Here is a 247,217-nt window from a genome sequence, read left to right as displayed (position 1 = left end):
GCAGGCTGAGGCAGGACAATCGCCTGAACCCGGGGGGTGGGGGTGGAGTCTTGCTCTGTTGCCCAAGCTGGAGTGCAGTGGCACGATCTCAGCTCACTGCAACCTCCACCTCTGGGGTTCAAGCAGTTCTCCTACCTCAAGCTCCCAAGGAGCTGGGATTACAGGCGTGCACCACCACACCCGGCTAATTTTTGTATTTTTAGTAGAGATGAGATTTTGCCATGTTGGCCAGGCTGGTCTCAAACTCCTGACCTCAAGTGATCCACCTGCCTTGTCCTCCGAAAGTGCTGTGATTACAGGCGTCAGCCACTGCACCTGGCTGGAGATCTTTATAACTCTAGATGATTGAGCTATAGTCTCCAGAGGAAAGGTACACTGCAGACCAGCTCCAGAGAACGAGAGAAGACTTCCCGGAGGAGATGGTGCTAAATCCGAAGGGACCATTAAGGGTGAGTGTGGAGAAGGGCAGTTGGCAAGTTCAGAGACCTAGAGGAAAAGACTGAACGAGGACCCTTGAATATGGCTCCTCCTGGGCCCCAGGCTGGATAGATGGTGTAGCACATCTTTCCCCGGTAGAGAAGAGGCCAGAGCACTAGCCCCACACCTCCTTCTGTTGGCAGACATCTGTCTCTCCACACTATCCACAGAGCCATGGTCTTCCTCTCACTCCAGCCCTTTCTGTGTGTGCTAACACACGGGAATGTCTGCACACACAGGTATGCATACTGGCAGACAGGCCTCCACCAACTTATTATTACCTATCCCTGGGGCCCTGGGCTAGGTCCTCAGATCAGATAGTGCATGTGACTGGAAGCAGTTTATGTCTCAGGGCAGAATGTGTGAGATGGGTACTGACAGTCCCAGCAGATGAGGCCTGGGGACAAATGTCTTAGGACCAGGACCAGGGCCAGAGATTTCTGCAGTGGTCTGACCTTACAAAGATGCCTTTTCCCAGGCCACAGACTACTCCCTCCCTCCTCTGGAGGCCCATAGGGGATCTTTCCCCAGCCTGGAAGGCTACCCCATTCTGAGCAAGCCATCTAGGATGAACACATGGAGAGGAAAAGCAAACACAGGCCCAGGGCCTCCAACAACAAATAAACAAGCTGAAGGGAAAGTCTCTCTTGCCCTGACTCAGCTTCTGAGCCAAAGTAAAGAGAGAAGAGCAGCTTGCCCCCGCATTTTTTCTTTCTTTCTTTTTTTTCTTTTTGAGACGGAGTCTTGCTCTGTTGTCAGGTTGGAGTGCAGTGGTACAGTCTTGGCTCACTGCAACTTCTGCCTCCCAGGATCAAGCAATTCTCCTGCCTCAGCCTCCCAAGTAGCTGGGATTACAGGTGCATGCCACCCCTCCTGGCTAATTTTTGTATTTTTAGTAGAGATGGGGTTTCACCATACTGGCCAGGCTGGTCTCGAACTCCTGACCTCGTGATCTACCCGCCTCAGCCTCCCAAAGTGTTGGGGTTACAGGCATGAGCCACCGTGCCTGGCTCCCATGTTGCCTTCCTGGTCGTAGAGAGGTAAATCCCCATTTGCTTCCTGCAGTTGCTAAGAGTGCTCCCAGGAAGGTCACACTCTCTTCCAGAGTTCTGAACCCATGCCTCTCTCCCTGCTGTAGGTGAAAGGAACAGACAGGCCCTGGCCATTCCTGGCCCTTCACCCCTTTTGCTTCTCTCCTCCCAACTGCCCTTCCCAAGCTGCTGCTTCCCCTACAAGGGAACTGTTTCCTGAGTCCTTCTAGCCTCGTGCTCCAGCCAGCCATCTCTCCCCTGGCCTTCCCTTTGCCTGACAGTAACCTCTCCCACAGCTGATGTCACCCTGGCTTTGCACTGACACAGCAGCTGAGCTGGGCACAGCAGGGCTGCGAGGTCCAGAGGGCAGCTGGCTATGTCTGAGGCCAAACTTCCCTCAGTGCTCGCCCAGGGCTTTTCCTCAGCCAAGAGCCTGCTTCTCTCCCATTCTGTGCCTCTAAGCCAACGTAGCCACATGGGGATAGAGTGTTGACTGAGCCTCCCCTGTGCCCAGCGGAAAGTCAATTCTCTGCTGTGTGGGGGAGAATGGAGCCAAAGTTCTGCTCCCACCCCTGGGGAGCTCACAGATTTCTAAAAGAAACAGGACAAAGCACAATAGCAAACTGGGCAGGCTAGCATCTGATGAAGGCAGAGTGTAAACATACTATATTAAACAGGGTCGGAGTTCAGGGAAGAGAGAGGGGCGCCCTTCCTAAGAGGTGCCCCTAGAATCGGGTAGGGGAAGAGAATGGGCTGGTGACAGAGTCATTTAGTGTTTTTTTAAAATGTATTTTTATTTATTTAAGCGTCTATTTATGTGCACTGTGCTAGGTGCTTTGATAATCTACTAATATTTGACCACATATTTACCTGTATTTTGCAAGGCTCAGAAAAGTTGTACCAGCCTGGGAGCGCTGAGGTGGGGGATGTGATGGGGATTTGTCTGTACCTAACATCTGCTAGGTGCGTACCAGGTACTTCATATATTTTGTCTAGTAACTCATTCTTTCCAGCCACAGAACAAACATGCTGAGCAGAAACTCAGAAGGACACTTGCTGGGTGCTGCTTCTCCCCTGCCCTGCCACCACTCACCACTTCCCCCGTGATCACATTCCCTGCTGCATAAACCCTAGTACCTAGGAGGCCTGGCCCCTGGGCAAGTTACATTCTGGAAGGCTCCCCAGGTTGGCTAAAAGCTTCATCTTTCTACTCCAGCCCCCAACTCCACCTTTCTTCCCCATCTCTCCCTACTCAAGAGAGAAAGGGAAAATCCCATGCTAGCCCTCAGCTTTACCTTCAGCATCTAAGGTGTAAATTAATGTAATCAAGGTGAATTTCCATGCTGTTATTCTGCTCCTCCCACACCCGGGGTTGGCTGGATTCCCTTTTAAAGGCCAGAGTTATTCCCTTCTCATGTCCTAAGGGACTCTGGATTTGCAATGTCATCTGGCCCAGATATGTTCTTGCAGAATATTTGGTGTCCCCATGTCCTCCTTTCAGGCAGCAGCCCAGAAAGCCAACTACCTTTATCCCATCCTTCCTAAGCCTGCAGTTGAGGACCAGCCAGGGAGATGGAGGAGTGAAGCCTGGAGCCCCATGCACTGCAGGCCCCTCAGCCCTACCTCAGTTCCTGCAGCCTCAACAGCACTCAGAACCCCAAAGGGGGCTGTGGACCCTGTTGTTCCCAAGGACACGCCAAGAACCCATCATTCTTTCCCTCTAACATTCACTTTACCAAACCTCTGCTTTCCCCAGCCAAGTGTCAATGTCTTTTTTCTCATCCCCAAGAGCTGCTTGGCTCTCTGAGCCACCTGGCAAAGCTATGGCTGCCTATCGCGTAGTTCAGGGAGGTCTATGAGGCTCAGCTGAGTCTGGGACCTCACCACCAACTCTGGCACCAGAGGATAGATGGTCACTTGAGAAACAGGGACCCCAGGAAAGGGATGGGGCCTGGTGCTGGCCAGCTAGCTTCCAGCCAGGGCAGGCTGACACCTGGGATCCAGGCTGAAGCCACCATTCAGGTAATACCGTTACCTCCTTCATGTTTTAGGGCTTCCAAGCAAGAAGCAGCCAAAGGCAGAGGAATGGAAATGTAGGGCTTGCTTGGGAGGGTAAGTGTGCCTGAACGCTTCCAGGAGCAGGCACAGAGTCTCATCCAGGGCATGGGAGGAGCCATGATGGAGGGTGGGGTCATGGGGAGAAAGAAATGAAATTGGGAAATGAAATCAGCACATGAGGTGAGAGGTGAAGGTTCAGTTGTCTCCCTGAGAGGTGGAGAGCAGATGTGGCACTTGATAGAAACCCCGGAGGGCTGAGGCTGTCATTTCTCCAAAGGAAGGCATGGAGGCAGTGCGAATGGGCCTCAGAGACCAGAGACTACAGGTAGGGCAGCTGACCAAGATGTTCACCTGGGCCATACTTCCCCAGGTCTGCTCCCACCTAGAGCAGCCTCGCCAGTAGCTAAGTGTGGCAGGGATGTGAAGGCAAGCCCATTCTTGGGGGACACAGAACTCCCGATGGCCCATTGTGGCTCCCAGAAGGTTTCACTGAACCTCTCTTTGACTATGCCACGGCTGCCCTCCCAATCTTCCTATCCTATCTCCTTCACTCAGGCAGGACTTTCCTCACTCTCTGACAGCGCTCTCAGCCTCACTCAGCTCCCTGTTTTCTCTCATAGATGTTTCCCCCACGAAAAACCACACATAGTTGCCCAGACTTAGTGTCTGCTTCTCAGAGGAGCCAGTTTAATATGGGCCATTACTAGACCTCTAGAATGATAAAGCCCTATGGGTTTAGGACCTGTTAGCCAGCCCAGATCTGAACCTGCAGAGTTATCCAGAGGGGGGAAAAAAAAGGTAAGGTATAGGAAGAAGCTGTGGAGAAAAGTGGTCTCTAGATTGAGGCCCCGCTGAAGGCTCAGCCCCTCCAAACTGGATTATCTGCTCTTCTACATCCAGAAAAGAGCAGGCTCTCCATATTGACATGCATGGGGCCAGGGTCCTGCTGCCACCCAGTGGCCCTGGTAGGTAAACACCTTTGTGGCCTCCCACTGGGTCCTTTGATTCCACTGGTGAAGGTAGGAGTGAAGAATTTGTTCTGCTGGTTGGGGTTCTCTCCCTCTCTCATTTACAGCATAAATTACAAAAATCCTGACTTCCAAACTTAACTCCCAACCTTTCCTCCTTTAAAATTAAAACCATAGTCGGCTGAGCACTGTGGCCCACCCCTGTAATCCTAGCACTTTGGGAGGCCGAGGTGGGTGGATCACCTGAGGTCAGGAGTTCGAGACAAGCCTGGCCAACATGGCGAAACCTCATCTCTACTAAAAATACAAAAATTAGCCAGGCATGGTGGCGAGCGCCTATAATCCCAGCTACTCGGGAGGCTGAGGCAGGAGAATCGCTTGAACCCAGGAGGCTGAGGTTGCAGTGGGCCGAGATTGTGCCACTTCACCCCAGCCTGGGCAAAAGAGCAAAACTCTGTCTAAAAAAAAAAAAGCACCATAGTCACACACATCTGTGAATGTACTACAACCATTGAATTGTCTGTTTTAAGTGGGTGAATTTTATGGCACGTGATTCTATCTCAATAAAGCTGTTTTAAAATCAGCACCATAAGAAGAAGTGGGTGAGGCTTTTAGTACGTGAAGATGAGGATGGTTGTTTCCGTTTCTTAGGGTATCCCCAAACCGATATGAAAGAAAGTCACACAGTAGGTACTCAACAAATCTTTAATAAATTACTAGTGTTGTTAAAGGAGCCAGTTTTTTTTTCTTTTTTTTTTGTAATTTCTTTTTTTTTTTTTTTTGAGCCACTTTTTTCATTGCCTCACCACTTACCCTTGAAGCTGTACACCTTCATTCCCCCAAATCTGTAGGCATCAAAAGCCTTCTTACTTTCCAAGGTCACCTGAGACCTTCTAGTCTAAACATCCAAAAGCTTTTCATTGATCAGAACCCTCCTTGAACTTTTTTATTTTTTTGAGATGGAGTTTTACTCTTGTTGCCCAGGCTGGAGTACAATGGCACGATCTCGGGTCACCACAACCTCCGCCTCCTGGGTTCAAGCTATTCTTCTGCCTCAGCCTCCCGACTAGCTGGGATTACAGGCGTGCGCCACCACACCTGGCTGATTTTGTATTTTTAGTAGAGATGGGATTACTCCATGTTGGTCAGGCTGGTCTCGAACTCCCAAAGGTGATCCGGCCCACCTCGGCCTCCCAAAGTGCTGGGATTACAGGTGTGAGCCACCGCGCTTGGGCCCAAAAAGGATCTCTTTAAAGACATGGGGCCGGGTGCGGTGGCTCATGCCTGTAATCCAAGCACTTTGGGAGAATGAGGCGGGAGGATCACTTGAGGCCAGGAGTTTGAGACCAGCCTGGGCAACATGTCTCTACAAAAAATACAAAAATTAGCCGGGTGTGGTGGTATGCCCTGTAGTCGTAGCTATCTGGGAGGCTGAGACAGGAGGATTGCTTAAGCCTGGGATGTTGAGGTTGCAGTGAGCTGCAATTGCACCTCTACACTCCAGCCTGGGCAACAGAGTGGGACTCTGTCTCAAAAAACAAACAAAAAACAAATTTTACTATTTTTCCCACACAGATGACTAGCGGGATATTGATGAAGCTTAAGGTCTCATGCCCAGGATGCTTTCTTATAGGTACGTGATTCCCAATGTCTTCCATTAAGAATCATTGTCATAGTGAGCCATGGTTATTTATGGACTGTGTCCTATGGTTTACACTTACTGAGGTGGAAACGGTTAAGAATCAGTATGTAGTATACAGAAGGTGGTTTGAAGCTTGCCTCTCCCTGTAGAACTTGGAATGTGAATTACCCCAAGATTCTTTTTTTTTTTCTTTTTTTGAGACAGAGTCTCGCTCTGTCACCCAGGCTGGAGTGAGTGGCACAATCTTGGCTCACTGCAAGCTCCGCCTCCTGGGTTCACGCCATTCTCCTGCCTCAGCCTCCTGAGTTGCTGGGACTACAGGCGCCTGCCACCATGCCCGGCTAATTTTTTGTATTTTTAGTAGAGGCAGGGTTTCACCATGTTGGCCAGGATGGTCTCGATCTCCTGACCTTGTGATCTGCCTGCCTCAGCCTCCCAAAGTGCTGGGATTACAGGCGTGAGCCACCGCGCCCGGCCAACCAAGATTCTTTTGTCTGGAATATGGAAGGCGACTTTCCCCAGGGGTTCCTTCAGGAGAACTTACAAGATCATGGGCCACAAGTTTCCTTCCTATAGACTTTGCTATTTCTGGCTCTTCATTGGAGTGCAGTGGATCTGGGGGTCACTGAAGAAGCTTGTTGGGATGGGCATACTGTGAAAAGGGAGCTCACTGGTGGCAGAAATGGGGTAATCCTCACCCCAGTGTCTACACTTGGACGGCATATTACCAAAAACCACATCCCAGTGAAGCCATGGGACCAATTCGCCAAGTGGGTTAAAAAGCTTCCTGATGAAGCCGAGCATGGTGGCTCACGCCTGTAATCCCAGCACTCTGGGAGGCCGAGGCCGGCGGATCACAAGTTCAGGAGATCAAGACCATCCTGGCTAACAGGGTGAAACCCCGTCTCTACTAAAAATACAAAAAAATTATCCGGGCATGGTGGCGGGTGCCTGTAGTCCCAGCTGAGGCAGGAGAATGGCGTGAACCCGGGAGGCGGAGGTTGCAGTGAGCCGAGATCACGCCACTGCACTCCAGCCTGGGGCGAGAGAGCGAGACTCCGTCTCAAAAAAAAAAAAAAAAAAAAAAGCTTCCAGATGAAGAGGTGCTTCTGGCTTTGATGGGCTACAAGGCTTGTCATGTGGTTATAAAATTCATCTAATAGGTGCTGTCACTCAAAGATTACCTTTGGAATTCTCTCCAGGCCAAAGGGTATCACTCCATTCTACTGGTGTCAGCTGCTTGAAATAGTGTAGACACAGAGAATTCTGGGACCCGTGTCGCTCAGAAACAATGTCAAAGTCCTGGCTGAAGGTAGCTACATTACCCACGAATTGCTGTATACGAGTGGAATATACAAGCATGGATGCAACAGCAAGAGAACTAAATTTGTTTTGTGCTTCAAAGTACACAGTTTATAAAGCCTTCTATATTCTATTATCTAAATCCTAAAACAGTCCTTAAAGTCAGCAGGGCAGGCATTGCTATCAACACTTTGGAGATTTGCAGATAGGTAAACTGAGTCTCAAAAGCGACTTGTTCAGAACCATATACTAGTAAGTTGCTGAGCCCTGCTAAACCCAGGGACTTTATTCACATTTTTTGTTTGTTTGAGACAGAGTCTTGCTCTGTTGCCCAGGCTGGAGTGCAGTGGCATGATCTTGGCTCACCGCAACCTCCACTTCCCAGGTACAAGTGATTCTCCTGCCTCAGCCTCCCGAGTAGCTGGAATTATAGGCAGATGCCACCATGCCCGGCTAATTTTTGTATTTCTAGTAGAGACAGTGTTTCACCATGTTGGCCAGGCTGGTCTCGAACTCCTGACTTCAGGTGATCCGCCCGCCTCAGTCTCCCAAAGTGTTGGGATTACAGGCATTAGCCACCGCACCCGGCTGACACTGGTTTGTCGATGGCATCGACAAGAGGAAAAGTCAAGTGCCAGTAGGAGCTTGAGGACATGGAGAAAGGTACTGGACACAAGATAATCAGGAGATGCCACTTGATTACCACATTTGCAACTTCTTGAGCAAGTTTAAACATCATAAGAATGCAGAGAATTTTTTGAGAACATTTCTCAAGCCGTGTTGCATAAGCTGTGCTTCTGGGGCCAATACGGGTTGATCCATACACATGGGGAATGCTTAACCCTAAGCAGGAGAAAGCAATCGGATTTTACCCAGGTAGGTGACCAAAGGTGAATAAAGCAGTCCACTGGTGGCCTTGAACAATCAGAGATGTGAGACTTGTCACATGATGACCCTCCTTCAGCACAGTCAAACCCCTGCTGATCACAAGCCTCCTCCAGAATTCAAAATTACCCAATGGGAATCATATACCATCTCCTATTGCTTTTCCTGCTTCTCTGGACCATACTGTTAGCTTCCTGTTCATCAGCCCTATCCTAAGGTCCAGTTATGCAAGGCAGGGGTCTTTTTGCAATTATTTAAAAGGCTTGTAGGTGAGAGGTAGTGGCTCCCTTTTCCTTTGTCGTCAGCTTATCTAACATAAGGTGGTTGATTCTGGCACAGTTCTTCCTCCTTTTTCTTTTTTTTTTCTGGAGAGTTTCCAAATTTATTGTTTATCAATTGACTCATCTTGGAAATTGAGCTGTAAAACACCAGGATAGAGGATAGTCTTGGTTGCCAAATCTGTTCCCCCACCAGGGCAGTGTTGTATACTTCCAAAACTTTCTAGGTCTCCTCCACATGACTCAAGGGATGGGAATTTCACCACCTCTCATGGGAGATTGTTTTATAGCCTCTTACATCTTACCCATGATGAAAGTTCTGACGAAACATTTTTTTCCCCTTTGGTTCATTCATTACCCTTAGATAATCCCCTAAAGAGCACCTTCACAATCCGTCTTCTTCTATGGGGCTTATGCCTTCAACTATCTGCACATGGCTGTCAGGACCCCATCCCACACACATGCATCTGCACATGGCTGTCAGGACCCCATCCCACACACATGCACCTGCACTCCTTAGCTCTTCAGCCAGGCCTACCCACATACAATTCTTTTCATCTTTCCTCATACATCAAAACCTCAAGTGAATTGGAAGCAGGATTATGGCTCTCTTCTCAAGATTTTCTCACGTCAGCTGCATCCCTTCTCCTCAACCACATGCCAGGTTTGTGTATGCCAATAGCCATTCACCAATGGAAATGAGGTTTTTCTGGAATGCTGTGTTCTATAGTTAAAAAAAAAAGATTCCTCCTACCCATAGCTTATATCTAGGTTGGATCAATATTTATACAAACTATAATAAGGAGGAAAAATCTAAAAGAAGTCTGGGACTACCTTAAATCTCCATCCCCCCAAGAAACATTTAAACTACAAATAAAAATCTCAAAATAATATATTTCCCTTAAACATAGGCTATGAATTAATAAAATAAATTCAATCACCTTTTGGTAAAGGAAGCATGAAAGGATTGACTACTCATTTCTTTATGGATGAAAAATTAGCATGGATGAGTGCCGCAAATGAAAAAGAACCCTTCCTTTTCTTCTTATTTTGTCATTTCCTTCCCACTGACTTGGTCAGAAGCCACCTCCTTTTGTTCTTCAACCACTCTGAATAGCTGGTAGTTTCCGTGGTCTCTGAAGGGATTCACGCACACCACAGTTCTCGGCAGCAATAGGGACCACCAGAGGTCCTCACCCTCGTTATGCAACCTCAGGCCTTCCCCCTCCTCTGTTTTCTCCCAACTTCACTAAGGGCCAGTCTTCTACAACCCTAGGGGCATCACAGACATCTTCAGAGCCCCAAGACCCCACCTATCATTCCTATGCTTAGAAGGAACTTCTTCTTTTCCAAACCTTCCCATCCAAACCTGATGGGGCTCTTCCTTCCCAAACCTCGCCCATCCATCAAGATCTAGCTTCTGTTTCATTTCCTCCAGAGGAAGCTTCCTTTTCCTCTGAACTTCATAATGTTTAGTGTCTATACCATTAAAATAGGCTACCTCACATTATTCATGCCTCCATTTGCTGCTGCTGCTTTTTTTTTTTTTTTTTTTTTTTTTTTGAAACAAGCTCTTTCTCTGTCACCAAGGCTGGAGTGCAATGGCATGAACACGGCTCACTGCAGCCCTGACCTCCCGGGCTCAAGCAATCCTCCTGCCTCAGCCTCCTGTGTTTTTGGGATCACAGACATGCATTACCATGCCCAGCTAATTTTTTGATTTTTTTGTAGAGACAGGGTCTCACTTTGTTGCCCAGGCTGGTCTTGAACTCCTAGTCTCAAGCTCGGCCTCCCAAAGTGCTGATGTTAGCCACTGTGCCTGGCCCATTTGCTCCATTTTTTAAAGTTTTATTTTATTTTTAATTGATAAATAATAATGCTATATACTTATGAGGTACAATGTGACATTTTGATACATGTATACATTGTGGAGTGATCAAATCAGGTGAATTAGCATATTCATTACTTCAAATATTTATCATTTCTTTGTAGTAAGAACTTTTAAATCCTCTCTGTTAGCTATTTTGAAGTACACAGTACCTCATTATCAACTGTAGTCACCACACTGTGCAACAGAACAACAGAACATATTTCTCTTGCCTGATTGAAAGCTTTTATCCATCGACCACTCTCTTCCCCTCTCACCCACCCCTCGCCCCCAGCCTCTGGTAACCACCATTCTACTCTCTACTTCTACGAGTTCAATTTTTTTAGTTTCCACATACAAGTGAGAGCATAGGGCATCTGTCTCATTATGCCTGGCTTATTTCACTTAACATAATGTTCTCTAGGTTTATCTATGTTGTCGTAAATGACAGAATTTTCTGTGTTTTTTTTTCAAGGCTGAATGTATTATATTGTGCATATATACCACATCTTTTAAATCCGTTCGTCAGTTGATGGATACTTAGATTGTTTCCATATCTTGGCTATTATTAATAATCCTGCAATGGACATGGGAGAGGAGACAGCTATTCAACACACTGATTTCAATTCCTTTGAGATTCTTGGAGCATATGGTAATTCTATTTTTAGTTTTTTGAGGAACCTCCATACTGTTTTCCAAGATGTCCGTACTAATTTACAATACAGCCAAGCATACAAGGGGCCCCTTTTCTCCACAGCCTTGCCAACACTTGTTATCTTTCTTTCTTTCTTTTTTCTTGAGACAGGGTCTTGCTCTGTTGCTCAGGCTGGAGTGCAGTGGTGTGATTTCAGCTCACTGCAGCCTCACCGCCTCAGCCTCCCCAGCTCAAGTGGTTCTACCACCCCAGCCACCTGAGTAGCTGGGACTACATGCACGCACCCCATGCCTGGCTAATTTTTTTTGTTGTTGTTGTTTTGTAGAGGCGGTGTTTCACCATGTTGCCCAGGCTGGTCTTGAACTCCTGAGCTCAAGTGATCCTCCTGCCCTGGCCTCCCAAAGTGCTGGAATTACAGGTGTGGGCAACCACACCCAGCCAAGATCTCTTTATAGGGACACTCAAGACTGATTATTTTGACAAGGCTGATGTTTTGCTGAATGTGAAGGTGGGCTTCAGGCCAGTGAGTAGCCCTGGGTGGGGAGCCAGGAGTTAGGAGAGGAAAGTCTCTCCTCTAGCCTCAAGGAGGAGAAACTGCAGGGTGACCACCACCACCTGTGGGACCAGCCCCATTCTGGGGCATCATGCATGCCTATAGGGGAGCTGGAGCAGGTGATCAGAAGCTGGAGCAGGGCATAGGCAGGGATGTGCTTGGGGGCCCATGCCACAGTTTTAATTCAGAGACCTGCAGTTATAAAGAAAGCAGATTAATCCTGATATCACGGATAGTTCCACTTTGTGCTCAAGTTTACAATTCTAGGCCCAGGACTAAGCAGAGCCATGGGAAAAGGTTCCCAGCTCAGCTGGGTCCAGATATCCACTCCCCTTTAGTCCCACATCATACTGTCCTTGTCCTTTGTTCTCCGATCCAGCCTCCCAACCAGGTCTTAGCCTTTTTCCCATACTGAGCCCCACACCCTTAAGGAAGCCCCTCTCTTGGTGTATCTCACCTGTAAGCCATGGAAAGGCAAGCCTCAGAACAAGGAATATAGACAACCTAGGACTCTGTGGTCCTCTCCCCTGCCCCCTCAGTGCCCTGAAGTATGTGAGACTGGGGTTCCTCCTGCCACTGTCCTTTCCCCACGGCTGAGAGGGTGAAGTGAGGGAATGGAGCTGCCCATCTCTGCTCCACCAGGGGACAGCTGAAGGTGAGACAGGACAGGAGCCTCAGACCCATTGGCTGAACCTGGGAGGTGGGCAGAGCCTGGGAGGGGGACAGCGCTCTTCAGCTTTCCTCCTGGCCTTGGTCCCCACCCCAATCCATGTCGGCCCTTTTAGGAGCTTTTAGTGGAAATGAGCTCAGACCCGCAGCACAGGCCCCCAGCTCCCCTCCTGTCTCAGCTCCTCCCATTGCTCTTTCATCGTCTCTTCTGTCCGACCTCTGGGCCATCTCTCCACCAGGCACATCTGCGAGCAGCCCCCTTCGTCCCCAGCATCGCCTTTTCCTCCCGTTTCTCCTTCCACTCCCAGCTCCACATCCTCCTTCTATTCTCCCCTCTCCCCTCTTCAAACCCCCACCTTCCAGTTTCCTCACCTCCCCTTTCGGCTGGTCCCCTGGGGCTTGCAGCAAGAGGGAGAGAGAGCTCCTGACAGGATTGATGGTCCTTCCCCACCCTGTCCTCTCATCCGCTCCCTCCCCAGCAGGCACAGACATCCCCCTACAAAAGGCAGGAGCCCAGGCTGTGTGGAAACAGCTGCTCTCAGAAGCCCTTCCATTTGCTCTCTGCTGGCTAGGCTGGGCTGTGCCTCTGCTCCCTCTTCCTCTAGCTGAGAGTGGGCACCTGGGGTACCGGGCCCCCCCACCTCATTCCCCATGAATGCTGTGGGAAGTCCTGAGGGGCAGGAGCTGCAAAAGCTGGGGAGTGGAGCCTGGGACAACCCCGCCTACAGTGGTCCCCCTTCCCCACACGGGACGCTGAGAGTCTGCACCATCTCCAGCACGGGGCCTCTCCAGCCCCAACCCAAGAAGCCTGAAGATGAACCCCAGGAGACGGCATACAGGACCCGGGTGTCCAGCTGCTGCCTCCATATCTGTCAAGGCATCAGAGGTACCAGATAGGGGGACAGTTCTCCTGGGATATTAGAATCAGGAGGAGTCACCAAAAGCTTTTGGGCAGGGGGTGGGGGTGGAATGTGATCTGAAGAAGAGGTGACCTTTCGGTGTCACTTTGGGGTGTATGAATTGCCCATGGTAGTGCTGCATGACCCAGAACACAGAGGCCAGCTGAGCGGTCTACCGGTTGTGGGGAGCCTGGCATGGTCATCACCTGGGGATCCAGAGAGGTATGTGGGAGCTGGTTTGAGGGAGGACATGGATGTGATGATGCCCTAGACTACCCCACCTGGAACAGGTGCCTCCTTTCCATGCCTTCATTCTCTACAAGCCAGGGCCTTCACCCCTGTCGACCTCAGGGAGCTGATGGGAAGGGCAAGCATGGGTGTGGGTACAGTAGCCAGATTCAGCCAAGGATGAAGGTGATGGGCAAGGAAGGGCAGGGGTGGAAAGGGGCTAAAGTCCAGAGACAGATGGGTGGGGATGACTGGGAGGAACACTGCCACTGAGCATCCCAGGCATCTCTCCCATGCCCCTTAGGACTTTGGGGAACAACCCTGACTGAGAACACAGCTGAGAACCGGGAACTTTATGTCAAGACCACCCTGAGGGAGCTGTTGGTATATATTGTGTTCCTGGTGGACATCTGTCTATGTGAGTAGCATCTGTGTTTGTGTACATCTGTCTGTGAGAAACATCTATGTGAGCACTATCTGTATAAACATTCCTGTGGGCAACATCTGTGGAGCCAGCATCTATCTGTGTAAGCAGGCTATATCCGGGAACTTTAGATAACAATATTCCAATCCCATCTATTTACCTTTGCAGCTTAAGATATTTTGTTTAAAAGGAATTTGTCAGTAGAGGAAGGCAGTTTGGTCAAGAATTACAAGGGGAAACCAGTTTTTGGCAGCCATTGTTTTCTATTGGCTGAAAAGGTGAAAGGTGAAAATATTTCACCCTTCTGTAGAGAGTGGGCTGGCACGGTGGCTCATGCCTGTAATCCCAGCACTTTGGGAGGCCGAAGTGGGCACATCACCTGAGGTCAGGAGTTTTGAGACCAGCTTGGCCAACATGGCGAAACCCTGTCTCTACTAAAAATACAAAAATTAGCTGGGTCGCAGGTGCCTGTAATCCCAGCTACTCAGGAGGCTGAGGCAGGAGAATCGCTTGAACCCAGGAGCAGAGGTTGCAGTGAGCCAAGATCGTGCCACTACACTCCAGCCTGGGGCACAGAGCAAGACTCTGTCTCTCTGTCTCCAAAAAAAAAAAAAAAAAAAAAAAGATTGGAAAACCCCTCCCTTCTGTTTGGAAAGATAGTTAAGTGGGCTTCACATAGTTATTATACTATATCCGATTCATGTTTCTTTAGAGGCAGAGAAAAAAATGGAAGAAAAAAGAGAGGAAGTAAAAGATCCAGGCGACCTTAGATCTCAGATCCCTGTTAAGAGAGGGAGGGAAACACATGGTGTGGTGATGGTCCCATGTGAGAGACCACCATGTCACATGCCATTGGAGGAAGCTTATTGAGGCTCTAGCTATAGACACAAACTGAGAAAGTTTGATCTCTAAGTTGAGAGAAGCAAGTGAAAAGATAGGAGGGCGACTGTGGAAAGATAGAGTCAAAGAACTGTAAATAATAATAAAATTGGACCAAACAGATGCTATTAGACTTGTAGGTAATGACAGCAACTTTGTATTTGGTTTATTACTTCTTTCAAAAATTGCACAAGTGACGTTTGCCTAGTTTAATATAGTTGTGTGTGGGGTTGTGTTTTGATTAAAGCTGTAGGTTGAATCATACAACTAAGATGCCTTCTTTACTAGGTGTTCTAGGCTCCACAATACTCTGTTCTTGTCAGGGTGCATAAATCTTTTGAAAGTGGAGTCAAAGAGTCTCATAACATTAATGTTGATGAAATGTTGTCTTATTTTTTGAGCCACCCACATTTGTGCAAGCCGTCTAGGAAAACTGGCAGAAAGCACTTTGTTCTGGCTGTGCTCTATCGGAACTCGTTCCATGCTGGACAGAGGGGACAGTCCTCTGTGTTTGTCACTGGCCACTCGGCAGGGAGTGAAAGGACACAGTGCATGTGAGGAACAACGGCCGGCCCAATGTACATATTGTGGGGCCCTTTCAATTCCTTTCAGCAAATGGCTGTCAGAAATTCATTTGTTGACGTATTGATTTTTTTTGTCCTAACCATCTGCTAGCAAGGAGAAGTCATCTCCTTTTTCAGATCCCGTGACAGCAGCTGAAACCCACAGGCAGAGCCTTTCTCTATAAATGACTTAAACGTCTCTCTTTCCAGATTAGCCTCTGGAACAGGACTGTTTCTAGCTCCCCAGAGTTACAGTGAACCATTTCTAACTCCATTGTATGGAGCTGGGAAGGGTGGAAGCTTGGGTTCTGGAAGTCCAGGAGTCCAATCCACTCATGTTCTCTGCTTTCTGAGATCTCAGTGCACTGATGCATTGCCAGATGGTCTGTGACTTGCCAAAATCTGAGTCATAGACTTAGTCCAATAATTACAGAATCCTTGAGCACACATGGGCTTTAGAGCTCATCTAATTTTAGGATGCAGAATACGTGGAATCCTTTCTCTGTGATCCTTCCCATGGTGCTCTGTCAGGTGACCAACCAGCCCAACCTGGGGAGTGTCAGCGGGGCTGTCACTATTTCATGAGGCAACCCATTCTACTATTGGGCAGTTCTGTTTCCTTCCTCTTATGGAGCCACCTCCTCTGAACCAGACGTTGGACTGAGAAACACATAGATAACAGATACTTGGGCCTTTCCCCTCAGAGGCTCACTTCCTTTTCAGAACTTTCTTCTATTAAGCCAACTACTGAGGTGTTCCTGTTACTCTCTGAAGTGACAACCTTTCAACTGTTTGAATGAATATAGCTTGCCCTTGGTCATCTGTTCTCTAGGTTAAATAACTTCTATTTTATCATGGTACTTTTCTTAAACTAGTCATGATACTATGGTTTTCAGAGATGGTATTATGTAGGGATTGAAGGCATGGGCTCCAAATTTGCACAGGTTTGGGTCAAACACTGTGCACTGCCATTCACCATCTGAGGGCCCTCAAGCAATTTGCTTAACTTCTTTGAATTTCAGTTTCCTCATCGTACTTACCCAATCCAATAGGATTATATGAGATAATAGCCATGAAATCATTAACTCAGTGCCTGGCATATATTAAAAGCAATTTCAGAATGCTCTCCATACTGGTTGCCTGCCTGCAGACTTCATCTATGTGATGCCTGGCACTGGACAAAATATGCCATGGACAACCTGACAAGCACAGACTACTGTGATGCCATTATTTCTGTTGTACCCAGATTTGGGGGATCTGTGAGGAAATGCAGAGGAAGTGATATCGGAGCTAAAACCTGAGAGATATGGAGGATTTATCCCCTTGAAAGGGAGGTGAATAGAAAGAAAGTCTCTGGGAAGAGGGGAGAGCATGTGCCAAGGCCCAAAAGGGACAGAGGGCACAGTTTGGTTAAAGTGCATCAACGTGGCTGGAGCAGAGAGTTTGAGAAGCAAAGTGGTAAAAGACGACAAGTCTGGCCTTATAAGAAGGGGCCGATCATGAGGGGCCTTATAAGGCATGAGAAAGAATTTGGACTTTATTCTGAGGGGGACAGGGAGAGCTATTGAAAAGTTTTAAGCATAGGAGTGACATGACAAATTTTAAGTTCTCCTGAGGAGAGGGCAGAAGTATAAACCTTGGGTCACAGAGGTATCTCTGGGAAAGTTGAGTAGGGGAGATAATAGTCCTGTGCTAAGGATATTAATGGGATTTTTAAAAACAAAAACCTTACCAGGGCCACTGAGTCAATCTGGTGGCAGTATAGCATGCTGGTTAAGCAGTGAGGCTCTGAAGTCGACTACGTGGGTTCAAGGTCTGGCGCTTCCCCGATTATCAGCTGTGTGATCCTGAGCAAGTTTGCTACCTTCTCTTATCCTTGGATAATGATCATACCCACCTGAGAAGATTCTTAAGCAGGTTAAATAAAATAGCTCACTAATATGCTTAGCACAGTGTCTGTCTGGCACATGGTAAGTAGTGCCTATTGTCTTCAAGTCACAGCAGGCACTGTAAAACTATAAATGTGGCATCATAACCCAGCCAGCAGTGGAGGGTGAGGAAGGAAGAATTAATCTGATACCTTTAAACCTCGGAAAACCTCCAAGTCCTGTGGAATTGCGCTCTTAATAAAGACCCTGAAATCCTTAGACTACCTGAAAATGTGCCATTTAACTGCCTTGGGCCTTGAGAATTAAAGTCCGCACCCACAAAGTGCCGGCCCCACAAGAACTTTTTATGAAAGAGAATTAGAAGGCCTTCACATTCTGATGATTCCTATGACATCTAGTAAGATAATACTAATACTGGTTTCCTAGCCCCTGCCTCTACCTGCCTCTTCCTTTCAGACATATTTTCAGGCAAAATGGAGCCTTGGAATGGCCTCAGGAGGGCCCCTTCGGCGCTCTCCAAGGTCCTGGCCTCACCCCGCTGATGTCTCAGCTCTCCATTAGGCTCCCTGAGCTCTGGCCAACTGCATCTAGACCATAGGTTCTCAGTGGGGATGATGTAGCCCCCAAGAGTGTAAAAATAGTTTCTCCAAGGGCAAAAAGAATGCTTTAGGTATTACAATGGCTTTTGGGCCACTGAAGAGCCACGGTACATAAGCAAATGTAGAGTCTGTCTGCAGTGTCGGAATTGGGAGTGATTAGGAAGAAAATGTCTAAAGAGACTTCTGGGGAGATGGATAATGCAAAAAAGGTTAAGAAACACTGAACCAGATCCACTTAATTTGGCTAGTCAGTATGCTGACTGAGCTCTCCTGCCTAAGGATTGGGAATACACGTTATAAGCCTGAAAGCTGGCACCAAGCGGGGTGGCTGTTGTGTTGCTCTATCAGGATGCTGTTTTCTAAGAACTGGAGTGACGTGCAGTTGGATATGCAGCTGTGCCAGTGTGCTTTTCCATGTCAGTTCCCGTGACTGGGTTCAAATGCTCCAGGACCTGTGTTTACTATTAGGTAAACACAGTGGCATGATGAAAACATAAAAACATTGGAGTCAGACACACTGGATTCAAATACTAGCTCCTCTACTTCCTGGCTTTGTGACCTTGAACAATTGTTCTACCAATAAGGATAATAACATTTATCTTCTGGAGATAACATGCATAAAGAACCAAACACAATCACTGGTAGTAGTTATCTTTGTATTATCTAGTCGAAAATCAAAACCCTCACCTGGTCCTTTAGACTGTTCATTAAAAAAATACCTTTCAAGAGAGAAGCCAATCTGAAAAGGCTACATACTGTGTAATTCCAACTATATGCCATGGTGGAAAAGACAGAACTATGGAGATACTAAAAGTTGTCAGCGGCTTCCAGGGGTTGGGGAAACAGAAGGATGAATAGGTAAAGCACAGAGGATTTTTAGGGCAGTGAAATTACTCTGTGTGGTGAATACCTGTCATTTTACGTAAAACCCACACAATGTACAATACCAAGAGTAAAACCTAAGGTACACTGTGGACTTCGGGTAATAGTCATGTGTCAATGTAGGTCCATTGTATAACAAAGGTACCACCCTGGTGTTGGATGTTGATAGCAGGAGAGGCTGTACTTATGTGAGGACAGGGGATCTATGGGAAATCTCTGCACCTTTCATTCAATTTTGCTGTGAACCTAAAATTACTCTAAAAAAATAAAGTGGGCTGGGCACGGTGGCTCATGCCTGTAATCCCAGCACTTTGGGAGACCGAACTGGGCAGACTGCCTGAGGCCAGGAGTTCGAGACCAGCCTGGCCAACATGGTGAAACCCAATCTCTATTAAAAATACAAAAATTAGCCAGGCGTGATGGCGGGCACCTGTAATCCCAGCTACTCAGGAGGCTGAGACAGGAGAATCACTTGAACCTGGGAGGCGGAGGTTGCAGTGAGCTGAGATCATGCCACTGCCCTCCAGACTGGGTGACAGAGAAAGACTCTGTCTCAATAAATAAATAAATAAATAAAGTTTATCTTAAAAAGTGTATTAAAAACAACTTTTCAGTGTTGCTTGTGGAAACTTGGAAAAAATAACTTTCATGATTGCAGTTAATAATAATGTATTATATCTTTCAAAATAGCTAAAAGAGATGATTTTAAATATTCTCAACACAAAGAAACATTTGAGATGATGGATATGTTAATTAGCCTGATTTGATCATTCCATGATGTATACATCTGAAGAAACATTACATTGCACCCCATAAAGATACAGAGTGAGCCGGGCGCGGTGGCTCATGCCTGTAATCCCAGAACTTCGGCAGACCGAGGCGGGTGGACCACCTGAGATCAGGAGTTCGAGACCAGCCTGGCCAACATGGCAAAACCCCTACTCTACTAAAAATACAAAAATTAGTTGCGTGTGGTGGCACGCTCCTGTAGTCCCAGCTACTCAGGAGGCTGAGGCAAGAGAATCGCTTGAACCTGGGAGGTGGAGGTTGCAGTGAGCCGAGATCTTGTCACTGTGCTCCAGCCTGGGCGACAGAGCGAGACTCCATCTCAAAAATAAAATAAAATAAAAGCAGTGATTATTTGTCAATTAAAAGTAAATCAATAAATAACATAAAATTACCTTTCAAAATTTTAGTTGGCTCCACATATAGGGATAGTATTATTTGAGTAGCATCCTGTAAGTGACATCAGACCTTTAAGTTAAAGTACTTTCCCTGGAAGCCCTGAGTTTATCACAACCACCACCACCACCACCATCATTATTAACAGCACAAACAACAAACCTTTACTGAATAATTTTTCAATGCATCTAGCACTATATTATGTACTTTATCTCACTGACTACTTCCAATGACTCTATGAAATTGGTTCTGCCTATCACTCCCATTTTACAAATCAGAAAGATTTAGAAAAGTCAAACAGCTTGCTCAAGGCCACTCATGCAAGCAAGTGAAGAAAGAAGAATCCAACTCAGCAACTGGTTGCCTGACTTGAATTCCGAGGCTTTTAACCACTGGAGTCTACTATGGCCTCTCTATCTGGAAATGTATTGCTCATAAATTTACTAATACCCATCAACATCTTAGCAAGGACCACTCCGTGCCCTACCCTAATAGAAGCAGAGTACTGAGAAATTCTACTAGCTAACTACTATTCTTTCTTTTTATTGGTGTATTTAAAAGATGATATAAAAACATTAAAGAATATTTTAAAATATAGTTGGCTACCACTACATTAAAGAATTTTTCGTTTTTCTTATTACCGGTGTTTATGCATACATTCCTACCTAGTTGTATTATATTGTATACTTTCATCATTTATAACATTTCATCATGTTTCTAAGTAGTTTTTTTTTTTTTTTTTTTTTGAGACAGAGTCTGTTTCTTTCACCCAGGCTGGAGTGCAGTGTCCTGCCTCAGCCTCCCGTGTACCTGGGATTACAGGCACCCACCACCATGCCCGGCTAATTTTTGTATTTTTAGTAGAGACGGGGTTTCGCCGTGTTGCCCAGGCTGGTCTGGAACTCCTGACCTCAAGTGATCGGCCCACCTCGGCCTCCCAAAATGTTGGGATTACAAGCATGAGCCACCGTAGTTTTTGTTTTTGTTTTTGTTGTTGTTTTGAGACAGGGCCTCGCTCTGTTGCTCAGGTTGTTATGCAGTGGTGTAACCTCAGCTCACTCCAGCCTCAAACTCTCAGGTGAGCCTTCCACCTCAGCCCTAAAAGTAACTGGGTCTACAGGCATGCACCACCACACCTGGTTAATTTTTGTATTTTTCATAGAGACGGGGCTTCCCCATGTTGCCCAGTCTGGTCTCGAACTCCTGGGCTCAAGCCTTCCAAAGTGCTAGGATTACAGGCGTGAGCCACTGTGCCTGGCCTCTCAGTAGTTTTCATATTTCTTTCTTTCCTTCCTTCCTTCCTTCCTTCCTTCCTTCCTTCCTTCCTTCCTTCCCTCCCTCCCTCCCTCCCTGTCTGCCTGCTTTCTTTCTTCCTTCCTTCCTTCCTTCCTTCCTTCCTTCCTTCCTTTCTTTTTCTTTCTTTCTTTCTTTCTCTTTCTTTCTTTCCTTCCTTCCTTCCTTCCTTCCTTCCTTCCTTCCTTCCTTCTTTCTTTCTTTCTTTCTTTCTTTCTTTCTTTCTTTCTTTCCTTCCTTCCTTCTTTCTTTCTTTCTTTCTTTCTGTTCTCACTCTGTTGCCCAGGCTGGAGTGCAGTGGCGCGATTTCAGCTCACTACAGCTCAACCTCCTAGGCTCAAGCAATCCTCCCACTTCAACCTCTCAAGTAGCTGGGGCTACAGGGACACACCACCACACCCTGCTAATGTTAAATTTTTTGTAGAGATGGGGTGTTGCTATATTTTCTTTTCTTTTCTTTTCTTTTTTTTTTTCTTTGAGACAGAGTCTCACTCTGTCACCCAGGCTGGTGTGCAGTGGCGCGATCTTGGCTCACTGCAACTTCTGCCTCCTGGATTCAAGCAATTCTCCTGCCTCAGCCTCCCAAGTAGCTGGGATTACAGGCATGTGCCACCACGCCTGGCTAATTTTTTTGTATTTTTAGTAGAGATGAGGTTTCACCATATTGGCCAGGCTGGTCTCAAACTCCTGACATTGTGATCCACCCACCTCGACCTCCCAAAGTGCTGGGATTACAGGCGTGAGCCACTGTGCCTGTGTCGGGTGTTGCTATATTTTCTAGGCTGATCTTCAACTCCTGAGCTCAAGTCATCCCTCTGCCTCAGTTTCCCAAAGTGCTGGAATTACAGGCGTGAGCCACCATGCCCAGCCAGTTTTTATATTTTTATTTTAAGGACTACAGTCACACTGCAATTAACTAAAACATTTCTCTGGTTGTTTCAGTATTTGCTTATCATGGTAAATGTATCTATAGCTGCAGCTTTTTTTTCCCACTTCTTTAAATTATTTCCTTGGGAATTGATAAGGAGAGAGATTACCACGAGGGCAAAAGATAGAAATATCTCCTTAGTATTTGCTATGTGTTGTCATTTTGCCTCTGTAAGGGATTATACAAACTTATTATGCCACTAGTGCTATAAGATCACATCAATTTTGTCACAACCTCATCAAAATTGGATGTTCTCATTTATAATTTTTATTATTAAATAGGTATAAGATGGTACAACTCACATTAATTTACTTGCCTTTTATTACCAATGAGGTTGGACACTTTTCTCATGCTTTAATTTATAATGTGTATCTATTTTTGTGTAAATTGCATGAGAGATGTTTTCAGGGGGACAAAGGAGGAAAGGGAAAGTGGGGAACTTGGACCATTAGACCCTAGGTGAGGAATCAACCACCAGCGACCTCACTTCCAAGATCTGGGCTCTTGGGAGTGGAAAGAATAGCCAACAAAGTTAGCCATCACCTGCACAGCAATTTGGCAGGGGACAAGCCCTAGTAGACTATCATGGTCAACCATACTGACCATGTTTCTTCTCCCTTATGCTTTATTCTAGGAACTGGTGGACCTATAATCCAAGACTATTTGGAATCTCATCTGGCTAAAATAGAGCTATCTTTTTCATGCAGGCAATATGGGTGACCCATCAATTGTCTGATAATAATAATGTAAATTGTGCAATCCTTTAAACCTTACACAGAGATTTCACATGTATCATCTCATGTGATCCTGATGACAATCCTGTAATGGCTCAATATTTTTCTTTCTTTCCACAGGTTAGGGAAATGTTATTATTGTCATTATGAATAGTTCAGGAATGATTAGTCACTCAGAGCTCTTTATGAGGGATGGAGTCAGTCCTGTCCCAGCTATTCCTCAGCAGAGAAAGTGCTGGAGAATTATCTTCCTGGCTCTCCCTTCCCACTGGGCCCACACCATCATCATGATATTTATGAAAGGGCTTCCAGCCCTTTGTCTTCTTGGAGGGATTGCTGTAGCCTTTTGTTGATGGAGGAAACATTGAAGGTCTTTGTGTAGAAATAATGGCTGTTTGTTTTAGGAGACATTATTGTTATCTCAAAGGTGCACCTGGGACTAGCCCTGTATAGGAGAGGCTCTAAGCCAGGAAATGGCTGGGTCTGGTCACTATGGAGCTGGGGAGGAGGGCAGAGACCCTCAACCTTTAATGCCTAATGGCTACATGCCAATTAATATCAATTGGATGCTCTTAATCCATCACTAGTTGTAAAGAAATGCATGCCTCTCTTTACTCTGCTTTCTTTTAGTGGATTTCAAGGTTCTATCCATAGATTGGTGGAATTGCACTAATAGGAGAGGTTGAAGTGAGCTTGTCAAGAAAGCTTGACAGTATTTCTAGAATCAACAAAGAAAGGAGCAGAAATATATTGGAGGTTCAGAAAGCGTCTGTGGCTGAGTTCCTGTGTGGCTGTAATGATGTCAGAAGATGCTTTGTCATATAGAACCACGATTTTAGTGAAGGCACAGTTGTATAATGGAAAGAGCGTGTGACCTGGAATAAGGTGGTCTGATCCAAATGATGGTGCCACCAGTTATTAGCCACGCATCTTTGGCAAATAGGTCAAGATACTTAAATCATTCTAAACCTTGATTCCTCAAGTGAGAATAACATCTGCTTTTGTGAGGTTGATGGAAAACAAATTAGGTATTTAGTAGTACAGTGCTTGGAATATAATAGGCTTTCAATAAATATTAGTTGCCATTCCCTGTCAAGATATAAATTAGGAAAATATTGAAATACATCTCAGCCAAGCTCAGTGGCTCACGCCTGTAATCCCAAAACTTTGGGAGGCTGAGGCAGGTGGATCACCTGAGGTCGGGAATTCAAGACCAGCCTGGGCAACATGGTGAAACCCCATCTCTACTAAAAATACAAGAATCAGATGGGCACAGTGGTGTGTGCCTGTAATCCCAGCTACTCAGGAAGCTGAGGCAGGAGAATCACTTGAACCCCAGAGGTGGAGGTTGCAGTGAGCCGAGATCACGCCACTGTACTCAGCCTGGGCGACAGAGTGAGAGTCCATCTAAAAAAAAAAAAGATAGAGAGAGAGAAAAAAAAAAGAAAAACAGGCTGGATGCGGTGGCTCACGCCTGTAATCCCAGCACTTTGGGAGGCCAAGGCGGGTGGATCACGAGGTTAGTAGATCGAGACCATCCTGGCTAACACGGTGAAACCCCATGTCTACTAAAAATACAAAAAAATTAGCTGGGTGTGGTGGCAGATGCCTGTAGTCCCAGCTACTCGGGAGGCTGAGGCAGGAGAATGGTATGAACCTAGGAGGTGGAGCATGCAGTGAGCCGATATCACGCCACTGCACTCCTACCTGGGTGACAGAGCAAGATTCTGCCTAAAAAAAAAAAAAGAAAGAAAAGAAAAACATCTCAATACTCTGGATTGTTGTAGATGAGGCCAGGCTGGAGTACTGCTGATGTAAGTGGCTAGCAAAAGAGCATATAACTCGTATTACAAGGCGAGAGTTTGAGCACTAGCTCTGCCTCTTGCCCTGAGCAAATCATGTACACTCTGAACTTCATGATTCATAGGAAGTTTTGTTCATGGGTAAGATGGAATCAGCAGATATGTCTGATAGGCAACTGGGAGACATTACATAGGAAAACTCTTTGAAAACTATGAAATAAGGTACACAGGTAGGGGATTATAAGGACATTGACAATTATGTTATTGGGTGGTGGCAGCAGGATTGCTGAGATTTTAAGTTCAGACAGAACCTCCAGACTGGGCAGAGGTTCTACTCACAAAAATAAGGAATGAGGGCAATCTTTTCTTCTCTCTTTTTTTTTTTGTTTGAGACAGAGTCTTGCTCTATTGCCCAGGCTGGAGTGCAGTGGTGCAATCTTGGCTCACTGCAACCTCCGCCTCCCAGGTTCAAGTGATTCTCCTGCCTCAGCCTCCGAAGTAGCTGGGATTACAGGTACGCACCACCACACCCAGCTAATTTTTGTTTTTTTTAGTAGAGATGGGATTTCGCCATGTTGGCCAGGCTGGTCTGGAACTGATCTCAGGTGATCCACCCACCTCAGCCTCCCAAAGTGCTGGGATTACAGGTGTGAGGCACCAGGCCCGGCCAGAGCAATCTTTTTCAAAGGTGTCCTCTGAGGACCCCTAGGGCTTCCTGAGACCTTTTCAGGTTGTGAGGTTCTCTCTTACCCCGAAACATATTTGCTTAAGGTCATATTTTCTTCATATACTTCAACCAAAATAACATGTTGCAACAGATTATGCAGAAGCAGATACGAGAATACAGCTGTCTTCTATTAAGCCAGACATTAGGAGACTTGCGAACATGGAAAACAATTCCATTAAAATTTTTCTGTTTGTTTGTTTTGAGACAGGGTCTCACCCTGTCACTGAGGCTGAGTACAGTGCTGTGATCAGGGCTCACTGTACCCTTGACCTCTTGGGCTCAAGCAATCCTCCCACCTCAGCCTCCCAAGTAGCTGGGACTACAGGCATGTAGCACCACACTCGCTTAATGTTTGTTTTTTTGTAAAGACAGGGTCTCGTTATGTTGCCCAGGCTGGTCTTGAACTCCTGAATGTAAGTGATCCTCCTGTCTTGGCCTCCCAAAGTGCTGGGATTATAGGCATGAGCCACCGTGCTCGGCCAAATTTTTGGGGGGTTTGTTTGAAAAAATATAGTATTTTTTAAAAAATAAAAAGTGTTATTTGTGTTTACATGTATAGGGATTGTTATCATTATTTTCAAATGAATGAGTTAATACATATTTACATTTTTCCTGAGTTTTAATTTATTTTATTTTATTTTTATTTTTTGATATGGAATCTTAGCTCTGTCACCCAGGCTGGAGTGCAGTGGGGCGATCTTGGCTCACTGCAGCCACTGCCTCCAAGGCTCAAGGGATCCTCCCACCTCAGCCTCCCAAGTAGTTGGGACTACAGGCAGGTGCCACCACACCCAGCTAATTTTTTGTATTTTTGGTAGAGATGGGGTTTTACCATGTTACCCAGGCTGGACTCGAACTCCTGAGCTCAAGCTATGCACCTGCCTTGACTTCCCAAAGTGCTGGGATTACAGGCATGAATCACTGTGTCTGGCCAGTTTTAACTTTTAATAAGGTAATGATTCATAGATATAACCCAAATAAATGAAAACTGTTTGTAGTCCTCAAAATATTGAAGTTGCAAAGGGGTTCTGAGAACAAAATGTGTGTAAACCACTGGCTCAGAGACTGAGTCTAAGCTGGTCGAATTAGATTATTTCATAGCATGGAGGAAAAGAACAGATGAGACAAAGAGAGCTTATTAGCAAAATGCTGAAACTAAGTTTGAGATCCTGGATAGTCACACATTCATTCATTCAAACATTTATGAAGTCTTACTATGTGCCAGGCCCTAGGCCAAGTGCTGAGGGTTTTGAAATACCTGAGACAAGGCTGGGCAAGATGGCTCACACCTGTGGCTCAGAATTTTGGGAGGCCGAGGCAGGCAGATCACCTAAGGTCAGGAGTTTGAGACCAGCTTGACCAACATGGAGAAACCCCATCTCTACTAAAAATACAAAATTAGCCAGGCGTGGTGGCGCATGCCCGTAATCCTAGCTACTCCAGAGGCTGAGGCAGGAGAATTGCTTGAACCTGGGAGGCAGAGTTTGCAATGAGCTGAGATCGTGCCATTGCACACTAGCCTGGGCAACAAAAGCAAGAATCCATCTCAAAAAAAAAAAAAGAAATACCCGAGACACATCTTCTGCCTTCAAGGGGTAAGGAAGGCTGACATGTAAACAAACAGTGACATAGAATGTGATGAGTGCTACAGTGGAGGGTGCACTGGGACCATGGTAAGAAGTGGGAGACAAAGTGGTCAGGGAGAGCTGGGAAATCTTGAAGGTCCCAGAGACAGGTACCATTCATGTCTGGGGAAGCCCAAAGTCATCGCCATTTGCTTGCCTGCTTATTTTAACAGTGTTAAAACTGTTTTTAACTGTTTTTAAGTCATTGCCAGGGAGGCCCAAAGTCATTGCCATTTGCTTGCTTGCTTGTTAGTTTTAATAGTGCTGGCTGTCAGCCTGGAGGAGGCAGGGGATGGAGGAGGTAGCGCCAGCCAACTAAGGCCTCAGGTTATGAATATGCAAGAGTTTTGCCATAGTCAGAGTCTCAAAGGGCAAGTAAGAGGAAAAAGGTGTAAACCAGCATTTCTTCTCATTCCATTACAACATAATTCTACCCCCTTTCCCCTACAAAGAAAATCAGACTGGTAATATATTTATTAAATTTTTACCTGATACATAGTCCTTGTTTTTTAAAAGTCAAACAACATAGAGAATGTAAAAATCCCTCTTCATTCTCAGCAAACTAACACAGGAACAGAAAACCAAACATCGCATCTTCTCACTCATAAGTGGAAGTTGAACAATGAGAACACATGGACACAGGGAGGGGAACAACACACACCCAGGCCTGTCACGGGGTAGGGGGCAAGGGGAGGGAGAGGATTAGGACAAATATCTAATGCATGCAGGTCTTAAAACCTAGATGACGAGTCGATAGGTGCAGCAAACCACCATGGCACATGTATACCTATGTAACAAACCTGCACGTTCTGCACATGTACCCCAGAACTTAAAGTAAAATAAAATAAAACAAAATAAAAAATCCCTCCCAGTAATCACTGTTCCTAGTTTGGTATATAATCATTTCAACTGTTTTCTCTTTCCTTCCTTCTCTTCCCTTCCCTTCCTTTCCCTTCCCTTCCCTTCCCTCTTTCTTTCTTTCTTTCTTTCTTTCTTCTTTCTTTCTTTCTTTCTTTCTTTTTCTGCCTTAGCCTCTGGAGTAGCTGAGACTACAGGCTCACACCAACACGCCTGGCTAATTTTTGTATTTTTAGTAGAGATGGGGTTTCACCATGTTGGCCAGGCCGGTCTTGAACTCCTGACCTTGGGTGATCCCCACCCACCTCAGCCTCCCAAAGTGCTGGGATTACAGGCGAGCCAGCGCACCCGGCCCATTTCAATTGTTTTCTAGACATATATAAATATACATGAATTTTAGATAAAGAAGCTTCTGTTGGTTTACACTAGAAGGATGTGTAAAGTCAACAGCAATGCCGTCTGTGAGGTGGAACGTCCGCTGATTGTGATAAACGTAGTATAGGAGGCTCCCCTAAAGTGCTGATGGCTAATGGCAATAAAGTCAGTGAAGGAGGATCTCTGGATGCACTTCGTGAAAGATAAATCACACTGCAGAGAAGCCCAGGATCAGAAACAGTGCTTCTTGCTGGATACTTCTCGGTCCTGGACTGGCTCTCCCCGTGCCTGCTTCCTTCTCTCTCTTCTCTCTCCCCAGGCACTGGTCCGTTTTGCTTTCTTCTCGCCTACCTCTGCCCACAGCTTTTGACTCCTCTTCTTTTCTCCCTGGTCCTTTGTCTCACAGGCTTTTCCATGTCTTCCTGTTCTGGATACAAGCCTATGGCTTCTTGAGATTTTTTTTTAAAGGGCTCTCCCTGCTGGGAACTCCAGGGAATCATATTTTCCACTTTTGGTTCTTGAACCCCAGGAAAAGTTTGATAAAGGTGTTTCAGGAATTTCATACCCTTCCAAGTGGTGATAACATCGTTTCTGTTTAAATTATTTGCAGGCAAGTCATGGTGGTTCACGCCTGTAATCCCAGCAGTCTGTGGGAGGATTGCTTGTGTCCAGGAGTTTAAGACCAGCCTGGGCAACATAGCAAAGCCCCATCTCTATTCCTAAAATGAAAAAATTACCTACAAATAAATTGTTTATAAATCAAGCAACTATTAATTACTTAAATATGATTTCCCTTTATATGGAACCATTTGAGAGCCTCCTGTTGTGTACTGAGAGAGAAAGCCCTTGGTAAAGAAGGTGATGTATCTCTCTGGGGTGACCAAATCTGTCTGCGTAAAGTCTTCTTGGATGGCCTTTATTTTGCAACACTTCATGAAACAATGATGAATTATTGATTGGTTATTGAACCAATGCCAATAATCGATTCTCTCTGGAGTTAAAGGGTCTATTGAGGGTAGATAGATATAACTCAAATAAATGAAAACTGTTTGCACTCCTCAAAATGTTGAGGGTAGACCCAGTAACTCCAGAGAGAATCGATTATTGGCATTGGATGAACATATGGTTCGGTCATGGTGTTGATTATCCTGTAATCCTCACAGAATCTTATTGATCCAGGTAGCTTATACTGCACAATTACAGGTAAAAGCCAGGACTTCTGTATAGTAAAATCACTAATTACCAACTCTATTAACTTAGTTACCGCTCCCTTATCATTTGTTAAGACAGTGCATGAAACTGGCAATCCAATTGGGGTGACCTCTTGTATATGTAATCACTAGGTTTTTCCTGCCTGGTTTCCTGTCTTTTGTGGGTCCATATGTTCAAAGACTCCAGCTTGGGCACCTTTTAACAAGGGCTACTCTTCTCAGGCTTCCTTGGTTTCTAGCACTAAATACATTTTTTTGGTTCAGCTAGATTTAGGCAGCAAAAAGCCTCCGGGTCTCAGCACTAGTATACTCTTTGTAGCTTTAGTTTTTCCAAAATGACCAGTCTCTGGGAGATTTTGAGCAAAATAGCTCAAAGAAGGACAGTAAGAGCAAGTGCAACTCTTCCTCTGTAACCTTCTACAGGAGCGTGTGGAATCACCGCTGCCTCATCAGCCAGAAAAATCCCTGTACAAAGACAGGACTTTCACGTTTTACTACAGTTGGTGTCTTCAGCTCTTTTGAAACAGTGTGCCCTCCTTCGCAGAGACCATAGCTACAGAAATGTTACCTTATCTCTTATGACATTAACTGAAGTTCATGCTATGTCTCGAGGTTTCTGGGCCACACAGAAGCAATGCTATTTAGGGGGCCGTCTTTTTCCAGGATGACTCTAGAGAAGAAGACTCTTCACCTTCCTCAGGACTGTTGACTTCCTGGTTTGATTGCTGTCTTCGTAAACCCTTTATGCAATTCTGAAACCACATGAGAATTTACAAGCCATCATCTAAAGCCATACTGAATCCGTAAGAATCAATTGCTTTGCTCTCCCTGGATTCTGCATTCAGAATGGAATAGAACAGGGAAGTTCCAGCAGCCTCCTTGTTTGATTGCCTTATGCCCTGTCCTCTACTCCTATCTCCAGTCTTCTAGGTATCTGATTTCAGTATTCCATCTGCTGAGAGACTCTATTATATTGATTCAGCATGGACAAGTATCTATAGGTCTATTCTTCCAGCTGGGCTAAGATCTCAGAGCTACTAGAAACTTCAGGGGGATCACTAACAGGATCTTGGATTCATTTCTGTTTTTCCAGAATAATCATCCTCAGTCTGATTGTTTTTCCTTCAACAGCAACTCATAAAAGCTTTTGGCTCTGAATCTAATTTCCCAAGAAGAAACTGGCCATGTGTCATAGGTTCTCTAGAACAAGAATCTTCTGAACCTAAGCCCTAAAAAGCTTAATAATGCTCATAGACTTCATTACTGAAGCAGATGTGAGTGAATCTAGTTCTCTCAGTTGTAGTCTCTGTAGACACACTGATATGAAATGCACGGTTTCAACAACCTTCAGTGTATACCCTGAGGATCTAACCCTTCCCTCGTTTCCAGGTTCCTACTTTCCTCCACCTACTGTCTGTCTTAAGACACATGAACTATTTGGAATCCAACTTGGAATGACCCAATAACATTCACCAGAATATGTGGTGGGATAGCAGCAAAGATAACGGAAGGAGGAATTGCCCAAGAGGAGTGACTGTCAGGGGAAGGAATGGGGGTGGAAGACATCCCCAGATTTCTAGAGAAGCATCCTTAATGCTTCTCTTCAGAGCTATCCAGGTTAGGAAGGAGCAGTTGACTTCTGAGTGTCAAAAAAAGTGTATATATAATAGTTCCTTTATGTGTTCGACTAGTATAGACACGTAAAGGAATTATGTACACTTACTGGCAGACGCACCCCAGCCCTCCGATATTCTTTGTCAACAAGTTGAGGGAAGGGATCCCATTCCTTCCCAGGGAGAGTGTTGTTGGAAAGGACAACTGTGTTCCATCACATATCACATATTAGGGGCAGGGAAGAAGCTCAGTAGCATACGATGGCCTATATGGCAATCACCTGGGAAAGGAGATGTACAAAGTTTCCGACTGAAGTCAGCACTGGTGACTTCTTACTGCTCTGAGCTGGGCAGGTCTTCCAGCAGTTCAAAAGAAAGCACAAGAATATTCAGTCTCTACTGTAAACATAGGAGTGGATAAAATTTGGTTATTACCCAAGCTCATGACGTTAATGATTAATAATAATTATTAGTCATACTTCTTCAGTAACAATACATTTATGCCCCACCTATGTCTAAAAGGGATCAGAGCTCATGTTAAAAAGTGCAGATACAGTAAAATATAGCCTGTTAGAACTACAATTAAAAACGACCTAGCAAAACAAGTGGGAAAAGGTTAGAAGAGGAAAAAAACGTGTACCAGAACACTCAAGATTAAACAAGAGTACTGCAAATGATAACAAAGCCTGAGGTTCCTAGTGGCCAAAGCGAAGAAGAAAACTCAAATAGGTTTCATAGTTCTCATTGCTGAGCAAGAAAAAAGCACACCAGTTAATAAGGAGGTGCGAACTCTGGGAACAATTGGCCTTGTTGGTTTTTATACAAGGAGCATGGAATATCATAAAGGATAAAAGCAATGTTAAAAATTGGAGCTTCTGGCCGGGCACGGTGGCTCATGCCTGTAATTCTAGCACTTTGGGAGGCCAAGGAGGGCAGATTACCTGAGCTCAGGAGTTCGAGACCAGCCTGGGCAACGTGAAACCTGGGCAACATGAAACGTGAAACCCTGTCTCTACTAAAAATATAAAAAATTAGTTGGGAGGAATGGCCCATGCCTGTAGTCCCAGCTCCTTGGGAGGCTGAGGCAGGAGAATTGCTTGAACCTGAGAGGTGGAGGCTGTAGTGAGCCGAGATTGCGCCACTGCACTCCAGCCTGGGCGACAGAGTGAGATTCTGTCTCCAAAAAAATAAAAAATAAAAATTGGAGCTACTTTTCATTTGACTCTTTTTTATATCTGCCTTCCTTAAAATTCATATTAAATACTCATTTTATAAGGGCAATTTTAGGAATGAGAAGTGTGTGTGTGTGCATGTGTGCCTGCACACACATGAATAAATGTATGTGTGTGTATATAATATACATTTTTTATGGTATTTTAGAGATGTTGCTTTACCCAGAAATAAACCTTGAAGAGCCTGAGGACTTAATGATAGGCATGTTTTTAGTATATCATCATCAGTTGACTTGCTCAGCAAGCCCCTTTTAATATTGGATAAGAATGTATTTTAATTAATGTAGGTTTTGGCATCCATTGCCCTCTTTTTGCTTTTTGTTTGTTTGTTTGTTTGTTGTTTGAGACAGAGTCTTGTTCTGTCACCCAGACTGGAGTGTGGTGGCGCGCACACAGCTCATTGCAGCCTCAGCCTCCTGGGCTCAAGCACCCTCCTGCCTCAGCCTCCCCGAGTAGCTGGGGCTACAGATGTGTGCCACCACATCCAGCTAATTTTTTCTCTTTTTGTAGAAATGGGGTCTCACCCTGTTGCCTAGGGTGGTCTTGAACTCCTGTACTCAAGCAATCCTCCCGCCTTGGCCTCCCAAATTTCTGAGATTACAGGTGTGAGCCACTGCGCTAGGCTCGCTGCCCTCTTTTCTAGCTCTCTTTTCCTCAGAAATGGTGCAACCTTTTTGGAAATGCTATGGTTGCCATATAAGTAAGGACTATGTTACAATCAAGGACAACCCAATGAAAACTGGCTTCAACCATAATGGGATTTATTGTCTGGGTAATGGGATTTATTGCAGGGTTCAGGGCTGATCAAGCTAGTGCCTTAATGACATTGTTAAGGATCTGTCTGTTTCTATTACTCAGTTTTGCCAGGGGCACAATCAGTTTCATCCTAAGGCTGACTCTTCTGGGGCTTTCTCATTCACATCTAGTAGAAAAGAGAAGATCACCAAAGGTTCCAGAAATCTCTCTTTATGACTCCTTGACCTGAAATGGGTTACAAGGTCATCCCTGAACCTGTAAATTGTGCTAAGGGAGGAGTCTCTGCAGATTTGCTCTGGCCTGAACTGCTTGTCCAAGTCCTATAGCCAGGGTTGGATTTAGCTTCTGCCAACATATGTGAGATGATCCGGAGAGGTGTGATACCTCATATAAAATCATGGTATTAGCCAAGAGAGGAGGGAACAGATCTTAATGAAGCAATAGCAAAGTCAGTACAGCATCCAGCACCTGGAAACTTCAGCCTATAACTTGGAAACATACAGACAAAAAATTTTTTTAATGATTTTACAATTTTTATATTGTTTTACTATTATTATAGTATAAGAATATCGATGAGAATGAAAAGAAAGAAAATCCAGCTATTAAACCACTGGTTTTTAAAAAGTCAGTTTTTCCTTCAAGTTTTTACACTTAGTGTTTTTAAAATAATTTTCATTTTATGGATACAGTCATTGTGTGGATACAGTTTTGCATTGTTTTTGCTACTATTTCGATGACTGTATCATATTCCATTAAGTGACTCAGTGATCTCATAATTTACTTAATAATTGTCTCTGTAAGATTTTTAGGTTGTTTGCATTTTTTTTGACGTTATAAATAACCCAGGTATCATTTTTGCGCATGTGACTTTTTCCTTCCTTGGGACTTATCTGTGTCAGTATATGGTTCCTGATACAGATTTAGATACTGTTATTCATTTTACACCAGAATGGAGCTTCTTTCAAGACGGTAATCTTTTGAGTTTAACAAGTGCTTTTGCAATTCACCTTCAGACTCAGATATTAAACTCTCAAAACAGAGTTTGCTTATAAGGACATCTTATAGACTTGCACAATCCTAACTATTTGGAAGGAATTTTGAAAGGAGAGTCAGAATCCTTAATCAGAAGGATTTAGGGTGTTTGGGTGATAGCATGATATATTAGTGTAGTGTAGAATAGTGGTTAAATCACGGCTTTTGGAGTAAGGCAGACTTGAGTTTGAATCCAAGTTATAATACTTGCTTGCTATATTATCTTTTGAAAAGTTATTTAACACCATTCTGGGGCCTGGCGCAGTGGCTCATGCCTGTAATCCCAGCACTTTGGGAGGCCAAGGCGGGTGGATCACCTGAGGTCAGGAGTTCGAGACTAGCCTGGTCAACACGGTGAAGCCCCATCTCTATTAAAAATACAAAAATTAGCCAGGTGTAGTGGTGCATGCCTGTAATCCTAGCTACTTGGGAGGCTGAAGCAGGAGAATTGCTTGAACCCAGGAGGCAGAGGTTGCAGTGAGCCGAGATGGTGTCATTGCACTCCAGCCAGGGCAACAAGAGAGAGACTCCATCTCAAGAAAAAAAAAAAAGCAACATTCTAAATCTGAGTTATCTGTATAAAATGGAGATGGTAATTCCTATTTTATTGGTATTTTTCAGGATCTTGGGAGAAAATGTATATAAAGCCTGGTGAATAATGTATCAATAACGGTGGTGGTTGTTATTATTGAGCAATTGTGAATTTGATCTGAGGACAAGATTAAGAAGCATGATATAGTGTGTGCAGAAGAATTTAATTTCTGTCCAAGAAAAAAAAAATCAGATACTCTCTACATTTGACATGAAACCATCACCTAGTCTCTGAAACCCCTTCGCACATTCTCATGTAGTTATCATCCAGTCTCCAAAGATTTCCTGGAATGAGCCCATTTCTGCCTTAAAATGGTAGTGACGTACTGGCATTTGACATACTGAGTCAAATCCTGACTCATTCCCCCCTCTGGTCTAGTGTCACCTTATGAAATACAAAGGGCAATTCCACTCTTTCACTGTATCTTACAGAAAGGAGCTGGGAAGGCCAGCCCTAGAACCCCCTCCATGTGAGCCTCAGATGATCTTCAGCTGACAATCCTTTGCTGACACTCCCAGTGGTGAAAAGGATGTTTGTGAAGTGGCCCATTTCATAATTGAAAGTACTAGTGGTGAAGAAGGACTGCCTTTTATGTAGCTAAAGTTTCTCCCCTATAACTTTTTATTTTTATTTTTTGAGGCAGTGTCTCACTCTGTTGCCCAGGCTGGAATGCAGTGTCACGATCACTGCTTACTGCAACCTCAACCTCCAGGGCTCAAGCGATCCTCCCACCTTAGCCTCCCAAGTAGCTGGGATCACAGGTGCCCACCACCAAGCCTGGCTAATTTTAAAAATATTTTGTAGAGACAACGTCTCCCAGTTTTGCCCATGCTGCTCTATGAATTCCCGGGCTCAAGTGATCCTCAAGCCTTGGCCTCCTAAAGTATTGGGATGACCCACTGGACCTGGCCACCCTCTGTAACATGTATCTCTTGGGATAATTCTGGGAGTGATACACAATCGGTCTACTATGGAGGCAGACAGATTTGCATTTTAATCCTGGCTCCATTAGTTGTTTTCCTTGGGCAAGTTACTTAAACTCTCCCAAACTGGAAAGCATGGATAATATTGGCACCCACCACATAAGGCTATAGCAGGATTAAATGAAACAAGCATGTCAAGCACTTAACACAGGACATGTAATAGGTGTTTTGAGGCAACAGGTGTCTAGTCTTGTCCTTTCTTTCTCCTGATTTGGAGAAGGGTGATGATGAAATGGATATGTTGAGCTTCTGTCAGATTCGGACATCTTTGAACCAGGCGTTCCAGTTAAACAGGCTGGTTCTTGACTGTAGAGTCAAACTACGATACTTATTACCTGAAGAGAATAGAAACTAATGGGGATGTAGGGGGAGGGAAACACCAGGAAAGATCATCAAGTTTTTTGTTTTTGTTTTTTCTTTCTTTCTTTCTCTCTCTTTCTTTCTTTCTTTTTTTTTTCTGACAGGGTCTCACTCTCTTGCCCAGGCTGGAGGGCAGTGGCACGATCATGACTCACTGCAGCCTTGATCTCCTAAGGCTCGGGTGATCTTCCTGCCTCAGTCCCCCGAGTAGCTGGGACTACAGGTGTGTGCCAACACACCCAATTTTTGTATTTTCAGCAGAGAAAGTTTCGCCATGTTGCCCGGGCTGGTGTCAAACTCCTGTCTCAAGTAGTCCACTCGCCTTGGCCTCTCAAAGTGCTGGGATTACAGGTGTGAGCCATTGCGCCCGACCCATTAAGTTGTTTTCAGTTTTCTTCTGCAATAATGCACCCGAGGGATGTGATCCCCTTACATAACTACCAGTGGTTCACGTGGACAGTGAACTCAGTGATTTTCCCCTGGAGTGGGAAGCAGGTGTCCTAAGTGTTCTGTGTAGTTTGTAAATCATCTTGCGATCCCTGGGAAGTTCTGAGAGCCCTCTGGAAGCTTTTTTCTCTTTTCTACTCTCTATTTTGGAATCACCAAAATAGATACTGGGAAACTCACTGCCTTCTTGATATTTCTATTGAAGACAAGTAGGACTGATTGCGTGTCTGATTGCAACAGGTCAAGGCAGCAGTTCTCAAAATGTGGTCCCATGACCATGAGTATCACTTTGGAACTTATTAGAAATGCAAATTGTTGAGCCCCACCTAAACCTATAGCAATCCATGTTTTTTAGGGGTTGGTTTGTTTTTGTTTTTGTTTTTTGAGATGATCTTGGCTCACTGCAGCCTTGACCTCTCATCTCTCACCGAGTAGCTGGGACCCCAGGTGCACACCACCATGCCCGGCTAATTTATGTATTTTTTTTTGTAGAAACAGGATCTTGTCATGTTGCCCAGGCTGATATTGAACTCCTGGACTCAAGTGATCCACCCGCATCAGCCTCTCAAAGTGCTGGGATTATAAGAGTGAGCCCTGTACTTGGCCAGCAATTTGTGTTTTAAAAAGCCTTCCAGGTGATTCTGATGCATGCTAAAGTTTGCTTATCATTGGTGGGTTAAGAAAAGGGGAGAAAGACACATGAGCCAAATCATCACCCCATGAACAACCCTGGGCTTCCTCTGCCCTGTTTTTAGATTCAGATTCCTGCAGCCTCCATGCCTGATGCCCATCTGTTGCTCTCGATGGATGACTTATTAGAGAGACCTTGTTCTGCCAGCACCATTTCTACCTTCACGCTGTGTAGGGAGGGGTTCCTGGTAAACTGTGCTTGCTTGCTAGGTCAATCAAGGACTGGCTTTATTTCTCTTACCCAAGACTTGAATGAATGTATTATTCTCTTTGGACTAAGGAATATTGCAGCCTCTTTCCAACACTTACTAAATATAAGTTGTCCTTGACTATTTTGATGACATTGCTGTGATGGGTCAAACATGGATTAATGATGCTTTACTCAGTTTGAAATTGATTCACTTGGCCGGGTGTGGTGGTGCACGCCTGTAATCCCAGCACTTTGGGAGGCCAAGGCAAGTGGATCATTTGAGGTCAGGAGTTCGAGACCAGCCTCGTCAACATGGTGAAACCCCTGTCTCTACTGAAAATACAAAAAATTAGCCAGGTATGGTGCCGGGTGCCCATAATCCCAGCTACTCAGGAGCCTGAGGCAGGAGAATAGCTTGAACCCGGGAGGCAGAGGTTGCAGTGAGCTGAGATCATGCCACTGCACTCCAGCCTGGGTGACAGTGCGAGACTCCATCTCAAAAAAAAAAAAGACAAGAAAAGAAAATGATTCACTTATTTCATTTCTACCCTTTATTATAGTATTATAGTTATTTTTAATTTGTCCACTGTTGGTTCAACCAACAAACACTTATTGGGAAGCCACTCAACTACTTATTGAGTTGCCTAAAAGGTATTATATTCCCAGTTTTACAGATGAGAAAGCTGAGACTCAGAGCCTAAGTCTATACTGTAAGTGGCAGAGCTGGGATTTGAACCTAGATCTGTCTGGCTGCAGTGCTCATGCTCATTCTGCTACATCAAGTTCATTCTGGGACACGTCTTCCTCAATAGAACTTTTTAAGGATAGAAACCATGACACTGCTGGTCATGGTGGCTCACGCCTATGATTCCAACACTTTGGGAGGCTAACAGCGGAGGTCAGCTTGAGTTCAGGAGTTCAGGACCAGCCTGGGCAACATAGTGAGACCTTGTCTCTACACAAAATTTAAAAAGGGGTGGCATGCACTTGTGGTCTCAGCTACTCAGGAGGCTGAGATGGGAGGATCACTTGACCCCAGGAGGTTGAGGCTGTAGTGAGCTATGATAGTGCCACCCCACTCCAGCCTGGGCAACACAGCAAGACCCTGTATCAAAAAAAGGAAAAGAAAAGATAAAGATAAAAGAAACCGTGACACCTGGCAAGGTATTTTATACATTGTAGAATTTGAATAATGAATGAATATAAAATGTGTTTTTATAATAATTCAGGTTGATAGGCTGATAATATGGGCTACTAACTATGAACATCGGAGGTATTAGAAATACTCGGTTTGGGTTTCATAAAATGGTGGGGAAGTACCCCTCATCTCATGGGATGGAGTACAAAATTCACAGATGTAAGAATTAATGAGGGAGAAAGAGTGTTTGTATGGGGAGAGAGTGTTGAATAGGTACTAAACCAAATTTAGATTATAATTTAGAAAATTTTTAAGGTTGCTTCTTGCTCTTTTCTGTACCTACGCACTTCAATTTAAAAAGTTACAAACAGCGAATACTGAATTTCTGCCTGTCAATAGGCATTTTACCAGGTCAAGCCATTTTTCTCAGAAGATGTGTAATATTTACTGCCTTGTATAATGATCAGAGATATTATGCATCCATAAATAGTTGACGGGCCATTCAGGGCAATGTTAATTCTCTGAATTGGAAAAGAGGAAAAGCTGTAGCAATGAGTACCACCTAGTGGCTACTCAGAAGATGTGACAATTTAGCCACCCTACTTCATTAGGAAAGGTTCAGCTTGCTATCAGTTGTAACTGTGATGAGCTTTCCGCATACAGAAGTTTGATTTCCAGCGGCACCCCATTTTCACATCCAGAAAAATTGAGTCCAAATAACTAATGAAAAGTAATCACAGATTTGAGTTAGAAGTAAAGCCATATCTTGGACTTAACAGTGTGGAATGAGGAAATGTGAATAATAATGTTTCCTTCTTTGCCGTTTTTTTCCCCCTGAAAAAGTATAATGTTAGTGCCCAATCCGTGATCATTGCCCTTCCAGATGAGGAAGTGGGAGAAGATATGGCCCAAGATCTGAAAAGGAAAATTCTTAAAGGGAATTGCTCATAAGAGGCTGACAAATTCTACTTTTAAAATGTTTGATGTGGGCCGGGCGTGGTGGCTCACGCCTGTAATCCCAGCACTTTGGGAGGCCAAGGCGGGCGGATCACCTGAGGTCGGGGGTTCGAGACCAATATGGAGAAACCCCGTCTCTACTAAAAATATAAAATTAGCCGGGCGTCGTGCTGCATGCCTGTAATCCCAGCTACTCGGGAGGCTGAGGCAGGAGAATTGCTTGAACCCAGGAGGTGGAGGTTGCAGTGAGCCGAGATAGTGCCATTGCACTGCAGCCTGGACAACAAGAGTGAAACTCCGTCTCAAAGAAAAAAAAAAAAGTTTGATGTAATTATGGACTTACAGAAAATTTGCAAGAAAAAGAAAGAATTCTTGATACACTGCGTATATTTCACTCACTTTTCCCATATATGAACATGTTACCATGCTTGCTTCTCCTTTCTCATTCTCTCTTTAGCCATCCTCCACACACGTGCGTGTGCACACACACAAACACACACGCACACACAAGTTTGAGAGTAAATTATAGACATAATGCCCTTTTGTTCCTAAATACTTCAATACGTATTTTCTAAAAAACAAGGATATTCTCTTATCAAAGTCAAAAATTTATCAGCAATCCAGTACTATCATCTAATGAACAGACCATATTACAGTTTCACCAGTTATACCACTAACAGCCTTTATAGCAAAAGGAAAAAAATTATGGTCCAGGATTAGCTTTCAATTTTTTTCTTTTTTTGCTTTAGAACATTTATATCAAGTCAAATTTCTTTAGTCTCATTTAACCTGGAACAATGTTTTTTTTTTTTTTTTTTGGGACAGAGTCTCACTTTGTCACCCAGTGGTATGATCTTGGCTCATTGCAACCTCTGCCTCCTGGGCTTAAGTGATCCTCCTGCCTCAGCCTCCCAAGCAGCTGGGACTACAGGCATGCAACACCATGCCCGGGTAACTTTTGTAATTTTTTTTTTTGTAGAGAGGGGGTTTGGCTATATTGCCCAGGCTAGTCTCGAACTCCTGAGCTCAAGTGATCCACCCACCTCCACCACCCACAGTGCTAGGATTACAGGTGTGAGTTACTGCACCTGGCCAAACCTGGAACAATTCTTTAGTTTTTCTTTGCCTTTTATTTCCTGGCCAAAAAAACCTGAGCAACAAAATAAATAATAAATTATAACCCATAGGGAAAAAAAGCTGCCAAGAATCCATAGGTTCTAATTGATATATGTGTGTGTGTGTGTGTGTGTGTGTGTGTGTGTGTGTGTATGCATGAATACATGAATTAGGAATAAGGGAAAGCTCTTCTGAAGAGAATGTCAACTAATAAATGGAGAAGGAATTGTGGAATTTAAAAAAATCGCCATTTGAGGCTGGTGCAGTGGCTCATGCCTATAATCCCAGCACTTTGGGAGGCCAAAGTGGGCGGATCACATGAGGTCAGGAGTTGAAGACCAGCCTGACCAACATGGAGAAACCCCATCTCTACTAAAAATACAAAATTTGCTGAGCGTGGTGGCATATGCCTGTAATCCCAGCTACTTGGGAGGCTGAGGCAGGAGAATCACTTGAATCCAGGAGGCGGAGTGTTGCAGGAAGTCAGGGACCCCGAACGGAGGGACCTGCTGAAGCCGTGACAGAAGAACATAAATTGTGAAGATTTCATGGACATTTATCTCTTCCCCAATCAATACCCTTATAATTTCCTATGCCTGTCTTTACTTTAATCTCTTAATCCCGTCATCTTTGTAAACTGAGGATGTATGTTGCCTCAGGACCCTGTGATGATTGTGTTAACTGCACAAATTGTTCATAAAGCATGTGTGTTTGAACAATATGAAATCTAGGCACCTTGAGAACAGGATAAGAGTGATTTTCACGGAACAAGGGAGATAACCTTAAAGTCTGGCTGCCTGTGGGCCGGGCAGGACAGACCCATATTTCTCTTATTACTGAAAACGGGTAAGATAAATATCACTGAATTCTTTCCCTAGTAAGGAATATTAATAATTAACAGCCCCAGGAAAAGAATACATTCCCGGGGGGGGCCTCTAAAATGGCCGCTCTGGGGGTGTCTGCCTTATGCAGCTGCAGATAACAGATGAAACATGCCCTGGCCACCTGCAGTGCCCCCAGGCTTCCTAGGATTAGGAAATTCCAGGCTGGCAAATTCTAGTCCGACTGGTTCTCTGCTCTTGAACCCTGTTAAGATATTTATCAATGACAATGCATGCACAGCAGGACATGGAAGTTCATTAGTGATTCTAGTTTCGCCCTGACCTTGTGATCTTGCCTTGACCTTCTGCCTTGTGATCTTTTGTCGCCCTTGAAGCATGTGATCTCTGTGACCCACACCCTATTCGTACACTCCCTCCCCTTTGAAAATTGCTAATAAAAACTTGCTGGTTTTACGGCTCAGGGGGCATCATGGAACCTGCCGACATGTGACGTCTCCGCCGGACACCCAACTTTAAAACTTCTCTCTTTTGTACTCTTTCCCTTTATTTCTCAGACCAGCCGACACTTAGGGAAATAGAAAAGAACCTACGCTGAATTATCGGGGGCAGGTTCCCCCGATAGCGGAGTTTGTGGTGAGCCAAGATCGTGCCATTGCACTCCAGCCTGGGCAACAAGAGTGAAAAAAAAATCACCATTTGACAATGTTAGTAATAATCAGGCAAAAAATCATCAAGGGATGCTAAAAGTAGCATTCATTCATGCTATGTGAAAGTGAATGATTGATGAGTAACAGAATATTTACACAGTTTGAAAGGGTCTCCCCACAAAAACACGTATTAATTACAAAAAGAAAAACAGTAATTTTACATTGAAGAAACTGGCAGACACCACCTTAACAAAAGATCAAAGTTAATCTCACTAGTAATGAGATGAACAGGCAATGTGTAGTTCCTGATATCATGCACTGAGAAAGACACAGTATCACTTCTATGGTATCCCTCCCAAAAATGCATAACCTGAATTTAAAAATAAGAAAACATTAGACTAACTTAAATTGAAGGACAATCTATTAAATAAATGACTTATACTTTTAGAATCCTGCTTTGTAAACAAAACTTAGAGCTCCCTACAGCCCGACCGGCACATGGGACTGGATGGATGTCTTAGGGTGCATGAGGGAGATCAAGTTCTTCAGGGTAAAGGCCAGGTCTTTTTTTTTTTTTTAATTTAACTTGCACACAATGTGTGCACAGGGAGAATCACAGGGTGATTGCTCCTAGGTCTTTTTTGATCTGGGAACACTGAGTCGCTCTCTCAGGAGATGACTGTGCCCACCTGATCATACTAGTCATGCCAGGGACAGAGGTGCTGTGCCTACCTGCCACTCCCATGGCTACAGCCACTGACACCAGGGGCCATGAGACCACATCTCTATTGTAAGGTGTTTGGCCAAGGCCTTGAACTCTAGAGGGAGTACTCTAGACTTTGGGGGCACTTTCCAAAAGGCATCACTACCTTTTGGAAGCAGACAAAAGGAATCACTACACAGTGCAGAAGGCAGAAATATCTTCGCTCTGGGGAGTAAGAACTGGGAAGTTAAGCTGGTTCAGGAAAAGAAAAGTGTATTTTCATAATAACAATGTAAGACAACTACTGAGTGGAGTTCAGTCTTTCTGAGGTGGGTTGGAAGAAGAGGAGGAGACATTGTAGCTACAACCCTTCCCTAATGCATTTCCTGGCTTCCTCATGCCACCATTAGGCTCCTAACCAAGTCTAGGGGATGGGTCCAGATGGGGTATGGGCTTCCATCTTGGAAGCATCTCTGGCTCCAGGGCAATAGGCTTTCCTGTCTCCTCTGGGGGAACAGTGAGAAGGACATAGCCTCTTGGGTTGTTTTCTAGTGACCTATGGAATGACAAGCTCCAGTGCTTATTACTACACCAAAGTGATGTCTGAGCTCTTCTTACATACTCCATCAGACACTGGAGTCTCCTTTCAGGCCATCAGCAGCATGGCGGACTTCTGGGATGTGAGTATAAGATCTTTTCTACCCCTCCCCTCTCTTTCTCAATGGCCTGAGGCCACAGGTCAGACAATGGATCAGACCTTATGCTGGGAAATCATATCAGTCAGGGATCAGACTGAGTCAAAGGGCCAGGATGAATTAATGGGTTAGTCTAGAGTTCAGGTGGAGGTGGGTAAGGGATTAATACAGCAATCAGGGAATTAAACCAGGAGTTAGATTAGTATCGGGAGTCAGAGGTAAGGCTGAATTTCAAAACGAATTTTAAGTAAAGAGTAGGGCCACTTCAGGTCAGACTCTGGTCAAGGTTCATTGGTCAATGGAGGAGTTTTAAAAAGCAGGCCGGGGACGGTGGCTCACACTTGTAATCCCAGCACTTTAGGAGGCTGAGGCAGGCAAATCACCTGAGGTCAGTTGTTCACGACCAGCCTGGACAACATGGTGAAACCCTGTCTCTACTAAAAATACAAAAATTAGCTGGGCATAGTGATGCATGCCTGAAATCCCAGCTCCTCGGGAGGCTGAGGCAGGAGAATTGCTTGAACCTGGGAGGCAGAGGTTGCGGTGAGCCGAGATTGTGTCACTGCACTCCAGCCTGGGTGACAAAGCGAGACTCTGTCCCTTAAAATAATAATAATAATAACAATAATTTTTTAAAAAGCAGACTGGAGACAAGCTGCGGAGTCAGAGGATGAGGGCAAAGGTCATCCTAAACGTAGGGGGTCAGGAGGAGGCTGGGTAAGGTTCAAGCCAGCTTGTGGTTCAGTTTGCCCAGGGCCCACTACTGGACAGTTTGTATTGGACCAAATGGTACAACAACCAGAGCCTGGGCCATGGCTCCCACTCCTTCATCTACTATGAGAACATGCTGCTGGGGGTTCCGAGGCTGCGGCAGCTAAAGGTCCGCAATGACTCCTGTGTGGTGCATGAAGACTTCCGGGAGGACATTCTGAGCTGCTATGATGTCTACTCTCCAGACAAAGAAGAACAACTCCCCTTTGGGCCCTTCAATGGCACAGCGTGAGTGAGCCTGTCCTACCAATATCACAGGGCTTGCCCCTCTAAACCTGACACCATCCCAAGGTCTGGGAACCACTTCCACTGAGGCTTAAAGAGCCTCAGAGCTCTTTAAGAGACTTCGGGGGGCATCTCCCTGAATCCCAGCTGTGACTGTTTGGGGACCTTGGTCTGTGTCACTCAGGAATAGAGGAGGTAAGTTAGCAAACACAGCCATAGCCTCCAGACTTGTTCCCACACACAGGTTGCAATCACACTTGTCCTACCTTGCATGTAGTCCTTCCAGGGAAAGCTTCCTTTCTTGCCTAGAAGTTGGTTAGGGGTATACAAAATGGGTGAAATTGAAGACCCCAACCCTTGAGATTGATATATGGAGCAGCAAGGGGTCAAGGATGGATGACAAATTAGGGAGGAAGGGGGAAAGGGTGGACAGGACAGAAGAGGGAGGAAATAAGCACCCAGGGTAGAAAGTTTAGTGGATAGAATGGAGAAACATGGGGTGAAGGAGCCTGATGTGCAATCACAGAGCTGGAGGATCTTTTCCTCCTGGTCCAGGTGCTTCCCTTAGGGGGACTATTCAAGGTGGGCCAAAAGTGGGGCTTGGCTTTGTCATCCAAATCTTTGAGTGACGTAGTGAAAAATCAGATTTACATTTGAGTTTCAGTTCTGTCATTTATAGCTGGATTATCTCAGTAACCTCTTTCATAGTTTCCTTTTCTGCAAAATGTGGATAATATTCACTCTCCCTTCTCAAATGGTTGTTAGTATCAAACAGAATAATAAATGATACATTATATATGTATATATCACATATCTCATACACACACACACACACACACACACACACACACAATATGTAAACCTGTAAAGCCCAGACAATGATAAAGCATTGTCATTGCCTTGGGAGATGAACTTTTGGGCTGGCTCAGCCGGCGTTTTCTGTGGCAGGTGGACATACCACTCGCAGGATGAGTTGGGGGGCTCCTCCCACTGGGGCAGGCTCACAAGCTACAGCGGAGGTGGCTACTACCTGGACCTTCCAGGATCCCGACAGGGTAGTGCAGAGGCTCTCCGGGACCTTCAGGAGGGGCTGTGGCTGGACAGGGGCACTCGAGTGGTGTTCATCGACTTCTCAGTCTACAATGCCAATATCAATCTTTTCTGTGTCCTGAGGTGAGCCCCCTTTCCCTACTTTATCACCCTGTCCATGGCTCCTGGTTCCCGTCTCTTGTGCATGAGACCCTTCCCTAAACTCGTACCCTGTGGTGGGGGTGGAGAGGAGAGGAAGTGGGAGGAGCCGTCCCAGCCAAGGCTCCACTGGACATCTCCCCCTCCCCCTATAGGCTGGTGGTGGAGTTTCCAGCTACAGGAGGTGCCATCCCATCCTGGCAAATCCGCACAGTCAAGCTGATCCGCTATGTCAGCAACTGGGACTTCTTTATCGTTGGCTGTGAGGTCATCTTCTGTGTCTTCATCTTCTACTATGTGGTGGAAGAGATCCTGGAGCTCCATATTCACCGGCTTCGCTACCTCAGCAGCATCTGGAACATACTGGACATGGTGGTCATCTTGGTGAGGGACAGATATCTAGGACTTGGGACATTCTGGGGTGAGGAGGGAGTTCCACCCTAATAGGGGCTCCAGGTTCTTCCTTTTGGAGCCCTAAGCCCTCCTTCTGACTTTTGGTCAAATCATCGTTTAACAGCTCCCTAAGTGAGAGGGACATGTTCCCCTCTCTCAGCCCTTGGGAAACCCTGTCTCTCACATCTCCTCTCCTCCTCACCTGTCATCTGAGCCCTGCTTTTTTTTTTAATGTACTATATTCTGCTCCTCTCTTGTCTTTTGTCTTTATGACCTGTTCTGTGGAAACCCATGCCTTTTGTCTTCTATTCAAATATTCTGCCCCTTCATCTTCATCTCCCTCCTATTAACAAGACACATTCAATTCCTGACCAAAGCTTGGAAGTGGTGGGAGCGGAAGGAAATGACTGGTTCCAGTTCCCTACAGCCCTTTACAATCTATACATTAATATTTACCACTGTCCCCAATGCCTTCTCTTGGGCTTTGGAACACTTAAGATGCTCCCCAGTCATCCTACCCAGTTCCATTTGAAACTGAGATAGTGAGCAAGTCAGCAAGGAAGGCTTTTTTCCCACCTGTCTTACCTACCCTGACTCTCCCTTGGGGCCTCATCTTGGAACTTCCCTTGAGATCCCCTTGCCTTCTCTGACACCCCCATTACCCCTGTGTGACAGCTCTCCATTGTGGCTGTGGGCTTCCACATATTCCGAACCCTTGAGGTGAATCGGCTCATGGGGAAGCTCCTGCAGCAGCCAAACACGTATGCAGACTTCGAGTTCCTCGCCTTCTGGCAGACACAGTACAACAACATGAATGCTGTCAACCTCTTCTTCGCCTGGATCAAGGTACCTGGGATTCCCACACCCAGCTTTGCTTCAAGGCGCACTCATTCTCCCTTCTTTTTTTTTCTTTTCTTTTTTTTTTTTTTTTGAGATGGAGTCTCGCTCTTGCCCAGGCTGGAGTGAAGTGGGGGCGATCTCGGCTCACTGCAACCTCCACCTCCTGAGTTCAAGTGATTCTCCTGCCTCAGCCTCCTGAGTAGCTGGGACTACAGGCACCCACCACCACGCCTGGCTAATTTTTGTATTTTTTGTGGAGACGGGGTTTCACCAGTTGGCCAGGGTGGTCTCGAACTCCCAACCTCAGGTGATCTGCCTACCTCAGCCTCTCAGAGTGCTAGGATTACATGCACGAGCCACCGCCCCTGACATTTTTTTTTTTTTTTTTTTTTTTGAGACGAAGTCTCACTCTGTTGTCTGGCTGGAGTACAATGGCATGATCTCAGTTCACTGCACCCTCTGCCTCCCGGGTTGAAGCAATTCTCCTGCCTCAGCCTCCTGAGTAGCTGGGATTACAGGCATGCACCACCACACCCAGCTAACTTTTTGTATTTTTAGTAGAGACGAGGTTTCACCATGTTGGCCAGGCTGCTCTCGAACTCCTGACCTTGAGCCATCCACCTGCCTCAGCCTCCCAAAGTGCTGGGATTGCAGGAGTGAGCTGCCGTGCCCAGCTGTTTTTTGTTTTTGTTTTTGTTTTTGTTTTGTTTTGTTTTGTTTTAATGGTCCCAGTATGTCCCTCAATCAGTTGCCCAGACTGGAGTGCAGTGGTGCAATCTCAGCTCACTGCAACTTCTGCCTCCCAGGTTCAAGTGATTCTCTGCCTCAGCCTCCCAAGTAGCTGGAATTACAGGTGCGTGCCACCACGCCCAGCTAATTTTTGTATCATTCTCCCTTCTTCAATATGTGTCTCATTTTCTTTGTCTGGCTTGGCAACTCCTGTGGCCTCCATAGGCCCTTGGCATGGACTTTTCAATGCTTTTCCCTTTTCCTTCTTCATCCCTTGGTTCAACATGGTCCTTCCAGGTATTCAAGTACATCAGCTTCAACAAAACCATGACCCAGCTCTCCTCCACGCTGGCCCGCTGTGCCAAGGACATCCTGGGCTTCGCCGTCATGTTCTTCATTGTTTTCTTCGCCTATGCCCAACTCGGCTACCTGCTTTTCGGGACCCAAGTGGAAAACTTCAGCACTTTCATCAAGTGCATGTGTGTGTCCTGCCCCTTTCACTCCTCCCTGGCCCCTCACCCTCCAGTTCCACGGGTGTATGTATCCTTGGGGAAGATGGGTATGTGCGTGTCTGCGTGTCTGCGTTTAAAGCGTCTGTGTGAGGGTCTCCAGAAGCCCTGGTGTGTGTGCTTAAACAATCTAAGCACCCTGCCCTGTGTCTATCAGATTGGGGTGAACGTGTGGTGAGGGGTCTGTCTGTGATTAGGAAAGTGGGATGGGGGGTGTTTGTTAGGCTCTGGGTAAAGCCCAGACCTGGTCTCTCAGTTTCACTCAGTTCCGGATAATCCTCGGGGACTTTGACTACAATGCTATCGACAATGCCAACCGCATCCTGGGCCCTGCCTACTTTGTCACCTATGTCTTCTTCGTCTTCTTCGTGCTCCTGGTGAGGGTCTCTCTGAGGGGTGGGGACATAGAGTGCCTGCAGGGTGGAGTTTTGGTCCCAGTATGTCCCTCACTCAGGATTGATAAGTTTCTTAAATCAAGGATGGAGAGTGAGTTGGGGGGCAGATGTCTGGATCTTCTGAGAGATGCTTAATGTAGTACAGCCAGCATGGTCAGTTTGCAGGTTTGCAGAGTATAAGGGAAACTGCAGAGTCCCTCAATAAAATCAAACCCTCATTCTCCAAGGATGGAAATGGGGAGAAAAGTGCCTCATGAGGAGCAGTAGCTGCACCTGGAAGCTTCTACGACTGTCCTCCAAGACTCCCCTTCCTCTGGGGATCTCATGCTGATTTCTACTGCCACTACTTGGTAGTTCTCTCTCCCTGCCAACCATGAAAAATCTGGGTTATTATTTATTTATTTTAGACAGGGTCTCACTCTGTCACCTAGGCTGGAGTGCAGTGGTGCAATCTCAGCTCACTGCAACCTCCACCTCCCGAGCTCAAACTATCCTCCCACTTTAGCTTCCTGAGTAGATAGGACCACTGGTATGGTCAGGAACCACCACACCCAGCTACTTTTTGTATTTTTTGTAGAGACAGGGTTTTGCTATGTTGCCCAGGCTGGTCTCTAACTCCTGGACTCAAGCAATCTGCCTGCTTTGGCCTCCCAAAGTGCTGGATTACAGGTGTAGGCCACTGTGCCCAGCTCTTGGATTTTATTTTTACTAACAAGGCTGGCAATTTTCTTTATTTGATCAATGGATGGGGATACAGATATGGATTGGGGGGTAGATGAAAAAGAGATCACAATTGTACTCTCACCCTGAAAAGCTTCTAGTTCCAATGATTGATAGGCCCTTATACGAAGGAGGTCTGTGGCATATGTTATTGTATCTCTGTGGTCAGAAAGGTTACTACAGCAACTGAGAGTGAGGACACCAGGTTGGTCAAGAAGCATGATCCATCTCTAACAGAACCGTGCTGAAAGGCTGGGCTCTGGGGACCCTGAGAGGCAGGGATTGGTGGGCTGCCGAACTGGGGTTGAGAGCACTGACCCCTTTGGAACACGTGTCTTGGACATTAATGGGGTCAGTGGGCTCAATCCTTTCAGTGGGTCTGGGGGTGAGGACCCAGGTCCCCACTTTATTTTCCAGAACATGTTCCTGGCCATCATCAATGACACATATTCAGAGGTCAAGGAGGAGCTGGCTGGACAGAAGGATGAGCTGCAACTTTCTGACCTCCTGAAACAGGTGATTGCTCAGTCTCCTTGAGCTACACACTTCCATCAGTGCCCCAGTCTAAGGCTCTGTGTCCTGGTCTGTTCCTGACTGATTGAGGTGCCTGTGCTCTTGTGTGCCTTTAATTTATCCTTGGAAGCCTGGCATACTATGGGTGGGGCTGGGGGCCAGGGATGAGTGAGCAGCCTGTGAGAACTTGTGCCTATTTCCTTTCCCTTTCAGGGCTACAACAAGACCCTACTAAGACTGCGTCTGAGGAAGGAGAGGGTTTCGGATATGCAGAAGGTCCTGCAGGGTGGGGAGCAGAAGATCCAGTTTGAGGATTTCACCAACACCTTAAGGGAGTGAGCAACCAGAGACCCAGCCTTCTCTAATACCAGTCTCTTAAGTCCTCAACCCTCAACCATACTTCATTTGCTTATAAGCCTTTGGTTTTAGTTTAGGGGTCTCTGATCTTGACTTGCAGGCTTCAGATCTTTGCCCGTAGGTCTCCGCTCCTGACCTTCAGAACTGTGCCCTTGGTTTAAAGATCTCTGACCGTGGTTTATAACATCCTGGATCGTGTTGATCAACTCTTAGGAAACAATGTAATAATTCCCTAATCATTGAATACACACCCCACTCCCACAAAACTCTGATTTTTGTTCTATGCTTCCCCACAAACACTCATCTATTCCTTTAGCCATTCACTCCCTGATTCCCAGTCAAACATATTAATACACATTGAACAAATACATTGTGAGCACCAGCTGCAGATCAGGCACTGAGTAATAGACAACATAATTTTTTTTTTTTTGAGACAAAGTCCTGCTCTGTTGCCCAGGCTGGAGTGCAGTTGCATAATCTCGGCTCACTGCAACCTCAGCTTCCCCGGGGTCAAGCAATTCTCATGCCTCAGCCTCCTGAGTAGCTGGGACTACAGTCATGTGCCACCACGCCCGGCTAATTTTTGTATTTTTGGTAGAGATGGGATTTTGCCATGTTGGCCAGGCTGGTCTCAAACTCCTGGCCTCAAGTGATCCACCCACCTCAGCCTCCCAAAGTGCTGGGATTAGGAGACAACGTAATTAAATGGGACAAAGTCTTTGTTTTCTAAGAGCTCATAGACTTGCAAATAAACTGAATCACAGAATAAGTTCAACAGAAGTGACTAGGAGTAGAGGGTGATCAATTCTATCTCTGAGCTTAAGGGAAGGCTTCCTAGAAGAGGTAATGTCTAAATAGGATATTGGAGGATGAATAGCTCACAAGTGGACAAGCAGAGGAAGGCTCTTCCAAGAAGAGATGAAAGCACATACAAAAGCATAGAGGTCTGAAACCAAGCAACATACACAGGAGGAATAAGTAGTTGAGCATTGCTAAGTATTAAATAAAGGGGCGGGGATGGGTGGTGGTCATAGCAGGAGATGAGACCAGAGAAACAGACAAGGACCACACTGAGAAAGGCCACACTACCACTCTGCCAAAAGAATAGGGTGCCAGAAGGGATTTCAAGAAGGCACATTTTTAGATCTGCATATTAGAAAGGTTAATTGCTCTAGTTGTATTATGGAGGACGGATTTCAGGGGTAGGGAGTAAAGGGGAAGCTGGGGGATAGCAGGTTATTTAGAGGCAAACAGATTTTGCAATAATCCCTGTAGGAGGTCATGAGGCCCTGAACCTGGTGAGCAGGAGTCAGGAGAGGAAGAAGAAACTGAACTGAGTGTTTTCCTGGGGGTGAGATTGCTAGACTTTGGAGAACCTTCTTTTCCAGAAGCAAAACTTTTGCCAGAGTCAAGCAAAAGAGTGAGGAAGTCCATAACTGAGAGGTCACAGCCACAGCTGGGCAGAAATCATTTCATCATCCTCTTCTCAGACTGGGACACGCAGAGCATGAAATCACTGAGCTCACGGCCACCTTCACCAAGTTTGACAGAGATGGGAATCGTATTCTGGATGAGAAGGAACAGGAAAAAATGCGACAGGACCTGGAGGAAGAGAGGGTGAGCTGGGCTGATGGGTGGAGAGGCAGTGTAAGGAAATAGCTCACCCTCCCCTTCCCCCAACATACCTAGAACACAAACCCACCCTGAAAACTCTCCCATAGATAGTAAAGAACTCTCTAGAATAGTAGTTCCCAAACTGCTGCACATTAGAATACCCTGGGGGGCCTTTAAAAATCTTCATACTCAGGACACACACTCTAGACCAATTAAACCAGAATCTCTGGGTGTGGGGCCTAGACATCAGTACTTTTTAAAACTCCTTAGGTGATTCCAATACATAGCCAAGGTTGAGAATCATGCTCTAAAACACAGGCTTAGGGAAAAATGACCAACTGCCCAAGAATCACTGATAATTCCCTCAGAGGACTTGCCTTCTCTTGGGAATTTTCAGACTTGGATTCTTGGCTGTCCCTACTGTGCCTGCTCCATCCCTATCCAGTGTGGACCAAAAAAAGTCAAAGGCAGGGTGACAGCAGCCTAGAAAGTGCCAAGAACACTGGTAGTGTCCCTCCTCTGCTAAAATGAGTTGGCCTCTAGTAAACACCTCATCCATCAAGGCTTCTAGGATCTTGTGTTTTCTTTGAGAGGTGACTCCTCCAGAGGTTGGTCCAGCACCACCACCCTGACCCTATTGTCTCCAGAGTCTGGGAAGGAAGGGGAATAGCAAGAACTAGAACCTGAGCCTTGGTCCTGAGATCCCAGTAGAGTGGGTGATAGAACAGGAGCTGATGGCTTCCCAGAGTTATCTCCTCCCCTCTAACCTCTGACTTCCTGAGCAGGTGGCCCTCAACACTGAGATTGAGAAACTAGGCCGATCTATTGTGAGCAGCCCACAAGGCGAATCGGGTCCAGAGGCTGCCAGAGCAGGAGGCTGGGTTTCAGAAGAATTCTACATGTACGTGCAGCCAAGAAAGGCTGGTTCAGGGCTGGCAACACTTCTATTATGATACCCTGTCTTGTACTTTTTCCCACAACTTTCCAATTCTCTGTCCTACCCCAGGGAGAACCTCCGCTCCCCTTTAATTCTGCCTACAAGGCTGGGTCTTCCCTTCCTTGTTCCATTCAGGACACATGCCCTTCTGTGAACCCTGGCTCTTTAGACATCCAGCCCCCAGACACAGATTTCTGCTCCATTCGTCTCTCTCAAATCCCACACAGGCTCACAAGGAGAGTTCTGCAGCTGGAGACTGTCCTGGAAGGAGTAGTGTCCCAGATTGATGCTGTAGGCTCAAAGCTGAAAATGCTGGAGAGGAAGGGGAGCCTCCCCAGGCGTGGTGAGTGGCCCTTCACCTGGTCCTCCTAGTTCCTCACAGCTGAACTCTGCCATCTTTTCCACTCAGTGGGTGGGGCAAGAACATTTTTGAAAGACCTATGTTTTCAGGCTCCTGGGGAAACATGTTCATAGCGGTTAATGTATCAACAGAGATGGGTCATGGCGATAAGGCCTGGAAGTTGCTTGCTCTGGCCTAAGGGCTGCCTTGGCCACATGAGATGGTCTGTGTCAGTCTGTTTGGGCTGATATAATAAATTATCATAGACTGGGTGGCTTATAAGCAACACAAATTTGTTCCTCACAGTTTGGGAGGCTGGGAAGTCTAAGATCAAGATGCCAGTAGATTCAGTATCTGTTGAGGGCCCACTTCCTGATTCATAGAGAGCTGTCTTCTTGCTGTGCCCTTTCATGGTGGAAGGGGTAAGGGAAGTCTCCTTTATTTTATTTTTTTATTTTATTTATTATTATTATTTTTTGAGATGGAATTTTACTCTTGTTGGCCAGGCTGGAGTGCAATGGTGCGATCTCGGCTCACTGCAACCTCCGCCTCCTGAGTTCAAGTGATTCTCCTGCCTCAGCCTCCCAAGTAGCTGGGATTACAGGCATGTGCCACCACACCCAGCTAATTTTGTATTTTTAGTACAGATGGGGTTTCTCCATGTTGGTCAGGCTGGTCTCGAACTCCTGACCTCAGGTGATCCACCCACCTCGGCCTCCCAAAGTGCTGGAATTACAGGCGCGAGCCCACTCATAAGGGCTACATACTCACTATCTAATCCCCTGCCAAAGGCCCCACCTCCTAATACTATCACATTGGGGGTTACAATTTTAACTGATGAATTTGGGAGGGTCGCAAACAGTCTATAGGAGTCTGAGTTCTCTGGAATCAGATAGAGAGAAAAGAAAAGTGGTACACAAACTATTTCTTCAAATGATTTGTCCCTTTCTTCTTCCAACAGAAGGAACAAGCTATTTGGAAGCACCCGCAGCCAGCCCCAGCTGTGACCCCAGACCCCTGGGGAGTCCAGGGTGGGCAGGAGAGTGGTGAGGAAGGGGGCCTAAAGCATCAGACAGCAGGCTTCCCTCCCTCTGCCTCCGCACAGGCCCCCTCGCCACATCCCCTGCACTTCTAGGACAACAGGTCCCATCATGGCTGCTGCTGAGCCCCACCCTGCTTCTGGCCTTTTGAGCCAATGTTTCTGTGTGTGGTGGGCATCATGCTTAGGCTTGTGAATCAGTGTTTCTGTGTGTTGCCACATAGCTCTGTGAAATAACATCTTCCACTGGGCCTTTTACTCCCTGTGTACTTAGCTCTGTGTGTTAATTTAAAAAAAAAATGTTAACAAACAGGATAAAGAGAGGGAGGGTAATTGCTCTTCCTAAGCACCTGGATAGCCATGGTCTGTGAAAAAGGTAGAAACCAAGAGAGTAGGCAGTATCTAGATGTCTTCCTACTTCCCAGTGAATCTTATTCTTATCCTTTGTGCATCCCAAGATTTGTTGCTAGCACCCATGGGTTTCTCGTTTTCCCCCACAGAGGTTCCCTATAAAAGAGAAGAGGAAGCCTTAGAGGAGAGGAGACTCTCACATGGTGAGATTCCAATGATGCAGAGGAGTTAAGTGTGAGGCACTCCTGGAGCAAAGTCTATGAAGGATCTTCTGCAAGAGGCTGCCTCCTGGTCCACTGAACCTGGAAACTGAGTGGGCTTTAACCAGGAGATAAAAATGGAGCCTGAAGGGAATCAGGCAAGGAAATGACCTCAGGATTCAGAGATCTTTGAATTAATATGTGGTGGGTTCTGACATTATTCTTCCATAAGACCATGTGGGTTTCCATGGTGGCTATCAATAAAACTCCTTAGGAAAACTTGGACTTTGCATTTGCTTCTGGTATTATAGAGGGAAGAAAGGCTGAAATTGTGAGCCATCCATGTGCCTGGGCTGGAATAGGTTCATGCTCTCTAGGAGGTATAGAGTAGGTGCAGTGATGTGAAGGAGCTGGGCTATAAGAACTTCTAGGCCTAGCACGGTGACTCACGCTTGTAATCCCAGCACTTTGGGAGGCTATGTTGGGTGGATCACTTGAGGCCAGAAGTTCCAGACAAGCCTGGGCAAAATGCTGAAATCCTGTCTTTAATAAAAATACAAACAAATTAGCCGGGTGTGGTGGTGCGTGCCTGTTATCCCAGCTACTTGGGAGGCTGAGGCATGAGAATCGTTTGAACTCGGGAGGTGGAGGTTGCAGTGAGCTGAGCCGAGATCACGTTACTGTACTCCAGCCTGGGTGACAGAGCGAGACTCTGTTTCAAAAAAAAGAACTTCTGGCTCGCAGGAATGGCTTGAAATAATGGCTACTATGGTTGCACCATAGGAAAAGTAGGGACAGGTTACAAGTGAGACTCAGTCCTCAGGGTGGAGACAGTTAGGGTAGAAGGGCTGGGGATAAGGGGTAGCTGGCGTGTGTGTGTACGTACTGGCATCGGGGTGGGGTGAGAGGGTGCAGAGGGAGGATAACCAGGGATAAGAAAAGAAACTACCAAGATTTTGGGTGTCCAGGAGCCTGCCTGAGGCCTGCTGAATATCTCCTATCCCTTCTTCTGTGGCCTTTATCCCTCCTCATTTTGCACCTTCAATTGCTCCCCAGTCACTTCTTCTCATCCATCTCTTTCACTCACTCCTGTTCTCCCATCCCATTAAGTACTCTGTACACCTAGGAGGCTTGTGAAACAGCTTAAATGCAATTAAGATAACCAGAGTGTATCCTCAGCCCTAATAAAGTTACAGTCCAAGCTTTCTTCAAGGAAGGCTGTATCAACTGAAGAGAAGTAGATGCCTGCCTGCAGTTTAAGAAATAGGGGCCAGTGAGTTGGTGTTAACTCAGGACATTGGGAGGGACAGTATTTAGGACCAGGGATCAATGCCTGAAGGTTTCCCAAAGTGTGGACGAGACAACCTGTAAAACTTTGGATTCCCTGAGCAATCTTTTGATGACTAACTCCAGCGCGGAGTGTTAGGAGAGGGGGCAACCCGTCTTCAGTGGTTTTGGTCAGCAGGCCACAAACAGGGTTGACTATTCCCAGACGGGTCGTGAGTGGTACAAGATGAGTGATCCCTCCAGGGTGTGACTGTAGGAATGAGCTCGCCCTCAGTCCCAGACGTCGCGACTGTTGGCAGTGGATCAATTCACAACAGCCTGGCGTAGCTTCAATTTCGGCTCCGGAATTGCCCTTTGCTGTGTCACAGACCTGAGGCTGGACTGGACCGCTAGGCGCAGGACTGCAGGGCCGGCCGGGTGGGCGGGGCACACCCAGTGCGCATGCGCAGCACCCCGGCCCGGAAACAGCGCGGGGTCCGCCATGGCGGCGGCAGCCGAGGGCGTACTGGCGACTCGGCGTGATGAGCCCGCCCGAGGTACCCGGAATGGATGGGGAGGAAGCGTCCGGTGGGGGGCTTGGGGCTCCGTCTCGGGTGGGCGAGGTTGAGTGTGTGGTGGCTCACCTGGCAGGAACGGGCTGGTGAGAGGAGTGCACTTGTCGCTGCGCGCGAGTGTTTGTCCTGTCAGGGTGACTGGGATGGTTTAGCGGGGGTGCCGGGTATGGGCGAAGGGCGGTGCGAGGGAGGCGAGTTGGTGTGTCAGATGGGCAGGGACGCAGTGAAGGACTTGAAATTATGGCAGATGGAGAATGGAGCCGACTTGATGGAATGAAGGCAAGTGGAGGGATGTCGGAACAGGCTGCTTTGGCTGGATTAGCACCGGGTGTAGGCGGGACACTTAGTCATTCTCCCTTGGCCCAGACGATGCTGCCGTGGAGACAGCTGAGGAAGCAAAGGAGCCTGCTGAAGCTGACATCACTGAGCTCTGCCGGGACATGTTCTCCAAAATGGCCACTTACCTAACTGGGGAACTGACGGGTGAGGCGGGGTCTGGGTTGATTCGGGTGCGGTTTGGCCCAGGAGGCCTGGGAGATGGTTGGCAGCATCAGTCTGCAGCTCCCTTCCTACCCTGCATGCCCTGAGACAGGCCTGTTGGAAGTTGGGGGAGGCCATGAATGGGAGAGAAAGAGAATACAACTCTGCAGGCCTCTGTAACATAGACTAATGAGAAAACAATAACAAAAAAGAGTTCATATCCAGCAACAGTAATCAAGAAGTGCTTCCTTGGGGAAAGTGTATTTTGAGCAGGGTTGTGAAGGGAATTATTGGTGGAAAAGAGGGAGATGATACAACTAGTGAATGAGGTGGTATGTGCAAGCAGTGTGTTTGGCTAAAGCAGAAGATGTGTTTACCGGGATAAAGAGAAATGAAATTGAGGAACGGGGAGTGACCTGCAGATTTAGGGACCTATTAGTTTGGTCTGAGGATTTGATAACCCATCCTTTGGGACATGACTAGTGTTTGATCGTTTCCAAGTGGACACATGACCTATGTGTGGAGGAGGATCAGAAAGTGAAGTATGGGCCGGGCGCGGTGGCTCATGCCTTTAATCCCAGAGGCCGAGGCTGGTGGATCACTTGAGGTCAGGAGTTTGAGACCAGCCTGGGCAAAATGGCGAAATCCTGTCTCCACTAAAAATACAAAAATTAGCCGGCCGTGGTGGCGGGCGCCTGTAATCCCAGCTACTGGGGAGACTGGGGCAGGAGAATCGCTTGAACCCAGGAGGTGGAGGTTGCAGGTTGCAGTGGACTGAGATCACGCCACTTGCACTCCAGCCTGGGCGACAGAGTGTGACTCCATTTCAAAAAAAATAAGAAAGAAAAAAGAAAAAGAAAGAAAGTGAAGTCTGGTCCAGTACAGCATCTCAAAAACATTTATTAAATTGTTTCACTTCCCCAGGAAATTACTGTAAGCTAACTTTGTGAATCAGAATCTATGAGAAAAGGCTTGATACAGAATAGTAGGGGTTGTGAATCTGTAATTTTTTTTTTTTCTTTTTCTGTTTTTAAGAGACAGGGTCTCACTATGTTGCCTGGGCTGGTCTTGAACTCCTGAGCTCAAGTGATCCTCTTTCCATCTATTTTGGTTGATGGCACCACCCAGGCTTAAAACCCCAGATACATCTTAGTCTGCTTCCATCCCTCAATATCTACTTGAACAAGTCCTGTAAATTCCACTTCTGTAATGTTCTTGCACCCATGCTCTCCTTTCCATTCCTTTTACCACCACTCTGCCTGAGATCTTCATTACTTTTCTTTTATTATTATTATTATTTAAAAAAATATGGCCAGGCACGGTGGCTCACGCCTGTAATCCCAGCACTTCGGGAGGCCTAGGCAGGCGGATCACCTGAGGTCAGGAGTTCCAGACCAGCCTGCTCAACATGGCAAAACCCTGCTTCTACTAAAAATACAAAAATTAGCCAGGTGTGGTGGCACACACCTATAATCCCAGCTACTCAGGAGGCTGACACGGGAGAATCGCTTGACCTGAGAGGTGGAGGTTATAGTGAGCTGTGATCGTGCCATTGCACTGCAGCCTGGGTGATGGAGGGAGACTCTGTCCTAAATAAATAAATCATAGAGATGAGGTCTGCTCCGTTGCCCAAGCTGGCCTCAAGTGATCCTAACACCTCAGCTTCCCAAAATGCTGGGATTACAGGTGTGAGCCGCTGCACCCAGCTGTGACTCTGTAAGTTATCAGCCTGATTATTTGTTTGTTTATTTTTGAGCAAGAGAAACCAAGTAACAAAATGTAGGTGTTTGGCTTCTCTTTAACAATTCCAAAGATTTGGTGCTACTAGCCCCTGCATTCTTTCAAGGCTATAATTGACTAGAGCTGAGCAGCTGCCTCTTAAAAGGACTAGTGCTATCTAATTTGTCCTTACCACTTTCTGTTTTCTCCCTTTACTGGGAACTAGTGTCAAGTGCCATTGATCACTGTTCTCTACTGTTATTTTTATTAGTAGCAGTACAGAAATGGTTTTCTATACCAATGGCTCTATCAAAGCTGGTAAAGTAAATGATGGGCTAAGAGGATTGCATATTGCAAGAAGTAAGGGGAAGCATTTCTTCATGGAAGTGAATAATTTTCTTATGCATATAATGTGCAAGCACTTGGCTTACTTTACTCATTTACATTATCTTGCTGGCTTCTAGGTGTTTGAATATGTCACCCTTGTTTTATTTTATTTTATTTAGATGGAGTTTTCGCTTTTGTTGCGCAGGCTGGAATGCAGTGGTGCAATCTTGGCTCACTGCAACCTCCGTCTCCCGGGTTCAAGCAATTTTCCTGCCCCAGCCTCCAAAGTAGCTGGGATTACAAGCACACGCCACCACGCCTGGCTAATTTTTTTTTTTATTTTTAGTAGAGATGAGGTTTTGCCATGTTGGCCAGGCTGGACTTGAACTCCTGACCTCAAGTGATCTGCCCACCTTGGCCTCCCAAAGTGCTGGGATTACAGGCATGAGGTGCAATGCCTAGCTGTGACCTTTGTTTTAGAGAGACTAATTTGATAGCAGTATAAATATGAGAGTGTAGATATGGGGGAGAGAGAACAGAGAGAGATGAGCAATAATTCAGATAAAAAGTAATAGAGGACCAGGCACCGTGGCTCATGCCTGTAATCCTAGCACTTTGGGAGGCAGGAGGATTGCTTGAGGCCAGTAGTTTAAGACCAGCCTGGGCAACATAGCACGACTCCATCCTTGTAGTCTTGTCTTTTCCCCTACCATCCAGAGGTTACGTGCTCCAAGTAATCTAATAATAATAAAAGAAAAGAAAAGTAATGAAGATCTGAGGCAGAGTGGTGGTAAAAGGAATGGAAAGGAGAACATGGGTGCAACAACATTACAGAAGTGGACTTTATAGGGCTTGTTTAAGTAGATACTGAGGGATGAAAGCAGACCAAGATGTATCTGAGGTTTTAAGCCTGGGTGGTGCCATCAGCCAAAATAGCTGGAAAGAGGAACCATGTTTAGTGTGAAAATGTTTTCAGTTTTGGGTTGGCTGCTTGTTGATGTAACTAGGGAACTCAGGTGACTTGTACATTGGATTCCAGAGCTCAGAGATTGATCAGAGCACAAGAAACAGATTTCAGAGTCACTTTCATAGTGGTGTGATTGGACGCTGTGCAGGATGAGATTGCCAAGGAAGAGCTTAGAAGTAGGTAAGACAGCCTAGGCTAAAATGTCAGGGAATGCCTGTATGGTGCACTTAATTTGTTTTTAGTAACACTTAAAGTACCTAGGTTTCCAAATGATTTATTATATAATTAATTTTAAGCAAATTGTTATTTTCCTGTGACTGTTATTCTTACTCGCACAAATGCTTTATTGAATTTAAGAGTAAATTGATATTTCCTGTTAAACTATGCTAGTTTCTAGCAAAAGCCTGGGAATGCCCATAGGTATGTGCTATCCATGTAAACATCAGTTATGTGTTACAGCTGAGAAACAGTTGAGAACTGATAGTTAAGGGGGTCTGATAAGAAAGCATCTGGCATAGACATCTAAGAAGAGCAGTTAGAGTTTAGAAAATCATCAGTGTAGTACAATGCCATAGCAGCCAAAGGAAATGAGCATTTCCCAAAGAGAAGGAGATCAGTAGTGTCCAAGACAATGGAGAGGTTTAGGAGGATAAGAACTGAGCAAATGCCATGGATTTGGTGGTTAGCAGAGCACGGATGACTTTGGAGCATGTAATCTCTGGATGGTAGGGCCAAAAACCAGACTACAAGGGTATATGCAAGTAAATGGTAAGGAAGAGGATGTAGTGAGTGTCAGCTACTTTTTCAAATTGTTTAGCAGTGAAGCTCCTTTGCTTTACTGAGCAAATGATATAGATGTAGCAGAATAGAGAGAGTGCTTTTGAGCTGGAAGAAATCTGAGTATATTGCTACATAGAGAGGAAGGTGCCAGGAGAGAGGGAGAATTTGGAAATGCAAGTGAAAGGAGATGATTGAAGAGAGGCCCTGAAGAAGTAGAAGTGTTTGGGCTCAAGGCCACAAGAGGAGGGGGTTGTCTTGGCAAGAATAGGAACACTTCTGCCTCTTGGGAAGATATTAAGATCCAGAGAAGTTTAGAAGTAAGGCAGAGAGAAAAACAAAAAACAAAAGAAGTAAGGCAGAGAGGTTGAAGCAGCTTATGTTAATGGACTTGGCCTTTAGGAAAATTGGAGTAGAGACCATTTGCTTTGAATGGGGATAGGGAAAGAACTGAGGATATGAGAAGCAGACAGATGGTTTGGAAATGTCACTGCATAAAATGCAATATAGAATTATACATGGTAATAAACGAGTTACTAAGAAGTAGTGAGGTCCTAGCTGATAGTGTGTGTGTGTGTATATATATATATATATTTTTTTTTTTTTTTTTTTTTTTTTTGAGATGGAGTCTCACTCTGTCACCCAGGCTGGAGTGCAGTGGCGCAATCTCGGCTCACTGCAACCTCCGCCTCCTGGATTCAAGCAATTCTCTGCCTCAGCCTCCCGAGTAGCTGAGATTACAGGTGCCTGCCACCACGCCTGGCTAATTGTTTTGTATTTTTAGTAGAATGAGGTTTCACTATCTTGGCCAGGTTGGTCTTGAACTCCTGACCTCGTGATCACCCGCCTCGGCTTCCCAAAGTGCTGGGATTACAGGCATGAGCCACCGTGCCCAGCCTGATAGTATATATATTATATGTATATAAGTTAAATGTTTTCATGCTGTAGAAGTACCAAGACTATTTTACCTCCCTTTTCTTAGGACATGAGTTTATCATTTCCCTTTGTAACCATGATCCTGAACCTTCTGGATCTTGTTTGGTTTAAATAGTTTTCTGATTGTTGCCTGAATTTCTACCTAGACTTTCAGAGTACATAGGCTGAGTTATAAATGTCATAGATCAAAAGTGGCCCACTCCTTTGACACTTCCTTGGTCCTGCCTTGCACTACCACTTAGCTTATACTCCCACATTCTAATGATTTAAGACAAATCTTAAAGACATTACATCTTCTGTTTAATTTTCAAGCCACCAGTGAAGACTATAAGCTCCTGGAAAATATGAATAAACTCACCAGCTTGAAGTATCTTGAAATGAAAGATATTGCTATAAACATTAGTAGGAACTTAAAGGACTTAAACCAGAAATGTAAGTAATAATAGTTGTAATTAAACATGTTTGTATTTAATGTTCTTTTGTGCTTGGGGCCATGGAGAAGAGGAGGGAACATGACATCCTTGTCTTGTGGGAGCTTGTTTTCTAAAAATGAATTCCAAATTTAAGATGAATTTCTTCCATTCTGAGGATTAGCATGTTTTGTTTGTATGGGTATTTTTGCTTCTAAATCTTGATTTTATCAGTTTATTCCTGGAATGGGAGGGGGCAAAGGAAGGGTGGCCAGATTCTAATGAATTGATTTACAAATCCATAAAGGATTACTCTATAAGCAGAAAACCAAAAACTCTATAATGGAAAACACTAATTTAGAGTAGTCGAATATATTTTTTCCATTGACTTATTGTTTTTGTGTTCCTTTTCTCTAGGGTGCTCTTTCTTGGTATGGGAGTACCCAAGAAACAGAATCAGTAATGGAAAGATTGCTCAAGGAGCAAGAAACTAAAAAGAATGGAAAATTAGTAGATGAGAGACACTAAGTCTGGGCCACAGTCATGCCTGATCAACTAGCTACTGTCTTCTAAAGCATCTGCCCTGCTAGTGCTCAGAATCATGTCACACCACCTAATCTGTCTTAGCATAGCTGAAGAGACACTAGCATTATTACTTTTCCACTCTTTTCCTATATTCCTTGTTGATAAAGCCATATAAACATGAAGTTTTTCTTTGTTTTTAAAGATGCTGGACTGCAGCCTTATCTGGATCAGATCAATGTCATTGAAGAGCAGGTAGCAGCTCTTGAGCAGGCAGCTTACAAGTTGGATGCATATTCAAAAAAACTGGGTAACCGTTTTTACTTCTGTTTTGATGTAATAAAGACTGCTTCTTGCCAGCATATTCTTAGTAAACATAATAGTTAACATTTATGGTGTGCCTACAGTGATCTATTAATCTTCACAAAACCTTAGTAATTTATTATTATATTAATAAAAATAACATTTCCTGATTACTTAATGATATATCAGGCACTGTTCTTAGTGCTTTACATGTATTATGTTTGGTTTTTGTGTTTGTTTTTTTTGAGACAAGTTTCACTCTTGTTGCCCAAGCTGGAGTGCAATGGTGCGATCTCGGCTCACCGCAACCTCCGCCTCCTGGGTCTGGGTTCAAGCGATTCTCCTGCCTCAGCCCCCCAAGTAGCTGGGATTACAGGCGCGCCACCACGCCTGGCTAATTTTGTATTTTTAGTAGAGACGGGGTTTCTCCATGTTGGTCAGACTGGTCTCGATCTCCCAACCTCAAGTGATCTGCCCACCTCGGCCTGGCCTGTATTATGTTTTTTATCTTCCCAATAATCTGTGAGGTAAGTACATGATTTTTTTTTGTACTTTTAGTAGAGACGAGGTTTCACCATGTTGGCCAGGCTGGTCTTGAACTCCTGACCTCGTGATCCGCCCGCCTCAGCCTCCCAAAGTGCTGGGATTATAGGTGTGAGCCACTACGTCTGGTTCAAGTACATGATTTTTATCCCCATTTTGTAGGCAAGGAAACTGTGGTTTAAGGGGATAAGTAAGTTGCTTAAGGACACTAAGCCAGTACAGGGAAGAGCCATATTTCTAAGCAGGTCTGTTTGCTTACAAAGCTCAAGTTCTTATTTGTAGTTGAGAAAGCAGAAGCACCTTTAATAATGTAGATAAATATGTCTTAAATGAATAGTCAGTTGAGGATTTTTTTGAAAGATCACTTTTCCTTTGAGGAAGAAACTAGTATTTTTAGTACTAGTGGTTTGCTAACTGGCTCTGGCTCTTACATACATGGTTAAAAGTAAAGAATTTAGTGGGTTTTTTGTTGTTGTTGTTTTGTTTTTTTTTCTATAAGAGATGAGGTCTTGCTGTGTCACCCAGGCTAGGGTGCAATGACGTGATCATAGCTCACTGTAGCCTTGAACTCCTGGGCTCTAGTGATCCTCCTTCCTCAGCCTCCTGAGTACCTGGGACTACAGGTGTGCACCATCACATCCAGCTACTTTAAAAAATTTGTTTTTGAAACAAGGCCTTGCTGTGTTGCCCAGGCTGGTCTCGAGCTCATGGCGTTAAGCAATCCTCCCACCTCAGCCTCTCAAGTAGCTGGAATCACAGGCCTGAGCCATCACATCTGGCCTGAGTTTGTTTTTGTCCTTATAACATTTACAGATTATTTTATTTTCATCATTTAACAAGGGCTGACTACTTCAAGAAAGTAGTTTGTAGTAGGCTGGGATTTGATATGGGTGGCGATTAACAATCAGTTTTATTTTCTACAGTTACATTTAGCCAGTGATTACTGTGAACCTTACCGCGTAGAAGGCGGAGTAACCTTACCATGTAGAAAGTATCTTGGTTCACAGTAACCATTTGTGACAGAGTCCCTTTTTCTGTTAAAGTTGTGAAACCAGGTGCTTTCATGGTTTTAATAGAAAAACGGAATGTCACAGTAAGAGGCTTATTTGATGGCCTTTTAAATATCTGTATCTTTCAAAATTGCTTTCCTGGAGTAAGGTGTAAGGATAAGAACATACAGGAGGAAACATACATTTATACTTCCTGAGGGTTCCAGTCTGGTTCCAGAGAACACCTGGGACAGTGCTGAGAGAGGCAGTTTTTTAATAAGGCTCCCGATAGGTCAAGTGACAGATATGCCCCATCCTGGTGGAGCTGTCTAAGTAGGTGCTGTTGACAGGGTGAGGACTTCGTGAACCTGTGTTAGGCTCTCAATTCTGAGTGTCTGTGCTTGAATTCTTATTCCAAGTTTTACAGATCAGTGATCCGTGTATTTGGACAGATGATGAGATTGAAGCTAATAGATTTTTAGTAATATTATACATATTTTTAAAACTTGACTGGAAATGCTAACTAAAAACTGTCTTTGTAAGAGCCAGTTTTAAAAGATGTAACTCTCCCTCATCCCTCACAGAAGCCAAGTACAAGAAGCTGGAGAAGCGATGAGAAACTTATTTCTATGGGACAGTCTTTTTTTTTTAATGTGGAAGAATGTCTTATAAAACCTGAATCCTGAGGCTGATGAATTGTGAAAATTCCTCAAAAGGAAATTATGCTGGTCATCACAGGAACATCTCAACATTCGAGTAAACTGGAGGACTGTGGCTATTCCTGAACCTTCTTTGAGACAGAATCCCTCAGAATCTCACACTTATAACTTCCTACCTTTTACTTGAATGCTTTGCCATATTCAGGACAGAGACTCTCACAAAGTTCAGAAAACAGCTGGACTTACCAGTAAAATCAAATGAGAGGACCTATTTTCTCTGGTAGTGGTTGATTACTACATTATTTTCTTAAGTGGCTGGTTTTTTAGTTACTATGTAAATGGTCGTTTTTTTTTCTGTTAATGATGCTAATGTGTTTAAACAAGATTCTAAATTTAAAAAGGAAAACAAAACAAACTTGTTCTTTGCAGCTTATCACCTTGTGAATGTCGGTAACTTACTTTTCCATAACATTGCAAATAACATAAAATCTTAAAATAATTCCAAGCTGAGTCTTCTAGATTGAGCAGAAATGGTGAAAGGAGTATTGATAACTTGGCGTATGTGATGGGCCCCTCTTGTTTATTTTCTATGTGAGTCACATTGACATGCGATCAGTTTGGGAAATGTGATGAAAACAAAGACTAGATGGGTATGTGTGTTTATGTGTTGGGTAGGGAGGTGACGATTGCCACTCATAAAATAAAGGATTTTATAAAATACCTTCCTACTGTGTATGTAGGAGTTGGGGGGATCTTAGGGACCTAATCGACTTCTTTTCCCACTAAAAACATCAGACAATGGGACATACTGACTGACCAGTCTAGGTTGAAAGATAGGCAGCCTTACCCAGAACACAACATTAGCAGCTGGGAAGGTGTCTGAGGTCCCCAATTACATATCCCAAAGAGTTTCTTACTTCTGTTTCTGTCATTTCCCCTCTGTTCCAGACAGTCATCATTTATCCTCTGTTCTTCCTGGACTGTTGCTGTGGTCTCTTCTCATCTTAACTGTCCCTCCCAACCACCCTCCACACTGCTGCCAGAGCAATCTTAAAAATGTAAACTGGCCCTATTACTCCTGCTTAGAACCCTATGGTGACTTATCATGGCCTCTTTGAAAAATCTAGACTTTCATTACGCATACAAGTCCCTTGTGTTTGTTTGTTTGTTTATAGACAGGGTCTCTATTGTCACCCAGGCTGGAGTGTGGTGGTGTGATAATAGCTCACCTTGACCTCCTAGGCTCAACTGATCTTCCCACCTCAGCCTCCTGAATAGCTGGGACTACCAGCACGCTCCACCATGCCTTGCTAATTATTTTTTATACAGATGGAGTCTCACTATGTTTTCCAGGCTGGTCTTGAACTGGCCTCAAGTGATTCTCTTACCACAGCCTGCCAGAGTGCTGGGATTGTAGGCATGAACCACCGTCCCTAACATAAGGCCCCTATTTAAACATTTTTCTTAAATAAAAAACAAAAGAGGAATTAAACTGTAACTCTACTATCTTAACATAGAATCAGTCTTACCCCTTCTTCCAACCCTTTTCCTTTTCCGTGCATGTATTGATCTATTTTTTTTTTTTTTTTGAGATGAAGTCTTGCTCTGTTGCCTGGGCTGGAGTGCAGTGGTGTGATCTTAGCTCACTGCAACCTCTGTTTCCCGGGTTCAAGCGATTCTCCTGCCTCAGCCTCCTGAGTAGTTGAGATTTACAGGTGCCCACCACCACGCCAGGCTAATTTTTGTATTTTTAGTAGAGACGGGGTTTCACCATGTTGGCCAGGCTGGTCTCGAACTCCTGACCCCAAATGATCCACCCACCTCGGCCTCCCAAAGTGCTGGGATTACAGGTGTGAGCCACCGCACCCAGCCATGTTGATCTATTTTTAAAAAGTTTTTATTTCCTGTTACACTGTGTTCAGCTATCTTCAGCCACCTTAAATTCCCATGGATGAGTTTTCATAAACTTTTTAAAAATAGATTTAGATTTACAGGAAAGTTGCAAAGATAATACAGAATTTAATGGATGAGTTTTTTTATTGATGTGTAATAGATGTATGTATTTTCAGAGTACATGTGATCATTTAATACATGTATATAATGTGTAAATATTAAATCAAGAGTTATTGGGATGTCCTTCACCTTAATATTTATCTTGTCTTTATGCTAGGAACATTATTTGAATTATTCTCTTCTACCTATTTTGAAATGTACAATAGATTAACATTAGCTATAGTTACTCTACTGATCTATCATAGGTCTTATTTCTTCTGTATTTGTGTCCACTAATCAAACTCTTCATCCTCACATCCCCACTACCTTTCCTGGCCTCTGGTAACCACCAATCTACCTCCATCTCCATGAGATCCACTTTTTTAGCTCCCACATGTGAGTGAGAACATGTAATATTTGTCTTTTCTGTGCTTGGCTTAGTTCAGTTAACACAATCACCTCCAGTTTCATCCATGTTGCTGAGAATGACAGAATTTCATTCCTTTTATGGCTGAACAATATTCCATTGTGTATATATACCACATTTTCTTTACCCATTCATCCATTGATGGACACTTAGGTTGATTCCATATTTTAGCTATTGTGTATAGTGCTGCAATAAACATGAGAGTGCATATATCTCTTTGATATATTGATTTCCTTTCTTTTGGATACATACCCAGTAGTGGAATTTGCTGGATCATATTGTAGTTCTATTTTTAGTTTTTGGAGGAAACTCCATACAATTTTCCATAGTGGCTGTACTAATTTACATTCCCACCAACTGTGTACAAGACTTCCTCTTTCTCTGCATCCTTGCCAGCATCTGTTAATTCCTGTCTTCTTGATAGGAAATTTTAAGTGGGATGAGGTGATATCTTGTTGTGGCTTTGATTTGCATTTCTCTGATGATTGGTGATGTTAAGCATTTTTTCTTATAGCTGTTGGCCATTTGTATGTCTTGAGAAATGTCTATTTTGATCTTTTGCTCCCCTCCCCCCCTTTGTTTTTTTAAGAGATGAGTTCTCATTATGTTGCCCATGCTGGAATCAAACTCGGCTCAAACAGTCCTCCCGGGACTGGGCATAGTGGCTGAGGCCTGTAATCCCAGCACTTTGGGAAGCTGAGTAGGTGGACCATCTGAGGTCAGGAGTTCAAGGCCAGCCTGGCCAACATAGTGAAACCCTATCTCTACTAAAACTACAAAAAATTAGCCAGGCATGGTGGTGAGCACCTGTAATCCCAGCTACTTGGGAGGCTGAGGCCGGAGAATCACTTGGACCCCAGAGGTGGAAGTTGCAGTGAGCTGAGACTGTGCCACTGCACTCCAACCTGGGTGACAAAGTGAGACTCCATCTCCCCACCCCCTCCCCCGCCAAAAAAAACCCTCCTGCTTCAGCCTCCTGAGTAGCTGGGACTACAGGCAAGCACCACCACATATGGCTTTGCCCATTTTTAGACAGGACTTTTTGTGGGTTTTTTTCGCTATTGAGTTGTTTGAGCTCCTTGTTATATTTATTCTGGTTATTAATCTCTTGTCAGATGGATAGTTTGCAAATATTTTCTTCCATTCTGTGGGTTGCCTCTTCACTTTGTTGATTGTTTCCTTTGCTGTGCAGAGCTTTTTAGTTTGATATAATCATATTAGTCTATTTTTGCTTTTGTTGCCTGTGCTTTTGAAGTCTTATACAAAAAATTTTTGCCCAGATCAATATCTTGGAACATTTCTCCAGTATTTTCTTCTGGTAGCTTCATAGTTTCATGTGTTAGGTTTAAGTCTTTATCCATTTTGATGCGATTTTTGTATATGGTGAGAGATAGAATTGAGTTTCATTCTTCAGTATAGGGCTATCCAGTTCTCCAAGAATCATTTATTGAAGAGACTGTCCTTTCCTCATTGAATGTTCTTGGCACCTTTGTACTTTTGGTATTGACATAAAATGAGTTAGCTGTAAATGCATGGATTTATATATGTTCCATTGGTCTATGTGTCTATTTTTATGTCAGTACCATACTGATTGGGTTACCATAGCTTTGTAGTAGATTTTGAGGTTGGGTAGTATGATGCCTTCAGCTTTGTGCTTTTTGCTCAGGATTGCTTTGTCTCTTTGGGGTCTTTTGTGGTTCCATATAGATTTTAGGATTGTTTTTTCTATTTCTATTTCTGTAGAGCAGCAGTCCCTAACCTTTTTGGCACCAGGGACCGCTTTTATGGAAGACAATTTTTCCGTGGACGCAGGGGGATTTTTTTTTTAATGGTATGAACCATATTTATTGAAAACCTTATTTCTGGCCTTTCTCAAATTGAAGACTGCAAAAAATAAAAGCAGTGCTTTATTGAGTTGTCATTAACCTTGAGAGCAGTGGCGCTGCCTCTCCACGCTCTGGGGACGGTGGAAACCGTGGCTGGTGCGTGCCACATCTATCACACCTCGGTCTACAAAACAGTCCTGACGTCAAATAAAACTATCGTGGCCGGGCGCGGTGGCTCACGCCTGTAATCCCAGCACTTTGAGAGGCCGAGGCGGGCGGATCACGAGGTCAAGGAAATCGAGACCATCCTGGCTAACACGGTGAAAACCCGTCTCTACTAAAAATACAAAAACAAAATTAGCCAGGCGTGGTGGCGGGTGCCTGTAGTCCCAGCTACTCTGGAGGCTGAGGCAGGAGAATGGCGTGAACCCGGGAGGCGGAGCTTGCAGTGAGCCTAGATCGTGCCACTGCACTCCAGCCTGGGCGACAGAGCGAGACTCAGTCTCAAACAAAAACAAAAACAAAACAAAACAAAAAAACAAACGCTCTTACATGACATTTACATTAGAAAAAGAGAGCTGAAAGTAGGGATGGGGGGATGGTTTGGGGATGAAACTGTTCCACCTCAGATCATCAGGCATCAGATTCTTGTAAGGTACGCAGCACCATAGAACCCTCGCATGTGCACTTCACAATAGGGTTCCAGCCTCTGTAAGAATCTGATGCCACCACTAATCTGATAGGAAGTGAGCTCAGGCGGTTATTCTCACTTGCCCACCGCTCGCCTCCTGCTGTGCGTCCTGGTTACTGATGGGTACTGGTCCATAGCCCGGGGGTTGGGGATCCTTGCTCTATCTAGAGAATGCCATTTGTATTTTGATGGGGATTGGACTGAATCTGTAAATTGCTTTAGGTAGTGTTGTCTTTTTTTTTTCTTTTTTTTTTTTTGAGACGGAGTCTCGCTCTGTTGCCCAGGCTGGAGGCTGGAGTGCAGTGGCTGGATCTCCGCTCACTGCAAGCTCTGCCTCGCGGGTTCATGCCATTCTGCTGCCTCAGCCTTCCGAGTAGCTGGGACTACAGGCGCCCGCTACCACGCCTGGCTAATTTTTTTGTATTTTTAGGAGAGACGGGGTTTCACCGTGTTAGCCAGGATGGTCTCGATCTCCTGACCTCGTGATCTGCCCGACTAATTCTTCTAATCCATAAGCGTGGAATATCTTTCCTTTTTGTGTGTGTGTCCTCTTTCATCAGTATTGTATAGTTTTCCTTGTATAGATCTTTCACTTTAGTTAAATTGATTCCTATGTAGTTTATATTCTTTGTAGCTGTTGTAAATGAGATTGCTTTTTTGATTTCTTTTTCAGATTGTTTGCTGTTGGTGCATATAAATGCTACTGATTTTTGTATGTTGATTTGGTATCCTGAAACTTTTACTGAATTCGTTTATTATTTCTAACAGTCTTTTTCGTGGAGTCTTTTGATTTTTCAATACGGATGAGTTTTTATGTTTTACTTTTGTATCCTCTTCTGGGAATTATTACCTGCTCATGTTTGGCAAACTTCTGCTCTTCTTCAAGATTCAGTCTTGAGTGCTACTCCTGGGCAGTGCTGTATTATCCAAAGAGTAGGAAAAAATGCATGCTTATGTGCCAGCAAAGCAGAGCCACCAGTGTTTATGAGGCAAGAAACAAACAAAAAAGAAGGCTTGTAGGCTGTGGGAAAAGCCAGAACTTTGTAGTTTTGTTTGGTTATTGAGACAGGGCTTGCTGTGTCACCCAGGCTGGAGTGCAGTGGCAAGGTAATAGCTCGCTGAAGCCTCCATCTCCTGGGCTCAAGTGATCTCCCCACCTCAGCCTCTGGAGTACCTGGGAGTACAGGCATACGGCCACCATGCCCAGCTAACTTTTTTTTTTTCTTTTTAAATTTGTAGTAGAGACGAGGTCTATGTTGCCCAGGTTGGCCTTGAACTCCTGTTCTCAAGTGAACCTCCCGCCTCAGCCTCCCAAAGTGCTGGGATTACAGGCATGAGCCACTGTGCCTGGCCTGTAGTTCTTCTTTAATCTTATGTTTTATTAATTTTGAATTATTTAGATGGCCTTGATGAGTCTTCCTTTCCCCTCAGTCGTCAGGAACTCTCTCTTGTTTCCATTTCCTTACACACTTGTTTCCTACCATTTGGCCTGAACCCTTCAAAAAAGTCAATATTACAAAAACTAAAACCAAATAGGTAGGAGGGCTTTTGTAGATTAAAATAAACTAGAGACAGAACCAAATGCAAGTGTGAAACTTGATTGCATCTGAATCAAAACAAGCCCCAAATATAAAATCAATTTGTAGGGACAAATGGAGAACTTTAAATATGGGTGTATATTAGGTAATATTATTGAATAATTAATGTTAATTTTCTTAGCTGTGTTAATAGTATTACGGTTATGTAGGAGGATATCCTAATCTTAGGAGATGAATGCAGATGTATTCCTGTTGTCCGCACTTTATTTTATTTTATTTTTTGACAGGGAGTCTTGCTCTGTCGCCCAGGCTGGAGTGAAGTGGCGCGATCTCGGCTCACTGCAACTTCCTCCTCCTGGGTTCAAGCGATTCCCCTGCCTCAGCCTCCCGAGTAACTGGGACTGCAGGTGCGTGCCACCACGCCCGGCTAATTTTTTGTATTTTTAGTAGAGAGGGGGTTTCACCGTGTTAGCCAGGATGGTCTGGATCTCCCAAAGTGCTGGGATTACAGGCGTGAGCCACTGCGCCCGACCTGTACTTTACTTTCAAATGATTCAGTGAGAATGGAAGGGCTTGGGCACTTTGAGAGAAAGAGAACACAAGCAAATTTGCCAACATGCTGAGACTTACTGAATCAAGGTAATAGCCATTATTCTTTTAACTTTTTTTTTTTTTTAATTTGAGACGGAGTTTCGCTCTTGTTGTCCAGGCTGGAGTGCAATGGCGCGATCTTGACTCACTGCAACCCCCGCCTCCCTGGTTCAAGCAATTCTCCACCATGCCCGGCTAATTTTTGTATTTGTAGTAGAGACGGGGTTTCACCATGTTGCCCAGGCTGGTCTTGAACGCCCGACCTCAAGTGATCCGCCCGCCTCAGCCTCCCAAAGTGCTGGGATTATAGGCGTGAGCCTCCGCGCCTGGCCTCTGAACTTTTTGATAGGTTAAAAACTTACAAGAAACGTGGATAGAGGGGGTCTGTCTTGCCCACTAGACCGATATGGTTAGGTCAGGTTAGAACCCGACATTGTGCTCTGTACTTCCTAGCCATTCATTCGCTTCAAGTGCTCTGAAATTTAATTTAAAAAATCATAGTTGGAATCCTTTCGGTCACTTCCTCTTTCTCCCTTCGTTCCTCCCTTTCCCTCTTGATTCTTCCTTGAGGCGCAAACACCTGAGAGAGGCTTCTGTCCCTCGGCGGTCTCCGTAAGTAAGTGAACCGTTATTGGCTGGAGGGCGCTGACGTCTGATTGTTGCGCGGTCGCATTTTTCCGGGGAGCGCGGATTCGCATTCCCAATTTTAGGTGGCAGTCACAACCCATACTATTCGGACAGATGGCACAGAAACCGCTGCGCCTGTGAGTGACCGTGAATGGAAGCCTCTCTCCCTGTGTCTCTTTCGTGTGTGTAGGTGACGACACGGGCGGGAGTCTTTCCCATGACGGGAAGGGAGAAGGAAAAGGCGTAGAGACACGGGACTGCTGGGGAGCTTAGGTGATGTCTTTGCCTGGCCGGGGCTGACCTCTTTTCCTGGCCCTTTTCGCTTCTGAGGGGGTTTCTCTTGGCGACGCTCGTTGGGAGAGGCGGAAGCTCCCAGAGTTAGGCCTCCTCCATCTTAGGGGGCAGTCCTGGCCTGTGACACATCCTTTCCCTTTCGTTTCTCCTGACCCCATTTATTTACTCGCTAAATAGCCATTGGGCCCACTGATGGGCCCTGGGCAGTGGTGGACAGAGTAGATAGGGACCCTTCCCTGGGGCATTTTTTTTTTTTTTTTGCGAGGAGGAGGGGTGGGGGTGGTGGTGAAGAGAGGGCTTCATGCAGCAAGTATTTATTGAAGAACTGCAGTGTGCCGGACGCTGTGCTAGGTGTTGCAACAGATGGAGTTCCTGCTTTAATGGAGCGTAGAGTCTAGAGGAACAGGTACTAAAGAATCCAGATAATGGGCCGGGCGCGGTGGCTGAGGCAGGAGAATCGCTTGAACCCGGGAGGCGGAGGTTGCTGTGAGCCGAGATCGCGCCACTGCACTCCAGCCTGGGCGACAGAACGAGACTCTCAAAACAAAACAAAACAAACAAACAAAAAACAATACAAGTAGTGGCCGGGCGCGGTGGCTCACGCCTGTAATCCTAGCACTTTGGGAGGCTGAGGCGGGCGGATCACTTGAGGTCAGGAGTTCGAGACCAGCCTGGCCAACGTGGTGACACCCCGTCTCTACTAATACAAAAAAAAAAAAAAAATTAGCCAGGCGTGGTGGCGCGTGCCTGTAATCCCAGCTACTTGGGAGGCTGAGGCAGGAGAATCGCTTGAACCCGGAGGCGGAGGTTGCACAGTGAGCCGACACTGCACCTCTGCACTCCAGCCTAGGTAACAGAGTGAGACTCCGTCTAAAAAAAAAAGGAATTCAGATAAATGTAAAGTTACCATAGTGATAGGGCCAGGCGCAGTGGCTCACGCCTATAATCCCAGCGACTCCGGAGGCCAAGGCAGGAGAATCACTTGAGTCCAGGAATTCAAGACCAGCCTGGGCAATATAGCAAGGCCCCGTTTCTACAAAAAATACAGAAAAAAAAAAAAAAATTAGCCGGGCGTGGTGGTCCCAGCTAATTGGGAGGCTGAAGCAGGAGGACCACCTGAGCCTGGGGAGGTCGATGCTGCAGTGAGCTGTGATCGTGCTGCTGATCTCCAGGCTGGGTGACAGATTGAAACCCTGTCTCAAAAAAATAAATAAATAAATTGCAATAGCGGTAACTTTTGGGAAGAAAATATTCGTGGTTCTGGGAGAGTGCATAAGAGGGGTATTTGGCTTAATGGTAGGAATCAAGAAGGCTTCCCGAGAATGTTAGGATTGAGCCTTGGGAAATAAGAGTAATCCACTGCTTAACAGCAGGGTTATGTTCTGAGAAATGAGTTGTTAGGCGATTTCGTCGTTGTGCGAACATGTTTGAGTGTACTTACAGAGACCTAGATGGTATGGCTTCCTGTACACCTAGGCTAAATGGTATAGCCTGTTGCTCCTAGGCTACAAAGCTGTACGTCAAGTTACTATACTGAATACTGTAGGCAATTGTAACACAATGGTAAGTATTTTTGTATTTAAATATAGAAAGGGTACAGTGAAAACACCTGGCCGGGTGTGGTGGCTTATGCCTGTAATCTCAACACTTTGGGAGGCTGAGGTGGGTGGATCACCTGAGGTCAGAAGTTCAAGACCAGCCTGGCCAACATGGTGATACCCTGTGTCTACTAAACATACAAAAATTAGCCGGGTGTGGTGGCGGGCGCCTGTAATCCCAGCTACTCAAGAGGTTGAGGCAGGAGAATGGCTTGAGCCTGGGAGGCGGAGGTTGCAGTGAGCCGAGATCGCACCAGTGCACTCCAGCCTGGGCGACAGAGCGATACTGTCTCAAAAAAAAAAAGAAAAAGAAAAAAAGAAAATACTGTATACAGGAAAAAAAAAAAAAAGGGCACACCTGTGTAGGACACTTACCATGAATGGAGTTTGCAGAACTGAAAGTTTCTCTGAGTGAGTGAGTAAGAGGTGAGTGAATGTATTACTTTACAGTATTGTAGACTTTATGAATACTGTACACTTCACCTATATTAAATTTATTAAAATATTATTTTCAACAGTAAACCTTAGTTTACTGTAACTTTTATAAACTTTAAGTTTTTTTACACTTTTTGACTCTTGTTATAACACAGCTAAGACACAAAACACATTGTACAGCTGTACAAAAATATTTTCTTTATATCCTTACTCTACAAGCTTTTTTCTATTACTTTTTTTTTCTTTTTACCCTTTAAACTTTTTTTTTTTTTTGGAGACAGGGTCTCACTGTCGCCCAGGCTGGAGTGCAGTTGTGCAGTCACGGCTCACTGCAACCTCAACCTTCTGGGCTCAAATGATTCTCCCACTTCAGCCTCCTGAGTAGCTGGGACTACAGGTGGAAGCTACCACACCTGGCTAATTTCTGTATTTTTTGTAGAGAGGGGGTTTTGCTATGTTACCCAGGCTGGTCTTGAACTCCTGGGCTCAAGTTACCCTCCTGCCTCAGCCTCCCAAAGTGCTGGGATTACAGACGTGAGCCACTGTGCCTGGCTTTAAACTTGTTTTGTTGCAAAGTAAGACACACACATGAGTCTAGGCCTACACAGGGTCAGGATCATCAGTATCACTGCTGTTCACCTCCATATCTTGTCCCACTGGAAGGGCTTCAGTGGTAATAACATGCATGAAGCTGTCATCTCCTATGATAACAGTGCCCTCTGGAATACTTCCTGAAGGACCTGCCTGAGGCTTTTTTACAGTTAACTTTTTTTTTTTTTTTTGAATACGTAGGAGTATACTCTAAACAGTAAAGAGCATACCATAGTGAATATATATATATTTTTTGAGATGGAGTCTTGCTCTGTTGCCCAGGCTGCAGTGCAGTGCCGCGATCTCAGCTCACTGCAAGCTCTGCCTCGTGGGTTCATGCTATTCTCCCGCCTCAGCCTCCTGAGTAGCTGGGACTACAGGCGCCCGCCACCACGCCCGGCTAATTTTTTGTATTTTTAGTAGAGACGAGGTTTCACTGTGTTAACCAGGATGGTCTCGAGCTCCTGACCTTGTGATCCGCTCGCCTTGGCCTCCCAAAGTGCTGGGATTACAGGCGTAAGCCACCGCACCTGGCCATAGCATGCTAAATATTATACATAAACCAGTAACATAGTTGTTTATTATCATTATCAAATATTGTATACTGTACATAACTGTATGTGCTGCACTGTTCATAACCACCAGCCCAGTAGGTTTATACCAGCATTACCACAAACAAATGAGTAATATATTGCACTATGATGTTACAAATGGCTAGACATCACTAGGCGATAGGAATTTTTTAGTTCCATTATAATCTTATGGGACCACCATTACATATGTGGTCCCTTGTTGACCGAAACATTGTTATGTGGCACATAACTGTATTCTTGTCTTTAACCTAAAAAGGTTATTGAAATGCTTAAGAACGCTTTGGCATGATCAAATTTTCATTTTGGAAAGCAGTTCTGTCTGCAATGTGGAGAACAAATCAGAGCCAAAGTAGAGAACAGGTGGGATTAGGTAGAGTGATGACAGAGGAATAGTTTAGGGATTCAGGGTTTATTAAGGAAGTAAAATCAACAAGGCTTGTGATGGTTTAATTGTGAGTGAAAAGGAGCTGGCCCTGTTGGGTCATAGATTTCTATCTTTATTCAGTGGGATAGAGAACAGTGGAAAAGGGCCCAGATGAGGAGATGAGGCACCTGGTAATGTATAAACTGGACAGTGGATCTCCCAGAGACAATGGTAATTCCTTGTGACAACTGCTGTGATGGAAGAAATGCAGGATCCTATGGGAACACTGGAAATTGGTAACTGATAGGTACTAGAAGGCTTCCTAGAGGAGGTGGTGCTCAAAATATAAATAAAAGTCATATTAGTTTATGACAAAGCTTTCTCTGAAATGCTGTAATGTGGTTTTCTGAGTTTTTGAGAAGGGGATGACTTCTGAGCCAGCCAGGAAGGCTTCAGAAATGTGCTAAACCTTGAAGGATGGGAAAAACTTGGATTTAGGATGGGTAGGGTGGAACTACCGTAGGGAATGACAGAGGCAGAGAGTAATCAAATTGCCAGTTCAGTTAAGAAAACTTGGAGAAAGTACTAGAAAGATGACAGGTCAGGGCCTGTGGAAAGCTGTGGTTCTATAGGCAGTGGGGAACCTCTTAATGTTTTGAGGAAAGAACATTAAACTGACTACTTTCTGTAGGATGGATAGGAAGAAGAGAAGGCATTAGAGGAAACATAAGTGTATTCTCTACTTTGAATCTAACACTAGATGCATTGTATTTTTGTCTGATTCTTCCTCTGCCGTAGGAAGGGGGTGGGGTGGGGTGGAGTGGAGTGGAGGTTGCAGTGAGCCAAGGTAGTGCCACTGCACTTTAGCCTGGGTGACAGAGTGAGACCCTGTCTCAGAAAAAGAAAAAAAAAAAAAGTTTGGTGAGGTGTACAATAAAAGCACATCAGAAAGAGACACTCACAAAACAATAAAATTTTAATATTTCAAAATGAGTTAAAAGACATTAAGAAAATGATATAAGCCGTGGAAAAACCACATAAATCAGAATTAGAAAATCTCAGAAATGAGATGATAGTAAAAGTCACTTCACAACGTAGGGCCAGTTTACCTTACCAATGTCAGCTCTTGCCATTTTCTACTTCCTGCCCCATAACACTTCACACATACCTCTGTTGTAGCCCTTTTCTTATAAATTTATAACTATTAGAGTGTCTTCCTTTCCCTGATTATAAACTCTTTGAGGCTTAAACTGAGTCTTCCTCCACCTTGTTCTGCTAACATGTTTTTAGCATAGTATACTTGGCATATTGTACTTAGCGTATGGTAGGTGTCCAGTACCTGTTTATCAAATGAATGACTGAAGCCCTGTACTAAGATAGGAGGAGTCAAAATAAGAAGGATAGAATGAATGTGAAAGATGTTTGGAAAAAGGGATTGATGGGACTTGGTGACTGGATGGTGGATTTTTGACTCTTGTTGACCATGTCAGCCATAGACACGTCCACAAAACTTAGGAATGAGGAGAAGAAGCTGGCTCAATTGTGGAGTAAATGATAAGCTAAATTTTAGATATGGCGAGTGGGAGGTGTTGGTGAGACCCTCAGTTGATCTGTCCAGTGGTTTACGTGCACTGAACCTTGCACGGTAACTGCAGAGAGACTAGATCATGTATCTATCTAATCCAAAAGACCAGTATATACCAAGCCCGGCAGGCCCATTTGTTTCCTGAATTGCTATAATGTTTATCTCTTTGTTTGCAGCTTGGCTTGTGGAGATGTTGAAGGAAAGTTTGATATTTTATTCAACAGAGTTCAAGCAATTCAGAAGAAAAGTGGAAACTTTGATGTAAGATGTTTGTTTTTACTGAATTTAATTTTACCTTTGTAGTCACACATAAAAATAAAAGTTTGCACTCCTTTAAGTCTTGATTGAACACATACCATTTTTGTTAAATTGAGTTCCCTTCATGAGCATAGGAACTTAGTAGCTGCTGAGTGGTTGGGGGAGGGAGACCTATTTACTGTTTACTATTGATCTTTATATTTTTTGAATTTGAATCTTGTTACTTTATCACTGTACAAAAAACTGAAAACAGACTAGCAACACTTCCCTAAGTGATTCTGACCTCTGGGTTTGGGAAGCACAGATCTGTTTCACGAATGTGGTGAGGATTAAGTCAGGTAACATATATACCAACCCATCACAAGCTTAAAAGCTCTATATGAATTTTGTGTATGGTTGCCAACTAGACTGTAAACTCCTAAGAGTACAGAAGAGAGTATTCCAGGTATGAGGATAATTTGTTCGTTGGGTTAAAGGTTGAGTAAAGACAACAGGCAGGAAATGTGTTTTTTATACCCTGTATTTCTCAGAGTTTCTAATATTTTAAGTTTTTTTGTTTCACACGGGGATTCTTTAAAGATCTATTTCTATGTGACTGTATATTCCAGGGAAGGATATGTGGAGAGAGCCATGAGTGGCAGAGTGGGACTGGGAATTTGAGGAGCACTTGAATTCTAACTTATTTTAAAAGTTTAGTTCCTTGACTCTCTCTTACCCATCTCTAACTTGAATTTGACAGCCAAAGAGCCAAAACTTAATAATTCATAGAATCAGTAACTGTTAACAGTTGCTGCTAAAGAATTGTATATTGAAATCTGCAAATTGATTAAGAATTAAAAACTGATTTGAAACTATTAAATAACTAGTCGAATATTACTATCAATTATGTACTGTTTGATATTTTAAAATCTCATATATCTGTTTAAAAAACTCATTTTAGCTGCTGTTGTGTGTAGGAAATTTCTTTGGCTCCACCCAAGATGCTGAATGGGAGGAGTATAAGACTGGCATCAAGAAAGGTATAGAAATTATTTTTATTTAACATATGATTTCTAATAAAATTTCAAGGGCCAGAGTTCTTGCAGAGTTGTTTTTCATTATTTAAGAATTTAAGAATTATTTTCAGTATTTAAGAATTTAAGTTGCTTTTCATTATTAAGACTATCTGGCGCAGTGGCTCACGCCTGTAATCCCCGCACTTTGGGAGGCCGAGGCATGTGGATCACCTGAGGTCAGGGGTTCAAGACCAGCCTGGCCAACATGGTGAAACCGTGTGTCTACTAAAAATATTAAAATTAGCAGGGCATGGTGGCGCATGCCTGTAATCCCAGCTCCTCGGGAGACTGAGGCAGGAGAATTGCTTGAACCTGGGAGGCGGAGATTGCAGTGAGCTGAGATCGCACCACTGCGCTTCACCCTGGGTGACAGAGCAAGGCTCTGTCTCAAAAAAAAAAACATAAATAAAATAGTCAAGCTACAAGGTTGGGTGTAGTATATCCTTAGTGGATAGCTGTTCCACATTTAGGATTGCTAAATATGGGGAATGTGAATGCATGGACTATTTACTTTTAATATAAGTATTTTTTCTATAGAGAGGCATATCTTAAGTTCTAAAGCAGATCTGGTAACTATATGGTGTCATGTCTGTTTCCCTCACTAGCTCCTATTCAGACATATGTGCTTGGTGCTAATAACCAGGAAACAGTAAAATATTTCCAGGATGCTGATGGATGTGAATTAGCTGAAAACATTACTTATCTGGGTAAGCTGATACTTCTTGTATTTGGTTTTTTTTTTTTTTTTTTGGTTTTTTTTTTGAGACGGAGTCTTGCTCTGTCACCCAGGCTGGAGTGCAGTGGCGCAATCTTGGCTCACTGTAACCTCCACCTCTCGGGTTCAAGTGATTCTCCTGCCTCAGCCTCCTGAGTAGCTTGGATTACAGGCATGTGTGACCATACCCGGCTAATTTTTTTAATATTTTTAGTAGAGACGGGGTTTCACCGTGTTAGTCAGGATCATCTTGATCTCCTTACCTCATGATCCACCCACCTCAGCCTCCCAAAGTGCTGGGATTACAGGTGTGAGCCACCGCGCCTGGCCGATATTTGTTGTGTTTGTAATGAACATAATATAGTGTTCTCAGGAATTAGTCTCCCAGGAAATTTTTGGCTAGATTTTTCAGTGATTGCAGCCTGAGATAATGGGGTTTGGAGGGTTTTTTCCCAGAGTCTGTATGTGTGCTGCTGTGCCCTTAGGACAATGCCTTTAGGACAGTGGTATTTTTCCTTTATTATTTCTACCACTTAGCCCCAATATCGTTGTGTTCCCACAACCCGGTACACACTTGTTTAGCCAACTGGAGGGATAAACTCCTTGTCTACAGTATATGGGATACTTAAGGTATAAATTATGTTCACACAAAGGAAATTTCATGTATGTGGCTTTACCATACAATCTTGCTAGGTATATACAGCTTACTTGTTAATTAGCCTCCCAACTATTTATAGCTCTAGGTTTCACTCTAAGGTTTTGGCAACTCAGGTTTTTAGTGCTGTTCTTTGGGGGCTTTTTACTCTTTTTTTACTCTCCTTTTTCTGGTTCTAGGTACACTCTTCAGTTCCAGCTTAAAGTTGTTTCCTCCACAGCCCTCTGTATTGCTTTTAGTGGCTCTTTCAATGTCTGGCCGTTTTCAAAAGCACTGTCAAATTTTGCTTTTGTTTTCCCCCCACCTGCTGGCAGTCTGCTGCCTCTTAGATCATTCAACTCTTTTTTTTTTTTAAGACAGTGTCTTGCTCTGTTGCTCAGGCTGGAGTGCAGTGGCGTGATCTTGGCTTACTGCAACATCCGACTGCCTGGTTCAAGTGATTCTCCTGCCTCAGCCTTCCAAGTAGCTGGGATTACAGGCACGCACTACCATACCCAGCTAATTTTTGTATTTTTAGTAGAGACGGGATTTCACCATGTTGGCCAGGATGGTCTTGATCTCCTGACCTGGTGATCTGCCCGCCTCAGCCTCCCAAAGTGCTGGGATTACAGGCGTGAGCCACTGTGCTCGGCTTTTTTTTTTTTTTAATTGAATTTACTATTCTTCACATTTCCTCTTTGTTGGTCTTATTTCTCTAGAAAACTTCTTCATTTCCTTTGCTGTAAATGTCCTCTCTCTCCTTCCCCATCATAGTTCATCTTGGCCTTTAGTCTTTATTTGGCTATGGCCCTCCCGTTACCAGTCTTATTTTGCCCTAATCCTGTGGGACTTCTTTAAGCAAAAATTGAAGGAAGGCCTTTATTTGTTTTGTTGTTTTAATATGGAACTCTTCATGAATTTGCATGTCATCCTTGTGCAGGTGCCGTGCTAATATTCTCTTTATCTTTCCAGTTTTAGTATATGTGCTGCTGAAGTGAGAGCACTGTTTATTTTTAACTACACATATCAGATACGCATTTTGAAATTCTGTTGTAGATTTTAACATGAGCCTGACTTATGCAGTTCTTGGTATAGTTTCTAGATTTGGATTAAGGGCATTACTGTAGATATTTGGCAGCCATTTTACTCTGTGAATTTAGTGCCAGGAAAGGAAAGAGCAGCTAAGGTATTCGGGTTATTTCTGTGAAATAGATTTTTTGGATCCAGTAGGAGGATCAAGCAATGAACTTGGTAGTGAACATGTGATAGTGAGCTTGAAATACTGGTAGGACATCCAACATATAGTTGGAAGTGAGAGTTATTATTATTATTTTTTGAGATAGAGTTTTGCTCTTGTTGCCCAGACTGAATTGCAATGGCATAGTCTTGGCTCACTGCAACCTCTGCCTCCCGGATTCAAGCGATTCTTCTGCCTCAGCCTCCTGAGTAGCTGGGGTTACGGGTGTGTGCCACCATGCCCGGCTAATTTTGTATTTTTTAGTAGAGACAGGGTTTCACCATGTTGGTCAGGCTGGTCTCGAAATCCTGACCTGAGGTGATCCAACCGCCTCAGCCTCCCAAAGTTCTGGGATTACAGGCATTAGCCACAGTGCTGGTCCGAGAGTTCTTTCTAGAGTATCAGTGTTGAAGAGTATAGGCTTTGGAGAGTTGGTCCCACAATGATGAAAAATAGAGCTGAGAAGCGGATCAAATTATTAAGGAAGAAATACAATCAGAAGGGAAGCAGGTTGATGATAGTACCTTGGTGGGTGGGGTTGGTATATCTTCATCTAGGGAGTAGGAACAAAGACATAAAAGTGCTTAGAGGACTGTTTGAGAGGTAAAGATATTGTCAACTTCATGGAATCTAAGTGAAGATAACATAGTTTCAGGAGAACATTGGCAAATATAGGGTGACCTTTAAGAGAGTGATGGGAGAGGGAAACTGATTGCAGGGGGTTAAGGAACTAATAAAGTAGGCTGGGCGTGGTGGCTCACACCTGTAATCCTAGCACTTTGGGAGGTCGAGGTGGGCAGATCACGAGGTCAAGAGGTCGAGACCAGCCTGGCCAACATGATGAAACCCCATCTCTACTAAAAATAGAAAAATTAACTGGGCATGGTGGCGGGCACCTGTAGTCCCAGCTACTTGGGAGGCTGAGGCAGGAGAATCACTTGAACCCGGGAGGCTGAGGTGGAGGTTGCAATGAGCCAAGATTGCGCCACTGCACTCCAACCTGGCAACAGAGCGAGACTCCATCTCAAAAAAAAAAAAAAAAAAAAAAGGTAAAGCACTTAGCATGGACTACTCTTCAGAAATTCAAAACTGAAGAGGAGGAAGTTTCTTAGTATATGTGTTCATTTTGGATGGCGATGATTGAGCATATTTTTTTCTGAACAAAAAGCGCCAGCTGAGTAGACTCAGTAGATGAAAGGGAAGTGAAAATTGATGGAGCAAGGTCTTGAAGGCAACAGGAGGGAATGGAAACAAGGCCACAAGCCAGGAATAACCGTAGAAGAGAGTAGCGTCTTTAATTTTTCCTAAACACTTGCTCTTTCCAAATGTTTTCCTTCACTTGGAAGTTGCTGCCTGCCTCCAAGTAGCTGGGACTACAGGCACACGCTGCCATGCCTGGCTAATTTTTTGTATTTTAGTAGGGATGGGGTTTCACTATGTGCATCTTTTCTAGACTGTAGCTTCCTTAGAACTGTATTTTTCTTCACATTGCCTTTTCCTGTGTCCAGATGTCTGCATTTAAGTGCATGTAGAATCTTCTCTAGAACGCAGAAAGCCTTTTCCCTAATCTTCTCTTCCCAACTTTTTCCAGTAATATTTGTAAGGCACCTGGCATAAACATACTGGCCCGTGGGCTCCAGCAGCCTCCACGTAGGGCTGTTCGTTTTACTGAGCAGGAATACTGTTGTAGCCATTCACCATTGATGCCTAGCAGCCAGAAGGGAGCTGCTGGAGAGTTTACACTTCAGACATGTAAAATGGCAGGGACCTAGGAGAGTCATGGGAGATTCATCCCCCTATTGATGGCTTTTCATTCTGCAATTTTGACTAAAATTTGTTCATTTTTCTTTGAACCCAGGTCGTAAAGGTATCTTCACTGGAAGCTCGGGGCTGCAGATTGTGTACCTCAGTGGGACAGAATCCTTAAATGAGCCAGTACCAGGTTATAGTTTTAGTCCCAAGGATGTGTCTTCTCTGAGAACGATGCTGTGTACAACCTCCCAGTTTAAGGGTGTTGATATCTTGCTCACATCCCCATGGCCCAAGTATGTGGGGAACTTTGGGAATTCTTCTGTGAGTAGTGCTTGTTTAGTTGGAATTTCTAAAAGCAAATTGCACTGGCTTGAGTTGGGACTTTTTTCTTTTCCTGTTTATATTGGGTATTTTAGCTCTTGGGTACCTTTTATTAGAAGTCTTCTGTAAAAATTTTCAGGATTCTAAAAGCTGTATCAACTGATCAAAGCAAAAGTTAATTTCATGAAAGTGTGATTCATAGATGAGACTGCTGAAATCTTAATTATAAAGGAATGGTTTTTTATATTCTCTGCTTCAAGTGCCCTTTCCTAAGCCTCTTAATGTTTTGAGGCTTCACTGATTTTTTGGTTTTTAGTTTTTTTTTTTTTTTGAGATGGAGTCTCACTCTGTCGCCCAGGTTGGAGTGCAGTGGTGCGATCTTGGCTCACTGCAACCTCCTCCTCCCGGGTTCAAACGATTCTCCTGCCTCAGCCTCCTGAGTAGCTAAGATTATAGGCATGCGCCACCACGCCTGGCTAATTTTTTTTTTTTTTTTTTTTTTGAGATGGAGTTTTGCTCTGTCACCCAGGCTGGAGGGCAGTGGTGCCATCTCTGCTCACCACAACCTCTGCCTCCTGGGTTCAAGCATTTCACCTGCCTCAGCCTCCCAAGTAGCTGGGACTATAGGCGCACACTGCCATGCCTGGCTAATTTTTTGTATTTTAGTAGAGATGGGGTTTCAGCATGTTGCCCAGGCTAGTCGTGAACTCCTGAGCTCAGACAATCTGCCTGCCTCGGCCTCCCACAGTGCTGAGATTACAGGCGGATTTTTTTGTATTTTTAGTAGAGATGGGATTTCACCATGTTGGCCAGGCTGGTCTCAAACTCCTGACCTCAAGTAATTTGCCCACCTCAGCCTCCCAAAATGCTGGGATTACAGGCATGAGCCACCGCGCCCAGCCTAATTTTTGTATTTTTAGTAGAGACGGGGTTGCCCAGGCTGGTCTTGAACTCCTGGGCTCTAGTGATCCACCCGCCTTGGCCTCCCAAAGTGCTGGGATTACAGGCGTGAGCCACCATGCCTGGCCAGATTTTAATATTTTATGAGTAATCTTGAAAAGGATGGTAAACCAGGAGTGACAACTATCATGGGAGTGAAATACTACACTGGTGGAAGTAAGCCTAAGGAAGATTTTGAAAAGGTTATGTGTGAGGGCAGAAAACACTGGCTGAGCTTCATTGAAGGGAAATGTAAGAATGCATTTGGGAACAAATCTCCATGGTTGGATTCAGGATTATCAGTGATGATCCAGAAGTGGAGCCTGTATACCACCCCTTGCCAGTTTCAGCACCATGTATCCATAACCAAAAAGGCCAACAGGATACCAGGCATTATCAAGGAGAATGCTCTCTTCCTTTTTGACAAACCTATGGTTACTCTTTACGTAGAATACAAGGCGTAGAGCTGGTTGGAGCACAAGGATATAGCAAAGCTAGGGAAGATCGAGAGAAGGGCTGCTAAAGTGATGAAGGAAGAGAGAAAGACACATGTGATGCTCTGTAAGGAAGGATGAGAAAATGAGGCCCCTTTGTTTTGCGGGGAGCTAAAAATTGATTTTGATCAAGGCTTATAAATAACCATACAGTATATTTATGGAGGAGAAAAGTATAGTTCACCAGTCCCTAAGATGCTAGGACTGACCTCAAAGCTAATTCCCTGCCCTTCAGCAGAAACCTGAAGGAAACAAGCATAAGACAAAAGGAAGTTCCTGCTTTACATAGTGGAAAACAAACTTTGTTAGCTTATTTCCAAGTAATACCTTCTCTTAGAATAGAGTTCATAAATAATGCTGTGGGTGAGAGATCACTTAATTGGTTGTTAACAGAATCTGGGGATGTTCTGGGAGCAAGAATAACTTTGAGCAAACTTCATATTACTTAAGAAGGGTGTGGTTATGCCCTTCCTCAAACTGCCACTTCCTTGACTGAAGCAAAATAAAGGATTATATGCTGGTGATGAAGTCCTTGAATACTCTATACCAGATATTCTGTGGATGTTAGGAGCCCTGAAGCCTAGCTTTTCGCTTTGATTTTCTGAATTGACTATGACTGTCTGGACCTGTGAACTACAGATGCACTACGTAACAAACTAGAGGCTGGGCGCAGTGGCTCACGCGTGCACTTTGGGAGGCTGAGGCAGGCGGATCACGAGATCAGGAGTTTGAGACCAGCCTGGCCAACATGGTGAAACCCCGTCTCTACTAAAAATAGAAAAATTAGCCAGGCATGGTGGCACGTGCCTGTAATCCCAGCTACTAGGGAGGCTGAGGCAGGAGAATCACTTCTTGAACCCAGGATGCAGAGGTTGCAGTGAGCCGAGATTGTGCCACTGTACTCTAGCAGCCTGGGTGACAAAGCAAGACTCCATCTCAAAAAAAAAAAACAAAAAAAAAAAAAACCAAAACTAGAAGCCCAGTCTGTGGGCTCCAGAGGGAGAGCTTACTTTCCAAAAAAGGTTTTAATAACTTATGTTTTGGGTATTGATATGGAGGAGTTACCTTTTAATCTCTGGCTTCCAACAGTTGTTCCTATTTCTACATTCATAATAGTTCAGCTCCCTTATTTGTTAAGATTTTTTCTCTGATTGCCATACTTATGAAATTCAGTGTGCAGTTCCTTCTGCCCACATTTGTATTCATGTATAAATTTCAGAGACATTTCAAAATGTCTTATTATTTATTTGCATTTCTTGATAACTTTTGGTCTGTATGGATGACTAAGTTTTTGTTTACTAGGGAGAAGTGGATACCAAAAAATGTGGTTCTGCTTTGGTTTCCAGTCTTGCCACGGGCTTGAAACCAAGATACCATTTTGCTGCTTTGGAAAAGACCTATTATGAGAGGCTTCCATATCGGTGAGTAGCATTTCATTCTTTTTGGCTTTTTGAAGAATTTGCCATGGATCTTCTGTATAAACTTCTCTTGTTCGTTTTTAGCCATATAACATCTTGGTTCCATTTGGTTACTCAGACACTGAAGTAAGTGACTCTCAAGTCATTCGTCTTCTCTGAGTTTGTTCCCTAATTTGAAATCACTTTGGAAATCCTTCAGTTTCAGAATCAAGAACTTGTATCAGTTTTTTCCTTTTCAGGGCCAGGCATGATGGTGTGTGCCTGTGGTTCCAGCTACTTGGAAGGCTGAGGCAGGAGGCTCGCTCGAGCCCAGGAGTTCAAGACTATAGTGTGCAATGACTACGCCTGTGAATAGCCACTGCACTCTAGCCTGGGCAACATAGGGAGCCCCATTTCTTTAAAAAATTTTTTACCACAAATAAATATGAGATAATGCATATGTTAATTAGCTTGATTTAGCCATCCCACAGTATATACACATTTCAAAACAGCATGTTGTATACAATAAAAAATACAATTTTTAGTTGTCAATTAAAAATAAATGAGAGGGAAAATAAAAAAATTTTTTTTTGTCTTTTTTTTTTTTTTGAGACGGAGTCTCGCTCTGTCACCTGGCTGGAGTGCGGTGGCATGGTCTCGGCTCACTGCAACCTCCGCCTCCTGGGTTCAAGTGATTCTCCTGCCTCAACCTCCTGAGTAGGAAGGATTACAGGTGCGTGCCACCATGTCCGGCTAAGTTTTTTTGTATTTTTAATAGAGACGGGGTTTCACCATGTCAGTCAGGCTGGTCTTGAACTCTTGATCTCATGATCTGCCTGCCTCAGCCTCCCAAAGTGCTGGGATTACAGGCGTGAGCCACCGTGCCCAGCCAAGAAAATATTTCTTTTTTCTTTTTTTTCTTTTGCACTCAGAGGTGGAGTTTTTATTTTTTTAATTTTTGGGGGTACATAGTAGCATAGTAGGTATATAGAGGTCAAGTTCTTTTTTTTGAGACAGAATCTTGCTCTGTCGCCCAGGCTGGAGTGCAATGGCATGATCTCGGCTCACTGCAACCTCCGCCTCCCAGGTTCATGCCATTCTCCTGCCTCAGCCTCCTGAGTAGCTGGGACTACAGGCGACCGCCACCACGCCTGGCTAATTCTTTGTATTTTTAGTAGAGACAGGGTTTCACCGTGTTAGCCAGGATGGTCTCGATCTCCTGATATAGAGGTCAAGTTCTTAAAGAATATACTGCCAAGAAAACCAGTGTTTTACAAGTGAGAGAGTTAAGTAAAAGCTCAGAATTATCTTCACTGATAAAGGGCATGGATTATCCCTAAAATAACTTCTTTCCCTTCTTTTTTACAAAAGTAATATATACGTGTTGCTAGTTAAAAAAATTTAAGTGAGCAAGAAGAGAATACCCCCCTTACTATAATCCCACAGCCTAATGCAGAATCATAGGTAATACAGGTTTTTCTGTTAAATCTCCATATACTCATTCTAGAAGAATGTCTTGTTCTCTAAAAATATACTGCGAAAACAGAAGTTTTGGGAACAAGCCACTCAAAACTTACACAGTTCTTAAGAATCGGAATACAGTTTTTCATAGAACATATAAAAATGGCCAATAGGGCTGGGTGTGGTGGCTCACGCCTGTAATCCCAGCACTTTGGGAGGCCGAGGCAGGCGGATCATGAGGTCAGGAGATTGAGACCATCCTGGCTAACACGGTGAAACCCTGTCTCTACTAAAAATACAAAAAATTAGCTGGGCATGGTGGCAGGCGCCTGTAGTCCCAGCTACTTGGAAGGCTAAGGCAGGAGAATGGCATGAACCCGGGAGGTGGAGCTTGCAGTGAGCAGAGATCGCGCCGCTGCACTCCAGCCTGGGCAACAGAGTGAGACTGTCTCAAAAAAAAAAAAAAAAAAAAAAGGCCAATAGACATATAAAAAGATGCTTGTATCATTAGCCATTATGGTAATGCAAATCAAAAGCACAATGATACACCACTTCATACCCACTAGGATGGCAGTAGTCAAAAAGGCAAATACATAATAACAAGTGTTGGCAAGGATGTGGAGGAATTGGAATCCTCACACGTTGCTGGTGAGAGTGTAAAATGGTGCAGCCGCTTTGGAAAACTGTTTAGCAGTTCTTGAAAGGTTAAATGTAAGAGTCAGCAGCATGGTAATGGCAATTTTATTCCTGTCCCAAGATAAGGGAAAACATATGTCCACACAAAAACTTGTACACAGATGATCATAATAGCATTATTCATAATAGCTCAAAAGTGCAAACAACCCAAATGTCCATCACCTGGTGAATGGGTAAATTAAAAGTGGTAAATATATGATGAAATGTTATTTGGCAAGGAAAAGCAATGAAGTACTGATATGTGCTACAACATGGTTGAACCTTGAAAACTATGTTAAGTGAATGAAGCCAGACACAAAGGACTACATTTTTTTTTTTTTAATTTTTTTTTTTTGAGACAAGATCTCATTCTGTCTTCCAGGCTGGAGTGCTGAGGTACTATCAAGGCTCACTGCAGCCTCAACCTTGTGGGCTCAAGTGATTCTCCTACCTTAGCCTCCTGAGTAGCTGGGACTATAGGTATGCACCACCATGCCCAGTTAATTAAAAAATTTTTTTTTGTAGAGCAGAGTCTCACTGTGTTGCCCAGGGTGTTCTCAAACTCCTGGGCTCAAGCAGTCCTCCTGTCTCAGCCTCCCAAAGTGCCTGGCCTATTTTAGCTTTTTATTACACAAAAGAAGAGGCAAGAGTAAAGTGAAACCTCATGTGTCCATCACTTAGCTTGAACTATTGTCAACATTTTGCCAATTTTACAACTCTTTTAAAGCCAAAAGTTGGAGTTTGATGGTTTCTGAAGACATAATCTCATCTCTTCCTAAAACAGCCTTGTGAGGTAGGGATTGTTGCCCTATTAGATGGATAGATAGTAACTTATCTGAAATCATTTGACTTGTGATGATGAACTGAGGACCTCTGCTCTTTTTATGGCCCCATAGAGTCCACATATTTTGTCATTGCAAATCAAAAGTAAAATTGTTTGTAATTTTTTGTCTCTCAAATATGTTGTAGAAACCATATCGTTCTACAGGAAAATGCACAGCATGCCACCCGGTTTATAGCTCTGGCAAATGTTGGAAATCCAGAAAAGAAAAAGGTAAAGATTTACCTATTTGGTGGAAGGTTGATATTCATGGTCTGCCTGATAAATCTATCTCTTGTCCAGTTTAGCATTCAGATCTTCTCTTCTCCCTGACTGCAAGGTCCCAGCAGTTTCGGAGACTCCTTTGTAAAGATATGGTAATGAAAGGTCAAGTCTTTTTGGGTCTTTTTGTAGGAGAGTTTAAAGAAGGGTTTGGGAAAATAGGCCCAGAGGAATAAAGGCAAAATATCAAATGAACAGTGTTCCTTTACTTCCACATCTATGTGGTTGTCTCTATGGGTATTTGTGAATTTGCCCTCAGATGCTTGCTTACTTCTTTAGCAACTTCATTTAGCTGAAATAAGAAAACCCCAAAGAGCTGGGCATGGTGGCCCACGCCTGTAATCCCAGCACTTTGAGAGGCTGAGGTGGGCGGATCACTTGAGGCCAGGAGTTTGAGACCAGCCTGGCCAACATGGTGAAACCCCATCTCTATAAAAAATAAAAAAAATTAGCCAGGTGTGGTGGGGGGCACCTGTAATCCCAGCTATCAGGAGGCTGAGGCAGGAGAATTGCTTGAATGTGGGAGGTGGAGACTGCAGTGAGCTGAGATCGGGCCACTGCACTCCAGCCTGGGTGACAAAGTGAGACTCTGTCTCGGGAAACAAAAAAAAAGAAACCCAGAGGACTTACCTAAGCTCTCCTTAGGGCTGAGATTTCCTGAGGGAAATCTTAGTGATACCTGGAATCTATCTTTGTATTGGAAAACAGTGCAGTTGATGAAAGAGAATATACCAGAAAAATAGGTCGTTTTTCTCACTTCTCTGAGAGCATTTCTGATTTCCCAGGGCCAAAACTAACCTATTGTGGATTGAGACAGCTAAAATAAGAACAGTTAGTGAAGTGGGAAAATAGGCAGATAAAGAGTCTGAAGATTATTCCACTATCACATGCCATAGACAATGCATACAAAAGATAAGCAAATCGATATTTTGTTTTTTTCATAATATTTTAAGCGTTTTCGGGGGGAGGGGGTGGATCTGAAGTGATTTTACCTTTATTTCCTTCACTTTAAGCCAATCATGAAATTTCACAGTGATTTCTAGGGTTGGGGCAGAAGGAAGACAGTGTTAAGAATCATCAGGGCTGTGGCCCAGTTGGCCTGCAGAGGTGCAGGCAGGGTGGCCCCTCAGGGGCAGCTGGAGGAGCATGGACTGTCCCGCTGGCAGGGAGCTGATGTTCCCAGAGTATAAGAGCTGGTATGTGATGTCCTCCACAGCTTCCAGCTTGCGCAGCTCGATCAGGCTGTTCCCTGCGGTGGCCAGTGAGTTGGCGATCAGCTCTGCTGCCTTGGAATCGCCCTCAGCAGAGATGATGGCTGCCTTTTTCTGCTGCTCAGCCTTTTCGACCACAAATCTGGTGCACTCTGCTTCCCGCTGAGCCACCTGTTTGGCTTCCACTGCTTCTGTGAACTCCTTCCCGAAGGTCAGATGTGTCAAGGACACGTCATCCAGGATGAGCCCAAAGGTGGCTGCTCGCTCTGTAAGGTCGTTGCTCATCTGCCTGGAGACCAGCTCTCTTTAGGTGATTAGTTCTCCAGCATCAAAGTGAGCCACCACTGACTTGAGGATCTCAGTAGTAATGGACAGCAGCACACGCTTATCATAATCCTCTTCAATGCTGGTCAAGATGTGAGGAAGCTGGCTAGCAACAGGCCCCCATGTGCACCGTGATGTTGACATTCTGTAAATCTTTGCTATCAGTGATGACTGGCACATTACATGGTCAAGAACAGCAGTCAAAGATAATAGGTTTGTGTACCCATGGAATGAGAAAGTGAGTCCCTTCCCCTACCACAGTGTTCTGTACTCCATGGAATCGGTCAAAGATGACAGCTCTTTGCCCAGCATCCACATTATATAGGGCAGAGTTCACCACGTCTCCTGCAACAGCTAAGGCCAGGCCAAACTTGCCAACTGACTCAAAACACTTTGGCAGCCATGTTTTCTTCTGCTGGACCCTTTCATACCTGCTTCCACTCTGACCTCCACATAAATTCCCCAGCCTATTTTCAGCTTTTTTGCCCAATTCTTAGTAAATGTAGATTTGTAATTTTTCTTTTAATTGCCCTTTCAAACTGAATAACACTTAGTACTTTCAGTCTGTTTTATTCTCAGGGACATGTTAGCCTCAGCCATAAGCAACTTATACTTTCGTCGAAAGGTGTGCACATTATAAAATTTGGCAAGCATTGTTAAATTCATCTAAAAACTTTGTTCCAATTTATACCCCTACCCCAGCAGTGGCTTTTTTTCCCCCTCCATATTTCTCACTGGATCAAGTCAAAGTTTTTGTTTGTTTGTTTGTTTGTTTAAGATGGAATCTCTGTCTATTGCCCAGGCTGGAGTGTAGTGGCACGATCTCGGCTTACTGCAACCTCCACCTCCCATATTCAAGCGATTCTCCTGCCTCAGCCTCCTGAGTAGCTGGGACTATAGGTGTGTGCCACCACGCCTGGCTAATCTTTTGTATTTTTAGTAGAGATGGGATTTCTCCATGTTGGTCGGGCTGGTCTCTATCTCCTGACCTCAGGTGATTCGCCCGCCTTAGCCTCCCAAAGTGCTGGGATTGCAGGCATGAGCCACCACCCCCGGCCCACGTCAAAGTTTTATTAAAGTTTTTGCCAATGTGATAAATGATATATAATTGTTACTTAGTTGCATTTCCCTAATCAGTAGTAAGTTTAAACATCTATTTATATCTTATCTAAAGTTTTCGATATCTGTGGCATTACTGCAAGATTCCAAATATTTATATGAATATTTATTGCTTTACTGCTAGTCTCTTAAGAAAATTTTATTAGCATATATAGCAGAATTTGTATAATATCAGAGAGAGAAACACTAAGTTCATTTGTAATTTTCATTAGGAAAAATGAATGGCAGTGCCACAATTCTGTGGACAAAGTACACAAAGATAAGGGACTCAGAGACAGAAGCAGTTTGTCTTCAAGGGTTATACAGCAAGTTCCTCTGGGCCTTGTAGTGACAGTTGTCACTATTCCATTATCCGAGTGAGAACTCCTGGTTTGTGAGGGTGGGGGCTTTGATTTCTTGTTCATTTCTTTGTCAACCCTTGGTGAGCCCCTGCAGAGGCCACTGAATTGGCATTTGATTTACTGTTTATTCTCTGAGCTATGGATGGGCTGGTTGCTGTTCTTTTAATTTTACTGAGTTTCACATGTTTTCTGTGAAATCTTCACAGTAAAATAGGTTGATTACAGTTGGGTAAATAGTATTTCCCCTAATGTCATTATGTTCTTTTTCTCTAAAGTATCTTTACGCGTTCAGTATTGTTCCCATGAAGCTAATGGATGCAGCAGAACTGGTAAAACAGCCTCCGGATGTCACTGAAAACCCTTACAGAAAATCTGTGCAGGAAGCATCCATAGGAAAGCAAATTCTTGCCCCTGTGGTATGTTCTGATTGAGGGTTGGCATTTTCTGGGCAGGGTTGCCCATTATATGTGTTCTTTTCCTAGTTATAGTTTAGTACATAAGACAAGTTTAATCGTTAGAATCTAAATCTTTTTTTTCCCCTTGGGAAATCATGATGGTGTTTAGAAATCTTAGTAGATTTCAACTAAGCTTAGTGTTTTTTATTGTAGTTTGGGGTTAACAGTTTGATACATTAGGTCTTTCTTTGTCCAAACTGGATTCAGATGTTTGGGGTTACAGTTTTATTTGTAAAGTCTTTGTCTAAAGTTGATTATCTGTTCTTAGCTCTTTAGGCAAGGCTCTAGCAGCTTCATAGCAATGTAATTTGTGATTTTATGATGATTGCTAGTAGGAAAATAAGATTCACTCTGAAGAAATTTTCTTAATAGCAGAGTTTTCTCAAATTAATTTTTTCCCCACTAAAGCAAGGAATGTCAAGTTCCCTTACTAGCATGCACGGTCTGCTTTCTCAGACTTTTCTTTCTTTCCGAGCAGCCTTCTCATCTCTTAATTAAGGCTGAATTAGGCTTGTTTGACCTGTGAAATTGTATGACTACACTATGTCCCTGTTGAGAGAAAAAGGAAAAGAGAATTTAGGTGGGTTCGTGTTCTGCTTTAGGCAAGAATTACTTTATAACTTGAATTTTAACTTGTTTTTCCAAAGAGATGAATTTGGCAGTAGTTTGGATAAGTGTTGATGTATGACTGAGAGTTCAGGCATCAGAACTGGGAAGATATTTTGCTTCCCTAGAGTGTGCAGAAAGGACTGAGAAGAAAGATAGATATGGCATGGCAGGAATGTTCCCTTGTATGTGAGTGGTCGGCTACTTATCTAAAGGTTAGTTGAATAACATTTAATCTTCTGCTTTTGGCCATTCCAGGAAGAATCAGCCTGTCAGTTTTTCTTTGATTTAAATGAAAAGCAGGGAAGGAAGCGTTCATCCACAGGTAGAGATAGCAAATCTTCTCCTCATCCAAAGCAGCCTCGCAAACCTCGTAAGTACCTTTATTCCGGAGGTTTCCTCTATGAACAGTAACTGTTATTTTGGCTTTTCTTTGGAAAGCAGCATTGCTAAGAGAGCCTCTTCTGGTAGGGGAGAATTGTGCAATGAGTCATTAGGACCAACAGTAAAAATAAAATATAAACATGGCCTTGGCCAGGTGTGGTGACTACACCATCTTATATTCCCACTGGCAATGTATGAAGGTTTCTGCTTTTCCACATCCCTGTCAACATTTGTTATAGCAATAGCCAGTTTTACAAGATAGCTCCCTCTTTTCCTGTCTCATAAATAGGTATGGTTCCCTAGGGGTGATGCTTTTATATACTTCTTGGACTCTGTATTTTTAGCCCATCTACTTGAGAGTGATGAGTTCCTTTTGCTAATTACCATTTAAAGCGATTTTCTTTGTCCTAAAAAGGCAGTCTTCTGTTGCTTATATACCCATATTGGGATAAAAGTGTTGATATTCTTGGCCAGGTGTGGGGGCTCATTCCTGTAATCCTGTACTTTGGGAGGCTGAGCCAGGCGGATCACAAGTTCAGAATTTTGAGACCAGCCTGGCCAACATAGTGAAACCCCTTCTCTACTAAAAATACAAAAATTAGCCAGGTGTGGTGGCACGCACCTGTAGTCCCAGCTACTCAGGAGGCTGAGGTGGGAGAATTGCTTGAACCCAGGAGGCAGAGGTTGCAGTGAGCCGAGATGATGCCATTGCACTCCAGCCTGGGTGACAGAGTGAGACTCCATCTCAAAAAAAAAAAAAAGTTCATATTCTTTTTATAGCTTCAGATTCAGAAACTAGAGCTTTATGAATTTTTATCTAGAATTATGTAATGCTGGAAACTGATTCACACTAACTGTAATCCCAGCACTTTGGGTGGCCGAAGCGAGTGGATCACTTAAGGCCAGGAGTTGGAGACCAGCCTGGCCAACATGATGAAACCCTGTCTGTACTAAAAATACAAAAAATTAGCAAGGCATGGTGGCACCCACCTGTAGTCCCAGCTCCTCAGGAGGCTGAGGCATGAGAATCGCTTGAACCCAGGAGGCGGAGGTTGCAGTGAGCCAAGATTGCACCACTGCACTCCAACCTGGGTGACAGAGCAAGGCCCTGTCTCAAAAAATAAAATAACGGGCCGGGCACAGTGGCTCACGCCTATAATCCCAGCACTTTGGGAGGCCGAGGTGGGCGGATCATGAGGTCAGGAGATCGAGACCATCCTGGCTAACACGGTGAAACCCCATCTCTACTAAAAATACAAAAAATTAACCGGGCGTGGTGGCAGACGCCTGTAGTCCCAGCTACTTAGGAGGCTGAGGCAGGAGAATGGCATGAACCTGGGAGGCGGAGCTTGCAGTGAGCCGAGATCGCGCAACTGTACTCCACCCTGGGCGACAGAGCGAGACTCCGTCTCAAAAAAAATAAAATAAAATAAGAATGGCCTGACTTCGAGGCTGTTCTGAGGCGCTTCCTGTACTATGGAAAAAGCACCTTTCCTTTGTGTCTGTAAAACAATGAGGTAAAGAGCCTCCAAAACCAATATAGGTTCATAAAATAATAGAATGATCAAACTTGAAGGAAGGACTTTAAGAGTGTTTCATTGAGATTCTCTTTCTTCATCTTTTTGTTTCACAGGAGAAGCTGACCTTGGGAGGGTAAATTTTCCAGGGTCATGGCTAATGGCATAGCTGGGGCTTTAATTGGGGCTCCTGACACCCAGTTCAGTGTTCTTTTGTTGTAGCCTATTGCCAGTTATGTGCTACTTTAGTCAGTGTGTGATTTTGCACTTGTGGGTTACCTACCTGTGGATTGGTTACAAATTCTAATGGAAGTTTAATTTCATTGAAAATGTTCATAGGGGGTCATAGTGAGGAGCACAGGCTCAGCCCATTGTGGCAGTGTTGTATACCAGTCTTTTCAGGATATAAAAATCACACAAAGCTGAGTTCTGTGGGGTGATTATATGCTGTAGTGCTTGGACCATAGTAACACCTGGCTTTCTTTTACATGAAGCTCAGCCTCCAGGACCCTGCTGGTTTTGCCTTGCTAGCCCTGAAGTGGAAAAACATTTGGTGGTCAACATCGGCACACATGTGAGTTACTTCCTTGGACTTTATAGAGAAGGAGATGCCTATTTGTTTTTTATTAACTTTATTGAGGCATAATCTACATATAACATTTACCCATGTTTAAGTGTATGATTCGGTGATTTTCGTAACGTTACTGAGTTATGCCACCATCACGTGGTATAGTTTTAGAACATTTTTATCATTGCAGTAAGATCTCTTATGCCCATTTGCAGTTAATCCCTGTTCCCAACTTTAGCCTCAGGCAGCAACTAGTCTGCTTACTATCTCCATAGTTTGCCATTTTTGGACATTTCTTATAAATGGAATCATACAACATGTGGTCTTTTGTGTCTAGCTTCTTTTACTTAGCATAATATTCTTGAGGTTCATCCATGTTGCAGCATGTATCAGTATTTCATTCCTTTTTATTGCCAAATCATATTCCAGTGTATAGATGTACCACATTTTGTCTATATCTGTTCATCAGCTGATGGACATTTGGGTTGTTTCTACTTTATGGCAATTAGAAATAATGCTCCCATAAAATACCTGCATGCAAGTCTTTGTGTGGATATAGACCTAGGAATGGTCTATATTTTGGATAGACCTAGGATGGATTTGCTAGGTTATATAGTAAATTTATGTTTAACTTTTAAGAAACTGCTAAACTGTTTTCCAAAATGACTGCACCATCTTATATTCCCACCAGCAATGTATGAAGGTTTCTGCTTTTCCACATGCCTGTCAACATTTGTTATAGCAATAGCCAGTTTTACAAGATAGCTCTCTTTTCCTCTCTCATAAATAGGTATGGTTCTCTAGGGGTGATGCTTTTATATACTTCTTGGACTCTGTATTTTTTAGCCCGTCTAATTGAGAGTGATGAGTTCCTTTTGCTAATTACCATTTAAAGTGATTTTCTTTGTCCTAAAAAGGCAGTCTTCTGTTGCTTATATACCTGTATTGGGTTAAAAATGTTGATATTCTTTTTATAGCTTCAGATTCAGAAACTAGAGCCTTATGAATTTTTTTTTTTTTTTTTTTGAGATGGAGTCTCGCTCTGTTGCCCAGGTTGGAGTGCAATGGCGTGATCTCAGTTCACTGCAACCTCTGCCTCCCGGGTTCAAGTGATTCTCCTGCCTCAGCTTCCCAAGTAGCTGGGATTACAGGCACCTGCCATCACATCCGGCTAATTTTTGTATTTTTAGTAGAGACAGGGTTTCACCCTGCTGGCCAGGCTGGTCTCAAACTCCAGACCTCAGGTGATCTGCCTGCCTCAGCCTCCCAAAGTGCTGGGATTACAGGCGTGAGCCACCACGCCCGGCCTATGAATTTTTATCTGGAATTATGTAATGCTGGAAGCTGATTCACACTAACTGATCACATCAAAGATAAAATTTCAGTTTTGCTTAGTAATGGAGGGTGTAGCTTACTAATGACAGGAATATCCATATTCACGCTCCTGGTGTGAGTATCTAGGAACCCAAGATAATGATGATATGGTTGTTTGGTAAGCATTGAATCAGACTATGAGAACGGGATGGTCTTGAGTATGATTTTATTCAGGTGGTGGAAAGCTTGAATGTGTGTGTCTCATGGGAAAGTCATTCTATTTCACATTTCCCCAGATACTTTTGCTTGGGTAGGGCTGGATTAGACATTAAATAATACCAGTCTTTGACTCTGATTTCCCTGGGTTTTCTATAAGACCATTGTTCTTTTTCATTCATTTAGAATGAAGAAAACTTAATTTTTAACACTGTAGTCACCAGTGACTAGAATTGGATGTTCCCCAAGATTCCTGAGGAAAATATTTATAAGTCATTTTTGTTTTGTGACAGTTTTGGGAGGTGAGGCCTAATAAGAGGTGATTTGGTCATAAGGACTCTGCCCTCATGAATGGATTAATGTTATCACAGTAGTGGGTTATCATGAGAGTGACTTTGTTAAAGTGAGTTCAGGTCCCCTTTTGCTTCTTTACTCTCACCCTCACTTGCCCTTCTGCCATGGGATGATGCAGCACGAAGGCCATTGCCAGGTGCCAGTGCTATGCACTTCGACTTCCCAGTCTACAGAACCACAAGCCAAATAGATTTCTATTCATATAAATTATAGTCTGTGGTATTCTATTATAGCAACACAAGATGGACTAAGACAATTCCTTAAGTGTGTAGTGCTTCTGAAGACAGGTGCCTTCATCCATTTCTCATTGATTTGTTCTACTTTTGGTTTCTGGGGTTGATCCTTTCAACTTATCCTAACAATCTGAGGACCCTTTTTTTGTGTCTTCCTTCCTGTAGACTGACTAGAGTCTCAATTTCATCTTACACTTTAAGGAGTTACACTTCTGCCTGTGTTGTTTCCACCTGAAGAGTCTCAGTCTTTTACATTTTAAAAAATGTCTTGGCCGGGTGCAGTGGCTCACGCCTGCTCACGGCTGTAATCCCAGCACTTTGGGAAGCTGAGGTAGGTGGATCACGAGGTCAGGAGTTCAAGACCAGCCTGGCCAAGAAGGTGAAACCCTGTCTCTACTGAAAATACAAAAATTAGCTGGGCATGGTGGTGGGCGCCTGCAATCCCAGCTACTCAGGAGGCTGAGGCAGAGAATTGCTTGAACCTGGGAGGTGGAGGTTGCAGGCCAAGATCGCGCCACTGCACTCCAGCCTGGGGGACAGAGCAAGACTCTGTCACAAAAAAAAAAAAAAAAAAAAAAAAAAGGCTTAATTAGTGGCACACTCCTATCTCTAGGGAGAGCACTAATGAAGTCAAGGCTGGTGACACAACTGAGCCATAGAACCTGTGGATGAAGTCTTCAGTGGAATAAGAGCAAACTTGAGAAGCTGTAGCTTTTATAGCAGTGCCCTTTTTGGATGATCTCTTTTGCATCTTTTTTCCTCTTTGGATTAGTTTATGCCATTTTTCTCTCCCACACAATTTGTATACTAGGTTAGGCTTTGAATTGCCTTCTGTTTGGGAAGCTTCAATAGGTTCAAGATCACATGCAGGAGATAAGAGATTTGGAATGTGTGACATAGCTCAGTGCTGCTCTAGGCCTCAGTGAGAAGTGACTTTTCTTTTCCATTCATCTTTCTATTGTCCAGGTTACTCTAACTCAGGGTGTGGGCCTGGGCAACAATCAAGGAAACCTGTTTTCTTCTCATCTAGGCCTGAAACTAGAGGGGGAAAAGGTCTTGTTTGTGGCCCAACCCAACATCCCAAGTAGGCCACATGAGTATTTCAGCCTAGAGTCTACACTGTCCTTAGGTAGAAACCTCTTACAAACCTGTAATGACCTTTGGGTGTCTGTGGAAGAGTTTGGGATCTCCTCCCTGCAACTATTCTTTTTGATTGCCTTTTTTTGTTTTTTAAATTTTTTCCCTGGCTTTCTCTTTGTCGTGCCTTCCTCAAAGGTAGTACATAGAATTGTGCTGATGGTCCATAGCCACAGATTAGTAAAAAGGGGGAAGGGCTGCTGAGAGTCTAAAATAATTATTGCAAAATCAATGCATTTTACTTATGGGGAGAACCATTTATCCGGGTCCTATTTACACGTGGTTAGAGATAATTCTAGTATAGAACAAATTAGAAGGTGAGAGTTTGAAAGAGAGAGGAGATTAGGCAAGCGTGAAACTATTCACAAAAATTGCAAGTACAGGATTAGAGATGGTGCAGAGGAGCTCTTTAGTTTAGACATCATTACCTAAAGAATGCACATCATAATAGAAAAGCTGATGTTTATGGCAGTGACCTTCTGACAAAAATAGCTAGACGACTCAGGCTTCTAGAGTAACCTTTTAAACAAATATAATATAAAGTGGTTATTATACAAATAAAAAAAAGTTTTTAGTGCCTGTGAAGTTTTCATCAACTTTAGTCATCTGGAAAATTAACTTTGTCAATATGCTCAGTCCTCTCTGCCAAACAAATCAAGGACAATCATGCTTTAGTATCTTTCCAATACATATCCTGTCATTCTGTTGGACTTTCTTATTATAGACGAGAAGTGATTCCTTCCTTCAGCCTTAACTTTGAGCCCACCACACTAAGAGCATAGTTGGAATAATTTTTTATTTTTTTTCCTGAGACAGTCTTGTTCTGTTGACCAGGCTGGAGTGCAGTGGCACGATCTCGGCTCACTGTAACCTCCGCCTTCCAGGTTCAAGCAGTTCACCTGCTTCAGCCTCCCAAGTAGCTGGGATTATAGGCACGTGCCACCATGCCCAGCTAATTTTTGTATTTTTAGTAGAGACGGGGTTTCACCTTGTTGGCCAGGCTGGTCTTGAACTCCTGACCTCGTGATCCATTTGCCTTGGCCTCCCAAAGTGCTAGGATTACAGTCATGAGCCAACGTGCCTGGTCTGGATAATTGTTTTCTAACGTATCTGTATTTGCCTGTGCTGGTACTCATTGGGCCCTTCTGTGCTCACTCATGGCATCTTCCCATCAGAGAATATCTGAGTGGTAGACCATTCTTGCATGTTTTGGTTTTTACAGAAATATTTTTAGTTGCCATTAAAGGCTGACATCCATTGTTGGAAATCATTCTTTTCTGCCTCTTTGGATGCATCTGAGTTTGAGGTTTTACTTTCCTTCTACCCCATTAGGTTGTATGTTTGCTTTTGTTTTGTAGAATTTAGTCAGCAGCTTAAGGCTTAGGAACATTAGATGCTAATCATGCCACCTTAGCTTTTTTTGTGAGCCCAAGGAGTATATTCGGGGGTGGGGGTGGGAATGAAAATTACTGGGGAGGCAGAAAGCGGTCATTTTTTTTTTTTTTTTTTGGAGACGGAGTCTCGCTCTGTCACCCAGGCTGGAGTGTAGTGGCGCGATCTCGGTTCACTGCAACCTCTGCCTCCCGGGTTCAAGCAATTCTCCTGTCTCAGCCTCCCGAGTAGCTGGGACTACAGGCACATGCCATCACGGGCCTGGCTAATTTTTGTATTTTTAGTAGAAATGAGGTTTCACCATATTGGTCAGCCTAGTCTGGAACTTCTGACCTCAGGCGGTCCACCTGCCTCGGCCTCTCAAAGTTTTGGGATTACAAGCGTGAGCCACTACCCCAGCCGAAAGTGGTCATTTTGAAATCAGAAGTTGTATCTTTTTGTGGTTGAGGGTGATAAAAACTGAAAAACTGTTTTCAAGTTTAGAGCATGGGAGGGAAAACCCAGCGATTTGTTCTCGTCTCCCTCAGCTCAGTGTGTTTGAAGCCAAAAGCCTGCTTGTGTGCGTCTCCCAATTCATTTGCTCCTAGTTCATTTGCTACTTGCATAGAAATTTTTTATGCCGAATCTCATTCTTCAGCGGATACCTGAGAACATTGTTGCTACAGTCTCTAAAATCAGATTTTTTCAAGAAAGAATTTTTATTAATAACCTCAAGTACTTTCGCCTACACCCTCAGGCTCACTTTTTGTATAGGCTTTTCTCCCTGGAGAATCCTACATGCTGTATTGATGTCTCAATTCTGTGTGCTGCTTCTTCAGTGCTACCTTGCCCTGGCCAAAGGAGGCTTATCTGATGACCATGTCCTCATCCTGCCCATTGGACACTACCAGTCAGTGGTGGAGCTTTCAGCAGAGGTGGTAGAAGAGGTGGAGAAGTATAAGGCCACTCTGAGACGGTTCTTTAAGAGTCGAGGGAAACGGTGTGTTGTATTTGAGAGAAATTATAAGAGCCATCACCTCCAGCTACAGGTAGGTGGTCTGTTCATAGAAACTTGGAAAGGCGCTATGGGGACTTTGATATTGGTAAATAAGTATTTAAATAGGCTGGGCGAGGTGGCTCACGCCTGTAATCCTAGCACTTTGGGAGGCCGAAGCAGTTGGATTGTCTGAGCTCAGGAGTTCAAGACCAGCCTGGGCAACACGGTGAAACCCTGTCTCTACTAAAAGTACAAAAAAATTAGCTGGGCGTGGTGGTGCATGCCTGTAATCCCAGCTACTCGGGAGGCTGAGACAGGAGAATAGCTTGAACCTGGGAGGTAGAGGTTGCAGTGAGCCGAGATTGTGCCACTGCACTCCAGCCTGGGCAACAGAGCGAGACTCCATCTTTAAAAAAAAAAATTATATAAAGTTTAGCTTTAATATGTAAAATATTTAATATTTTTATATTAATATTTAAATAACATTCATTTAAAAAGTTTTTAAAGAGTATCTGGTGGTAACCCCAGAGACTTCACAGGGAAGTGTGTGGTCAGTACATGTAAACAGCATAGATAGTAAGTTCCTTGTTTAGAAAAGGAATGGGTAGTTGAGGAAGTTCCAAGGAAGTGTGGGGCTTGCTGGATAAGAATTTGGAAGAAAGTGAGTATTTTGTGTGGAGGCCCAGCATGAGGGAAAGCTTAGTGGTAGGAAATAGTTTCAAAGCCTGCATGGGGCTAGCAGCTCAGAAAATCAGATTGTAAATCATTTGTAGTTGTGGTGGTTTTCTTTTTGGCACATTTGTTAAGTTTTCAAATGGGCCTAACTCTGCCACATATATAATATCGGAGATGGCAAAGGCTTGTGACAGAGATATCTCTCTTAAGCCTTTCCTGCATCAGAGAATGGCTCCCACATGTGGCAGGCTATCTCATAAGTTTAAGTCCTTACAGACAGGCTGACACAGGCTTGTCTGGCCTGAGGATATTCTGTGCTGAGGGGTGTTTCTCCACCCCTGTGATGGATTTGCTACTTCTCAGAGACCGTGCAGGCACAACTTCTCTGGGACCTGCACAAAGAATTTCTCCTGTCTCCCCAACCCCCAGGTCATTCCTGTCCCAGTCAGCTGCTCTACTACTGATGACATTAAAGATGCCTTCATTACCCAGGCACAGGAGCAGCAGATAGAGCTGCTGGAGATCCCAGAGCACTCTGACATCAAGCAGGTGAAACGGGATGGTGATATTCAGGGAAGAGTAAAGATCTGTTTTTTGTTGTTGTTGTTTGTTGTTTGTTTGTTTGAGACAGAGTCTCGCTCTGTTGCCCAGGTTGGAGTGCAGTGGCATGATCTTGGCTCACTGCAACCTCCGCCTTCCGGGTTCAAGTGATTCTCCTGCCTCAGCCTCCCCAGTAGCTGGGACTACAGGCATGCGCCACCATACCTGGCTACTTTTTGTATTTTTAGTTGAGACGGGGTTTCACCATATTGGCCAGGCTGGTCTCAAACTCCTGACCTTGTGATCTGCCTGCCTCGGCCTCCCAAAGGTATTACAGGCATGAGCCACCCACGCCTGGCAAGATCTGGTTTTTGACATGTTGAGCCTAAAGTTTTTGACATGTTGAGCTATCAAGGCATTCCAAAAATGTTATTAAATAGGCAATGGGTTGGGCATGGTAGCTCACACCTGTAATCCAACACTTTGGGAGGCTGAGGCGGGAGGAGCACTTGAAGCCAGGAGTTTGATACCAGCCTGGGCAACAAAGTGAAACACCTTGTCTCTACAAAAAATAAAAAAATAAGCTTGGCATGGTGGCATGTGCCTGTAGTCTTAGCTACTCAGGAGGCTGAGAGTCAGGAGGATCACTTAAGCCTAGGAGTTTGAGGATGCAGTGAGGTATGATTGCACCACTGTACTTCAGCCTGGGCAACATAGCAAGACCCTGTCTCTAAAAAAAAAAAAAAGAGGCAGTGGACAATTTGGAACTAGAGCACTGGGTATTGACTAGACTAGAGATGAACAGGGCATTACTCCAAAGTTTAGTGCTTTCCTGGGAAGAGCAAGAAATTAGAATTTCCTAAGGTAGGAACTTAGAAGGATAGATGCCACTGGGAGGATATTGGTAGTATCTTCCAGTTAGACTTTTTAAGCCCTAGTTCCACTAAGTGGCTTGGGATCTATAGCAACATACATATCTTTTTTTCTTGTGCATTTAGACTGAATTATTTGCCTAGAGATGAACTCGGATTATAGATTTTTAAAGCATTATTGGACATCCTCATACAACTCTGTTTACTTTAGATTGCACAGCCAGGAGCAGCATATTTTTATGTTGAACTTGACACAGGAGAAAAGCTTTTCCACAGAATTAAAAAGAATTTTCCTTTGCAGTTTGGAAGGTATGTTTTTCTTCTTTTCAATGTATTTTCACTAGACCTGCTAAGAACAAAGAGGTGGGCTACATGGGACAATTGATAAAAAGCTAAATTGTAAACAGTCCTTGCCCCAGAGGACCCATGGTCTTAGGGCAGATGTTTACATATATGACAGTAATGTAATGTAGAATGTGAAGAGTACCATGACAGAGTTTTGGAGAACAATGTGCTGTAGAAATTCAGAAAAGGAACAGCTCATTTCTACTTGGTGAAAGCCTTCATGAAAGTGGCAAAGTTGAACCTGAGAGGCATATTTAGAGGGCAAAGATTGAGGTGAGGGCATTCCAGCCAGAAGTGCTAGGGAACTTTAATTGAGCACATACTCTGTGCCAAGAACTGTACCAAGAACTTTACACATACATGACTCATTTAATCTTCATAACTCTGTAAGGAAGGTACTGTCATCGCGATTTACCAGTGTGGAAAATGAGGCTCTAGAGCAGTGCCCGGTAGACTTTTCACAACGATGGAAATGCTCAAATATCTGCACTGTCCAGTACAGTTGTGACTAGCCACTTGTGGCCACTGAGTGCTGAAATGTGGCTAATGTGACTGAGGAACTAAATTTTTGATTTTATTTAATTAATTAGAATTTAAATTTAAATAGCTATACCTGGCTAATGGTTACCCCACTGGATAACAGGCTGTAGAGAGCTTAGGTAGCTTGTCCTAGTCACACAGTGGTAGGTTCAAACCCAGGCCTGTTGGACCTCAAAACTTGAGGTCTTAACCTCAGTATTCTACAGTATGGTAAAGGCCTGGAGGAGGCTTCAGTTCTGTTCCTCGTATCAGGCAAAACATGACTGCAAAACCATAGAGGGAGTAACATAACTTAAGCAAAGATTGAAGATGGGAAGTTGCTGGCAAGAAGATACAGTTTGAAGGGGAGTGGAAAATGTGTAGAACAGAGTATCTGATGCTGGTGTCTGTGATTTGCAGCTGTTTTTTCTCCCCTAGTTAAAAATGGGCTTTGAGTGAGCCTTGAACCTGTCGTGGACTAATTCAGAAAGCCTCCAAGAGATTGCCCCCTTAGATAAGTCCAGTAAATGTAGTTGTCTACATTTTTCAAAAAGATAAATGGGAACAAGTGTGTTACGAGCTTCAGACATCTGACATGATCTTTTCGTTGTTGCCTCAGCAACAGATGCGGTTATGAACATTGACAACATAAGCACACGATTGCAGATACACATAGGCGTATAAAGAACACAAAAAGAAGATTCTCTGAATGGTTTTGTGCTTATGATGTATTTTCAATATTGAGTAATTATCAAGATACTAATTTATAGTTATATAGCATTTTATAGTTAACAAAATATTTGAAATGGCATATTTTTTTCAGCTGTACAAGAAAGGTAGTTCTATTTTCCTTTTATATTTGAAATAGGCTCAAAGTTTGCCCAGGGAGCTTAGGTTCTTTGACTTATAGAGAATTCATGATTTGTTTCTAACTCTTCTATTTACTGTAACTTCAAAGTGGAAAATGAACCATATAAATGTGTAATAGAATTATTTCTAATATATCAAAATAAGTAAAAATAAAAATATAAAGCAATGGCAATTAGAAGGCAGCTTGTGTGTGAGTGTGTCTGTATGTAGATATTCTTTAGTCCTAAGAGCCAAGATAGTTGTTTTGTTGACATTGGGCTTGTGCTGCTGTTACGTGGGCCTGAGTCCCCTAGAAGGAGAGGCAGAGGAATTTTAATCAGAGTGGGTATGACTAGGCTCCTGACTCTGCAAACTCATGTCTAGTTGAGGTGACAAAACTACAGTTTAAGGCAGGTTGTAATCACAGCTAATATGGCACTTTGACTGTGTTATCTCTGTACCTCACAAAAACCCTGTATGGTGGGTGTTCTTATTTGCATTTCATAGGTGACGAAATCAAGACTCAGAGATGAAATCATCTGTCTAGATCATAGATAGCAAGTGGCAAAGCTGGAAATGGGATCCAGTCTCTGATCTTTCTCACACCAGGGCCTGCCCTTTTTCTATATGGTGTTGCTTCTCTAAGTACCAATAATATAGTTCCAAGTTTTTTAAGAGAGGGAGAAGCAAGTGGGGTTTCAAGGATCAGGAAATATATAGTACCTGAGCTGGTCATTTAAAACGGGTATGATTTTGATCAATAGTATGGCAGAGATGGCACTCAGGGCAGGAGAGCAAAGTCAGAGAAATTTGCATACCTTCTTTGGGTGATGTTGAGGAGAGCTCAGGCTGATAGTTTCCATTTTGACTTCTTTGTGCTATTTCTGCAGGGAGGTCCTGGCCAGTGAAGCCATCCTTAATGTTCCTGATAAGTCTGACTGGAGGCAGTGTCAGATCAGCAAGGAAGACGAGGAGACCCTGGCTCGCCGCTTCCGGAAAGACTTTGAGCCCTATGACTTTACTCTGGATGACTAAACAAAGGGAAGAACTTTTTATGAACTCCATAGGAAGTAGTAAAGCCTTTTTTTTTTTTAATTAAAAGAATTTTTTTCGAGACAAAGTCTCGCTCTGTCACCCAAGCAGGATTGCAGTGGCACAACTGTGGCTCACTGTAGCCTCAGCCTCCTGGGCTCTAGAGTTCCTCCCACCTCAGCCTCATGAGTAGCTGGGACCACAGGCGCATGCTACCATGCCTGGCAAACTTTTTTTATTTTTTGTAGAGACGGGGGGGTCTCCCTGTGTTGCCCAGGCTGGTCTGTAACGCCTAGGCTCAAGGGATCCTCTGCCTTGGCTTCTTAACCTGCTGGGATTACAAGCATGAGACACCATTCCTGGCCTAGAAGCCTATTTTTAAAGAAACTACAATCTCCCATGGGGACTGTTTCCCTGCCTCTTTTGTGCAGTCCCATGGAACTTGCCTGCAGCAAGAGGCCTAAGATTGAATCTTTTTGGGGAAAAGTCATTCTAGGATGAAAATCCTATGTTAAGGCCGGGCGCAGTGGTTCATGCCTGTAATCCCAGCACTTTGGGAGGCCGAGGCAGGCGGATCACGAGGTCAAGAGATGAGACCATCCTGGTCAACATGGTGAAACCCCGTCTCTGCTAAAAATACAAAAATTAGCTGGGTGTGGTGGCACGCACCTGTAGTCCCAGCTACTCGGGAGGCGGAGGCAGAACAATCACTTGAACCTGGGAGGTGGAGGTTGCAGTGAGCCAAGGTCGTGCCACTGCACTCCAGCCTGGCGATAGAGCAAGACTCCATCTCAAAAAAAAAAAAAAAATCCTATGTTAAAAGCATGTCGCCGGGTGCAGTGGCTCACGCCTGTAATCCCAGCACTTTGGGAGGCCGAGGCAGGTGGGTCACCTGAGGTCAGGAGTTTGAGACCAGCCTGGCCAACATGGTGAAACCCCGTCTTTACTAAAGCTACAAAAATTAGCTGGGCGTGGTGCCAGGCGCTTGTAATCCCAGCTACTCAGGAGGCTGAGGCAGGAGAATCACTTGAACCTGGGAGGTGGAGGTTGCAGTAAGCCAAGATCGCTCCATTGCACTCCAGCCTGGGTGACAGTGAAACTCCATCTCAAAAATAAAAGAATAAAAGTATGTCTGTCATCCAGCTCCTATGTCTGTCATCCAGCTCCAAGTATAGCTTGTGTATATCGACATTTTCAAAAACCTTTAAACTACCAAATGAAATCCAGATGTTTTTCCATGGTTGAGAAGTGTCTTGTGTTCATGTTGCCTGTGACCGTTGAAATGAAGTAGTATGTGTAATAGGAGGGGCTAGAGCTTTAGGCCCAGCTGTTACTCCAAAATCACACAGGGCGGTTTCTCCCTGAACAACCCAAAGTGGAAAAGGGATCCAAGGCTTTTGCTATTTTTCTCTTAAAGCATTCATCTTATTCATAGATAAGAGCCCATTTAGTCCTTTGGATATTTAACTCCTATGTGCCAGGCATTTTTCTAAGCTCCAGGATCATAGTCATGTCCCAATATGGTCCTTGTTGTCCCAGAGATTACAGTTTAATGGGGAATAGAAGGGACAGATTTAAGAAAAAAAAGATAATTCTCCTTTGGATATTGTTTTAGGTGCTTGATATATCTAATACGTGTCTGTTGTGCTGCTGGGCAGTTCTAAACTCATCAGTACCTGGGTTGGTTACAGGGCTTTGGGGATCATCAGGGTATAGGCCATAGGTGAAATTAAGATAGGGTAAATACAGTCCTGAGCTGAAGATGATTACCTGAGAAATATCAGTATTTAAGGAGTGCTTGAAAATAGTGATCTAACATTTACATAGAGAAGGAGCAAAGAGAATGCCACATATTAGGTGCAAAAAGAAAAATATTTTTACCTTTATATTGGGCACTTATGGTCCAGACACTGTTTCATTTAATCTTCACAAAATCTCTGTGAGGTAGGTATTACCTCTATTTTACTCATGAAAAAAAAAACCTGAGACTCGGAAAATTGAAGATTGTGGAGCCTGGGGTCAACAGGCTTAGGCTTTTTAAAAAACAGGTGAGGTGGCTCATGCCTGTGATTGCAGCACTTTGGGAGGCTGAGGCAGGCAGATGACCTGAGATCAGGAGTTTGAGACCAGCCTAGCCAACACAGTGAAACCCCGTCTCTACTAAAAATGCAAAAAATTAGCTGGGCGTGGTTGCATGCACCTGTAATGCCAGCTACTCGGGAGGCTGAGGCAGTAGAATTGCTTGAACCCTGGAGGTGGAGGTTGCAGTGAGCTGAGATCACACCATTGCACTCCAGCCTGGGTGACAAGAGTGAAACTCCATCTCAAACAATAACAACAACAACAACAAAAAAACAACTCAAATTACTCATGGCCCTGGGAATGGGGGCATTTAAAAAGTTAACCAAGGGAACCAACCTGGTTTCCACAAAGATGGCCACTTCTGGGTCAGCCCAATCATCAGTATCCCTGGGTCCTCAGCATCCCTTCCTACCTCTTTTGACTGGGAATTACGAGATTACAGCCCCACCTATGGAAATTGAGCACATTAGCACTGGCCATGCTGTACATACAGCAAATGAGAGGGCTTCATACTGTTACAACAATCTGTACCACAATTCTCTGTGTGGTGTGCCCAGCTCTAAATGACATGTCCTCAGAGGCACCATCATCTCCAAGTCCATGGAAACCATGCACTTAGAGAAACCAGAACCTCCCATACTACATGTTACTAATGACCTACAACATCGACTTTGTCTGTATCATGCAGTGCTCAACATTCTGGTTGCAGCATCACATTTCTCAATAATTTGATTCCATGCTGATTCCTTTACTGGGAGTATTGAGATCCCCCAGGTACAGTGAAGGTATGACCCTCTTAAATGGAAGACCAGGAGTTGTTTCCCCTATGCTACGGCAATCCGCCACCCGGAAGCACTTGCTGCACCAACAGCATTCCCAAAGCTTGCCTCTGCAGCCCTGTAGCACCCATTAGAAACACTTCTCACAATGAACTACTGTGCTGGCAAACCCATAACTGGACTGCCGGACAGCAAGCTCTGTGAGGCATCTAGGAAAAAAGCTCGCGAAATCCCGAGAAACACTCTTCACTACGTAATAGCGTCACATTCTTGAGTCATTTGGGATGACAGGGGATATCCTGGAGCAGGTGTATTGGGAAGTCAGTGAACAATAAGGCTAATTCATTAGTGGGCCTGCTAGCGTAGTATTTTTCCGATTTCGCAGCCTTTAAATCATTGGTGGTCTTTAGCGTGCCGGATCAGCTGGTGGTGGAGTTGGAGGAGAGATGGCAGGGATCTGAAGAAAGGTGAAGTGTAGACAGGAGTGGAGACAATATGAAGTTTAGAAAAGACTAATTGCTGGACGCGGTGGCTCATGTCTATAATCCCAGCACTCTGGGATGCCGAGGTGGGGGGACTACTTGAGGCCAGGAGTTCGGGACCAGCCTGGGCAACATAGCAAGACCATGTCTCTACAAAAAATAAAAAATTAGCCAAGCGAGGTGGTGCGCGCCTGCAATCCCAGCTACTCGGGAGGTGAGAAGATCGCTTAATTCCGGGAGGTCGAGGCAGCAGTGAGCCGTGATCGTGCCATTGCACTCCAGCCTGGGCAACGGAGCGAGACCCCATCTTAATAAAAAAAAAAAAAAATACAGGAGAGACTGGACTGCTTTGAAAAGTGGATTTGACGGGAATGTGGGGTTTGGAGAGATCTTATGTTTTCCAAGACTAGAAAAACATTGTGGTTCCGTTCAGCCCTCCCGGAAAATACGTAGAGGACTTAAAGAGCGGACCGAGTACCTGTTTGTTTCCCCATCCCTTAGCCGGCAGGGCTCCGGCAGCGCCCTGGGAGAACTTAGGGAAGGGCCCTTCTCGCAGCGGTTACCGGAAGTGACGCGTTCATTCTCGCGAGAACAAAGACGCGCGAGCATCGGCGGCCCGGAACCGGCCTTGGAACAACTGTGGAGCCTGAGGCCGCTTACCCTCCCGCCCCATGGAGCGGCCCCCGGGGCTGCGGCCGGGCGCGGGCGGGCCGTGGGAGATGCGGGAGCGGCTGGGCACCGGCGGCTTCGGGAACGTCTGTCTGTACCAGCATCGGGTGAGGCGGGGCGTGAGAGGGAGCGGCGGTGGGTTTGAGCGTCTGTGGAACACAGGGCTGACAGTGTGGGATAGATGGTTGGTGGGACCTTGGGCAGTATTTGGGGGCCAGTGGGCTTGTGTGTGTGTATTAGAGAGAAAGATACTATGCCTGTGTGTCCAAAGTTGTATCTGAGGTACTGGGCATAGATAAAGCTGTTGCGGGGAACTTGGGTATGACTGTCAGGCTGTGACCAGGTGTTTAGTGAGTGTGACAGTGCGTGTGTGTCTCTGTGAATGTGGAGTGTCAGGGTGTGTGAGGCAGATGCACGTCACAGTGTGTATGTAGGAGCACGAATGTGTGAGAAGAGGGCTGAAGGGGACTGCCTTTTGGAATGTGTGCGTCCGTGTTTGTGTGTGTTTGTGTGCGCGCGCGCGCGCGCTTGGAGGCCGTATGATATCAGTGGGGACTGGAGTAGACAAGGAAGGCTTCATGATGGGTCCAGAGTTAAGCCTTTGGAAGCATGGATGGGCTTTGGAATTGGGGATGTATTCCAGGTCGGGACAGTATGAGGGTGAGTTGGTGCAGATCATGGCTTCAAACGGAAGGCGATATTAGTAGATGGAGATGGGGGGCGCTCTAGTAGGTGGAGGACAGTTAACATCAGACTCAAGAATTTTACTTTGATTTAATAGAGAATGTTTAACCATTGTAGCAGCAGTTAAAAAATCATATTTGGGTCTTGTTTGTTTGTTTTTGTTTTTGAGACGGAGTCTCACTCTGTCGCCCAGGCTGGAATGCAGGGCGCGATCTCGGCTCACTGCAGCCTCCTCCTCCCGAGTTCAAGCGATTCTCCTGCCTCAGCCTCCTGAGTAGCTGGGATTACAGGCGCCCGCCACCGTGCCCGGCTAATTTTTTTGTATTTTTGGTAGAGACGGGGTTTCACCATGTTGGCCAGGCTGGTCTCGAACTCCTGACCTCAGGTGATCCACCTGTCTCAGGCTCCCAAAGTGCAAGAGATTATAGGCGTGAGCCACGGCGCCAGGCCTGGGACATGTATTTTTTGATATACCAATAAAAGCTGTGAACCCTTTCCCCAGAAAAATGCACAGATGCACATCCACACAACCATGCATTGCCATTTGAGAGGTTCGTGCCTTTCTAAAGGACATTTTAGGTAAATAGACCCTGGACTAATAATTCCTGTAATATAGGCTTTGTTTTGTTGCCTGTAAAGTAAGTATAGTATAATAATTACATGCATCATGGATTTGAGAGTTAAATAAAATAGTAATGTATGTAAAGCTAAATACGGTACCTGACCCATGAAAGCCCTCAACTGTTAGCACCTGCTGCTACTTTGTTGTTGTTGCTGCTATGATCATAATGCTCCTCATTAATTGGCCTTAAGGAAATGTCAAGATAAAAAGTGTTGTTCTAGGAAAATGGTTTTGTAAAGGATAAATTTGAGTGGAACAACATATGGGACAAGATGAACAGGTAAGATTTTACTAAAATGCCTGGGCTTGGCTTGTGAATAGAGAAGTTAATTCAAGAGGAAAAGTAATAATTTGTTATCTAAAGGAACATGGGTGTAGTGAGAAAGCTCATAATTTGGGGTGGGAGAAAGGGGAGATAGGAGTCTACCTTGGGGAAATAGGCATGTTTAGGGTAATTAGAATGACAACTGAAACTGATAGAACTGAGGAAGTTTTGTGAACCAGGTTTCTACATAGGGCATAGGAGAAAATCTTGGAGAAAGAGAATGGAAGGTGAAGGACTAAGGCATTAAGTCCTGTGATAGCAGGATAAGTAGTAAATTTAATAATTCTCACCATCAGAGGGAACATAACACACTAAAAAAAAAAAAAAAAAAAGTGGGAGCCAAGTGCTTCCAGTGGCATGTTGCCTGTGTTACCTAAGCCTGCCTATCCACCTGGTCATAAGGAAAAAGGATGCATGCTGGCAGCTTTTGTGACTTCTTTTCTTGGTCCCTGGGTGGGGATGGATGAATTAATCACTTTTTGTTTTATTACGGTAAAGTATACATAACACAACATTTATCACTTTATTTTTAAGTGTAGTTAGGTGGCATTAAGTACATTGACGTTGTTGTACAGCCATCACCCTATCTCCAGAATATTCCGACTTTTTAAACACATAACTTTTTTGTTGTTGTTGTACATCTATAAACTTCCCATAGAATATTCTTTGTGAAAAGGTAGAATTTCACAGAGTTGATGAAATATAAATTAAGGAGTTGAAGGATCTTACAAAGTGGGATTTTTGAAATAGATAACTTATTGCTCCATTAACATGAGCATTCAGGGCTCAGTGTTGTTCATGTTGTGCCTGATTCTCATTCCCATGGTGGTAAAGGCCTGCATGGGACATAGATACAACTGGTCACCTGCTCATAACAAAAGGAAGATTGAAGGAAGTGAGAACTGTGGGTAGGCTAGCATGCAGTCTATCCTAGTTTCCTTCTTCTCTATGCACCAGGTATCATCTTATCTAGCTTCTTTTTTCCTCTCACCCTCCAATTCACACTACCCTATCCAAGCTATGTCTTGCTTCCCCACCTATAATATATTTTTTCTGTCCTGGCCCCTGGGCTCTTCTCTCTGTATTCATACACAGCCTTTATTACAACTCTGGTTTGTGTCAGAGATTACATATGTTGGAAATTCTTTTGAACTCTCCTCGTGATATCAGAAACATAGTGTAGCCTGTTTAGCCCTGACTGCTGTTTCTGAGCTGCATTATTAATGTTGCCAGAATATGATGGGGTCTGGCTATTTCCTGTAATGTGCATCAGAATGAGTTTAATTTCAGTCAGAATTGGCTAAATTACTAGTCACAGGCAAGAGATGTTAGGTTCATTATGTAGCTATGGAAGCAGAAGTACACTCATTGGTAGGATTTTTTTTCTTCATGTCATTTGAAATGCAAACATTAGGATTGGAGTTTTTTGCTTTAGGCTTGGTTATATTAAAACTTTCTCTTGCTATTTGGAGTCCAGGAAGCCCTGAATTACCTTCTTCATTTTAGTTATGCTAGAAGCTGGGGCACATATTAGTTGTCTTGATTAAGCTCTGAAAGGAGTTTGCTGAGGAGACAGGATCTTTTTTTTTCTAACATTATATATGAGAGAGAGTTCTGAAAAGACCTGTTATAAAATCAGTTTCAGGCACTTTTCCCTTGTATGCTGTTGTGTGTTTGAAGGTCAGTTTTAAAGCATTGGTGTAATAGTCTCATGGTTTATCTTTTTAAAAAGCATTGCCTCAAGAGAGCTGTGGATAAATATATTTAATTAGTAAAGCTAAAAAGTTTTGTTGTCTTAGGTTATTTCTTTGGTAGCAAATAAATCTGCACAAGAACCTAATTTTTTTTTCTGTTGATTTTCTATTTTGGCAGGAACTTGATCTCAAAATAGCAATTAAGTCTTGTCGCCTAGAGCTAAGTACGAAAAACAGAGAACGATGGTGCCATGAAATCCAGATTATGAAGAAGTAAGTGTACTCCTTGACTTACATTTCCCTGGTTCTACAGCCCAACCAGATGTCATCATGGGGAAAGAGGCCAGGAATCCACTCTTCTCAGGATCTTTTTGGGAACATATATATTTTTCTCTCATTAAATATATTCTATTTCAAATAATAATATCACATTAAGATTAAGAAGGTTTAGTTAAAATCAGCTAGGACACTTACACACTGTTGGTGGGAATGTAAAATTGTGCAGCTGTTACGGAAAACAGTACAGTGATTCCTAAAAAATTAAAAATAGAATTACCATATGATCCAGCAATTCCATTTCTGGGTATATACAAAAATGAATTGAAAGCAGGGACTTAAAGAGTAATTTGTACACTCATATTCATAACATTATTATTCACAATAGCTGAAAGGTAAAAGCAACCCAGTATCTACCAGCAGAGACATGTATAAACAAAATGTGGTATATTCATGAAACGGAATATCATGCAGCCTTAAAAAGGAATGAAACTCTGACACATGCCACAGCATGGATGAATCTTGTGGACATTATGCTAAATGAAATAAGCCAGTCACAAAAAGACAAATACTGTGTCATTCCACTTATACGTGGTACCCAGAGTAGTCAAACTCACAGTGAAAGAAAGTAGAATGGTGTTTGCCAGAGGGTGAAGGGACCAGCAAATAGAGAATAATTTTTAATAGGTGCGGAGTTTCAGCTTTGCAGAATTAAACAGTTTTGTGCAGTATAGTGATAGTAGCAAAACATTGTGAAAGTATTTGATGCCAGACTGGGCACGTTGGCTCACACTGTAATTCCAACACTTTGGGAGGCTGAGGTGGGTGGATTGCTTGAGCTCAGGAGTTCGAGACCAGCCTGGGCAACATGGCAAAACCCCATCTCTACAAAAAATATAAAAACTAGCTATGTGTGGTGGTGCATGCCCGTAGTCCCAGTTACTTGGGAGGCTGAGGTGGGAAGATTGCTTGAGCCCAGGAGGTCAAGGCTACAGTGAGCTGAGATCATACCACTGTACTCCAGCCTGGGTGACAAGAGCAAGACCCTGTCTGAAAAAAAAGGAAAGCATCTGATGCCACTAAACTGTACACTTAAAAATGGTTAAGGTGGTAAATTTTATGCTATGTGTATTTTACCACAATCAAAAAACTATTTCATTTCAGTTAACAAAAGTCAGCTAGGGCCGGGCGGGTGGCTCACACCTACAATCCCAGCACTTTGGGAGGCCAAGGCGGATGGATCACCTGAGGTCAGGAGTTTGAGACCAGCCTGGTCAACATGGCAAAACCCCATCTCTACTAAAAATACAAAAATTAGCCAGGTGTGGTGGCGGGTGCCTGTAATCCCAGCTATTTGGGAGGCCAAGGGAGGAGAATTGCTTGAACCCGGGAGGCGGAGGTTGCGGTAAGCTGAGATCATACCACTGCACTCCAGCCTGGGCGACTCCATCTCTAAATAAATAAATAAATAAATAAATAAATAAATAAATAAATAAATAAATAATAAAAAAAATAAATTACCCCAACATTTAGTGGCTTAAAATAGCAAACATTTAGTATCTTATAGTTTCTGTGACTTAGGAATTTGGGAGTGGCTTAGCTGGGTGATTCTAGCTTAGAGTCTTTCCTGAGACATCTCAGGATATTGGTCAGAGCTGCAGTAATCCAAAGGCTTGACTGGGGCTGGAGTATCTGCTTCCATGCTCACTTATATGACTGTTGGCTAAAAGCATCAGTTCTTCGCCATGTGGGCCTCTTTGTGGGGAAGCTTGAATGTTTTCATGACATGGAAGCTAGCTTTCCCCAGAAAGATCTTTTCCCCAGAAAGAGTGAGTGATCTGAGAGAGAGAGAGAGAGAGAGTGAACGAGTGAGCAAGATGAAAACCGACATATCTTTTATGATCTTTACTTGGAAGTGAGACTCCATCCTTTTCCACCACATTCTGTTTGTTACAGTGATTCACTAAGTACAGCCTACATTCAAGGGGAGGAGAGTTAAGCTCTTAAAAAGAGAAGTAGACATATTTTAAAACTTCCACAGGTAGTGTGCTAAGTACTTTACAGATCATTCTTCCAGTTATCACAGCAATCTTATATTTAGGTATTATTTTGTAAATGAGGAAGTTGAAGCTTATAGAGTCACATAGCTGGTGGTTGGTAAAGTGTGGATTTGAAATAAATACTTTCTGACTCTAATATCTGTGCTTAATTCCATTTTGATTCTCAAACTTGGTTATGTGGCAGAATCACCAGGAAAGCTTAATAGTATAAATTATCAGGTCCTACATGTACATGGAAATTCTGTTTGCTTCTTTTTCTTTTTTTCTTTTTTTTTAAAAAGAGATGTGGTCTTGCTATGTTACCCAGGCTTGACTTGAACTCCTGGGCTCAAGCAGTCCTCCCACCTCAGCCTCTGGAGTAGCTGGGACTATAGGCATGCGCCACCACACCCAGCTAATTTTTAATTTTTTGTAGAAATGAGGTCTCACTGTGTTACCCATGCTGATCTCGAACTCCTGGCCTCAAGCAATCCTCCCACCTCAGCCTCCCAAATTGTTGGGATTACAGTTACAACTACACCCAGCCTAGAACGCCAGATTTGACCTACTCACTGTGTGATCTTGTTACTTAGCCAATTTGTGCTTCAATTTTCTCCTGTGTGGTGAAAGTATTAATAAATCTGCCTATAATAGGATTATTGTGACAAGTAACTGAGTTAATATATTTAAAATGCTTACTGGTTGGCACTTAGAAATGTAATAGTAGTAATAGTGATGGTATTTTTATGTGTGTTTTCTTTTAAAAAATTACTAATTTTTAGTTATACAAATCAGAAATTAGAATATTATAAATAATACTGATCTTTCCCCCTCTGTTCATCCACCCACAGTTAAGTAGCATTTCAAATCCAGTCCCTTTTTATTGGAAATAATTTTTTTTATTGTAATGTTTTTCTTTCTTATTAGGTTGAACCATGCCAATGTTGTAAAGGCCTGTGATGTTCCTGAAGAATTGAATATTTTGATTCATGATGTGCCTCTTCTAGCAATGGAATACTGTTCTGGAGGAGATCTCCGAAAGGTAGTGTGGATGTTTTGAGATGAGAGATAGTAAATCACAAACTTTAGCAATGTTTGAATCATGTTAAATATAATAAACTAGAATAAGAATTGGAAAAACTATGGTCTGCTTCCTGTTTTGTAAATAAAGTTTTATTGGAACACAGCCACATTCATTTCTTTACACATTGTCTATGGCTGCTTTCTTATGGCTGCAGAAGTGAGTAGTTTTAACAGAGACTATGTGACTTGCAAAACCTAAAGTATTTACCATATGGTTCCTTACAGAAAATGTTGACTCCTGATTTAGAAAATGCATTTTTGTTGTTGCTGTTTGATGGGACTATAGCAATGGTGTTAGATGAAAATTTCAGTGGTTAAGGTGCTTATAAAAAGTTGTTTTCTGTATTGCAGTCTTTTTTTTCTACCTAATTTTAAATGTGCCCATATGACCATTTTTATATATATCCATGAGATTTGTCAGCCTTTTCCAGTTTCAAGTGCTTTTTGCCTCTTTTTACTTTTATGAGCCTTATCATGAAATTTACATGCCCTCAGTATGGATTTGGTAATTTTATTCCCTTGTATTTTATTATGACTTATTTTCTCATTTGAATATTCTTTTAGAGTATAGTAATTAATGTGTGGTCACTATTGCAGCCCAGCAATTTGCAGAACAGATTTTTAGATTTCTTTCTTTTTTTAGCTGCTCAACAAACCAGAAAATTGTTGTGGACTTAAAGAAAGCCAGATACTTTCTTTACTAAGTGACATAGGTATGTATCAGTATTAAAATACCATTGTAATGTAATGTCCCTTTGGCCCATAAAATATCTTTTTGGGAATTCAGGAGAATTGTTGATACACTATACAAAGTCTATAGAATTTCAACATCTATAAGAAGTTATAAAAATCTATTACTGTTGGTGCTAAATTAAAACTAGGATATTTTGGCTAGGTGCAGTGGCTCACGCCTGTAATCCCAGCACTTTGGGAGGCCAAGGTAGGCAGATCACAAGATCAGGAGTTCAAGACCAGCCTGGCCAACATAGTGAAACCCCATCTCTACTAAAAATACAAAAATTAGCTGGGCACAATGCTGCATGCCTATAGTCCCAGCTACTCGGGAGGCTGAGGCAGGAGAACTGCTTGAACCCAGGAGGTAGAGGTTGCAGTGAGCCGAGATTGCACCACTGCACTCCAGCTTGGGCAACAGAGTGAGACTTTGTCACACACGCACAAAAAGAAACTAGGATATTTTATTATTTATTTGTGGCTAAGAGTCCTTTTTTTGTCTAATAGATGTTCCAATAGCTGACAAAAAAATCATGTGAAATGACCTTACTCAATTTCACTCCCCCAGTACCATTGACATAGTAATTTTGTTTACAGTGGAATTGCATCTCCTTGAGGGATGGGTCCTCAAGTCAACTCTTTTTTGTTTGTTTGTTTTGAGACGGAGTCTAGCTCTGTTGCCCAGGCTGGAGTGCAGTGGTGCGATCTCAGCTTACTGCAACCTCTGCCTCCCAGGTTCAAGCGATTCTCCTGCCTCAGCCTCCCAAGTAGCTGGGATTACAGGCGCCCGCCACCACACCTGGCTAATTTTTGTATTTTTAATAGAGACGGGGTTTCACTGTGTTGGCCAGGCTGGTCTCAAACTCCTGACCTCGTGATCTGCCCGCCTCGGCCTCCCAAAGTGCTGGGATTACAAGCGTGAGCCACCGCGCCTAGCCAAGTCAACTCTTCAGGGTGAAAAATCTCTGCTTAATCAGAATGACTCCAGAAAAATTCCTAAAATAACCAGTACCTAACCTTTTGGAGGAACCTCAAAAACCAAAAATTTGTTTCCCCATAGATTTTGGTTTTGCCTCTTTTCCAAGGTCATGAGGGCTAAAGTCCAATTGAAATGGGTGATTTAGGTGGGAGAAAGAGGCTTATAAGAGTTTCAGGGATTTTCCCAATTGCTTGTTGCATTTCTATTTGATGTTAATTCTAATGAGTTGAATGAACATATAGTATAATTTTGTAGTATTTGTTTAATGTTACTTTTTTTTCTGTGAAGAAAACCTGAACTACTGTAGTATTAGTTGTGTAGTTACGATGATCCATATAAACTTGAGCATCAGAGCAGATTTGTACAAAATGTGAGGTGAGTTTTTCTTTTAACTCAATGATTTCTGTTACTTCAAAGTATATTTTAAACTTTATTTAGGGTCTGGGATTCGATATTTGCATGAAAACAAAATTATACATCGAGATCTAAAACCTGAAAACATAGTTCTTCAGGATGTTGGTGGAAAGGTAGGTGAAACCTGAAGTAATGTTTCATGCCTATTGAATATAGTCTCTCTGATATAGTTAGTCCTTGAGCTTTGGTGTCTTTGCTGTATGCCCATAACAGTCTTACTTTTTCCATTTCAGACCTTACCACACTGAACTGTAGTTTTGTGTTTAGTTTTTTTGTCCCTTCTGCTAAACAGTGGTTCCATCAGAGAAGGAACAGCACCTGTTTTTTTTTTCTTTTTCTTTTTTTTCATTTTTCATACTTAACCCAGCTCCTAGACTTCACCTGTCTTGTTCAAGTCTGTTTTTCCATCATAGTATCTAGCAAAGATACAGGCCGTGAATACATAATATGTTAACACTTATTATTTTATTCTTATGAAGCACATCCAAAACACATACATACACATCCTGGGTCCACTTTAAGAAAAAAAAGAAAGTATATATATTTTTAAAACTTACTTTCCTTCCCCCAATTTAAATGAGTCATGTGGAGAAGAATCAGAAATTGTGAATTGACTCTTAAAATGTTCATTTCATTAGTAACTTAAGCAGTTTTCTTGTTTCCAGCATCCAAATTTCATTCCAATAAAGACTTAAAGGCCAAGAGTCTGAACCTTGTGTTGAGTTGTGTGTGCCGTCTCTTTAGTTAGTGAAAATAGTTGTTGGTCTCTTGGAGGTGTCGGAACCTTGGTGATGCTTCTTCTCTTAGGAACCTTTCACGTATGCTTGGCACCAAATATCTCTGCTTTTTTTTTTTTTAATCCAAAGACTTCAGGACATTCCTGAAGTTAGATCTAAATATTTACTCACATTTAATCTACTCTAAGGAGGTATGATGCTTCTTCAAGTTTGGAAGTCACCCTTGCCTTTACTTTCCAGTTTAATGGATTGAGCTTATTTTGAATATAGTAAAATAAAAATTAATAGCCCACCTGTATTCAATTTTTACCACGTACCAAGCACTGTGTTACCTTCTTTACTTTCGTTATTTCACTGGATCCTAATAACAATTCTGTGAAGCAGGGACTGTTAGTCATCCAATTAGATTACTGAGAGAGGTTAAATAACTTGGTAGGTCACATGCCTAGTTAAGTGGTGGCACTTAGGCTTGAAATATTTTTGTGTTATTACAGAGTGCAGAGCCCAAGGTCCTCACCACTACCCTGTCTACAGCCTCGTAAGGATATTGTTGTCTTTCCTTTTTAAATTTCTCTACCATTTAATACTTAATCTGTCTTATTATTTTGCAGATAATACATAAAATAATTGATCTGGGATATGCCAAAGATGTTGATCAAGGAAGTCTGTGTACATCTTTTGTGGGAACACTGCAGTATCTGGTGAGACCTGTATTGTTTCTTTGAATTTAAGTGTGTATAGGATTCTCTTATTTCTGAAGATCATGAATATAGTAGGTCAAAAATAAAGTAGCTTTTCCCATACAGTGTTGGTGTTTAAAGCATTTTCTCTTTTGAAGGCCCCAGAGCTCTTTGAGAATAAGCCTTACACAGCCACTGTTGATTATTGGAGCTTTGGGACCATGGTATTTGAATGTATTGCTGGATATAGGCCTTTTTTGCATCATCTGCAGCCATTTACCTGGTAAGAAATGGATGAGAACTTGGGCGTGCTTAATGGGAATGGAAATTTTTTCATTTGTCTTTTTTTTTCTTTCTTTAATTGTTTAATTGCCTTTGAAATATACAATTAAATATAATTAAATGGCAAGAAATCTTAATTTATGAGAATCACTTTGTCAACTGAGGTAGCTTTTGATTTTATAGGCATGAGAAGATTAAGAAGAAGGATCCAAAGTGTATATTTGCATGTGAAGAGATGTCAGGAGAAGTTCGGTTTAGTAGCCATTTACCTCAACCAAATAGCCTTTGTAGGTAAGTATATTTTAGTTAAGGAAGTTTGCCTCAGTTTCTCCAGAGTTGTAAAGGAACAGGAGAGTAGTTGTCTGTTTCAAGTTGCATTATCCAATAGAACTTTCTGTGATGATGTAGAAACCTTCTATATTTCTGTTGGCCACATGAGGTTATTGACTACTTGACATGTAGCTAGTTTGGCTAGAGAACGAATTTTGAATAAATAGTAAATATAAATAGCCACTTGGGACTAGTGGCTACCATTTTGGACAGCACAGGTCTAGTGGAAACAAGAACTGCCATTTAACTGATTGACATATGTCCTAAGAAGGCTCTTAGGATAATGAAGTAAATGGGTTATTTGCAGAATGGATTTGGACTCATCCGTCAGAGTTGTCAGTAACTAACATATGTGGAGTTTTGAGTAGTTTTTGATGGAAAAAAGTTTATCCCCTGTCATTTCATGAATTTGAAAGTAATTTATGAAATGGTACAGACAAATGATGTGGGAAAGAAAATGGACAACCTGCAAAATTACCTTTCTAACAGTATAAAGGGAAATTGGAACATAATGATTTGATTTTCACCCTATTTTCTATGTTTTCTAGTTTAATAGTAGAACCCATGGAAAACTGGCTACAGTTGATGTTAAATTGGGACCCTCAGCAGAGAGGAGGACCTGTTGACCTTACTTTGAAGCAGCCAAGATGTTTTGTATTAATGGATCACATTTTGAATTTGAAGGTTAGTCTTAATGGGTCTACTGCATAAGACCAGCATTGAAAGTAACAAGTTTATTTGGAAAATGAGCATAAATACAGTTTAATAATCTTTTCCTGTTGCTTATTTATTTTATTTATTTTGAGACAGGGTCTCACTCTGTCACCTAGGCTGGAGTGCAGTGGCACGTTTTCGGCTCACTGCAACCTGCGCCTCCCAGGTTCAAGCGATTCTCTTGCCTCAGCCTCCCGAGTAGTTGGGACTACAGGTGCGCACCACCATGCCCAGCTAATTTTTGTATTTTTAGTAGAGATAGGGTTTCACTACGTTGTCCAGGCTGGTCTCGCACTCCTGACCTCAGGTGATCTGCCCGCCTCCACCTCCCAAAGTGGGATTACAGGCGTGAGCCATTGCGTCCAGCCCTGATGCTTATTTGAAAAAGAAAATTATATTCTTAGAGCTGATTTTTTAAAAAGTTTATTTAGCAAGCTGTCTCAGTTTGCTTCTCTGTGGTCTTTGTTAATTACTCCTTTGAAGCAACTTTTTTATTTACCTTTTCCCATGTTGTTGCCATTATCCTCGATTCATTTATGTCTAGTCATACTGGATTTGATTTGGTAAGGAAGGTTCCTATCTGCCTTTCATGGCTCTGCACTTACTCCCTAACCTATAGTTCATTCAATATGTACTACCTATCTCATCTTCTGAAAATGCTTTTTTATTCTTCTGCCCAAGAAACTAACATAGTTCTTTTTTTTTTTTTTTTTAACAAGTCAAGTGTAAACTGATCTGCTTGTTTTTTTGGGGGGGCTTTCCCTAACCAAGTTTTGCCTTGTACCTGCTTCTCTTAACCTTTACCTCATACAAGACCAGCTTGTCACTGCTCCTTATGCCTCAAACCCGTTATCTACCTTTGTGCTTTGACAGATGCTATCCTTCTGCCTGGTATGATATCCATTTCTGTGTATCTTCTCACCTACACTGGCATATCTTTAAGAGCTTTTCTTTAAATGGTCTCTGCCACACAATTTGTCATTTAAAGGCTATATTCTCTTTCTCATCTTCCATTCATGCATCTTCATATAGATTGTTGTCTTCTTCAATGTTGGGATTGTTTTACTTCTTTTATTAACAATCACCCACCCTACCCTTCCTAACCATGGCATTCTGTACAGAGCAGGGCATGTATCAGGTTCTTAATAAATTATTTATTGATATGAATGAGAGCTATAGATAGTTCTGTTATGCAGTGTGTACCCAGAAACAACTCTCATCAATAGTCTTTACATTTGTATTGATTGTTTGTAGTATACAGGTTTCTAAAATTGAAATGAGAAATTATAATCATGTAATGTTGGAGTACATGGCGAGATAGCTCACTTTAGTCTGGAACCCCTGAGCTCAAGTGATTCTCCTGCTTCAGCCTCCAGAGTAAATGGAACTACAGGTGTGCGCCACCTCTCCTGCCTAATTTTTAAATTTTTGGTAGAAATGAGGTCTCACTGTGTTGACCAGGTTGGTTTTGAACTCCTGGCCTCAAGTAATCCTCCTACCTCGACTTCCCAAAGTGCTGAGATTACAGATGTGGGCTACCGTGCCCGACCTTGGCATACTTTATTAAATAGAAACTTGAGGCCATGTGGATGTCATTCTTGGCTAACACTGAAAAGATACCTGGCTTCTTCTTGCTTTGGTTTCCTTCTAATGTGCCAAAGAATAAATTATCCCTCAGTGTGTTAGGAAAGCAGGGCTTTAGTTCTGTGTTGCCTCTGAAACATTTCAGTTGTGAATGAACCACATCTCGCATTTGTTTCATACTTGTCATAGGAATCATAGCATAGTTTCTGCTTTGAAGGGCATCTGTGAGCCTCTTGTTATAGGGCACGGGGAAAGAGTCCACATTATGGAGTTTATAGTTTACAGACTTTAATTCAGTTTGCAGCACCACTATTTACCTATCTGTGAACCTGAGCAAATGTCTCTCTATCTCAAGGACAGTAATATCTTCCTCAAAGCATCAATATTATTATGAGGTTATGCAGAATAAGGTATGTATAAGGTACTAGTTATAGTAGTTCAAGAAGCTTCAAGGATGCTTGTTAGACATGATAATAGGACTGAATTTTGAAGAATGAGAGTTTTTAGGGAAAGGGTGAGGGCGGGAGAGATTTATAGGCAGCAGAGCATCATGAGCAAAAGTACAGAAGCATGAACTGCAAAACAGCTTGGTGTTACTGTAGGACATTTTCCCAAAATGTTTATATATATTGTACAAGAAAGGAATGATGTCTGTTTGATTTTCACTTAAAAAAGGAAGCAACAAAACAGTTACTGAAATATTTCCCTTTTGAAAAAACAGCTTAGCAAGTCTGATTGTATGCATATTTTCCAACTGTTTATTATGAAAACCTTTAGATATGTAGAAGAGTTGAAAGAAGTGTACGGAACCTACCACTAAAAATAATGATGAAACAGTAGCATTTAATTATTATTTTTTTGCCTCCTCTTTCATGCCCCTAAATGTAACTATATTCTGAGTCTCTTCTTGGTTCTCTCTTTTTCCATTACATTTCCTTTCTTTTATTAGGCAGTCTCTTCAACTGTATAGCTTTACCTATAAACTACATATGGCTAACTCCTAAAGTTATTTATCTCTGTAGCTGTGACTTTTCTGCCAAGGACTTATAACTGCTGTATAACTGTATAACTACCTGGCTGTTCCACTGGCACTTACAACTTAATTTATTAAAAACTGAACATATTTGTTCTATCCATTAAATCTACTTCTTTTTTTTTGTTTTTGATATGGAGCCTCACTCTGTCTCACGATCTCAACTCACTGCAACCTGCACCTCCTGGGTTCAAGTGATTCTCGTGCCTCAGCCTCCCGAGTAGCTGGGATTACAGGTGCCTGCCACCATGTCCAGCTAATTTTTATATTTTTAGTAGAAATGGGGTTTCACCATGTTGGCCAGGCTGGTCTTGACACCCTGACCTCAGGTGATCTGCTCACCTCGGCCTTCCAAAGTGCTGGGATTACAGGCATGAGCCACTGCACCTGGCCCCATTAAATCTACCTCTATAGATTTCCTACACTTCTTATTTGCACTGTCACCTTTCTAGTTACCCAGGTGGGAAACTTTGGCTGTGTTGACTCTTCCTTTCTCTTCAATCGATATATCCAATTATTTTATCAAATTTATCTTTTGAATATCTTAACAATTTTGAGCTTGCCAAGTTCTCAATTTAGAAAGGCTGGCATAGTTTTCTTTCACTTATTGAATAAAGTCCAGACCCTTTCATTGGTACTCAAAACCTATCTTGGTTTCATATCAACTTACACTCCCGGACTTATCTCTTAATAATGCCCTGAGAGGCCATCATTTTAGGTACATTTGAACTGGATTAATTGTATTCTCTGATTATGCCCATCCCTTTCTACTTTTCTGCTTCTGCTCACCTTGTTTTCTGCCTAAAGGAACTCTTTTCAGTCTTTTCCCATTTCAGTCTTTCTTTCATTTCAAAGTTTAGCTCAAGTAGTGCCTCCTTTATGAAGTGCCTGCTTCCTACTGCCAAGTGTATGATACTTTACACTGATTATAACACCTATCACATTTTGCCTGGTACCTTAGTTCTCTTAGTATATCTTAATATCTTCTGTTTGACTATAACTGTATGGAAGGCAAGGATCATAAGGTACTCAGTTTGTATACCCACTACTACCACCACAACACACTTAATAGTATGTACCAATAGTATGTACCTACCAATAGTAGGTACTCATTAAATATTATAGCGAGCAAAAAGATAAATTTAGGTTGTATTTCCTCTTCTTTCTTTTGCTTCCTTCTGGCCTGGAGCTTTGGTAGTGAGATGCCATGATGACATACTCTAATATCCTGTGTAAAAGTAGATGTCCATTATAGGATTTTCTGCTATTGCTATAAGTGGCAGCTGTCATAGTGTGAAATCTGCCTAAACTGGGAAGGCATGGAAAGTCTCAGGTAGTATAATTGTATTGCAAATCCGTATCAGTTTTGAAGATTTCCCTACTCCTCTTTTAAACATAAAGATTTATATTAAAGAAAAGTCTCTTAATAAGAGAAATACTGGCAATCATGTTATGACATTTGGAATTCACATGAAAAGGATCAGCTTCAGGTTATAAAAACAGTTTGGTATTTCTTTTTTAAAATTTTGTTAATACAGGTGTGGTGGCTCATGCCTGTAATCCCAGCACTTTGGGAGGTGGAGGCAGGCGGATCACTTGAGGTCTGGAGTTCGAGACCAGCCTGGCCAACATGGTGAAACCCCATCTCTACTAAGAATACAAAAATTAGCCAGGGATGGTGGTGCATGCCTGTAGCCCCAGCTACTCGGGAGGCTGAGGCAGGAGAGTTGCTTGAACCTGGGAGGTGGAGGCTGCATTGAGCCAAGATCGCACCACTGCACTCCAGCCTGGGTGACAGAGAGAGACTCTGTCTCAAAAACAAACAAACAAAATTGTTAATATGCTTTTAAATTTTTTTTTTTTTTTTTTTTGAGATAAGAGTCTTGTTCTATCACCCAGGCTAGAGTACCATGGTGCAATCTCCGCTCACTGCAACTTTCACCTCCCAGACTCAAGTGATTCTCTCGTGCCTCAGCCTCCCGCGTAGTTGGAATTACAGGTGTGCGCCATCATGGCTGACTAATTTTTTGTGTGTTTTTAGTAGAGACAGGGTTTCGCCATGTTGGCCAGGATGTTCTCAAACTCCTGTCCTCAAGTGATCTACCTGTCTTGGCCTCCCAAAGGGCTGGGATTACAGGTGTGAGCCACCGCGCCCAGCCTAATTTTTTAAATTGACAAATAATTGTACAAATTAATGGGGTAAATAGTGATGTTTCAATACATGCACTGTGTAGTGATCAGATTAGGGTAATTAGCATATCCATCAGCTAAAACATAATTTCTCTGTGTTGGGAATATTCAGTATCCCTTTCTTTTTTCTTTTTTTTTCTTTTTCTTCTTTTTTTTTTTTTTTTGAGACAAAGTCTCACTCTGTCGCCTGGAGTGCAGTGGTGCGATCTCGGCTCACTGCAGCCTTGATCTCCCAGGTTCAGGCGATTCTCCTGCCTCAGCCTTCCGAGTAGCTGGGATTATAGGCCACCAAGCCCAGCTAATTTTTGTGTTTTTAGTAGAGACAAGGTTTCACCATGTTGGCCAGGCTGGTCTTGAACTCCTGACCTTAAGTGATCTACCTGTCTTGTAATCCCAAAGTGCTGGGATTACAGGCGTGAGCCACCACGCCCAGCCTCAGTTTAGTATTTCTGTAGCACCACTTATTTGGGCATCTGTGTTAGGATTTGTAAGTGGAAATAATAGTGGGCCTTCAAACTAAAAAGTGTACAGTAAAGGAAATAATCAACAAAACGAAAAAGCAACCCATGAGGCTTGGGAAAAGATATTTGCATACCATACATCCAATAAGAAATTAATATCCTAAATTTATAAGAAACTCATGCAACTCAATACCAAAAATGTAAATAACCCAATTTAAAAATGTGCAAAGGACCTGAATTAGACACTTCTCAAAAGAAGAAATTCAGATGGCCAACAAACATATGAAAAGATGCTCAACAACTCTTAGCATCAGGGCGATGCAAGTCAAAACCACACTAAGATATCACCCCCCACCTGTTGGGATGGCTATTATCCAAAAGAAAAAAGCGTTAGTGAGGATGTGGGAGAAAAGAAATCCCTTGTACCCTGTTGGTGGGAATGTAAATTGTTACAGCTATTGTGGGAAACAGTACAAAGGTTCCTCAAAATTAAAAATAGAACTACTGGCCGGGCCTGGTGGCTCATGCCTGTAATCCCAGCAGTTTGGGAGGTTGAGACAGGTGGATCACATGAGGCCAGGAGTTCGAGACCAGACTGGGCAACATGCAGAAACCCCATCTCAACTAAAATTACAAAAATTAGCTGGGCATGGTGATGCACATCTGTAATCCCAGCTACTCCGTAGGCTGAGGCAGGATAATTGCTTGAATCCAGGAGGTGGAAGTTGTAGTGAGCTGAGAGATCATGCCACTGCATATCAGCCTGCGTGACACAGCAAGACTCTGTCTCAAAAGAAAAAAAAAAAATAGAACTGTAAGATTCAACGATCTCATTTCTTGGTATATATCCAAAGGATTTTAAAGCAGGCTTGTGAAGACATATTTGCACTCCCATGTTCATTGCAGCATTATTCACAATAGTCAAGATCTGGAAATAGCCTACATGTCCTTTGACAGATGAATGGATAGGGAAAAAGTGGTATATATACACAGTGGAATAGTATTCAACCTTAAGAAAAAGAAGGAAATTCTGCCATTTAGGACAATGTGGATGAACCTGGAGGACATGCTAAGTAAAATAAGACACAGAAAGAGAAATACTGCGTGATCTCACTTACATGTGGAATCTATAATAGTTAAATTTAATAGAAGCAGACAGTAGCATCATAGTTGCCAGGGGCTGCAGGGATGCGGGTGCGGGGGTGTATGTAGAGATGTTTATCAAAAGGTCCAAAAATTACGGCAGCAAAAGAAAAAAAAGGTACAAAAATGACAACTATGAAGAGGTGACAGATATATTAATTAGCTGAAATGTGATAGTTTCACAACGTATATCAAAACATCAAGTTGTATAACTCAAATATATAACATTTTTATATGTCGAATTAAATTGTCACAAAATAAAATATGTAAAAGATAAAGCAATAAATCAGGAGAGGGGGCTATGATAGATGAAACAAGATAGGCTCTATGTAAATGATGGTTGAAACTAGGTGAGGCATTCACAGGGTTGGGAGGGGGCTTATTGTACTGTTGTCTATAGTTTTGTGTCTTTGAAAACATCAATTCAGATTTGTGTTTTAAAGGGAAAAAAATAATAGTGGACTTGGATTAATGCTTTACCTTTGTAGTAAGGATTTTCAGCAGAGAGAATTTTAATCATTTGCATATACTAGTCAATGTAAGGCATGGAGAAATGTAGGCATTAATTTCATATGGCTTTTCTAAGGATACTGGAAGGAAGAGAATTTAAAATCATGTTCTTTTCAAAAGACTGAAGTCCAGCTCTGTGGCTGTCCGCGCTGACAGGTGGGGACAGAGCCCCACCTGACTCAGCCTCACACTCACTTGGCCTGTATCAGGCTACTTTTACTGGGGCTTTAGGTGAAAGTGATAAAACTGTTCTTACTTGATTTGGGGCCCTTAAGCAGGTTGCTGCTCTGGGATTAGGTTGTCTTATAAAAAGGTAACTCACCACGCATAACAATGCTTTTTCCTGTTTAAAGAGAGACCTAGTTCTTCTATCAGATGATTTCTTAAGGCAGCATGAAGTTGCCAGACACAAAAAGAGTTAAGATCCAAGCTCTACCAGTTATTAGCTGTGTGATCCCTAACAAGTTATTTAACTTAGAACTCTGGTTTCTTTCTCTGTTTAAAATGGAGATTAAAAGATCTAATTATTGGGGATGTTATGTGAAAGTGGTTTATGCCTGTGGTTGTCTTCTGTTAGGCACTTCATGAATTGGAATGTTTCCTTTTCAGTCTATAATAATGTTTTTTTCAAAATAAATAACTGTTGTTCTTTCAAATTGGGATTTTTCTTAATTTTGAAATTTTCTTAATTTTGAAAATTTCTTAACTTTGAAATTTTATTGTTGGAACTAACATCTATTGTAGAAAAGGAAATTGTTCAGTCTTCAGAATGTCATTTTATAATTATAAAAGGAGATCTCACTTTGGAGAATGAGTGAGCCTTGTTTAATGTAGAAATAATGCCTTTTGCCCATATTCACCTTTTAGTATCTGGCAGCGAATCTTTTATGTAACAAATAATCAATAACTTTACCTTTTTTTCTTATTTATACAGATAGTACACATCCTAAATATGACTTCTGCAAAGATAATTTCTTTTCTGTTACCACCTGATGAAAGTCTTCATTCACTACAGTCTCGTATTGAGCGTGAAACTGGAATAAATACTGGTTCTCAAGAACTTCTTTCAGAGACAGGAATTTCTCTGGATCCTCGGAAACCAGCCTCTCAATGTGTTCTAGATGGAGTTGTAAGAAAATTAATTATAATATCCCTAGAGTATGTGAAATCTAGAGGGATTACATGCCCTGCAATTTTTATGCATACTTGGAATTCCTTGGGAGGCCGCACATTTTGTTTTGGTTTTGTCCTTCTCCCAACTCTTATCATTGCTTTGCAAGGTGAACAGGATAGAAATGAAACATTTGTTGTTTTGAACTTTGCAAGACTTTTTCTTTGGTGCCAGTTTTCTGCTCCTGTTCCCAGACCAAACTGAGGGTCAGGCTGCTTACTCTCGCGGCCCAATAACGAGATGCAGATGAATTGGGAGAGATGGGAGTTTTTATTTCTGTAACCAGTTACAGGTAGAAGGCCTGGAAATTATTGCCAGACCAACTCAAAATTACAAAGTTTTTCCGTAGTTTATTTATCTTCTAAGCTATATGTCTATGTGTAAGTTTGCATTCATCTAAAGACATAAGTGATTAACTTCTTTTAATCTGTAGCTGAGGTCTGAGTCTTGAAGACATTCCTCTGGAGCCTCAGTAAATTTACTTACTCTAAATGGGTCCAGGTGCTGGGGTGATTACCCTTATCTTGTCTCCTATTAAATCACAGAGGTTTAAGGAGTTCCTTCAGACCCCCAGTAAACTTGTTTGTGGAGGCCTGGGGTTTCTTCAGACCCCCAATAAAACTTATTTAATTCTGAACGGGTCCTGTTAAGAATTCCTTTGTTATTTTGCTTTTAGGCCCAGGAAAGGCCTGGGCAGAACTCTTGGTAGGCTTTGGCTACATTTCAGCCTTTGTGTAAGGGCACTGGCTCTTCTAGTTTTTTTTTTTTTTTTTTTTTTTAAGACAGTCTTGCTCTGTTGCCCAGGCTGAAGTGCAATGGCACAATCTCAGCTCACTGCAACCTCCGCCTCCTGGGTTCAAGTGATTCTCCCTGCCACAGCCTCCCAAGTAGCTGGGATTATAGGTGCCCGCCACCATGACTAGCTAATTTTTTGTATCTTTAGTAGAGACGGGGTTTTGCCACTCCTGACCGACCTCAGGTGATCTGCCTGCCTCGGCCTCCTGAAGTGCTGGGATTACAGGCGTGAGCCACTGCACCCGGCCACTCTTTCAGCTTTTAATATTTAACTTCACCACTCAGTCGTGCTGAAACAGTTGTTATTTAGGCCTGCATTAGTGAGACCTGGCCTGCCACACTCCCAATTAATATTCCTTCTTGGCTTGGTGCAGTGGCCCATGCCTGTAATCCCAGGACTTTGGGAACCCAAGGTGGGTGGATTGCTTGAGTTCAAGAGTTCGAGACCTGCCTGAGCAACATGTTGAAGCCCTGTCTCTACAAAAACTACAAAAATTAGCGGGGTTTGGTGGTGCACCCCTCTAGTCCTAGCTACTTGGGAGATTGAGGTGGGAGAATCACTTGAGCCCAGGGAGGTTGAGGCTGCAATGAGCCATGATCACGCCTTTGCACTCCAGCATGGGTGACAGAGCAAGACCCTGTCTCAAAAAAAAAAAAATTTCTTTTTGTATTTGAAGCCCAGTACTACTACTGTGAGAACAGCAGTCTCATAGGTCCTGCCAAAGGATAAATGGGTGGTAAAATATGACTGTGGTCATGACTTTTTTCCCCATTTGTCTTTTTATGACTTTATTGAGGCATATTATCATGTTAGTTCCCATTTAAGGTGTACAATATAGTGATTTTTTATTTCTTTTTTATTAACTTGTCACTGACTTGATGCTGAATTACAGTGATTTTTTTTTAAAGTAAATTTACCAAATTTTGCAGCTGTCACCATAAATCAGCTTAAAAACATTTCCATTAACAGTCCATTAACTGTTAATCTCCATTCTGTCCACCCCAGGAAACCAGGAATCTATTTTTTATCTCCACAAGTTTGCCTTTTCTGAACATTCCATATAAATGGAATTATGTAATATATAGTCTTGTGTCTGACTTTTTTTACTTGCCTTGTATTTTTGAAGCCCGTGCATGTTGTAGCGTGTATCAGTACTTCATTCGTTTTGATTACCGATTAGTTTTTTCACTGTATATATCTTTTTGCATTTGTTCTTTGGGTTTTGGTGATTGTTCACTTTAGCCCATACAAAAGTTTGGGTCTTTTTCCTCAACAAAAGTTTGGACTCTGTTATCTGTAAGAGATATGCTAATACACATTGATTTTGTTCATTTGCATTTCAAAGTAGGAAATCTGGTGCATAAGTATTTAGAAAACCTAGGATTTTCAAAGATCCTTGAACAGGATTTTAATTGTTTTGTTTCTTTTTCAGAGAGGCTGTGATAGCTATATGGTTTATTTGTTTGATAAAAGTAAAACTGTATATGAAGGGCCATTTGCTTCCAGAAGTTTATCTGATTGTGTAAATTATATTGGTAAGTCCAGTCCATTTAGTGGCTGAGCTTTAAACATGAATTAATATAACTTTGACTCTCAGTATGATTAGTAGAAATGGACTTTTGGTGTTGTGTTCTGTATCTCATACTTGAAGTTTCTACATGGAGTTATATGAGAATTCTGAAAAATGGATTTATATAGTTTGGAAGGTGAAAAGGTAGATATTAAATCTCCATGAGATCATTCAAGAGAAGATTTACTTTCTTGAGGATAGGGCTCTCACAGGAGAATGAAACTTCACTATTAGTTGAACCTGCTTTTTAATTGTCTCTTCATAGTCTAAGCATGTTCAAGTATTTATTTCATTTTTCCTGTGAATACTGCTTGATGTTCAAATGTTTTAATTTATCCTGTGAAAGTTATTCTTTTCTTTTGAACAAGTTAAGTGTTTGATCACTGTATGTCTGTCCAAATAAAATAAAGCACAAAATTGTAAAATCAAGAACAAAATTGAGCAGAGGGGCTAAAATATATGTAATCTTACTTTTTTAAAAGTCTTTTTATTAGTTTTCTTTTGAATTTTTCTTTTAAATTGAGGCAGTTTACATAGAGTGAAATTCACAGATCATATAGTTTGATAACTTTTGACAAATTTAGATACTTGCGTAATCCACACCACAGTCATCATGTAGAACATTTCTTTCACCTTAGAAAGTTCCCTCATGTCTCTTTTCAGTCAACTCCCCTTGCCCCAGACTTTATTACTATTTTACTAGTGGACTTTTTTTTTTTAAGAATGGTTTTAGATTTGCCAAAAAATTGGGCAGATAGTACAGAGTTCTCATATAACTCCCCTTACTCACGCCTGTAGTTTTTCCTGTTGTTAACATTTTACCTGGGAGGTGGAGGTTGCAGTGAGCCAATGTCACACCACTGCACTTCAGCCTGGGCAACAGAGTGAGACCTTTCTCAAAAAAATAAATAAAAAACATAAAATATTTAAAAATATTAAAAAGTAAAAAAAATCTATTTTACATTAGTATGATGTATTTGTTACATTTAATGAACCCATATATTATTAATTGAAGCCCATACTTTATTCATATTTCCTTCATTTTTACCTAATATCCTTTTTCTGTTCTAAGATCTCATCTTAGAACACATTACATTTAGTTGTCATGTCTCTTTAGCTCCTCTTTGCTGTGACATTTTGTCAGACTTCAAATAGTCCTTGTTTTTGATGACCTTGACAATGACCTGAGGAATACTAGTCAAGTATTTTGTAAGATGTCCCTCTGCTGAAATTTGTCTTTTTTGTTTTGTTTTGTTTTGTTTTTGAGATGGAGTTTCACTCTTGTCGCCCAGGCTGGAGTGCAATGGCACAATCTTGGCTCACTGCAACCTCCACCTCCCGGGTACAAGCGATTCTCCTGTCTTAGCCTCCCGAGTAGCTGGGATTATAGGCGCACACCACCACGCCCAGCTAATTTTTGCATTTTTAGTAGAGACAGGGTTTCACCGTGTTGGCCAGGCTGGTCTTGAACTCCTGACCTCAAGGGATCTGCCCGCCTTGGCTTCCCAAAGTGCTGGGATTACAGGCGTGAGCCATCACACCTGGCTCTTGTGTGTATTCTTAAACCTGGATTGTTGGTCCAGGATATGAAATTTATTATTCAGAGGTAGGACAGACTCAGAGGAGATGGGACTTGATTTAGAACTTGAAAGAAATAATTTGGATTAGCAGAGAGAAAAAGAGTATTCCAGGTTGCAGAAAAGCAAGCAAAAAAGACAGATACAGGAATAATCTCAAGCTCTGTGAGTGTAGCGATTGTGTCATTTATTTCCCCCCTTGTATGTGGAGCGGGGCTTAAGTATTGCAGGTGCTCTGTAAATGTATATTGAACTGAATTAAATGGAAACAAGTGGTTCTTTTAGCATCAGTTTCTAGCATCTATGGGAATCCTGTTTGTGTGGACAGGAAATCACAGAGAATGATAAATCAACTCTAAAATCCTCAAAAGTAACTAACTCCCTTGCCCTTTTTCTCATCTTTTTGTATATAGTACAGGACAGCAAAATACAGCTTCCAATTATACAGCTGCGTAAAGTGTGGGCTGAAGCAGTGCACTATGTGTCTGGACTAAAAGAAGACTATAGCAGGCTCTTTCAGGGACAAAGGGCAGCAATGTAAGTGGATTCTGTTGTTTATAAGCACACTGCAATGTGCATCATATACTCAAGAATTAATCTTGCCGGTTTTCACTAATCAATATTGCATGTAATAGTAACATACTGGACCAATTTGAAGTGTAATGTTCTGATAAACTTGTAGAATTCTTACTAATGGACTGAGACCATTCTATTGTAATGGCTTGAGGGTAATAATTCCCATACGGTCCTAGTATAAAAAGATTGTTTATCACAAAATATTATAGGCAGGAAGTCTTTAGAGATCAGATTCTAGAGCTCAGTTATTTCTCATAGATTGATAATAGAAACTTAGGCTTTGGCCTTGTGGCAGTTTATGTTTTTACATTATTGTTCAATGTTTCTGAATGCTGATAATATCTTTTTTCTTTTTCTTTTTTTTCTTGCTGTGGTTTAGGTTAAGTCTTCTTAGATATAATGCTAACTTAACAAAAATGAAGAACACTTTGATCTCAGCATCACAACAACTGAAAGCTAAATTGGAGTTTTTTCACAAAAGCATTCAGCTTGACTTGGAGAGATACAGCGAGCAGATGACGTATGGGATATGTAAGTGTCTGTGTAATGTATTTGAAAGGAGCATCTGGTTTCTTGAAGCCATCTGTTATTTTGCCTTCTTAACTCAGCCAGTTGTTTTACTTACCTTCACATTAGAACAAGAGACAGGACAACTTAAATTAACATAAACCATGTTTGTTTTGAATGTTACCTCTTTTTTTAAATTTGCTTAGTTGAGCAATTTAGCTTCACAATTGGGCTAAAATTATTTAGCTCTAAAAAAATACAGGTGCGATTTAATAATCTTGAATTTCAAACCTGATTTTAAAGTAAATACAAAATCTGGACTTCTTAGCCAGTGCTGTATGTATCCCCCGCAAAATACATATGTTGAAATTCTGACCCTGAAGGTGAAGGTGTTGGTAGGTGGAGCCTTTGGGAAGTGATTAGGTCATGAGAGTGGAGCCTTTGTGTTTGGGATTAATGCTCTTACAAAAGAGACCTGAATGAGATCCCTCATCCCTTCTGCATGTGAGGACAGAGCAAGAAGATGGTCATCTAGGAACCAGAAAGCAGGCCCTCAAATCTGCCTTGTTCTTGGACTTCCCAGCCTCCAGAACTATAAGAAATAAATTTCTGTTGTTTTTATGGCACTTAGTCTATGGTATTTTGTTATAGGACTCCAAATGGACTAAGACAACCAGGGGATTCTTAAACTGCTTACTTTTCTGTAAATAATCACACAAATATTCTAAGGCTATGTTTTTTTCAAACCATCTACTGTGGAGTCCTACTATTTTTTAGTGTACACAGTCTCCAAATTTTCCATATTTGACTCCAAGCTTATCTCCTTCAGATGTACTAAGGAAGTGTAAAAAAACAGAGTTAAAATATGAGTAAATTGAAGGAGTCATACTACCAGCATTTCTGTTTTCTTTTATAAAGCAAATCCTTTTTAGGAAACAAATACTGTTTGTATACTTGTCCTGAGCAAGCTATGTGTATCTCAGAGTAAACAATCAATAGTGTCCAGTTGGGTGAATGAATTTACTCTCCAGAACTGGTTTTATTAATATTATTGATAATTTATTTCTATTTGTATATTATTGATATTTTATTTCTATTTGTTTATTATTGACATTCTGGTGAGTGATAAAACATTATAATTATTTCATTAAAATATCTTAGACTTGTCAAAGGCTTATTATACAACTGTTAAAGAAAAATGAGGTAGATCTATATGTGCTTTTATTAAAAGATCACCTAAGTCTTTAGTTGACAGTTTCAAATTGTGGGAAAAAATAAAGAGTATACAGATGTTTTCACTTGTGAGGGAGCAGGCTATGTGTCTACGTAACAAATAATCATAGTAAGGTCCCTTGAGGTGGATGGTAGAGGGGAAGAAGAAAGAGTCTTTTCTGTTTATATCCTTTTATAGTATTTAATTTTTAAAAATCATATTCAAGTATTAAATTTCTTTTCTGGCCAGGTGGTGACTCATGCCTGTAATCCCAACACTTTGGGAGGCCAAAGCAGGTGGATCCCTTGAGCTCAGGAATTCAAGACTAACCTGGGCAACATGGGGTAGAACGCCGTCTCTACAAAAAATGCAAAAATTAGCCGGGCATGGTGGTGTACACCTCAGCTATTCAGGAGGCTAAGGTGGGAGGATCGCTTGAGCCCTGGAGATAGAGGTTGCAGTGAGCTGAGATCATGCCACTGCACTCCAGCCTGGGTGACAGAGTGAGACTCTACCTCAAAAAAAATTTTTGTTGTTGTTTTTTCCTTTATCCACCCATCTGCACACTGGTATAAATATATATATTTTTAAGAAAAAAGTCATCTGTATTCATTTCCTAAGGGTTCCATAACAAAATCCCATAAACTGAGTGGCTTAAGCAATAGAAACTTACTGTCTCACAGCCCTGGAGGCTAAAAGTCCAAAATTGAGGTGTTGGCAGGGCCATGTTTTCTCTGAAATCTGTAGAGAAGAATCTTTCCTTGTTTCTCTCTAGCTTCTTATGGTCTGCTAGCCATCATTTGCATTCCTTGGCTTACAGCTGCAGCACCTCAATCTGTCTCCATTGTCACAGAGCATTCTCCCCTGTGTATCTGTATCCTGTGTCTCTTCTAAGGACACTGGTCGTACTGGACTAAGGGCCCAGACCATTCCAGTATGAGTATTAATTTATCTGATTACTTCTGTAATGACCTTATTTCCAAATAGGTCACATTCTGAGGTATTAGGGGTTAGGAATTCCACATATCTTTTGGGGGACCACAATTCAACTCGTAACACATCTTTGATGTTGATATGGCAAGGAGGCAGGCAGCCAGTAATTAAAGATATGGCTATTTCTGAGATAACCAATTTAGACTTTTCTTTTAGCTTCAGAAAAAATGCTAAAAGCATGGAAAGAAATGGAAGAAAAGGCCATCCACTATGCTGAGGTAAAATCATTGACGTCATTCTGTATACTTATTAATTCTTGATGTCTCCATTAGAAACTATCTTTGGTTTTGGTATATAAAGAGCATTTTTCATGTCATTCCTGAAATTCAGACAAAATTCTAGTAGATGCTTTGTATATAAAGAGGGATGTATCATAGTGATTAAAAACAAGGGCTTTGGGAAAATTACCTAGTGCCTCACTGAGCTTCAGTTTCCTTTATTTATTTATTTTTTGAAACAGGGTCTCACTCTGTTGCCCAGGTTGGAGTGTAGTGGCATGATCAAAGCTCACTGCAGCCTTGACTTCCCAGGCTCAAGCAGTCCTCCCATCTTAGCCTCCTGTGTAGCTGGGACAAGAGGTGCACCACCATGCCTGGCTAACTTTTACATTTTTTGTAGAGACGGGGTCTCACTATGTTGTCCAGGCTTGTATCAAACTCCTGGGCTTAAGCAATCCTCCCACCTCAGCCTCCCATAGAGCTGGGATTATAGGCATGAGCCACCACATCCAGCTAGTTTCCATATTATGGGGACAATTTCTTTTCTAGTAGGGTTATGAAGATTAAATGGGAGTCAGTAATGGTAGTCGTCACTATTATTTTTGTGACTGGTTTAGATAGGATGGCTGCACATCCTGGTTTACCTGGGACTGTCCCAGTTTATACTTAATGTCTTGCCATAATTATCAGTAGTAGTCCCTTTCACTCTCAAAATTATGCCGGTTTGGACAATAAATTATATGGTGTCCCTAGGTATAGATCATTCTCTAGGTGGCAGATTTTTTCCCCTTATCCTGTACATTTGTCCACGGTCCTAAGTTATTACACTCCTTAATGTCAGTACTTACCCTGAGGATGTGGGTGGGGATACCCATGGTATCCTGGGGTGGGAAATCCAAGTTCTTTATCTTTTTGTGTCCCTATTCAAGGCGGTGGGGACCAGGGGGCAGTCAAAATCATAGAGCCAAGATACAAGTAATACCAATGGTTTTGGTGGTCCTTTTTCTTTCTTGTTAGTTGATACCTGTTGTAGCTTTTTGCTTCTCCGGAGGTAAAAGCAAATACTAGTAGTTTACTGTTGTCAGGAGAGAAAAGAGAGAAGACTAAGACTAAGTATGTTATTATGTGAAAGATTAAGTGTTAGAATCTGAAGAATAGAAAGGCCTTAACAAAATCAGTGTTTCATATTATATTATTTAGTTCTCTAATGAAGCAGCAAGTCATTCTGTATCCTTAAGATCTGAATTTTGTTTCCTATGATGTAGTGGTAAGCCTTTCATTTCCTTTGTATTTTCACCATATTTTAGGTTGGTGTCATTGGATACCTGGAGGATCAGATTATGTCTTTGCATGCTGAAATCATGGAGCTACAGAAGAGCCCCTATGGAAGACGTCAGGGAGACTTGATGGAATCTCTGTAAGGATGCACTTGTGTTGTTGGTCTTGACATCTGTAATATTTTGTATTCTTTCTGCTTACATCTGGCAAATTAAACCTCTATGTGGTTCTTTTCTACAGTTTTCCTTTCCCCAAATATATTGGCATTATATTTAAAATGGAAGCTTTTTCTTAGTCACAGGAAACTTTGGAAATAATTCTTTGGGTTGGCCTTTTTTGGTTTTTAATAAAAACATTTATTTCATATGAGTGTTAAGAATTTTCCAAGTATAACTAAGTTACAAACTATTTCCCTACTCATTATACCTCTGGTCCAAGGTATTGACTCTTAAATGCCCTAAAACTTGAAATTTTTTCTGAATTAAAGTTCTGGATTAAAAACTTCAGATATTTTCTCGAATTATAGGTCATAATTTTTGTCTTTTTAAGTGTCTGTGGTGCAGAGATGTCCCCATGATAGATCAGAATAGATATGAACTATATTAAACTTTGCATTTTAAGAACTTGTATAGTTCTTATTACTCAATGCAATGCTCTGTGAAATACTCGTTGGCAATATGAGCTTGCTTTAAAATGGGTTCATTATTCAAATAAAATATTGTTTCAAGTTGTAGATTATTGAAGTCATTAAATTACCTTCACTTATCAGAGCATGTTTTCTCTTTTATAGGGAACAGCGTGCCATTGATCTATATAAGCAGTTAAAACACAGACCTTCAGGTAAGACACTTCTATCACAGTGCTTGAAGGCATTTTAGGTAACTATCACTAGCCTAACAAATGTGGGGGATCTAATATTTTTAAGTTAAAAATTTTCTTAAAACTGCAGAATAAATTCCAGTTTTGGTATTGCCATTGAGACATGGTATAATAAGCTTTAAGATTGTGAGAATTTAGGAGATTATAAAGAGAAAGTAACAGAGAAAGTGAGGTAGAAAAATTTTAGAAGGGGACGTGAAAAGAAAGAATGGAAGACAGAAAAAAGGAACTCAGAGAGGAAAAAGCAGCAAGAAAATGTTTAGAAAGATGGAAAAAATAAGTGTTGCTTAAGATTAGAGAGGTTGGGCCAGTTGTGGTGGCTCATGCCTGTAATCCCAGCACTTTGGGAGGCCAAGGTGGGTGGATCACCTGAGGTCAGGAGTTCAAAACCAGCTTGGCCAACATGATGAAACCCCATCTCTACTAAAAATAGAAAAGTTAGCTGGGCATGGTGGCATGTGCCTGTAATCCCAGCTACTTGGGAGGATGAGGCAGGAGAATTGCTTGAACCTGGGAAGAGGAGGTTGCAGTGAGCCAAGATCGCACCACTGCACTCCAGCCTGGGTGACAGAGCGAGATTCTGTCTCAAAACAAAACAAAAAAATATTATAGAGGTTTGGAAAGAATTTGAGGCAGTGGGTTCAGGTATGGAATGGTTAGAGGGAAGGCCTGTGCTGTTGTTCTAGGCCAAAGCAGATTGCTTTGAAAATAATGCCTTCATCTGCACTGGTCACTGATGACTTGTTTTGTTGGCAAAACAATTCCAGTTGAACATCTGCTAAATACTGAGCAAGGTCTGCTGGAAAGAGTACTGGATGGGGAATCAGAGGCTTGAATTCTAGATTGAGTAATTTACTGACCGTTACCTCAGGCAAATCTCCGTTTCCCATTTCCTTCTTCTGCAAAATGGGGTTGAAACCTAGCTTTCCTACTCAGTGAGTATATTGTGACAGTGTATTTAAGAGGATGTTTGTGAAAATGCTTTGAAAACTATAAACTATTATGTACTTGCAAGATATTATCATTTAGTTAAAAATTTGTTTTGAAGGGTAACAGAAGAAATAAAGTCTGTGCCCTAATGTGCATTATACTTAAATGCATATGTTAAAAAAATATATACTTTTACACTTTAAAATTTGTAGACACATAGCAACACATGCAAATTAATATACATGTGAAATTGTATTTCATATACTATTTTCACATTTAAAAAATAACATTATCTCCTTTTATACTGCTTTTATTTTACTGAAATGTATTCAGTTTAGTCTGACCAGCAGTTCTCAAAATGTGGCATATGGACCTGTGAGAATCCTTGAAACTTTGTCAGAGAGTCTGTGAGGTTAGAACCATTTTCATAATAAGATGTTATTTGCATTTTTCACCGTGTTGACATTTTCACTGATGGTGCAACATAAAATGGCTTGCACCTTAGTATGAATCAAGGCACTAGCACCAAACTATGCTAGTAGCCATTATATTTTTTTACCACCATGCAGTCACAGTTTTTAAAAAATGACAGTTTCACTTACAAATGTCCTTGATAAAGCAGTAAAAATATTATTTTATTTAAATCTCAACGCTTGAGTATGGGTTTTTAATATTTTGTGCGATGAAATGGGAAGTACTCATAAAGTGTTTCTTCTATACAGTGAAGTATGATGGTTGTCTTAAGGAAAACCACTTCAGTAATTGTTTACGTTGCTAGTTGTCTGGCCTCTTTCAGGGAAGACACCATTTTTACTTGGAAGAGCAACTGTCAGGCAAACTATGATTATTCAGATTTGCATACGTGAGATAATTTCTAAGAAATTAAATGAAAATAAAAAGTATAGCACACTTATTACTTTAAGGGAAAAAAGCAGTATTTGTTGTCAATGATAAAATTCCATGTTTCAAGCAAAAATAATTTTAGAAAACTTGTATTTACCAGCTGGAATTTGACAGCTTCTCAGTACTTAAAAACTTTTCTGATGAGATTAGTGGTGATATCAGAAAGGTTTGTAAAAATGTAAAACAGTGCAAGTGTTCTCACTCAAATTTTTTTGTTTTAGAAAATATCGTTTTTTGGTTTTTGTTTTTAGAGGTGGGCTTTCGCTATGTTGACCAGGCTGGCCTTGGACTCCCTGGGTTCAAGTGATCCTTCCACTTCAGGCTTCCAAGTATCTCAAGTAGCAGTAACCAGTGAAAGGAGGTGGCTCTCATAGATATGAGTATACTGTGTAAAGACATGTATGTATAGCACTTAGCATGTCTGAGGAAATGCAGTATGACTGGAGTGTAGAGTTTCAGGAGAGAGAAAACCTAAATATAGGAGAGAGAGAAAACCTAAATATAGGTTTTTTTGTTTGTTTGTTTTTAATAAAAACATGTTAATGGGCAATAGGTTTGTTATTTTTAAATGAATTAAGACATGAGTATTTTTAAATTTCTGTTTAATTCCTGAAAAACCCTTTGGGGTTCTCAAGAATTTTCTAGTGTAAAGGTGTCCTGAGACCAAAAAGTTTGAGAACTGCTTATCTAGACTATTCTCAGAAGCTTGGCTGCTCAGGAAAGAAGAGAGGTGGGTGAGTAGCTAAAAGTTGATGTAGAGTCAAGGGAGGTCACTTCTCAGAAGGAAGACTTAAACATGAGGTGCCACATGATGACGTTTTGGTTAACAACAAATTGTGTATACTATGGTAGTCCCATAAGATTATACTACTGTATTTTTACTATGTATTTTCTATGTTTACATGCACAAATACTTACCATTGTGTTACAGTTGCCTACAGTATTCAGTACAGTCACTTGCTGAACAGGTATGTAGCCTATTGTCAAAAGGCTATACCATATAGCTTAAGTGTATAGCAGGCTGTACCATCAGGGTTTGTATAAGTATTCACACAGTGACGAAAGTGCCCAGTGATGCACTTCTCAGAACATATGCTCAGGGCCAAAAAAGCCTGTGGAGAGGGAGGTCCCTGAACAAGTTGAGAGATTGGCTCCAAAGAACAGTAGGAGGGATTAGCCTTGATACTGTTGATATTGGAAAGAGAATGAGTGTGGATACAGATACTTTTTTGGGAGTAGAGGTTGGAAGATCAGGGTCTTACTGCCTTATGGCCTCTTATCCTGCAGTGGTAAGTGAGGTTAACTGAAATGGAAGAGGTGATGACCTCATAGATTTGAATAGGGTGCTAAAGACTTCTAAAAGCCACTGTGTGCAGTGGAAGATGTTGTTGACCCAAAACATTCATTAAGAATCTAGGCCAGGTGGCTCATACCTGTGATACTAGCGCTTTGGGAGGCTGAGACAGGAGGATCGTTTGAGGCCAACAGTTTGAGACCAGTCTGGGCAACATAGTGAGACCCCATCTCTACAAAAAAATAAATCAATAAAATTTTTAAAAAGCTGGGTGTGGTAGTGTATGCCTGTAGTCCCAGCTACTCGGGAGGCTGAAGTAGCAGGATCGCTTGAGGCCCAGGAGGTCGAGGCTGCAGTGAGCCAAGATTACACTACTGCACTTCAGCCTGGGTTGACAGAGCAAGACTTTCTTAAAAAAAAAAAAAAAAAAAAAAAATACCCAGAGCAGAAATGAAAAACCTGTGAATTAGCAGTGACAAATAGTGAACAGTAATATTAATTTTTTGTTGATAATTTAGTAGCTTGGATACAGGAACTGATAGAGCAGATGGTTGGATTAATCCAAGGTTAGGATTTTGCTGATGGAATAAGAGGATAAAAAGGTTGAAGATGTTAACAAATAGTGATTTAAGTGATAGAAGTTGTAGCTAGAGTAAAATATTAAAATCTAAGATTTCAAATAGAGCAAGTCCAATTCTTTTTCTTTAATCAATATTTCTGGGCCAGGCGTCGTGGCACACGCCTGTAATCCCAGCTACTCTGGAGGCTGAGGCAGGAGAATCGCTTGAACCAGGGAAGCAGAGGTTGCAGTGAACCGAGACTGTGCCACTGCACTCTAGCCTGGGTGACAGAGCTAGACTCCATTTCAAAAAAAAAAAAATTCTGACTCCCAGTTTTCTGGCTAATGAATCAGATACCACAGATACACAGTGATAGCATTTGTTTAGTTATATTTTTTAAAACTTTGAGGTAGCCCTGTCAACATACCATGAAGCTCAGAAATAAATTGCTACCCAGGTAGCTTGAGTGTCACCTTGAGTGACAAACTGTAACAAGGTTGTGTCTGTCATTGGGGCCTATCATATAATCACACTTGATTTGTGGCCTCTATGGTCTTTTCTAGCTTAGAGTTGACTTGAGTCTCTTGTTCATCTGAAATGGTTAAAACCAGCTTTCTTCATTATCCTGGAGAAGGCTAAAGTTCTGAGGGCTTTCACTGTCTTAAGGAGCTAGTTATATGAGAAAGCTCTTGGCTTGGTCCATGGTATTTAGGAAGGAACGCTGTTTGGAGAAGAACCTTTTTGGAGCCTTGCATTTGATTGTTGGTGAGGAGGAGACAACAGAGATGTGTGGGGAATAAAGTTGGGCTATGGGGGAAGTATTTGGAGTGATAACAAAGGACACAACGTTTTTTAAACCTCCTTTGATGCTCATCATTTCCTTTTTGGTAAAATGGGGGTAACAAAAGTAGTCTTCTCACAGGACTGCTGTGAGGATTAAATGGGAAAATTATAAGCAGAGAGTAGCAAATATTATTATTATTGCATTTAGGCTTAATTATTGTCCAAAGAAAATACCAGCATGATGCATGAGCAACTTTCAACTCCTTTAGCCATTTTCTGAAATATAACAATTAATGATTTTTTTTTTTTTAAATTGAGGTCACATTTTAAACTGTAGAACCCATTGTGACCCAACAGCCATCCCATTTGAGGGTATCTGGCTGCTGCCAGTTGGCTTTAAGATGTCATACTGCCCTCAAATGGAACTTTCAGGATGTCTACAGGTCCCTTTACTAGTTGGTTTCAATGAGCTTTTTTCAAAGTTTTTCTGGGTTGTAAACAGACGGATAAACATGAAATTCCAAGCAACCTAGTTCAAGGGCCTCCTTCCTTTAGGTAATGAAAGTTTGATGAATTGTCCTACTGTTTCTAAATATGTGGTTAATCATCCAAGAAAAATTGTTCCCTTGGCCAGAGGCTGCATTTGTGTCTGGGGCTTGGGTTAGTATGGGTTAAAGATAGCCAAGACTATTGTTCTCAAGCACAGGCAACTAAGGTCTCTTACTGATAAATTTATATATACATTATACACCTGCAAACTTTATTTTTATATACAACTAGATTTTATTTATAGGTAATCTTTATATCTTTTATCTTAACCCAATTTTTAATTTAAATGGAGATGTTTATTAATTAAAATTAGTTTCAGAGTTTCAGGGATTTTTGAGGAATTTTTTGTTTGGAGGCTGATATGTTACAGAAGAAAGGTTATATCCACTGACTGATGTCTTTTATAGATCACTCCTACAGTGACAGCACAGAGATGGTGAAAATCATTGTGCACACTGTGCAGAGTCAGGACCGTGTGCTCAAGGAGCTGTTTGGTCATTTGAGGTAGGAAAATTGCTTCACTTCCTACTGAAAAACCAGGATACGTTTATCTTGTTCCTCTCAAAGTACAAAAGCCCTCTTTGGTAAAGTATACTTACCCAGGAAGAATTCTGAAGGTACCTTGGGTAGCTTGGCCATAGCTATCTGCATTTATGTGTCCTTTTGTATGCATTACTTTGGAGATAAGTCATTAAATCTGATGCTGATTGTGGTTCATTTCCTCAGCTGGGTTTTGGGAATATGGTGTACAGTCTTGGGGCATGTGTAAGTGTCTGACACTGATTTAATCTCTCCAGCAAGTTGTTGGGCTGTAAGCAGAAGATTATTGATCTACTCCCTAAGGTGGAAGTGGCCCTCAGTAATATCAAAGAAGCTGACAATACTGTCATGTTCATGCAGGGAAAAAGGCAGAAAGAAATATGGCATCTCCTTAAAATTGCCTGTGTAAGTAATTATTAATGAATTATTTAATGTGACATTAAGTTGCTATTATTCCTTGCAAAGGGGATTTTTATCAGCATGAGGTGGGCCCTCTTGAAGACATGTATATTTTGCATTGGGATGACATCCATGTTCCTTGCTTGGTGTCCAGACTAGCAATTGAGATGCAGGACTTATTATCATCTCTCCTTTCCAATTTCTCTGTTGTTATACTCCTCTTAGCCCTTGACTACTGTGGTATTCCAACCCAACTTGGGGATAGATGTACCTGCCTAGATAATGAAATTGACCATCTATTCAACTGGGTTTTTTTTTTTTCTTTCTTCAACTAAAATGGTGTAAGATGAGTGGATATATTTGGTTTTAGTCAATGAAGAAAGGGTCCAAGGACAGGTTACTAATGGTGTGTAAAGGTGGGAATAGTTTTGTACTGAAATACTCTGGTTGTGCATATAAGTAGTAACGGAAATGTAAGTCTTAGGAATATGATAAGAAATTGTGTGAATCAACAGAGATGCTTGCCTGTAATCTTTTGATGTTTTTTTCTTTTCCTTCAGACACAGAGTTCTGCCCGGTCCCTTGTAGGATCCAGTCTAGAAGGTGCAGTAACCCCTCAGACATCAGCATGGCTGCCCCCGACTTCAGCAGAACATGATCATTCTCTGTCATGTGTGGTAACTCCTCAAGATGGGTGGGTTTACTTTGTAACAATAGATAGCTGTGTTTTCATAGCAGTGGTATAGGAATGAGGCAGTAGTTGTTAAGGTAGTCTTCTGTGCCTTCAGACCAGGGTTGAGTCCTGACTATCCCTTCGTAATAATCTTAGGCAACTTACTTGACTTTTTTGATGTTCATATTTCCTCACCTGTAAAACAGGAATGTCTCATAGAACTGCTGTGGAAATTTGATTAGACAATGTATATAAAGTGCTTGGGAAATAAATGTTCAGCAAATGTTGCGTATTATTAGCTCAAATGTTGCTTATTATTAGCTAAGTCCAAGTTCTAAGTCCTTTCTTTTATTGGCTTATTACTTTCTTTTACTCAAACCTTACTCCTTCATTAACAGTTTATGAGAAATTATGCTATCATTTTGCATTTATCATTTTGGGGATCCTTGATTACCCTTCTAATAAATTTTTGAGATCTATTTTATAACTTTGTATTTCTAAGATTAGACTTTTTCAGTGTTTTAAATCAGTTTTGCAAGAACTCAAATTCCAAGCCCTATATTTTATTAATTCCTACTCTTTTGCTAAAAGCTGAATGACTATCCATTTCTGTTATTTTCTCAGCTTAAGATGTGCCGTATCCAAAGCCAGTGGCTCTTTGCTAGCTTGTGTATTGTCGCTTTTCTCACAACTCATGGAGACCTCTACAGCACCAGCATTTCCTGGAAGCTCTGCCCATAATTAGTTTTGCAGAAGTGCAGCCATGTTACATCACTGCTCAGGAGGTCATGCAGTTGCACATTCTGTACTCTACTTTTATGAGAGAAAAGCACATGGCAGGAAGGCAAGCTGATATCAGGTATTTTATTTTTTTAAAGAAAGCAAGTTCCAGGGTATATATCTTGGGGTCATTATACATGTGGCCCAATGCAGTGAACCTACAACTGTAGCACAGGCTATAATTAAATATATAGACTTTACAAAATACTCCAGTAATCAAGAGTTGAAGGAAGTAAAATTTAATACTTTACTTACTTTTTTGCCTTTATTAAAGGCATTTAAGTTTTTTAGCGGATGTTAATGTTTACAAATGTCACCACAATACAGGTAATTTCCAATTTGAAGTGTGGTTGTTTGCAAAAGTATATCTGACAGATATTTTCAATGTATTTTCTAGAAGGAACACATTATATTTTGTTTTGAGATGGAGTCTCATTCTGTCGCCCAGGCTGGAGTGCAGTGGCACAGTCTTGGCTCATTGCAACCTCCGCCTCCCAGATTCAAGCAGTTCTCCTGCTTCAACTTCCCGAGTAGCTGGGATTTCAGGCGCGTGCCACCATACCTGGCTAATTTTTATATTTTAGTAAAGACGGAGTTTCACCATGTTGGCCAGGCTGGTCTCGAACTCCTGACCTCAAGGAATCCACCTGCCTCGGCCTCCAAAAGTGCTGGAATTACAGGCATGAGCCGCCATGTCCAGCCAGAATACATTGTATAGGAAAATTGATTTCAATTATAATGTACCTGTGGTACTTAACTACCAAGGATTGGGAACTGTTTGACCATAATTTTTCCATCTGTTGGATAAGAGCTGAATCAGAATGTCATTCTAAGCTAATAGTGGCTATCATCCATGACCTAAAACGGACTCTTGTTAGGGGACTGAGGATTGGCAAAGGGAGAAGATAGAGGCCATATAGAAGAGGAAAGCATGAAGGTAGAAACCACAATCAGGACTGCCTTCAAATATGAACTTCCAGGGATACTTCTTGGTTCTGGGTAGCTCCCCCACCACACTGTTTTCTTTTGCTGTCCTCAGGAATCAGCTTGCTTGTTTCGTTTCATTGCTATCATCTGTAGTTTCTAATGAGTTTTTCACTTTCTGTGATCTCTACAGAACAGATTTTACTTTTCTCTCTTCTCCCCTACATTTGTGTCTGTGAAGTATGCATGCTGGTGTTTTTACTACTTTTAAGGAAAGAGAAGTATTTAGAAACAAAAAGGTATTTCATCTGTCTTTGCCACAAGGATTTTTTCCTCCCTAGTTACATTTTCAGGGGAAAAACAAGTTGTACATAAGTGCATCTTACATTTCAGAGGAAAGTCAGATTGGAGTTATAGTGGACTTCTTATCATTAGTTAGGTAGAGGTAGAGGCAGCAGCCTGGTCTTAACAGGACTCTGCCTCTGTAGGGAGGGATGAGGAAACTAAAGACTACAGGAGTCAACTGCACTGGGGTACTGGGTTACAGGAAGGCTAGTGATCATGCTAACCTAGAAGACTAGAAAGTAGAGGAAATTCATATGCCCTTTTCCTGAGTTTGAAAAGGCTTTGTTCTTTCATCTCACAGGGAGACTTCAGCACAAATGATAGAAGAAAATTTGAACTGCCTTGGCCATTTAAGCACTATTATTCATGAGGCAAATGAGGAACAGGGCAGTAGTATGATGGTAAGTTTTGTGTGGATATGGGTGCCTGCTTTGGCTATGTTGGGTGCAAAAGGTTTAACTTTCCATGCTAGCCTTATCTGGCATTTGGGATGCATATGGGAAATAGGAGAACTCAAGAGGAAAGAGCATTTGGGGAATATCCTCAACCTTAAATCCTTATCTGCTGTTACTCAGGGATATACTAGGATTATGTCATCAATTATCTTCAATAATAGCATTTTTGGTCAAATTAAATGAGTGGTAAGCTTCTTCACAATGTGACCATTGAAATTGAATGGTTTGTTCTGTACTTTTTTGCTTCAGCAATCAATTTTCTCCATTAAGATGGGACTTGTACTTTAATTCAGATATGGTACCTCCCAAATAGAAAATAAATTATGTTAATATAGTTGTAATAATAAAAGTGTGTGTTAAGATTTGGTTACTATAAACTACTGATTTGTTAAAACTTGGGGAAATTACCATAAAATGTTTACTGAATCAATTTTTCCTGCATTTAGTCTTAATGTCAATTCTGTATATTTCCTCTTTCATTAAGAAAAATAGCAGTGGCCAGGCATGGTGGCTCACGCCTGTAATCCTAGCACTTTGGGAGGCCAAGGCAGGTGGATTGCTTGAGCCCAGGAGTTTGAGACTAGCCTGGCCAACATGCGAAACCCTGTCTTTATAAAAAATATAAAAATTGGCCAGGTGTGGTGGCACACACCTGTGGTCCCAGCTACTTGGGAGGCTGAGGCAGGAAGATCGCTTGAGTTCAAGAGTTTCAGGCTGCAGTGAGCCGTAATCCTGCCATTGCACTCCAGCCTGTGACAGAGACTTTGTCTTGAAAAAAAAAAAAGAAAAAAAAAAGGATAATGGTGGCCAGCCATAGTGACATGTACCTGTAGTCCGAGTTACTAGGGAGGCTGAGGCAGAAGGATTGCATGAGCCCAGGAGTTCAAGGCTGCAGTGCATTATGATTGGACTTGTGAATAGCCAATGTACTCCAGCTTGGCAACATAGCAAGATCCTGCTCTCTTAAGAAAGAAAAAAAAGAAAAGAAAAGGAAAGAATAATTGTTTACTTCAAATATTTATGAAAAAAACTCTGAAATTTTTTTAAATCAGGAAATAAGGTAAATGAAATGATTTTTCAACTTTTGATTATGAAATGTCCAAACAGAAAACTTGCAAAAATGAACACCCATATACTTATCACGTATAGTCAACATCTAATTGTAACTTTTTCATGCCTGGTTTTAGAATCTTGATTGGAGTTGGTTAACAGAATGAGTTGTCACTTGTTCACTGTCCCCAAACCTATGGAAGTTGTTGCTATACATGTTGGAAATGTGTTTTTCCCCCATGAAACCATTCTTCAGACATCAGTCAATGGAAGAAATGGCTATGAACAGAAACTACATTTCTACTACGATCAGAAGAACATGATTTTACAAGTATAACAGTTTTGAGTAATTCAAGCCTCTAAACTGACAGGAATTTAGAAAAAGTCAATGTACTTGTTTGAATATTTGTTTTAATACCACAGCTATTTAGAAGCATCATCATGACACATTTGCCTTCAGTCTTGGTAAAACATTACTTATTTAACTGATTACAAATACCTTCTATGTATTAGTGTCAACTTTTAACTTTTGGGCGTAAGACCAAATATAGTTTTGTATACAGAGAAGAAAACCTCAAGTAATAGGCATTTTAAGTAAAAGTCTACCTGTGTTTTTTTTCTAAAAAGGCTGCTCACAAGTTCTATTTCTTGAAGAATAAATTCTACCTCCTTGTGTTGCACTGAACAGGTGCTCTTCCTGGCATCATAAGGAGTTGGTGTAATCATTTTAAATTCCACTGAAAATTTAACAGTATCCCCTTCTCACCGAAGGGATTGTGTATCTGTGCTTCTAATATTAGTTGGCTTTCATAAATCATGTTGTTGTGTGTATATGTATTTAAGATGTACATTTAATAATATCAAAGAGAAGATGCCTGTTAATTTATAATGTATTTGAAAATTACATGTTTTTTCATTTGTAAAAATGAGTCATTTGTTTAAACAATCTTTCGTGTCTTGTCACACAAATTTATAAAGGTCTGCACTCCTTTATCTGTAATTGTAATTCCAAAATCCAAAAAGCTCTGAAGACAAGGTTTCCATAAGCTTGGTGACAAAATTCATTTGCTTGCAATCTAATCTGAACTGACCTTGAATCTTTTTATCCCATTTAGTGTGAATATTCCTTTATTTTGATGCTTGATGATGAGAGGGAGGGCTGCTGCCACAGACTCTGGTGAGGGCTGGTTAATGTAGTATGGTATATGCACAAAATTACTTTTCTAAAATCTAAAATTTCATAATTCTGAAACATCTTGCCCCAAGGGTTTCAGATAAAGGACTGTGGACCTCTATCATCTGTTAAGTAATTTAGAAGATATTATTTGTCTTAAAAAATGTGAAATGCTTTTATATTCTAATAGTTTTTCACTTTGTGTATTAAATGGTTTTTAAATTACTTTCTTGATCTCTATTCATTATAAAAATAAGATTATAATAAAACAGTTGAATATGGCTTAGGAAAATATGAAGGTTCCATGAAGTGGAATTAAGAGCATAGAATAACTGTACTTTCCTTAGGAATAATAGGACTTATGGTAAAGGTAGTATTGGGCAACTTCTTTAAGAGTGTTTTCCTCTGAGATGTCCTATCACCACTATCTACATCTAAAAAACATGCTCGATTCTTGCCCTATAAACTGATGTCACAGCCACACCATCCCCATTTTTGCTAGTGGTATCATTTTCCTAGTCAACCAAATTTTTTAGTCATCACATATCACTGTTCGTCATCTATTATAATAGGCAGTGTCTCTCTTGTTTCCCTGGTTTTAGAAGATTGTAATAATAAACATTTATTGGGTACCTGTTACTTGGAGGGTATTAAGCTAGATGGCAAGATCTGAAACAACATAGGCAGTATAGTAAAAGTGCTTATCTGGGAGTCTGAACATTACAAGCCATCCAAGCACTGCAATTATTGTTAAGGATTATTTTTCAATGTCATGCATTTTCTAATATTTTAATAATTGGTTAAAGATTTGTTATAGCGTGGGGGCCGCTGCTGGTGTGTGGCTGGGGTTATGTCAGGGCAGCCTGATCTATATAATTTGGGCAGATGGTGTGAGTCAGAACAGACTATTATAGTGGGATCCCCAAACTTGCTTTTGATGCATGAGTTGGACCACTATTTTTTGGTGGGTAACAACTTTTCAGAGGGGAATGGCAGTTGTGAATTGTATACATTTCATTCTTTAAGCAATATTATGAAAAACTTCAGAGAATGTCTACAGAAAACAGGGTATGGAGCAAGTTATTTTCCATTCTTTTTGCTTTTTGGAAGTTAAAATAGCTAAGCTCTGCAAATATCATTTATTTGGAACAGATAAGGTCCCAGACATTCCTAGATAATAAAAATCAAATGAATGATACAGGTAAGTGTATTTATTGAAGGGTGTGGGTAGAGTGGTCTGGGAAGTCTTCCTTTAATGAAGACGGATTGATTCTATTTACCTCTTCTTACTTCCACTACTAAGTAACCCTGGGCCTGCAGTTTCCTAACCACTTGACTTCCTTGCCAACAGTCTGTCTCCACTTTCAGCCGTTTTATAGATTCATTGGCCCTAAAGCACTGCTTTCCCATACTTCCCTACCCAAGAGGGCAGGGGTCCCCAAGCCCTGGGCCGCGGACCGGTACCAGACAGTGGCCTGTTAGGAACCGAGCCGGATAGCAGGAGGTGAGCGGCGGGCGAGTGAGCATTATCGCCTTGAGCTCTGCCTGCTGTCAGATTAGCGAGTGGCATCAGATTCTCATAGGCACGCGAACCCTATTGTGAACTGCACATGTGAGGTTTGCCGGCTCCCTGTGAGAATCTAATGCCTGATGATCTGAAGTGGAACAGTTTCATCCCCAACCCACACACACCCCCACCCCGTCCGCTGGGTTAGAGGAGTTTACAACCCTAGTCCACCTTGTCCAGTTATAGTTCCACCTCTAGCCTTTCAAGGCTTAAACCATTAATGCCCTTAATTTCTCTTGTATTCATCTATCTCCCAACTATACCTTTTTCCTTCCCTTTTTTATTTTTGGCAATATGTGCCCATGGTTTTTTAATTTAAAACGAACAGAATATGTAGTGACGCCTACCACAGCACTCCTTCCCATCACACAAGCCTTCAAGGAAACTGAAGTACTTACTTTGGTCTCCCTGGAGGATTCCCTCCGCCTCCCGCCCCATGTGCTTAGCAATTCTGTTCCTGTAGTCTGGACGGCCTTCATAAAGCCCTCATTGGACCAGCATTCTGGCACATAATAGGAACACTTAAAAAACGAGAGAATGATGCCGTTATATCTAATATCTTCCTCTTCTGAGCTTTCACAGCACTTTATTTGCAACAAGTTTAGTTGCTCCTGAAGTGCAGGATCTGTGCCGGAAGCAAGTGCGTGCCACACAGTGGGGCTCCGCATACACTGCAAAAGGACAAATAAACCGAACAGCTACCGTTTGACAGTGAGCGAGTGGGTTCCCTGCACAAGAACAAACCAACCAGTCCCTTGTCCGAAAGTCCGTCTCCTTTTCTCTGCTTCGCTGCTCACTCCAGACCGCGGGCTGTCCTCTTCCGAAGCAGTTAACCAGCAGTGTACAGAAAAAGAGCGACTTGCCTCCAAAGGAGCCTGCGCGGCCCGCGGCTAGGAGAATTTTGTCCCATGCGCTCCCCGTCTCACTAGCCGCGGGCCGGGGCTACGCCGTGTGCGTCCCCGCGCAGCCGCAGTGCTGGGCGAGTGGGCGGGGCCGGCTGTTGGCGGCCGTTGGCTCGGCGCGGGAGTCGGCTGCACGTGCGGGCGGGGGCGATGCGTCACTGATCGGTGAGGCGCGGCCGAGGGGTCGGCTTTCCTCGCGAGCCTGCGGCTGGGCTTCTTCTCAGTTAGTGCCTTCCACCCGGGAGCGACCCTTGGGAGAGGGGGTTTCAGGAAGCTCACCGAGCAGGGGCGGCCCACTGGCCTCCGGGGGCGGAGGAGTTGGCAAGGGGTCAGCGGGCTCAGCCAGAAAGGAAGAATGAGGGGACAGGGGTACTGGACTCCCCGGCTCAGCCTGCGAGAGAGCGCCAAGTTTCCGGAGGGAGAGGGTAGAAACTGGAGGGGGTGGACCTGTCACTCACGGGACTGAGGGTCCTTTTCTCCCGCTCCCAGGAGGAACGAGAATGAATATGACTCAAGCCCGGGTTCTGGTGGCTGCAGTGGTGGGGTTGGTGGCTGTCCTGCTCTACGCCTCCATCCACAAGATTGAGGAGGGCCACCTGGCTGTGTACTACAGGTGAGCGGCATGTGCAGTCAGTTAGGGCTCTAGAGCAGATAAAAAGGGTACTCCAGAGTGGAGTCTGGGAAGTTGTTCCCTCTGCAACGTTCGGGGGCGCATGTCCCATCTCTAGGGAAAGCACGGGGGTCGAAGCGGGCTTTTGCCGAGCACCCTCCAGATGTTGGACAGTTTTAGTGCTATGTTCGTTTTGTTGCAGAGATTAAGTTTCCCTACGGTTATTCCTATACACAGCAAACTCAATTATTTGTAGAAAAATGAAGAAGGAAGAAAGGAAGGAGTCACTCTACCTCTAACTGAAGAGATGGATAAATTATAGTTCGTCCAACTGTACAGGCTTTAGTTTGCCGCTCTAGATGCTGTATGTTTATGGTTGTTTCTTAGACTTTTTCATGTAAAAGCTTCCAATGTCTGGTTACGTCTTGTAACACCATGATGACTGTGATGGTGCTTATGTCCCTGGACCTCCAGGGACATAAGCGCAACACTGATGGGCCATCCTCCTCCCTCCTTACTGTTGCTGTTCAAGTTGGGGACAGGAGTGGTGTGGGAGCTGTTGCTCTCTTGTTGAGCTCGCTTAGCTTTTCCTTCAGCCTAATTACCACAAGTTCCTTTTGATACAGACCAGTAAGAGAGGCGAGTTTGTGGAGAAATTGGGATAATGGTGTATTCAAAAAGAGCGTCAACTTTTTGCTTGTTTCCACTATCCCTCAAAACTGATATTTCTACTTTCAAATCCATCCTGAATCCTAGAAAAAGAGCAATTTTAATGGTATATCTTAGCAGATGGAGCTCTACATAAGAAGTTACAGATTAGTCCAGATTTCCTTCCAGTTTAAAAGCATTGTCTTTCTGACAGTAAAACCAGAGAAAGGACATTTCAAGGAATGACTCAAAGAATTAGTAATGAACCTCAAACAGTTCATCTTTTCTTGTTATTATGACTTTGCAAATGTGTTTATATTTTCAAGACCGGTAGCTAAGTTCTATGAATTTACAAGGTGCAAAATAGGACTTTGTTTTCTTTGCTCCCCAAATGCCTCCTTTTTATAATTTCCAGGGCTTGCTTTCATAGTTTTCACATTCCAGGATTTGGTGAACAAGCCCTTATGCTATTTATTTGTATAGTCTTGTCACCCTTCATCTTTTCATGCTAATTTTTTGTTTTTATATAGAAATTTTATGTTCCGTCGTCAGTATTTTAATTACCTTGTAGATAGATTGAAAGAATTATAAGCCTCAGAAATTTTCTCTTTACTTCAAAGTTTGCGTTGTCTTTTTTTCAACCTGGTGATTAAATGTATTATATATTTTGATTTGGCTCTTGTTATGTACTATTAATGTACCTCTACTGAAAGCCATTAGAATTTTTTAAACAAATATTTCTCAGAAGGTTAAAGACCGAGGAGAATCCTTTGAACCTGAGAGCAGTGCTGGAGACCCAGAGGTACGGTTGGTTGAGCTTATGAAACAAGGTGTAACATTGGCAGTTTAATTTGATCTTTTTCCCTTTTTAGGTGTGGAGGTATTTTAAGCAGTTGTTCATTATGAGTAATTCATATTAGTGAGGCTTTAGTAGGTCAGCAGCATGAGCAAGAGTGAGTATTTATTATAGCATTTTAGATTTGGAAAGATAATTTTTCTTTTTATAATTTTGTCAAATTGAAACATCTTTTTGCAGGGGAGGAGCTTTACTAACTAGCCCCAGTGGACCAGGCTATCATATCATGTTGCCTTTCATTACTACGTTCAGATCTGTGCAGGTGAGTGATTCCTAGGGAAGCCTCCATACCAGATAGACAGGCATGACAGGAGTTACCACACTTGTGGGTGGAGATAGATTTCCTTATTGCTTAAGCAGGTGGTGGTATTTACTTAAATGCAGGAGTTAACGTTCAGAGTACAGTTGTTACAACACAAGTTATGATGTTAAACCACCTCACTTACTTGAAATGAATTAAAGGTATGAACCAGGAAGCTTAGAAGGACTGACTTCTACCATCTATATCATGGTATATAGCAAATTTTCTGTTGCTGCTGTCACAATAAAAGTAAGAATTAGAAACACAACTAGACATACAAACCAGTGATTGTGTGGTTTAGAACAGTGTTTAGTTTCCATAGAGGCAGGCTCCTGGGCTACTGTTAACATGGAGGTTCAAAATTTTTATACACAGCCTTTCTGTCTCATGTTTTTTTGCCTGGTATATTAAGCACAATTTTATGTGGAACCTTAGTGAATGTTATATTTTGATGGCATCCCGGGATATTTGAAATAAGTGTCTAATCCTTGAAAAGTGTCTTGGCCATGGGAGACAATAAAATAAGTATCTTTCAATGTAACAAGATGACAAAACCAGGATTAGTCTGTGACCACTTTCGCAAGCCCAGTGTGATCATAAATCTTTGGATTCAGAAGTTTGTCTGCCATCTGCTGCTAATTTTTCAGGACTCAGGAAAATTCTATGTTATTTAATCTTGTAATCTTATGTTTAGGCTTCCTGCTAAGTGAGAGTTTAATTATAAATTCTTAAATCCCCTAGGTTTTCTTCTGTCCCCTTTTAGATGGCTTAGGGAAAGAATTGTGTCTACTGAAGTGAAATGTATTCTTCCCCTAATCAGACAGATTTCCGTATGTTGTTCCATATTTATTTTACCCATTCTTTCCTTAGTTCATGCCATCACTTCTTTATCTACCATCTCACTCTCCATTCCTTCTCTCCTGTCTAAATTTTGCCAGGCTTTTAAAGGCTCATCCCAGATTCTTCCTCTTCTGATCTATAGCTCTTAAAGTCTATATTGTAAATTTTGGCCCTTTGTCTTATTTTCTTTAATATTGTTGTCTTGCATTGTTTGCTAAGTTTTTTTGTGTGTTTTCTTTCCAGAAAGGCTCCAGTTTTCTTAAAGGCAGGAGTTGTAACACATTTATATTTCTGGCTTTCTATTTATGGTGGAAGTTGTTAAATTGAGCTGATTTCTCAGGAAGCAATGTGGTGTAATGAACATGGGGACCCGGCGTTGCCACCAGTTGGTGGCATGACTTTGGAAAAATTGCTTAACTGTCATAGACTTCAGTTAGTCTTCTGTGAAAGGAGGAATTTTAATTACATAACCTCATCAACAGCCGAAACAATCTATAATAATGTTAGCAATGGCAGCATTAGACCCTTAAAAATCAAGACTCTAAGGCCGGGCGCAGTGGCTCATGCCTGTAATCCGAGCACTTTGGGAGGCTGAAGCGGGTGGATCGCTTGAGCCTAGGAGTTTGAGACCAGCCTGGGCAACATGGGGAAACTCCGTCTCTTAAAAAAAAAAAAAAAAAAAAATCAAGGCTCTAACAAATAGATCTTGTTCAAAACCGGGTAGGTCTGTCTCTGCCTTCATGCTTAGTATGTTAAGTCATACTGATGCAAAAATATAAATAAAGGAGATATAGATAATAGTAAACAGATTTTGGAGTTTAATTGTGTATATATATAACAAATATAGTGTGTGTATATATTTAATAATAAACTATCATAAGAGATGTAAATGAAATTAGTACAGAGACTTCAGTGTAAACTAAAATGCTTTGCATCTACAAAAAAGTTTTACATGGGCTAGAGCCAGCCAGTGTGACTAAATAGGAATGTTCTTTATGTGTAAAACGGTAACATTCTAGGAAATAATTATATTAATAAAACCATATTTAAAAAGTGTTCTTGGCCGGGCGTGGCGGCTCACGCCTGTAATCCCAGCACTTTGGGAGGCCGAGGCAGGCAGATCACTTGAGGTCAGGAGTTCAAGACCTGCCTGGCCAACCTGGTCAAACGCTGTGTCTACAAAAATACAAAAATTAGCTGGGCGTGGTTGTGCGTGCCTGTAATCCCAGCTATTTGGGAGGCTGAGGCAGGAGAATCGCTTGAACCTGGGAGACCAAGGTTGCAGTGAGCCGAGATTGTACCTTTGCACTCCAGCCTGGGCAACAGAGGAAGACTCCGTCTCAAAAAAAAAAAAAAGAGTGTTCTTAGGAGAGTAAGACATAAATTTATTTTTAGGAATTTTTGGAACATATTAGAAGACATAGTCCAGATAAACAAATGGTTTAACAAACTTGGCAATTGAAAGGAATGTATATAAATGTGAAATTCCATATATGACGTAAAAAGAAAAAGCAATGGAGAAATTATATGAAAACCTTCAGCCTTCATAAAGTAACCATAGATTCACTTTTTAAATAAATTTTCTGTCATACTGGGAAAGTAATTTTTAAGAGGACGTAAAAGAAATATAAAAGTACATAAAGATAGGGTGTTAAATGGAAGATTTAACATTTGAACTCTTTCCTAGTTCTGAGTTTGAAAATTGGCTAGAGAATATCCTTTTGGTTTAAATAGGAACGTGTATTTAAAGTTGGTGTGGAATATGGAAACTGAATTAGTGTTTTAAAGGAAATAAATAGAATTTGTCTCTTCATCAATCCCCTTAACCTAGAACTGCCACCAATGTTTACTGTCATTCTAATGTCTCAACCTAAGAGTTATTTTTTATTCTTTCCCCTCCTGGAATTTTATATCAACCAAGTATCAGATACCTCCTCTATTATGTCTGGATTGACAGCTTTCATGGCCTTTACTGAATTAATCTAAATAAATTAATTATTTAGCCTCCCAGCTGGTTTTCTTACCTCCCTATAAGATGGAGAATGAGAACTACATCACATGTGAGAAAAGGAATTAAGTAAACATATTTTTGAATGGTTCGTTTTGTGACTGTATATAAGGTGAACTAGAGAGATCCCAAACTCCCCAGCCAGCATTCAGGGCCCTCTATCTAGTATTACCATGGTCTCTTGTCAGAATTTCATCTTTCATCCAAATTGTCCCTTCTGCTCCAGGCAAGCTTATCTACTTTCGTTCGCCTATACACATATTGTCTTCAACTGTCTGTATTTCAGTAGGATATTTATTGAGCTTAAGATATTCCTCTGCCTCATCTGTTCTTATTTCTCCCACTCTAGACCTGGCTTATAAATCCTTCACCTCAGAGAGCTTTTCAAACTACTATTTTTTTCACTTTCTGTAATTTACCACTTAACAGTTCAGTTTATAATTTGTGTTTTTGGTTTTGTTTTGTTTTGTTTTGTACCTGTTGATGGATTGATTGCATTGTAACGTTTTGTCTCCTGTGCTGGATTGTGAACTCTTTGGAAACAGGGACTGTGATTCCTTTTTCCTATGCTTTGTGCTTGATAAGATGCAGTATGTCTAGAATGTACTCATTAGGTGCTGACCTATTTGAGGCCTTAGAGTACAGCAGGAAGTCGTTCATTCTGGATCTGAACAAAGGTGTGACAAGGGCAAAGCAATTAAGTACCAGATTGTTGGTTCACAGGAGGAAGCAGTACTGGTGGTAGCACTTCTGTTAAAAAGGAAACTGAATAGGACATGTGAGAGATCACTAGGTACTAAACTAAAACGTTGACCACAGCTTTAGAGAAGAAAGGTTGCTGTTGGATTCAAGGGAAGCTTTGAGTCTTAGAGTACTTGTATGCATAAAATCTCTTTTATCTTCAACATAAATAGTAATATTAGCAGTGGAATCAAAGTTCAGAGTGCAAGTCGTAGCCAGAGTATCTATGTGAGCAAGCTGTGTTGTTTACAACCCCTGGCCAGCTCCAGGCAGGTAAGGGACTCTGGAAGAGTTTTCTACTTATTAGCAGACTGAACATTGAACCTTTCCCAGTGAATCTTAATTCAAACATTCGCTGTAGGCCAGGCACAGTGGCTCACGCCTGTAATCCCAGCACTTTGGGAGGCCAAGGTGGGTGGATCACTTGAGGCCAGGAGTTCAAGACCAGCCTGGCCAACATGGTGAAACCTCATCTTTACTAAAAATACAAAAATTAGCTGAGCGTGGTGGTGCATACCTGTAATCCCAGCTACTTGGGAGGCTGGGGCACAAGAACCGCCTGAACCCAGGAGGCAGAGGTTGCAGTGAGCCAAGATTGCACCACTGCATTCCAGCCTGGGTGACAAAGCAAGACTCTGTCTCCAAAAAAAAAAAAAAAAAAATTGCTGTAAAATATTGTCTGTCTCAAGTCTTTCATTTCTACTAGAATACAAAAAGAAATGACTGTTCTGAGAGCTAATCTTTGGGAACTGAAATTGTGATGGATCTCTGCTGTACTTACTATCAGCAGCTTTCCAGAGATTTGCCTCTGGTACCAGTAGTTTTTTGACAATGTGTGTCTTGAGTGTTGATGAGATATCTTTTCCTCCCTAGACAACACTACAAACTGATGAAGTTAAAAATGTGCCTTGTGGAACAAGGTAAGCTTTCTCTTTGCCTACGAGCCTCCCTTTAGCTCAGAGTTTCTGTTCCTACAGCTATGATCACTTAGACATATCTCAAATAGGCATGATAGTTAACCCAAGGGGACTTCTGATCTGAGCATTGTTTGAGCAAAGGCCTATCTCCAAATAGGAGCTTTTCCATCTTAAGAACCATTATTGTTCTTATGGTATTATTGGAAAAAACTGGAGTTTTAGAGCAAGTAGACCTAACTGTGTATTAGCACTGCTGCATCTGCTTTATTGACTATTTTTTAAAGACTATTTGTTACAGCAGTTTTAGGTTCATAGTGAAATTGAGCAAAAAGTACAGACAGTTTTTATGTACCTCTTTCCCCAACACATTCCTTTATTGACACTTTAAGGCTTAGTTTCCTCCTTTATAAAGGCAATAAAATCTACCTTGCAGAGTTGTTGTAAGGATTAGAATTACTGTATATGAAGTGCCTAACCAGAACTTGGCCCAGAATAGGTGCTTAATAAAACATAGTTTAAAATTAATCATCCCACCTTCTTCTCATCTGTAGTGTTAAATGCCATCTAATTTAGAGTTTCTGATTCAATAGATCTGGAGTGAGGCCCGAGAATTTGCATTTCTAACAAAAGTTCCTGGGTGATGCTGATACTGCTGGTCTGAAGACCTCACTTTGAGAATTGCTGTCCTAAAGAGGTTTAGGGAAAGAAAGGCAAGCAGGGCCCAAATTATTTCTAGGGTATAATCACTGCATTGAATTGTATCAAAAGAAGAATGTGAAGTTCAAGGTATTTTTTAAATTACTTATTTTAAATGACTATTACAAGTGTACAAAAGACATTGACATCTATAGAGGGACAGAAATGCTATGAAAAAGGAAGCGAACTCTTTCTGTGTTTTAAGTGAATATTAGTATGTTTGATTATCAGCTTCTCCCCAGGTCTATCTATAACTGTGTTTTATGGATTGCCTTTAGTAGTTCACACTTTTTTTCTTTGTTTTTAGTGGTGGGGTCATGATCTATATTGACCGAATAGAAGTGGTTAATATGTTGGCTCCTTATGCAGGTATGTTACCCATCTACCTGTGGTTTTTATAGTTATAGCCAGAGGATTTATAGCTGAGAGATTCTTTGAGGAATAGAAGGGGACTTTGAAAGTTTTATGACTTCATTGATCACTGATTAATAAATTTCTGGGGAATAGAGGCAAAAATAGGTCAGAAGTTCTGGACAGAGTTGACTTTCTGCAACTGTATGAATTACTCTTCTCTGAGCTTAGTGTTTCTAAGAGCAAAATGGTCATTGGTTATTTCTAGAATAGAAAAGTAGTATTTTATCCAGTCAGGATGAGAGATAATTTCCTTGGGTGTTAGAAATCTGTAACTGATCAATTCCTTGGCCCACACTGATTTGCCATCAAAGAGAAGTATTTTCTAGTTGAGATTTGCTATAATTTGCAAAGCAGTCTGAAAGCCTTCAATGTGGGGAAAGCATTTTCTTGATAAAAGATGAAAACCTACAGGTATGGGGTGGGTAGGTACTGTTGTAATCAAAAACTTAATTAGAAGCCCTGAAGAAAGATACACCGTCTTATATGCATGCTTGTTAATAAAACTGGCATGTCTAGTATGTACAGAATATTGTGTTTGGCAAGAATAATTTGAAAAGATGAAATTATAGCCTTTGCCTTCAGGGGTTTTAATTTTACTTGAGAAGACATAATACAGACCTAAAAAAGGATATATTGGGATGTAAGGTCATAATAAATTTCACGTAACCGGTACAGGCACAAATAGTGAAAAGATTTCAGAGTAGAGAGCAGGCATATTACTGTCAAGGGCATTTGGATTATATTTTTCAGAGAGTAAGCATTTTCCTTGTCTTTTTTTCATCTCCTTTCCTTGATTACAAATCATTGGAATGGATTATGATTGAAAAAGGGAAGGGACTGATGATTCTTTAACCAGAGATTAAATAGGAAACTATTTAGATATAATTCATTTGGGAAATGATCAAGCAACTGATTTAGTCATTAAGTATTTATTAATGGCCTGTCCATTAATTTTTTTTCTTTTTTGAGATGGAGTCTTGTTCTGTCACCCAGGCTGGAGTGCAGTGGCACGATCTCAGCTCAGTGCAACCTCTGCCTTTTGGGTTCATGCAATTCTTCTGCCTCAGCCTCCCTAGTAGCTGGGACTACAGGTGTATGCCTCCATACCAGGCTAATTTTTGTATTTTTAGTAGAGACAGTGTTTCACCATGTTGGCCAGGCTGGTCTTGAACTCCTGACTCAAATGATCCACCCACCTCAGCCTCCCAAAGTGCTGGGATTACAGGCATGAGCCACCACGCCCAGTCGGATTTGAAATCCAGTTGCATCTAATATCCCACATGGGAAGGCCAGTGGAGCAAATTCTTGGATCTGAAGACAGAAGTAGAAAGCAGCATGTTTTTGTAGATAAAGAACAGGTTCTGACATGGTCTAGTATGTACCTTTTGGGCATTTCTAAAATTCTCTGTTTCTTAGTTTCCTAATATGCAAATTTAGGAGAATTCAGTGCTAATTTATGTAAATTACCTGATATAAAGCCCAGCTCAGTTAATGTTTTAACAACTTTAAAAAATTGCCTTTTTAAAAATGGTCTTTTGCAACTGCTTTCTTCTTTTATTTCTACTGTTCCTCAGTTTGCCTAGTCTCTCTTTACCTCTTAGCTAAACTTTTGCAGTAATTGCCTTATGCTTTCCCTGCCTCTGATCTTTATGCCTCTCAGTTCATCTTCACACTGCTGGCCAAAGCGTAAATCTGACTGTCATGCCCTTGCTTGAAACCTTTGATAGTTCCTTATTACCTCCAAAATAATGGATACTTTAGTGTGGACTTTAAAGTTAGCCCCTGTTTGACAGGCTAACCAGCAGGTGTTTGGCATTAGTATTACAAATGCAAGGGTATTTGGAAAATTGAGCACAAGCAACACATCAAGATTTGTTAGTTGTGGTTTTTGGTTTCACTATTTTGTTGGCACTTTTCCTCATGTGTAATATATCACCCTGACTTTTACCCTGGCTGAATTTGAAGGTACCTGTGTCATTGTTGGGTAAAACAAACATGGGTTGTACCTCTCCTTCAGTGTTTGATATCGTGAGGAACTATACTGCAGATTATGACAAGACCTTAATCTTCAATAAAATCCACCATGAGCTGAACCAGTTCTGCAGTGCCCACACACTTCAGGAAGTTTACATTGAATTGTTTGGTAAGTGTCTTAATTCTTATGTATGTAAATAGCCAATTGGAAATCTAGTTCAGCTTACTTATTGAGGTTATATTGGTAAACCTTAGTGCTATTTAAGCATTTCTTCTGAATTTATCATAGAGCAATTGTCTTTAAAATATTTTTTATCTTAAGTTTAAAATTTTTTATATAACTTGTTAGAGATTGGAAAAACTACTCACAGACTGTATTCTGTTTTTACTGTAATAACTTAGTGAAAATTAGTTTTGTTGATGTTTTAATAGATAATTTGAAAAATTTAGAAACCTGTGTCTTGAGGCTCCCATTTTTGATGATTTGGTAGGAGACTGACAGGACTCAGCACATAGTTGTGTTCACAGCTAAGATTTATTACAGCCAAAGGGTACAAAGCAAAATCAGCAAGAGGCAAAGGCACACCAGCAAAGTGCAGAGGAAAGCAGGTGCAGGCTTCCAAGAGTCAAACATGTGCCTAATTCCCACAGCAACAAGCTGTGACAACACATGTGAAATGTTGTCTACTAGGGAAGCTCATTGGAGACTCATTGCCCAGGGTTTTCACTGGGGGCTGATTATGTAGGCACCCTCTGCCTATCACATATCAAAATTCCAGACTCCTGGAAGGAATGCAGGTGTTTGGCATAAACCACATTGTATAAACAGTTCACAGCAAGTCAATTGTATTAGCTCTGGGGATAGTGGGACCCTTCTACAAATCCAAGTTCCTAGGTGCCAACCAAGGATGAGTTTACAAAAGGCCTTTCTAAGGATCGCAGTATCAGCCCTGCTTTCTTAACTCACTTCTGTACAACTTACTTTTCATTTATGATAGTGGAAGTTCTGACCAGGGAATGAGTTGTTGCTGTTGGTAGCTCACTTTTCCCTCCTGAAATTTTTAGTGAATTTCTAAGATGAAGGAATAAGCAAGAGTAATCAATTTAAAATCTACCAATTGAGTCCTCTTTGGTGATTGTCAACCACTGAAGTGGCATATGAGGAAACTGATGGGTCCTGCTTTGTCTCACCACCAGTCATTTAAATAGCCAAAGTACCATTGAGGTGAATAGAAGGTGCATAGTTACAAGCCCAAGTGTTCATGCTGTGTGTACTTCAAATACTTTTCTATGAGCTTCTCTCTCTCTCTCTCTCTTTCTCTCTCTCTCTCTCTCTCTCTTTAAATCCAAAATAACAGTGAGGCTGAGATCCATGGAAATGAAGTTTAGTTATTTGGGAATTTGAGTAAAGGTTTACTGAACATAGAAATTTGTTTTTCTTTGAGAATGAGGATACATATTGAGTAAGAGCCCTGAGTTAAGATACTAGAGATCCAGATTCTCCATTTATTAGATCAACATATTTTACCCAGTAGTTGTTTATCCAGTATATAAGTCTAATAAGTTACCCAGTAAAAAAGCTTATCCATAGTTAAGTAATACATTTAGTGGGTAAACTTATTGGATAAACAGACTATCTGCTTGTCATCTTCGTTCCTTAATTTCTTTATTAGATAATTCCTCGCAATTTTTTTCCCACACAAAAGGGAAGAAAAGGCAGTTTAAGCTCTGTAAAAGAATAGTACTGTGGAAACTTTAGGTCTAATAATGATTAGTTTTGTTTCATTATGAATACAATGTAAAAAAAATTGACTATCATGAGATCTGTTGTTCTTGCCTTAAAAAACAGATCAAATAGATGAAAACCTGAAGCAAGCTCTGCAGAAAGACTTAAACCTCATGGCCCCAGGTCTCACTATACAGGTAAGTTCTTTTCCTAGGGAAGTTTTCTGGGGATTTTGAGAGCTTTGAGTTTGTTCCTCCTCTCATTGGATTGTTTTATTCAGCAATTATTTGAGCTGCTATGGTGATTTATAGAATACCTTTCTCAATTTGACTTTAGATCTCTGCCAAAATAAAATACTCTTGTAGCTTACTATGGGTGACATTTGTGAACTCCTAGAGGGAACTGATAAGCTGAGGCTCTTACAAGGAAGTAAAATTCATATTTCTGCCATGTATGAATCATTAAGATACAGTAATGGTTATAAATCAGTGTAAGCATAATCCCTGCCCTCAGTAAGATTATGAAAAGGGAGTTCAAATGTAAGATTTGAACAATCCTGGACAAAATAGTTATCACAAAGTATTAATTGACAGATGAATCTATTGAATGATTATTGCTGTAAGAGTAAGAGAACATTGGAAGACAGTGTGTCTAGGAGAGGGCTGTGATTGAGTTGAGATTTTAAGTAGGTTTGGAAAAATTAATTGGATTTAAATGGGGGAAGAATGAGAAAGGTATTTCAAGTGGGAGGGAGAGCCCTAGTAAAAGCAAAGCAAGGTAGCAGATGAATTTAGTGGTAGTGGTGATGGTGACGTTGGGAAATAGAATGGTGAGAGGTTTTACCCCTGCTTTTTTTTGGGTCACTGTGTTTTCCAGATTGTGGGTTGTAAAATCAACTTTAGTGAGTCATGAACAGCATTTTAAATAAAATGGAATAGAATAGGAAAATAAATGGCATGTAATAAGTTTAAATATTCTGTGACACTTGTGTTTCACAGTGTGGCGGGGTAGGTGTTTATATTGGACGTCAGTGCAAAATGTGTTTCTTACTGTGTCCACAGTCAGTAACATTCGAAAGCCACTGCTCTGGATCCAGATGACCTAAGAAGTTGTATTGAGGCTTCTCTAGTGTCCTTTCTCAGGAGCTCTAGGAGACCAGTTGATTGTTGATTGTTGTGATGAACATTACTGCAACTAAAGCTTATCACATGTCTCTCAATTCTTTACACTCAGCACCACTGCTACTGAGAGTGTGCGCTCACTGTGATTGTATGTGTTCGTGCTTCTCAAAAACAAGACTGAAAGATAGGTGGGGTTTTCCTCATGGCCTCATTCATGCAATGTCATTATCTCAGGCGCTTGAGGGTGAGCCACCAGAGTTAAGGGGTCATTTGAAATGTCCAGAGGTAACTTTGTAAAATCCCCTGAGTTGTTCAAATCAGTTGTAGCTGGAGTAGCTTTTTAGTTTTAAAGATAGTGAATGTGAAGGTCAGCTCTTAGATTCTGCCCAGGGTGTTACTCAGAGATCTAGCTCATTCAGCTGTTGTTTAGAATTCCTTGCCTTGTATTACTTAGCCATTTTTCTGTTCCCAGTTTTTTGCTATTAAACAATAGTGTAATGAACATTCATGACACATGTTCTTGTATGTACAAATTCTTTCAAACTGACTGTACAAATGTACATTCTTAACAGCAATATGTGCAAATAATTGTGACCCATGAACTCACCAACATTGGAAGCAATCAGACATACTGATTGTTACCATATGGATGGGTGGGCAATTATATCTCCCTTTGATTTGCATTCCTTTGGTTATTAATGAGGTTGAACATCTTTTGATACATTTATTGGTCATTTATACTGTCTTCTGCCGATTGCCTATTCATATCTTTTGCCCATTTTTCTGTTGGATTGCTTTCTTTCTTACTGATTTGTTCTGTATAAATTTGGAATTTTTATACACACAGGTTATTTATGTTGTAGAAAAAAGTTAGATACTAGGAAAATGATGAAGAATAAAATGAAATTCACCAGTAATCTTATTATGCAGGGATAACATCATTTGTTATATCTTTCCCGACTATTCTTAATGTATATGAACAAATGTTTGTAGATATAAATGCATACATGCTCAACTAAAGCAGAATCATACCATACTTGCTTTTTTCACTAACATTGTCTATGAACATCTTTCCAAAACAAAAATATAGGTTTGGTAAATCATTACTTTTAATGGTTATATTTAGTGAATCTCTATGGTTTCAGATTTTTTACTACTGTATGCATGTTGGAATGACCAAGCTTATATATTCTGTACATCTTTTTAAATCCCTCTCTTACAATAAATTCTTGAAGTGGGATTGATGATCAAAGTGTATTCCCTGTTTGGGGGCTTATTGATACATACTACCGAATCACCTTTTAGAAAAATTTTAGCAGCTCTCACCCTCATTAGCAGTGTTGGTAAGCTGTAGTTCTTACACATTTGATTGCATGATTGTACCCAAATAATTAGCAGATGCAAGCTTTCCCTTTCTCTCTTAATCCTTTTGGAGAAAATTAGTCTGTTATTTTGTATTAATTATTGAAGTTGAATACCCTAGGTTATTAGCTGTTTTTATTTCATTTATAAATTGTTGGTTTTGCTCATTTTTTTAGTTAATGATTTTTCTAACTGATTTTAATAAGCTATTTTTGGCTGGGCATAGCAGCTCACATCTGTAATCCCACCACTTTAGGAGGCTGAGGTGGGAAGCTCCCTTGAGCCCAGGAGTTTGAGGTCAGCCTGGGCAACATAGTGAGACCCCTTCTCCACAAAAAATTTTTTTAAAAAATTAGGTAGGTGTGGTGGCATGTGCCTGTAGTCCCAGCTACTTGGGAGGCTGAGGTGGGAGGATGACTTGACCACAGCAGGTTGAGGCTGCAGTGAACTGTGTTCATGCTGTACTCTTGTCTGGGCAACAGAGCAAAACCCTGTCTATAAATAAATAAATAAATAGCATTTGTATATAGAGAACTTGTTTTTGAACCTTACCCTTTGAGAGGGGTAGAATTCGTTTTTAAAAATAAACTATTTTTCATATGTTAGTTATTGTAGCTCTTTTTTATATTTATAGGAAACATTTTCTTCCAATTTTTTCTTTGTTGTTTAACTTTGTTTTTTCCTTGCTGATAACTTTGAAGTGTTCATGTTTTACGTAGTAATTTCAGTGATTTTGTCTTTATGGTGTGTTGCTGAGCTGGCATGTTTTAAGAGCTTTTCACCACCTTAAAAGTATAGCAATTAAAATTAGAAATTATAAAAATTGTATCTGGTTTTACAGTTGTATCCTTAGATTTAAATCTTTTAATTCATCTGCAACCCATTTTGATCTCAGTTGCAAGGTAGGCCTTCAGCTCCATCCCTTCAACCCCAAATTGGGTAACAGCGGTAATTACTAAATAGTTTATTTTTCCATCTTCCCCCTTCTTTGAAATAGTTTTTATGTTACATACTGCATTCCATTAGATACTGGAGTCTTTTTCTGAACTTAGTTCTGTTCCATTGATCTTCCCGTTCCTACTCTTTCATTAGTTATTGAGTCCTTGGTCTTTTCTCGTCAAATCGAATTTTCTCCTGTTTTTTTCATCTTGTCAGTTAATGGTAACTCTTTCCCCTCAAGCCAATCTAGAAGTGTAGGAGGCATCTTTGACAATCACCTCACCCTCAGCATCTAATCGGTCCCTATGTCCTGCAGATTCCACCACCAAAATCCGTGTATTAATAAAACTGACCACACCTCTATCTTCACTGTCATCTCAAGCCAAGCTACCAACTCTAACCTTGACATGTGCAGTAGCAGTAGCCACCTGTCTTCTTTCCCCACTTTCACTTTTACCTTTGTCTACTTCATTTTCTGCACAACAGCCAGAAGGATCTTTTGAATTTACTTATATTTATTTGCTGTTTTTATAAAAAGTTATTGAATGAAAAAATGTAGTTTTGTTATACGTTCTTAAAGTGGTAGAGATCTCCATTGTTTTAGGGTTTAAAAAAATTTTTAAATAATTTTTATATTTTGCAATAACTTAAGCATACCCTGAGAAGAGAAGAGCTCCTTTGCTTTGGTTGCTTTTGTCTTGTTATAAAATTTTTTTTACAATAGTTGGAATGCATTTTAAGAATTTCAAGTCTGTTTTTGAGCTTTGTTATTTTTAACACATTACCATATGGTTGTGATAATTCAACTTTTTATTTTAAAATCTGGCAAGAGACATCATCTTTTAAAAAATAATGGCCTTTGCTGTTTCTGCCAGCTTAATCTTCCAGATGAGTTTTCATTATCGATATTTTCAAGCTATATCAGGCACCTAAGTGGTCATATACATGTTGTTTTGTTTTGTTTTGAGACAGGGTCTCCCTCTGTTGCCCAGGCTGGAGCGCAGTGGCACGGTCATAGGTCACTGCAGCCTTGAACTCCTGGGCTCAAGTGATTCTCCTGCCTTAGCCTCCCAAGTAGCTAGGAGTACAGATACACACCCCCACATCTGGCTAATTTTTTTATTTTTTGTAGAGATGGGCCTTTGCCATGTTGCCCAGGCTGGTCTCAAACTCCTGGCCTCATGCAATCCTCCAATATAAGTTAAAAATAGAAACATAGTTTATGGCTTTACTTTATCATATCAGCCTTTTTGGTTTTTAGAATTTCTGATTTAGGGGAGAAACTCATATCCTAAGTTAAATTAATACCAATGGATTTAATGAATTTTAATGCTGTTCAATATGTAGTCTTTTTTTTTTTAATCATTGAGGAATGATTGATTCTTGGTAGATTTATCATATGTCTACAACTTGAATTCACTGCCTTCTAGTAATTTTTGTGTTACTATTTTTACAGCCACTATTTTATTTTTTTCCTTTCCATATATTTATATACCATTTTTCTTCTTGAAAAACTACTCTGGCAAATTAGAATAATAAAAATGGTCGTCTTTGATTTTTTTTTTCCTATGTTATTTAAGGGAGTGACTATATTATAGACTGGCTTTTGATTTATAATATATGCTTAAAACCCAGGGGTCAGTTTCAATACATATATTCCTTTCATTAGCCATTTTTTTCCTCCATTCACTCTATGTATGTGAGTGGGGTGGGGGCATTATTTTATTTTATTATTTGAGGTTAAGGGCAGAGGTTTAATAGGCAAAAGAAACAGAAAGGAGAATAGCTCTCTCTCCTGTGAGGGAGAGGGGTGCCTGAGTGGGACTTCCCACTTTTACTTTTAAAATCTCTTTTGATGCAACTTACTCATGGTATCTGTACAGCAAGTGTTTATGTTTTCACATATTTGAAAATCTGTGAGATTTCCCAAGATTGGCAAGCACAATGTAGTATGTTCTTCAGCCTCATCCAGCAACATAGGAGTCTTCAAAAGACAGTCCTGGCCGGGTGTGGTGGCTCACGCCTGTAATCCCAACACTTTGGGAGGCCGAGGTGGTTGGATCACCTGAGGTCAGGAGTTCGAGACCAGCCTGACCAACATAGTGAAACCCTGTCTCTACTAAAAAACAATACAAAAATTAGTCGGGCTTGGTGGCGCATGCCTGTAATCCCAGCAACTAAGGAGGCTGAGGCAGAAGAATCGCTTGAACCTGGGAGGCGGAGGTTGCAGTGAACTGAGATTGCACCACCACACTCCCGCCTGGGTAACAAGAGCAAAACTCCATCTCAAAAAAAAAAAAAAAAAAGTCCTACTTTACGCTTATTTTAATAAGGCTAAAAAGATATGTAGCCAGTCTCTTAATTAAATGCAGTATGACAGTGCTTCCTTGAATCATATTAATCCATATTGGAAGTAATCTTATGTCTGCTAGTCACATGGTGAAATCTGACATCTCACAAAATCTGGTCCTGAATTTTTATTTGTCTTCTGCATGTCTCCACTGAGTTGTGAGGCCTCACATGTGTCACTGCCAGTGTGTTGTGAGTTCTTTCCACTCAGCCTTCAGCTGCTTATTCCATTCCACTGTAATCCTTATATTTAGTTATGATAGTCCTCAAAATTACCTACAAATTTGACTCATCTATTTCATATAGGAAATGCTATGTCGCTTAAAAGTTTTAAAAGCCTTTAAAGAAGACTAAGTGCTTAAAGGCTTTGTTATTCTTAAAAGGTTAGCCAGTTTTCAGAAGGAAAACTTCTTCAGACCAGCAAAGTGTTTTTTGTGTGTGTTTGCAGTATAGGTGGGGCGGCGGGGTATCGTATGTTTAGTAAAATCAAAAGCTTTTGAGAGATCAAGTCCTTGATGTAGAAAAGTCAGCCTTCAAAAAACAGTACTGTCCAGGTAGATAATCTTAATTATGTCAAAGAACACTATGATTAGGGAAACAAAGTGTCTGGTAAACAGCCTCTACAAAGACAGACTTTGTTCTAAGTGAGAGTTAAGGAAGAAAGAATATAAGCTTTTAATTGATATTTGTTTTCCTTCAGCCAGTGGGCTGTTTACTTACAGCAAATACCAAGTGATTGCAGGGGTTGGAAGTGATAGATTAATTTACTCACTACTCACTGTATTAAATTGTATACACCAACCTGGGTTTTTTTGTTTGTTTTTGTATTTGACTAATTGTTTCTGACTTTACAATTTCAGTCTTGGAACTTTGCCTTCCCGGCTTCTTTGGTTTACAGGGTTGAAAAAGAAAGCAAAAGTATCTAACGACCTTTGTAAAACATCTTTTAAGTGAGAACCTTTTTCATAAGGCAGTTGTTTCCTCAGTGGGTAGATGGTTTTTCCTGTAATCTGGCATTGTGTAAGGAAGTAAGAAGCAGCTTGTCTTTGATTCTTGGTGTGATGGCATGAAAAGTAAATGTTCTGGTGGGATCCCCAAACGTGTTAGTAGGCTGCTATATTATAGCTGTTGTTTATTAGATTAGTATCATTTGAGGGGCTTTTCTGTAGAAGATTTAATTTGAAGATTTATCTTTCAAATATACTTTGGCTTTTTCACTTTTATTTTTTAGGCTGTGCGTGTTACAAAACCCAAAATCCCAGAAGCCATAAGAAGAAATTTTGAGTTAATGTGAGTAATATGCATGGGATCCCAATATTTCTGTTTAGGGCTGTCTGCATATTAATACTCCAGTCTAGAGGAAACGTGTGAGACAATACACTCTGGGGTGGAGTATGTGTCTATCTTCTTTACTCTTACTCTAGTAATATTGCCTATTCTTGTGTCTTAATTCCCACTAGACTCCTATTAGTGTTCTTTTTATGTATGGACATTTCAGGAGCAGTTTCAGTGGCTAAAGATGCAGTTTGCTGTAAAACTATTGCTGGAAGCTTAAGGAGCTATAATTTTATATGAATAGTACCTTGAATTAAATATTTAATAGAGGAAAGAGTCTTGAAGCCGTTAGGGTTGAAGAGAGTGCTCATATTTTGTTTCTGTGTTGTAATGGTAGGAATAGATATCTTGTTGGTATAAAGTTTGGTTTTCCATTGTATGTGATTGTATATCTAAAATTAGACCTGGTTCTTTATAATGTGCCTCTAGGGAAGCCTTGCTTCTGTTGACTCCTGGTAGCCTTCTCTTTTATGTATCCAGGGCTGACTGGGAATGAGAAGACATGAAATTAGTTTCTGACAGGATCCCTTTTAGGGGAATACTTACTGTGTTTGAAATGGCAATATTGTTTTCGTATGACTGGTACTGAAAAGAAGAAATAAAAGTCTTTAGGAAATTTGGCTGATGTGTTAAAAGGGAAAGTATAAGACGCTGGAAAAATAAATTTGCACAAGTCAAGGATACCACAGATGTATAAATACTGGAAGTCCAAGGAGCAGTAATACTACTTTATGAGGTTATTTACTTCTGAGTCCTTTTTGTTACCATGCAGATTTTTATTGTTTTTTTCTTCTTTTATATTTTCCTTTTCCCTCATACCTTCTCTGAGCTCGTACAGAGTTTTATTTCTCTTTTTCTTAATTTTTTTTTTTTTGAGACAAGGTCTTGCTCTGTTGCCCAGGCTGCAGTGCAGTGGCACAATCACGGCTCACTGCAGTCTCAACCTCCCAGGCTCAAGTGATTAAGCGATCCTCCCACCTCAGCCTCCTGAGTAGTTGGGAGTACCAGTGCATGCCACCACACCTAGCTAAATTTTGTATTTTTCATAGAGACGGAGTTTTGCCCTGTTGGCCAGCCTGGTCTCAAACTCCTGGGCTCAAGCAGTCCTCCTGCCTTGGCCTCCCAAAGTACTGGGATTACAGGCTTGAGTCACCACACCCAGCCTGTTTTCTCTTTTTCATTGTAGACAAAGAACTCTTCTTTTAAAAGTATAAAGTGTAGAGTGCCAGGCTGGGTAGATTATGGGTGTGATCCACTTATTTAAAAAATATTTATAGGCGGGCTGTGGTGGCTTATGCCTATAATCATAGCACTTCAGGAGGCTGAGGCCGGCGGATCACCTGAGTTCAAGAGTTTGAGACCAGCCTGGCCAGCATGGTGAAACCCTGTCTCTAGTAAAAATAGAAAAATTAGCTGGACATGGTGGCAGGCACCTATAATCCCAGCTACTGGAGAGGCTGAGGCAGGAGAGTTGCTTCAACGAGGGAGGTAGAGGTTGCAGTGAGCCGAGACCACGCCATTGCACTCCAACCTGGGCAACAAGAACGAAACTCCGTCTCAAAAAAAAAATTTTATTAAACTGTCAGCATGTCTTAGGCTTTAAATATGATTGCTTAGGCTGGGTGCAGTGGCTCATGCCTGTAATCCCAGCACTTTTGGGAGGCCAAGGTGGGCGGATCACGAGGTCAGGAGATCGAGACCATCCTAGCTAACACAATGAAACCCTGTCTCTACTAAAAATACAAAAAATTAGCCAGGCATGGTGGTGGGCGCCTGTAGTCCCAGCTACTCGGGAGGCTGAGGCAGGAGAATGGCGTGAACTCAGGAGGCGAAGCTTGCAGTGAGTCGAGATAGTGCCGCTGCACTCCAGCCTGGGTGACAGAGTGAGACTCCATCTCAAAAAAAAAAAAAAAAAATGATTGCTTCTGGTGATGGAAAAATGAATATTGTGTGTTTTCTGCTCTCAAATAAATCATAGTATTCAGACTGTCATTTGATGTCTTTATCAATGTTATCAGAGGAAAGGGGAAACTTTGAGGGGAAGTGTTTTGGGGAAACTATTGGAGTTACTTTTCAGATGATTCTGGATCTTTCTTAATTTTATGGACTATTGGAATTCCAGAATTAAAAGCTACCTTGGGATGATCCAGTATAACCTTGCACCTGATAGTAGTGTTTTCTTATACCATTTCTGCCACGTGGTTACCCAGTAGCTACTTGTACATGCTTAGTAATATGCCAGCCATTTCCATTACAGGTTTAGTATCCCTTATCCGAAATGCTTGGGACCAGAAGTATTTTAAATTTTGGATTTGTAAAGATTCTGGAATATTTGCATAGACATAATGAGGTATCTCAGGGATGGGACCCAGGTCTAAATATAAAATTTATTTATGTTCTTCCTTGTTGGTATAGTGGTTAGTTTTTTTTTTAAAGGTATTTTATTTATGTCCCATATACACCTATAGCCTGAAGGTAACTTTATAAAATATTTTAAATAATTTTGTGCATGAAACAAAGTTTACCTTAAGTACTTATGTGTGGAATTTTCCACTTGTGTCATAATGTGGGCTCTCAAAAAGTTTCAGATTTTGGAGCATTTTGGATTTCAAATTTTCAGATCAGAAATGCTCAACCTGTATTAGACACTGGAAGCCTTAGAAAATTCTCCTTACTGTAAGCCCCAGTTTACTACCTAATAACTACCACCTAGTTATATCTTCTGTGCAACAAATATGGTCACTGCACATGGGTGCCCACCTGAGGAGGGCAGGGGCTGAAACCCAGCTTCATTCTGCATGTCAAACCATGCACCTGCAGGACTGTAGAAGCGGCTGGTGCCGTTTTCTAATTGGCACAGAGCTGCTGTATGGACTAGCTGGAGGTCTAACAGCAAAGGAAGTATTGATATATTCCCTTCCAAATCACAGGCTTTACACAATACAACTAGGAGAAGAAGCCAAACTAAAATTCAAATGTACTAAATTTTTTTCCTATCTCTGGGTGACTTTGGGCAAATCATTGAATCTTTCAACCTCAGATTTATTATAAGTAAAATAAAGTAACACCTCTGTTAACCTACCTTAATGGGTCCAAAAGCTCATGTTGACAAAACAGTTCTCTGACTCACTGTAGGGTCAGAATTACTGGCTGTGACTGCACATAGGAGAATCATTTCTAATTTTTATAACATTTTGCTTCACAGGGAGGCGGAGAAGACAAAACTCCTTATAGCTGCACAGAAACAAAAGGTTGTGGAAAAAGAAGCTGAGACAGAGAGGAAAAAGGCAGTTATAGGTACTTGGATTTCTCTGAAATGATTGTCTCTAAGTACATTTGTTGTTTGTCCTGTTCTTTGTCAGTCTCATTTTGGGTATCATGGGACTCAGTAAGATTGCATCATAGGTAGTGGGGAATTCTGGAATCTCCACTGTACATTCAGATGTTCTAAAGCCTTTAAAAGTAGGTGAGACCAGTACTTAATGATGTGCTGTGGCTGTCCATCATGTTGTTAGATGCTACTGTTGTCTCTTTCAAGAACAGGGAGAATGGATAGGGTTTATAGGCAGCTTGAGTCTGTGGATAGCATTTTCATTTGTACAGATTAAGAATAGGGAAGTTTTTTGACCAAAGTTTCAGATCGTAGTATGCATCCTTGTTGTTGACATACACTTAGTTCTACCTGGATAGATAGTGCCGTTTATGAAAGCATGGCAGGATTGTTTACAGTTCATTTCAGATTACAGTGGCTTCCCTTATACGCCAGGTCACTGTGTATTAGATTGCCCTCTTTGGCCCTCGGTTGATGCTGAAAGTTTAATACATCTTTAATTAAATAATTCAATTATACAGGAATGTACAGAGAACAATATAATGAAAGCTTAAGATTTTGCCTTATTCCCTTCAGATCTTTTTTTTTTTTTAAGAAAAAAATTAAATATCTGTTTGAAGCCTCCTTTGTATGTTCACTGGTCCTACTCTTTGACTTTTCTTCTCAGATTAACTTCTATTCTGAAGTTGATGTATATCCTTTCTGTCCATATTTTTATACTTTTACTGTAAGTGTGTAACAGTTTATAAAATTGTTTTACCTGTTTGAAACTACAAAAATGTTACCAAACTCTTATTTTACAACTTGTCTTATTTTCACTAACATTGTTTGAGTTTTATTCATATTGATACATGTAGATCTAGGGTTTTTTTCTTTTTTTGGCATTTTATCCTTATTCTCTGTGAGATGGTAGATCGTTTATTTTTAGCTGCTACATTTTTCGTTCTATGAGCGGGCCTAGTTTTACTGTAATGAATTACCAATGGAGAGTTAGGTAGTTTCTAGTTTTTCCTTATTACAAACACTGCCACAATAACATTCTTATCCAGTGCCTCCTGGATACAGTGTACATGTGCAGGTTTCCATAGAGTAGCATTACTCAGTGTATGGTGTGGGCCAGTGCCCTATCACCAGCTTTTTGTTTCTGAGCCTCAATGAGATGAGTACAGAAATGGAGAATGAGTGTTTAGAAGTTTTTATAGCATTTTAATACAGCAGTTTTATGTCTGTTGAATCAAAAATAAAAAATCAGCGTATATATTTATGTTTTTGTTTTTTAATTTCTTTTTTCTAGTACTGTAATTTGTTTTTGTTGTAGTTTACAATTTATTGGTTCCTCATAAATTGAAATACACACACAAAAAGGTAAGGTACTTTTCCACAGGTAGTTTGAGAAGCAGTGCTCTAGAATAGCTATCTCAAAGTAGAATTGATGGGTCATAGGGTAGCATGTCTTCACATTCAACATATTGACAAATTGCTCTCTCAAGTGCTTCTTTGATTTTACCATCTCTTCAACAATATTTGATTTCCAGTTTCTATGCTGCCATATTTGAATTCCCATTTCCACACATCCTTCTTGGTCCTTGGAGTTATCAGACTTAAAACTTTATGCCTGTTTAATGGAAGATGTGGTATCACATAATTTCAATTTGAATTTCCCTGATTGTTAGTAAAGTTGAATATTGCTTATTGGTCATTCAAGTTTCCTTTTTTGTTGTTGTTATATGAATTGCCTATTAATGTCCTTAGCCCATTATTTGATTGCTTTTTTGAGTTGATTTGTAAGAGTCCTTTCTGTCTCCTGGATACTGATCCTTTTTCAGATTTATGCATTTCCAACATCTTTCAATTTGTGGCTTGTCTTTGAACTTTACAATGTCTTCGATATACATATATGTGTAGTTTTTGTGTAGTCAAATTCATTAGTCTTTTCCTTTATGTTTTGTGCTTTTCCTATCTTAAGAATTCTTTCCCTAGTCCAAAGTAAGACTTTTATTCTAAAAGTTTTAAAGTTTTGCTTTTCATATTTAAGTCTTTAGCCCATCTAGAATTTATTTTGGTGTTGAGTATGACATAGGGATTCAGTTTAATTTTTTCAAGTGGCAAGCCAGTTGTCTCAGACTGTTTATTGAATAGTTTATTATTTCCTCTACTTATTTCTAATGCCATATCCATCATACAATAAGATACTATACATAATTTATTCTGATGCCAGAATCTGTTATTTTCCAATTTTTTGATCTCTCCTTCCTCAATATTAATTTGTTTTAATTATTGTAGCTTTTATGTTAAGTCTTGCGATGTGGAGAGTGAGTTGTGTAACTATTTCTCTTACCTGTTAACTATTCCTAACTATATTTAAAATTATCCTGGACTATTCTAGGCCCTTTATTCATCCACATGAATTTTAGAACCAGCTCCTTAAGTTTTGTGAAATATTGTGTTGGGATTTTGATTGGAATTGCATAGAATGTATGCATCAATTTGGAGAAAATTATGATATTGAGTCTTATAAATCTGTTTCTCCATTTAGGAGAGTTGTCTTTTAAAAAGTGTCATAATTTTCTTCTAAAGTTCTTGCACATTTATTAAAGATTTGTTCTTATATACCTTTATTTTTTTATTGACTTTTTTAAAGGCACATTTTCTAATGGGTTTTGTATAAGTATGCTGTTGATTTTTTTATTTAGCAATATTGCTGAAGATGCTCTTATTTCTAATAGTCGCTTAGATTTCCCATGAACAATCATATGGTCTTCAGACAATAGGTCCTTATCTTCACATAAGGACAATTTTATTTTTCTTCTAAGTCACATACTTTTTATTTCTTCCTGTCTTACTGCTTTAGGCTATGACTTCTAAGTACAGTGTAGAAAAGAAAGTGACAAGCATTCTTGTCCTTAACTTTAAATAGTCCCAGTGACATTTGCTGTACTTAACACTGGTTAATAAAGTTTCAATCTGTACTTTGCTTGCTGAGAGCTTTTATTTTGAATGGCTGTTAAAACTTTCAGAATTTTTTTGAGACAGGGTCTCGCTTTGCCACCCAGGCTGGAGTACAGTGGTGTAATCACAGTTCACTGCAGCCTCAGCCTCCTAGGCTTAAGTTATTTTCCCACCTCAGCCTCTCGAGGTTGAGACTACAAGTGCATGCCACCACACCCAGGTAATTTTTGTATTTTCTGTAGAGACAGGGTTTCACCATGTTGCCCAGGCTGGTCTTGAATTCCTGAGTTCAAGTGATCCACCTGCCTCAGTCTTCCAAAGTGCTAGGATTACAGGTGTGAGCCACAGTGCCCAGTCTGAAAATTTTTTCTACATATATTGAGATGTTTTTAAAGCTGTTAATATGGTAAATTATATTAACAGATTTATCTTTGTGTTCCTGGGACAAACAATCCACTTGGTCATTATATAGGTTATTATATACATTTTTATATAGTTTGCTGATAATTTCTTTAGAATTTTTAACCTTTATTTTCATAAATGAGATCAGCTTATAATTTTCTTATACTTTTAGTGTTAGGTTTTTTTGTATCATGGTTATACTATCCCCAAGATGAGTTGAAGAGCATGGCTTCCTTTTCTGTGTTCTATTGTATATCACATCATTATGTATCAGATCTGTATAATTTCATCTTTGTAGGTCTGGTGGAACTCGTAAAAGCCATCTTAGTCTTGTGAGGTTTCTGCTTTTTTTCATTTGCTTTTTGTGGTAACATTTAATCTATTGATTTAATTCCTGTATTGAGTATAGGTCTATTCAGATACATGTTTTCTTTTTAAGCCAGTTTTGGTAATTATATTTTCATAGAAAATTGTTCATTTCATCTGATATTTCAAATTTTGGGGCATAAATTTGTTTGTAGAATTCTCTCATGATTTTTAAAACCTCTACCAAATCTGTGTGCCCCTTTTCATTGCTAATACTGTTTTCTTGTGCCTTTTCTTTTGCTGTATCAATTTTTCCAGAGGTCCGTTTTATTTTATTTATCTTTTCAGAGAACTGGCTTTTGTTTTGGTTTTGTTGATTGTTACTTTGTTTAAATTATATTATTTACACTTTTAAAAAAATATTTCCTTCCATCTTTTTTTTTTTTTTTTAGTTCATTTGTTCTTTTTTAACTTCTTGAGTTGGATAGTTAAGTTTCAGTCTTTTCTAGTGGAAACATGGAAGATTATAAATTTTCTTCTAAGGATTGCTTTAGCTATGTTTCACAGGTTTTGAAATGTACTTTGTATATTGGTGTTCAGTTTTAATTCTTTTAAAAACTTTTTCCTTCTAATTTCTTCTTTGGCTCATGAATTATTAAAAGTATATGCTTCAATTTCTGGTTTAGTGGGTTTTGAGGGGCTACCTTTTTATTGTTGATTTCCAATGTTACTACATTGTAGTCAGAAAATAAGACCTGTTATATGGATTCTTAAATATTTATTGAAAATTGCTTTGTGGCCTACCTGTACACGGTCCTTTTTTGTAAAGTCTGTGTGCTTGAAAAGATTGAATCTGTGTTCTCTGGTTGTTGGATGCAGGTTTCTTTATATACTCATTTGGTCAACACATCTTCTGTATTCTTCTAATTTTTGCCTTCTTGACCTATCAATTACTGAGAAAGATGTGTTAAAATTGCCCACTATGACCATGGGTTTGTTGACTTGTAATTTTTTTCTTTATATATTTTGGGACTATATCATTAAGAACATTCAGGTTCAGGATTGTTATATCTCCCTGCAGAATTGCTTCTGTTTTGTAATAATCTTTATCCCTAGATATGTTTTTAACTTAAGAGCTATTTTGCCTGATAATATAGCTATACCAGATTTTTCTTGGTTAGTTATTTTCTTGGTGTACCTTTTCCCATTCTTTTACTTTCAACTTTTCTATGTCGTTATGTTTTAGGTGTGTCTCTTGTAAACAGCATATAGCTGGATTTTGTAATCTTATCCAATGTGAGAATCTGTCTTTTAACTGGTGAGTTTAGTCTTTTTATATTTATTGTGGTTACTGCTATATTTGGATGTGTTTGTATCATTTGATTATGTGCTATTTACCGTGCATTTTTCTCTGCTTCTTTTTCCCTTTTCTGATTGGTATTGAATTGATTGAATTTTCTTTTCTTCCTTTTACTTGATTGGAAGTTTTACATTCCATTGCTGGAATGTATAACTAGTTGTTAATCATTCTATCCTCTTCTTGAACAGTACCTTAGAATGCTTTAACTCTTATCACTGTCCTCCAGTCTTACATTTTATTATTGCATAGTATTTTAGTTTCATGTTGTCTTTATCCTCCCATCAATTATGATCATTATGATTAATCCTTACAGTAAAATTTATTTTGATTGACATGTGTTGAGTAATGTTTTTTCCTCTCCATTGTTTCTGGTGATTTTTTTTTTCTAGTAATTTTTTTTTCAGTGAAGACTAAGGAGTGAAAGTTATCTTCGGTCCTCCTTGGTCTGAAAATGCTTTTATTTTATCCTTGAATGGTAATTTAGCCTACAATTCTAAACCAAGCTAATTTTTCCTTATCAATATGGCAGTATTATTTCAATTTTGTTTGGCTGCTTGCACCTATTTACAAGTATGCTGTTAGTCCAGTTGTTCCTTTTGAGTAATCAGCCTTTCTTCTCTTTTTGCTTTTAACATGTTTCTGTCTGTATTTGGGTGTTCTTCAGTTTCGCTGTGATGTGGCTAGGTAGAGAAGAGGTTACTTCTTAACTGGGCTGGTTGGTAGAGTGTTTTAGTTCCCCTTTCATTAGAGTTGCAGCCCTCTAGAGGTCTCAGTTTTATGCAAGGGTCTTAGTCCTAATATCACAAGGCCTCATCTCCTGGTCTTGCATGGGTAATAACCCAGGTCCCACTCCCTTCTTGTCTAATAACCACCCCAGGGACACCACCATACAGGCTCTCGGCTCCCCCTTGGCTTAAGTTACTTGAGGATCTCTCATTCTTTCTTACAACTCAGCCATGCATTAAAAAACAAATTTGCTAAATTTCATCTAGCATTTTAAGAGGTTGTTAGCTAAAGGGTTTTCTCTCTGGCCTTTTGGCCTTTTGCACCATTTTTCTAGAAGTCTGGTCGTGCTTTTTATTGATTTATTCCCACATGACAGAGCTTTGTTGAATGAGATTACCACAACAGTCCCCCTATGTTGAGGCAACATCCTTTGGGTTCTAGCTGCAGGCTTCAGATCCCTCACCTTTTATTCATGTTTTATCTTGAGTTTCTGCTTACAGTTCAATTTCTAGCCCCATTGAACATAGTAGTTTAGTTTTTGGATGGTGTAATATAGACTGATTTTACATTGGTGGAGAAAGAGGGAATTATCTCCTGGAGTAGTTCGTAAAGCATACTGTTTTATGGAAAGAAAAAAATCACTTGGAAGTTTTCTTTCCATTATGTACTTTCTCTAGGGGTCAGAGATAAGATGTCTTAAAATACCCATCTTCTTTGACTGAAAAGGATAATTGAGAATGTTCTTTAAGAATAGCAGTGATTGAATGTAAAGTGTAATTCAAGTCTTTCTTCCTTGTCCTGGGTCATTTGGATAGGCCAGAGGTTTATTAAGGGTGTTGAGTTTCCTCTGCATGTACTTGTTTGCCACACCAACATGTTCACTCCCAATGCTTGTTTTCACCTTCTCAAATGAATCACCCTGCTTTCTGCTTTATTTCCCTACAGCAGTTGGAATACTCCTCTTCTGATACCATTTTCATCATGTCATTTCCCTAATGGTAACTTAACAGTAGATCCTGAGTATAGTAAAACTAAGCTCCTTAGCCTGTCACTAAAGACAGAGGTCTCCTAGCCCTCTTTCTCTTCTTATTTTTTGTTGTCTTCGCTTGTCGGCTGGTTCCATATCACCTCTCCATTGTGACTTGTTCATTTGTGCCTTCTTGTCTTTTTTTTGTTTTTGTTTTTGTTTTTGTTTTTGAGGCAGGGCCTCACTCTGTCACCCTGGCTGGAGTGCAGTGGCATGATCATGGCTCACTGTAGCCTTGACCTCCCAGGCTCAAGAGATCCTCTTGCCTCAGCCTCCTGTGTAGCTGGGGCTATAGGCACGCACCATCATGCTTGGCTAATTTTTTAAATTTTTTGTAGAGATGGAGGTCTCACTGTGTTGCTTAAGCTGGTCTTGAACTCTTGGGCTTAAGAGATCCTCCTGCCTCAGCCTCCCAAAGTGCTGGGGTTACAGGCGTGAATCACCATGACTGGCCCTTCTTGTCTTTCTCTGTGCTTCCTGGCATGTCTTCTTAGGTCATATCCATTATTTCCTTTAAGATTACTTCCAGAAGGTCTTCCTTGGTTTAACTTATGTCACTCATTCTTTCTTTCTCCTGCCACATTAATTGTCCTGTGTTGCCATGCATTTATGTTGCTCTGTTTTTGTTCTGTGGTACTTTCATAAATTATCTTTTTTTCCCATTAGCTTGTGGACCGTTGCTACAGAGTTGCATGAAGGACTGGCACTTTAACCTTTTTTTCCTCCTTCTTCCCACAAAACTAGCACTGTCAAAATAGAACAGTAAATTAGGAAATAAATTCCCTTTTTTCCTTTGAGTAGTTTACAGTCTGACTAGATAAAACTTAGTGAAACAATTAGCACATAAAACTTTCTGTAATTAAATGTTAGACTGTGTGCTGCTGGTTCGAAGTGCCTCAGGTACTGTAGAAATGGTTTTGAATGTGTCTTCTTATGTTGTATGATTATAGAAGCAGAGAAGATTGCACAAGTGGCAAAAATTCGGTTTCAGCAGAAAGTGATGGAAAAAGAAACTGAAAAACGCATTTCTGAAATCGAAGGTACATTGTGGGGAGAGGATGAAGCTCTGCCTGTCCCGAACTGCCTCCTCTCTGCTCCAGGGTTCAGACCTTTGATTGTGGTGGGTGAGAAGGCCATAGACAGAATAATCTGGTCTGGAGGAAGTAGCTGGCCTGATAGTCTAAATAAATTTTTTTAAATTGCTATCACATTTCCAGCTTTTGGGTTTGTTTGTGACTGTGGGTAGCTCAGCTTTCCTTTTCTTCCTTAAATTGGGGCTTATTAGCTACCGCTTTATTTTCAGGCAGACAAGGTATGAAAATTACCCATAATCAATAGTAAAGAATATGCAAGATAATAAACCCCATCACCACCAGTTTCTTTTCCACCTGTCCAAAAAAAAACAAAATTAATTGGGGGGAAAAACAGTTTTCATGGAGGGCCTCACACTACTTGATTTCACATAGTGAGATGTTGATGTTCTTAGCTCGGTCTTGAAGTCACTTGTTTATATATTGCTGCTTCCTGTCTGTCTCTGTTGACTGATTCTGGATCAAATTTGGGGGGGCTGGAGACAATGCAGTAAATAGAGCTTTTATGTCTGGACTTATTTTACTTGAAGCTTAGTACCTGGGTGGAATGTAAGGCTTTGGGTGATAGGAGGTGGGAGAGTGGGTGGAGGAAAGAAGGAACAACTTAGAGTAGAAAACAAGTAGGCTCAGATGAGCTGAGAGTTATTTGACAGTGAAAAGAGTATTCCTCGTAGAGAGGTTGCTGTTTGGGGACTGGGACTTGAAAACTGCTAATAGGTTTTTAAAACTTTCAATGTGAAATAAGCAGTCACAATATTAAGCAGTGGGGAAAGGGACTCTTAACTAGCTGAGGGAATGGATTGACACCTTTCCTTTGTTTATTTGCTAGATGCTGCATTCCTGGCCCGAGAGAAAGCGAAAGCAGATGCTGAATATTATGCTGCACACAAATATGCCACCTCAAACAAGGTGACTGGCTCCCCGGCCACTTTCCTAATGATGCATTTCGGGGTTTTGCTTTCTCTTTTCAGGAGCTCTGATATGATAGAAGTGATTTTATCCATTGTCAAGAAAGTGTAGTGACCAAGACATCCTCCAGAATTAGTCAGTTAGCAAGAAATATTTCACATTGATTGGGTAGGGACACAGGCCAAATGCCGTAATTCCATTCATTTGTACTGCTATATAAGGCTGAATAATTAATTAAGTTGAAGGTCTTCTGAAATAAGAGTGACAGAAGAGTAAAGTCTATTTAGAATTGCTTTCCAAATAAGGTAGTTTTTTTGGTAGATACTTAGCTTGATTAGAGCAGTATTTCTCATCAAAGGCATTCCTGGCATTTGGGGTTGAGATACTTTTTCATTGTTCAAGACCATCTCATGCATTGTAGGATATTTTGTATCCCTGGCCCTTGTCTACTGAATGTCAGTAGTGGTCACCAGTTGTTTTAACTGCCGCACACACATGCATGTATTTCCATATGCCCCTTGTTGAGTACTCCTTGTTTATTGGATTTAAAAAACTATTCCAGTCATGAGGAATTTCATGTGGGATAACTTGAGAAGGCAGGTTGGGTGATATATAGGTGATAATTTGGTGTAAGGACTGGATTAAGCTGGCTAGAGGGTACAGGGCTAGTGAGCAGGGGCTATTTAAGAGGCAGCTAGAACTCCGATAGTATTCTGAGAAGGGAAGGGTATGTCCAAGATTTATAAGGTTATTGTGGAGCAGATTGGAACAGATAAAGGGTTGAGAAAGAGATTACTAAAGTTGGATGATGCAGTTTGAAGGATTAGAGTCAAGTTTTAAGATATAGACAGGGCTTTTAATTTAGAAAGGAACAACATAATCCGTATTTAGAAGAAATGATAAGATGATAGAATGAGAGTTGTCAGTACTTTGAAAACCAATATAAATTTTAAAATGAACATAACATTGAAAGACACAGTTCTATAGACACAGAATGGAATTTGGCCAAGAGAAAGGCATGACAGGAAACTCCAGTTGAGGAAACTAGGAGTCCAAATCTAATGGGAGAAGCTCGTCAGGCACAAGTTTCAAGACCTTGCCATCGAGGTCTACCTTATTCAGAAAGGGGCAGTAGTTTTATGCCATTTTGAAAAATGTGACTCAGATACTAACCTATATTAAATTTTAGGCTTGAGGAAGAAATGTGGTTGTGCACTATGACCAGATTTGATTGGAGTGTTTCGACAGAGGATATGAATCACCTGGAGAAGATAGAGATCCAAAGAGTGAAAGATGTCTAAGTGTAGAAAATAAATGCTGTAGGACTGTGAAGGACAAGATGGACTTTTGCCTGGGGGACAGGCCAGGACTCAAGATAAGGAGAGGATCACAGAGCAGGGTCTGAGGGGCTTTGAAAGGCATATGTTACAGGGAACAGTGGAAATGGGTTTTAATCAAATCCAGATAGATTCTGGTTAGATACATCTTGGCATCCTGATTTAGACAAAACAAAACAGTGTGACAGAGGGAGATCTGGTGGTCGACGAGTTTTAATCAAACCCAGATAGGTTCTGGCTAGATACATCTTGGCATCCTGATTTAAACAAAACAAAACACTGTCACATAGATCTGGTGGTCGACAAACCTCTGTCTGTCACAAGCAGCTTAAACATCCAGCTTCTGGGGAAAGGCAGAAGGCCAGATCAGGTGACATCTTGAGATTTTATTCTAGTTCTAGAATTTGTTCAAGAAAAGCAGAATCACAGCTAATGATAAGATAATGAGCACCAGCCCTTCCTTTGAAGTTCTGCTCTCATCCATTGACCTGTGTATCTCTCTCAAGAGAATCAACAGAGAACCAGGCATGATGGCTCATTCCTGTAGCCTCCCTGGAGGCTAAGATGAGAGTATCTCTTGAGCCCAGAAGTTTGAGGCTGCAGCAGCGAGCTATAATTGAACCACTGCATTCCAGCCTGGGCAACAGAGTGAGATCTCATCTCCAAAAAAAAAAAAAAAGGCTGGGTGCAGTGGCTTACATCTTTGATTCCGACACTTTGGGAGGCCAAGGTAGGAGGATTGCTTGAGGCCAGGAGTTTGAGACCAGCCTGGCAACATAGACCCCATCTCTACAAAAATAAAAATAATTTTTTTAGAAAAGAGAATCAACAGAAACTCCAGACCAATTCCAGGTTGAATTCAACTAGATAAAATGAAAGTCACTATAGAAATATTAGTTATTATCATTAGTTATCACAAATTGTTTTCCAACTCCCCCATCCTTTTATTAAAAAGTGAACAGCTTCTCTTGCATTAAGTCAGGAGCTTAATGAAGGAATTTTAAGTCAGGAACGCAGCTGTTAATGTGATAGCCACTCTCCAAAGTGAGAGAGGGTCATTGGCAGTTATTCAGACTTGACTCATGATACTCAGGAGAGCAATAGGTGAAATGTATATAGGGAGAGAGAAGACTGTTGCACCAGAGTATTCTGATGCCTTTCCTCTTGTTTGCTCCCACACAGCACAAGTTGACCCCGGAATATCTGGAGCTCAAAAAGTACCAGGCCATTGCTTCTAACAGTAAGATCTATTTTGGCAGCAACATCCCTAACATGTTCGTGGACTCCTCATGTGCTTTGAAATATTCAGATATTAGGACTGGAAGAGAAGGCTCACTCCCCTCTAAGGAGGCTCTTGAACCATCTGGAGAGAACGTCATCCAAAACAAAGAGAGCACAGGTTGATGCAAGAGGTGGAAATGTTCTCCATATCAAGATGTGGCCCAAGGGGTTAAGTGGGAACAATCGTTATACGGACTCTTCAGATTTACAGAGAACTTACACTTCATCTGTTCCACCTCTCCTGCGATAGTCCTGGGTGCTCCACTGATTGGAGGATAGAGCCAGCTGTCTGACACACAAATGGTCTTTTCAGCCACAGTCTTATCAAGTATCCTATATGTGTTCCTTTCTAAACTGCTACTCATGAATGAGGAAAGTCTGATGCTAAGATACTGCCTGCACTGGAATGTTAAACACTAAATATATAACAAGCTGTGTTTTCCTAAGCTGAGATCTGTTGAATAATGTTTACATTGGTCCCCCGGGGAAATGTATGCTCAGCCACCATTCAAGAGATGACTGAGAAGGAGATGGTAAGTTCAAGAAGACTGATTGCACCTGGGACCCAGGCCCAGGCCCTTTCTTTGGGATCCAGTCCCAGCCTTCATCCATGTGATTAAGATCCAGGCCGCTGAAGTTCCCCAGGAAATGGTCTTCCACTTGAGCAACCTTTTACTTGATACGATTTGCACCTTTCTGTTTTCCTGCAGTCAGGGTGGTGGCCTGCGGGGACCTGAGCTTTGCTACCCAACCAGATTCCTCATAGAGATTCCTAATCACTAGTTTCTTGTATTCATAAACTCAGAGATACAGAGGGCTTGGTTTGAAGTTTGGGGTGAGATGAAACCTTTGCTCTGAGCCAAAGCTCTGGGGCCCTGCATTCCCTCCATTGGGTTGATGACTGTCAGCATTACTGCCGCAGGCCATGCTTGACTAAGGTGCCTGGTTTTAGCCACAGCCACCTCCTTGTATGTTACCTTTCAGCTCTGGCCAAGAGTGGGACAGGGCTTTAACCACAAATAGGAGCAGCATGCAATTCCTAGTGACTTGCTGCACAGTATTGTATCATAATTACAGGAAGTTTTTATTTTTAAAACTGGATCTGGGGTATATTCATTTGCCCCATCACCTCTGTCTAAAGGCCCAAGTCCTAGGGCTGACATGGTCACAAGCACACTGATGCTCCTTAAGATTGTTTATCTGGAGCCCACATAGTGTGGAACAGAAAGTCACCTAGAAAGCATCCTTGGTCATCATTGTCTCCTTCCCACCTGGCCCAGAGATGCTTAAATCCAAGTTGTTTCTCCATCTCTCACCTCCCCCAGGAGATCAGGATTCCACTGACGTCCTGGGCAGCCAGTGAATTTAATTTTCCATGAGAAACAACAGAGTTAACCTGTGGCATTAGGAGACCTACTTCATGTGGACCCTTTTTTTCCTTCAGTTTAACTTTTCTGGAGCAGTGTGCTGCGTAGTTCGGCCTGAGTTTGTGCAGCTTGTTAAGACAACTCTTGTGTACACTATGTTGAAGCTCAACAAAAAAGTCATGGGACCACTTCTGGAAGTCTTTCAGCTGTCAGGCCTGTCAGTCTCATGACAGTTTGTTGGTTGTGCCAAACACTTTATTTGGGAAAGGAAAGCCCAGATTTGAATGGGTCTTTCCCCTGGGCCTTATCCTATAGAGGCATTTGTAATATGGAGAAAATAATTTTTCATTTTTGCTCATTTAATTCTATAAATTCTCTTTATAAATGAATTTTGTGTTCTTTAGTTCTCCTTAAAAGAACTTTTGAATTATAAAAATAAAATCTTTACCTGTCGAATTGTTGCTGCAGATGATTGTTGTGGAAAATCTGGATCATTGACCTCTGTGCTTTCATTCCTAGAGATGTTTTATAGTTACATGAGCAAAAGCTGTTGCCCCAAAGTGATGGCGCTGGAGGCGGGGCTGAGGAACAGGGAAATGCCACTGTGAAGTCTTAAAGCACTTCTGCTTAAACTCCACGTGTGAGGAGTGTGCCTCCCTGTGCCCTCTCAGCTCTGAGGCTGGCCGTCTTTCGGGGTGTTCCTTTTGGCAAATACACACTGTAATCTTGAGTCTAAATTTATATGTTGAAATGCTACCTTTTTTAAAATAAGAAACTAAATAAAATTATTTTACTATCAGTGATTTGTGTTTTTTTTCCCACGTCTTCATTTTTCTGTCATCTCAACATGCTCCTAAGGCTGTCTTGCACATTTCAACTAGGGAGCCAGTTTATTTGCGGGTTTAACTTAACTGTGGAGGCTTTTGTTATACTCTTGCCAGAATACTGCCTACCTGGTATAAGAATGTTTAAAACAAGGTGTCCACTCTTTGCTGACTCCTGGAATTTAACAAGGGGTGTTCTTCTAATCCTTTGTGGGACAGAGCCTGTGGCAGAGGGGCAAGGAGGGAGGATGGAGCATCAGGCCACTGGGATCCATCCCTGAGAGCAAAAGTACTTCTGCACTGAGGAAGGGAGGAGACAGACCAAGCCAGAGAAGGACAATTTGTGTAAATTATAACTGGTAATGTAATGGCACAATATAACCAACTTGACTATTAAGATGTTAGCGGCCCAAGAGCCAGAGTTGGACCTGCTCTTCCCAAACGTTCCGTATTTCCTCCTGGGATCAATTTCCTGGTGATCTTGGGCCAGCAGGGAGTGGTAATGGGAGTTGTGGGGAAAGCAGCTCTTTCCTCCTGTTCTTATGGGATCAACCCCATAGTATCCTAGGTCAGTTGCTGTGGACCTGAGAATAATTTGAACTGACCATCCTATAGGCTATTGGTAGGTATTAAAATGAAGTGATTTCTGCCTCTTCTGTGGCAAAAGAATTTGTGAATTAGAAGCCGTGGCTTCTAATCGCTTTAGGATTAAGTCTCAAATGTGTACACACGAAGTTCGTGATCTGGCCCCTGCTGTCCTCTCCAGCCACCCTTCTCTAAGGTCCCTGAATGCACCTTCTGTCTGTCCCTTCTCATACGTTGTTCCATCTGCCTGGTTCACTTTCCTTCCCTCGTAGTGTTGACTTTCCTCAGCCAACTCCTGAGTCTTCATCACTTCTTCAGATGTAAAAGCTTCAGTTCACTTTGAACTGCTTGGCCTGGGTTAGCATCCTGTATTTCCCCCCCGTCACATGTCATGCACACTTCATGTCTCATTATGTGCTCAATGTCTGTTTTCACAAATGCTAATCTCTCTGAGGGCGGGGGCTGTGGCTGTGCTGTTCCCTGGGGATTGTTTCTGTCGCTAATGCCTAAGATGGCATCTGGCCCATATGAGATGGCTTTGTTGCATGAAAGAACAAAAAGTTGAATATGACATGCAGGTAAATCAGGCAAGTGAGTCATGGAAAAAACTTAGAAGTGAGCCTACAGTGTCCATTGTCAGGACTTTATGTGTAACCATGGGAAGTTACCTAACATCTCTGAACCTGATTACTCATCCTTGCAGGGTGACTCTTCAGTGGATTCAGGAGGATATGTTGTTGCATCTAGTGTAGAGATTTGCACGTGGTAATTGCTGGGATGCATTAGTTCATCTTGTCTACAGGAGTCAATTGTCTACAGGAGTCAATATATGTGTCTGTCTCTGAGTAGCTATAAGTTCCCATAGTGGAGAGAGTGAGCACAGTGCCTGCTACCTGCAGTTGCATAATAGAACACGTAGATTAATGTCTTCGCCAGCTATGAGCTAAGCTAGCTGGATGTTAAACCCCAACCACAGCCCTCCAGGAGCATCCCAACAAGCTGGGCCAGCTTCTCATCTTTCTCCTGGTCTCTGCCCTGGTATAAGCACTTAAAATGAATTTACTGGGCCAGGTGCAGTGGTTCATGCCTGTAATCCCAGCACTTTGGGAGGCTGAGGCGGTCAGATCATGAGGTCAGGAGCTCAAGACCAGCCTGATCAACATGGTGAAACCTCATCTCTACTAAAAATAAAATAATTAGCTGGGTGTGGTGGCACGTGCCTATAATCCCAGCTACTCAGGAGGCTGAGGCAGGAGAATCACTTGAACCTGGGAGGTGGAGGTTGTAGTGAGCCGAGATCGAGCCACTGCACTCCAGGCTGGGCGACAGAGCAAGACTCTGTCTCAAAAAAAACAAAACAAAACAAAAAACAAAAAAAAATTTACTGTTAATTCATTGCTCACTCCTAGTGTCTATTTTGACATAGACCGTAATGCAGAATGACGTTTTACTTGTTTCCCTTACCATATTTCTTCTGAATTAGTACCTGTCTTTCCAATTTTTCTTATTTCTTTCAATCAATTTTTCTACTTTTTTTTTTTTTTTTAATTTTAAAAAATGTCTTCTTCCGGTGGGGCTCGGTGGCTCACACCTGTAATCCCAGCATTTTGGAAGGCTAAGGCGGGCAGATCAACTGAGGTCAGGAGTTTGAGACCAGCCTGGCTAACATGGTGAAACCCTGTTTCTACTAAAAATACACACAAAAAATAGTCTCCTTTCTTTCTTCCTATAAATATTTATTGAGTATCTACTGTAGGCTAGTTGCTGAGGCAACAAAAAGCCGTATAGCCTTGTGTGTGTGTGTAGGATGGGGCAATACAGCAAGTAAGTAGGCAAGTGTGATAGTGTGGTAAGTAAGCAGGGTGTTCACTGGGTGCTGTGGGGCACCAGTAAAGATCAGCCCAGCCTTTTGGTTTCTAGGAAGCAATGTCTGATCTGAGCCAAATTTTTAAGGATGGACAGGAGGCAGACAGCCAGCTGAAGAGAGCAGTGGTGATGGTGGAGTGTGTTCCAGGCAGTGGGAGAAGCACTTGCTATTGCATTTCAAAATGCAGTGCCAGGAGGCATGAGAGGCTGTCCACTGCAAACCTTATGAGGCTCTACTATTACTTCATTTCATAGCTGAGATCTAGAGAGATTACATTACTCAAGATCCCATGAATATGAGTGGCAAAGTAAGGATTTGAACCTGTCATATTCCAGATCCAAGTTTACCACAGCCCTTTATATTTGCCTTTGAAGCCATTAGGTTTAGGGTGATGGAAGCTCTAAATTGAGGGGAGATTTTAGAGGATGTTTATAGAGATTTGTAAGCCCTGCAATCGAGGTCAGGAAAAAGGATAATGAGATGGTTCATGTGTGAAGTGGTGACGTATGGGTGACTTCTCTGCCCTCTGCAGGACTTGGCAGAGGTGCTGTTAGTAAGCTGAGCGGTATGACAGCTGATTCCAGAAAGATCAGCCCTTTGGAGCCTGGGGGAGCAGCTCCCCTTATTTGGGTTACAAAGCAAGTGGAGGCGAACAGTGCAGGGCTGATGGCACAACACCCAGATCCTGTTTGCAGATGTGAATCACTCATTCTCCCAGTTGCTGGGAGTGTTCATGGTGACAGCTTTTAGCAGAGTCGCTCTGCAGAAATTTTCCTCGGCTAAAGACCCCTGCCCCGGGCCAAGATCACATCCCCTTCCTGGGGACAGCACATTCCATAAGTGGTTGATGCAGGGGTAGAAAGGCAATTTGTTCAAAACAAAATTGCATTGGTTTTCTCCATATGCAAGTCTGTCAGGGTGTGCATCTTAATAGGCACAATAACTGTAACTGGATTTCAGACACATAAGGCAGGTTCTGACAAACTGGGTGTGTCTGATGCCTCTGGCGCCCTATCACAATTCCACTCCACCCCACCTCTAATTCCAGCTGTGGCCATGGTAGACAGTTCCATGAGGCATCAATTCACTTTCCTCTGACTGCATCTCACCTCACACATGAGCTGCACTTACTGCTTTTCACCCTAGGGATCCTCCAACGCTATGGAGGCTGCAGTCAGTCCAAACATATGCTCAACTCGAGCACAAGAATTAATAGCCTCTGGGACAACCCCCAACTGGTAGGAGACAGGACCACAAATGGTTAGAGAGGAGGTGACCCAAAAAAACCTTTTCAATGGAGACAGCAACCCTCCTGACACAAGAGAAACTGTGAAAATCACATTAAATACAATTCGACAGATGTTTGTTGAGTACCTGATATGTGCCAGGAAACCTAAAATGTATAAAGTAATGGGCCAGTAATGAACAACAGTGAGTAAGACAGACATAGTCTCTGCTCTCTTAGAATCAACAGTCTTGGGCTGGGCGTGGTGGCTCACGCCTGTAATCCCAGCACTTTCGGAGGCAGAGGCAGGCGGATCACAAGGTCAGGAGTTCGAGAGCAGCCTGGCCAATATGGTGAAACCCCATCACTACTAAAAATACAAAAATTAGCCGGGTGTGGCGGCATGTGCCTGTAGTCCCAGCTACTTGGCAGGCTGAGGCAGGAGAATCACTTGAAGCCAGGAGGCAGAGGTTGCAGTGAGCTGAGATCACGCCACTGCACTCCAGCCTGGGGGACAGAGTGAGACTCCATCTCAAAAAAAAAGAACAGTCTGGTGGGAAAGTAGACCATAACCAAAGCACTTGAGAGACTTATCAAAGTGGGAGGAATGCAGTGCTAGGAGGGTCTAAAAAAAGAGGGAGAAGATAAAGAATGAAAAAGAGCATCAGCCAGTTAAAGATCGGGGAATAACAACTCAATAAAAAGACAAGCCAATTTTAAAATGGGCAAAGGATCTCAACAGACATTTCTTCAGACAAGGTATACAAATGGCCAATAAAAACATGAAAAAGGGCCGGGCGTGGTGGCTCAAGCCTGTAATCCCAGCACTTTGGGAGGCCGAGGCTGGCGGATCACGAGGTCAGGAGATCGAGACCATCCTGGCTAACACGGTGAAAGCCCGTCTCTACTAAAAATACAAAAAGTTAGCCGGGCGTGGTGGCGGGCACCTGTAGTCCCAGCTACTTGGGAGGCTGAGGCAGGAGAATGGCGTGAACCCGGGAGGCGGAGCTTGCAGTGAGCCGAGATCGCGCCACTGCACTCCAGCCTGGGAGACAGAGCAACACTCCATCTCAAAAAAAAAAAAAAAAGAAAGAAAAAAGAAAAAAAAAACATGAAAAAGATGGTCGACATCTTTAGTCATTAGAGGAATGCAACAAGATAGCCACTTCACACCCACTAGGATGGCTATAATAAGAAAGGCAGTAACTAGTGTGGGCAAGGAAGTGAAGCAATTGGAATCTGCATAATTTGCTGGTAGGAATGTAAAATGAGGGCACTGCCTTAGAAAACATTTTACAGTTTCTCAAAATGTTAAACAGAGTTAACATACGATCCAGTAATCTCACTTCTGGGTATCTACCCAAAAGAATGGGAACATGTCCACACGAAGACTTGCACTCTATAGCAGCATTATGCATAGTAGCCAGAAGGTGGACACAACCCCAGAGTGTCCATCACCTGATGAATGGATAAATCAAATGTGGTCTATCCATGCAATGGAATATTCTATAAAAAAGGAATGAAGTACTGATGCATGCTACAACACGAATAAGCCTTGAAAACATTAGGCTAAGAGGAAGAAGCCAGGTTCTAGTTATATTAAATGTTCATCATAGACACATCCCTATGGACGAAAAGACTGGTGGTTGCCTGAGGCTGGGAGGAGAGGGAACTGAGTAGCTGCTAATGGGCACGGCGTTTCTTCTTGGGGTAATGAAGAGATTTTAAAATTTGATTTTGGTAGTAGTTGCATAATTCTGTATATACTAAAAACTATTGAGGCTGGGCACAGTGGCTCACGCCTGTTATCCCAGCACTTTGGGAGGCTGAGGTGGGCAGATCATTTGAGGTCAGGAGTTTGAGACTAGCCCAGCCAACATGGTGAAATCCTGTCTCTACTAAAAATACAAAAAAAAGTAGCTGGGCATGGTGGCGTCCGCCTGTAATCCCAGCTACTGGGGGAGGCTGAGGCAGGAGAATCACTTGAACCCAGGAGACGGAGGTTGCAGTGAGCCAAGATCGTGCCACTGCACTCCAGCCTGGGTGAGAGAGCAAGACTCCATCTCAAAAAATAAAAATTTAAAAAATAAAAAATAAAAACTACTGAACTGTATACTTTAAATTATAAATTATATGGCATATGAATTATATCTCAAGCTGTTATTTTTTTAAAGGATTGAGTAATAGTGTGAAGACCTCAGTTCAAGAACCTTCCAGAAATGGTAAAAAAATAATATAGGCGCAACATTATTAGTGAGAATGCGAGCGCCAAAACAGGAGGCTGAAGAGGTGGGTGTGAGAAGAGGGGAAGGGCAGGGTAGAGCCTGGTGGGCCTTCTAAGTTTTTACCCATTGGTGGCTTTTCCCAAAGTTTGGAAACAAACCTTTCAAAGAAAGCTTTTTGCGACAAGATGGCGGCAGCTGCCCAGGGCAGGAGAAGTGGTGGTGGCGGAGGCAGTAGTGGGGCCAGCGGTGGTTTCAGCTGCGCGACAGGCAGTAGCCTCAGCGGCTTGTTGGCTAAGTGGAAGACGGATGAGAAGCATGGAAAAACTGACAAGTGGGATGGATCCGCTATGAAAAACTCTGGATGATTCTGCCAGAAAGGTACTTCTGGAAAAATACCCGTAGGGGGAGAATTTTGGTCTCATTGACATTTGCCTCACTATCTGATTGCACTCCTGTTTCCTTACCATAGTAGCTTTGATTTGGGATTCTGTGCACCCCTTTGCCGAGTCCAAGCCCGTTTTGGCCATGTGCATCCTATCCTATTTTGTGATGATGGGGATTCTGACCATTTATTTATTTTTTTATGTTTTGAGTCAGAGTCTCGCTGTACCACCCAGGCTGGAGTACAGTGCCACAATCTTGGCTCACTGCAACCTGTGTCTCCTGGGTTCAAGTGATTCTTGTGCCTCAGTCTCCTGAGTAGCTGGGATTATAGGCACATGTCACCAAGCCTGGCTGATTTTTGTGTTTTTAGTAGAGACGGGGTTTTGCCATGTTGGCCAGGCTGGTCTCGAACTCCTGGCCTCAAGTGATCTGCCCGCCTTGGCCTCCCAAAGTGCTGGGATTACAGGCGTGAGCCAGGCACCCAGTCATGACCATTTATATAGCTCACATAAGAAGAGCGTCTTTCTTGTGGCCCACAGGAAGGATCCTGCAGGAGTGGATCCTGATATTTGGCAGCTGGCCTTCATCAATGGGAGAAGAAGGCAGCTGCGGGAAGCCGAGTTCACCAAGTTCATTGCTAAGTTTTTTGACCACGATGGGACACTGGTCAGGGATGCATAAGAGCCTAAAATATCCAGGCTCCATTACAGTCTCACCACAGAAAGAAAATAAAATAGCCAGTTCTCACAGCAGCCCTCTTTCTGCTGGATCATGCTGAAAATATAGAAAATTTTAAATGCGTAAAGTAAGAAATGTTTAAAATGTCCCTGTTTTGTCCTGAAATTTTATTCTGGATAAATAGGATCTTCTAGCAAGATATGAGAAGGTGTAGCCCTGATGTCTGGCTGTAACCTCCTTGGTCTGCTGATTACATTGTTTTGATTTGCTTTTCTGGAAAAGCACTTTTGCTAAAAGTGGTACAGATTTTTTCCTTTGAACCTAGCAGTACTTTATATAGTATAGCTTTGTGCCACGCAGTGCTGGAAGACTCAATTTAAAAATATTATTAGGCCAGGCGTGGTGGCTCATGCCTGTAATCCCAGCACTTTGGGAGGCCGAGGTGGGCAGATCATGAGGTCAGGAGTTCGAGACCAGCCTGGCCAACATGGTGAAACCCTGTCTCTACTAAAAATACAAAAATCAGCCGGGTGTGGTGGCAGGTGCCTGTAATCCAAGCTACTTGGGAGGCTGAGGCAGGAGAATTGCTTGAACCTGGTAGGCAGAGGTTTCACAGCCGAGATCACACCACTGCACTCCAGCCTGGATGACAGAGCGAGACTCCATCTCAAAAAAAAAAAAAAAAAAAAAATATATATATATATATATATGTATATATATATATGTATATGTGTGTGTGTGCGTATGTGTGTGTGTATATATGTGTGTGTGTGTATATATATACACACATATATATAATTAACCTGTTGCTGACTCTTTTTAATTCCTATTTCAACATGTGTTTCCCTGAAGAATTCAGGATACAACTTCTTGTGTATGACAGGTTTCCTTCACACATTGTTTTTGTGAGTGTGTACATAGCTGATGGGGAGAATTTTAAAAATACATCACTTTAGAAAATTGGTTTAAAACAGACCTTCTGTCTGTTACATTTTGTGCTCTTAATCAATTGAAGAAGCCAATGGCATTTTTAGTTTTATATTGTGTTTTCCACTAGTATATCCCTGTTGATTCATTGCTACTTTTTATTAACTGACATTTTCTAAAATGTTTTTCAATAAAAGGAAAGAAGATGTGGGGAAAAAAAAAAAACCTTTCAAGAGTTTTAAGCAGAAGACGGACATGATTCTGTCATTGTCAAAGTACCCTTTACCCAACATGTTTACCAGTTCCCTCTATTTATTCACCTGCTTTCCACATCCAAATCAACATTAAAGTTCTAACTTTTCACAGTATTTCAAAGTCAATAATTTACTTCCCTGAAATGTCTGCAAGTGTATACTCACAGAAACAGCAAAAACACCAGTGGATGCTGGTTTCACAGACGGTACCAAAAGGAAGACAAATATATGTGAGGTCCCCCAGCTGATTCTCTCTACTTTGGTTTTTCTCCATGCACAAGCCCATCCTCAGCCCTGGCCCCATCCTCATGGGCCCTAAAGCCCTTTACATAAAAATCCTCCTGGTCCTTGTGCTAGTGGATATGTGAATGCAGGCTAATCAGCAAGTTTGCTTAATGGAAGTAAATAGTCTGCTGTGGGAAATACAGAGGGATGGCTCTGAAATAAGAAAAATATCAGAGTTGAAACCATTTAAGAATTTTAGTGCTGCAGAGATTTTCCATGTTTGCTACAATAAGTAGTAGGAAAACCATAGTGGATTTTTTTTTTAGATTTTTTAAAAGATGTATTACAGTAACAATTTAATTCCCTATAAAATAAGGTATAGACCATGAGACATTAATAGGAAGATTTATCTCAAAGAATAAATCTCAGGATCTTGGAGAATTTGCTATTATTAAAAATCAAATAATAAATCAATAACAGCATTATTTTAAATGCAAATAAAAATGAGATAACATTTTTCAACTACCAAGTTAGTAGATGTTTTCTTTGTCTTTATTGTGGCAAAATGTAAACAACAAAAAATTTACCATTTCAACCATGTTTAAATTGTACAAGTAGTGGCAATAAATACCATCACTTTTATCAATTTTCAGAATTTTTTCAACATCCCAAACAGAAACTCTTGCAACTATTAAACAATAGCTCCCTGCCTTCCTCCTCCTCCCAGCCCCTAGTAACCTACCTCTATTCTACTTTCTGTCTCTGCGAATTTGCCTATTGAAGATACATCATATAAGCAGAATCGTACAATATTTGTCCTTTTTTGTCTGGTGTATTTCACTTAGAATAGTGTTTTCAAGGTTCATCCGTGGATAGCATGTATTAGAATATCATCCCTCCTTAAGGGTGAATAATATTCCATTGTACATATAACTACATTTTATTTATCCATTCATCTGTGGATGGACACGTGGACTTTTTTTTGAATACCTCAATTCACTGTCAAGAACACCGTAGACTTCTAACTGATGAGAGAAATGAGAAAAATGATGTTTGAGGAGGATGACTTTGACAGCTGTGTTTTTCCAAATCAGATCTCAGAATATATGACCTGTTTTTTATAATTTGTGAAGTTAATTATTTGAACAGTTTCAGAAAGCTATGAAAAATAAAATGAAGTTTTATATGTAATGAATCATCAATGCTGAAAAAGAAAAAGTACATATAATGGGGATGCTTAGAAATTCAAAGAGAAAAGTTGCAGATTTTCTGAATAAGAGGTAGGGAAGGATGAACCCTTCTTAATCTCAAGCTTCAGCAAAGTCAACAAACTCAAAACCTCTTTCCATTGTTTTTCCAAGTCCAAGAACCCAGAGCAGCCTTTGTCCAGCAGGGACAGACCGGTTCCAGATAAATGTCCTGTGCTGCTGCTTCTGTCCTAGAGAATATGTTTTTGCAATGAATTTAGGGAGATAATATCTTTCCCCCAAGCAGCATTTCCAAAGGTATGAATATCAGCCACGGTAGCCAGCTGGGCTGCTCCTCTACAAGCTTTTGCTTTCTGACTGGTGACCCAGATGGTTGCTAACACCAGGGATGAAGTGGAGTTGCTGGAACCCGCTGCTCGGCTCTTGCGATGTGCGTCACTTGCCTGATTTTCTTTTTGGTATGGAAGAAAAGTCACACAGGGAGGGCTTCTCCCAGCCCAACTCCCCTTCCCATGATTGGGAATAGGCTGCAACGAAACCCCAAGGATGCCCTTGCATCTCTCTCCAAGATAAGGGGCTTTGATTCCAAGGCTGGTCATCTCTAGGCCAGGTTCTGCGTCTCAGACCACTGCGGGCCAGCAGTCTTACCTCAGCCTTTCTTAGTTCTTCACATCACGGAGCTACTTTTGGTTGTTTATTACTGTCATACAAGACAGATATCCTCTGGCTTTAGGACTGGAGCACTGCAGAGCAGGTAGTGAGGGTGTTAACCTAACTTGAGTTATTGGTTGAATTCTAGTGAATGAGAAAATCCTGGGGACAGAACATATTTTAATTGGAAAGCTTCCAATGCCCCCATCATATAACACCAAAAAGCAAGCCATGGAAATGTAAAAATGTAATAAATTGGATCACCTGAGGTCAGGAGTTCGAGACCAGCCTGGCCAGCATGGCAAGACCCAGGCTCTACTAAAAATACAAAAATTAGCCGGGTCTGGTGGCACGTGCCTATAGTCCCAGCTACTCAGGAGGCTGAGGCAGGAGAATTGCTTGAACCTGGGAGGTGGAGGTTGTAGTGAGTCGAGATTGCACCACTGTACTCCAGCCTGGGTGACAGAGCAAGACTCTGCTTAAAAAAAAAAAAAAAGTAATAAATGCCCTTGGATATTATTACTATTATTTTACACTAAGTGATCCATGGGAGGCTTTGTGATCCTCTTTCTAGAGAGTGATCTCCACTCCTCTCCGCAACACCCAGCTCTAATGCAGCCCAGCTTGGCTACCCTGGCTGATATTCGTACCTTTGGAAATGCTGTTTGGGTGAAAGCGTTGTCTCCATAAATTCATTGCAAAACGTGTTCTCTAGGACAGGAGAAGCAGCACAGGACATTGATCTGATGGTAAGCCTCAGCACTAATTTCTTAGATAAACATTCCATGAGCCATATTTTTTGGCAGGGTGCCCTTTAGAGTCTGGGAGCATTGCCATGAACAAAAGAGGAGGAAAAAACCCTGCCCTTGTATAACTTAAACAATTCTAATAAGGAGAGTGAGACAAAACCAAAACAAGTCAACACATGTTAAGTATTCCTTATCAAAATGTTTGGGACTGGAAGTGTTTCAGATTTCAGATTTTTTCAGATTTTGGAATATATATATATATATTCCAAAATATATATATATAGTGTGTGTGTGTATGTGTGCATGTGTGTGTGTGTGTGTATATATATATATATGGTGTGTGTGTGTGTGTGTGTCGGAGTCTCACTGTCACCCAGGCTGGAGTGCAGTGATGTAATCTTGGCTCACTGCAACCTCCGCCTCCTGGGTTGAAGAGATTCTCCTGCCTCAGCCTCCCGAGTAGCTGGGATTATAGAGGTGCACCACCACATCCGGCTAATTTTTGTATTTTTAGTAGAGACTGGGTTTCGCCATGTTGCCCAGGCTGGTGTTGAACTCCTGACCTCAGGTGATCCACCTGCCTCAGCCTCCCAAAGTGCTGGGTTTACAGGTGTGAGCCACCGCACCCGGCCATGATTTTGGAATATTTGCATATACATAATGAGATATGTTGGAGATGGGCCCCAGGTCTAAACATGAAATTAATCTATGTTTCATATGCATCTTAATGGACCTGAAGGTAAACTTTATATACTGTTTTTAATAATTTTGTGCAGAAAACAAAGTTTTGATTGCGTTTTGACTGCAACCCATTACATGAGGTAAAGTGTGGAAATTTCCACTTGTGGTGTCATGTAGGCATGCAAAAAGTTTTGAATTTTGAAGCTTTTCAGATTTCAGATTTTTGGACTAGGAACACTCAACCTGTAATACTGTAATATACATATATATGTTATATATATATATCATCATAGTATTATAAGTGCTGTAGAAAAAATAATGCAGAGAAGGGGAACAGAGGTAATTTTTTTAAAAATAGATTTTACTTTTTAGAACAGTTTTAGGTTCACACCCAAACTGAGTGGAAAATACAGAGAGTCCTCATATACCTCCTGCCCCTACACATGTACAATGTCCCCCACTACTGACCTCTCACACCAGAGGGTCCATTTGTTACAACTGATGAACTTGCATTGACATGTCATCGTTATTCAGAGACAATAGTTTACTTAGGTTCTCTTATGATGTTGTACATTCTGTGGGTTTGGACAAATGTGTATGACCAGGTACCCACCACTATAGTGTCAAACAGAATAGTTTCCTGCCTTGAAAATCGCCTATGCTGTGCCTGTTTATCCCTCCCTCCCGCCAAGCCCTGGCAAACACCGATCTTTTTTGCTGTCTCCATACTTTGGCCTTTTCCAAACTGTCATATAGTTGGAAGCATACCATCTATCACCCTTTCAGATTGGCTTCTTTCACCTAATAATATGCATTTAAGTTTCCTCCATGTCTTTTCTTGATTTGATAGCACATTTCTTTTTAGCACTGAATAATATTCCATTATCTAGATGTACCATAGTTTAGTTATTCATGTACTTACCGAAGAACATCTTAGTTGCTTCAATTGTAAAAATGCTGCTACAAACATCCACGTGCAGGTTTTTGTGCAGACATAAGTTTACAGCTCTTTTGGGTAAATACCAAGGAGTGTGATTGCAGATCACATGGTGAGAGTATGCTTACTTTAAGAAACGCCAAACTAGGCAAGGTGTGGTCAATTATACCTGTAATCCCAACACTTTGGGAGGCCAAGGTGGGAGTACGGCTTGAGGCCGTAGGTTCAAGAAAAGCCTGGGCAATATAGTAAAACCCCATCACTACAAAAAAAATCTAAAAATTAGCCAGGTGTGGTCCCAGCTACTTGGGAGGCTGAGGCAGGAGGATCACTTGTGCCCAGGAGTTAGAAGCTGCAGTGAGCTATGATCAAGTCACTGCACTTCAACACAGGCAACAGAGCAAGACCTTGTCTTAAAAACAAACAAACAAAAAAACTGCCAAACTGTCTTCCAAAATGGCAGTTTCATTTTTTGTATTCCTTCCTAGCAATGAAGGAAAGTTCCTGTTGCCCCACATCCTCATCACCATTTGGAGTTGTCCATGTTTTGGATTTTGGCCATTCTAACAGATGTGTAGTGGTATCTCATTGCTGTTTTAATTTGCAATTTCCTAATGATATATGATGTAGAGCATATTTTCATATGCTCATTTGCCATCTGTCTTATTCTGTTTTCTGCTACAGTAATAGAATACCACAGACTGGGTAATTTAGAAAGAAATGAAGCGTTTTTTTGGCTCATGGCTCTGGAGGCTGGGAAATCCAAGATTGAGGGGCCACATCTGATGAGGGCCTCTTGCTGTATCATAACACACAGCCAGAAAGCACGCACGAGAGACACAGCAAAAGAAGGCCAAACTTCACCCTTTTATCAGGAGCACAGTCCTGTGATAACTAACCCAAGCCCACAATAACACTAATTATTTCAGGAGGGCAATGCCTTCATGACCTAATCACAAGTCTTAAAGGTCCTGTCTCAGCACTGTTACCATGGCAATGAAATTTCAGCCTGATTTTTGGAGGGGACATTCAAGCTATAGTACCATCTATAGATCTTTTGTTGGTGACATGTCTCTTCAGATCTTTTGCCCATTTTTATGTTTTATTTTTGAAACAGAGACTCGCTCTGTCACCTGGGCTGGAGGGCATGTTTCCATAACATTATATAACCTCCTGTAACTAATTTCAAGTGGTTGCTTTGAATTTAATTGCATGAATGTAAAATAAGTTTCAAAACCAACCCCTAGTTGTTGGATACTTTAGTACCACATTTTCCTCCTTGAACAACACCACCATAAATATATGTTGGTTTTTTTCTTTTTTTTTTTTAGAGATGAGATCTCACCATGTTACCCAGGCTGGTCTTGAACTCCTGGGCTCAAGCTATCCTCCCACCTTGGCCTCTCAAAGTGCTGGGTTTACAGGCGTGAGCCACTGTGCCTGGCCAATATATGGATATCATCCTTGAAATAGTTTGTACCTGCATAGTGAGCTCTCCCTGAACCCCTTATCCTGGCTGCTTCCTCCTCACCTTTAGTTTTAACTTAAATACTACCTCCTCATAAAAGCCTTCTCTTACTTATTTTATTAAGTTCTCCCTTTGTCATCCAACACAGTATACTCTTTATCACTTTATAGAATTATGCTCAATTTGTATTGCAAATGTAGTTTGTTTGGCTGTTTATTTCCTGTCATTTTCACCAGACTTTCCATGAGGAATCCTGGGCTGTGCACACTGTCTGACATAGCATAGATGCTTAGTAAATATTTGCTGAGTGATTGCATATATAAATGAAGGAAAGAATGAATGCAAGTCAATGCCTCAGGTTGAATTCCTAAAATGGAACTGATGGAGCAAAGGCTAAGCCACATGTAAAATTATTACTTAATTTCTCCCCAAACCTTCAACAGATTTCACACTAGCACTTACACAGGTGCTTGCATCTCTTTCCAGTTGGCCAAAGAGTACGACTCTGTTTACACCCTGTACTTTGGATCCTGGCCCACCATGGTCTTCCATGGATATAAGGCAGTGAAGGAAGCTCTGATTGATCAGGGTGATAAATCCCTTGGCAGAGGACATATTCCAATTGTTGATGATGCCCAGAAAAGATATGGTATGTTTCAAATCAAAATACAGGTTAATTTTCTTTGGCACCTGAATATTTAGCAAAAAATGTTGATTAACTAATTCAACGGTGTCTGTTCTGCACTAAGCAACTGACTAGATGCTACCATACTGCAATGCAATTCTGATACTAACTACCCAGAGTTAGCATAGACTCCATAGATCAAGGACACAGTCCCCAGCAAGACTACCCTCACCTCAGATGCCAGCTGCAAATTCAAGGGTCCCCAGGTCACCCATATTTCTTATCAACTGACTAAAAAAAAATTCAGAGTTTCCCATGACCCTTTCAGGTATGATAATTTGCTAGAACAACTCATAGAACTCAGGAAGTTGCTATACTTACAGTTTTATTCTATAAAGGATACAAATAGAGAATCCCATAAGGTGAGGTCTGGGAGGCTCTCAAACATAATGTATTACCTCCCGGGCACACCAATGTGTTCAGCAGCCAGGAAGCTCACCTGAGCCTCAGTGTCCAGAGTTTTTACTAGGGTCTCATTACATGGGCATGATTGATCGAATCATTGGCCATGTCATTGAACTCATGAACTCAGTCTCCAGCCTCCTCTCCTCCATGGAGGTTGAGAGTTCAGGCTGATATCACTTGGCTCAAAGCCCCAACCCTCTAAACATATGGCTGGTCTTTCTGGCATGGCTGGCCCCCATCTTAAAACTATCCTAGAGCCCACCTGAATCATCTCATTGGCACATACTCAGGTGTGATCCCAGGGATCCGCTATGTTCAAAAGACACTTTTTTTTTTTTTTGAGATGGAGTCTCGCTCACTGCAACCTCCACCTCCCAGGTTCAAGTGATTCTCCTGCCTCAGCCTCCCAAGTAGCTGGGATTACAGGCATCTGCCACCATGCCCAGCAAATTTTGTATTTTTAGTAGAGACAGGGTTTCACCATGTTGGCCAGGCTGGTCTCAAACTCCGGGCCTGAAGTGATCCACCTGCCTTGGCCTCTCAAAGTGCTTGGATTACAGGTGTGAGCCACTGTGCCCGGCCTACCAATGGCACTTCTAACACTCAGGAAATTCCAATGGTTTAGAAGCTCCCACAAACTATGAACAAAACATATATAATTGTTTGTTTGTTTAATTATATGACAACAGATGCTCTGGTAGCTCCACTGAGATGAACATCAGAAACAGACCCGAAGTATCCTGCAGGTTCATGCTGTGAATCTAATTGAGATAAAAACAATCTGAGAACCTTTGAAATAAGAGTTGTTACCCAGAGGTCTCAGGGTTGAGGGAGCTGGAGCAGTCATGCTTGGGGTGTAGTTTCCCATGACACACAGGATGCGGTGGCACTGTGGCCACAACAGCAGACAATGACTAGACATAAAAATCACTGTGCTTTCAATGACAGCCTGGACACTAGGGGGATGGAGAGGAGGGAGGGTCAAATCAGGGGTGTCACGCACAGGGAGCTACAATGGTACCAGCCATGTTTTAGTTCTTCAGTTGGATAATAGGCTCACAAATAATTCCTTTTGTTATTATGCTTCAAAATTTAGATGTGTTACATATATTCCTTTATATGTATCCAGTAACACACAATACAAAAAATTTAGGACAGTCTGAAAGTCTCCTCCAAACCACTTAAAATTATAAAATTGCAAGTCCTGGAAAAGTAGAAACTAAATTCTTTCAAAGCATATTTATGAATCATTAGTTAAATACAATGCAGTGTATTTAGTGCTACAAGAGAAGTGAGTTTTGGCCTCTCTCACCTAAGATCAAGGTACATTTGTTTACTAAAGAAGCAACCAATGCTTACCACTGAGTTTAAGAAAAAAGAAAAATAAAAAAAGAAGAAGTAACCAAGCTCTCCTTCTACAACCTCCCTTTTTGAAAAACAAGTTGATTATATTGGGTATGCATGACCTTTTACATTAATTTTAAAACTGGAGCTGGAGGCCACTGGGCTAGATTGCTCTGAAAAGGGGGGAAATTGTTGGTCTAAAACTTGCAGTTTGGGTAACTCTGAAAAAATTGGTTTCCAAACTTTCCTTAAAATTCTTGTTACCACTCCTTACTAGCCTGTAATGGGAACAGATAATTCAGCTCGTCCTTCCACTAACCTTTCTATTTTAGAAAATAACAGAGAAAAGAGCCATTCATTGATATTTTAGTTTTCCTTCTCTATTAGTTCCCTAGGGCTGCCATAACAAAGGACCAAAAATTTGGTGGCTGAGAACAACAGAACTTAATTGTCTCACAGCTTGGGAGGCTGGAAGTCTGAGATCAAGGTGTTGGCAGGGTTGGTTCCTTCTGAGACCTGTGAGGGAGAATCTGTTCCGTACCTCTGCCTTAGCTGCTGGTGGCTTTCTGGCAATTTTTGGAGTTCCTTGGCTTGTAGGTGCATCACCCTGAGCTCTGCCTTCATGTTAATGTGACATTCTCCCCGTGTGCGTGTCTGTCTCTGTGCCCAAATGTCCCCTTTTTATAAGGACGGTCATATTGGCTTAGGGCCCACCTGTGACCTCATTTCAACCTGACCTCTGTAAAGATCCTGTTTCCAAATAAGTTCACATTCACAGATATTGGGGGTTAGGGTGCCAACATTTTTCTGGGGGGGAAACAATTCAATAAGTAATACCTTAGTAAATGGAATAACTGCTAAAATACTAAATAGCTTTCTGAGATCTTTAATTATTTTTTTGTTATTTATTTATTTAAGAGACAGGGTCTTGCTATATTGACCAGGCTGGTTTCACAGTCCTGGGCTCAAGCAATCCTCCCGCCTCAGCCTCCCGAGTGGCTGGGACTAAAGGCAAGTGCCACCACACCTGGCTAATTTTTGTAATTTTTGTAGAAATGGGGTCTTACTATGTTGCCCAGGCTGCTCTTGAACTCCAGAGCTCAAGCAATCCTGCTGCCTTGGCCTCCCAAAGTGCAGGAATTACAGGCATGAGCCACCATGCCTGCCCTGCTTTCTGACATCTTTAAATAGCTATAACATAGTGCTGCATATTCCTGGAATATATGTCTAACTAATCAAGTTGTTGAAACCTTTCCTGGTAACTGTTGACTCAATATTTTGCCTCATTTCTTTTTTTTTTTTAAGTTGAGATTGGGTCTCACTATGTTGCCTAGGCTGGTCTTGAAGTCCTGGGCTCAAACAAGCTTCCTACCTTGGCCTCCCAAAGAGCTGGGATTACAGGTGTGAGCCACTATGCCCCACCTCTCATTTCTTAATCTTTACATTTTTATCTCATTGACAGATGGCAACAGATCAAACTCTTACTTTATTTTATTCATCTGAGCCACATACCAATATTAGAAGCTATTGTTCATTCACTGAAATGCAAAGTTTAAAATAACTTAGTGTTCTTAGAGGCATGGATAAACAGCCCCTCATGCCTTATCTGAGGGAGCACAGATACTATAACATTTTTGGAAAGGAATTTAGTAGTATCTATTGACATATAAATTGTAGAGATCTATGGGAGAATCTGGCTTACATAAATAGGAACAACCCACTATGCAATTATGCAACCCATCCACGCACTTCACACTGACACACTGGGGTGTGGAGGGCATTGCTTCCTTGAAAAGCACCAGAATTACAGGGACGCAGGTGTGAGAGACAGAAGTAAATATACTTAAAAATAGATATATTTACATAAATACATAATATGTTACAGCATATATTTATAATTTATAATATATAAATATTATAATTATATATTATGTGTATTATATATTAATAACTATAATAATATAAATATATGATATACAAATATATGTTACATAAATTTTATTTGATTTTTGAGACAGGGTCACCATGGCTGGAGTGTAGTGGCACCATCATGCCTCAGGTGATCCTCCCACCTCAGACTCTCGAGTAGCTGGGACTACAGGCACCATGCCCAGCAAATTTTTGTATTTTTAGTAGAGATGGGGTTTCACCATATTGCCCAGGCTGGTCTCGAACCCCAGGACTCAAATGGTCTGCCTGCCTTGGCCTCCCAAAGTGCTGGGATTACAGGCGTGAGCCACTGCGCCAAGCTAAATAAATATATTTTAAATGTGTACATATAAATTCACGAGTTTCTCCATAAAGAGTGAGGAGACATGGGAGAGCCTTCCAAGTATCTCTTGTTATGTGACAAACCTCCCCAAACTCTGTGATGTAAAGCAACCAGCATTTTTCATCCTTATAAGTTCTGTGGGTCAGGAATCTGAACGGGGTACAGTGAAAATGGCTTTTCCCTGATCCACTAAGCCTGGGGCCTCAGCAGACATCCAATTTTTTCCACCCTGAACAGCTGCGTGGATTCAAATGGCTGAGGGCTGGAATCCCGCTGAGGCTTCTTCACTTACAAGTCTGGCTTCTGAGCGGGGATGACCCCAAAGCTGAGGTCAGCTGGGAGCATCAATCGGAGCATCTTTATGGTCTGCCCACCTCATGGCTTGGCGCCTGGAACCCGGGAGGGAGCCTCCTGGGGGACATCTAGAGAGCGAGGCAGAGGCTGCGAAGCTTCTGCCTATCAAACCTCAGAATGTATGGCCACAGTCTATTCATTGCAAGCAACTCCCAACAGCCAACCCAAATTCACAGTGAGAGGAGTAAGGCCTCTCCTCTTGATGGGTAGGTGGTGTCTACACCGCAGGAGAGCAGGAGGGACGGGATATCGCTGCCAGGCAGATGAAGGGGCCCTCTGAGCAGCCTGGGAAAGACCAGCCCCAGCGGTGGGAAGGACACCGGGAGACGGGGAGACTCAGAAGCCAAGGAAGAAGAGTTGTCAGTTGGGTTCATGGACCATAGATGTGGATTTGGCCAAGGAGGTGGTGTTCACATCCTTAGCAGGAGCCATGTCAGTAGAAAGAGGGCAGAGCTGGGCTGCAGTGGGGTGAAGAATGAATGGGAAGACTTCTGCTCCCATGCACAAGGAATGGCGGAATGACCTTTTCATTGAAACTACTATTACATTTGGATAAAATATTCTTTCCATGGGCAGAAAACTTTGTTTTGTTTTGTCTTTTGGGATGGGGTCTTGCTCTGCCACCCCCTGCTGCAGTGGTGCATTCATGGTTCACTGTGGCCCTGACCTCCTGGCCTCAAGCCACACTCCCAACTCAGCCTCCTGGGTAGCTGGGACTATAAGCATGTGCCACCACACCTGGCTAATTTTTTATTTTTATTTCTAGAGATAGTGTCTCACTATATTGCTGAGGCTGGTCTCAAACTCCTGGCATCAGGCTATCCTCCCACCTCAACCTCACAGAGTGTTGGGATTACAGGCATGAGCCACTGCACCCAGCTCAGGCAGAAAACCTTTAATATTTATGAGTATTACAATAAATATAATTTGAGGACTTCCAGTTTTAGCTTGGAGAAGTAAAAAGCTAGAAAAGCATTGCTCTACCCATAAAAAAAAAAAAAAAACACCTCAACAGTAAATTAACTTTTCTTGAATTCTCAGAGAACTGAGGGTTCAGGGAAAGGTGTTACCTGAAAGCTAGGAAAGACAGGCGACACAGGGCTGGAACACGTGCTGGCCTGGGACAAATAGCACTCTCGCACAGTATAAGGTGATTCAACTAGAAATGTTTCATGAATTGCTAATGGCCAAGTGAGGGCTGGCAAGAATATGTGAAGTCCTAGGCGGGCGAGCAAACCTAAGGAAACAGAAGAGGCTTATCTCCTCTCGCAGCCCTTTCCTCTGGGTGCACGACCAGACTCCCACAGGGATGATCAGGGACAACCTTGAGAGGCTTGCCATGGTGCTTGCTGGGGAAGAAGAGTGGCCACTGCTGGAACTCCCCTGATTCCAGGCGGAGTCGTCTCTCCTACTTGCCCTATGGGGCAAAAAGGCTTAATAAGCTGGACAAAGGGCATCAAAGCTGCAGTCTGGGCTGGGCGTGGTGGCTCATGCCTATAATCCCAGCAGTTTGGGAGGCTGAGGTGGGAGAATAGCTTGAGTCCACGAGTTTGAGACCTGCCTGGGCAACATAATGAGCCCTTGTCTCTACAAAAAAAAAAAAAAAAAAAAAAAAAAAAAAATTAGCTGGACATGGTGGCGAGCGCCTGTAGTCCCAGCTGCTTCGATCCTTTGAGCCCAGGAGAAAGGATCTGCTGAGGCTGCAGCGAGTCTTGATGGCGCCACTGCACTCCAGCCTGGGAGACAGAGCAAGACAATGCCTCACAACAAACAAAAAGCAAAGCACCCTTCACATAGCTCATGATTATAGTGAGTCCCTGGAAAACACACTGTCCCCCTCTCCCTCCATCATATTTGCCTGGCATATACTCCAACCCCGGAAGAATTCAACCACCTGTCTTCTCTGTGTTTGTGCTCAGAAAATGAGCACTTCTAGGGAAATTCTCACAAGAATTAGACCAGCTTCCCTTTACATTTATACCTGCAGACCTCGACTAGTGTCTTGATCGGCTCGGTTAGTTCCTTGATTTTGCTCACTTTTCTACTCTCGGAGACCCCTTATTTCTCCTACTAACCCCCAATTATGCACTTACACTCTCAGAGCCATTGAATCATAACGGATTAAAAAAAAAAATAGGCCAGGTGCGGTGGCGCACGTCTGTAATCCCAGCACTTTGGCAGGAAGAGGAGGATGGATCACCTGATATCAGGATTTTGAGACCAGCCTGGCCGACATGGTGGAACCCCGTCTCTACTAAAAATACAAAAATTAGCTGGGTGTGGTGGTGCACGCCTGTAATCCCAGCTACTCGGGAGGCTGAGGCAGGAAAATCGCTTGAACCTGGGAGGCAAAGATTGCAGTGAGCCGAGATTGTGCCACTGCACTCCAATCTGGGCAACAGAGCAAGACTCTGTCTCCAAAAAAAAAAAATAGAGGCATCACCAAGGAACTCTCTCTCCTCTTCAACATTTTATCTATAGGTCTAGCTGCCTCTACACCCATATTCTCCTTTTTTCCTCTGGTTGCAACTGAAAAAGTGTACCTTCTCCTGACTGGGAGAATCTCCACCTGTGCCCCAGGTCCTGCAGCATCTCACCTGCCTGAGAATCTGACCTCTTGGGGAATGCTTTCTCCCTCAGGAATGATCCATTTTTCTCTGTGCTTGACCTGAGAACCATTTCTCTCCTGTCTGTCATGGGCCCTATTTATTCAACAGTTTTAGGGTGCTGCAGGCTGGACTTCCCACAGTTCTTTAACAGCTGCCTTCTGGTAGAATCAGCCAAAGGGAGGCAATGGCAAGAGAGTGGGGAGTGGAGGAGAGAGGAGGCTAGGGCTAGCATCTCCCCCTAGGCTGTATGTCCCCTGCCGCTCCAGCTCCTTCAGGACAGACCCGCTTTGGTTCCGGCTCTTGTCAGGTAACCCAGCCCCTGAGCTCCAAGGATGCCAACTCCTCCTTCTGTGCCTCCACTGGGAGGTGGTAGCCACTTACTGCTGCTAATAATCACCAGGCTGGCTTGCTGCCCTGGTGTGGCCTCTCAGTGTTTCCATCTCCTTTATGCCAATTCCCTGGATTGAGTTTCCTCTGTTTTAAATATTTAGGCCAAGCACAGTGACTGACTCCTATAATTTCAGAACTTTGAGAGGCTGAGATGGGAGGATTGCTTGACTCCAGGAGTTCAAGACCAGCCTGGGTGACATAGCAAGACCTTTTCTCTCAAGACGTTTTAAAAATTACCTGGGTATGGTGCCGCACACCTGTATCCCAGCTACTCGGGAGGCTAAGGTGGGAGGATTGCTTGAGCCCAGGAGCTCAAGCCTGCAGTAAGCTAGGTTTATGCCACTGCACTCCAGCCTGAGCGACAGAGTGAGATTATATCTCTTTAAAAAAGGAGGTAGGGCTAGGCACAGTGGCTCACATCTAGAATACCAGCACTTTGGCAGGCTGAGATGGGAGGATCACATGAGGCCAGGAGTTTGATACCAGCTTGCCCGAGATAGTGAGCCCCCATCTCTAAAAAAAAAAGAGAGAGAGAAAAAAAAAAGTACTCCTGCAATCGCATCTAACAATTTTCAGGCCAGGAGTGGTGGCTCACGCCTATAATCTCAGCACTTTGGAATTTGGGATCATTTGATCTCAGGAGTTTGAGAAAATAACAATTCTCATTATTATTATTATTATTATTATTATTATTATTATTATTATTATTATGACAGCTAACATTTATGAGTACCTTTTATGTGCCAGATACTCTACTAAGGATTTTGCATGCATTATCATATTTAGTCAGCACAGTAGTCCCATGAGGAAGATACTATTTTTTGTTTTCATCCTTCATATGAAGTTATTGAGGCAATCGAAGTTACATAGGCCAGGCTCAGTGGCTCACACCTGTAATCCCAGCACTATGGGAGGCTGATTGGGAAGATGGCTTGAGCCCAGGAGTTCGAGAGCAGGCTGGTCAACATGGTAAGACCCTGTCTCTACTAAGAACTACAATAAATAAATAAATAAATAAATAAATAAATAAATAAATAACTAGCTGGGCGTGGTGGTATGTGCCTGTAGTCTCAGCTACTCGAGAGGCTGAGATGGGAGAATCACCTGAGCCCGGGAGGTTGAGGCTACAGTGCACCGAGATCACACTGTAGCACTCCACCCTGGGTGACAGAGTGAGACCCTGTCTCAAAAACAAACAAACAAACAAACAAAAGTTAATTAACTTGCCCAAAGAAGAAAGTGCTGGAGATAAGATTTGAATGTAGTCTGATTAGTTTGAGAGCCCATACCACTAAGCATATTGCCTCAATATACTAACACATTTATTTTTATTGTTATGTACTGTCTCTCAGATATTGTCCATATACATGCATATTTTACACAGTTGTATTTATAGTATATAGACATTTTTTCTTTTCTTTCTTTTTTTTTAAATTAGAGACAGGGTCTCACTATGTTGCTCAGACTGGTCTTAAACTCCTAGGCTCAAGGAATTTGCCCACCTCAGCCTCACAAATTGCTGAAATTACAGGTGTAAGTCACCATGCCCAGCCCAGAAATTTTTGCATACTAATTTCTTCTAAAATGTTATTAATATTTCTGATATTTCTACATAGTTTTCTTAATTATCATTTTCATAGTTGGTTGTTTTCCTAATATTGGTTTATTATAATTATGCAAACTGTTACCCAATTATTAGAACTTAGATTGTTCACAGATTTCTTAAATTAGTATTGATGGTGTGAAAGGAAAATAAATCTTGGGACCCCAAACTCACTAAACCAAAGGGAAAAGTCAAGCTGGGAACTGCCTCCCATTTTGGTTCCTAAATAAGATGGCTACAAAGATGAACAGCTACATACCTCCTTCACACTCTGCCCACCAGGAAATTCCTTGTGGGTCCCAAGGTCTTTACCCTAAAGCGTTTCTGTTAAAGTTCACCATGGCAATGCAAATTGATAGCTTATCTTCACAGATGGGAGACACAGGACAGAACTCAAATCATCCCTGTGCCCACCTGAGACAAATGCATATCTGATTGTCTCCTCTGACCTGCTGTCTACATTATCATATGTAAAAACACAGTTCCACTGAGCCAGATGAAGGCATGAATGACTATTTTCCGCTGTCCTCCCTTACATGAAAATTGTGTATTTCTGAATATCCCACCTGATGTGGTTTGGCTCTGTGTCCCCACCCAAATCTTATGTCAAATTGTAACACATGTTAGGGGAGGGGCCTGGTGGGAGGTGATTGGATCATGGGGGCGAATTTCCCCCTTGCTGTTCTTGTGATAGTGAGTGAGTTCTCACAAGACCTGATGGTTTAAAAGTATGGCACTTCCCCTTTTGCTCTCTCTCTCTCTCTCTCTCTCCTACCACTATGTAAGAAGTGCCTTGATTCCCCTTCGCCTTCTACCATGATTGTAAGTTTCCTGAGGCCTCCCCTGCTGTGTGGAACTGTGAGTCAAACCTCTTTTCTTTATAAATTACCCAGTCTCAGGTAGTTCTTTATAGCAGTGTGAAACAGACTAATACACTGCTCTTTCCCTTTTAAATACTGAAGCCCTCAAAATCATCTTTGGAGAAAGGCATAGACCTGTCTCCTGCACACACGTCCTTAACTTGGGCAAATAAACCTGCTAAAATGGTTTGAGACTTGCCTCAGTCATTTTCCTTGATTGATAATAGCATTGTAGTGTACATCTTATATCTTTTGTTGAATTATTTCTTTTTGTTTTTTTTTTGAGATGGAGTCTTGCTCTGTCGCCTAGGCTGGAGTGCAGTGGCGCAATCTCGGCTCACTGCAAGCTCCGCCTCCCAGGTTCACGCCATTCTCTTGCCTCAGCCTGCTGAGTAGCTGGGACCACAGGTGCCCGCTACCACACCTGGCTAATTTGTTTGTATTTTTAGTAGAGACGGGGTTTCACCATGTTAGCCAGGATGGTCTCGATCTCCTGACCTCATGATCTGCCCGCCCCGGCCTCCCAAAGTGCTGGGATTACAGGCGTGAGCCACCATGCCTGGCCTGAATTATTTATTTGTATAAATTCTTAAGACAGCAATTAATGGATCAAAGATAATTTTAATGGTTTTTGCTGTAAATGTTGCTTTAATTTCCAAAATCATTTCCAAAATATATAGCGATATGCAAAGTGACCAAATGAATGCATCAAATTTGCCACAAGCTTGATTTCTCTGGGTACTATAATTTTTAAGTGCTTGCCAATTTTGTAGATGTGGGATGAATTTCTTTTCTTTTTTTTTTTTTTAGATGGAGTCTCCCTCTGTTGCCCAGGCTGAAGTGCAGTGGTGCAGTTTCAGCTCACTGCAACCTCCGCCTCCCAGGTTCAAGTGATTCTCCTGCCTCAGCCTCCCGAGTAGCTGGGACTACAGGTGCGCACCATCACGCCTGGCTAATTTTTTTCTTATTTTTAGTAGAGACGGGGTTAGTGATGAATATTTTAAAAATTATGTATTGAACATCTTCCATGTGGAAGGTAAGAGACTATCATGTGTCACAGGAAATATCCTGTGACACATGATATCCTGTAACCTGTATCCAATCCTGTAACCTCATTCTAAGTTATAGGACACCAAAATCTAGAATAAGGAATTGCGCAAGTAAACAAATGATGAAAAAAGAGAGAAAATATAAATTGCATTAAAGCATTACAAAGTAAAGTTAAAGGAGAGATTACCTCCAGTAGAGAAGTACAGGAAAGACTTCAAAGAGAAGGTTTTTGAGATGGCTCTTAAAGTGATAGTTAGAAACTCAAAGAAGCAAAAAGAGCAGGAGCACAACTGTAAGCACAAGGGAAAGAATGAGCAAAATGAGGACGCAAAACAGCGCGGATGAGTTTAGTGAACAGCTATGCTTGGCCCATCACGCACAGAGTGGGAGCTGAGGGACATGCAGTAATGGCGGAAAGGCTGAGATTTTAAAGACATCAGTGTTGTCCTTGTAATTTGGTTTTGAGTAATATGGCAACTCTGTGGAGTTAGAGGACCGATAGAGGAAACTAGTCTGAGACAAGTGTAACTTTTTAGATTTCTGAAAATGTTAGAACCTGAAGTATAGTGGTGCAGTATGGATTGGCAGGAAGGGAAAGATGAGAATGACATTTTGGAGATGGAGTCAATCAATAAGGCTTAGCAAAAGCAGATATGTAAAGTGAAGGGCAAGAAGGATGAGAAGATGCCCCTAAGATTTGGATTTGGGAGCACTAGACATTGATGGTGCATTAAGAGAAATAGGAGGCCCCAGCGCAGTTGCTCACACCTATAATCCCAGCACTTTGGGAGGCTGAGGCAGGAGAATTGTTTGAGCCCAGGATTTTGAGACCAGCATGGGCAACATAGTGAGACCTCATCTCTGCAAAAATTAGCCAAGTCTGGTGGCGTGTGCCTGTAGTCCCAGTTACTTGGGAGGCTGAGGTAGGAGGATCACTTGAGCCCAGGAGGTCAAGGCTGCAGTGAGCCATGATGGCACCACTGCACTCCAGCCTGAGTGACAGAGTGAGACCGTATCTCCCAAAAAAAGTACAACATTTAAAAAATTTATTTACAATTTTAAAAGAAAGAAAAAAAGAGAAATAGGAAATTTAGGATATATTGTTCAAAGGAAGAAGCAAGCATTGGTATGAAACATCCTGGGTTCCGTTGCTCCACTGTTTCTTCTTATTCAGATGAGGCTAACATTAGCTGTAGTAAATTCTGAGGACAATAGAAACATAAACCCCAGATTGATTTGCTTCGAAGTTGCCTATCCTCTAATAGAGAAAAATCACATATAGAACTGAACTAAAGCAGAAGTTAGAAAGAGATTAAAGGTTAAAAAAAAAGAGAGAAAGAAAAAGAAAGAAGGAAAGAAAGAGACAAACCAACCAACCAACCAACCAACCAACCAACCAGCCAACCCAGGAAGTGGGTTTGTGAGATCATATACCATTTTTGACTGTTTTGTTTTGTTTTGTTTTGTTTTAACAAAACCAGACAGAGGACCCTTCCATTCTTGGGAATTTTCTCTACCTGCCAACCATCCCCCTTGTCCAGTTCCACCTTTTCTGCCTCCTTTGACCAGAACTTGGATTTTATTTTCTTTATAACAAACATTTCAACCCAAACCACAGATCCGCTGTTAAATTCCCAGCTCTTAATCCCTGATAAGGGGCACTGGAAACTTGAGGGAAAGCTGAGCTCTATGATACAAAGTACTTTTTTGCTCATTGCTTCTCTCCTAGGGCTGTTTTTCAGTAATGGAGAGAAGTGGAAACAAACATAACGCTTCTCCCTTATGATCCTGAGCAACTTTGGGATGGGAAGAAAAACGTTGAGGAGAGGGTGCAGGAGGAAGCCCAGGGCCTGGTGGAGGAGCTCAGAAAAGCAGAGGGAGAATTCCCTTGACTGTGCCCTTGGGGACATGGGGACTTCTTACACACACCGCCCCGTCCACGCTCCTCCCTGGGAAGTGACTCTATGATTACCCAAGATCTGCTCTCTCCATCACGGAGGGAGCAAGAAGTAAAGGGATGGGAGGAAGATGATCTCCAAAGCTATTTGTAACCCTAACCCTGGAATCCTTTTGTCTGGATTCATTTCCCAACTTCGGCACTTACCAGATGTGTAAATTTGGACAAACTAACTTTTCTGTTTTGTCCTTTTAAAAGTTTTTAAATTTTTATTTTTTGCTTTTTTGGACACATTTTCCTTCCTTCCTTCCTTCCTTCCTTCCTTCCTTCCTTCCTTCCTTCCTTCCTTCCTTCCTTCCTCCCTCCCTCCCTCCCCTCTTTCCTCCCCACCTCCCCTCCCCTTCCCTTCCCTTCCTTTCTTTGACGGAGTTTCACTCTTGTTGCCCAGGCTGGAGTGCAATGGCGCAATCTCAGCTCACCGCAACCTCTGCCTCCCGGGTTCAAGCAATTCTCCTGCCTCAGCCTCCCGAGTAGCTGGGATTACTGGCATGCACCACCATGCCTGGCTAATTTTGTATTTTTAGTAGAGATGGGGTTTCTCCATGTTGGTCAGGCTGGTCTCAAACTCCTGACCTCAGATGATCCACTCACCTTGGCCTCCCAAAGTGCTGGGATTACAGGCGTGAGCCACTGCCAACCAGCCTGACAAATTCTCCTTTTTTTTTTTTTTTTTGAGGCAGAATCTTGCTCTGTCACCAGGCTGGAGTGCAGTGTTGCCATCTCAGCTCACCACAACCTCCACCTCCCGGGTTCAAGCAATTCTCCTGCCTCTCAAGTAGCTGGGACTACAGGCATGTGCCAACACGCCCAGCTAATTTTTGTATTTTTAGTAGAGATGGGGTTTCACCATGTTAGCCAGTCTGGTCTCAAACTCCTGACCTCAGGCAATCTGCCCGCCTCGGCTTTCCAAAGTATTGGGATTACAGGCGTGAGCCACCGCGCCTGGCCCAAATTAACTTTTCTAAGATGCATTCTCCTCATCTAAAAATGAGGGGCTAAAAACCAAACCTCAGAATGAGGATGAAATAATACAGTATTTAAAACATTTACACAGTATCCAACATATCATAAATGCTCCGTAATATTACTTGTTGCTATGATTACTATTATCGCATCCATATAATATATGTTATTAGCAGTATAGTATAATACTACACAGCAATTGGTATCCTATGCTATAATATGATACTACTACTATATTTATTATGACATCCTAGGTTGGAGAAGTTTAGAGGAAAATGAACTCTATATAAATCTGACAGGAGGGAAGCCCAGGTCTTCAAATCCTGATGCAAGATGATTAAATTCTAAATGTGGGGGCTGCTATTTTCTCACATCGGCTCAGCCTTTTGACTCCACGTTCATCCTTGCCTCTGCTCCCTGCAATTTACCTGCTCCTTCCTCTTCAAGGAGTGTTTCCAGTACAAGAATGAGACATTCCTCTCCCTGATGGGTTTGTTAAATGAAAATTTTAAGGCCAACTCTGGACATAGTACTTATGAGTTAGCCGTGCTCCACAAGGAGCTGTTAAAAAAAAAAAAGAAAGAAAGAAAAGTAAAGTAAACTCTTTTTTTTGGTGGGGGGGAGATGGGGTCTTGCTCTGTTGTCCAGGCTGGAATGCAGGTGTATGAACTTGGCTCACTGCAACCTCCGCCTCCCAGGTTCAAGCAATTCTCCTTCTTCAGCCTCCTGAGTAGCTGGGATTACAGGCACCGCCTGCCTTGGCCTCCCAAAGTGCTGAGATTACAGGCATGAGCCACTGCGCCCAGGCTTGCTTATTTATTTATTTACTTATTTATTGAGACAAGGTCTCACTCTGTTGCCCAGGCTGGAGTGCAGTGGCACGATCTTGGCTCACTGCAACCTCCACCTCCTGGCTTCAAGTGATTCTCCTGCCTCAGCCTCCCAAGTAGCTGGGATTACAGGCGCCTGCCACCACACCCAGCTAATTTTTGTATTTTTAGTAGAGATGAGGTTTCACCTTGTTGGCCAGGCTGGTTTCGAACTCCTGACCTCAGGTGATCCACTCGCCTCGGCCTCCCAAAGTGCTAGGATTACAAGCATGAGCCACTGTGCCTGGCCTAAATGTTTTCAATATATATTTCAGATGAGCTAAGTGATATATATTATACACACACACGTATGTTTCTGAACATATGTTTATCTGGGAGTGGATGAAACACATGCATTTTCTCTATAGATCATTTACACTTATATAGCACTTACAGCCGGGCGGGGTGGCTCATGCCTGAAATCCCAGCACTTTGGGAGGCTGAGGTGGGCGGATCATGAGGTCAGAAGATCGAGATCATCCTGGACAACATGGTGAAACCCTGTCTCTACTAAAAATACAAAAAAAATTAGCTGGGCATTGTGGTGCGTGCCTGTAATCCCAGCTACTCGGGAGGCTGAGGCAGGAGAATAGCTTGAACCAGGAGTCGGAGGTTGCAGTGAACCAAGATCGCGCCACCGCACCGCACTCCAGCAGCCTGGCAACAGAGTGAGACTCTGTCTCAAAACAAACAAACAAAAAAAAGCACTTATATAATCAGTCATTTTTTTCCTTTTCTTTTTCTCTTTTCTTTTAGAGTTAGGGTCTTGCTCTGGCACCCAGTCTGGAATGCAGTGGTATGATTACAGCTCACTTTAGCCTCGAACTCCTGGGCTCAAGTGATCCTCCCACCTGAGCCTCTGTAGAAGCTGGGACTACAGGCACGCACAACTACATCTGGCTAATTTTTTTGTAGAGATGGGGTCTGACTGTGTTGCCCAGGCTGGTCTCAAATTCCTGGCCACCAGTGATCCTTTTACCTCAACCTCCCAGAGTGCTGGGATTATAGGCGTGAGCCACTGTGCCAGGCCATAGCCACTTTAGCCACAATGCCTTCCCAGATAGCATGTCATAGATCAATACATTATAAAAAGTTGATTATGTTTTCACATAGAAACAATTTTGTTGTTTGAAATTGGCCCTGGATAAAGAATTCTAAAGCAAATGTATTATACATTAATCGTGGGTGCTGTTAAATGTATTGAACAACTATAGCACAGTCACCAGTCCTTAGAATACAATTGAGCATTAAATGTCAGCTGGACAGAAGAAAAACATGTCAATGTATAAACACATATAACAACTCAGAATCTGAAAATTATACTTTGAGCTCTGTAAAATTAGCATTATTTATATAAAGTTCCCCCAAATATACATAAATGAAAGAAAACTACTACTCAACTATATCATATATATGCAAATTATAGCAAACATTTAATTCATAATAACCTGTTTACCCTTAAGCTCCCGGAGGGCTGGTTCCTTTAGAAACTCTGTCTAAGGCAGAAATGTTGCCATGATTTTGCAGTCACTTCTCACAGATTTCCTTGGAATCAGTTAAGGCATTTAAAATCATTCTACTTACTGAGGAGGTATATGAAAATGTCCTATTAATTCTGATGGACTCTCAGAAGGCTAGATGTGTATCTGGGAAGGAGGGGAAAAAAACGTAATAGCCAGGTTGTTTATTTAATCCTTCAAAATTTTTATTTAGCATCCATTGTGTATCAGACTTGCTTGGTAAAGGGAATAAAATGATGAGTCAGATAATACCCTACAAATTATCTCCCGATACTGGCAATGAAAAAAAAAATTTTGTAAATGGTAATACTGGCCAGGTGCAGTGGTGCATGCTTGTAATCCTAGCACTTTGGGAGGCTGAGGTGGGCAGATTGCTTGAGCCCAGGAAGTTCGAGACCACCCTGGGCAACATGGCGAAACCCCATCTCTACAAAAAATACAAAAAAAATTATCTGGGCATGGTGGAGCATGCCTGTAGTCCCAGCTACGCAGGAGGCTAAGGTGGGAGGATTTCTTGAACCCAGGAGGTTGCGGCTGCAGTGAGCCATGACAGCACCACTGCACTCCAGCCTGGGCAACAGAGCAAGACTCTGTCTCAAAAAATAAATAGTAATAATAATAATAGTACCTTGCAGTTGGCTTTCATAGCACTTGTCACTGTTTAATGATATATTATTTAATTTACTTCTATATTCTCCACTACACTATATACTCCCAGAGGGCTAGGACAGTGTCAATTTCCCACAGTGTCTATTAACAACTAGTACATGCATGGAATATTACAGGTGCACAATAAAAGAAATTTAAATAAATTTACTTATTAATTAATAATGATACAGTTCATCAGAATGTTAAGCTAATAAAAGAGAAGATTAATAATACAGTCCTTGCCTTCATGGAGCTTATAGTCTAATGCAAAGATCACTAAAACAAGCGATAACAATGAAATGCTAAGAGAGGGAGTACAAGCTGCTATGGGAGGAAGTGGCAGGAACTAATGTGAGCCAGGGAGGGACTTCTAACTCAAGGCCCACTGGGTACATCCCTCCATGGGCAGTGATTGAGCTAAGAGCTGAAGAGTGAGTAGGGATCAGTGGTGTGAAGATGGTAGAGAAAAATATACCAAGGAGGGGAACCAGATGTGCAAAGGCCCCAAGGCAGAAGAAAGCTGGGAATTAGAGGGGGAGAAAGAAAGCCGGCGTGACCAAGGCCAGAGCAGCAGGAGGTCAGTAGCCAGACCTCTGCCAAAGACCTGGGAGGCCATAGCAATGTTTCCTCTTTATCCCAATAGCAATGGAAATTATTTCCAGGGTCTAAGCCTATAGAGAATGATCATATTTGTGATGTGGAGGACAGATTGTAGCCATCAACCGTGGATTCAGAGAGAGCAGCTAGGAGTCGTTTTAGAGCAGGTTTCCTAGTTGCAGAGCCTAAAACAGGCATTTGTATGAGTGATTTATCAAGGCAATGCAATCAGGAGAAACTTGTATGTATGTGGATGAAAGAAACAGGACAGGAAGACGGAAAAGTTAGACATAGATGTGGTTTCGTGTCAAGTCTAGCTTCCACCTGATGCTTCGTTTTCTCTTGGCTGCTTCGTAGAACATCATGCAAAGGGCCATTCATTGTGGTTTTGCTTTTATAGATCAGAATTATGTCTAATGATGCTGATGAGCAGAGAGGCCTTTAAGAACTCAAAGCCTTTCGTTTCAGTTTAAAAATGGAGAGGAGCTTCTGAACCCCAAATTTTATATATGAGATGCTTGCCCAAGAGTGAGCCCTAATGGAATGGAGGACACATGGGTTCCATGCTGGCTTCTCATCCCCGGCCTGCCAGTACTTGACTGTGTGACCTCAAGCAAGTTATTTCATCTTGCATACTTCTATTTTCCCACTTTGAAAATGGACCAAACTCCCCAAAGGGGACTCTTAGCTCTGACATAATTTTGAATTGAAATTCAAAAATGAAATTGTAGTCACTGGATTATCTCAAGCACATTCTCAGAGATCCGGCTGTAGGAAGCCAGTGTTTATATTGCTCAACAAAATGGTGTTTGCCATTTCCACAAAACATGCAGGAGAGTGGGTGAAGCTGACAAGGAAGATGGCCCCACTAGAGTGAGGATTAAACACTTCCCCTCAATAGCTGCATTGCCAGGTAATGTGGAATAAGTCAGAATCCCCGCTACCCAGGTCCTCTCCTAGCCTCTGCAGGAGAACAAACCAATTAAGCCAGGAGGCTGAGGACACACCTGACCCAGCCTTCATTTTTCCTGAAACAAAGTCCCTGGTATTTGCAGCAAAATAGACAACAAGAATTCCATCAGGAGCAGAGCAATGGGTTGCTTAACAACATGTCTTTGACCTTAGGAGCCTTTTATTTTATTTTGAGACGGGGTCTCACTTGCCCAGGCTGGAGTGCAGTGGCGTGATCATGGTTTACCGCAGCCTTGACCTCCCTGGGCTCAAGTGATCTTCCCACCTCAGTCTCCCCGGTAGCTGGGACTACAGATGTGTGCCACCATGCCCAGCTAATTTTTTGTGTGTTTTTTGTAGATATGGGGGTCTCCCTGTGTTGCCCAGGCTGGTCTCGAATTCCTGGGCTCAAGTGGTCCGTCCGCCTCGGCCTCCTGGGAGCCTTTTCTAGGCCACTTTCTGTCACACATTGCGAGCACTTCCAGAGCATTTCCAGGTCACATTCATGATTCACGTCTCTGCAGACAAAGTTCATGAAGAAATTAATCATGTGATTGGATGCAATCAAAGCTGCTCCGTGAAGGACAAGACGAAGCTGGGCCAGCCTGCATGAGATACAATGATAAATCACTCTCCTTCCTTCTACTCTGCCCAGTGCTGTGGCCCAGGGCCTATTCAGACAGTGCACCATCCCTAAGGTGAGATGAGTCTGGGAAATCTGACTGAGATAGAAGGGGTGCTGGGGTCCGTTGCTGGGGCCTCTGAGAAGTTTCTCAGTTCTGTTGCTGCAAGAGAGGCAGTTAGAGTCACAGAAAGAACATAAGGCCAGAGTGACATGCCTGGGTTTGAAATCTGTCGCAGTCATGCAGTGCACTTTCAGGCCATTCTGTCACCTCTGGGGCCGTGTCTCTGTCTTCCTAGAATGAAGGAGGCTGACTTGGGGCTTCCAAGGCCCCTTCCCACTCTCATCTCAAATGTATGAAGGGAGCCCTGATTTCCATTCATAAGAATCTCATAGGAATGGAAATCTGATTTTTCATGTTGCATTAAAAAAGGGGGCAAGAGATGGAAATGGTACCTGCAGCTCTAGGGTAATCAAGGCAACTCTCACCTCCTTTAATCTTAATACTCTCCTCTCAGGATCACTTGTACTCCGACATTTGGGATATTGCTGCCTCTGACAGTTAACATTTGTAAAGCACATAGAATTTACCAAAATGTTTACATGCACACTGGGGATGTAGTCAGTCTTACATAGTGATTAAGGGTTTGGGCTTTACATTTAAACAGTTCCAAAGCATGGAGGAGGAAGAAAAGTTGCCACACCTGACCAAAATACTGCAAACAGAAACAGCCGCCAATCTCACTTACAAATATCAATGCAAAAGTCTATTGATGCATAGGTCTGGCATCATATTAAAAATACTATACCACTGGCTGGGCACGGTGGCTCACGCCTGTAATCCCAGCACTTTGGGAGGCCGAGGCAGGCGGATTACCTAAGGTCAGGTATTCGAGACCAGCCTGGCCAACATGGTGAAACCCCTCCTCTACTAAAAATACAAAAATTAGCAGGACATGGTGGCACATGCCTATAATCTCAGCTACTTGGAAGGCTGAGGCAGGAGAATCGCTTGAACCCGGGAGGCGGCAGTTGCAGTGAGCCAAGATTCTGGGCGACAGAGCAAGACTCCGTTTCAAAAAAAAAAGAAAAAACTACACCACTAACACAGGAATCAGGAACATAGCAGTGGTGCAATACCAGGAAATCCATCTTAAGAAAACTGACCATATAAATACAATTTTGTATAAATACAATGTATACAAAATTACATAAATACAAATTATGCAAAATTGTATAAATACAATTTTGACATTACATGATAATCTCATTTGTACAGAAAATGCTTTTAATAATATTTGACATCCATTCTTGATTTTTCTAACCCTTAGTAAAATAGAAATAGATGAATTTCTCTTAAGTCAATGAAAACACATCTCCCAAATTGTGCTTTTTGGTGAAAGACTGGAAACATTCTCATTAATATTGAGAATAAGATAAGGCCGGCTTACACCTGTAATCCCAGCACTTCGGGAGGCGGTGGCAGGCGGATCACCTAAGGTCAGGAGTTCAAGACAGCCTGGCCAACATGGCGAAAACCTGTCTCCACTAAAAATACAAAAAAAAAAAAAAAAAAAAAAAATTTAGCCGGGCTTGGTGGCCCGCGCCTATAGTCCCAGCTACTCAGGAGACTGAGGTAGGAGGATCGCTTGAGCCCAGGAGGTGAAGGTTGCAGTGAGCCGAGATCGCACCACTTGCACTCCAGCCTGGGCGACAGAGTGAAACCCCGTGTCGTAAAAAAATAAATAAATAAATAAATAAACAAATAAATAACAAGGCTATTTACCATTACAGTATAGTTCAACTGGAATCAGAAAAAAGTAACAAGAAATAAAACATGTAAAAGATGGAAGCAAAAACTTTAGTTGCTATCATCGTGCCTGAAAAACCCAAGAAAATTGACTCCTATAGTCAGTAGGAACAAATCCCCAAATCAACAGATATCGTGCAAGGGCGGGTGACCTCATCGCCCCGACGGCAGCTGGGCCGGGGCTGGGGGTGGCGGGGGGTGCGGGGCGGCCCCGGTGCAGGCAAAAGTTCAGTGGCCGAGGCGCGGCCGCGCAGCTGTCGTCCGAACCCGGTCGGGTCCGGGGCGCCCGCCGCAGGCGGTGAAACGCAAGATTCAGGCCCTGCCGCAGCAGGCGGACAAGGCGAAGACTGTGCGTAGGGCCTGCAGCGGCAGCTGGACTGGGGGCGCGAGAAAGCTGAAGGCGATGTGGCTGTCCTCAACTGACGCATCCAGCTTGTTAAGGAGGAGTTGGACGGGGCTCGGGAACGACTGGTCACGGCCCTGCAGAAGCTAGAGGAGGGGGAAAAGGCTGCAGATGAGCGTGAGAGAGAATGAAGGTGATAGAAAACCGGGCTATGAGGGATGAGGAGAAGATGGATTCGGGAGATGCAGCTCAAAGAGGCCAAGCACACTGCGGCCGGAGGCTGACCGCAAATAAGAGGAGGTAGCTCGGAAACTGGCCATCACGGAGGGCGAACTGGCCAGAGCAGAGGAGTGTGCAGAGGTGTCTGAACTAAAATGTGGTGACCTGGCAGAAGAACTCAAGAATGTCACTAACAATCTGAAACCGCCGGAGGCTGCATTGAAAAGTATTCTGACAAGGAGGACAAATATGAAGAAAAAATTAAACTTCTGTCTGACAACTGAAGGAGGCTGAGATCCGTGCTGAATTTGCAGAGATAATGGTTGCAAAACTGGAAAAGACAACTGATGACCTGGAAGAGAAATTTGCCCAGGCCAAAGAAGAGGGCGCGGGCTTATATCAGACACTGGATCAGGCACTAAATGAACTTGACTGTATATAACCAAAACGGAAGAGCCTTGTTCCAGCAGAAACTCTGGAGCTCCGAGTGTCTTTCTCTTCTCTTGTAAGAAGTTTCTTTTGTTATTGCCATCTTTGTTTTGCTGGAAATGTCAAGCAAATTATGAATACATGACCACATATTTTGTATCAGAAGCTTTGAGCACCAGTTAAATCTCATTTCTTCCTTTTTTTAAAAATGGCACCAGCTTTTTCAGCTCTATTTTTTCCTTTGCGTTGCATTTATTCCTAAGGTAGGCAGGGTATTTCCTAGTAAGCGCGGTCTCTTAAGAGAGAGGGCGGACAGTCACAGTGGCTCACGCCTGTATACCCAGCACTTTAGGGGACCGAAGTGGGTGGATCACTTGAGGTCAGGAGTTCGAGACCAGCCTGGCCAACATGGTGAAACCTCGTCTTTACTAAAAATACAATAATTAGCCTGGTGTGGAGGCATACACCTGTAGTCCCAGCTACTAGGGAGGCTGAGGCAGGAGAATTGCATGAACCCGGGAGGCGGAGGTTGCAGTGAGCGGAGATTGCACCATTGCACTGCAGCCTGGGCGACAAGAGAACAGGCAACCCCACACTTTGGAGAACACAGACTCCAATATCTAGTAATGGATCTATTTAAAACGCTGAAGAACATAACCATTTGGGTCAACCATTGGTCAGACGACAGGAGAGACCAGGGACCATCACATGGGTGGGGATTTTCCATCCAGAGGCAAAAAAACAAAAAACAAAACAAAACAAAAATGGTGGGTGGGGGTTTGCTGTTGTGGGAAGTCATAAACCACAGATAGATTAACCTAAGCATCCTGGCTCTTCTCCACACTCCACCATGCAGAACAAACATCCTCTCAAGCAGTCAGCATGAGAATGCTTCATAATTACCCACATATTTTCTGGATGGATGCTTGATGTGATGTTCTTCTGCATATTTCTTTCATTCTAAAGTTGTTCTCTGGCCAGGCACAGTGGCTCACACCTGTAATCTCAACACTTTGGGAGGCCAAGGCAGGGAGGTCAGGAATTTGAGACCAGCCTGGCAAAACGGCAAAACCCCGCCTCTACTAAAAATACAAACGCTGGGCATGGTGACACGTGCCTGTAGTCCCAGCTACTAGGGAGGCTAAGGTGGGAGAATTGCTTGAATTTGGGAGGTGGAGGTTGCAGTGAGCTGAGATGGCACCACTGTACTCCAGCCTGGGCGACAGAGTGAGACACTCCATCACAAGAAAAAATAAAATCAAAATAAAGTTGTTCTCTGAGGAGCAAGTGTCTCATTCCAATAATGACCCATCCACTCAGCAGGAATATGGTGGAGTTCAGTCCAATTCAAGTCAGCCATATTCAAAAGACTACAAGGCATTAATAAATTGAGCAAAAGAGCTTTGTTCTATTAGCAGAAAGGGCCTCTCTGGCAGCAGAGATTAAAAACTGGCCCAACTTCATTTCCATACTTCAGGGAATAGCAAATTGAAGTTTCACTTATGTAGAACTTGAATTCCTTCTTTAGGACCAAGTTAATAAAAGACCAAGAAACTCCTGATTAAACTGGATAATGGAGGATTTTGAAGACGGGGCTGCACATTTTGGCTTCGTTTTACTTTGTTTTCTCAGTTAACATCTCAGAGCTGAAACATTTCACATTCCCCAGCAGCATGTGGGGGCCAACTCAAGTTTTCAATTCTGACTAAAAATCACCCTGCTTCTGGCTTATCTGAATCCCCTATCCACCCCACCCCACCACCCTACTCCTATTTATTCAGCATCACACTACCCAGGAAATACACTAGCAAATTGTGCTATTGAATAAAATCCATACTTTTCTTAAGATTCTTACAACTGTATCATATGTAATAGTATCACTTTTTCTACATTTTGGTCAAATAAATTTTTACATAAACTAAAAAAAAAAGCGCAAGGGAAACAAAGTTAAAATTTGAGTAAAAGTAATTCAAGGTGCTTTTCAAACATAAAAATATACTAACAAAATAAAATATGTTAAAAGTTGTAAAAGAACATGTTTTTATTTGTCATAATTTGTTGGCAGTATGTTGAAAAAAAAACCCATATTCTTGCCAATAGTGTAAATTGATATAACCTCTAGGGAAGGCAATGTGGCAATATCTATCAAAATTCAAAACACATACAACGTGAAGAGTAGTTTCACTACTAGTGTTACTGACCATGGATTCTTGGGCTCTCAATGCAATAGAAATTGACGTGAGGTTGAAAGAGCTTTCCCAAACAAGGCCTCATTGGAACTTATGCCCAGACATAAGGAAAGCAGCATGAGTGAGAGAATTCCCTGACTGACTTCCGGAAAAGAGCCGTAGGGCTTTTTTATTAGGCAAAGCGCAGGAATTGACATCAGTGGTAGGGTATGGAGGCTGGGCTGGGCAAGGCATGTGAGGGGCAGGAGACACAGGTCAGCGTGATCTGGTTGCTATGTTTATCTTGAGTAAAGGGCCACCTGGTGGTCTGGTCGGAGGCAACAAGGCTGTAAATCAATCGTTCAGCATTCCTTTCTGAGGACAACCTTGGTTATTTCCTAAGGCCACTTCCTGGAATTCTTTAAGGAAAAACACAGGGGATTGGCTGGGCGTGGTGGCTCACGCCTGTAATCCCAGCACTTTGGGAGGCTGAGGCAGGTGGATCACCTGAGGCCAGGAGTTAGAGACCAGCCTGACCAACATGGAGAAACCGCGTCTCTACTAAAAATAAAACATTAGCTGGGTGTGATGGCACACGCCTGTAGTCCCAGCTGCTGGGGAAGCTGAGGCAGGAGAATCGCTTGAACCTGGGAGGCAGAGGTTGTGGTGAGCCAAGATCGCACCATTGCACTCCAGCCTGGGCAACAAAAGCGAAACTCCGTCTCAAAAAAAACAAAACAAAACCCAAAAAACATGATGGCATCAGTGAGGTAATGGAGTAGGTTTTGTGATAAGGGATGCATGAAAGAATGCTCTAGTGTGGCGGGCTGAAGCCAAAAGAAGCCAAGCCCTGTTCCTACTCTCTCACTAGTTTAGCAGTTTATCCTTCATGTATGTTTTCCCCAAAGAATATTTATTACAGCAATATTTTTGACATTTGCTTTTTTTTTTTTTTTTTTTGAGACGGAGTTTCACTCTTTCACCCAGGCTGGAGTGCAATGGTGCGATCTCAGCTCAATGCAACCTCCACCTCCCGGGTTCAAGCAATTCTCGTGACTCAGCCTCCTGAGTAGCTGGGATTATAGGCGTGTGCCACCACGCCCAGCTGATTTTTGTATTTTTAGTAGAGATGGGATTTCACCATGTTGGCCAGGCTGGTCTTGAACTCCTGACCTCAGGTGATCTACCCACCTCAGCCTCCCAAAGTACTGGGATTACAGGCATAAGCCACCACGTCCAGCCTGACATTTTTGATGTTTGAAGACTGGACTATCCTTGAATGTCTATTTAAAAAGGACTGCAAACATTCTGATATTTCTATAACATGAAATACTAAGCAAGCTACAGGACACTATAGGATGCTACCATTTATGTGAAAACAATGGCGGCTGTATATATGTGTGTGTGTGTGTGTGTGTGTGTGTTTTTAATCCATAAGATATCTCCCATGGGATATAAACTGGTAACTGTGACTACATCAAGAAGGAAACCAGGTGTCAAGTATACTGTATAGGAAAGGGAGAAAGACTTATTTTCTTGTTTTGGGGTTTTTTTTTTTTTTTTTGAGACTGAATTTCTCTCTTGTTGCCCAGGCTGGATTGCAGTGGCAGGATCTTGTTGCCCAGGCTGGAGTGCAGTGGCAGGATCTCGGCTCACTGCAACCTCCGCTTCCCAGGTTCAAGCAATTCTCTGCCTCAGCCTCCTGAGTAGCTGGGGTTACAGGTGCCTGCCACCACGACCAGCTAATTCTTGTATTTTTAATAGAGATGGGGGTTTCACCATATTGGCCAGGCTGGTCTCGAACTCCTGACCTCAGGTGATTCGCTGGCCTTGGCCTTCCAAAATGCTGGGATTACAGGTGTGAGCCACAGCACCCAGCTAGAAGACTTATTTTCACTTTTTACCCTTGTGTACATATTTTGGTATTGTATACGATGTGCAGATATTACCAACTCTAATAATTGTACAGATAATGTTTAAGGAAATACAAAATGAAGTTAAAATGGAAAAAGGAACTTTTCACTTAAATAGGAGTGCTTTATAATCAGATAGAACTTGGTTTGAATTCTAACTATGCCATGTGACAAAAGCATAATTTCAAGCAAGGTATTTTCTCCTTTCTGAGCCTTGGTTTTTCTCATTTATATAATGTGAAGAACAACAAAAGCAGCTACTGGATATAGTTTATGTGAGAATGAAATGAGATTTATAAACAACTAGGCGGTGTGATATGGTTTGGCTTCATGTCGCCACCCAAATCTCACCTTGAATTGTAATCCCCATAATCCCCACTTGTCAAGGGTGAGACCAGGTGGAGGTAATTGGATCATGGGGGTGGTTTCTCCCATGCTGTTCTCGTGATAGTGAGTGAGTCTCACGAGAGCTGATGGTTTTATAAGCACCTGGCATTTCCTGCTTGCGCTTGCTCCCCTGCTGCCCTGTGGAGGAGGTGTTTGCTTCTCTTTTGCCTTCTGCTATGATTGTAAGTTTTCTGAGGCCTCCCCAGCAATACAGAACTGTAAGTCAATTTAACCTCTTTCCTTTATAAATTACCCAGTCTTGGGTATTTCTTCATAGCACTGTGAGAACAGGCTAATACAGAGTGTCAGGCAAATGTAAAGCATCCAATATTATTTGGTCATTTAAGCCTCACAAAGATTGTATGAGGCAAGGAGGAAAGCTGGCTGCTGTTGTCATAATTATCATGGTTGTTACCCTACCCCAATTTACAAGCGAGGAAAGTAGAGTTTGATTCAATAGCATCAAGGTTCCAGATCTCATTTTCTTTCATTCACACCTGAATCCAGAAAGAAAAAAAAACAGTAAAAAAAAAAAAGTCAGTTCTTATGATTTAAGGCAGTAATTCCAGTAAAGCTCCTTTCTAGACAGTATGGTTGCAAACTCCAGTTTTTCACATTGACCATAATAATACTTTTCCTGCAGAGAACCATCTGATTACTAGATAAAAGCTATTGTATGACAGTGTGTGTAAAATAGCCATAAATTGAGACCATCACTCATAGGCAAGCTTAAGAATGCTCGGTCCTATTAAATCCACTATAATTAAGAATGTTGGCTGGGCACAATGGCTCGTGCCTGCCAACACTTAGGGAGGCTGAGGTGGGCAGATCGCTTGAGCTCAGGAGTTCAAGACCAGCCTGGGCAACATGATGAAACCCTGTCTCTACAAAACATACAAAGATTAGCTGGGTGTGGTGGCACTTGCCTGTACTTGGGGGGCTAAGGTGGGAGGATCACTTAAGCCTGGGAGGTCGAGGCCACAGTGAGCCAGACTGCACTCCAGCCTGGGAGACAGAGTGAGATCTTGTCTCAAAAAAAAAAAAAAAAAGTGTTAAGCCAGGTGTGGTGGCTCGCACCTATAATTCCAACACTTTGAGAGGCCAAGGTGGGAGGATAGCTTAAGCCCAGGAGTTCAAGACTAGTTCTGGCAACATAGCAAGACCCTGTCTCTACAGAAAATAAAATAATTGGCCAGGCATGGTGGCACACACCTGTATTCCTAGCTACTCAGGAGGCTGAGATAGGAGGATCACTTGAGCCTGGAAGATTGAGGCTGCAATGAGCTGTGATCACGCCACTGCACTCCAGGCTGGGTGACAGAGCATAACCTGTCTTTTTTTTTTTTTAAGTATTTTTGACTTGTTTATGAACCAAAAATAAACAATAAGCATAATAAAGTGCTCCTGTGCTCTCCATTTCTTGGCTCCAAGACTACTGTGTTGCCATTATTGTCTCTGGTCTTGTTCAGATTACAAGCAGTTTCCCAAAATGTCTTGGGTCAAACTTAGGACACTTTCTGGATAAAAATGGCTGCTTCAACAAAACAGATTACTTTTTGCCATTTTCCCTTGGTAAATACAAATAAACCCATGCAGACCAACACCTGCACATTTTGGACAATTTTTTAGCTTCACTTAGTTTTTGGCGTAATTAAGTAATCCACTGAGAATAGCAAAGGCAATCAAACTATGATAAACTCCCAAATCTAGATGGAGCTATTTAAGTCTGTACACTAATAGAATCAGGCAGTCATCCAAAGACTGATTTGTCATTTTGTAATTGAATATAATGAGTTTTTAAAGAAACCAAAGCAAGTCAATCCAATTTAGATGTCACACATTACCAAATGACAAAGGGACCTGCTTTTGCAAACTTTTCTTTTTTGATCTCCCCTTTGTAATACTGACTTCTCCAAAACAAAATGTACAGGTTTCTTTCTTTGTTTTAAATGTTAACTGTTGTTAATTTTCTGTTTCTTGGAGCCAGAGGCCATCAAAGACCCTTGGCCACTGCATCTTCCTTCTTCCCCTCTGAAATTCAGAGCCTCACACGTCCCCACCTTTATACAAGAGCTACTTGGCTCCAGTCACGATTTCCCAGAAGGTGGCAAAGATGATTTAAGATTGGCCAACACACATTTTTTTCTCCCCTGTTATCTTATGCGTTCATTTGATTAGTATTTTCAAAAATAACATTTAATATGTTTTGTTTCTTTGAGACAGGGTCTTGCTCTGTTGCCCAGGCTGGAGTGCAGTGGTGCAATCACAGCTCACTGTAAGCTTAAACTCCTGGTCTCAAGGGATCCTCCCACCTTAGCCTCCTGAGTAGCTAGGACTACCGATCTGGGCCACCATGCCCAGCTAATTTTTTTTTTTTGTAGACATGGGCTCTTGCTATGTTGCCCATGCTAGTCTCGAGCTCCTGGCCTCAAGCAATCTTCTCACCTAGGCCTCCCAAAGCACTAGGATTACAGATGTCAGCCACTGCACCCAGCCAATATGTTTTGTTTCTAATTACAATGATAATAAATATTCAATATAAAAAATGGAACACGCAGAAAAGCAACAGGAGAAAGAAGTTACCTGCAATTTTGCCTTACAGATAATCACTTAATATTTTACTGTATATACATCAAAAGATTTCTATGTATGTTACAGTAAGTAGGTAGACACGAGCAGGGCAAGAGAGCCGCCCTCCCCCACCTGGAATGTCAGGCGACCATCAGGTGATGGTTAGGCAGTTGTTAACTCTCTCTCCAAAATAATAATTGGTGGCAGCCAGCGCCAGGGAAAGGTAGTCTCCCAAGAGAAAACACCTGAAGCTGGTGAAGAGCTCAGGAATTGGGCGAGTGGGCTCAAGCATGCGCACTAAGAAGCAAAATGGCTGAGTTTAAGGGGCACATGACCGCCTTCTGGGAACACTCGACTGGTGAGAGATCAGAACATCAAGTGAGTATGCGCACAACTTCAGCAAACACACTGCACATGTGGCCCCTCGCAAGCGCTAGCAGGCGACTGTGCACATGCGGACAGCCCACCCCAAGGGAAGAATATGGGGAGAAAGGAGGCAATTCCCAGAAGCATGCCAATGTATAAAACCCCAAGCCGAAAGTCAAGCCACGCACTTGAATCTCTCAAGTCGCCCGCTTGGCCCTCTTTGTCCCTGCTCTAAAAACTTTTTAATAAACTTTCACTCCTGCTCTAAACTTGCCTCGGTCTCTTACTCTGCCTTACGTTCCTCCTCTGTTGAATTCTTTCTTCTGAAGAGGTAAGGATTGAGGTTGCTGCATACCTGTATGAATTTGTCACTGCTAACAGGTATATATAATCTATATTTTTACTTTTACTTATCTAATTATTTTTTAGAGACAGGGTCTCACTCTGTCACCCAGAGTGCCATGGTATGATCATGGCTCACTGAAGTTCTGAATTCCTGGGCTCAAGTGATCCCCGCACCTTAGCCTCCCGAGTAGCTGGAACTACAGGTGTGTGCCACCACACCTGGCAAAATCTTTTTTTTTTTTTTTTGTAGAGACAGGGTCTTGCTATGTTGCCTGCGCTGGTTTTGAACTCCTGAGCTCAAGCGAACTTCCCACGTTGGCCTCCCAATGTAATAGGAATACAAGTGTGAGCCACCATGCCCGGCTCTTGTAGTGTATATTTTAAAAATAAAATTTGGTACATTCTGTACAATCTATTTGATATTCTGCTTTCACTTAGTATATTGTGATAAAAGACAGTCTATGCTATTAATCCATATAGACATTTTTAGGTTGTGTGTTAGAGGCACAATGATTTACAGTCTATTATAGATAGATGTATAGGTTTCATCTAATTCATCAATATTGTAAATAATTATGCAAGTGATAGCCTCATAGGTAAATCTCTATTTCTTACAGATAAATTGTCAAAAGGAGAATCACTGAATTGAAGAGTGAAAATTTCTTTAGAGTGTTTTGATGTGTATTGAAAAATACTCCTCTAGAAAAACTATACTGATTTATGTCCTCCAGCAGTTTATGAGAGTCCCTTTCTGATTAGTGTTTCCAATGGCTTTTAGGGGCATATTGTATTTTAACATGAAGAGAACTAATGGAAGTGTTCCTTCCTTCCAGGAAAGCGAGCCTATGTTGGAGAGAGCCTGGCCCACATAGAGCTGTTCCTATTTTTATTTTTTTAAAATAAATTATTTGCTCTTTGTTGTTGAGACAGGGTCTCCCTCTGTCACTCAGGCTGGAGCGCAGTGGCACAGTCATGGCCCACTGCAGCCTCCACCTCCCTGACTCAATTGATCCTCCCACTTCAGCCTCCCAAGTAGCTGGAACTATAGACATGTGCCACCATGCCCCAGCTAATTTTCTTAATTTTTTTTTTTTTTTTTTTTTGTAGAGATGCGGTTTCACTATGTTTCCAAAGCTGATATTGAACTTTTGGGTTCAATCCCACCTCAGCTTCCCAAAGTGCTAGGATTACAGGCATGAGCCATCCCACCCGTCTCCTTTAAATCTTGAATTATTGAATAGCAGTAAGAGCCTAAGCCTTAGGTCAATGTGGAAGCAACATGTAACCTCCAACTCTCCTCCAGGCCCTGGTCTACACAGAGCTGTCTGGAGATCTGCCCTTGCTCCTGAACCCTTGATTTTCTTAGAATTCCAATCCCCTAAATCCAGTCATTTGACTCACTAGGAAACTGAGGCCAGAATGCCAGTAGGGAGTGCCTCCACCCGTGGAGAAGATGATTCTTTAGAAAATTTCCAAAATGTACCTAGTACCAATAAATGACCCGCCTGGTTCCCTGATCTTTCCTTTGCCATGTAGAGGCTTCTGGATAATTTTGGTCCTCAGTTCACTATTGGGAATCTTCTGTAGCATCCACTCCAAATTAAGAAGATTCACACAATGAACCTAAAATTCATATGAAAATGCAAGGCACTAAGAGTAGTAAAAACAATCTTGAAAGAAGAACAAAATATAAAACTACAGTCATTAAAACTGTGTGTTCCCTGCTAGTCTAGTGACCAGGGAAAAAAACCCAAACAACTGTGTGATATTGGCATAAGGACAGACATATAGACTGTGTCCACAAAGGAACCCCCACATTTATGATGAAGCGATTTTCAACAAGGGTATCAAGACAACTTCATGGAGAACAGTCCTTTCCACAAAGGTGCTGCGATAATGGTGTATCCACATGGCAGAAGAATAAAGTTGGACCTCTTCCTTAAACCAAGTACAAAAATTAACTCCAAATGAATCATAGACTTAAATGTAAGCATTAAAACTATAACTCTCAGAAGATATATTAGTCTATTCTCATGCTGTGAATAAAGACATACCTGAGACTGGGTAATTTATAAAGGAAAGAGGTTTAAGTGACTCACAGTTCCACATGTGAGTCAATTAAAGGCCTGGGGAGGCCTCACAATCATGGTAGAAGGAAAAGGAGAAGCAAAGGCATGTCTTACATGGCAGCAGACAAGAGAACGTGTGCAGGCAAACTCCCCTTTAGAAAACCGTCAGATGCCACGAGACTTATCCATTATCACGAGAACAGCACAGGAAAAACTCGCCCTCATGATTCAGTTACCTCCCACTGGATCCCTCCCACAACATGTAGGAATTATGGGAGCTACAATTCAAGATGAGATTTGAGTGGGAACACAGCCAAACCATATCAGAAGAAAACATAGGAGTAAATCTTCATGACCTTGAGTTAGGCAATAGTTTCTTAAAATGACATCAAAAGTAGAAATGACAAAAGAAAAAAACATAAACTGGAGTTTATTAAAATTAAAAAACTAAGTGAAAAGACAACCCATAGGATGGGGGAAAATATTTGCAAATCATATATCTGATAAGAAACTTGTATCCAGAATGTATAAAGAACTCATAACTCAACAATAAAAAGATTAATAACCCAATTTTAAAATGGGCAAAGTATTTGAATAGACATTTCCCCAAAGTAGATATACAAGTGACCAATAAATATATGAAAAGACTCTCTAAATCATTAGTCATTAAGAAAACACAAAATCATGATGAAATACCAGTTCACACCCACTAGGATGGTTAAAATAAAAAAGATAATAACAAGTGTTGACAAGAATGTGGAGAAATTGGAATCCTCGTACATTTCTGGTAGGAATGTGATACGGTGCAACTGCTTTTGGCAGTTCTTCAAAATGTTAAGCATAGAGTTACTATATGAACCAGCAATTTTATTCACTTCCCTGGAGAAATGAAAATATATGTCCAGGCGGGGCATGGTCGTTCATACCTGTAATCTCAGGACTTTGGAACGGCAAGGTGGGCAGATTTCTTGAGCCCAGGAGTTGGAGACCAGCCTGGGCAATATGGCAAAACCCTGTCTCTACTAAAAATACAGAAAAAATTTAGCCAGGCATGGTGGCATTCACCTTGTAGTCCCAGCTATGTAGGAGGCTGAGGTGGGATTATCCCTTGAAGCTGGGAGGTCAAATGTTGGGAATAGGCCCGCCAAAATCTGGCCATAAACTGGCCCCAAAACTGGCCATAAACAAAATCTCTGCAGCACTGTGACAGGTTTATGATGGCCATAATGCCCATGCTGGAAGTTTGTGGTTTTACCAGAATGAGGGCAAGGAACACCTGGCCCGCCCAGGGTGGAAAACTGCTTAAAGTCTTTCTTAAACCACAAACAATAGCATGAGGGATCTGTGCCTTAAGGACATGCTCCTGCTGCAGATAACTAGCCAAACCCATCCCTTTATTTCAGCCCATCCCTTCGTTTCCCATAAGGGATACTTTTAATTAATCAAATATCTATAGAAACAATGCTAATGACTGGCTTGCTGTTAATAAATACGTGGGTAAATCTCTGTTCAGGGCTCTCAGCTCTGAAGGCTGTGAGACCTCTGATTTCCCACTTTACACCTCTATATTTCTGTGTGTGTGTCTTTAATTCCTCTAGCGCTGCTGGGTTAGGGTCTCCCCTACTGAGCTGGTCTCGGCAGTCAAAGTTCATACAAAAACTTGCACAGATTGTTCATAGTGGTATTATTTATAATAACCAAAAAATGGAAAAAAACCCAAATGTCCATCAACTGAATAATGGATAAAATGTGGTACATTGATATAGTGGACTATCATTTGCCAAGAAAAGGAATGTAGTACTGATGCATGAACCTACAACACAGATAAACCTTGAAAGCATGATTCTAGCCTGGCGTGGTGGCTCATGCTGGTAATCCCAGCACTTTGGGAGGCTGAGGCAGGAGGATCATTTGAGCTCAGGAGGTTGAGGTTGCAGTGAGCTGCATTTGTGCAATTCCATGTACGTAAAATATCCAGAATAAGCAATTCCTTAGAGACAATGGATTAATGGGTGCCTAGGGCTAGAAAGTGACTGCAAATGGATACAGAATTTTCCTGGGAAATGATAAAAATATTCTAAAATTAGACTGCAGTAATGATTGCACAATTCTCTATATTCTAAAAACCACTGAACTGTACCTTTAAATGGGCGAATTTTATAGCATGTGAATTATATCTCAGTAAAGATTATTACTAATAACACCTATCTTCCAAGGCTAGGAGGTTGGAGATTAATGATAATATATGTACAGTATTTTCCCCGGAAATTAGGAGGGGCTCATATGCAAATTCAAGTTTTTAGACATTCTTTATAATTCTTTATAAGCCATTCTGTTTAGTTCAGTTTGTGAAATTCCAGGCTTAGTCACTATTCAGTCAATTAAAATTTGTTATATTTTTCTGGCATGCTATTGACATGTTGGACTTCTATTTTTCTCTGAATTTAAGATGTCATCTGTTTTAAGACACACTCCAGTTTCAGAGACATAAAAATGTGAAAGAAGGAGTGCCTTAGAATCAATGAAATATAGTTGCCCCGCTACATGTTGGCCCATAGCCATTACTAACCCAGTTAATAGAGCTACTCAAAGTCTGATATGTGGCAATCCCTCCATCCCAAGTGACCAGATCATTTAGAGCCAGGCTCCTCTTTTCCAGTTAACCTCCTGCTTGATACCCTGTTATCCTCATTGATGTCATATCAGTAAACATACATCACATTAGCTTTTTTCAAAAGCAGGGAGAACCACTTCACTCCCGACAAAGAGGATTACACAGGTACAGGCTATTTGCAAATTAGGCAACACTGGTACACAGAATAGATTCAGAGTCCATGAATGCGTGGCTGCCATTGGCTAGAGGGCAGTCTGAGTCAATATGTCACTGAACCAACGATTGCCCTGTTGGAAGGAGAGTTAGTGGGGGCACATGGAAGAGCCGAGGTTTCTGGAACTCCATGTAGTCATTTCCCGCCCTGTTCTAAAAAGTCAACAAAATATAAATGCAGAGGAGACTGTTTATTCTTTGTTACTGCTTTTCAACATGAATACCTGTTATATGCCAGCTACAGAGTAGGGACTGGGAATCCAGAAACAAATAAGATGTGGTCCCTGCCCTTAAGGACCTTATATTTTAATCAAGGAAGTCACAAGCCAAAAATTATGGCACAATGTAATGTTTGTAGAGAAATATGTGCCGAGTTCTATGGAAATACAAGGGAAGGACACTAAAATCAGACACAGGGCAAATGATGGGAAAGGTTCAGAGAAAATGATGCCTTGATTTATTCTAAAACACAAATAGGAGTCAGCTAACTTCTAATTGGAGGGAGAGGAGATGTTCAAAAACTCAGAGGCTTTTGAAGACTGCAATTTGTTAGGTATAACTAGGAGATGGGAGGGGTGCTGGAGAGGAGCAGGGCATGTAATGCTGGGAAGGCAGGAAACATCAGGGCCTGGCAGCTCTTTGCCATGTAAGGAAGTGTGGGCTTAAATGAGCAGAAAGGAGAAGCGATAAAGGATCTAAACAGTGGAAGGAAGGGGTGAGCAATAGACAAGAGGTGGTTTGCATTGAAGAAAGATCATGGTGGTGACTGCATGATGTGTGCAGTGGAAGGGGGTCAAATCCTGGCAGGAAGATAGATGATGGGAGGCAGTTACCAAGATCTAGGCAAGGATGAGTGAGAGCAGAACTGAGGCCGTGGCAGGAGATGGGGAAAGCAAGGGTCAGCTATGAGGATCAACACAGAAAACGGAGAGGGCTTAGTGAATGAGTAATCATGGGAAGTGAGTGAGAAGGAAGAATTTAGAATGGCTCCTGTGTTTTTGACTTGGGCAACAGGTGGTGCCATTTCCCAAGAGGAGCAACTATGGGTGAAGAGACACTGCATTCAGATTCAAATGGGTTGCATTTGTGGTCCCTACAAAATAGGCAAATGGGGAAATTATTCTAGCCAAGCCAATAAGAATATAATAAATACAATGAACATATACATAGCACTCTACAGTTTATACAGAACTTTTATTGAAATGTGAGACATGACTGAAGCAGTGTGTGGCGGGGATGTGGGGGTGGTGAGTTCTAAGGGGAATTTATTTGGAGAGGAGGAGCAAGATGTTTGCAGAGAACACTGAAAATCCAGCACTGGATGCCAAGCGCGGTGGCTCATGTCTGTAATCCCAGCACTTTGGGAGGCCAAGGGGGATGGGTCACTTGAGGCCAGGAGTTTGAGACCAGCCTAGCCAACATGGTGAAATCCCTGTCTCTACTGAAAGTACAAAATTAGCCAGGTATGATGGCACACGCCTGTAGTCCCAGCTAATTGGGAGGCTGAGGCACGAGAATCACGAACCTGGGAGGCGGAGGTTGCAGTGAGCCCAGATTGTGCCATTGCACTTCAACCTGAGCAACAGAGCAAGACTCTGTCTCAAAAAAACCAAAACAAAACAACACAAAAAACTAGATGCAAAAAGTATGGGAAATCCCAGAAGGGTTACAAAACTGTGTTTAGAAGAAAACATGGGCTAGGAACAATGGGTCACACCTGTAATCTCAGCACTTTGGAAGGCCAAGGTAGGTAGATTGCTTAAGCCTTGTAGTTGGAGACCAGCCTGGGCAACATAGTGGGGCTCCATCTCTACAAAAAGTTTAAAAACTGGCCAGGCATAGTGGTGTGCACCTATAGCCCCAGCTACTTGGGAGGCTGAGACAGGTGGATTGATTGAGCCTGGAAGGTAGAGGCTGCACTGAGCTGTGATTGTGCCACTGCATTCCGGTCTGGGTGACAGAGTGAGAATTTGTTTCAAAAAAAAAGAAAGAAAATAAAAAAGAAAACACAAGAATATTTATTCTGGCAAATTCGAGGTAAAGATAGTGGGAAAGGGGAATTTTGAATTCACTTCCAACTCTTGAAACCAACTGAAAGCCAAGAGCAAAAAAATAAAAAAGAAACTTCTACTTTCAATAAACAGGAGAAAAGTTACAAAACACAACCACGGAGGATGACTGCTGAATGAAATGAATTTTGATCCAAAATATGTGAGGATTCAGAGCCAACACATCCTTGTAGAGACTCTGGGAAAGAGATCAATTTCCCTAAGATGAAGTGCCGTGCTCCCGAGAAATGCATCAAGGATCCTCTGTGGGTGGACTGACAAGGTCTAAGGTCTGACTAAGGGTGGGGCAGACATGGCCACTGTTCTGCAATATCAGTATCTCTATTGTAATGGAACCTATGATTTTTAGATGGGATAAAGACTGTATTTATCTGCTTCCCTTGTACATAGGCATGGCCATAAGTTCTAGCCTATGGAATGTAAGTGAAAGTGGCATGTGAAATTATGGAAAGTGTGCCGTTTTTTAATAGCTTTATTGAGATATAATTCACACACCGCACAATTCCACCATTTAAAGTGTACAATTCAATGGCTTTTAGTATATTCAGAGTTAAGCAACTATCACTACATTTTAAGATAATTTTTATTATCCCAAAAAGAAACTTGGCACCCCTTATCCACCATCTCCCAAATCCCCCAATGTCCCAGTCCTGGGCAACCATGAGCCTACTTTCTGTCTCTATAGATTTGCCTGTGCTGAACATTTTCTATAAATAGAATCATGTACTAAGTGGTCTTTTATGTATGGCTCCTTTCACTTAGCATAATGTGTTTGAGATTCATCCATGTTGTCACATGTATATTATTTTATATCTTTTGGTTGTTAAATTATATTCTGCATTTTGAATAATGGTGCTATGAACATTTGTACGAGTCCTGTGTGGACATATGTTTCCATTTCTCTTGAGTGTATACCTAGGAGTAAAATTTCTGTGTGATATGGTTCTATGTTTAACATTTTGAGAAATTGCCGGAACTGTTTTCCAAACTGGTTGCGCCATTTTATGTTCCTTCCAACAGATGTGTGAGGATGGGAATTTTGATTTTAATGATCCTGGCTCCTTTTCTTTCTAAAATCAAAATTCCCATCCTCACACACCCATTGGAAGGAACGGCACTTTGGGAAGCTGAGGTGGGAGAATCACTTGATCCCAGGTATTTTAGGCCAGCCTGGGCAACGTAGTGAGACCCCCGTCTCTACAAAAAGTTTTATACAATTGGCAGGTGCACCTGTAATGTTGGTATGCACCTGTATCTCCGGCTACTTGGGAGGCTGAGGCAGGAGGATCACTTAAGCCTAGGAGTTAAAGGATGCAGTGAGCTATGATTGTGCCTTTGTGCTTCAGCCTGGGTGACAGAGCAAGACCTTGTCTCAAAAATGAAAGGAGAGAAGGTGAGCTCCTTGCTGGTGGCTGAAATGTGAACATGCTGACAAGGCTGGAACCATCTTGGATAGTTGGTGAATATATGTTGAGCCTGGCAGAGCAACAAGCTAATAGGAGACTGCACAGCAATGGCCTTGAACTGCCTGCTTCCAAACTTCATTTACGTGTGACTAAAGAAATAAAGCTACAATTATATGGGGCTTTCTCTCACTTAAAGCTGAATTCTAATCTTAACTGATATAGGTTGTTGGGGGATAGGGAACACCCCTGGAGAATTAGAGACCATAGGGAAAGACACTCAAGAAGGCAGAACCAAGAGGGAGGTGGCTAAAGGAAGAGCCAGACTGACAACACCATTTTATATCTTCCCAAACTGTCTGTCTTAGTGAGGCGGGATGAAGGAGGAGGGACTAGAATCATCAGATTACAACACAGAGCACCTGAGTAAAGCGGGTTGTTTTGAGCCACACCAATGTCCTGAACTCTAGTATCTGAGAAAAGACATAATAGCATAGAGCCCAAGAAGCATGGTGACAGGTGTTTGAGAAAACAACCCGAAATGGCATTGGGGATGACTCCTGTTCACATTCCTCACTCCGCTCTACCCTATTTTTCTTTTTCTTCCTTTTTATTTTTTTGAGACGGAGTCTTGCTCTGTCACCCAGGCTGGAGTGCAGTGGCGCAATCTCGGCTCACTGTAACCTCCACCTCCCGGGTTCAAGTGATACTCCTGCCTCAGTCTCCTGAGTAGTGGGGACTACAGGCACACACCACCACGCCCAGCTAATTTTTTTTTAGTAGAGATGGGGTTTCACCATGTTGACCAGGATGGTTTCAATCTCCTGACCTTGTGATCCACTCACTTCAGCCTCCAAAAGTGCTGGAATTACAGGTATGAGCCACCGCGCCTGGCCTCTACCCTATTTTTCAACACATCATGATCCAGACAGAAACTCCCCCGTTCAAAGATGAGGGATAACCAGAAAGGGAGACACGCGGAGATGCTTAGGAGAAAAGAAGATACATCACAAGAGAAATTATTCCAGACAACAGAAGAAGAGTTCAGACAAAGAATCCTACTAACTCCCAAGCTACAGATATTATGATCAACTTGGGGAAACATTTTAAAAGAGGAGTAAGAGATGAGAGAGGAGATGGTGAGACATCAAAAGGAGGCCAGGCTTAGTTGGATGAGCTCAGGAAGAAAAACAAAAGAGGAAAAACAAAATCATGACAAAGAGCCCAGCACGGCATACATTGCAGAATGATTATATCAAACTAATGAACATATCCATCACTTCACTCACTTATCATTTTTGTGTGGTGAGGACGTTTAAAATAGACTAAGCAATTTTGAAGTACACAAAACATTGTTATTAACTATAGTCATCATGCTGTGCAATAGATGGCTAAAATCTATTTCTCCTTTCTAACTGAAACTTTATGCCCCTTGGCCATCACCCTTTTCCCCTTCCCCCACCCTTAGCCCTGGTAACCACCATTCTATTCTCTACTTCTATGAGTTCAAATTTTTTAGATTTTATATATAAGTGAGATCATGCAGTATTTATGTTTCTGTGCTTGGCTTATTTCACTTAACAGCGTGTCCTCCAGGTTCATCCATGTTGTCACAAATGACAGGATTTTCTTCTCTTTTAAGGCTATATAGTATTCATTTGTGTATATACACCACATTTTCTTTCTTTTATCTATTGATAGACACTTGGATTGATTCCATATCTTGGCTATTGTGAATAATGCCACAATGAACATGGGAGTGCAGATGACTCTTTGACATACTGATTTCAATGGCTTTTCTCAAGGACCTCAAAGGTTCTGTGAAAACCAATAGGCCTGGCGCAGTGGCTCACATTTGTACTCTTAGCACTCTGGGAGGCCAAGGCAGGGGGATTGCTTGATCCCAGGAGTTTGAGACCAGCCTGGGCAACATAGCGAGACCCTGTCTCTATTAAAAAAAAAAAAAGACCAGCAGAACAGACAAAGACACTGGCAACCTTAATTTTTATGGCAGGCTTGATCAGTGAAAAAAACTTACTCTGAAGGCCAGACAAATGCAAAGGTCTCACAAGATGAGGATTTTTTCATATTTGAATTATATTCTATGGAGCTCTCTTTCCTTCTCTATAGATTTTCTGTTTCATATTTAATGATAGGAAACAATAAAATTAGCTTCTCCTCTGAAAGAAAACACAGAAGGGAAGGAAGGAAGAAAGGAAGGGAAAAAAGAAGAAAAAAGAAAGCCCAGTTAAAAAAAAATGATGATAATCTGTCATTTCAAAAAATAAAAGCTAAACAACAGTGAGATTTATGGACACAGAAATGTTATAATACTGGAAACGTACAAATGATGTGACTAACATAATCTGGAGACATTAGATTGCAAAGGAGGTTTTAGGAGAAGAGAGAGCCTATTTCACGCCATTGCCCCATTTAAAGCCATCCAATGGCTTCCCATTACTCTTGGGTTAAAATCTGAACTCCTTATCAAGACCATCCTGGCTAACACGGTGAAACCCCGTCTCTACTAAAAAATACAAAAAATTAGCCGGGCGTGGTGGCAGGCTCCTGTCGTCCCAGCTGCTCGGGAGGCTGAGGCAGCAGAATGGCGTGAACCTGGGAGGCGGAGCTTGCAGTGAGCTGAGATCGCGCCACTGCACTCCAGCCTGGGAGACAGAGCCAGACTCCGTCTCAAAAAAAAAAAAAAAAAAAAAATCTGAACTCCTTGTCAAGAGAATGAGTTATGCACTCACCTCTTCGTCTTCCTCTCACACACGGCCTCCCTGGTCTCTGAGCTCCCACACTGGCCAGCCCTCCAGTCCTGAGCCAGGCCTGCCCTACTCTGAGCATGTGTGCTCTCTCTTCCTTCTGCCTGGACGGCTCTGTCCCCAGAATGCTTTGATCATTCAGGTCTCAAGTCAAATATCACTTGCTCAGTTAGGCCCTCTCTGACCTGTAACCTGAACCAGCCACCCAGCTTTCCCTAGCCACACACTGTTTTATTTTCTTCATAAATACAATATGAAAAGATCTTATTCATTATGTATTTACTGGATTGTGTGTGTGTGTGTGTTTACTGGGTTTCTTCCTGCCCCTGTCACACACACACACACATACACCCTATGAGAGCAGGGATCTTGCCTGTTTTATTATCTGGCACATACATCAGAGATTGATGTAAACTATTCGGTATATTTTTGTTTTATGAATGAATGAACAAAAAATCTATTACAGCATGGATTGAATAGACACCATCTAAAGATGAAATGTCTGCCTGAGAAAACATAAAAGCATGACACCCACCATCCTTTAATGATTTCTATGCTTTTTCTTTTCTTCTCTTTTCTTTTTTTTTGAGATGGAGTCTTGCTCTCTCGCCCAGGCTGGAGTGCAGTGGCACGGTCTTGGCTCACTGCAACCTCCAGCTCCTGGGTTCAAGTGATTCTCCTACCTCAGCCTCCCAAGTAGCTGGGATTACAGGCACGCACCACCATGCCCAGCTAATTTTTTGTATTTTTAGTAGAGACGGGGTTTCACCATGATAGCCAAGCTGGTTTCGAACTCCTGACCTCAATTGATCTGCCCGCCTGGGCCTCCCAAAGTGCTAGGATTACAGGTGTGAGCCACCACGCCCGGCTGCCTTTTTTTCTTTAGAGTCATTAATTGGCAACTATTATTTCACCATGTGGAGACTTTCTTTTTTTTTTTCGTAAATCTTTTTTTGGAGATAGGGTCTTGTTTTGTTGCCCAGTCTGGTCTCAAACTCTTGGCCTCGAGTAATCCTGCTACCTTGGCCTCCCAAAGTTCTAGGGATTAAAGATGTGAGCCGCTGCACCTGGACCCAGTATGAAGCCATTTTTCTAAAGATAAGCAACTCTTTCAGCTTTGTTTCAACTTATTTTTCTTGTTAAATATTCAATACCATTTTTATTTTTAAAGGCATAAACACTATGATCTCATTTTTGTAAAAAGTATTTCTCTACCCTTCTATCTGCAAATTTTTTTATTCAACAAATGTTTATTGAGCATCTACTATGGGCCAGGCATTGTTCTAATCATCGGGGCAGAGCAGTGGGAAAAACAGACAGTAATCCTTGCCTTCATGCAACTTACATTTTAGTGGGGGATACAGACAAAAAGTTAAAAAGAAGCGAATAATTACAGAGAATGCTTTCAGGTAATGGTAAGTATTACGAAGAAGAATTGAGTCAAGGGGTAGAGAATGATAAGGGGTAGCAGCTGGGACTGAGTTTAGGTGGAGGGGTCAGAGCCAGCTACTGCAAGATGTATTTGAGCGTGGACTTAAAGGGTGGGAAGAGGAAAGCCGTGAAAAAATTTAGAAGAGCATTCCTGGCAGGGAAAGGAGAAAATGTAAAGGCCTTGGGCAGAAATAAGCTTGATATGTTCAAGAGTAGAA

The 247,217-nt window shown here is 42.1% G+C and overlaps 5 protein-coding genes, 2 non-coding genes and 4 pseudogenes across 23 annotated transcripts; 9 read left to right on the top strand and 2 right to left on the bottom strand.

Moving 5' to 3' along the window:
- Positions 1-13,036: 13,036 nt before the first annotated feature.
- PKD2L1 (polycystin 2 like 1, transient receptor potential cation channel) lies at positions 13,037-54,799 on the top strand. The gene is given in 17 exon segments (XM_004049946.5): positions 13,037-13,271; positions 13,817-13,930; positions 43,334-43,461; positions 44,222-44,475; positions 45,421-45,645; positions 45,816-46,044; positions 46,729-46,899; positions 47,920-48,101; positions 48,388-48,508; positions 49,664-49,762; positions 49,973-50,094; positions 51,607-51,733; positions 52,516-52,631; positions 52,895-52,993; positions 52,995-53,010; positions 53,969-54,053; positions 54,547-54,799. Coding segments are annotated over 17 exon segments (2,406 nt in total). The 3' UTR covers positions 54,630-54,799.
- A 1,501-nt stretch (positions 54,800-56,300) lies between these two features.
- Positions 56,301-67,701, top strand: BLOC1S2 (biogenesis of lysosomal organelles complex 1 subunit 2). 4 transcript variants are annotated; one of them, XM_063710417.1, is made up of 6 exons: positions 56,347-56,420; positions 56,686-56,717; positions 56,805-56,921; positions 61,957-62,076; positions 62,782-62,886; positions 64,996-67,701. In XM_063710417.1, the coding sequence occupies exons 3-6, from the start codon at positions 56,879-56,881 to the stop codon at positions 65,025-65,027; spliced, it is 300 nt and encodes a 99-aa protein (XP_063566487.1). In that variant the 5' UTR covers positions 56,347-56,420; positions 56,686-56,717; positions 56,805-56,878; the 3' UTR covers positions 65,028-67,701. The 4 variants fall into 4 exon arrangements, with proteins under 4 accessions (XP_018891021.1, XP_018891020.1, XP_055208719.1 ...); XM_019035475.4 differs by lacking the exon at positions 56,686-56,717 and having other exon boundaries at positions 56,311-56,420; XM_019035476.4 differs by lacking the exons at positions 56,686-56,717; positions 56,805-56,921 and having other exon boundaries at positions 56,301-56,420.
- Positions 67,702-72,770: 5,069 nt separating this feature from the next.
- On the top strand, positions 72,771-108,484 carry CWF19L1 (CWF19 like cell cycle control factor 1). 12 transcript variants are annotated; one of them, XM_031015730.3, is made up of 14 exons: positions 72,771-72,899; positions 78,399-78,483; positions 79,421-79,499; positions 80,141-80,242; positions 83,980-84,194; positions 86,930-87,048; positions 90,130-90,214; positions 93,533-93,673; positions 94,577-94,691; positions 96,714-96,793; positions 102,252-102,461; positions 103,514-103,633; positions 104,708-104,805; positions 107,100-108,484. In XM_031015730.3, the coding sequence occupies exons 1-14, from the start codon at positions 72,877-72,879 to the stop codon at positions 107,242-107,244; spliced, it is 1,617 nt and encodes a 538-aa protein (XP_030871590.2). In that variant the 5' UTR covers positions 72,771-72,876; the 3' UTR covers positions 107,245-108,484. The 12 variants fall into 12 exon arrangements, with proteins under 12 accessions (XP_030871590.2, XP_055208716.1, XP_030871591.2 ...); XM_055352741.2 differs by having other exon boundaries at positions 72,784-72,899; positions 103,514-103,663; XM_031015729.3 differs by having other exon boundaries at positions 72,799-72,948.
- On the bottom strand, positions 81,780-81,888 carry LOC115936066 (U6 spliceosomal RNA). Its single transcript, XR_004071651.2, has one exon. It is a non-coding gene; the product is annotated as a U6 spliceosomal RNA (small nuclear RNA).
- LOC109028609 (prohibitin 1-like) lies at positions 91,330-92,451 on the bottom strand (annotated as a pseudogene).
- LOC115936127 (small nucleolar RNA SNORA12) lies at positions 103,181-103,327 on the top strand. Its single transcript, XR_004071706.1, has one exon. It is a non-coding gene; the product is annotated as a small nucleolar RNA SNORA12 (small nucleolar RNA).
- A 2,693-nt stretch (positions 108,485-111,177) lies between the features above and the next one.
- Positions 111,178-152,127, top strand: CHUK (component of inhibitor of nuclear factor kappa B kinase complex). 2 transcript variants are annotated; one of them, XM_031015727.3, is made up of 21 exons: positions 111,178-111,360; positions 114,757-114,851; positions 117,821-117,935; positions 118,620-118,689; positions 120,126-120,214; positions 121,450-121,539; positions 121,677-121,801; positions 121,984-122,091; positions 122,679-122,814; positions 130,700-130,894; positions 133,165-133,267; positions 135,293-135,416; positions 135,835-135,986; positions 138,325-138,386; positions 139,694-139,803; positions 140,455-140,504; positions 145,970-146,066; positions 146,360-146,507; positions 147,062-147,195; positions 149,525-149,624; positions 150,866-152,127. In XM_031015727.3, exons 1-21 carry the CDS (start codon positions 111,256-111,258, stop codon positions 150,893-150,895), a joined length of 2,238 nt encoding a protein of 745 aa, XP_030871587.1. In that variant the 5' UTR covers positions 111,178-111,255; the 3' UTR covers positions 150,896-152,127. The 2 variants fall into 2 exon arrangements, 1 of the variants encoding a protein (XP_030871587.1); XR_004071640.3 differs by lacking the exon at positions 150,866-152,127 and adding an exon at positions 147,799-148,033 and having other exon boundaries at positions 111,226-111,360.
- A 2,274-nt stretch (positions 152,128-154,401) lies between these two features.
- ERLIN1 (ER lipid raft associated 1) lies at positions 154,402-190,093 on the top strand. 2 transcript variants are annotated; one of them, XM_004049940.4, is made up of 12 exons: positions 154,402-154,536; positions 154,861-154,984; positions 156,666-156,747; positions 161,249-161,295; positions 162,296-162,357; positions 164,420-164,545; positions 166,226-166,299; positions 173,105-173,163; positions 176,414-176,505; positions 184,260-184,349; positions 185,230-185,309; positions 187,829-190,093. In XM_004049940.4, the coding sequence occupies exons 2-12, from the start codon at positions 154,872-154,874 to the stop codon at positions 188,048-188,050; spliced, it is 1,047 nt and encodes a 348-aa protein (XP_004049988.1). In that variant the 5' UTR covers positions 154,402-154,536; positions 154,861-154,871; the 3' UTR covers positions 188,051-190,093. The 2 variants fall into 2 exon arrangements, with proteins under 2 accessions (XP_004049988.1, XP_018890599.1); XM_019035054.4 differs by having other exon boundaries at positions 154,437-154,594.
- A 6,112-nt stretch (positions 190,094-196,205) lies between these two features.
- On the top strand, positions 196,206-197,136 carry LOC101137043 (signal peptidase complex subunit 2-like; annotated as a pseudogene).
- A 2,988-nt stretch (positions 197,137-200,124) lies between these two features.
- Positions 200,125-223,872, top strand: LOC129524827 (cytochrome P450 2C23-like; annotated as a pseudogene).
- Positions 223,873-225,727: 1,855 nt separating this feature from the next.
- Positions 225,728-226,914, top strand: LOC101136678 (tropomyosin alpha-4 chain-like; annotated as a pseudogene).
- Positions 226,915-247,217: the final 20,303 nt, after the last annotated feature.

This window comes from Gorilla gorilla, chromosome 8, assembly GCF_029281585.2.
Source record: "Gorilla gorilla gorilla isolate KB3781 chromosome 8, NHGRI_mGorGor1-v2.1_pri, whole genome shotgun sequence".
In the NCBI taxonomy this organism is placed as follows: domain Eukaryota; kingdom Metazoa; phylum Chordata; class Mammalia; order Primates; family Hominidae; genus Gorilla; species Gorilla gorilla.
The sequence above is the reverse complement of the archived record's forward strand: the minus strand, read 5'-3'. Positions and strand labels throughout refer to the sequence as shown.

Excerpts from the sequence above, each read along its gene's own strand:
- BLOC1S2 (XM_055352744.2), top strand. The coding sequence starts at position 56,366 with ATGGCGGCGGCAGCCGAGGGCGTACTGGCGACTCGGCGTGATGAGCCC. Across the intron at positions 56,922-61,956 it reads CCTAACTGGGGAACTGACGG|CCACCAGTGAAGACTATAAG; the intron begins GTGAGGCGGGGT and ends TTAATTTTCAAG. Across the intron at positions 62,077-62,781 it reads AAAGGACTTAAACCAGAAAT|ATGCTGGACTGCAGCCTTAT; the intron begins GTAAGTAATAAT and ends TTGTTTTTAAAG.
- CWF19L1 (XM_055352740.2), top strand. The coding sequence starts at position 72,914 with ATGGAAGCCTCTCTCCCTGTGTCTCTTTCGTGTGT. Across the intron at positions 79,500-80,140 it reads TAAGACTGGCATCAAGAAAG|CTCCTATTCAGACATATGTG; the intron begins GTATAGAAATTA and ends TTCCCTCACTAG. Across the intron at positions 87,049-90,129 it reads TATGAGAGGCTTCCATATCG|AAACCATATCGTTCTACAGG; the intron begins GTGAGTAGCATT and ends AATATGTTGTAG.
- CHUK (XM_031015727.3), top strand. The coding sequence starts at position 111,256 with ATGGAGCGGCCCCCGGGGCTGCGGCCGGGCGCGGGCGGGCCGTGGGAG. Across the intron at positions 111,361-114,756 it reads TCTGTCTGTACCAGCATCGG|GAACTTGATCTCAAAATAGC; the intron begins GTGAGGCGGGGC and ends CTATTTTGGCAG. Across the intron at positions 130,895-133,164 it reads AATGTGTTCTAGATGGAGTT|AGAGGCTGTGATAGCTATAT; the intron begins GTAAGAAAATTA and ends TTTCTTTTTCAG.
- ERLIN1 (XM_004049940.4), top strand. The coding sequence starts at position 154,872 with ATGAATATGACTCAAGCCCGGGTTCTGGTGGCTGCAGTGGTGGGGTTG. Across the intron at positions 162,358-164,419 it reads TATGTTGGCTCCTTATGCAG|TGTTTGATATCGTGAGGAAC; the intron begins GTATGTTACCCA and ends CCTCTCCTTCAG. Across the intron at positions 184,350-185,229 it reads ACGCATTTCTGAAATCGAAG|ATGCTGCATTCCTGGCCCGA; the intron begins GTACATTGTGGG and ends TTTATTTGCTAG.